Source organism: Boleophthalmus pectinirostris, unplaced genomic scaffold (assembly GCF_026225935.1).
Source record: "Boleophthalmus pectinirostris isolate CB_2022bp ecotype Guang Dong unplaced genomic scaffold, ASM2622593v1 HiC_scaffold_10, whole genome shotgun sequence".
In the NCBI taxonomy this organism is placed as follows: domain Eukaryota; kingdom Metazoa; phylum Chordata; class Actinopteri; order Gobiiformes; family Gobiidae; genus Boleophthalmus; species Boleophthalmus pectinirostris.
In genome coordinates this window covers 27438019-27664008 of record NW_026570971.1, presented here as the reverse complement: position 1 = coordinate 27664008, position 225990 = coordinate 27438019, and the positions used below count along the sequence as shown (strand labels likewise).

The window sequence follows — 225990 nt, the reverse complement described above, 5'->3', positions numbered from 1 at the left end:
GGAGGATTGAAAACACACCAAACCGTGACTGGCCTTCGCCATGGACCTGGTGCGCCCCGCTCCGGACCCTGACCGCCAGGATCACGTCCCCGAAGGTAAAATTAATCAAATAACATTAAACCATGATAAATTATAACAAATATTAACAGCATAGTCCAAATATTTAATGACAAGAACAGTTTTGTCCACCTGTGACTGTTTCTGTGGGTGTAAGGTTTGGTTCCTATAACCAGATTTATGAAAATTAAAAAAAAAAACAACATTTGATAGTTTGTGACTTTCACTCGACGATTTCATTTTGGATCATGATTAATAGTTGGTGAAACTGCTCTAAAAATATCAGCACAAGTGCATAGTGAAAAGTTATTGTCACATTTATAGGAAATTATTTGTGTTTTATTTTCTGAGTGTCAATATTCATCAGGGTTTTGTGGCATTTTGAAAAAAAACATGGCGCCCAGCCTGCCATTCTAAATTGGAATACTTAAAAAATGCACATTTGATCTCCATAGTAACCCAGCCATTCTAAATGTTTAAAAGATGCACATTTGATCTCCATAGTAACCCAGCCATTCTAAATGTTTAAAAAATGCACATTTGATCTCCATAGTAACCCAGCCATTCTAAATGTTTAAAAGATGCACATTTGATCTCCATAGAATGCGGGTGTTTGGCTTTAATTTGAGCCTTTCGTTTTGAGGTTTGGTTTACATGGGTTTACCAGACTGTCAGGTGCACGGTGAAGCAGAGCAAAGGAGGAAAGGACAGACAGAAATCAGTGCAAGAAAACCTATAAGACTCACCATATAGCCTATAAACTATAAAAACATGCTTAATTAAACTGTCCTACTAATAATCCATAACTACATTTATTTAAATATGAATTCTAAAATGCACAGTTGTCTACTCAAGTATAAGTAAAAATTCACAATAAAAATGTTTCTTCGCCCTGTAGGTCTTTATGTGTCATCCACCTGTAGGCCTAAACACGCGCAATACTCTAACTTAATGTGAAACTTTGCTGGTACAATTCACAAGTCTCTTGATTTAATTTGTCCATATACAGCACTGTAGATAATACACAGTTATAGCTACTTATTGTATACAAAGAATATGGTATAGTCAAGTCACTTTACCTGCTGTTTATTCTAGTCCATCTGCTGCACTGTTCATAACTACAGTCAGAGCCACTTATTGTGCAGTTTTGTAGCCTTATAGCTTTACTCTGCTGACAGTGTTGTGTTAGTTTTTGTCTGTTGTATATCTTTATAGTATCATTCATTTCGATTTTGATTGCATGTTTTTATTTCCTTACCATGCATTGCAGCACTGTAATGACAACGCCATACCCAAACAAATGTATTCAGCTGGTCTGAATTTGGAACACACCACAAATTATTACTTAAGCACCAGTAAAATAAGAGATTGTACCAGTAAAATAGGCCAACTGAACTGATCAGAAGCAAAGTCATAGACCTACAGTTAATTAAGACACAAACGTCAAAATAACAAATCAGCCTTGCAAACTCTGGCTCCTCCAGATAAACACTGTAGGCCTCCTCAATATGACACTTAAATAACTGGGAGTAGTAGTAGTAGTAGTAATAGTAGTAGTAGTCATTACAGCCTTTGGTACTAGTCTGACTTGCTCACATTACAATTTAAAGGGTGTTTAACATTGTCAAACCTGTTGCAGAGGCTGTGGCTCCTCCAGTCCTTCTGGATCTTCAGGTGGTGGAGCTTCGAGACTACTCTTCAGACGAGGACGACCAAGGTGAGTATGGGGTAGGTCGTCCTATACCTCAGGTTTGGCCACCTGATGAAGAGAGTGACAACAGAGAGTTTGGGTCATCTGATGAAGAGAGTGGGGAGTCGAGTTTTACGTCATCTGACTCTGGCTACGGGACTCTCTCTGAGGAGGAAGAGGACGAAGAGGAAGAAGAGGAGGAAGAGGAAGAAGAGAGGGTAGAAGAGACCGAAGATGAAGAAGAGGAGGAAGAGGAAGAAGAGGTTCCTGCGCCGTACTTGATTCAGCTGGATGGTTGTCAGCACAACAGGGTTGAAGTACAGGTGTTGCATGATGGCAGGTGGGTAGGCTCTACTGTTCAAGCTGCGGAGCCCGGGGGTCGCGCTCCGACCCCCTCTCCTCAGCAGCGAGCAGTGAGACCTTCCCTGGCCATCAGAGAACTCCTCTCCACCGCTCACTCTTCTGCTCCCCGCCCTCTCCCTATGGATCCTGCTCTGGACTTCATTCCCCTCAGCGGAGGCAAGCGCGTCAGGGATGAAGATGAAGACATGGGAGACCCCAGCTCCAAGCGGCCGTGCCTCTCCTCCTCCAACCCACACCCCCCTACATCAGACCCAGCTCCCTCCACCTCCTCTGGGACGTCTGGAGGCTTCAGGTGCCAATTCCACCAGCAGCTCCACCTGCACCAAGACTCGGACTCGGACTCGGACTGAACTCAGCCTCTGAGACTCAGAGCTTGGCTTAATGCGGCGACTTTACCACCTTCAACCTCGCCCATCACCCCACTGATTTCTTTATTGATTTCTTTATTGATTTCTTTTATTGATTGATTTAAAAAAGAATAGAAAGAATAGATTGAAGTTAAGGAATACTATGTAGGATTTCATAAAACAACAAAGTTGATGATAAAACATAACATTTTCTTGTTGATTTAACTGTAATTTCTATTCTGAATTTGAATCTGAGTACTGCAGTTTTACAGATATTCCTGCATAGTACACCTTAGACTTTCTGGGCATAGGAGGGTCAGAGGTGAGAGTGTGTTTTATAGTATTGTAGTAGTAGTAGCTTTGTGTTTGTGTGAAACAAAAAATACAAAAAAATAATAAAATAAAGGAATACTATGTAGGATTTCAACAAACAAATAAATAATAATAATAATAATTTTCACTGACAAAATTCATGATACATTTCATTTGAGAATTACAGTTTTGACAGAAATTCCTGCATAGTACACCTTAAACATTTTTTTGGGCATAGGATGGTTAGAAGTGAAGCTGTGAGTGTTATAGTTTTAAGTTAGAAAAAAGCAAGGATTATTATATAGGATTTCATAAAAACTTAAGAAAGTTTGATAATAACATGTAAAGATTTGTCTATATTTTAATTGAGTGATTTTTAACTATGTTCATTACAATACATGAAATATGTGATTGGGCCCCAGGTTAGATTGTACTGAAAAAGTGGGTTCTAATTGACACACTACATTTAATCAAAGTATTACAGTTTGACAGACATTCCTGTATAGTAGTCCTTGCATTTACTTTAAACTTGTGCTTTTAGAGTGTGTCCCATAGTACTTGGTAGTACAACTACTAAGGACTAACTCTGTGATACAAAAAAAAAAAAAAAAAAAAAAAAAAAAAGAAGTAGTAGAAGTAATAGCCATCATATTTCATTATATTGCCAATGCAATAGTGAAAAGCCTGGTGCACTACCACAAAGCTTAGCAGGTAGTAACCCAGACACAATATCAGACTGTACATGGAGCTTGAAGGCAGTGTGGCTGCAAATCTTGTGCTAATAACTAATAGGTAATACTCTATAAACTTTTTTTTTTTTTTTTTATAGTCTTATGCAAGGGTAAAAACAAAAACAAAAACATGAAATAATGGAAAATACAAAAAAAAATGAAATGTGTTCTTAATTAATTTTAAGCCTTTGTAAACTGTCTATGTGAATACTGTTCAGAAATAGTGACTTTGGTTGGTCTCAGGTAAGAAATAAAAATTCCATAGTATCTTATTTTGAACGTGCACACGCCTTAACACTGTTCTGTTTCTGTGTCTGTTCCCATGGTGACTGGTTTGGAGGGGCCAGCTGAGCCCTGTGGTCCTGAGATCTGATGAAGCTGACAAGAAGAACCCTGTCTCCAGAAGATGAAGAACGACAGATGGAGCTGATCAACGCACAGCCATGCGCAAAGTTTACGCAGCAGCACAATCTGAGCCCCAACAACACAACACACTGCTCACAACCCGCCCCAACAATGTCAACAAAACTACAGTAAGAGGCTACGGTCCCAACACGAACACATCAGCACTGCTCCTACAGCACATGGCAGAACACCGGAGCAGCTCGGGGTCTAATCAGAAGTGATGTGAGGACGCTGACCAAAAGAACTGTCTTTAGCAGATGAAGGAGAAGAACAGATCAGAAGTGATTTGATGAAGCTGACCAGAAGAACCGTGTTTCCAGAAGATGAAGAACAAGATAGAGCTGATCAGAAAGCATCCTCAAGGAGTGTCCAGAAATCTGTCAATAAATGGAAGGTTGATTTGGAATCCTTATGTTGTTTTTTTAAGAATTATACAAAATAAACAGTTCATGCATTATATTTCTTCTTTCTTTTCAGTAACAATTTATTTTAGGGTACACTTATTAACATCTAACTACCTGCTAATTAGCATAGTTGTAGCTGGTTAATTTGTCAATAATTAGTATTTATTCAGACCTTATTAGTGTCTAATTCCCCATAAACTTGTTCTGCTATTAGTGAGACATTTACAAACACTTTCCTTTTAATACACTCCTTATTACTGCTTATTAGTATAATACTAAGCCATTTTTGACCATGAATTATTATTCTAATAAGCTTTTGGTAATAAATGTGTTATTAAGGACTAGTAGCACAAGAAATGTAGTTTTTACTTATTTGCACTAAATTCAGCTTAGTCATATGTAATAAAACACTCTATTAGGTGTTACTAGAGTCCAACTAGCCATGAATGAAGTCATTAAGCTCTGAATATGTTCCCCATTCTAAAGTGATGTTTTGATTGTCGATAATAAATGATTAGTTTGATACAAAATGAAATTAATATGGTTCCTATTCTAAAGTGGTCTCCTCTTCACACTTAATTAATGTATTGTGACATGCATATTAATAGTTCATACATGAATAGGTAGTTATAAATAAAATAAATATGAACAATTACACTGTTTAAGTATATTCTAGTCTCGGCCACCTTTACCTATGTATTTATTTGCCGTAAATAAAATAAACATTGTACAATCAATGTTACATAACTGCTTTAACGAGCTTCAGTATTTTGATTTTCAGTATGTTTAAGGCAAATTGTCAAATGACATTCTTTACAAAAAAAACAACTTTAGTACAGAAACTCAACTATTTTGTTAACAGGCACTTATAATGAGCTTAAAATTTAATCAGCAAAGAAAGTAGTTTTCCTTTTGACTTAAGGTCTTGAATCATAGCCTTTTTTCTTGTGTCATTGGATGCACACCTTTTGGCAAATGACAGCAAGGTCTCATTTGCATTGTCAAGTTTAAGGCTATTAAAAGTCTCTGGGTCGACATTACTAAGTTCCACAATAGGCGCAATCATTTAAAGCCATTTTCGCAAGTCCCACCTCTGCCACCATGCCAAGTTACAGGTCAGATCTGTGGAGACTCAAACCTTTTCAAAGTAAGAATGGATGATTATCAAAATTTTCTTCTAGCCATAAAATCTCCAGGTAAAAATGCAAGATAGATACATTAAAAGACATACTAGGGAACTTTCCAAACAAAGCAATCACATCTCCATGGACACAAGCATGTGGCATACACTCTACCAGAAAAGTTATACAGCTCCCAGTTCTCATTTCTCTCCCCTGTAGTGAGATTTGTTTGAAAAATTTGATTGTATGCAAATGTGAGAAGGTGCATAAGGCGCTGTGCACTGATACGCAAAATAAAAAGGCTAAAAAAGATGATATATTGTCAGCGATGCAATACTTCCACTGTATGTGCTACACCTCCTCTGTTCTGCAACATCTGGGACTTATAGAAGATGTCAAAATTATGTAAATGATGCAACTTCTACTACTAAGATTTATGGCTAAAACCAACTAAATATTCAATGACAAATACCGTATCATATTAAAACTGTGACTGCTATTAATAATTCACCTCATCCATGCTACTATTGCCACTATAGTACCTCAGCTCCCAGTTCCTACAGATGAACGCTGTTGTTGTGTCCTTGGGCAAGACACTTAACCCATCTCGCCCCCAGTGTCCGTGTACACTAGTGTGAGGGTTCTCCCTGCTCCTCCTACCCCTCCTTTCCCTGCTCCCTCTTCCCTTCTCTCACCTTATTTGGTTTTTCCTGGGCGGGCCCCCAAATCATCTCACCTGCTGAGCTCCACTCCTGATCCTCGTCAGTAATCATCTCCGGCAATAAGAGACCTGCTGACCTGCTCTCCAGTGCCAGATCGTTCCGTCAACCAAGTGTTCTTCCTTTTTGGAGCCAGTCTCATCCCGTTACCACCAGTTTCTGTAAGCCTCCAGTCAGCCTCCATCTCCACAGACCTCCCATCTGTAGCCAACCCGGACCCGTCCTGCCTTCCCTGGAATCTATCCCCCCGCCAAGACTATTTTTGTAATAAAATACTTTTGTTTCCCTCTGCATATTTGGGTCTGACCAGTGATTCCTTAACACACTGGTGTATGAGTGTGTGTGTGAATGGGAGAATGGTTCCTTGATGTAAAGAGCTTTGAGTGCCTTGAAGGTGGAAAAATGCTGTATACAATGTGACCACTAACAACTGTGATTTCTGATACTACTATCTTTGTTGCTTCTGTTATCACTACTGCTGCTACTGCTATTACTACTACTACTACAACTACTACTACTACTACTACTGCTGCTGCTACCACTATTACTACTGCTGCTGCTACTACTACTACCATTATTACTACTGCTACTACTACTACTACCACTATTACTACTAGTACTGCTACTACGACTACTATTACTACTATTATTGCTACAACAACAACTACTATTATTACTACTGTTGATACTACTTGATACTGGTTCTGATACTACTTCTATTATCACTACTGCTACTACTACTACTACTACTGCTACTGCTACTACTACTACTATTACTACTACTATTATTATTACTACTGTTGATACTACAACTGGTTCTGATACTACTTCTATTATCACTACTGCTACTGCTACTGCTACTAATACTACTAATACTAATACTAATACTAATGTTTCAATACTTTGGCACTGAAGTAGTACTACTACTATTGATTCTACAACAGGTTTTGATTCTATTGTAACCCAGGTTAATATATACAAATCTAGTCAATAGCAAATATTCCAACGGCGATGGGTCACTAAACGCATCACGCGCACGCTCGCGCTTTCGATAAGTCACCTGCTCCCCTCCCTCCATACACACCCGGGAGTGAGGCGAGACAGGACGGCTGCACAGGAGCCCTTACCGCTACTATCCGATGCTGAAAAGACCGTATTAAATGATAGCACGAGGGAATTGGTGAGTCTGTCTGTTTTGTTTGTTTGTTACATGGACCTGTTGCCGCTAGCATGCCAATAGCCTCCACCGCTAACTTGCAGGCTATTGGTATGCTAATATAATTTATTGTTCATGTATTGAAATGTCACTTCACTCATTGTGTGGACTGAACTATTGTGTAAACTACGAATTAAGCTAGCTAGCTAATGCACTATTAATCGCAGAGCTACCGATTGATATGGCTAATAGCTAATCAGCCCGAACTGTATTTAACTAAAACTGGTACTGTTATTTACCACAGGCCAGGTGATTCTGGTTGAGAAAACCATCCCGATGGCGAGCTGAACCCAGGAACTTTGCCTACAACTAATGACACTTCAAACAGCTTCTACGGTCGGGTAGGGGCTGTTGCAGCCAGTCCGGTCCCGCATTTCACCTACTCAACCCGCTTTTGGACGATTACACACACACCCACCCTAAAAGACTATATGTACACTTCTACACGAATTGTGGACATTAAATTTCACCTTTTGGTTTTGGACAATGATAAGGACACTAACAAAGTGACTTATTCACCACTGCTGTTTCATATTGTTTCAAATGTATTAACCAAACTTGAGAAAATCTGCAGATCATTGTAAATATTGTAAATATTGTATATATATTTTTTACTTTTCAATATATAGCACCAACCATATCTCTGCAGTTTCTTGTGTTTTTTACTGCTTCCCTACCTCCCAGAGAGCCGCTGCCTAGCCTTCTGTTTCTAGCCCTGTACCTACACCAACTCCACCCCTTTGTCCCTTGCATACACCTTTTAGATATGCTACACTATCAGTATATAATACTACTGCTACAGCTAAGTACTACTCTACTACTACTATTATTACTACTGTTATTTCTACTACTTCTACTACTACTACTATTATTATTACAGGGTCCACTTTCACTACTAAGTAATTTATTGTACATTTCCCTTCATTTTGTACCCGCTCCTCACCTGGAAATGTTTATAGTGAAGAGCTTGGTAGTGGTCCTTTAACACTACTATTACTACTACATATTTACCGCTAAATTCCATACATTTATTCAGTTGTATGTCTCAGTACTTCTACATTTCTCTTCAGTGTGTGCCTGCGCCTCACCTGGACATGTTTATAGCACTGTGGGTGTCATGTAAATGGCAGGTGACAGTGTTATTGCGGTGGCTCCTGTGGCTCTTCATTAAACTGACTGCCGCCTGTCTGTCAGAGGGTCAGGCGTGACAAAGAGAAGGCCAAACTGTGACAAAACACACACAAAGCACACACACAAAGCACACACATAAAGCACACACAGAACACACACAGCCTGGGCCCATAACAATGTGATGTGACAACAGGTTAGAGACATGTGCAGACGCTATTTCTGTCGCACGTTTCAGTATTCTTAGTATTGTGTTTTCAGTAGTGTGGATGAATGCTGTCCATCTTGGAGTGTGCACGATCGTATGTGCTAAGAATGTCATCATCAACATTCCCTGGGGGTGTGATGGTAACTAGGGGCACTGCTCTGTCTGAAACTCTTTTAGTCAAGTAAATCAGACTTTAATCCAAGTGTTGTTTTAACACAATCTGACCAGAAAGAACTGACTTAATTGAAACTACAAATGAGCTGATTTGTGCTGTTAAACAAGTGTAGGGTGACAAGATTATTAAAATTCCAAACTGGGACACACCTAGGTTGGGTATAAACAAAACTGTAAAAAGAGCGTGTAAGATTGTGCATTCTGTCATAATCTGAGGGGCTTCTGTCACTGCATTTTAAAAAATTTTTTTGCTTTATGGTATTTGTATTTGTATTTATTTGTGTTTTGTATGACATCCATTAGCTGTGTGTTTTTTGGGTTGATGGGGGAAACTTGAGTGCCCGGAGGAAACCCACCCAGACATGGGGAGAACATGCAAACTCCGCACAGTAAGGCCCGGGCTACCCTAACACTAACCTAACCCTAACCCGGGGATCAAACTTGGGACCTTCTTGCCGTGAGGCCAGTCAGGCAGGTCATTTGCAAATGTGATTTTCTGTATTTTGGCTAAACAATGACAATTTATGCTGCTTTTTACTGGCAGGGATCAGATTAGTCAAAAATTTAGATAGTCGTGTTTTAGTCCTGGGTTAGACCTGATGTAGTCCTGGTTTAATCTTAGTTTAATCATGGTTTAGATCAAATTGGTCAAAAATATGGACACCTGGGACATTTCTTGTATAAAAATGATACAAATCACTGGTTTTGTACTGATGGGACTGTCCTAGATAAATAGGGACGTCTGGTCACCCAGTTAGTTTTTTCAGTTAATTACTATCAACTCCTAAACAGGACCATGAATGCTCGCTCGTATTGCTCACAGGCTCCTGAAAAGGTGTTGTTTAAATCCATTCTGTTATTTTTTTCTTGAGTTTACAGACAATCTTAAAACTTTTGGAAGTGTTTGGTAATGTGTCCATTGTGTCACCATAGTAACTGTTGGACATTCCACCAGAGAATGCATGTAAAACACCCCCAGCATATTTTTTGTAAATGGCTGTTTGCCAGTAGTATAGTCTAAATTTATCTATCTTATCTATCTTATCTATCTTATCTATCTTATCTATCTTATCTATCTTATCTATCTTCAACTTTCAACAACCTCCAAAACACACAAAAAGCAGTGTTTTAGAACTACCTTTTTCCTGTCACTGCTTTGTTTCTGTTTAGCTTTATTTTGTTGAGAGCGGTCGGGCTCACACCTCTCCTAATTGAGCCTCTCGAGTCTCAGTGAACTTCGGTGTCGCCATCGTACTCAAAACATTCACTGATTACTGAGTCTCTGCTGCTGCTCAGCCTTGAGTTTAGAATCTATAGCTGCTATTTGGAAAATGCTCCAATCACCAGCAGATATAAGACTTATTATGACCAAATGAGCTTGGCTTTGTTCATATTTATCTCCTAAATGCACAACTGAAGTCACGTAGTGTAGTGGTAGCAACTGTGGTAGGAAAATAGTAAAATGTGAATGGGACTGACAACCATACACCTTTTAAAATCTGTTGAATGTTTCATAATTTTTCTTTTTTCAACACTATGGGTCGTTGTGTTCTTTGGCAAGGCACTTCACGGACATTGCCTAGTATGAAAATGTGAATTTTGGTGGTGGTCTACATTCTGTTTAAATCCAGAAGAAGAAATCTCGCAGTTATAGGGACGAATTTGGAGCCAAGTTCCATATTAGAGGTGCATTATGTAACTTTCTACCATCTCCATGTTTCCAAGCCGATGTTTTAGTTTTGCCCTCAATGTTCCACAGTATGGCATTATTAGTGTATCTTGCATTTATACAATTGCGGGTTTGTTTTGCTCAAAAATACATTGAAAAAAGTGTATTATGGCTGTGAGCAGGGTTGCCTCTCCGCAGATCTAACCTCTAACTTTGCCTGATATAGCATCATCTTGTCTCCTTACTGTGGAACTTTCAAGACAAAGTAATAACATCTCCATGGAAACAACAACTCCCACAGAAAAGCAGTAAATTATTTATGGACGAAATAGCAAAATAAAAACACCAGGATCAAGCAGAGTGGGTTAAAATGAACATTTTTAAGAGGCTCACTGCAGCAGTTACAGAAAGACGGGCGACAGTTTTTTTATGCAAAGTCAACTGAAGCCAACATCGATGGAGCCGGAGTCCATGGTTTGAAACCATCATACAATTTGTCAAACTTTTTCACCAAAACATACAAAAGTCTAGCATTTTTAGACATACCTTGTGCCCGTCAGTTCTTTGTTTCTGTTTTGTTCTGTTTTACCAGAGAGGCCGGCGTGCACACACCTCTCCTAATTGAGCCTCTTGAGTATCAGTGAAGGCTCTCTGTCTGCACACTGTGGATGTCAATGGAGATTTCTTCAGTCTGCAGATCGGATCAAAGACGGGAGGAGAGATATACACCTCACAATGTCATGTAGGCCGGAGATGACGCTAAAAGGGGTAAGCGCAGGGTAAATATTGCACCATATAACAAACATATATCAGACAGGCAAATTAAGGGACTGCTGGAGTGTGAAGACAGCAACGTGATACAATGGTGGCATCAGAAAATACCTGTATAAGTGCAGAATTAAATAGATTTACTTAAACAACTTCACTTTTCACACCTTGCTGCAAGAAACCCATGTTCTACCAGTCATGGCTCAACGGTGGTGATTTAAAAGTTATATATTACGCAAAATTGACTCTTGAGAACTTTTAGTCATGTTATCTTGTCAAAAACCTACCTGGAGTCGTGTTTTGTTACATTCACACATGTTTGAGTAGCGCTTTATTATTAGTCTTTCTACATCTCCATAGCTCAGAATGCTCTGTTCCACCTTGTGATGTCATGAGGCCGTAGTAGCAATTGGGAATTCCAGGGCTGAACTCATCTATATGAATCTAGTGAAGGTGTATGGAGTTAAAGAACACAATGGAGCACTTCCTGTATTACCACATGACATCACAAGGTGGAACAGCGTGAAGAGAAGAACTGGAGAAGGATTTGAGTGAATCAAACTGAACAAATCTCCAGGTATGTTTGTGATGAGGAAACAACATTAGAACATAGATCAGAAAATAGTGTAATTTCAAACATATGAATGAAGTGGGTGGCCAAGTTACTGGTTAGATCTGTGGAGAGGCGACCCTGCTCAAAATACGTGCTTGTTTCAGCAGTAAAAGACTAAAGAAATAAATGCTATTGGGTAATGTCATATGGAATATTTCTGTGGGTTTCACTTCCCTGTTGTGTAACATTTTGAAGTTTTTTTTCCATTCGAGATGTAATATTTTGTTTAGAATGGTAATCACTAGGGATATAACAATAACCAAAATATCGTGATATTGTACCATCAGAAGTCTCACAATAATATCATGGGCTGTCACAGTATGTCGAATCACAAGTTCCTTTTCTTAAATGAATGATTTTATAGTAGCAACAGGTTATAAACATATGGAACTAGATATCCCATGATTCAATTTCAGTGCAGACAACATGAAGAGACATGTTTTTGACTTGAATTCTTGGGATTATGACGGAAATAATTCACACCAAAATCTTATTTATAAGGTATTTTAAAAGCAAAAAAGTATTCCATCTACAATTATATTAGCTGCTTTAAAATATATATGCATATATATGCAATAAATATATGCAATAAATATCGTACTGTGAAATGCATATTATGATCATATCATATCCTGAGATTTGGATATCGTTACATCCCTAGTAATCACTATTAGGGGTGTGCAAAAATATCAAAATATCAATATATCGTATCGTTTGATGTGATGATACAGTATCAATATCGATGACTACTGTATCGATATATCGCCAAGAGTATTTTTTGGGTGTATTTTACTAAATCATTTTGTTATTGTTACAGTTTCTTTGTTTGTTTAGAGGAAGAAAACTCGATTATGCAGCAACACTTGACATTTTCGCTGGTTTAATGATTAAAATGTGCATGTTTCATATTAACTTTGCACAAGAAGTGGTTTAACAAAGACTTTTAGTATCACAGCGATAATTTAGCCTTCATTTTTACTGAACTGTATCAAATTGATTTGAAATATATTGTATTGAATCGAAAGTGCACTGTATCGAAATATGTATCATATCGTGGCCTATGTATCGAGGTATATATTGTATTGGCAACTTCTTAATGATACCCAGCCCTAATCACTATGGCAACTGTCCTCATTTTTCATGATTCTGAAACCCACGGATAGGCAAACTAACATTTGCATGAAGATAAGCAGGTGGCAGATCTGAAAGGTTTGACTGAGACTCAAGGTACGATTTGGGATTTTGTAGATGTTTTTATACATGTTTTAAAATAAGAACAACTAGAAGAACATGCAAACTCTATAAATACACCTCTCATTTTGGAAATAACCCAGGATTTCTTGTTAAGCTGTAATGTGCTTTCTTTATGGAGTTGTCAAAAGCACACACGGATGCACACTACATTTATTCTAAGATAGGTGGGTGTAGTGTCTTGCCTCAGGACACAATGTCAGGACTTGGTTTGAAGGGGAATCGATCTGCAAACCTTTTGGCTGCACTAACCACTGAGTCACTGTCACTAACCTCTACGCCACTATGCTCCAAAATACATATTTACTCTGACATTTAGTAGTAATTGTAGAAAGTTTAGGTCAAATTGAACAGCTCTCTGCTTCATTGACGTCTCCCACAGAGTGCGCCTGTCTCTGCGCTCATCCATATTCATGAGCACCTGTTTGTCTCTTACTCACTGGGACAGGGCCGATCCTGTCTCCTCCTAATGTACGAAGACATCACATTCACTCGCTCTATACTTCCGCCATACTCTCTCCATCTCTGCTTTCTTTCTCCTGCCTAGTCACCGTTCAGTCTTTTACATCATGAGAAAATGCCTGGCTTCAGCTCCCATTACAGGCTCTCGTGTGGAGGAGAGATGAGCTGCTCTGTGTGAAATCGTTTGAGAAAGACGGACGGTGCGCGATGCCTCTGAGTGTAACTGAAAGAAGCTTGGTTTTGTAAATGGTGCACTGGGAAATGCATGAGAGAGGTGTATATAAGGGACACATAAAGATGAAGATGGGAGAACATTTTGTAAGAGTAGTCATAAGAAATGATATTTTATTTACATTTTGCGAAATACTGATAATGTGTTATGTAAAGCAGAGAAGTTAAACTGATGTTCCAGGCCCCGAGATGTAAGGAGCCCAGAATTGGACCCTCTTCTTCATTTATATTAGAGGGGGGCCCATGTGATGCTTCTTGCCCCAAGCCCCCAAATGTCTGTTGACAGGCCTGTGTAAAAGTAACAAAACTTTTCTAACATATTTGTAATGAGCTTATCATTGACTCATTTCTCTAATTTCAATTCAAGGCGCAGCGTGTAACTTTTCTGGTGGAGGGCATGCCACCTGCTTTTCACCATGGAAATATTTGCCTCAATTGTTCAAAATTATTGCATTAAATGTCCATGTATCTCCATGGAAGTAGCCACTAGACACCCATAATGAAATAAACATTCAATGAAAGTTTAATGTCATACTATGAAACATTCTGTGCAAAATAATAACATTTTCATGCACACAAACAGGATGTGGACCCTCCAGCAGAAATGTTACACAGTGTGCCTTAAAAGAGACAGTTTGGAATTTTGGACATAGGGCCTCATTTCCTAGTTAGCCAGAGTGTTGGAGACGTGTGGAGACACTTTTTTAAATGTTCCATCCAGTCCTTGTATTTGCAGAGGTCACTGGTGCTAGGCTAGCGCATGTCAATGGCCATAGTTAGCCTGCCACTAAAAACAGTCTTACCCACTCCACAAAACACCCGAAGCAAAACAATTATAACATCAGACTGTCTACGTGAATGTCTGTGTCGATAGAATAATTTTAGAAGTAAAACCAACCTTTCATTTGAAGGATTTATGTCTGAGCAGCAGCGAGTTGTACTTCCTGATAGAAAGCTTGGCAGTGGCGGACTGATATACGAGAAAGGCAATCAAAATGCGACATTTCATGCAATCAAGTGATTTATTTATTTTTTTTTTTCAAATGTTATTCTATCAACACAGACATTTATATTGATAATCTGACGTAATAATTGTTTTGTTTTGGGTGTTTTGTGGAGTGGGTAGAACTGTTTCAGTCTCAGGCTAACTATGGCCATTAACATGCACTAGCCTAGCACCAGCGACCTCTGCAAATACAAGGACTGTATGGAATATTTTTAAAAAGTGTCTTCACACATTTCCAGCACTCTGGCTCACTAGGAAATGAGGTCCTATGTCCAAAATTCTGAAATGTTCCTTTAAAGAACAAGACACAATGAATATATTTTGAATAAATAAATTACATTTTTTTTTTGTAAGATAGATTTGCTGTCAATTATTCTGGAGCCCTATATCCAGAGGTTTCAGATGAAAAGTTAGGACTGTTGTCATAGCAATGAACAATTCCGAACAAAATATGTTATCTTTTTGAACAGTCAACTGTCCTCAAAATGGCAACATATAACAGGACGTTTCAACCTATGAATAAACACTAGTGAGGAAAAGGAGATGGAGAGACTGAGTTGGCTGATGATTCTACAGCAGCTGTGTCTCTATACAGATGTTAAAGCAATCTCTGTAATGTTCCACAGTATGGCCATTCGTAGTTTGAGAGTTGTTGCCTTTCCATAATTCTGACTTGTAACTTCCCCTGGTTTTGGCCTCACTGCACGCTCGTCTCCATGGGGATGTTTGATCCCATACTGAGATAAAACAAAAACATCTCCACGGAGACAAGCAAAAAAGTTACATAATGCACCATTAAGTGGGAAGTGGAAAAGCAAGTGTTCATCTCCACAGCATAAAACACATCCTTTTTTGTTGGTGCACAGGGAAATGCAGAGAGAGGTGGGTAAAAGGGACATATAAAGATGAAGAGGGCAGATGGGAGAACATTTGGTAAGAGTCGTGATGTAGTCATAAGTAACACCATTTTATTTACATTTTATGAAATACTGTCAGTGGAGTAAGAAGTGCTCAATCTGGTTACTTATCTTGTTACTAATCTTAAGTAAAAGTACTGATACTAGAGCAAAAACATACTCAAATAAAAGTAAAACTGTCAAATAAAAAAAATCTACTTACGTAAAAGTATTCAAGTACCCATTTAAAAATGTACTTGAAGAATAAAAAGAAAAAGTAGAGATAAAAGAGTTTAGTTTTTATGCTTGTCTCCTTGGAAATATTCTGTGGAGCGGTGGCCCTGCTCATAGTAAGAATTTATGAATTTAACCCTCTCCAGGCAGGCGTTGCAGATTTGCAACAGCTAAATTCCAATTACCTACTTACTCCACATCCATATTTTATGAGCTTTTTTTTACTCAGGAGCCTTTTCTCCCATCCATGCTGATAAACGTGGACGATGCAGACTGTGCAAGAATGGCTCCACGCAAACGGTCTGCCAGAAGTGCAAAATACTTTTTTTGTTCACAAAGGATAAAAAAGTCAGGATTGTATATTACTACCCCATATTATAATTTCCCCAAATATCAGATTTTTCCTGATACTAAAAATTAATTTGAGCCTGAGAGGGTTAGAGTACCAAAAAAAACAAAAAAAAAACCCTACCCATAATTAAATAAATGCTCAGTAATGATGCTTAATGCCATACTGTGGAACATTTTAGGCAAAATAATACAATCACAGGTAAACCCTCCAGCAGAAATGTTACACAGTGAATCTTTAAAGAACAGGGAGATAATGAATATATTTTAAATAAATAAACAACATATTTTTCAAAAAGAAAGAGTAAGACTTGCTATCGATTAATCCCATGGCCTATATCCAGGGGTTTCAGATGAAAAGTTAGGACTGTTGCCATAACAATTAACAATTCTAAAGAAATATTTTATATTTTGAATGGTCAGTCTTCTCAAAGTGGTAAACATTTTAGGATGAAGAGGCTGAGGGGGCTGATGGTTTTCTAGTTCTGCTATTTGTCTCCATGGAGATGTCATTGTAATGTGGCCTGTAATGTTCCCCAGTATTTTATTTTATTTTTTTATATTATGAGTGCTTTTATTTCTCAAATATGTCTTCAAAAACATCCATTCTTAGTTTTAGAGTAATAACTTTTCCATAATTCTTGGCTTGGCCTGGTGTCATTGCTCGTCTCCATAGGGAAGTTTTATCCCACACTGTGACAAAGCAGAAACATCTCTACGGAAACAAGCAGAAAAGTTACATAGTGCCCCTTTCAGAGTGGAAAATTGTTCATCTCCACAGCATCTGATTCAAACCTTTCATAAAACACATCCTTTTTTGTTGTTCTCCACAGTGGGATGTACCTTGAGTGCATTGCCAGTTGGAGCAGTGTAAATGTCTGTGAGCTCTGTGCCCACTCCTGCACCAGGCTCTCAGGTGCTGCCAGTGCACCTCTGCTTCATGTCCCTGTCTCCCCTTTGATTCTGCTTCACATGGATTACATGTGTTAGAGCAAACTGAGGAGCTCTGTCTGATGAGGAGCCCCTTTCATTTGGAATTAAAACAAAACCATATTGTCTCTGGAAATCTCTTTGTTTCCATTTGAATTGTTTAGGAATAATTAGCTTTCATGCTGCACGTGGCTCATGTGGGGCTCCTGAACTTGGGAAAATGGTTTTTACAAGTTCAAAAATGCAACTCAATGAACTCTTGCACAATTCAGAAAAACAACTCAGGAACTGGAGTCAAAAACTTCTGCTCAGTCTCCTCACTTGACGTCTCCTGCTGTGGAGATGGAAATCAGCTCATTTGTCGATTTTTTTCTCAAACATTTGACTAAACGGTACTACATCAGTTATCCACATAATAAGTAGGGATGTAACAATATCCAAATCTTTCAGTATGATATTTTCACGATATGCATCTCACAGTACGATACTTATTGAGATAATTTGTGAAGGCTAACAAAATAGTGAAAATGCTACTTTTACTGTTTAAATACCTTCACAAGACTTTGGTTCTGTCATCATCCAAAGAACTAACATTTAAAGGGCCCATCTCATGCAAAATCAACTTTTCAGAGCTTTCTACCTTCTAAGAGTGAAGTGTGGACCTTGTATATGTCGCCGAAGTGGTTTTTAGATTGATTCGGCAATTTTTAACAAATTGCAGCGTATTTCTGCCACCCTCCCATGTGACAACGAACTAAAGCTGCTACAATGATGACGCGGCCAGCTACGCCTATGACGCATTTGACGTAGCAGAAAGCGCTTCGCACCCGCCCCCCTCCCCCTCAGAGCCTACGTCACGTTTGGAGGGCAGAGCCTGTGCTTTCTCAGGACGGGCAGGGGGATGAGCAATAGTCGGCCTTTCATAGTTCCTGGTCTGTGACTGCCTCCAAGAAATCAGTAAGATTTCAGAACTATTGTGTAATGGATGTTCCAAAACCCAAATTGTGCTTGTATATGTGCAGAAGATACAGTGTGAAAAGAGTTATTTTGCATGAGATGGGTAAAAATAGTTACTAACAGTTACTTCTCCATGTTATTTAGGAGCTGTGGGGAAGGAGACCCAAAATCGTGACCTCGGAAAGGACTGTATTTAGGACTAATTTACAATGATACAATGTAAAACACTGGCGAAGGCCTGATAATGTTTCTCGTCAAAAACTGAAAATTCCGATGGTGCATGGGGGAAAATGTAAATATCGGTTGGACAGTGAATGCATCATTGGCGCAGCTTACACTGGTATAAGACAAATCTGACATATGGGCATATTACGGAGAAAGTGGATTAACAGAAATGAGACATTATAATGAAATTACTTACATTCACACGGACGCATGAACGTGACAAATGAAAACAAAAGAATAGTCCAAGAATGATAGCGGAGTGACTGGCTCTGACGAGAGATACCTGTGTACTGACATGGAAAAAGAGTTGCGTTGGTGGCTAGTGCATTCTGATTGGTCAAGAAGTTGAACTGAAGTTGAAGAAGTTGGGAATAGAGCCCTGATTGGCTGGAATGGTTGCTGGGCTGTTGCTGAAGGCACGTGGTTTCCGGCCCGTTGCTGGGACCAAATGTCCAAACAATAATGAAAATATACATATAACCAATAAACTACTAACCAACAAATAATAAAAACAACCACAGCACACTAATTACACCAAACACAATTAGACCCTTGTTAACATATGTAGTCTGCACATAAATAGCGCAAAGCATTGTGGTCTATGTAGTTCCCTCTGTTCTTTATTCTTCTTTTTAGCTATTGCTGTACCATAACAATGAATTTAAGCAAAGACACTTGTAATTCAATATACTGTGATGGCCCACGATATTATTGAGTGAGACTTTTGTCGATAAAATATTATGATTTTTCAGCTATTGTTACATCCCTAAAAATAATAGCAACAGATTTGTGGAAGACTGGTTAGCTCTATGTTGCTGTTAAAGAGTGAAGTTTTATTATTGTCTCCTAATCCCAATTTTCCATAATAAAGACGCATCCATGTTTTGTATTGCAAGCTTGAGTGCCCAAAAAATCCAGAGAGAATCTTCAAAAATGCCACTCCATTTAGAAATAGGCCCTGTGCACAATGGCTACTTCCTCTGGTGAAATTTTCCTCGCATTTGTAAAGTGTTAAAGATGTTTTCAGTGACTTCCACCCACAGCTCCCTGTCCACTGATCTGTCGGGACTTATTGATTTTTAGCGCGGCTGCAAAAACCATAGACATTATATTATAGTGGAAATACCACACTGACTGTCCCTCTGGCCGTTACTAGCTGTGTGCTGTTGTATACAGAGCCTGTTAAACTCGGGACCTTCTATATATGAGCCAAGAGAACTAACCATCACACTATAGCTTCATCAATTTGACTTGTACTTGGCAGTCAGTCTGGTCTGCTAGTCTCCATAGAGATGCCATTGAATTCCACACTATGGCATTAAAGGGACAGTCCAGAATTTTGGACATAGGGCCTCATTTCCTAGTTAGTTATGTTTAATGCCATACTGTGGAACTTTCCAAGCAAAGCAAAAAAACACTTACTAAGTGCACCTTTGACCACTCTAAGGTTCTATATTACGCAAAATTGACTCTTGTGATCTTTAAGCAATATTACAATGGTATTCTAATCTCAAAAAAACAAAACAAAAAAAAAAAAACCCTACCTGTAGTTTTTTTTCCACCTTGTGATGTCATGTAGTGGTTGTTTTCAAAATAACACCTCCCTTTTACCTTTAGTTCATTAGAGATTGGCAAATCCAAGACTGAAATGATCCAAATGGTTTTCGTGAAGGTGTATGGAGTCTAAAAACACAGTGTAGCACTTCCTGTATTACCACATGACATCACACAAAAACACTGGCATATGCTGAACTATCAATGTTTTTTTTTTGTTTTTGGTTTTAATTTTGGGCATATACATAACATATACATAATGTATTAGTAACTTACATAGAACATTTTGATAACTTATATATAACTTATACCAAGTAATGTTTAACGTGTTGTCAGGAGCAACATTAATTGCCATCACCTCCCGATCCATGGTCTCACCCAGTTCCTTCTCCGCTGTTGATCTCTTCTTCTCCTAGCTCTATTGGCATGCAACTAGTACAGTGACAAATCAGTAAGATCATGCTGATGTTGAAGGACAGCTAGTATGTATTCTCGTCTCAGCCTCGCCGGATCCTCCATCTCTCGGATGATATGTGAAGCTGGTGATACCACGGGGTCTGCTCACCATGAAGTCTGGAGGAGTACTGACAGTTTCTCCATTTTTATATACCAATTTCCCTACACGCTGCCAATACACCATTATACGGTAGCTGTAAGTTAGAAACACGTTCAGTAAGTTCTGTGGTCGTCGGAACATGTCAAATACGTCTGCATACGTCTGCACATCAATACATACATCAATATGCGTTGGGGTAAGTTCGATATAAGTTACTCATAGGTTCAAAGCCTATTACTCATAAGTTATGTGTACTCTAGCCTTTATCTCAACATATTTGGACTTATGAGTAACTTACATTGAACGTGTGTGAACATGTATTAACATGTGTCAACGATCGCATAACTTACCGACAACTTATGGCCCATGTATGCAGCATGTATAAACATACGCTGACATATGTTGAGAAGTTTTCAGCATGTTAAAAATTTTTCAACAACCTTGCGGTATGTCAACATATGCCAGCGTGTTTCTGCGTTCTCATAACTTATACAAAACTTACCTATATCTTATCTTACGTATGCCAGCGTGTGTAAAATTTTTCATACGTCGGCATATGCTGGCTAAATCTTCAAGGTGTGACAGCCCCTTAAATACTGTATGTGTAAATGAAACAAAACACAACCCCAGGCATGTTTGTGATGAGGAAACAACATTATAACATACATCAGAAAATAGCATGTAATGGGCCTTTAAAACATTTGTTTGAGTTGCAAAGACTGACACAGCCCATAGTGTCTAACACATTTGATTCATTATTCAGTCCATATCTTTAAAATGCCTTCTTATTTGCAGTGGCTCATTTTGGGGTTATATAAGGCTCCCTTTTTTCTGCTATTCCGCTTCCGTCTGTCGGTAATTACGGAAATTATTGCTCTATTTGTAAGTGAGATTAAGCTTTTCAGCTCCCAGACGCTCCAGAAATGATTGATCCACTGTATTTATGGAAATGCGTTCCCCGTTGTGTTCAGGCATTTGAGAAAATCGGAAGTAAGAAGAAATAATGCGATTTATTCATGAAAGAAATGTCCATATATTTAGAAATCAAAGTCATGTTTTGTTCATGAAATTTGCTATTCTTTCATGAAAACATTGCGACAATGTTACACTGGATTTCAAATTTTATCTGGGAGAAATTGTCAAAAGTGAACCAAATTTTTCAGTGATGGCTTGAAATGATTTGACAACTAAAATATGAGATTTCTGAGATTTTTTGACGTATTATTCTTGTCCAACTTGTAAACAATGTGGCATCATGTCTGAACAAGGGACAGACATCAGCTTTCTGTCTCTCTTCAACCTGTCAAAAAACTGGCTCTGCACAAAGCGTCTGTGCCTAGAGCTTGTTACAGCGCTGTCTTTCAAAACTACTCAATTTGGATTTTAAAAAGTTTGATGACATTGAAAGCATCCAGCGTTATAACTTTATGACAACTGACACTGGTTTAGTATTATAAACCATCTCAAAGCTGTGTTCTACAACTTTCTTATACTTGTCTATGTTTCTTTTAACAATTTGAAAATAAGATGCTCACTTAAAGGGTCCGTATTACGTTATTTACTGATCTGGTGACTTCTTTTCTCAAACCTCTCTGTTCCACCTTGTGATGTCTTGTGGTAATACAGGAAGCGCTCCACTGTGTTTTTAAACTCAATATACCTTCACTGGAATCATTTGAATAATTTCAGTCCTGAAATTGCCAATCTCTACTGAACAAAAGTAAAAGGTAGCTGTTAATTTAGGAACAGTGGGCACATGAGAAACAGAAAATACTGTGGAGGGCCGGGCCAAAATTCTTCAAGGGACAGTTAAACATAGAACCTCATTTCCTAGTGAGCCAGAGTGTTGAAGATGTGTGCAGACACTTTTTAAAATATTTCATCCAGTCCTTGTATTTGCAGAGGTCGCTGGTGCTAAGCTAGTGCATGTCAATGGCCATAGTTATTCTGCCACTAAAAACTGCCTTACCCCCTCCACAAAATACCAGAAACAAATCTATTATTACACCAGACTGTCGATGTAAATGTCTGTGTTGATAGAATAATGTTTGAAATAAAACTAACCTTGCATCACATGAATCGTCGCATGTTGAGGGACTATTTTCTCAGCAGCAGTGGAATTTTATTTAAAAAAGTGTCTCCAACACTGGCTCGCTAGGAAATGACTTCCTATGTCCAAAATTCTGCGCTGTCCCTTTAACTGAATTCTGCATAATATTAATTGTATTTCTTTATAAAAAGCAGTAAATAGTATTGTTTTGACGAGCTGGTCAGTTTATGGTATGACTAATCAATGAAAATGTCAGGTTGCCTTACAAAAAAATGTCATAAAAGGCACCCTTAAAATAAAAGCAATGCAGCTTTAGTCCATGCATGAGATAAAATTGTGAAATATGTTTATTTTGTAATTCCAAATGAGCTTAAAGCTGCACTGTTCTCAGACAGGAACATAGATTTCTTTGAGGCCACGGTGAAGAAACATCTCACTGTCCAACTCCACACCTTCTTGACCAATCCTTAAGACGGCACGAGCACGTTCAGGACTCAAGATGTTTAGGAGTAATTTAATACGTAAAGGTCCTGTCAGCTCCATCGACTGTCTGAGCCGGTCCACTAACTGAACCATAGGACCCCCTTTTCCCCCAACCCCCAACCTCACCTCTAACCAGGCCTACTGACAGAATTCTGGGGTCCCGGGGAAAGAAGCCTCACATGGGCCCCCCTCTAATATAAATTAATATGAAGAGGGGCCCTAAGACCCTGGGGCCTTGGATAACAGACCCCTTTTTTCCGCCCCTGTTTGACTCCTCTGCCCCTAACCCCCTCCCCTTTCAAGCACCTGTCACCTGCCCAAACACCTAAATTCAACTAAATTCTTAACATGATTGAATTCCTAATTTATTATGTTAAAATGGATGGGAAAGGTATAAAACACTAAAATAATTTGGCACTTTTCAAATTCACACCAAAAAATTTAGAAGATTTTTTGGAGTGAATTACTGAATCAAAATATTGCACTATAAAAACACGACATTCAACTGACACAGAACTGATACAAAAACTGTATATATATGGGCAAATGAGTCGGAGCTCCGGCGCACGTCTCGTTCTTTCTGAAACAAATTGCTCTGAAGCACTGCCTCGGAGCTCGTCTCGCAGCAGCCGCTCACGTGACCCTACTGCTTCGCTCTGCGTATCAATCGCTTCAGTGTATCGAAGCGTTTCATTGGCTCAGCGAATGTTCCGCTCTGCGATTGGTTCAGAGTGTTCAGCGCACTTCCGTGGTTTGACAAGCGCTAAACTGCTACAGTATAAAAGATGCACCAATATTTGTTAAAAATGTTGGGTAGTGAGGAGTATTGTGTGACGTTTGTGGTGTTAGTGACTTTTGGCATTTGTTTCATTTTCGATGGCATCTACAAGTGGAAAAAAGTGATCCATGATTTAGGATCACTTTGATCTAATTCCACCTAACAAGGAAACACCTATTTTCTTATTTACAGCAGCTATTTATGTTGCTCTTTACACATAATTTTAAATCATCATTATTATTGTTGTTGTTGGTACGGTGTCGCTCTGCACACAAGTATTGTCTTACACTAACAATACTTCATCGATGCTGAGACGCCTGCGTGCCAATGGTTAAATTTGTCCACTAGAGGTCAGTGTTTCTCCAAGGCCTCAGACACGTCGAACCATTTGAGACAATATTGCGACTGAGGTGTCAATGCTTCACGAGGCTCCATTCGCCCATCACTAATAATAAATCTAAAATAGAACCAATTTGGCACTTTTTAAATTCACCTCAGTGAAAACAGCAGATGCTTTTGAAGTGAATGAAAAAATAAATACAAAATAAGCGTAATTTGTGTGTACTTGTATCTTTTGGATTGGTTTGTGTCAAAGAGTCACTCGAGACCAGCTCTACTATTACTTAATCTATTACGATATCCAATTATCCTTCAGTATATTATAAATGGAACAATAATTTTTAGGTGTCAGTATTTATTTATTTTTTTATTTCATAGAGATTTTTCTTTGTATTAATGGGAAATTCTTACTTATTTTTACAGCAGTATGATCAGATTTAAACCAAAAAGTACTCTCTCTGATCTGAGTCCTCACTACCTAAACCCCAGAACCTGTAGCAGCCCATATTCAACTGTGATTGTTGAATTTAAGCAAATTCAACAGAGCTTTCACACCAATTACCCCTGGACTATACCTGCTTTGACAATTTAATACGCCAAGAAATATGTAAATGGTTTTTCATTATATTCCCCTATTAACTTATCATCTTTTATGGTAGTTAGACCGTATTGGAGCTGAAATTGGTATAGTACCCAGGGTTTTTCAGATGGGACTTCATAAGAGCGTAATATTTTTTTTTAAACCCAGTGGGATTTGCGCCCAATTTCTTTGCAGATCTCTGGCTGTAGATTTAAACTGTGAACTGAGGGCTAAAAAAAGGTGAACCTGCGTCTCCTGGCCACTTCCATAGAAATAAAGTGCTTTCATTTTGAGAGGATATTAGGTTTTTCAGTGCTTTAATAAACCACAAGAGGCCTATATGAAAGAGGAAAAACTGAAAAAGTGCATTGAAAAAGTTTGGCCAGGAATAGCTTAAAGGGCCGAAATTATACTATTTTCGGATCTGTGTTATAATGTTGTTTTCTCATCACAAACATACCTGGAATTGTGTTTTAGAAGTGCTCTGCTGTGTTTTTAAACTCCATACACCTTCACTAGAATCATTTGGATGATTTCAGACCTGGAATTGCCAATCTGTACTAAGATAAAAGGTAGCTCTTAACTTAAAAACTACAGCTTCATGACATCACAAGATGACACAGAGAGTTTTGCGCTTTGGAGATGTAGACTAATAAGGGTTACTCAAACTCGAATGTGTTAATCAAACAAAATACAACTCTGGGTATGTTTTTGAGGATTTAATAACATTGTAACATGGCTAAAATCTTGCAAGAGTCAATTTGTAATATAGGACTTTTAACGGTGCACTATGTTAGTCTGATTCATCAGCCAGATTCACTTTGTAGAAACCGTCTGACCTCGCAGCATTAGGATTAATTCGCTCAACAGTAGGCGGGTGCTTTTTTATTTAACCAATCGCTGCTATTTGGTCGTGATGTATGTAATGCGCCGCTAACGGGGCTAACTGGTATATTAAGCTTTTCCCAAATCCCATAGGAAGAAGGACAATAACGTCTTTCCCTTGATAAAATTCACCAAACTTTGTTCCAACTTTAAATTCTCGATCTCGGGACTCGCTGCCAACACAGAATATAAGGCTCTTCACTGATTGGCTGGTGCCTACATTTGCACTTCCGGGGTTTTTGCGAACCATCTAGTGTATTCCGATTCCTGACCTAGTCGCTGGACAGAAATTATATTGAGTGGAGGCACTAGGTGGTGCCAGCCTGGCTGTAACTTTTAAGGTGAAAGCCACCTGCTTGTCTCCATGGAGATGTTATTTCATGCTCAACAGTCATTTAAATTATCTTATTATCTCACTGAATTACAGAATACACTGATCTGAACTCTTAACTCACTCACTCTTAACATGAGTTGGGTTGCCTCTGCACAGATCTGACCTGTAACGTGATCTGACGGTGTGCCCTTTTTATCTTCATGGAGTTTGATCCATTAAATACCACTGTGGAACATTCTAGGCACAGCAATGATATCTCCATGGAGACAAGCAAGCAGTACATAAAAACATAAAAACCTTATAATCTTGTTTTTCAAATGCAGTTATTTTCTTATGATCTTTTCAATCATTTCAGTTCATAATTTTGTACAACAGAAACATCGTGGAAAAACACAAAGCAGAGCTGTATAATCCTTCCTTGCCTTTTTCTAAAGCTATATCATGCTTATTGGCTCCCGGGGCGTATTTAAAAGATAAGACACAAGCCATAAGGACTAAGTATCCTATAGTTGCACACAAACCACATCTACCACAAAGCTCTGTCCTCAGGCTTTCAAACAGCACATTCAGATTCTCTAGTCTCTGTTTCAAATGCACTTTTTACGCTTCTCTGTTAATCTCAAAAAAGCTATTTCTTGCTCACTTCCTGTTAGTTTATTTTATGGTTTATTTCTTTTATGGAATTACAATTTAGATGTATAGGTGTGCATTAGCCTTCTAGTTTGCTGTTTTCCATGGACCACAAGGGTCAGTGTTAAATATGACAAAGTATGACGCATCAAGAAGTTTGGTTTCTCTCAATCTCTCAAGCTATTTTCTGTCATTTTGCAAAATTAGAGCCCTATTGTGAAACTTTTTAGTAGTGCTGTCAAAATATCACCTTATTAATGAGTTAACGCAAAACAATTTTATTAATTTTTTTAAATAATTAAAAAAATATTTTTTTTATCGCAACTAGTTTTTTCATAAGCTTTGGCCACTGCTAGTAACATTAGAAAAACTACAGGATCTGGCTGTAATTTGTACGAAACTAAGAAAGCCCTGTCAGGTGTGCAGATTTTAATCCTACGAGAAAAACACTAAATAAAGTCCGCTCCAAAACATACAGCGAATCCATGCTTACCTTCAATAAGAACTGTGACAGAGACAAGTTTTACAGGGTCTCTTCTGGCTGTTTTCTTTTCTTCTCTTTTCTGTTATTAGATCCATAAACTCACGGAGGAGCGTATCGCAGCAGGACTCATATCACTCTCACTATTTAATAGATACTTCTGCCGCTGGACTCTCTGCTATTTTCTCTGCTAAACGCGACCGCTCTATTGCACCACATGTAAACAAACAGCACTGTGTGTTGACCTCATCGCCCTTAGTACAGCAGCATTGGGACATACAAACATGGTCACAAACACAGTTGTAATAAAAAAAAAAAACATTTGCAAAGCCTATCCACTTTTCTATGTTGATAAGAGTATTAAAAAAAGAGCATTAAAATGATTATTCAAGGGGCAGATATGTAAGATTAATTTGCAATTAATAGTGAGTTAACTATGACATTCATGAGATTAATTGCAATTAAATATTTTAATCGATTGACAGCATTACTTTTTAGCTTTCATGTTTCCTCTTTTTGATATTTCATTGCACTGAAAATGGAAAAACATGCGTCTTTACTGAGCAGGCTTGCGTCTCCATAATCCTGACTGTTACTTGGTGTGCTCCTGCTTGTGTCATGGCTATTTTATTGCTTTGACTGTAATATTCAGAAATATGAAAAAAGGTTCTATATTACACAGAATTTACTCTTGTGAGCTTTAAGCCATGTTATAATGCTGTTACCTCATCATAAACATACCTGGAGTTGTGTTTTGTTTCATTCACATGTTTGAGTAACCCTTTATCTAGATCTATTTAGTCTATGTACATCCTCAAAGCTCAAAATGCTGTGTTCCACCTTGTGATGTCATGAAACTGTAGTTTTCAGGTTAACAGTTACCTTTAAATTTTTTGTTCAGCAGAGATTGGCAATTCCAGGACTGAAATGATCCAAATGATTCTAATAAAGGTATGTGGAGTTTAAAAACACAGTGGAGCACTTCCTGTATTAGAAAACACTCTGTTACATCTTGTGAAGTCATGTGCTGTTTGAGAAAAGAATACTAAACACCTAAATATGCAGGATGTGTGTGTTAAACATGTATGAATGAAACAAAATACAACTCAGAGTGTGTTTTTTTTAATTATAACATGGATCAGAAAATAATGTAATATGGGCCCTTTATAATATAATAGGAACATGTATTTATTTTGAAGATCTCATCATCATAATAAAAAAAAAGTAATACGCTTATATTCAATCCTCAGTATTTTTGATTTTGTAGTTTTAAAACAAACTGAAACTGTTACCCCAAAACGTTGCTATGATGAGCTCTCACATCTTCATTTAGCAGCTGTTTTTAGCCTCTTTAGTAAGATAAACACTGTTTTAATTTGCTGCTTTTTCCCTTACACTTCAAAATGAATGATCCTCTGGAGTTTAGCGGCTGCTCTCATCTGCACTTTTTAAATTTTGTTACTGAGTTTAATCCAAAGGAGCAGTGTCCATTGGGATCAGCGTGATGTATGACCAACACAGCACAAACCACTGACCCCATTTCACTTAATAGTACATTGTGTAACTTTTCCGGTGGAGGGGCTGTCAAATGCTTTTCTCCATGGAGATGTTATTGCTTCGGGTCAGATCTATGGAGACAGGTCAGGTCTATGGAGAGGCAACCCCACTCACACTCAGCATGTCTGTTTTTCTAGGTATTTTTGATCTATAAAACCACCTGTAATTGAATAAAAGTAAGGTAGAGCTGTTTAATGTCATAGTGTGGAACATTTCAGGCAGAGCAATCTTCACAGAAACAAGCAGGTGACAGACATGCACCCTCCTCAAAGGTTCATAAAAATGTTATTTATGAAGCAATTTGCACTGTATGAGATGTAGTAGTGCTGTGGACTGGACAGATAGTTATAAGGGAATACGCAGTGCTTAGATTTATATGATGCAAGTTGATGGTAACAAGACCAAAGCAAAGCAGTTATCTTTGGCTTCAAACACTTTATGGTCAATAAGGGTGTTTTTATGGATTTTTCATATTAGGCACTTTTCAAAATTGTAGAATTTTATTATATTTTTTATTATTATTTTATGTAGAATTGCATCTTTCCATGTTGTAGTGAATTTAAAATGCCATATTGAGTTTGAAAGGTCCACATAGGGTAATAATCAGCTATGTGCTTACAAATAATGTAACATAATAACATAAGACATATAATGCACATTTCTGAAACTTTTTTAACTGCTTTAAGATTTATTTGGGTATTGATCTAGTTAGTTGTAGTTTTGGAACTAAACTAAACTAAAATAATTGCACTCTGGACTAGCGGTGTGCAAGAATATCAAAATATCGCTATATCGTATTGCTTAATGTGATGATACAGTATCGATATCATGGGCAGCTGTATCGATTTATCACCAAGAGCTCTACAGTTTGGTTTGTTTATTTAGTGGAAGGAAACTCGTTTATGTAACACATTTGACATTTTCACTTTTTTGATGATTAAAATGTTTGTGTTTCATATGAACTTTGCACAAGAAGTGGTTTAACAAAGACTTTTAATATCACAGCCATAATTTTGCCTTTATTTTTTATTGAACCATGTCAAATCAATTTGAAATATATCATATCGAATCAAAGGTTCACTGTATCGAGGTATGTATCGTATCTGCAACTTCTTAATGATATCCAGCCCTACTCTGGACATTGGTCGCTAGAGATAGACCGATAAATTGACTTGATATTTAACTTTTTGATCATATCAGCTATTGTCCTTAAATCTCCAGCACAAGTGAATATTTTGTTTTGGTTGACCTGTTGCCTAAAAAATACACGCAAAGCTTCATATTAACACTTTAATACGAAAAGATAACTGCACTAAACATGATTACAGCTTTCTTAAAGGTTTGCAATAAAACAAAGGGCTGTGGATGAGTTTGTAGTAAGACATAATTTGGGGAAAATAATCAAAATCATCCCTACATATCAGCCTAAAAAGTATCATCAGAGCTTTTTATTATTATTTTATGTAGAATTGCATCTTTCCATGTTGCTTATAGTGAATTTAAATGCCCATATTGAGTTTGACAGGTCCACATAGGGTAATAATCAGCTATGTGCTTACAAATAATATAACATAATAACATAAGACATATAATGCACATTTCTGAAACTTTTTTAACTGCTTTGGAACTAAACTAAACTAAAAATAATTGCACTCTGGACTAGCGGTGTGCAAAAATATCAAAATATTGCTATATCGTATTGCTTAATGTGATGATACAGTATCGATATATCACCAAGACAATTTTTTGTTATATTTTACTAAATTATTTTGTTACAGAGCTACAGTTTTGCTTGTTTAGTGAAAGGAAAATTGTTTATGCGACACATTTGACATTTTCACTGTTTTGATGATTAAAATGTTTGTGTTTCATGTAAAATTTGCACAAAAAGTGGTTTAACAAAGACTTTTAGTATCATAGCCATAATTTTGCCTTTATTTTTTTATTGAACTGCATCGAATTGAATTGAAATATATCGTATCGAATCAAAGGTTCACTGTATCGAGATATGTATCGTATCATGACCGATGTATTCAGGTATGTATTGTATTGGCAACTTCTTAAAGGTTGTATAGAGGATTTTTTTAAGGGAAGAGAAATACAGCGACAGTCCTTGTGCGCATTCAGAATTACTGTTGAAGTGACCTGTCTAGAAATAATTCAGCAACCGACGCGTCAGTTTTTAGACGGTTCGTCTGCTTCGGTCGCGCCATCGCTGGACGAGATCTCCAAGAATCACCTCAGTTTGGCTTTGCTCCTTTTCCTCTTCACTTCTTCTTTCAGCGACCTCAAAAACGGACTTTCTTTTGCGGCGAACCGGTCGTGGATTCTCGTCCGCTGTCGCGACAAACTTTGTGCGAAATGCGAGGAAGCGACAGTTCGAAAAAGCCTCTAAGAACCGCTGCGTAAACCATGTAATCCCCGCGCTCCAACGAGTCAGTTACAGGGAGTTTGATTGACAACCTAATAGCCAATAGAAAATGAGGGAGCCTCGTTTTCTATTGGCTGATGTTTATCTGGCCTTACTATGTCCACAGTTGATAGATTTTCGTTCTTTTTTTTTTTGGTCATCATAATTACAAAGCTGCTGCGTCTCTGTAATGGTATTTTAATCTTTCACTGACAGTTTGAAACTAAAAAAAATCCTCCATACAACCTTTAATGATACCCAGCCCTACTCTGGACATTGGTCACTAGAGACTGACCGATATGTCGAGTTGATATTTAGCTAGAGTAGATATTTAGATATTTCTAAAGTATGAGCTATCATCCTTAAATCTCCATAACAGAACAATATTTAGTTTTGGTTGATCTGCTGCCTAAAATATACACACAAAGCTTTATTTTAACACTTTAATACGAAGAGATAACTGCACTAAATATGACTATAGCTTTCTTAAAGGTTTGTGATAAAAAAAGGACTGTAGGTGAGTTTGTAGTAATAATAGAAAATAATCAAAATCAGCCCTACATATCGGCCTAAAAAGTATCGGCAAAGCTTATTGGCCATTGCTTGCTCTGGATTTGTCAAATCTGTATTGCCGTCTGCCAAGAAAGAAAAACAAAAACAAAAAACATATCAGTTGATTTCTGTTGGTTACATGGCTGGTTATTCTCCATGGTGCCTTTAAAGTCTATGGAAAAAAAAAAAAGTGAAATCTGTAGCTTCAATGTGAATGGGGCTGTTGAGTAGTACATACATAGTTGTCCGTAACCTTCCATTATCCATCCACCATAATGATAAAACGTGATACCAGTTTGCAAAAGGAACCATATCTTTATTAACACTCAAAGACAATCATGGACATTTCTATTCTCCATCAAACCCACAAGAGTTACTTCGCCAGACCACAATGTAAAAGTACAGATCATACATCCTGCCGAAATCAACCAAATCTTCTCTTTAATTTATTCACAAATATACGGATAGTGCTCGCTGTTCCAACTCCCTAATGATTCAAATATCTTCCTCTGTAATAGCCCCTATGAATCCTCCCTCACTCCTGTTTTAGTGCATTTCGTTGCTTTGTTCATATAAAAGTTCTGCAAAAGATCTATAAAGCCCAAAGCCACAACGTTGTAATGATTGTGTTTCAGTAAGCTGCCTGAAATGCAAACGCTTTTAACGGCCTGTCTCGCGTTGATGATGTCATCAGGCAGAATAACAAGAACAACTTTCACCCCCCAATTTGAGTCATTTTTGCAGAATTTGCGTCAATCGTGTCGTTAATTTAAAATGAATGTTAAACCTAAAATGTGATCTGTCAGTTGAAAGGTGCATTGTGTAACTTTTTGGTTGTGGGTCCGTCACCTGCTTGTTTCTATGGATATGTCATTGCTCTGTCTGAAATGTTCCGCACTATGACATTAAGCAGCTCTACCTTAAATTTATTCAATTACAGGTGGTTTTATAGCTCAAAAATAGCAATAAATACTGGTATTGACTGTGAGTGGGGTCGCCTCTCCACAGATCGGACCAGCAACTTAGGCTGCGTTCAGACTGCAGCCTGAAGTGACCCAAATCCGATTTTTTGGCTTCTATGTGACCTGTATCTGATCTTTTAATGACAGTCTGAACGGCACAGATCCGAATTTTTCAAATGTGACCCAGGCCACTTGGATATGTGGTCCTGAATCCGATACATATCCGATCTTTTGACATGCGACTTCAGTCTGAACAGCCAAAGCTCATCCATCCGACCTACACGTCATTAACAAGCGACAAACGTCACTATTCTGCGCTGAAGCAGGCGGAAACCGGAACTGTAAAATCGCCAGGTGCTCAATGCTCGCGACCATATTTGGACAACTTCCGTAAACACAGAGCACGCTCGCTGCGGTTGACGCATGGGGTTGACGTCATCGTGTCCTCCAGTGCACATGCGGGACACTTTCGGGCCATTTACCGTTCACACTGAAGTCACAGACAAGTCGCATTTAATTGGAAATGTGAACAACCTCGCAAAAACATCAGATTTCACAAAAAAATCGGAATTGAGCATTAAGCCCTGCGGTCTGAACATAGCCTTAGTCTGGTTTGGTCTCCATGAAGATATAAAGGTTTCAGATGAGACGATAACATCTCCATGGAGAAAAGCATTTAACGGACTCCCCACCAGTAAAGTTACACAGTGTATCCAAAGAAAGTTTCATAAAATCCTGTATCGCTGTAATCACAAAAACATTAAAAAAATTACTCTCAAATCAGTTTTCTCTGCACTCATCTGTTTGCTTGAGATTTTTAACAATCGGAATGTTGACATGTAAACATATATAATGAATAATAAAAATGGATAGCACTTAAGATGTTGTGTTGCCATAGTGACAAGTGTTCTGGGCATGAGCATATCGAATTTTGACGCAAATTCGGCTCTGGCTCAACTGGGGAGTGACAGTCATCTTTGTAGGGTTAAGGAAGAAGGTTGGGTCATGGGAAATACTGACTTCTAATGTTGATATAAAAATGGCAAATTGGGTTTCCTGATTGATTTTTGCTTATTCCAGCAGCTCAGGAAACCGCAGCTCTAAGGCCCATGGGAACAGTTTAAGAGGGGACATTTTTTTTTTAATAACATGTTTTAATGCTGACACCATTCACTCCTGACCAATCAGAGGGAAGCTATGTGACATGAAGATTATCTAAATGTAAAACACTTTATTCTACTTGAACTATTCCCAAAATATTATGACCCATCAATAAATAAATAAAATATGTGTGTATTTTCTAACTGTTCAAGTTATAGTGACAAAAATATAAAAGTGGTGAACGTACACATACTAGATATACTGTGAGCATGTTAGCATGCTAGCATTTACAGACTTGTGTTGTCAACATAAATAATAATACATTTCCATAAACCTTTGATTGTAAGAATATAAATAAGTTATCTTCTTTGAAAGCTTGAGCAGATTTTCACAAATAAATAAAAATAAAAATCACACGTTTCTTACACATGGTCAGATGGTACACGCAGGCCCGTCCACAGAAATTTGGGGGGCCTGGGGCAAGATGCTTCACATGGGCCCCCCCTCGAATATAAATTAAAAGGATGAATGTTCAATTCTGGGCCCCTAAGATCCTGGAGCCTGAGTGAAGAGACCCCTTTGTACCCCCACGTCTCCTCCCCTGTGTTCACCTCGCCTGTAACCATAGCGATGACGAGTAAAAAGAGCAGAAAGGAGCAGGCGACCAAGAGCTGAGAAAGATCGAACAAATGTACATGTACTTTACAGCAGAAAACATTCAAGTCGCTGGAAAAATAAACCGTCTGTCACGTTTTGAGCTTGATTTTGAAAGCCTTGATCTGCTACACCTGTTTGTTCGGCAGCTCTCTTTGCTGTCCAGTACATTTTGGGTCCTTTCAGCAGTAAACCGACCAATAAATAAGATTGAAGAAGATGTAAGACCCGGGGAAAATCATCCGCGAATACTTGTCGATGGCGTGCGTGTTTTGTATGATGTTTAGCGCTCGCATGCTCTTCTTCTTCTTGGTGTTGGTGGATTCGCTACTAACGGACAAATGCACCACCATGTGTTCAGGTTTCTCGGGGACTTCGTGCATCTCTTCCTGCTCCATGTCCGGACTCATGGGTTCCTCCGTGTAGCCCGCCAGGCTGTTGGTGTCTGCCTCGCTGTAGGTCCCATCCAGCATGGTCATGGTCCTGGTCTGGGAGATTCCACATGTGCACGGTAAAGACTGTGAAAAGACAGGAGAGAAAAATGTTATAAGTTTGGAGAGTGGAGTTTTGGAGTTAGTAGCAATGGATACTTTAAAGCTGATGTCATCAATTCTCAATGGGGGTGTGGTGCTACCTGAAAGCACTACTCTGGTAGAAGCTCTGTGACCCAAGTTAGGCTTAATTTGACCTTTATTTTAACACAGTCTGATCAGAAAGAGCGGACGTGGTTGGGACTACAACAGGTGAAATTATTTGTGTGCTTAAACTAGTCTTACACATGTAAAAGTACAGTCACAACCTAATTCATTTTGTTTTCAGGCTATCTTAAAACATTTTTTGTCTGTGTTTGCTAATCTGTGCATTGTGGCGCCATGGAAAAAGCTGAACATTCCACCTTTAGAGATACATGTAGTACACCCCCAGTGTGATGTCACTGAAAATTATCAATATATTGATTAGAGTTACTTTGACTTGCTCAGTTTTTCTCAAATTGTGGTACGCAAATTACTTCAGGTTGTACTTCAGCTTTTCAGTTTGTGGGTTTGTCTGATTTAGAGTTAATTTTATCCACTTATTTGTCTTCCTGTGGATAATTTCTTGTTTAGAATTCAGTGGAATTTATGTTGTCCATGTTTAGATATGAGTCCTAGAGACCTGGTTTGGATCTTTTAGCACCTGGAAAGCCAAATAATTTCTTCAGTGGCCTATATCAGGGGTCCCTAAACCCACGGGAACCCACCCATACACCGCCTTCTCTCGTATTTCCCATGCCTCTAAACCAGAACTAAAACCAGGACTAAACCATGACTATAACAGAATTTAACCAGGACTAAACCAGAACTAAAACCAGGTCTGCATGACATAAATTCTTTATTATTAGATCAACAACATAATTTAAAGTTCAGATATGGGTTAAAATCTGTTTAAAGTTAGGCACATAGTGGAGATGATTAATGTTAGAACTGGTGTCCAACAAATTCATGCAAGTCAATTTAGCGTCCTGAAAAAGCATATAACCCCAGCATGTACTAGTATGTGTGATTGATGATAGGGATCCCTCATTGAACCTGATCTGACTCACAGTTATTCTTTGTCATGTGTAGGAAAATGCTTTTACACGATGTTAATCTCAGTGTGATACATGGCCACGAGGATGGAGGTGACTTTGACTGTTACTGTGTCATTTTGGAAAGTAATATTTCTCAAGATCATATGATAATCAGTAACACACCAGCAGGCGTGACTCAAATCTGAAGAGTGTGACAGCGCTCGTAAATACTGCATTACAAATATTTGGGTGCGAATTAGCCAAATATGCAAAAGTATATTATCAATCATCTATCTATTATTATTGGTCTATTATTTGTTAAAGGGCCCATATTACACTGTTCTCTGATTTATGTTATAATGTTGTTTCCTCATCACAAACAGACCTGGAGTTGTGTTTTGTTTCGTTCACTCATGTTTAACACACAGATCCTGCATATTCTCAAACTGAAAACACTCTATTCCACCTTGTGATGTCATGTAGTAATACACGAAGTGCTCCACGGTGTTTTTAAACTCCACGCACCTTCACTAGAATCATTTGGACAATTTCACCCCTGGAATAGCCAAAATCCGTATTTTTCGGACTATAAGTCCCTCCGGAGTATAAGTTGCACCAGCCAAAAAATTCGTAATGAAGAAGAAAAAACATATACAAGTCCAACCGGACTATAAGTCGCCCTTTTTGGGGGAAATTTATTTTATAAAATTAGAGACCAGGAACCGATATTTTATCCTGAAAGGTAAATTATAGTAATAACAATAGAACAGAGAACAACACAGGCTGAATAGGCGACTGGTATGTTAAGGCAACATATTAAGTTCTTCAGATAAATAGAGCATAAAAACATAACAATTTACCAAACTTTAGATTTCACTCCAAATCACTAAATCCATTGAATTTGACATCCTCTGTGTCACTTCTGAGCAACTCCCATAGAACTATAATAAATTCTTATAGATCCATGGCAATTCCACAACCTTCGGAGATAAACGGTACGCTGCTTCCTCTTCTGTGTAGCTGTCGTCAGACTCAGCATCAGTTCCAGTTAGAATTATTCCGGCCTTTCTGAATCCCGACAGGACAGTTTCGGTTGTCATTGGAGTACAGGAGACATGCGCAATAAAGGCCGAAGTGACAGTGGTAGAGAAGTAATAGGTGCAGCAGATACCGGCACACAAGCCTAGAGCGCCCTCTCGTGGCTATCAGTGTGAAAATTTTAATATATAAGTCGCACCCGAGTAAAAGTCGCAGGACCACCCAAACCATGAAAAAAGTGCTGACTTATAAGTCCGAAAAACATGGTAATTATAAAAGGAAGCTGTTAACTTGAAAACTAGAGCTTCATGACATCACAAAGTAGAACAGAGCATTTTGAGCTTCGGAGATGTAGACAGACTTAATAAAGGGTTAATCGCACGTGTCAATGAAACAAAACACAACTCTGGGTATGCTTGTGATGAGGTAACATTATTTTAACACGGTGTAGAGCTCAAATGAGTCAATTTAGCATAATATAAGACCTTTAACCAAAAGTCTCCATATTTGAATTTGTCACCTACCAGTAATCCAACAGTGATTCTTCCAAACCAAATACCACCTCGTACCTCTAAGGCTAAAAACAGGACTTAGCTGAAGATTTAAAACAGGGCCACCAATATAAATCCTAGTTTGAATAAGTACTAGCGCTAGATTAAGCAATAAAAGACAAAATAAGTTACCCAAAACAGAGTAAAACTGCAGAGTCAGGGTAGACAGGGGCTGGGGGTCAGGTGCTGTATTTCTGGACAAATAACAAGCTGCACTGAATTTATGATCTTATTAAGCCTTCACAAATAACAGCCTTTGGAAAGTGATATAAACATAGTCTTCCCGCGTCCACTCAGTGATAAAAGTCTGGACAGAGTAAGGCTGAAAAGTTTGATTAGAAAGAAAAGGTCCTTGGTTAAAGCTGAGAGATACTATTTTTTATCACTGCAGGGGCCAACATGAGGCCATACACAGGGCTTCTGTTAACTTTCTTCCAAAAGGAGCTATATTTTTTTTTACTATAATCCTGACAATTATTCAATATTTCATGCAGAAATACTTATTATACTTACATTTCATCAAAGTAAGACATAAGTTTGTGTGTTCAGTCGGAACCTTCAGTGTAATGGGAATTTTGTCAGTATCATTCTTTGCTTTTTATGTTTACAAATTAGCATTGTCATTTGAGATACAGAAAAATGAACAGTTAGACTAGTACAAGTAAGTAAGCAAGTCTGTATTTATATATCGCTTTTCACAGACATTTTTGTCCCCAAAGACACTTTACAGAGCATTATTCAGCATTATTCATTCGCTCTATACCCTGGTGATGGTAAGCTACTATTGTAGCCACAGCTGCCCTGGGGCAGACTGACAGAAGCACGGCTGCCATGCCAATCGGTGCCATCGGACCCTCTGACCACCACCATCAGCCACGCACACACCACTTTCATACTAGGCAATGTAGGTGAAGTGTCTTGCCTAAGGACACACAATGATTGAATTGATTGTATTTTTTAATTGACCTTGACTAACAACTGTTCATGGAGACCTGTAGCATGTTTTGGGTTGATGGGGAAAACCAGAGCGCCCGGACAAAACCCATCTAGAAAGGCCTGGGTGACCCGGGGATTAAACCTAGAACCTTCTTGCTGTGAGGCATGAGTGCTAGCCACTCAGCCACCGTGTCGCTGTGTAGTACAAGGATATACACGTTTTTTTAATGTATTGGCCATTAAAACACGGGATGCAGAGGAAATTCTACTATTTAAACAATTGCAAACAGGTGCAGTTAAAGGTGCATTGTGTAACTTTTCTGGTGAAGGGTCCGTCAAATACTGCTTTGTCTGGAATGTTTCACACTATGGTATTAAGACTTTTTAGCATAATGGAAGCTAAACCAGACCATGTTACAGCTCAGATCTGTGGAGAAACAACTCTGTTCACAGAGAGAATGCCTGTTTCTTCTAGGTAACTGGATACGTGTAACGTAGAACTGTTTAATGTCATATTGTGAAACATTGCAGGCATATCCTTAGAGACAAGTGAGTGAAGGTAGCTTGATTCATCAGCCAGTTTCACTTCATAGAATCCGTCTGACCTCGTACTGTTTAGTTCGCTCGACGGTAGGCTGGTACTTTTTATCATTTAACCAATTACTGCTATTTGGTCATGATGTATGTAATGCGCCGCTAATGGGGCTAACAGGTATATTAAGCTTTTCCCAAATTCCGTAGGAAGAAGGGCAAAATAATAATTTCGCCTTGATGAAATTCACCAAACATTCTCTTTATTCTGGCTTTAAATTCTCGATTCTGGCTTTAAATCCTCGACTTCGGGAATCGTTGACAACACTGAATCTACGGCTCTTTGCTGATTGGCTGGTGCCTGAACTTGCACTTCCGGGGTTTTTGTGAACCTTCTATTGTATTTTGACCTGACCTAGTTGCTGGAGAGAAATGAAATTAAGCAGAGACACTAGGTGGCGCCAGCCTGGCCATTAAAACCCTGGATGCAAAAATTAAAAACTGTGACTAAGTCGTGGGCCAAATTAAATATTTATTGAAAAAATTCAACAATATTTGCATGTTTTTTCTTCTTTAGAGATATGTAATGTTAAATCTTTTCTTATTAAAATAAATGTTTTTAAAAGAGTTTTGCTTGAACATTGAATCCAACACAAGCATAATATATAATAATAACATTTTAAATCAATAATGTCTCTATAGCCTATCTGTAGCTATTACTGCTTTGTCTGGAATGTTTCACGCTATGATATTAAGCTGTTCTACCTTCATGAAGCCAAACCAGACCAAGTTACAGCTCAGATCTGTGGAGAGACAACCCCGTTCACAGAGAGAATGCATGTTTCTTCTAGGTAATTGAGTAAATGTAAGGTAGAACTGTTTAATGTCATACTGCGGAACATTCCAGGCATATCCATAGAGACAAGTGAGTGAAGGACCCTCCACCAGAAAAGTTGCACAATACACCTTTAAAACTGTAATTTCAATTTGACTGGGGTTCACTGTGCATCTCTTGCTACTACTGTACGTAACCTAATTAAAAAGCGTGGTAACTATGATGTAATGTTGTCATGGCCTGATTTCTGTTGAGGATAGATTGAAGATAGCGATAATGTTATCTCTCCAACACAGCAGCATTACAAGGACATGCAAATTATAACTGATGCGCCCAAATTAAGCCTTCCCTCCACAGAGATACTACTAATGCATAACTCTTTTGTGCCTTGATTAAAAGTGGATTGTGTAACTTTTCTGTCTGTCAGCTGCTTGGTTTTATGGAGATGTCACTGCTCTGCCTGGAATGTTCCACAGTATGACATTAAACATCTCTACCTTACATTTATTCATTCAATTACAGGTGGTTCTATAGCTCAAAAGGAATTCTGACTGTGGGCAGGGTTGCTTTTCCACAGATTTGACCTGTAACTTGGTCTGGTTTGGTCTCCGTGAAGATAGAAAGGTTTTATACCATACTGTGAAACATTCCAGACAAAGCAGTAACATCTCCAGAAAAGTTACACAATGCACCTTTAAATGAACCTTGGGCTGAAGGAAATGGATCTAAAATTTAAAATTCCATAAACACGAAATTACTGTGTCCGACGAGGTAAACATGTTTTCAGTAAAATAGCTTTTACTGATAACAATGGTTATTGTCAATTACAAAATCAGGAAGTTGTTTATGTCATAATTTGATGTTTTGGTTCTCAAGGTAATTATCCAATCAAAGCAAAATGAGCCCCACTCGAGTCTCTCATTTGGGTTGCCAGTTTAAAGGCTGAAATCCAGTTGGTTCAGTGCTAATGCAGCCTCTGCAGCTTTCACATGAGGCACGGTCATACACTTGAGTCAATCATATTAGGGATGGGCATGATTAGTCGACTAATCGATAATTGATCATTAAGAATTTAGTTGATTACGTTCATTTTTGATTGACAAACCGAATGTAGGTTGCTGTGCACAGCGTAAGGAGACAAGGCTGCGTGTGACAGCACAAACACTGGAGTTGTGGCCTCACAGTCTCATGTATGGGCTCTGGCTCCTCCTTGGAGATCACTGTACCACTCAGTGAATTCGTTTACATGTACATCGTTATCCCGGTTTCATATATTCATATATTTCATATATTCCACTTGTGTCCTTTAGTCTGACAGAAGCTGAACAGCATCAATGCACAAGAGCTGTGTTTTTTTTTTCTTCTTGCTTAGTTTATGCAAATGGTCCATGTGGTTTTAAGTTTTGTTTTTGTAAAACATAAACAAATGTGTCAAAGCTGCATTAAACACATTATAATGTCGAAGGGACTGATGTGGCTCTATAGTTGTATTGGTTTATATGTTATAATGTTGAGTTTATTCACGCAGATTAGTAATAGTAATAATATTGATGATACTTTTAATACAAAAACGTTAATAAAAAAATTTAAATCGATCTTTAATTCTCCCGATGAGCGATTAAAAAAAAAAAAAAAAAAAGATCAAATGCCCATCCCTAAATCATATTGATACTTGAATGAGAAAAACGTGTACGTGTACTCATGTTTGGGCACTCACTTTTGAGGCTACATAATATACTATAATGCAAAATCAACTTTTCAAAGCTTGTAATCATGTTATCGCTGTTCCCCCTCCTCATTTACCCTCTCCAAGTTGCATTTGCAGTGATTCATGATGTTTGAGTAATCTTTAATCGCTTACAAGATGCAACACTGCAGATCAACCCCCGTTTTCAAAGCCACTGGTATACGCTCACTGCTCTGTACTCACTTCTTTCTACAATTTTATATTCTTAATTAGTGACAAGCGTAAAATTTGGCTGCGTGGTGTAGTAATTTTTCTACAAATAAAAAAAAATCTACTACTCGCTTGTGTGATTTGCAGCTATTCCATTGGAGGGGCAGACAACTTCACAGCTCTTTATTTTAATGATGTTTTCTAAAGCAGAATTCAGTAGACATCTTTCTTTTATTTAAATGGTTTTAGATGAATATTGTGATGTAAAATGTGAGATAAGGATCCACGGGTGTCACAGATTATAGCTACATACTGGATATAGCAGGCTTAAGTGGAGTAGGTCTTCTTTAAGTGATACTAACATGTCTGAGATAATAATAGAAGTTATTTGTGAAATCTCTTCAGTTGTTTAGAGTGCATATTCTGGACATGACCTGTTTTTACCTGTCCAAAAGTAGCATTTTTGTGTCCTCCTCTGACTCCCACTCCCACCCCGTCCCCCACTGTGACGGTATTATTCGCACTTAAGCTGCTCTGACAGCGCCCAGGAGCCAGAAAATCCTGTCCGACCGGATGGAACCATGCACCAGCTCGAGGAGAATCAAGGGAATCCAAAGTTTCACCCCAAATTTAAAATAACCACAGCCCCCACGCGTTTCCTGTGTTTTAGAAGGATAAGGGTTTGTTCTGAAAATTGGCTGTTCTTAGAATTGTCTTGTTGGCTTTGTTCAAATGCTTTTAAGATGCTCTCACTTTTCTGGTCTGTTGTCTGGTCTGGTGGAGGGTCTGCATGCTTTTCTCCATGGAGATGTGAATGCTATGCCCAGAATGTTCAGTATTGCATTAAACTTATCTCACTTGGACACAAGCAGGTTACACGACTAGGACAAGTTACAAGTAAATTACACGGAGAGGCAGGCACACTCTGAGTAGTATTGTTTTATACGTGTATCAGTCAAGACAAGTTTAATACCATACTGTGGAACATTCCAAACTCCAAGCAAAGCAACATCTCCAGCAGTTGGTGAAAGTTATCTTGAAAAGTTACATAGCGTACCTTCTAAATGTCTTGTTTTCTGTCAGGGCATAAGCTTTATTTAAAGAGCCCATATTACACTATCTTCTGATCTATGTTATAATGTTGTTTCTTCATTAAAAACGTACCTGGAGTTGTGTTTTGTTTCATTCACTGCATATTTAGGCAAAGTTCTTCTCTCAAACAGATAACACACCACCTTGTGATGTCATGTGGTAACACATCAAGTACTCCACGGTGTTTTTAAACTCCATACACCTTCACAAGAATCATTTGGATAATTTTATTGCTGAGATTGCCAATGTCAACTGAACAAAGGTAAAAGACAGCTGTTAACTTGAAAACCACCACAACATGACATCACAAGGTGGAACAGAGCATTTTGAGCTTTGTAGATGTACACATACTAATAATAAAGGGTTACTCAAACATGTAAATGAAACAAAACACAACTCCAGGTGTGTTTTTGATGCGTTAAAAATATTATAACACAGGGGTGTCAAACTCAATCTAACAGAGGCCAAAATTAAAAACTGGGGCTAAGTAATGGGACAAACTAAATATTTATTGAAAAATTTCAACAACATCTGCATGTTTTCTCTTCTTTCGAGCTATGTAATGTTAAACCTTTTCTTATTAAAATAAATGTTAAATAATAGTTTAGCTTAAACACTGAATCCAAAACAAGCATAATATAAAATAATAACAACATTTTAAATAAATAATGTCTCTATAATGTATCTGAAGCCAGTGGGCAGCTCTAATACATATTTGATATGATCTCGCGGGCCAAATATAATTATATCACGGGCCAAGTTTGACATGCCTGTTATAACATGACTAAAAGCTCACAAGAGTCAATTTGGTGTATTATAGAACCTTTAACAGGATAGTATATTATAAAATGGGGGTGAAGAGCAGGGAGGACATTCACATTATTAATTTATGTTTTATACAGGAAGAAATATAGACACACAGTTCAAATCAGGCTGTAAATTGAGGGTAAAAATCAATAACGTGTCAACTCTTAAAAGTCAATAATACATCAGCAGTCAACCTTGAAACCCTAACCTTCTGGTGTCTACATGATCTTGTGCTTAGATCTTCAGGTTGCACTCATGAATGTAACCTTGAAATTATTTGCATTTTTCTCTATACGATTATAATAAAATATGTGCAAGTAATTAATGAAGCAAAGAGAATAAATTCCATGTTTTATAATGTTTTTCTATTCATGAAATTTAATAACACATGGTAAATTTTACACATTATAGGCAGAAAGTATATTAAATAAAATTGTTAGACTAAATGTTTTTGTTTCTCAGAGTGACCAACCACATTGACCGTAGACTGTATATTCATGGATTTCAGACAATTTTTTCCAGATTTGAAGGACTCTGTGAGGACCCATAGATGACCTTTCTCCATTCAAAACATATAATATTTAGATCTGAATTCCTTAATTGCTATGAAGACGAAGGACGGTTGCCATATTTTGAAATCCATAAATAGAAGTTGGCTGAGGGAGTTGCAGCCAGGCTAACAGTTATATTTGGTCGTCCAAGTGAACCCAGCAACAGTGCTCAATAGTTGTCAACCAAACTTGTTGCTGAAACTAGCAGGAGCCGACCTCGGGGAAAAAAGGCACCTGATTGGTCTGTTATTAATGTTCATATATAGAGCGGGTTAAAATCATAGACGGTATAAAAAGGTGGACTAAGGGAGTGTGATGTAACTCATAGCTGACAGTTATAAGGCGAATTTGGAGTTGAGTACCATTTTAGGAAAAAAAAAAGGATTTACGGAAAAAATAACATTAAAAACACAAGGATCATGAGTTAATACAAACATTTTAACAGCACTTACAGAAAGAGAGGCGACGTTTTTCAATACAAACGGAATAGGAACCGGAATCATTGGAACCAGAAGCGCACCGATGCGTTCAACTATGCATCCGACTTGGAGGTCCGAGGACGTTGCCTAGTGACACACCCCTTTTCCTCAGATTGCGGAACTCAGAAAAACTTAGAGGAGCTCGAGCACAAAGACTTGTTTTAAACAGATGTTGCTAAACGTCCCTAGGGTTGCTAACAGAAGATAAACAACAATAATAGCTTTCCGGGTGGTGTTGATGTTTTTCTCCAAGTCGGACACACGGAACATAATAAAACGCTTGAAGTGTGGACGTGGCATCATATTCGAGATCTGAGTGGGGAGATGGATGGATAATCGAACGCGAGCGGGTTAACTATGTCCATTTATATATATACAGTCAATGGTTAAAATGGACAAGACCAAAATGAGGAGCCTGACAGCAGCAATTACAGACAGAGGGATGATGATTTTTCAGTAGAAGTCACATGGGAGTTGGATGGAACTAGTTTGCACCCATGCACACTTACTACTACCTACTTGGAATGCAGTGGCAGGCAGGTTAGCTATGTTCATTTATACACAGTCTATGTCATTGAAACAACATTGAAACATTACATTTTACATATTTAAGCCACAACTTCCCTCTTCTCGGTGGGTAACTTTCAATCAGCTTTTGTTGTTTGATGACATCTGCTCTCAATAGCTTAACATCTGTTTTCACAATCACAATCTCATCAACTCTCCCATTTGGAAGCCAGTAAAGCGAAAAGGCATGCATGGTTGTACCACACTTGTAACATGTCATACTTTGATACGATTCTTTTTGAGTGGATTACCTGGGACCGAGCTCTCTCTCTCATCTTCCTCTCCCTCCTGTCCTGCACGGTGGAGAGATAATTGACTGCGGCGTACTCCAAGACGGACAGAAAGACAAAAACGAAGCTGACCCACAAGTATATGTCCACCGCTTTGATATAGGACACTCTGGGCATAGATGCGTTGACTCCAGTGATGATAGTGGACATGGTCAGGACCGTGGTGATGCCTGGACACAAAGAAGAATTAAGCTTTAAATATGACGCAATACAGTGCAAAAAAGGGCCCCCAGCTATACACACCAGGAGCCCACCAGCAGGGGGCAAAGCATTCAAGTCAAACCCGGATCAATTGTTTCTGAGGCCGTAGCAGTTAAATGAGAATTTGTGACGCAATGTGAAATGGTTTCTTTAAACATGTTCCTTTGTAATTTCCTCTCATGATGTCACTGTTAAAAATTGAAGTTTCTGTCCAATTACAATGCATAGAGAATTGTCCTTGGAGAGGCTTTGTGGTGGGGAGTCGTCGAGGATCAAGAGGTATACTGACAGAAATACAAACTCCAGCCATGAGAGGGCAGCATACTGACAACTGCACAGGTCCTTTATCTAATGTTTTATGGACATACCCCTTAAGTACAAGATCCATTGGAAAAGGCATGTTCAATAGAGTTTACTCATTAACACTACCAATATAAGGAAAACCTTTTTGTAACGACTGAGGTTTTGAATTGACCACTTTCTGGGGTCATAAAAAAGCAACTGTCTTAAAGTTGTACTATGTAACTTTTTCTGGTGAACCACCTGCTTTTCTCTGGAGATTGTATGTTCCAAACTATGGCATTAACCCTTCCAGATGTAAGAGGAATTTTAGTACATTTGTCTTCGTCTGGATTTTGTTTCTTAATTTTGCTATTAAAACTCCCCCTTTTAACCCCTAATGAAGTGGTGCACATCTGTTTTTAAGTACAACTTGTTATTTCACAATCTGCTGCTGTAATTGTGTCATATGGCTGTAATAAAAGCTATAGGATCAGAAATACAAAAAAAGAGAAAATAAAATTCACATTATTTCATACAAAACACAGAGCAAACATGTATAAACAAGTTTTTGGACATAAAAAAAAGTTTAATTTAGGGCATTAGCTACAAAAGTGCAAAATTTCAAGTTTGTAAGTAAACTAAAAAAAAAGTGCAATCGCCCCATTACTTTCCTGGTGCCAGTCATGAAAACAGCTCGTGTCAGATCCAGGGCACAGAGCCACATCACTTCCTACATTTCCTTGGTGTATATTACATTTGTATTTGTACATTTTGATTGAAATAAAATAAATTAATCTTTCAAATAAAAATAGCAAGAGATGCACAATTACACAGACCAAGATGCGTAATTTGCCATTTATTTGAGAAATAACTCCACTTACAGTGGCTTTTTCAATTGTTACAAACACAGACACACAGAGCAGTTGACCATCTTGACTCACCACACTCTTTGACAAAGTTTGGCCCAAAATTGGATAGACAAAGTTCCTACTGGACACTTGTTTTCCCTACGTCATCACGCAGTGTACGTGTGGAGGATAATGCCGAAAACATGCTTGGAAAGCCACAGCACAGCTTTTCAAGGGGAAAAAAGTAAGTTTCTATCTTTTATGGTTGGAAAGTTATGCGTGATGCGTGATTATATAAAACATTTTCTCAAGAATATGTTTTAGAATATGTCCGGAAGGCTCAAACTTCTTACATTGTTTTTACATATCTTACATTTACTCAGTGTTTGAGTTTGAGACTACAAGTCAAAAAATTTTTGCCACTACCTATCAGCAAAGCAAAGGGTGGCTACTTTGAGAAATTTAAATACAAAATATACAAAAAAAAAAAAAAAAAGAAAAAAGAAAAAAAGTTGAGTTATTTACCTTTTGCCCCCTTTCCTACATAACTGCATACATCGTGCAGCATATATTTAAAGTCTTATGTGTGTATGCAAAATGTAGATATAGTCAACTTAAAGAAAGAAAACACTGAATGAGAAGTTGTATCTAAATTTTGACTGGTAGTGTTTATTGTTTATTGCAAAATCATGCCCTGACTCTGTGCGGGGTCGCCTCTGCTCAGATCTGACCTGTAACTTTGCCTGGTGCCGTCACATGCTTGTCTCCATGTAGACAAATCACTGAAAAGCAACAAAAACTCCAATAGAAACACTCAGATGACGAAACTCCATCACCAGAAAAGTGACTTAGTGCACCTTTAATGGCATTAGTGTACTATTTACCCCTAAACGAGCAGATCTCTGGTTCAGTTTTGTGTTGTTCTTATGGGATTTAAAGCCTTGATGGTGTTTCAGGCTGCAGCGAGAGCCTAAAGCCAGTCACAGCAGGGGCCCAGCCATCTGAGTCACAGGCAGCCAACTGTTTCAAATAAGGATCTGTGACGCCATCCAAAACGTTTTATAATTCCTCCTTTTATGTTAACTTATGTAATTCCATTGTCCTAACAACAAAGCAGCCATAATTTCAGACCAAATTGACAGTAACTCTTCGGGACTGCTGTAAAATAAAAAGCCAATTTGAATGCAAATCCGAAATCCATTCTGAAATCCCAAAGCCAAAAGTGTGTAAGTCTTTGTACCATTTGACACGACTGCAGCTCCCAGGCCTTTCCGCGCTGTGAATCTTCTTAAAAACAAACAGGACAGAGGGAGTGAATTTGAGGGGAACTATTTGTACTGGTGGATTATTTTGATGTGTTATTTTCAAGTAATTGGGAAAGAGGCCAGAGCAGAGCTGTGTGGTAATGATGAAACTGTCACCTGGACTCTACAGGAATGAAGGATGCATTTAAGAAACTACCACTACTACTACTACTACTACTACTACTACTACTACTACTACTGCTACTACTGCTACTACTACTATGGAACAGCAACAACTACTACTGCTACTACTACTACTACTATTACTAATACTACTATGGAACAACAACAACTACTATTGCTACTACTGCTACTACTACTACTACTACAACTACTACTGCTGCTACTACTGCTACTACTACTACAGAACAAGGGCTGCTGCTGCTACTGCCACTACTACTACTATGAAACAACAACTACAACTACTACAACAACTACTACTAATGCTACTGCTATTACTACAGAACAAGTACTGCTTCTACTACTGATACGAAACTACTACTACAACTACAGACCAACAACTACTACTACTACTACTACTACTACTACTGCTGCTGCTGCTGCTGCTGCTGCTGCTGCTACTGCTACTACTACTACTACTACTACTACTACTACTACTACTACTACTACTACTACAGAACAAGTACTGCTACAGGTACTGCTACTACTACTACTACTACGAAACTAGTACTACTATAGAACGACTACTAAAATAAAACAAGTACTGCTGCTGCTACTACTAGGAAACTACTATTACTACTAGTACTACTGCTACTCCTACTGCTACTACTACTACAAAACTACAACTACTACTACTTTGAAATTACTACTACTGCTGCTGCTGCTGCTACTACTTCTACTGCTACTACAAAATTACTACGACAGAACTACTACTACTGCTGTTGCTACTGCTACCAATACTGCTACTACTACTACGAAACTACAACTACTATAACAAAACTGCTACTACTACTACTGCTACTACTACTACCGCTGTTATTACTACTATCACTTCTACTACTATAACTGCTACTACTACAGCTTATTCCATGCCATTCTAAGATAGCCCCCTGAAGTTAAAGTTGTGAGAGCTGCAGTGAAAAACTGTCACTTTGATGTTGAACCGTGACAGCCAAATGGTTTGGGATAGTCAAAAAAAGTAGTTTCCACATGCTTCATATGATGGTGTATATGATAAGTCACACATTTTAAAATTAATATACTCATCAATGTATTTATTAGTTTTATTTAATGTGACCTAGACTAAATAACACAGTTGGTACAAACCTTTAACACATCTTTAGTTGGGAGTAGTTATATTAGTTCTATTCAAGAGCCTATAGATTATTTTCAGATCTATGTTTTAATGTTGTTTATTCATCACAAACATCCCTGGACTTGTGTTTTGTTTCATTCACTTAAAACTTAACTTAAAGCTCACAAGAGTATTTTTTTTTCTCAATATACAGAACCTTTAAGCATACTTGAACTACAAATTGTTGTTGGTACAAATTCAACTTTTACTATTTTTTAGCCTTATTGTGGTATTTCTTTGATGTTTTTGCCTCTCCTCTCTGGTGACAAAAGCAGCTGGATGCGTTTGTTGTTTATTTTTATTTATTTTTTTCCAAATTTGGCCTGAAGGAGGATTGTGAAAATTTAAAGAAGACATTTTACAGAAGAAAGCACAAACTGGGATGGATGAAGGGTGATGAAAAATGAGGGGGAAAAAATACAGCTGAATTTAAGCAGAGTATAGTTGCAAAATGTGTGATAAGCTCCCAGCATGAGGTAAACCAAACACCAATACAATTCAGATATACAGAATTAAAGAGAGGGATATTTTGGCTGTTTCTCACTGGATAAACGCAGGAGTGAGAATACTATTACTTTAAAGGTACACTCTGTAACTTTTCTGATAGAGAATGTGCCACCTGCTTGTCTCCAAGGAGATGTTACTGCTTTGTCTGGACAGTCCTGGCATGACATTATATTACAAATCTGTCTTGTATTTACTCAAGAACATTCTTTCTGAGTGGGCTCTCCTCTCCACAGATCTGTCATGTAACTTGACCCTGTGGTGTCACCTGCTGTTTCCGTAGAGATGCCATACTACCAGAAAAGTTACACAGTGCACCTTCAAAATAATATTAGTAGTTATTATAAGTTAAAGCTGCACTCTGTAACTTTTCTGTTAGGGTTTTGGCCATCTGCTCGTCTCCATGGAGATGTTATTGCTTTGCCTGGAATCTACAGTGAAAAAAATGGAAGACTTTACACGACTATTGCAGCACTTTAAGTCACTCTCAGAAGATGCTGAACTTTTGTGCAGTATACGGACGGAACCAGGACTAAACCAGAACTGACCCAGGACTAAACCAGAACTGACCCAGGACTAAACCAGGTCTAAACCTGGACTAAACTAGGTCTAAACCGGGTCTAAACCAGAACTGAACCAGAACTGAACCAGGACTAAACCAGGTCTGGTCTAAACCAGGACTCAACCAGGACTAAACTAGGACTAAACTAGATCTAAACCTGGGCTAAACCAGGACCAAACCAGGAGTAATCTTGAACTAGGGCTTGGAATCTAGGACTGCCGCTGACAGAACCCCGAGCCCATGAACAGGGTGTTCGCAAAGTGTGATTGGGCATTGGCTGTGTTTAGCCTTGTTCTTTCGCCCGCTGTTACCCGATGGTGAAGAAAGAAGAAAAACGAAAAAACCCACCACTTCAATCCAGGATAAAAAACCTTGTAACACGTGTTACTGACATTTATACTGAGTAAAATGTTAAAATTTTTCCCCCTATAATGCCTTACATTATTGCGTTACAGCAAAAAGCAATGTATTACAGTAATTTTATACTTTTATAATGCTTTACTCTCAACACTGATCATTTACTTGTTTCCACTGAGGTAAGAAATTGTGGAATGTTCCAGGCAAAAACTAAAAAGTTACTGTCAAAAAAGTTACACAAAAAGGTGCACTGTGTAACTTTTCCAGTGGAGGGTCCATCTAATGCTTTTCTTTATGGAGATGTTATTGCTTTGTCTGCAATGTTTCACAGTATGACATTAAACCTTTCTATCTTCATGAACACCAAACCAGAACCAAGTGATCTGTCAGATCTGTGGAGAGGCAACACCGCTCACAGTCAGAATGTCTGTTTTTCTAGGTATTTTTGAACTATAAAATCACCTGTAATTGAATAAATGTAAAGTACAGTTGTTTAATGTCATACTGTGGAATATTCCAGGCAGAGCAATGACATCTCCATATTGCACTTTAAATTAAAAAGTTGCAACCCACATATGTTGTCTAATAAAAATAAAAATTATTTGGTGTACAGTTTCTTTGCCAAGTTGTAAATATAACGATTACTAGCCACTCCACACTCCACATATTTCCCACAAGGCAAAGCAGCAGCAGTGTCTCCAAAGTGCATTTCAGTGTCGATTAATTTTATTTTTGTTTTTTGTTGTTACCGAGGGAGACGCGGGCCGGCACTGCTCGGCGGTCGATCCAAAAGGACACCCAGGACAGCATGACCATGAGCGTGGCTGGAAAGTACGTCTGCAGCAGGAAGAAGAAGATGTGGCGCCGAAGAGTGAAATTTATGTACAGACGGTTGTACCAGCCTGAAACACACAGAATAAAAGATAAGTGAAGTGTCTTGCCAAGGGACACAACAACAGTATGTGAAAATGTATATTAAAATAGATTTTTGTTGTAATACAGCAAGTACTAGGATCTAGACGCTTGTACCAGCCTGCAAGACACAGAGACGTGGATCTGGTTAGGAAAGATCATCAAATAATGTCAATCATCAAATAAAATATAGGGAGAAGTGTCTTGCCTAAGGACACAACAACAGTATAACAAGGTTTCAGATGGCATCACAACATTCTATAGGCCTTTAATATTTAATAAAGGGATCTGTTTATGTACAGATGATTGTACCAGCGTGAAACACACAGAGACATGGATTTGGTTAGGAAACGAGATGACCAAATATTATCAAGATGGGTGAAGTGTCTTGCCTAAGGACACAACAACAGTATTGCTGGATTTTCAGTTAGCATTACACAACATTTTATAGGCCTCTTGGCAATGAAAATGTATATTAAGATGCAAATTTTTGCCGCAATATAGTAAGTACTAACATCTATTTAACTAATAATCATTTTCAACATTTGTGTATTTAACATTTCAATATTTGTAACAAAAATAGAAAAAGTGATCTATACGGAAAAATAAAAATAGTCCCCCATGTAGAAGTATGACATCATCACATTCTTAAAAATAAATAAATTATTGCTTCAGTTGATATAAAAATATTTTGTAGTTGAAATTTTCTCCAAATCAATACGTAATGAAAAAACAACAAGTAATTTCACACTTTTTAAGGCTACGTTTATATGATGACGTTCTGAACAGAAGACGCAAAAGTGGCGTTGCGTCTTCTGGAATTTGACTGGGTATGTATGCCAGGCACATATGTGTCCTTGACGTGAGCAGATCTGACCAGAGTTTTGCGTCTTGGGCAGTGTAGATGGGAACGCTACGGCAGAGCGTATTCAACTTTTCCACTCTGGAGGGTGGTTTCAGATTTTTCATTTTTAAATGAAAGGTACTTCCGGTAAAATATTTTGTCATTTTTACCCGCAAGCGTTCTCATGTAAACAGGTCCTGAGTCCGTAAGCCATCATCTGTAGTACTGGTCCATCAGGCCTGGTTTAGTCCTGTTTAGTCCTGATTTAGTTAGCGTTTAGTTCTGGTTTAGACCTGTTTAGTCCTGGTTTAGTCCTGGTTCAGTTCTTGTTTAGTCCTGTTTAGTCCTGGTTTTATCCTGGTCCTGATTCAGTCCCAGTTCAGTCCTGATTCAGTCCCGGTTCAGTCCTGTTTAGTCCTGGTTTAGTCCTGGTTCAGTCCTTGTTTAGTCTTGTTCAATCCCGGTTTAGTCCTGGTTTAGTCCTGGTTCAGTCCATGTGAGTGCCTCTGTCTTTTATTATATTTCTCCTCGAGGTTGCTCTTTTCCCACTGAGTTTGTGGCTCTGGGGCACTTTCCCATTTGCTTGTTTCCTGTGAGTATAGGCCTGTCTCTTATTGACCAGTGACTGTTTTTTTCTCACTTTCTGTTGGTTAAATCAACAGTTTTGTGAAGCCCCATGTGGAGACTGCTGTTGTGATTCTGGCCTATCCAAAAATACGCCGAATTCAATTATTGTGAACACATAGATGTCTACAGAGGGCACTCTAATCCTAATTAAATCCAATGGAAACACAGGGTGTTGTCCAAATATAGGCATTATTTGAAAGGGCCCATATTACGCTATTTTCTGAGATTCACAACATTAATGCATTTTGTGTAATATAGAACTTTTAAATTTAATACCAAGGTGACCCAAAGCATGTTTAAAAGCCTCTGGACAAAACAATACATGATAACCTGTACCATGTGCAAAGTTTACTGGACATAAAAGAGAAGTTATATTTGAAATAATGAGTTCGATGGTGGTATTTGATAAAGAATTCAGACATTTTGGAGTCACCAGAGCAGGTTATTTTATCGGAGTGTCTTTTATCTTAAAGTTTCAAAAGAAGTTTTCAAATGTCGCAATTGAAATTCCTTTATTCTCTTTTTGATCATCTTCTTGTCCAACACACAGAGCAAAATGAAGCTTCAAGGCAGGATTTTCAGACACAAGGTTTAGGCTGGACTGCGAAACACTAAAAATGAACACACAAAGCAATAGTTTTGGTGATGGTAATACTGGAATGTATTCTGAATCTTTTAGTATATGTCTAAATGTGGAATTAGTTTTCATCCAAATTGCCCATAGCTGTTGTTTGATCACACTATATTACACACTGACTGACTGACACCTGTGAGCTTTAAGCCATGTTATAATGTTATAGATCAGAAAATAATGTTTTATAGACTCTTTAAGATGGAGATGCTATTGCTTTGCCTGGAATATTTCCACAGTATGGCATTAAACTTATCTATTTCCATGTAAACAAGCAAATGAACCACCAAGGCCAAATTACAATTCTGCCGTTGCCTTGTCGCCCTCGTTTTTGATTTATGGATCTGCGCCCAGGTCTATGCGCCGCAAAATAATTCACCGCCACAACACCAGGAGGCTCAGATTTAAAAATGGTGTCCGTGTTTACAAAATGAAGCGGGAAAGCGAAGTACCAGAAATGTATGTAGAGGACCAATCACAGCCTTTATCTTCTGCATCACTTTCCCTTGCTGTCTGCATTGGTTCAACACGTAGTTACAAAATTTCGGAGGTGCACATCGATCAACGCAAACAATTTGACACAACCATAAATTGGGCTTTACATTGTATATGCGTACACAGGCAATCCATGGATGTTTTTCAAGGGTCGTCTTTCAATCAAAACATGCAATAATAAATACAAGATATATTTAACATTCCAGGCAAAGCAATAACATTTCCATGGTGACAAGCAAATTGCAGGTCAGCTACTAGAAACATTACACAGTACACATTTAAAACTCTCAAATCAAGTGAATAAACCAGTGTATTTTTATTTCTTTGCTGTGAAATAGAATTATAGGGTCATTGCATCACAGTCTGTTGCATATTGACATGATATGGTATTAATGCTTTGTCAACAACTTTCACTTTGCACATTCACACACTTGTCCAGATCTTTGAAACCTGTTATTATGAACCACTCCAATGCAATCCAAGTTTGTTTCAATAACACACTTTATAAACTTTCCAAAGGGCTGCACATAACCGAACATAAAACAAACATTTGGTCTTAAAAGTAGAATTAAGTTCCCGAATAAAATAAACAAACAGTTCTAAGAGGAATACATACACTACCAGTCAAAAGTTTGGGCACTCCTTCTTTAACCTAAAAACTTGCTTTCTTACTGTGAAATGGGCTCGCCTCTCCTCAGGTCTGACTCGTAACTTGGCAATGTGGTGTCAACTGCTGTAAGGATAAACAGTGTAATGCCCTACTGTGGAACCAAGGGCGTAGGTTGAATAAGGACGGTGGGAACATGTCACAACCAATATCTGGGGAAGTCAAAATAGTCCCTACCAATATTTGCCATTTTATTTTAATAAACAAAAATATTAATTTATTCTGATATTTTTCCAAACTCAATACACATTTTAGTTCACATTTTGTTTCTTAGACCTTCTGAGATGTATTCAGTGATATGACGACAGGGTTGCTCCTTCTGCTATTTCATTGGCTGCAACAGAGTGATGTCATTAGTGGAGCCAGGAGCCTAAACTGGGGAAGCAGCAGGACAGGGCCAGCGCCTGAAGACGGCGGCTTGAGTAGACGTGAGTGAAGACTCTGTGCACCAAACTTTGAAAAACTCTTCAAAAGGAACTTACTTGGCTTCATCTTCAGCCAAGTAAGTTGCCTTATAATGAGTCGCAAAAAACAGCGGAAAAGAGTCAGAAAAAGAGCGACTATCACCACAAGTGCACCTCCCAAACTGACAAACTGACAATATTCCATGGAAAAATGTCTGGACATTACCTCACAAATATCTCCTCACCAACAAGCAAACGGAAATCTGCTACAAACTTTTACATCGCTGTTATCCGCAAAAGAATCATCTTAGAAGGACAATGGACACAAACTGTACATTTTGTGAACTGAAAAATGAAACCACCTCTCACTTATTTTGGACCTGCCCAGACTCTGTGTGTTTTTGGAAAGAATTCATAAAACATATACACAACTTCTTCTCCCATTTGACCCTTTCTTATAATAATGTGCTGTTTGGTTTTTGCACTGCGCATCATACAAGAAGTAAACAATATTATATAATTAATCTGTTAATCAAGTAACATATCAGTTTGTGTGGAACATTCCAAGCAATATCTCTGTTGAGGGGAGATGGTGACAGACCCTCTACCAGAAAAGTCACATAGTTCACCCTCGAGTTTACCACTTTAAACAATTTATGTACACAGAAGACATCAAATGTCAAAAGTGCAAAGCAGTGAGCAAAGCAAAGAGTTTGAAAGCTAGAGCAAGTTTTGTGTTATTCTGAGTTTATTTTTTCGTTTGCTACATCCCATATTTATCCATTCATAGTTGTGATGCTTTCAGTGAGAACTTACAATGTAAATAACTAAAAAAGAACCATAAATAAAAGAGTGTGCCCAAACTTTTGACTGGTAGAGTAGATAAAAACCGTCCTGGATGAATGAGATCACTTATGTACATGTATTTACAGTGGGTAGTATTGTAGTGTATTGTTTTCTGTAGTACCTGTGCTGCTGTAGAAGGCCAGTCTGGACGTAGTGTGGAACTTCTGAATGAGAAACTGAGAGAGAGATATTCTGTCATCTGTGCTCAGAGACTCATCTCCGCTCTTCCAGTACAACATCAGGTCCTCGTCCGTGTATGCATCTGGAAAACACACACACAAATACACACATTAACCGCGCAGAAAACACACACACATTTAATCACACAACCCTAAATGCTTTACAATTACTTCACTTATTCAAGATGATTCAGGTAGATTTATTGGTTCCCCATAGAAAAAAAAAAAAAAAAGTCTTCTGAATTTGACCGTTAATATAATTTGACTCATTCTCAAAAGGTGGTCTCTGTAACTTTTCTGGTACAGAATCCACCACATCCTTCTCTCTATGGAGGTGCTAATGCTTTGCCTAGAATGCTCCAAAGTACAGCATTAAACTTCTAAATTCTCACCATGGAGATTTGCAGGTGTTTCAATCAGGTTAAGTTACAAGGTTAGGTTTGAGAAGAAGTGACCCTGCTCACTGCAAGAATGCAATGTGTTTAAAGGTATTTTTGAGCATAAAAATACTTGGATAAATGCAAGGCTAGTTTAATGTTATACTGGGGAACATTCTGTGTAAAACATTAACATCTCCATGGAGACAAGGAAGTGAAAAATGACATGAAAGTCGATGAAGTCCGTGAAAGTACAACCAACATCCTTTGTCACTGAGCCCTCTACATTAGTCAGGCTGGTACCACCTAGTGCCTATGCTTAATTTCATTTCACTCCAGCGACTAATTCAGGAATCAAAATACACTAGACAGTTTACAAGACCTCGGAAACCGTAGACCACGCACCGGCCATTGACGTCAAACTCAAGCGCCTGTCTGGGTCCCTTTTGTGATACAGCACAGCAGTAAACAACGAGGTCAAGATGGATGTAAATGAAGACATACATCCTGTGTTGGCAACTATTCCCAAGATCGAGGATTTAAAGCCGGAACAAATAGACCGTTTGGTGAATTTTATCAAGAGGAAAGACATTATTACCCTTCTTCCTGCAGGATTTGGCGCATTACATACGTCACGACCAAATAGCAGCGACTGGTTAAATAAAAAATACTAGTAGCAAAGTAGTAGTAGCGAATGAATCCTAATGCTGCGAGGTCAGATGTTTTACCTCTACATCTCCAAAGCTCCAAATGCAATGTTCCACCTTGTCATGTCAAGTCATGTAGTGGTAGTTTTCAAGTTAACAGCTACCTTTTACCTTTAGTTCAGAAGAGATTGTCAATTCCAAATGATTCTAGTGAAGGTGTATGGAGTTTAAAAACACAGTGGAGCACTTCCTGTATGACCACATGACATCACACGGTGGAACAGAGAAGAACTCAGCCCAGATATGTAGCGTTTGAGTGTTAAAACTATGTGAAGGAAACAAAACGCAGCACCAGAAATCAGAAAAGAATATAATATGGATCTAAATCTTCCTGCCATTGGAGTCGTAATTTTGAAATAACTTGAGATAAGTAGGAGCAAACCCCACGGTGTTAATTTAGTATGAGAAACTGTTTAAATATCTTGAAAACGAGAATATAACAGATAATACATTCAAACCAGTTAGAACTACAAATGAATACTCTTAATTCGTTAAATACAACAAGCACTTTTAGTTTAATGTACGGCCCAGTTTGAATAGCTCATCACTGCATATTATCCAGCAGCAAAGAGGACCATTTGTATTTAAAATCACAAAGAATAAATTCAGCAGATCCTAATTAACCTATGCACATGCTCATTGACACTGTACTTTTTATTCAAATCTGAGTCTTCCATACAAATCTCCGTCATTATCTTACCATTATGTTATTTTCAATAGCTTTACAAGGCATATTCTGCTGTACAGTAGCATGGACACCATTTAGATAATGAGACAAAGTAATTATTTTAATAAGAAGAGCATTTTAGCTTTCGGCGACGATGAAGAATACTTTGAGAAGCTGTGGGAGTCCTTTTCGGGGCACAATTAGGACAAAAAAGAGGATTTTAAGTCTGAAAACTCCACAGCCAGAAGGGGGCAGAGCTCTTAATGCTTTGAGCACAGCAAGACATCCTGCCTTTGGGACCGAGGAAAACTTTTACAGAGAATATAAGTAACTGTTAAGTTTGGTGATCTGGCTGTGTTGAGAATAATAAAAATATACTTTCACAATATGTAGTTATAAGTTGGCAATACTTTGTTGGCATAAGAATACAATTTCAAACTTGACTTTGACACTAAGGAATAGACTCAATTCTCAATACCACATCCTGGATACCACAATGATACTTAAAGGTGCACTGTGGAACATTTCTAGTGGAGGGTCTGCCACATGCTTGTCGCCGTGGAAATGTTATTGCTTTGTCTAGAACATTGTTTCCCAAAGACTGGTGGGTAGCAAGAGATTTTTTGGGGGTCGCCTTGTCACGATCTGCATGTAGGTGACATGTTTTGTATAATTTCTAGTTTTTTTGTTATTATTTTATTGACAATTTTGTTCCAGAATTGCCGGTTCAATTGAATGTTGAAAAGAAAAAGAAATATTAAATTTAATGTCCAAATAGGCGACTTATGGATCCTTTTATTCCTGGTTCAATTCTCATTTTCATTGTTTAAAACTAATTGTTCAGACAGACACCATCACTCAATCAACAATAAAATATCCTCATTGATGTTCAATAATGGTCACACATTTATTTTGTGATTTTCAAATAATGCGCCTCTAAACCAGAACTAACACCAGGACTAAAACCAGGACTAACCCAGGACTAAACCAGGACTAAAGCAGGACTGAACCAGGTTTAAACTAGGACTAAACCACGACTAAACCAGAACTAAAGACCTGGTCTAGACCTGGTCTAAACCAGGTCTAAAATCAGGACTAAACCAGGACTAAACCAGGTCTAAACAACATGACACCTAACAGTAGGTTGACATAATTTAAGGTGATCTCATATAAAAAATAATTTCTCTATCAATAATATTTTTTAATCTGGTGAAGGAAAGGCTGATCTTGTTTCTGTCTTTTAACAGACAAAACCTCTTATATTAAGATATCGTGGTCTTTGTTTCTCTACAGCAAACAGTTGTTTATTCATGGAGACTTGGGCTCAGACAATTTGAAGACAACAAACAAGAATTTTCAGGATGTGGTTGCCACATTCATGTCGTTTAAAAAAACATGACAATATCAAGTAATCCAAAGTAATCAGATTACGTTACTCACTTTAAGTAATTTAATGGATTACGTTACAAACTACATTTTGGGGTGTGTAATCTGTAATCTGTAGGGGATTACATTTTAAAAGTAACCTTCCCAACACTGTTTATATTTCATGTACACAAGAAACAGATACAATTGTAGACAGGAGATATGTTGTGGATGCACGCAGGCAGGGGAAAGCAACTTGGGGGGGCCTCGCCGGTCCTAATTGTAAAGTGTGCCTGGACATGAATAGCGTCATAAATGTGTCTCTTGTGTTTTCAGGTGAGAAAAGAAGATTTAAGTGAATATTTATTTTGATAAACATAAGTTTATAAGTTAGATGTGCCCTATGTTGTGTGACCTAATTATAAAGTGTGCCTGGACATGAATAGCGTGATCATAAATGTGTCTCTTGTGTTTCAGTGCATACTGCATTAAATGGAAGTAAATATACACTCTCTGAAGCCTCTTTATCTGACCACAAGTGCTACATGTGTCCAAACTTTTGACCTCAAGAGACAGGGAAAGAACATGCAAACTCCTCACATTTCCGCAGCACCGCCTTGCCCAAAACTTGAAAACATAAATAATACTAATTGTTCAGAGAGAAACGATCACTCAGTCAACAATAAAGTATCCTCTTTAATGTTCAGTAACAGTCACAGATTTATTTTGTGATTTATGAATAATGTCTCTTGACTTAGGTTGCAAAGATATGTAACTTTTAAAATATGGGTCCCCAGAAAAAAACTTTGGGAAACACTGGTCTATGTGCTCTTACTTGTTCTGATACAGCTCAACATCATTCTAAATCTATTTCAGAAAGGCTCATTCCTGCCCTGTGAATGTGACGTTTTTTAGTATTGACACCAGCAAATGAGTATCTAGTTTTGATACTTGTTTTAGCATCGATTAGGATCTTATTTTCTATACTTTTGACAACCCTACTTGTAAAAACACAGCTACTCTCGTGAGATTTCAACCTTCTGCAAATCAAAACAACAAAGAAATAAACTCCTTGAAAAACAACATATACCCAACTCAGAAGTTCTGGTCTCCTACTGCGACTCAGAGCCTAATCCTGGTATGCCTTTTCCTTTGTAGATCCCTATCATCCTCGTTACTTAATTCCTAATAGCGTTGCCAAATCTTCCCCTCCAAACTGTTGACTCCACGCGAGCATTGGCTAGTTCACAGACAACTTAGTCTTAAGACATCACAGGACGAGGCGTAATCTTAAATTTATGGCCACGGTTTTTGAAAGGGCCCCTGGTGAAGAGAGCCGCTTCCTGGGAATACCTTTGATGTGAGTGAAATGGCGAATCCCTGAGTATGCGCGGAGGAGCTATCGTCTGTCCGCCCTCTGCATCCAAAACGCACAGCTGTCAATCAAACGCGGGGGCTGTCTTAAACTTTTCACACCGGCTATAGCCTCATGAGGAGATTTGGTATTCTGAATAAAAGCAAATTTAAATCGGGGTTATAACTGCAATAAAAACTACTCAATTGCTATAACACTTCTAATTCACGTCTAGTCTAAAGGAGGACAATAATGTGCAATATACTTTATTAATCAAAAGTCTGGACACACTTTTTCATCTATGCTTCTTTGTTATTTCCAAGATTATTTATACTGTAGATTCTCACTGAAGGCATCAAAACTATGAATGGACACATATGGGGTATAATAAAAACAAAAACAAACTCAAAATAACTCAAAACTTGATTCAGATTTAATGTTTTTTTATTTATTTATTTTTTTTTATAACCTGGTTCATGCCTTTAGCATTTCTCGACCCTGATAATGCACAGTTTAGAAGGGTTTGCAGAGCTGTTGACTATATAATTCCATATACAGTATGTTGTTACCATATATTTGATGTCTTGTGCGTATGTAAAATGTAGAAAACAGTACATTTTAAAAACACACATTGGCAAAGAAGATGTGTCCAAACTTTTGACTGTGTGTATTACATATTTGAACTGCAAGAGACAGAGAAAGAACATGCAAACTCCTGATATGGAAAGTCACCTCAGTAACTGCACTGAACCGACTGGACCTTCACACTGTGACTTAAGAGCTCTAAACACATTTCCACTTTGAGTCAGGACACATTACGTTTTTAAGACAATAAAACTCTTAGTAATTGCACACTTGCCTGTTCCTCCTCGCCTCATGTGGCCTTTATTCTCTCATGTGTGCTCAGCTCATCTCTTGTGTGCTCTCTGATCTTCTTCTCTCAGGACAAATCTGGCACACTGTCAGACAGCAGTAATGTACCGTATATTTTGAACTATAAGTCACACTTTTTTTCATGGTTTGGGTGTTTCCTGCAACTTGTACTCCGTAGTGACAGAGAGAGAAAATTTTCACACTGACGGCCATGAGAGGGCGCTCTAGGCTTGTGTGTCTGTATCTGCTACTTCTGTACCAATGTCACTTGGCGCCCTACTGCGCATGCCTCCTGCAAAAAAAGCCACTGCCCTGATGCAAGTAGTGACATATTCAGCCGAGAACAGTAATCAAGCAGCAGAAAGAAAGTTTGGGGTGAGTGAGAAATTTGAGAGACTGGCAGAAAGCGGGGATGGAGAACACAGCGCCAAAGTCACTGAATGGATCGACAAAGCCTGGACTTCAGTGACAACCAAAATCATCCTGTCAGGGTTTAGAAAGTCTGGAATAATTCTAACTAATGCTAATGTTGAGTCTGATGACAGCTACACAGAAGAGGAAGTGGCACTCCATTTACCTCATGATTCTATGGTTTATCTCCAGAGGTCATGAAGTTGCTCAGAAATGACACAGAGGATGAAGAATTCAATGGATTTGGAGTGAAACCAAGAGTTTGCTTAAACTTGTTCTGTTCTGTTGTTTATGTTATAGTTATCTGAAGAACTGTTCATATGTGACAATAACAGTCTGTTGTTCTCTGTTCTGTTGTTATTGCTATAACTTGCCTTTCAACAGTTCCTGGTCTCTGATTTTATAAAATAATTTCCCCACAAAAAGTGCTACTTATAGTCCGTTGCAACTTATTTATGTTTTTTTCTTCTTCATTACGCATTTTTTGGCTGGTGCAACATTATACTCCGCAGCGACTTATAGTCTGAAAAATACGGTAGATAGCATTCAGTGGTGATACGTGAGAATATAACGGGGCCGGGCCAGGCAGTGTAATTACAGATAGTAGCTTTAAAGTAACCCAAAATATTAACACTAATGTAAATCTATTCCATTATTAGTAGGGCCCTAACCAGTCGACTGATATAACATCACAATAAAAACATAAACACGAGAAAAAGATCTGTAACACAAGAAACATTTTGAATTGTTTGTTAGAGAGAAGTTGAGGTGGTGAGAGCAGACAGTATACCAGACTTGTCAGGGGCCTGGACACTGATGGAACTCAAAACAAACCTCTCATGGTGGTTGTGATTTTTACGCTAGAGCCATTTATCAAGTTTTTTTTAAAGGATGTCCATACACATTATTATTGTTTTAACGCGCCTCTAATTGATTTATTATCACTGAGGACACACATTTAAATGCAAATGGAACACTTCAGCGTGCAACAGCCTGCCCATACAATTTATTGCTTTTTTAATCAAGTCATTTATTTTCAGTGTACAGCGTTACAAACCTCAGCTGGCATTGAGGAAGCTAAAACTTTTCTTGTGTCATCAGTTAGCAGTTAGAAAGCAAAGGGAGAAAGACTACTGCCACACAGCCAAATAACACAACTTTGTAAGTTAACGTAAAAAGCAGCACTGTGTAACTTTTCTGATGGAGGGTCAGTCAAGCGGATGAGATGTTGCTTTGTCTGGAATGTTCCACAGTATGGCATTAAACACATCTACCTTGTGGTTATTCAATTACGGGTGGTTTTATATCTCAAAAATACCTTGAGAAAATGCATTCTGACTGTGAGTGGGATCATCTCTCCACAGATCTGACCTGTAACTTGGTCTGGTTTGGTCTCCATGAAGATAGAAAGGTTTAATGCCATACTGTGGAACATTCCATTCCAATAACATCCATTCGTTTATCCAGTTTCTTCTGGTTATCCGGGGCCAGGTCACGGGGGCAGCAGTCTAAGCAGGGACTTCCAGACTTCCCTCACCCTGGACACTTCCTCCAGCTCCATGGGGGGACCCCAAGATGGTCCCAGGCCAGCTGAGAGACATAGTCCCTCTAGTGTGTCCTGCGTCTTACTCGGGGGCTCCTTCTGAGGGAGGTGCACAGGTGGAATACGGAACAGATGCCCGAGCCACTTCAACTGGCTCCTCTCGACGTGGAGGAGCAGCGGCTCTACTCCGGGCTCCTCCTACTGAGTTCCTCACCCTATCTTTAAGAGAGTGCTCAGCTACCCTGCATAGGAAACTAATTTCGACCACGTGTAATAACATCCATCTCCATGGAGGAAATCATTTGATGGACCCCCCGCCAGAAAAGTTGCACAATGCACCTTTAAACAATAATAATAATTTGAAAAAAACAAATGTGTATGGACCTGTATGTGGCCTGTGTGTGTCCTTACTGTTATCACAACTGAATCTGGGATGCCAGTGTCTAAACCTGCAGATAGAGTACTCCATAAATGTATGTCATGTGAAAGCTCTGAACCTCCAGAAATCACTCACTGAGCTGCATAGGCTGCACTAGTATCTGTTGCATTAAAAAAAAAAATCATTCTCTCTGTAAATAGGGTTGCCTCTCCACAGATCTGACCTGTAAAGTAGCCTACAGAGTATAGTTGTCTCCCATGAAATAGATTTAATCTACACTGACAAACCAAGCACATCTCCATGAAGACAAGCAGGTGACGGACCCTCCACCAGAAAAGTTGCGCAGTGCGTCTTTAACCCCACTGGATTTAGACTCTGAAACTGGCAACCCAAATGAGAGACTCGTGCGAGGCTCATTCTGCTTTCTGACTGGATAATCGTCTTGAGACCCAAAACACAAAATGATGACATAAATAAAAAGGAACTTACGTCTAATGTTTTTTAGAAATAAGAATAACTCAACTTTCGAAATGTCGTCAGTAAAAGCTATATTTGATTTGAACATGTCTACCTTGTATCCGGGGTCACAAATGATTCACGTTTATTATATTTAAAATCAGAATATGGTTCCTGTGGTAAGAATAAAAGCAGGAAAGCAGTCAAATCCATAAGAAGCAGACATACACATCTGTAAATGCAGTTTCATAAAGTGAAGATGTGGCGGCGATGGCCATATTCACATCAACTTTGCCCTTTACCTTAAAAGAGAAGCCTTTCTTTTATGGCTCTATAAGCACTTTACTGAGGCTGGGTGAAGACACACGGAGGAGAGAGAAACAAGAGAGAGAAGAAGTGGAGAGAGAGGGAAGGAAAGGGAAAGAGAGAGAGAGCGAGGCAGAGAGAGGGGACAGAGACAGAGAGAGATAAAGAGAGAGAGGGAGAGAGAGAGAGACAGAGAAATGGAACAGAGAAAGAGAGCGCAAGAGAGAGATAAAAAGAGAGAGAGGGACCAGAGAAAGAGAAGGCGCGATAAAGATAAAGAGGGAAAGGAGTGGAGAGAGAGAGAAGAGAAATGGGGAGAGACAGACAGAGAGAGGGACCAGAGAAAGAGAGAGAGAGAGAGATAAAGAGAGAGAGGGAGAGAGGGACTAGAGAAAGAGAGAGCATGAGAGAGATAAAGAGAGAGAGAGGGACCCAAGAACGAGAGAGCCAGAGAGTGGAAAAGATAAAGAGAGGGAGAAAGAGGAGTGAAGAGAGAAGAGACGTAGGGAGAGACAGACAGAGAGAGGGAACAGAGAAAGAGAGAGAGAGATAAAGAGAGGGAGCGAGAGGAGTGGAGAGAGACATGGGGAGAGAGGATGATAAAGAGAGAGAGGGGAGAGGAGAGAGCGAACGAGAGAGATAGAGAGAGGGAGAGAGAGGAGTGGAGAGAGAGAGAGACATGGGGAGAGACAGACAGAGAGAGGGATGAGAGAGAGAGGGATGAGAGAGAGAGAGAGAGAGGGAACAGAGAAAGAGAGAGACAGAGAGCGATAAAGAGAGAGAGGGAGAGGAGTGGAGAGAGAGAACAGACATGGGGAGAGACAGACAGAGAGAGGGACCAGAGAAAGAGAGAGAGAGAGAGAGATAAAGAGAGAGAGGGAGAGAGGGACCCGAGAACGAGACAGCCAGAGAGCGGAAAAGATAAAGAGAGGGAGAAAGAGGAGTGAAGAGAGAAGAGACGTAGGGAGAGACAGACAGAGAGATGGAACAGAGAGAGAGAGAGAGAGAGCAAGAGAGTTAAAGAGAGGGAGCGAGAGGAGTGGAGAGAGACACGGGGAGAGAGAGGATGATAAAGACAGAGAGAGGGAGAGAGAGAGAGAGAGAGAGCGAGTGAGATAAAGAGAGAGAGGGACCTGAGAAAGCGAGAGAGACAGCAAGACAGACAAAAAGAGAGAGGGAGAGAGGGATCAGAGAGAGAGAGAGCAAGAGAGTTAAGGGGGGGTGATAAAGAGAGAAAGGGGAGTGGAGAGAGAGAGAAATAGAGAGGGAGAGAGAGAGGGGAATGGAGCGACATAGAGAGAAAGGGATAAAGAGAGAAAGAAGGAGAGACAGAGAGATGGAACAGACAAAGAGAGAGAGATAAAGAGAGAAAGGGGAGGGGAAGGAGTGAAAGAAAAAAGAGAGAGGGAGAGAGAGAGATAAAGAGAAAGAATGGGAGAAAGAAAGGAAGAGAGAGGAAACAGAAAGAAAGAGACATGGAGAGAGAGGAAAAAGAAAAAGAGAGAGCAGGAGATGAGAAAGAGAGACAGACAGAGAGAGAGAGAGAGAGAAAGAAAGATGGTGAAGCATTGCTGTAAACGTCGTGAAACAAAAATTCACTTGAAGGTAAAGGTCGGTCTCCCACACAGAGCGGCTGACTCATTGAAATGCACTTTTTTATTTCAAAGTTTCATTGTGCCTCCAGTACTTTATAATGTGATTTTAAAAAAAAATATTATTATTGACACCTTTGACATGCGCAGGAAGTAATGAATGAAAACGTCTTATCTGTTTTAATGTTACGTCCTTCAGAATGGCTTGACATCATGTGAATGCAGCCACTTCAACCTTATGGAAAAAAAAAAAAGTCACATTAAAGATTCCGTACCTGATTTTATTGTCTTAAAAAGTACTTCATTTTAAAAGTGGCGGTTGGCCATAAATGCTTTTTAATTAGACGCAGATTTTTTTGTCCTCAAGAGCTGCTGATGTAACAATATCCCGGTCTCACTGTACGATATTTATTGCGATATCGTAGGAAAGCTCACGATATGGTGGGGAGGCTCACGATTAGGGATGTAACAATATCCAAATCTCTCTGTACGATATTTTCACGATATACAGCTCACGGTACAATATTTACGATGATATTTTGTGGAGGCTAAACAGCTAAAACTGTTAATATGCTACTTTTTCCTCTTAAAACGCCTTGACAAGACTTAATCCAAAGAACTAAGACTTAAAAGTGCTTAGAACTGTTATTTCTTCTTGTAGTCTGCACTGAAATAGAGCAAAGGATCATGGTCTATGTAGTTCCCTCTTTTTTTTAGCTACTGCTACACCATAACTCTTCATTTAAGCAAAGAGACTTAGAATTCGATATATTGTGATGGTCCACGATATTATTTGTGAGAACTTTGACGATACGATATCACGATATTCCGGTTATTGTTACCCTACAATTTATCTGTACTTGATGAAGACTCATTTTGCTCAAACACATGAAAAAAAATCAGGTTTGAGTTTGACATTTCAGAATTTAAAATGACTTGTAGACAATCGAAAAGAAAAATGTCCCAGTACAGATATATTGTATTGACTTAATGCGGTCAAAATAAGTCTGCTGTCTGCTTAACTGTTTGATAATCAGGAAGTGTGTGTTAGAATGGTAGTTGCTGTTAGAGTTACGTCACTGCTCCACTTGACTCCGTTGCGAAAAGCGGTTAAAAACTCATCGCTGTGAATAATTAGGGCGCTCTGAATGCATAAAAGGTAAGCGCAGGAACAACTTTGGACAACTGCAAACTGTCGAAAATGAACACGTTCTGTTTTGGTCGTTTTTCAGACAGTAAAAAATCAGACAGAGCAGCTTTAATCGTCTCGAACTGGTCTGATCCAGTGTCTGTGGTCAGGGTCACCTCTCAGGGCACTAAGCACGCTGAGTTCTGTCACCGTCAATACCAAACTGAAACGGCAAAATAAAGAGATGATAGGACTTTCACAGGACTCTGAGACGAAAGAGGACTGGGGAGGAGGATGATGGGGTGTTATGGCCATTAAGGAGAGAGAGAGAGAAGGAGAGGGAGATAAGGAGAAGTGATGTGAGAAAGAGAACGTAGGTAGAGGAAAATAATGGAGAGGGGACTGAAACGGGAGAGACTGGTGAAAGACAGGCTGAAGAAGAGAGAGGAAGGAGTGAGGGGAGTGAGACGGGGGATAGAAAGAGAGAAGAATGAAAGAGAGATGGGGCAGAAAGATGAAGGGAGAAGGAGAGACAGATAAAGTGCGGTCGAGAGAGAGAAGTCGGGGCGGAGAAGTGAGAGAGAAAGCGAGAAAGTGAAGAGGATAAAAGAGAGGGTGGACAAGAGAGAGGAGAGAAGGTAGAGTGAGGGGAGAGGAGGGAGGGAGAAGGGAAAGCGAGAGGGGGAAAGAGAGAGAGAAGTTTATCTTGACTCACAGCTCTCGAGCTCCAGAGAACAGGTCTGAGAGTCCAGAGGGAAGCGGCTGAAGTCCATGTTACAGGCAGCAGTCACCGTCACCCTGAAAAACACACAATGGAACACAATGTAAACCTAAAATTTATTACACAAAATGGATTCTTGTGAGCTTTATGCCATGTTAGAACATTATTTCGTCAAAAACATACCTGCAGTTGTGTTTTGTTTCATTCACATGTTTAAGTAATCCTTTCTTATTAGTCTGTCTACATCTCCAAAGCTCAAAATGCTTGTAGTTTTCAAGTTAACAGCTACTTCGTACTGATTTCCAGAGCTAAAATGATCAAATTTATTCTAGTGAAGGTGTATGGAGTTTAAAAAACAGAGGTGTGGACTTGCAAATTGTGACTTGGACTCAAATCACACTTGTGTCACTATTTTTAGAACTTGAGACTTCACTTGATAAAACTGACTAAGACTTGGGACTCGACTTGAACTTGAACGTCAGTGACTTGGGACGTGACTTGGACTCACGCTGTGACTTGAGAAGACTAGATGCTTCTTTTAAAAAATATATGTTTTTAGAAAATACTTTTCTTTTTGCCGTTGATAAATGTGGTGTTTCATTTTACAGGAAGAACAAACCGGAACATGACCCTCCCACTTCTGTGTTTGTTACTTTGAGTGTAACTGAAGTACTGTGACATGGTATCCTCAAATGTACTACAGTAGAGTAATATACAGTACAATACAATAATATACAGTACAATACAATAATATACAGTACAATACAATATATCAGCGAGAACTACAAAGGACATGAACCTTCCATTTCTGTGCAGACAATGACAGAATTACTCTTATTAAGCATAAATCTGAATTCTTTCTGTTCTGACCGTTATGATTCACACTAAGATCTTGTCAAGACATTTAAAAAGGAAAAATTTGCATTTCTACAACTCTTATATAAACACTCATATATAAATATACCATGACTTTTTAAGTACAATTTAGTTTTAAAATCATAAAAATTGCAAAAACTAAAGCTATATTAGGTACTTTGGTTAATGGAAATGATTTGAAGCTCAAAGCAGATGACTTGGACTTGATTTGGACTCATGGGCCAGTGACTCGAGACTCGACTTGGTCTTGCCTGTATTTGACTGAGGACTTGACTTGGACTTGAGGACAAAAACTTGAGACTTATTTGAAACTTGCAAAACAAAGACTTGGTCCCACCTCTGATTTGTTGCACCACATGACATTACAAGGTGGAGCAGAGTGTTTTCTCAGCCTAAATATGCAGAATTTTTGTGCTAAAAATGTCTTGCTGTGTCTCGCTCTGTCTCAAACGTGTTGGCCTCCCTCCATGTAATAAAGGAATTTTAATATATTCAGTCAGTGTGCCTCGGGTTTGTACCTTGCTCACTTTTACACTTTTCAGTACGATTTCTGTAAAGATTTCAAGTTCAGACCTCGTAGAGCACCTGCACTGCTACTTTTGACTTTTTTATGACCCAGTGAAGCGCTCTACCTCTTCTCTACATCTGATAACTCCAGGTATATTTGTGATGAGGAAACAACATTATAACATGGATCAGAAAATGGTGTAATATGGACCCTTTAATAAAAAATGATCCAATATTTGTAGTGTATTCATAATTAATAATAACAAAACACAAATATATAATTTAGATGCAACAATTTCCGAAACAGTTTACTGGTTGGGAATTCCCAGTTTACCCAATTTCAGATTTCTGGATCAAAGTAAAGGCTTTCAAAACATCCCAAAAGTTGTGTGAGGATTTGAACATAGTCAGGAAGACGGTTGAAAGTTCTTATTTAAAAATGTTTTGATGTAGCCTGACTTATTTCTTGCCGATGTCATAAAATTCCTAAATTGGCTGTATTTCTCATAATGTCATCATCTCAAACTGTACTGCAAAACACTGTTCACCAGCTCAAAGTCTATCCTGGAAATTTTCAACAAAACATCTTGGAAATAAATAACGGGATTTTCAATATTTAGACGAACAACAACGTGGAAAAATGAATTATGCATGTACCAATTGTCAGTGTAAATGCAGTTGAATAGCAGTTGAAGAAATGAGTTGAAAAGTGAAAGTTAAATCCGAGGTCCTGTTTAAATAAGCTGTCAGCCTGAGGAATAGAGGTTTTGCGATGCTAGAAATCGGAAAAAAAATAATTCATGAATTTCTATGTTCTGGATCTGAAGATGGTTCAGATCGAGCGGCTACAAACAACTTCAAACGCCATCCGAAAGACTTTCTCTCCCCCCTCGCACGCTACGTTCTCTGTCTGCGGCTTCCTGCGAAATCAAAGGAAGCTCAGACGCATCGAGGAATATAAAGTAATTAAAAATGAATCTTGCAAAATGATATAATGAGTAAACAGTGGTGTGGTTTAACAAAAGAGATCTAGAGGGTGACAGCAGCAGAGGAACAGCCCCATGTATATCTATAATGATTTGTTTAATTGTTACTGTAATGAGAACTGGGTATAATTAAAGATAAAGAACTCAGGCTTTTTAATTGTGCACTGTGAAACTTTTCACTCAAAACAAGAACGTCATCATGGACGTAAATAGGCAGCGGACTGTCCACCAGAAATGTTACAATGTAAAGGCTCCATATGATGCTATTTTCTGATCTATAATGTTGTTTCCTAATCAAAAACAGCCTTGGAGTTGTGTTTTGTTTCATTCACACATGTTTAACACACAAACCCTGCAAATCCTAAATTCTTCTCTCAAACTAAAATCACTCCACCTTGTGATGCCATGGAATTTCTAATCTCTACTGAACAAAAGGTAAAAGGAGTTGTTGAACTTGAAAACTACTGCTTTATCACAAGGTAGAACAAGGTAGAGCATTTTGAGCTTCGGAGATGTAGACAAGCTAATAATAAAAGGTTACTCTAACACGGGGGTCATCAAACTAAGGCCCGCGGTCTGACTCCACGCCCCTTTGACCGACTCTCCAGCCCCTCTGTAGCCAGGCTGGCGTCACTTAGTGCCTCTGCTCAATTTAATTTCTCTCCAGTGACAAGGTCAGGAATCAAAACACACTAGACGGTTTGCAAGAACCCTGGAAGTGTGAGTTCGGGAAGCCAATCAGTGAAGAGCCGTACATCTGTGTTGGCAAGGATTCCTGAGATTGAGGATTTAAAGTCGGAACAAAGAGAATGTTTGGTGAATTTTATCAAGGGGAAAGACGTTATTGCCCTTCTTCCTACGGCATTTAGGAAAAGCTTAATATACTAGTTAGCATTACATATGTCACAACCAAATAGAGTCGATAGGTTAAATAAAAAAAGTACCTGCCTACCGTTGAGCGAACGAATCCTAATGCTGCGAGGTCAGATGAAGTGAAACCAGCTGATGAATCAGGCTAGCCCCTCTGCCCCTCACCAGGTGAACTGGGCCTATGAGGCAATCCTCAAAAGTTGTCATGGCCTATTTTTTTTATATTTTTTTGACAAATAATAACATGTCTGAATCTTGTATTTTGTAGATTTTTTTTCTATTAAAAAATATGTATTTATATGAAGTATTTATTTTTATTTTAAAATTTGTATATAACGTATTTACATTTGCTGACAAGCTCGAGATCAAACAGTGACAGTCAGTGCATGTGCTGTTCTGTAGTGCAGTTAAGGACAGCAAAATGACTTGTGTTAAAGTACAGTAAGTTGACAGAGAGTGCCAAGTTTTCAAAGAACAGTGGATGACCTATTATGTTTTTGTTCAGTGTAAGGACCGTGTAGTTTGTCTGATATGTAAAGAAAGTGTGGCGGTTTTCAAAGAATAAAATCTGCGTCGTCAGGGTCATACAATTCTGTTATACGGCCGACACGACCCCGACAGTCAGGAGCGATAATGTGGCCCCCAGAGAAAAAAAAGTTTGGTGACCCCTGCTCTAACGTGTGAATGAAGCAAAAACACACTCCAGGTCTGTTTTTGATGAGGTAACAACATTATAACTTGGCTAAAAGGTCACAAGAGTCAACTTTGCATTATATAGGACCATTATTTGGACATAACAATTCTATTTCTTGTTTAAAGGTGTACTATGTAACTTTTCTGGTGTAGTATCTGCCACCTGCTTGTCTCCATGGTGATGCTATTGCTTTGCCTGAAAAACACAACCAATTTTTCATTTTTACTTTCCTTTTCAACACAGCCGACCAAAACTATGAAACACCACAAGTCCAAGAGGCCCTCATTTGTGTCACTGTTGATTTAAAAAGTACACGTCCAAGTTGCCAGACATGTTCACAAATTGCTCAAAATCAGGAACAGTCTTGTCTCTTTTGATTGCACCACACCATTTTGTCAGTCTCTGCTAAAGTGTCTCTTGGTTGAAAAATATTTATAGGTTCTTGCACAATACACTTTACATGGGTCCATTATTCATTCAGCCCATGTACTTTTACTGCCTGGAGATACGATACCCTCCATTGCCCCGGTACTGAGCCAGCAACCTCTGACCACTATCATAAATACTTTTTATCACTATCACAGCCATGTCAACAGGTGGGTGAAGTGTACTGCTAAAAGACACAAGGTCAGTATGCAAAGTCAGGTGTATTTATAAAGCACATTTAAAACACAGCTTCCCAAAGTGCTATACAGAGGTAATATAAAGTGCAATATAATACATACAAAAACACAATAAAATAAAACAATAATACAATATAAATGTCCCACTCAGCTTGTGTTACATGTCCTATATTATGCAAAACTGACTCTTTTGAGTTTAAAGACATTTAGACATTAGAATGTTCTTATCTCTTCAAAAACATACATGGAGTTGTGCTTTGTTTCATTCACGCACGTTTGAGTAATCCTTTAAAGAGACAGTCTGGAATTTTGGACCTAGGACCTCATTTCCTAGTGAGCCAGAGTATTGGAGACATGTGGAGAAACTTTTTTAAATATTCCATAAAGTCCTTGTATTTGCAGAGGTCGCTGGTGCTAGGCTAGTGCATGTCAATGGCCATAGTTAGCCTATCACTAAAATCAGTCTTACCCACTCCACAAAACACCCGAAGCAAATTTATGATTACACCAGACTATCACTGTAAATGTCTGTGTTGATAGAATAATGTTTGAAATAAAACTAACTTTGCATCGCATGAATCGTCGCATGTTGAGAGACTATTTTCTCATATATCAGTCCGCCGCTGCCAAGCTTTCGATCAGGAAGTACAACTTGCTGCTGCTGCTCAGACATAAATCCTTCAAATTGCAAGGATGGTTTTACTTCTAAAATTATTCTATCAACACAAACATTTACATTGACAGTCTGGTGTAATAATAGATTTGCTTCATGTGTTTTGTGGAGTGGATTAGACTGTTTTTAGTGGCAGGATAACTATGGCCATTGACATGCACTAGCCTAGCACCAGCGACCTCTGCAAATACAAGAACTGGATGGAATATTTTAAAAAGTGTCTCCACACGTCTCCAACACTCTGACTAACTAGGAAATGTCCAAAATTACGGACTGTCCCTTTAACGTTAGTGTGTCTGTGTCTCCAAAGCTCAAAAGGCTCTGTTTTGTGGTGGTTTTCAAGTTTAACAGCTACTTTTATACCTTTTGTTCAGTGGAGATTGGCAATTCCAGGCCTGAAATGATCCAAATGATTCTAGTGAATGTGTATAGAGTTGAAAACACATAGGAGCACTTCCTGTATTACCACATGACATCACAAGTGTTTTCTTTGTGAGAGAAGAAACTTGCAGGGTTTGTGTGTTAAACATGTGTAAATGAAACAAAACACAACTCCAGATATGTTTGTGATGAGGAAACAACATTCAGGAAATAGCGGAATACGGGCTCTTTAAAATTCAGTGCAAAAAAATGAATTTTTAACAAAGAGTCTTGGACCAGCTACAGCCTGGCCCCCTCTAGTTTTGAGGTTTGTCGAGGTGCAAAACTAGCTGGAATCAACCCCCAAACCATAATGAGATCCACAAAAGTTATGCCTCTCTTTATAGCAGTAAATACAAAAGTGGCTGTGTGTCTCGAATGACCAGATGTTCCAAGAAGAAGATAAAAGCGTGGTTTGAAAAGATGCCATTTTCACAGAGGGGATAATGTTCAAATAGCAGGGTATGCGGGGTAAGGATGCCCTCCCCCTGAATGACCCAGACAGCCACAGGGATGTCAGTATTGTTAAGAATCCCAGCAGCATTTTGTATATCAAATTTAAAGGTTTGACTCTTGTGAATTTTTTGCCATATTAGAATTCTGTTACTTTGCCAAAAATATACCTGGAGTTGTGTTTTGTTTCATTCACACATGTATGAGTAATCCTTTATTATTAGTCCGTCTGCATCTCTAAAGCTTGAAATGCTCTGTCCCACATTGTGATGTCATGTTGTGGTAGTTTTCCACTACTTTAACACCTTTTGTTCAGTAGAGATTGCCAATTCCAGGGCTGAAATGATCCAAATGATTCTAGTGAAGGTGGATGGAGTTTAAAAACACAGTGGAGAATCTATGTATCCTTCATTCATTCTTTTTTCAATATAAAATCTAAAATAAGAAAACAAAAAAAAACATCTTCATTATTTGTCTCCAAAACCAAAAAACTGATAACAATTTGTTTTTTCAGTTTTTGATTTTGTGTTTAAATGAATAATGGAAAAAACGGATGACGTTTCCCGTTTCTGTGACTTAAACTGCGATGCCGAACTTTTGCACCACATATGGACTGAACCAGGACTAGCTAAACCAGATCCAGCCAGACTAGAACCAGACCGGGACTGAGATCAGGACTTAGACAGGGACCAGACCAAGACTGACTCTGGGATCAGGACCAGGACTGAGGCCAGGACCAGACCAGTACCAGGCCCGGGCCGTGATTGAGACTGGGACTGAGACCGGGACTGAGACCGGAACTGAGGCCAGGACCACACCGGGACTGAGAGCGGGACTGAGACCGAGAGACTGAGACCAGGACTGAGGCCGGGACCACACCGGGACTGAGAGCGGGACTGAGAGCGGGACTGAGATCGAGACTGAGACGGAGACTGAGACCGGGACTGAGGCCGGGACCACACCGGGACTGAGAGCGGGACTGAGAGCGGGACTGAGAGCGGGACTGAGACTGAGACTGAGACCAGGACTGAGACCGGGACTGAGGCCGGGACCACACCGGGACTGAGAGCGGGACTGAGAGCGGGACTGAGAGCGGGACTGAGATCGAGACTGAGACGGAGACTGAGACCGGGACTGAGGCCGGGACCACACCGGGACTGAGAGCGGGACTGAGAGCGGGACTGAGACGGAGACTGAGACTGGGACTGAGACCGAGACTGAGACCGGGACTGAGGCCGGGACCACACCGGGACTGAGATCAAGACTGAGACGGAGACTGAGACCGGGACTGAGGCCGGGACCACACCGGGACTGAGAGCGGGACTGAGACTGAGACTGAGACCGGGACTGAGACCGGGACCAGACCGGGACTGAGAGCGGGACTGAGAGCGGGACTGAGGCCGGGACTACACCGGGACTGAGACCGAGACTGAGACCGAGACTGAGACAGAGACTGAGACCGGGACTGAGACCAAGACTGAGACCGGGACTGAGGCCGGGACCACACCGGGACTGAGAGCGGGACTGAGACTGAGACTGAGACCAGGACTGAGACTGGGACTGAGACCGGGACCAGACCGGGACTGAGAGTGGGACTGAGACCGGGACTGGGACAGGGACTGAGACTGGGACAAGATCAGGACTGAGACTGGGACCAGACAAGGACTGAAAAGAGTTTAGTCCTGGTTTAGTTCTGGTTCAGTCCGTATGCGGCGCAAAAGTCTGGCAATTCCTGGTATATTTGTGATGAGGAAACAGCATTATAACATAGATCAGAAAATAGTGTAATATGGGCCCTTTGAATAAAATACTAAGAAATACATACTGAAAACTGCACAAAAATGACATGGCAAATTACATTCAAACTGTTCACTGTTGAATTATATTGGTGAAGTAATATCAGCTGTATGTAAAATCTATTTATTTTTCATTAAGTTGACCTCTCTGTGCCCCCAGATACAAATTAAACATGTTCAAATCAAATATAGCTTTTACTAATAACAATTCTACTACTGATTTATTCTTAATTACAAAAACATTAGACGTGATTGCCAAGTTGTTAATGTTATAATTTGATGTTTTGGTTCTCAAGACAATTACCCAAGTAGAATGAGCCTCACAGGAGTCTCTCATTTGGGCTGCCAGTTTCAATGTCTAAATCCAGCAGGTTAAAAAACTAAAAGGACTGCAGCCAACTATTTCTCAGTGCTAGTGCAGCCTCTACAGTTGAAGTGTATGCTGTCTGATGTCCATATGATAAGAATCAGAAAAACTTGTATGTGTCTGAAGGTTAAAACACTGGCAACCCAGGTTTAGCTGTGATTGTGGTTCCTTTGTCAAAATTGTAAGAGCGCAGGCTACATATCTGGAGCCAAAAACAACACAAACGCACACACAAACTAAGGCTATGTTCAGACTGCAACCTGAAGTGACACAAATCAAATTTTCTCTCTATCTGATCTTTTAATGACAGTCTAAACAACACAGATCAGATTTTTTCAGATGTGACCCAGGCCGCTTGGATATGAGCTCCTAAAACCGATACATGTCCGATCTTTTGACATGCGACTTCAGTCTGAACGGCCAGGTCACCTTCATCCCACCTACACATCATCAACGAGACAAAGACGTGTTTCCTGACGTGAGAGTGGAACAAGTAGGTGCTCACAAATGTTCTTCTCTTCATACGGAAATTGAGTAGGAAGAACATATCAATCCCACCACACTTGGCTGCGACTCTGCACCCACAAGTTCCTTTCTATGGATGTTGCTGAACTGCCCCACAAAACACCATGGCCACAAACCTCATCCTTTTCCTTCTCAATCTCCTCCTTAAAACAAATAAGCTGTACATGTTCTGGCTCTGGTATGACAGCAACTTTAAAATCCCCAGGTGCTCAATGCTCGCATCCATGTTTGGGCAACTTCCGTAAACACTGAGCACGCTCGCTGGTTGTGATGTCACCGTGTCCTCCAGTGCACATGCGGGACACATTTAGGGAGTTTAAAGTTCACACTGGAGATTAAATACAAGTCACATTTAATTGGAAATGTGAACGACCTCGCAAAAAAAATCAGATTTCACAAAATTATTCAAACTGAGCACTAAACCCTGCAGTCTGAACACAGCCTAAGTCAATAGTCAATGATTCAACATACAGAACTGACAGACTCCACCTCTTTATTGTGCAGTTTCACCAAATCAAGCATCTGATTTTCACTTTATGTTCAAAAATAGCAATGTGGCTTCTTTAAAGGTTATATATTATTTAAGCAATTTAGTTCCCTCCTCAGAAACATATCTGAAGTTGTTGAGTAACCCTGATTTATCTGTGTGTCTACAACCCCCAAAGCCCAGAATGCCCTGTTCCACCTTGTGATGTCATGTAGTGGTAGTTTTCAAGTCAACAGATACCTTTTACCTTCAGTTCAGTAAAGATCCAGGACTGAAATTATCCAAGTGATTCTGGTGAAGGTACATGGAGTTTAAAAACACAATGGAGCACTTTCTGTATTACCACATGACATCACAAAGTGGAACAGAGTGTTTTCTGACTCCAGGTAAGTTCGTGATGAGGAAACAACATTATAACATAGATCAGAAAATAAACAAATACACAAATTACAATAGGAATATGAAACCTTAAGTTGCCTTACAAAAAGTCTCAGAACAACATTGTATTCCTCATAGTTGTGACATTGATAGCCGCAAACCCTGTCATTTCTCCAAACAAGTGAAGGGCAAAGAAAGAGACAAAACAACAAACCCAACTTCAAAACTTCCATCTTATTTGTGAACAGTCTGTTCGTCTCAGTCAGGATTAAGCTGCTTTTAGAAATAGTGGGAAAGTGCCAGGGCCTCGGAACAAAAAAAAAGAAAAAGAAAAACAAGGACACAAGAACTTCCTCTAATGTGTGCTGCTGCGTACATAATTAACAAAAGACAGAAGGACTTTTAGAGGAAAAAAAAAACAACTAAAACTACGTGGGTTTATATGCTTATATTATGCTATTTTCTGATCTGTTATCATGTTGTTTCCTCATCACAAATATACCTGGAATTATAGCTGAACGATCTGTTGTTTTCTCAATCTCAACATGATTTTGGGAGCATCAAAGCCACGTTTTTTTTTGCAGTGCTCCTAAAGCCCAAGTTTAGGGGCGAAGTATAGTTCTGCATCGACTCAACGCACCCTGCCGCCATCGTTTTTGATTTATGAGTCTACGTCGAGGTCTTTGCGCCGCGAAGTAATTCACCGCCACAACAACAGGAGACGAGGATTTAAACCTGATGTTCATGGAAAGTTTAACGTGAACCATCTCAAACGCAATAGAAGCACAGAACAGACTCACCATCAGCAGCACATCCTCTGTCACAGGAAGAACACACGTATTCCACTGGGTCGTGTCCTTTAGTTCGACAGAAGGTGACCATCAGCAGCACAAGAAGCGAGCTGTTTTTTTTTAGAGCTTATAGTTTATGCAAATTAGCCATGTGGTTTTAATTTTTGTTTCTGTAAAACGTAAACAAATGTGCACAAATGGTCCACCTTCAAATTCTCGGTGCAGGACTCTGATATGATGTAAGTTTCTGTGATGTTTACAAATGTTCATGTGCACTAAAACTTAATTTGAAAAAAAATTAAATAAAAAATTGAATCGCAATATGTGCCAGAAAAATCGCAATTAAATTTTTTCTTAAAATCGTTCAGCCCTACCTGGAATTGTGTTTTGTTTCATTCACACATGTTTAAATCCTGCATATTTATGTTTAGAGTTCTTCTCTCAAACAGAAAACACTGATGTCACATGGTAATACAGGAAGTGCTCCACTGTGTTTTTAAACTCCATACACCTTCTCTAGGATCATTTGGATAATTTCAGCCCTGAAATCAGCCAATCTCTACTGAATTAAGGTGATTTTTAACTTGAAAACTACAGCCTCATGACATCACAAAGTGGAGCAGAGCATTTGGAGATGTGGAGATGTAGACAGACTAATAATAAGGATTACTCAAACGTGTGTGAATGAAACAAAACCATGTAGATTTTTGAGGAGGTAATAGAAGCTCACAAGAGTCAATGATGCGTGTAGGACCTTCAAGCGAAAAATCTGCATATTTTCTGTGACTCAAGGCTGAATTTTGTACTTAAACTGTGACTGGCTATTTTATATACTTGCAATTTTAAAGGGGTAGTGAATTATGCAATTACAATTATGTCAGAAAAGCTAAGTACTTTTATGTAATTAGATTATGACATATTACACAGTTTGCTTGCTTAGTAAATTATGACTGACTTATTATTTACAACTAACAAAGGCTATATTTGGCCACCTATATCTTCATCTGTTAAAAATAGATTCAACCATTAGACCTGTAATGTACTAACTTGAACCACAAGGGGGCAACAAGAGGAGAAAACATTGTATTATATTCATGAGTTTCCTGTTATATGCGACATTGTGAGGATATGTTCCCATTCAAAAGACATATATTGTTTTAAAGGTGCACTGTGTAACTTTTTGGTTGGGGGTCTGTCACCTGCTAGTTTCTGCCTTTAATGTTCCACAGAATGACATTAAACAGCTCTACCTTACATTTATTCAATTACAGATGGTTTTATAGCTCAAAACAGGCATTCTGACTGTACTCGGGGCTGCTTCTCCACAGATCTGACCTGTAATTTGGTCTGGTTTGGTCTCCGTGAAAATAGAAAGGTTCCTCAATCACACTGTGGAACATTTCAGACAAAGCAATAACATCCCAACAAAGAAAAGCATTTAATGAAACCTCCACCAGAAAAGTTACACAATGCACTTTTAAATTGTCAATCCCACTTCGGTGTCAATGGTCCTAATTTTTCATCATTCTGAAAGGAATGATGGATCCATGGATTGTCGTTGGAGTGTTTTTCAATGGATTTGAAGACCACATGTTTATCTTAGAGTGTTCACATTTCTAGTTTTCTCCCAGTTTAGTCGTAATCCTGGTTTAGTTCTGGTCTAATCCTGGTTCATTTCCTGATTAAGTTCCAGCTTTGTATCAATAATGATACAGTGGGCAAACACAAATGCAACCTACAGTAAGATTAAAGCAAAAGTACAGAAACCAGAGCAAAAAAATACTCAAGTAAAAGTAAAAGTATCCCATGACTACATTTTGAGATCTAATAAAACTTAAAATGTAGAGATGCTGATAAAGATTTGTGCTGAATTTTGTTCAATAGAAACAACTGACTTAATCCTTTTTTGTCGATGTTTTCATTTTTATATTTTAGTTTGCTCAAACTACAAATGTGTTCAAAATAAACCCTTTTTCAGCAGGTCTCAAAAATATAGTGGAGTAGAAAGCACAGATTCCTTCTCTAAAATGTAGTGAAGTAAAAATAAAAAGTTCACTTAAAATGTACAAGATAAAGTACAGATTTACTATATTTTACTTTCCACCACAGCTTGTTAGTTTTAATTTTCAAACTTTTCAAACACTAAACTAATTACTGTCACCGTTATCTTCAGGCTAAAAAAAAATCTCCAAATGTTTTTAGATTAAACAGCAAGCAGAACTTTAATCAAGCTTATTCCGTGTATATATTACATTACAATCTGTTCCTCATCAGTTTGTGTTTAACCTTTGGGCAGATCAATTGACATTTTGAACTCAGTCCAGATCCAATGAGGACGCTCCAAATCCAGGGCACACAGGGCACACTGGAGCTTTAAATAGAGCAGGACCCCCCGCTGTTACAACTGCTACTCTGTGTAAAGCAGACAGAAAAGGACAGCAATGGCAGTTTGTGAAGTATGAGCATGAGGTCAAACTCAAGCTACATTAAACTCAACTGGAAATGCACAGTTCATTGAGAGGTGAATCCATACCATCCAATAGAAATGCAAACTAACATAATCCAGCAGTTTTCTATTCAGTAAGATATCGTTTTTAACATAACCCTTCAGATTTCAGTGAAGATAACTAGAAATGATGTGTGGTGCTGTAGGCTAATGCTTCAACTTGGTTCTCATGGCCAAAATTTAGACTATGAAAGTATAAAAAGTCAGTGTTTTGATTCATGTGAGAAAGAAACATCACATTTTAACAATTCATGGAGCACAACTAAACTACAGTGAAATCCTATCGTATTTTTTCATTTTCTAATACCATTCCTAGTCAGATAAAAAAGCAGTTTCTTTTTAGGTTTACTTTTTTAGCACATAAATTGTATTGAAACATTACTTAAAGGTGCACTGTGTAACTTTTCTGGTGGAGGGTCTGTTTAATGTCATACTGTGGAACATTCCAGGCAGATGACATATCCATAGAAACAAGAAGGTGACAAAACCTCAACCAAAAAGTTACATAGGGCACTTTTAAAGAAGACCCTGTGTGTGCTACGGCGGCAGTAGCTCAGTTGGCAGAGCATTCGCCCACTGATCTGAAGGTTGGTGGTTTGATTCCAGCTCTTGACATAAACATCACAGGTTGAGTGGTCAGATCCACTGACCCACAGGTTGGCTGGTGTGATTCCAGCTCCCACAGATGAATGCTGCCATTGTGTCCTTGGGCAAGACACTTAACCCACCTTGCCCACAGTGTCTGTGTACACTGGTGTGTGAATGGGTGAGTGGTTCCTTGTTGTAAAGCGCTTTGAGTGCCTTGAAGGTGGAAAAGCGCTATAGAAAAATGTGACCATTTGCTATAGAGTCCTGAACGGATCCATTTTTAGAGACCTGCACAGCACCACACCCGCCCGTTAACCTGTGATTTTGTCAAAGTTAAACCTGCACCAGCCCAGACGCGTTAAGATTCCACCCATTACCTGCCTGTGCCCATGATAAATCACACACAAATTAAAAGCTTTCTAACTGAAACATCTATCAGAATACGAACTGAAAAGTTACGACTTCAAGAATTACAATCACGAAATGAAATGAAACAAATGTTATGCTTTCTTCAGAACGAATACGAATTTGCAGACACGACTCGACTGTCACTTCACAGGCATTATTTACTGAGCAGAAGAATCATTGATCGAGATGCCGTACTTTTGTGCCGCACACGCCAAGAACTGAACCAGGACTAAACCAGGACTAACCCAGGACTAATCCAGGACTGAACCAGGACTAACCCAGGAGTAACCCAGAACTAAACCAGGACTAACCCAGGAGTAACCCAGAACTAAACCAGGACTAACCCAGGAGTAACCCAGGACTAACCTAGGACCGATTCCAGGACTAAGCCAGGAGGTATAAACCAGGACTGAACTAGGACTAAAACCGGACTAAACCAGGACTAAACCAGGACTAAACCAGGACTAAACCAGGACTAAACCAGAATTGAACCAGGACTCACTGTTGGGTCAGGCTCGGAGGTGCACCCATGTAGGTTATGACACTTGTGGGTCATAATGTTATAATTTGGACATTTTAAATCACAGTATCTGTGTTAAAAAACTGTGGTCCAGTGGGAGCTGATATTGCCATAAAAGCTGGTACCTCCAATGGACATCTGCAGATCACACTAGCGAGTAAGGATGGGTATCATTAAGAAGTTGCCAATATGATACATACCTCGATATATAGACCACGATATGATACATATCTTGATACAGTGAGCTTTTGGTTTGATAAAATATATTTCTAATCAATTTAATATAGTTCAATAAAAAATAATGGCTAAATGATGACTGTTGTAAAACAGTGAAAAAGTCAAATTTGTCACATAAACAAGTTTTCTTTCTCTAAATAAACAACAAAACTGTAGTGCTGTAACCAAATAATTTAGTAAAATATACCAAAAAATGCTCTTGGCAACATATTGATACAGCAGTCCCTGATATCGATACTGTATCATCGCATTAATAATACGATATATTGGTATTTTTGCACACCCCTACTAGCGAGCACAGGATTTTTTTCCTTTGTACCAAAATGACTGCCAAATCCTACGTGTATCACCGCTTAAGAAAATACAACTGAAGAATAAAGTAAGTAGAGAGCAGTGGGCGTACGATGGTGGCGGTGAAAATGTCTTGAAAACAAGTGATTAAAGATGACTCAAATCACTCAAAAAATAAGTCTGAGAGGGTACATGAGGAAGGAAAACAATAGTTAAAAGTTCTGAAAAGTAAATTTTGCATAATGTGTCTGCTTTAAAAAAATGTTTGTCTTATCATTTTGTGATCCAAATAATCACACTTATCAATGAACTAAAATTTGCATCTTTACTGACGTCTTGTGTGAGTCAAGTTAGAATCTTTGGTCCTATCACAAAAATATGAGTACGTTGCAATAACTTATCATAAAACTGGAAAAGCTAAAGGGAACTTATAATTATTTAAGCATTACATTTTGACTGATCATACAAACTTGCAAATGAACCGATGACTGTCAAAACATGACCTCAGTGGATGTACAAATCCCACTGAATGCATTATTAAAAGCCATACGCCAAGACTCTCCTCACATCTCCAAAATCAACACAGTTTGTATTTTAAATCCGATGCAGCTTCAAATATTAATCAACTTGTCTAAACAAAACACCAAATGCAGAGGGCAGAGCAGAAGACACACATCCCCAAAACTAGATGAATAATGCACATACATGATCCGCTAACAATGTCTGTATGCTAATGTGTGCGAGCTTTGAAGTTTGCGAAAAGATCAAAAAGAAACTTAGAATAACACAAATGTCGGAAAAAACGGTTTGTATCAAAAAGAAGCCCTGAAAATACTGAAACGGTCACTGTCTGAAATAAATGACCTGTAGACTGACTAATCGGTGTGTCATTCATTTATTCATTTTACAAAATAAAACCAAAAATAAGAAAATGAAAAAACAACTGTTTCCTTCATTATTTGTCTCCAAAGCCAAAAAGGAAAAAAAACAAACAAAAAGCGGATAATGATTCGTTTATTCAGTTTTCGATTTTGTGTTTATATGAATATCCATCCATCCATTTTCTTCCACTTACCGAGACAGGGACTCCCAGACTTCCTTCACCCCAGACACGTCCTCCAGCTTTTTATATGAATAATGGGGAAAAAAAATAGATATGGCTGTTTCCCGTTTCCGTGACTAAACTGAGATGCTAGACTGAACCAGGACTAAACCAGGACTAAAACAGGTCTGGGACCATACCAGAACTAGAACGGGACTGAGACCAGGACTTACACCGGGACCAGACCAAGACTGAGACCAGGACCAGACCAGGACCAGAACCAGGACTGAGACCAGGATTGAAACTGGGACCAGGACTAGGACTGAGACCTGGAATGAGACTGGAACCAGACCGGGACTGAGACAGGGACACAGGCTGGGACCAGACCAGGACTGAGACTGGGCCTGAGACCAGGACCAGACCAGGACTGAGACCAGGATTGAGACCGGGACCAGGACCAGGATCAGACCGTGATTGAGACGGGGACTAGACTGGGACCAGACTAGGACCAGATCGGGACTGAGACCGTGATTGAGACCGGGACTGAGACCTGAACTGAGACCAGGACTGAAAACGGTTTAGTCTTGGTTCAGTTCTGATTTAGTCCTGGTTCAGTCCTGGTTCAGTCTGTATACGGCACAAAAGTCCGGCATTGCAGTTTAAGTCATGGAAATGGGAAACAGCGGTTTTCTGTTTTTTTTCCATTATTCATTTAAACACAAAATCAAAAACTGAAAAAATGAATCGTTATCTGTTTTTTCATTTTGGTTTTGGAGACAAATAATGTAGAAAACTGTTGTTTTTTCGTTTTCTTATTTTTGGTTTTATATTGAAAAACAAATGAACGAATGATACACTGGACTAAACCAGGACTAAAACAGGACAAAATCAGGACTGAACCAGAACTAACCAGGACTGAACCAGGACTGAACCAAGACTGAACCAGGACTGAACCAGGACTAAACCAGGACTGAACCAGGACTGAACCAAGACTGAACCAGGACTAAACCAGGACTGAACCAGGACTGAACCAAGACTGAACCAGGACTGAACCAGGACTGAAACCAGGACTGAACCAGGACTGAACCAAGACTGAACCAGGACTGAACCAGGACTAAACCAGGACTGAACCAGAACTAAACCAGGACTGAACCAGGACTGAACCAGGACTGAACCAGGACTGAACCAGGACTGAACCAGGACTGAACCAGGACTGAACCAGGACTGAACCAGAACTAAACAGACTGAACCAGGACTGAACCAGGAACCAGACTGAACCAGGACTGAAACCAGGACTGAACCAGGGCTAAACCAGGACTGAACCAGAACTAAACCAGGACTGAACCAGGACTGAACCAAGACTGAACCAGGACTGAACAAGGACTGAACCAGGACTGAACCAGGACTGAACCAGGACTGAACCAGGACTAATCTTGGATTTGAGAGAGAGAACCTGAAGCCCATGGAGCAGGGTGTCTGTAATCGCGATCAGAAGACCGCTGCACTTAGCCCCGTGGAATGTGGAGCTCTGTGTCAGTTCTTAGACCTGGTTTAGTCCTGTTTAAGTCCTGTTTTAGTCCTGTTTTAGTCCTGTTTTAGTCCTGGTTCAGTCCTGGTTCAGTCCTGGTTCAGTCCTGGTCCCTCATGTCTCAGATCACTATAAGAGATTTCATGAGCCTATACAGGTTGTTTTCACCATTGCCAATAGCTTCGGTTTGACATTTAAATTGTAGGGTATTTTATATTTGTTTTGTTTTTTAATATCTCACGTTGGAAGAAGTGGGTGGACAGCATACCTCCACGCACCACGCCCACTACACCCCCTGGTTGATGTAGCATTACCATGAAGGCGAAACTCTGATCTGGCCTATAGAAGTTATGAAAAAGTGTTTACAAACTCATCACTGTGAATAATTAGGAAGGAATCATTTTGGACCAAACAGTTTAAAATGATCTAGTTCTGTTGTCTGTCGTTCACATTTTTAAGAGTAAAAATCAGGTGCGATAGAGTGAAATGATTTTTGTATTTCCTGCACCACTTCTTCAGATGATTTATGTTTCAGATTTCATCCATTATTTAAAGCTTTGTCCTTCCAATTACATTAACAGTAGTCCAACATTTTAGCCCAGACAGTTCTCATTCTCCAGTTGTATTTTCTTAATCAGTGATACGCATACTAATTTTGGTACAAATGAAAAAAAATCCCCAGCTCGTAAATGTAATCTGGAGCTATCCATCGGAGGCGCCAACAGCTTCTGGGCTCTTTGTTGTAATGAAGTTTAATGGTGACATCAGCTCCCATTGGGCATCGCACATGGAGAACTTGTTGTCATTTTAGATCACTATTGCGATTTAAAATGTCCAAATTATAACATAATGATCAAGGGGTGCCATTGTTTATAATTATATAATAAACAAGCACAATAGGTTTTCTTTAAAGGGTCCAGAAACGCTATTTTTTTTTTGTTCTATGTTATAATGTTGTTGCCTTATTAAAAGCATACCTGAAGTTGTGTTTTGTTTCATTCATGCATGTTTAACACACAAACCCTGCATTCTTCTCTCAAACAGAAAACACTCAGTTCTACCTTGTGATGTCATGTAGTAATCCAGGAAATGCTCCACTGTGTTTTTAAACTCCATAAACCTTCACTAGAATCATTTGGATGATTTCAGACCTGGAATTTTCGATCTCTAGTGAACTAAAGGTAAAAGGATGACTTGAAAACTACCACTACATGACATCACAAGGTGGAACAGAGCATTTTGAGCTTGGGAGATGTAGAGGGCCTAATAATAAAATGTCACTCAAACATGAATGAAACAAAACACAACTCCAGGTATGTTTGTGAGGAGGTAACAGAGTTATAACATGGCTAAAAGCTCAGTCAGTTTTAGGACTTTTGTAATACCTTTAAGTATTTTTCTTGGCTCTTCTAGCCCCTGTGACCTTTAGTCTAAACATGCGCACCAGACTAACTAAATTACCCCACACTGCGAGAATACCTCTGCTGTAGATAAACGCCAGGCTGAATACGGGGCCCCAAAACGCAACTTTTCTCTGTCAACATCTCCCTGAACGCTGCCATTTCACTGACACCACATGACAACTGCTCAATACTTTTTGTGAACGAAGGAGCGTCAGCGGAGTCTGAAAACACTCAGACAAAAGCTGTTTGTTTGGGTGACGACCGCAGGGCTTTTCAGTCTATTTCAATGACTTAATGATACAACACAGGAGTATCAATCCACAGGGGAAAGTGCCACAGTGGCTTCGACTCACATCTTCAAATGTGCAAATAGTCTTATATCTTTGTTCTAATATGTTTGGCTATAGCTAAGCTATCCAAAAACATCATTACTTTTGAATTGTATTGATTTTAAAAGGCAGAAATGTAATGATTAGGCCTTCTTCTGTTTACAGCAGTCCTGTCTGCAAACAGCAGTGTTTTTAAAGAAGACATATTACGCTTTTTCCAGGTACTTAGTATTGAACTATGATATAAGTGGATAATAATATTTATTTTGTTCTCTGTAAACAGTGTAATACAAATGGGAGAAATGACTTCCTGTTCAAAATTGCAGAGCTGTTAGACAAAGGGGATTGTTACCAAAGCAAGCAGCAGATTTTCACCTATGTGTTTTGAATTTTGAAACATGGCTATACTACATTTTGGAGCACTGTCTATGTTTTTTTTTTTGTAGTGCTGTCAAATTATAAAAGAAAAAAAAAAACAACTTTTGATGATTAGTCATGACTAATCAGATTACGCATTGATTTTTAATGTTGAAATTTAAACTTTTTTTTTAGAGGTGTATTGTGTAACTTTTCTGGCAGAGGGTCTTTCAAATGCTTTTCTCCATGGAGATGTTATTACTTTGTCTGGAATGTTTCACAGTATGGCTTTAAACCTTTCTATCTTCATGGAGCCCAAACAAGACCAAGTTACAGGTCAGATCTGTGGAGAGGCGACCTCGTTCACAGTTTGAATGCCTGTTTTTCTAGGTATTTTTGAGCTATAAAACCACCTGTAATTAAATAAATGTAAGGCAAAGCTGTTTAATGTCATACTGTGGAACATTCCAGGCATCTCCATAGACATATCCATAGAAACAAGCAGATGATGGACCTCAAACCAAAAAGTTATCATCTTATTTAATTATTCCACAAATCTAGATTAAACCTTTTAAATCCCAACTGGCTATAATTTCTGTCCGTAAAGTGTATTCGGCGAGTGCCAGAGCAGACCAAGTAATGTTCTGCGATTGATGCATGTGAGAATGGAGGTCACTGATAAGTATTTTGACATTTTGTTAAGGTGATTTACTGCGAACTATGTGTGAATGGAGATTTTAGTTTACAACCAAAAGTGTGAGACATACCTCAGACTGTAGAGCACGTGTCCATCAGGAAAGACTCGGAGCATGATATTGTCCGTGGTGGTGTCGTGGATGAAGGACCTTTTGGAGTGGACGAAGAAGACATCGGGGACCCAGATCTTTTTGACCAGTCTCCCGTCGAACGTCATGCTTTTGTTTATGGAGCTGGTGAAGGTCAGGCGCTCGTCCTTCCAGTAGTGCCTCAGGTACAGCGTCATGGTGAAGTCCTACACGGAAACAATACAAACAATAAATAAAATACATGTACAAGTTGATTTTTCATTTTAAATTTTAAATCTTATTTATTTTTTATCATGAGCTATGTGTCCAGGTGTCGACTGGACAAACTGTGAAACGTCTTTTGTCCAGTTTACAGAATTTAAATTTTCTTTTGCTATGGATCCTACCTAGATGACTAAAGGATTACACCAGGGGTCTCCAACCTGTAGCACGGAAGCTACCGGTAGCTCTCCACCCCATTCCAAATAGATCGCCAAGGGGTTTCTGAATCTACACATATTGTCCTGAATAGGTCAAATTTGATCAAATAAATGTCTATTACCATTGTGCATGTATCATTCTGATGCCTAACTTTGTGCACAAATAAATGGATAATGGTTTATGTAGGTATCTACTACTACTATGTAGGTATAGGTATCTAACTGCACCGTTTTTAAGGCTCGCCGTGGCTCTTATGCTCAATTTCTTGTGACTGCTAAAATGAGTAGCTCTCTGGCATTTTCGTTTTGTAAAAGTAGCTCACCAGAGGAAAAAGGTTGGAGACTGGTGGATTACACAGACATGAGCTAATAGTATAACATAGTATAACATATGTGTTCATGTGAGGAGCCTATAATTTCATAAGTAGGTGACGAAGAGGTTGACACTGGTAGGGATGCACCAATCTGATACCAGATATCAGCACGGACAATGTAAAATTTGCTGGTTCAGGTATCGGCTCACGAGGAAAGGAAAAAAAAATATCACAGGGGAGTGAAAACATATTTCTGCAGAATCAATGAGCGAAGCATTTAATCTTTGGTTGTAAACGATGGGTGTCCAACTGAAATAAACAAATCTGATTGCACTGTCATGTTTGGTTTTGGCTCGAGGCGTGACGAGGGACTGGTGACCATGGTGATATCCCTTTGAGGAAAAAATACACAGAGATGTCATTCTCTGATGGGGCTTCTCTAACTGGTAACTGATTTGTCTGAATTCAACCTCATGTATTACTGTATGTAGCTTTTGGCATGTTAGTGTGTGATGGTGTGCATCTGTGTGTGTGTGTGTGTGTGTGTGTGGCTGTTCACGTGACTGTCTGGGTTGTTTGGTTATGTGTAGTCAGGCAGTTGTGGGGTTAGGATGGTATGAAAAGTGCTTTATAAATTAAGTTTATTTGATTCAGATGAAATTGCATTATTAAAACTTCAATATGCTAAGTTTTTTATAATTGCAAACCATCAAAATCTCGGTTCTTGTCTATGTTTTTTTTTTTGTAGTGCTGTCAAATTATAAAAGAAAAAAAAAAAAAAACTTTTGATGATTAGTCATGATTAATCAGATTGCGCATTGATTTTTAATGTTGAAATTTAAACTTTTTTTTTAGAGGTGCATTGTGTTACTTTTCTGTCTTTTAAATGCTTTTCTCCATGGAGATGTTATTACTTTGTCTGGAATGTTTCACAGTATGGCTTTAAACCTTTCTATCTTCATGGAGCCCAAACCAGACCAAGTTACAGGTCAGATCTGTGGAGAGGCAACCTCGTTCACAGTTTGAATGCCTGTTTTTCTAGGTATTTTTGAGCTATAAAACTACCTGTAATTAAATAAATGTAAGGCAAAGTTGTTTAATGTCATACTGTGGAACATTCCTTGTCAATATTTCGGTCCAAAGCTTAATTTTTTAACAGTGATACATCCATTTATCCATTTATTTATTTACTTTGGTTTAAAATGATTCCTGTTTTACTGTTTTGATTCTGACTGGGGCATAATCCCTTGGTGAAGTCCTACTGTGGGTGTGTGTTGTTTAATTAGAAAACAGCATGTCCCAACAGGGTTTCCGTAGCTGCTGACATGCTCTAAAAAGTACTGTAAACTGTACTGCGATCGCATACTTGCACATTCTTGTCTAAAACGTAAAGATCATGCCTAGTCTCTCAGGAAAAAGCTTTTCTTTATGTGTATTACAATGTCAGGTTTGTTCAATGTTAGACGTATTGGAGCAGCACTACAGTGTAAAAAAGGTTGTAGTTAAAATTATTTATGTAAAATGTTAATCTCAATTTGACTAGTTGTTACTATTTTCCATTAGGTTATTTATTGAAAGAAAATATTTAGAGTTTTTCCATGTTTTTTTTTTTTTTTTTTCAAATTATTAAAATCCTTTGCTGAATATTTCTAAGTTAAATATTTGTTGTTGTTTCTTTTAAAGGTGCATTAACAGTTGTTTGTATTTATGTAGATGTATTTATGTTATTTCTTCTCTGGAATGTCCCACAGTATGGCATTAGCTATCTTGTATTTTTTGTAATTCCATGTGAGTTTACTACTACTACTACTACTACTACTACTTCATTGGTGATAGATTTAATGCCATGTTGTGGAACATTGCTCTTGCTGGCCACGGCACATTCCAGACTAAAATAATGACATCTCCTGTTTGAGAAAAGTTACTTAGTGCACCTTTAACATTCTGAATTCAAGTTTTATTTATTTCTTTTTGCAGTGTACACTTTGATTTGTGTTTGCCGTGTGTCAAAAATTCGTCCCGAAACCCCAGGAGCGGTTTATAGGAGCAGATACTCACCATGTCGACTTCTGAGATGCTGTCTAAGCTCTCCACCTGCACATCCACGCCCACAGGGATCGCAGGGCCTGAAAACAAAAGGACAGTGAACAAAGGAGGCCACCAGGGAGCGCTGTGGAGAGGGCAACGCCGCTCCAGGAAAAGTATACTGAGAAACACCGCTTGTATTCAGACACAGCGAGTTCACAAAACATACGTGTGGAATACATAAACACAAGTTCATAAGTTCTCTATGACAATGTGAAGTGCAATTGTAATAAAGTTGTCTTTCTTTTGCTGTCAGCCAGTCACCACTTCATAAAGTTCTTCTCTCACGCAAAAACCACACTGTCCCACCTTTGAATGATTAAAAGTCCTCAAAATGGCTCCTTTAAAGGTCATTTATTACACAAAATTGTGAGCTTTAAATCATGTTATAATGTGTTATATTGTTGCTTCCTCAAAAACATACCAGGAGTTCTGTTTTGTTTCATTCACATATGTTTGAGTAACCCTTTATTATTAGTCTGTTTAGATCTCTAAAGCTCAAAATGCTCTGATCCATCTTGTGATGTCATGAGACAGCAGTTTACAGCTACGTTTTAGCTTTTGTTCAAGAGAGATTGTCAATTCCAAGTCTGAAATTATCCAAATGATTCTAGTGATGGTGTATGAAGCTTAAATACACAATGGAGCACTTCTGTATTACCACATGACATCACAAGGTGGAACGGTATTTTCAGTTTGTGAGAATATGCAGCATTTGTGTCTTAGACTACGTTCAGACTGCAGCCTGAAGAGACCCAAATCAGATTTTTTTGCCCCTATGCGACCTGTATCTGATCTTTTAATGTCAGTTTGAACAACACAGATCGGCTTTTTTCAAATGTGACCCAGGCCACTTGGATATGTGCTCCTAAATGCGATACATATCTGATCTGTTGACATTCGACTTCAGTCTGAACGCCAGGTCACATTCTTACACATCATCAACAAGCGACAAACACCCCTATTCTGCACTGAAGTAGGCGGAAACTGGAAGAAGTACAAGTAGGCGATCACAAAAGAACACAAACTTTCTTCTCGTCATATTGAAAATTGTGTATGAACTCTGTGTCAGTGAAGTGGCGAAGCACATAACAATCCCACCACTCTTGACTGAGACTCTGCACCCACATATTCCTTTCTACGGACGTTGCTGCCACTGCCCCACAAAACAGCAGAAACCTCGTCCTTCTCCTTCTCAATCTCCTCCTTAAAACTAATAATCTGTACATGTTCTGGCTCTGGTACGACGGAAACTTTAAAATCTCCAAGTGCTCAATGTCATCGTCCATGTTTAGGCGACTTCCGGAAACACTGAGCATGCTCGCTACTTGTGATGTAGTCGTGACCTCCTATGCACATATGGGACACTTTTTGGGGCATTTAAAGTTCACAGTGGAGATCGCATACAAGTCGCATTTAATTGGAAATGTGAACGACCTCGCAAAAAAATCAGATTTCATTAAAAAAATCTGAATTAAGCATTAAACCCTGCAGTCTGAACATAGCCTTAAACGTGTGAATGAAACAAAACACAACTCCAGGTATGTTTGTGATGAGGAAACAACATTCCAACATAGATGAGAAAACAGCGTAATATGAGCCCATAACTGTTACTAAATACAGTTACAGTGAAAGCAATCAGGTTATATGAATGTTATGCAAAATGAAGCTATTGTATCCTCAAGCTGCCTTTGTATCATCACTTAACCCAATTCACTCTGTTTTGTGTATGCCTGGGGGCCAAGTCTCCGCTGTCTGACGCCTTCTGTCCACAGCTTAGACTAATGAATGCAAATGTGACGGTGGATCTGCTGATAGTTCTCTTAAACTACAGAGACAATTTCACTCAAAATGCCCTAAAGCGACATCGTGATAAACATTACTTAGAAACTTTTTATTAGGTTATAAATGTCCATCCGGCACTGGCACCACCGAATGAGATTACGAGCCATTGCTGCGGGCCAGACGGCTACAGGCAATGCTCTGATTCTTTCACTATGGAAATGTATAGCGGCAGAGTGGTTAGTCATGATGCATCTTTTCCTATTATATATCAATGGAAGGCAGAGTGAGGAAATACTGGGGTGCTTGCCATGTCTATTTACAATTTAAAACTAAATATTGTGTCTTTTGAATGGTTAAAAGTCCTCAAAATGGCCTCCTTAAAAGTTGTATGTTACGCAAAATTTTCTCTTGTGAGTTTTAAGGCATGTTATAATGCTGCTACCTCCTCAAAAACAGACCTGGAGTTGTGTTTTGTTTCATTCACACATGCTTAAGAAACCCTTTATTATTAGTTTGTTTACATCTCAAAATTTCAAAATGCTCTGCTCCACCTTGTGATGTCATGAAGTGGTCGTTTTCAAATTGACAGCTACTTTTTATCTTTCATTATCCAGATGATTCTAGTAAAACTATGGAGTAAAAGTGTGGAGTTTAAAACAAGCCCCAGGGTTTCAAAATTCCCATTCAAGTCAATGGGCCGAGCTCAATGGTGCATGATTCCAGATTCGCCTAGACTAGCCTTAGCCTGGCTGTGGGCCGTCCGAGCATGTGCAGTAGTGCTCTTTTCTCCTGTACACACGAATGCACGCGAACACATGCACAGAGTCTTGTGCATCATGTGATCGCTTTGAACAATAAGACCAAGAGGAGCTAGAGTGAAGCAAAGTGGATTATAAAGTGTTTTTTAAGACAAATGAAGTATTGTGAGCTGAGAAAAAGTTTATGATATAAAAATAGGTAAAAATCACTACAAAATCTGACATGTTTTGAAAGTTGTGCCATGTCGACCAAACACGAGCAGTTTGTGTTTACATTGCGCTCTATGAGAAAAATCCTGTCTTAGCCCATGGCATTTTTTCTGCTGTAGTACCAACGAGTGACCACTACGTCAACTGATGGCAGCTACAAGCAGCAATACCCTGTCCAGTTATTTTAATAGATCCATAGTTTAAAAACACACTGGGGCACTTCCTGTATTACCACATGACATCACAAGGTGGAACAGAGTATTTTCAGTTTGAGAGAAGAACTCAGCCTAAATATGCAGGATTTGTGTGAATGAAACAATACACAACTAAGGCTGGGTATCATTAAGAAGTTACTGATATGATACATGGGCCACGATACATATCTTGATACAGTGATCTTTTGATTCGATATGATTCAATAAAAAATAAAGGTTAAATCATGGCTGTGATACTAAAAGTGTTTGTTAAACCACTTTTTTGTGCAAAGTTCATATGAAACACAAACATTTTAATCATCAAAACAGTGAAAATGTCAAATGTGTCGCATAAACGAGTTTCCTTCTGTTGAGAAAAACAACATTTTCCTCTTGTTTTTGTTAGTTTCTGCTTAGTTAGATAAAAAATACACTTGAAACAGATAATTTACTTGTTTCAATATTAGAAAGTCATACTTGTACAAGGAGTCTGTGCTGACATTACCATGCAGAAACTAAATGTTTTGCGCCTATACAATGACTTTTATATGTAAACTATAGTGGGAGGCTACTGTGGTTTAGACTTAGCGCCTCTTTGTTGGTGCACTGGTCATCCAGGCCTCTTGGCATGTTGCATAATCCAGTCAGACACCATCCAGGGTGTTATCTGGCTAACAAGTCATGACATCATCCCTGTCAGTAGTTCTTGTCCTGTTTAGTTAGTTTACTATAAGATCAATTGGAATATCCTGCATTTGTCTTGACATATATCTATGAGTCTCACAGCTGAGATCAGAGCTGTTATCTTCAAATGACTTCGGTACAATAATGAACTATAGAAGTGATTATATAAAATAGCTATTATCCTAACACTTCCTATAAACAAGCAACAAAACTGTAGCTCTGTAACAAAATTCTTTAGTAAAATATACCAAAAAAAACAAACAAACAAAAAAAAAACTCTTGGCCATATATTGATACAGCAGCCCACAATAAGATGGAATATATCGTTATTTAGATATTTTTGCACACTCCTATACACAACCACAACTGCTTTTGATGAGGAAACAACATATAACATAGATCAGAAAATAGCGTGATATGGGCCCATTAAAAGTTCTCAAAATGGCCAAGAGACTGAACTCACAAATAGAGAGTCTGGGATCTTGCCGCTGAGAGAGATTGACAGGTTGAGAAATCCAGTGCTTCACAAGGCTTTTTGTCTCTGTACCCCATAGAGCTTTGTCTCACACTTCGAGTACCCCCCAATGTGCGCTCGAGATTCTCCAGCAGAAATAAACCGAAACTAACAAAAAGTTTACAGGTCGACAGCTATTACCACTATATTTTTGTTTTAACGATATTTATGTGTCAAATAATTCTACAAAAACACCATTAAGGATGCAAAATATAATCCAAAGAAAACTGTATATTTAAATACTATTGATACTTTGCAGCTGATTACATTAACATTCTCTGCGGTGTGATGATAACTGGAAGCTAACTGAAGCTCTGTTAGACTTTAATTTGAGTTTTATTTTAACACAATCTGAACAGAAAGAGCTGATTTATTTTTAATTACAACAGGTGAGATGGTTTGGTGAGATGGTTTGTGTTGTTAAAAAAGTCTCACACAGCAAAATTACAGTCTCAGGCAAGATGACATTAGCCAGCGGTTTTTCAATTAGTCACTCTCATCTTTTTGTTGAAAATCAAACACTGAAACAGGACAATGAACACTCAAACTGATCACAAGCTCCTAAAATGTGCTGTTTAAATCCAGTTTGTATTTTTTCTTGAGTTTTCAGACAATCTTTGAATTTGTAGCTGCTGAACACTCCAACATAGAGATACATGTAGAACACCCCCGGTATAATGTCACTTTTCAGTTCTATTCCATCTTTTAAAAACTGAAATCTTTTTTTATTTTTTTTATTTGCAACATATAACATGCACACAGACATTAGACAGGACAATACAGTAATTACAATATGGAACAATACAATACAAATGTATACACCACCACAGCAGATGAGGTGTGTAGGAAGTGTGTGTGTGTGTGTGTGTACGTGTAAGAGTGTGTATGTATGAGTAAGAGTGTGAGGAGACTGAACCAGGACTGAATCAGGACTAAAACAGGACTAAACCTTTTTCAGTCCTGGTCTGGTCCTGGTCTGATCCCAGTCTGGTCCCAGTCTCAATCAATGTCTGGTCCTGGTCTCAATCACAGTCTGGTCCTGGTCTGGTCCCGGCCTCAGTCCTGATCTCAGTCCTGATCTCATTCCCGTTCTCAGTGTTTTTCCCCAATGTGCAATTAATCATGTATGCCTAGCTTTGTGAGATGCATTAAAAACAATGTGGTGCATTAAAAAAAAAGGAAAGATTTGGGTGCATGAGAAGTGGGATAGTAGCCTGATTCATCAACCAGATTCACTTCGTACAAACTGTCTGACCTCGCGGTGTTGGGATTCATTCGCTCGACGGTCGGCGGGTACTTTTTAAATTTAACCAATCGCTGCTACTTGGTCGTCACGTATGTAATGGGCTGTTAACGGGGCTAACTGGTATATTAAGTTTTTTCCCAAGTCCCGTAGGAAGAAGGGCAATAACGTCTTTCCCCTTGATGAAATTCACCAAACATTCTCTTTGTTCCAGCTTTAAATCCTCAATCTCGGTAATCGTTGACCACACAGAATGTATCGCTCTTTGCTGACTGGCTGGTGCCCAAACTTGCCCTTCCAGGGTTTTTGCGAATCGTCTGTTGTATTTTAATTCCTGACCTAGTCGCTGGAGAGAAATTAAATTGAGTGGAGGTGCTAGGTGGCGCCAGCCTGGCTAGCGGGATAGGTCCTTTTGCCAAATTAGATTTTTTAAATTATTGTTTTTATGTGTTGTTTGACTGACTTTAATTACTCGTTATTATCTTAAACATGTTTTTTGTGATTATAAGTGTGTTTTATTTATGCGGCTTACTAGGTTTATTAATATTCCTCATCCCCCCCCCCAAAAAAAAAACAAACAAAAGTTTATGTTTCAGTAGTTTGCAGATATAATGAGTGGATCCCAAATAGAGAGGGGTTCCATTGATAATTCATTATTGGTACTTTGGAGAGATTCTCCTGCGATATGATCCATGAGTAGATTTGTGATGTTTATGCGTTCCCTGGTTTTTCAATTCATGAGGATAGTTCTATCCTGAAAATCTGAAATCTTTATTTAACTTCTCTCTGTAAGTGCTTGTACACCCTCAGGTCCCTAAACCACTGATTGCGAAACACGGCAGAAGTACTAGTATTAGTGTCTCAAATAAACATGGTAGCCTATTGTGTATTGAGTAATGTTGCCAGTTTGTCCAAAAACATAGAAAAACTGTGTTCAATTAGCAACTGTGTAATTATTATTGAATAGGAGCATCTGCTAAAGACATATTTTTAATGGAGTGGTTGAATGCATGTGGCTAAATGGGACTTAATGGTTTGAAGGAAGCAGGACAATTAGCCAGACAGCAGCACAGACATCCGCAGAATCAGTAACTAAAGAAAACAACTAAGAGCTTTTAATCAGAGCAGAGAGAAGTAATATGGTCACTTCAAATGATGAAGTATAATAAAAGGTCCTATATTCCACAGAAAAATGATTCATGTGAGCTTTAAGCCATGTTAGAATGTTGTTACCTCCTCATAAACATACCAGGAGCTGTTTAAATGTTTTAACTTTAACTCATGTTCAGTAGAGATTGGCAATTCTGCTGCTGAAATTGTCCAAGAGATTCACACTCTGTTCATGAGGTGGAACTGAGTGTTTTCAGTTTGAGGGAGGAACAAACTAAATGTGCAGGGTTTGTGTGTTAAACATGTGTGAATGAAACAAAACACAACTCCAGGTATGTTTGTTTGTGATGAGGAAACAACATTATAACAGACATCAGAAAATAGTGCAAATAAAGGCCCTTTAGTTAGACAGAAGCTATTACACTAGACATCACACTATCCCATACATAGATCATTACTTTACATTTTGTTCATTATAAACTGCAATATTAAAGGGACAGTCTGGAATTTTGGACATAGTACCTCATTTTCTAGTGAGTCAGAGTGTTGGAGACGTGTGGAGACACTTTGTAAAATATTCCATCCAGTTCTTGTATTTGCGGAGGTCGCTGGTGCTAGGCTAGTGCATGTCAATGGCCATAGTTAGCCTGACACTAAAAACAGTCTTACCCACTCCACAAAACACTAGAAGCAAAAGAAATCAAATCAAATTATTACACAAGACTGTTGATGTGAATGTCTGTGTTGATAGAATAATGTTTGAAATAAAACGAACCTTGCATCGCATGAATCGTCACATGTTGAGGGACTATTTTCTCAGCAGCAGCGGAATTTTACTTTGCCGGTAAGATGGTGCCAAGTGATATCAGTCCGCCACTGCCAAGCTTTCTATCAGGAAGTACAACTTGCTGCTGCTCAGACATAAAGCCTTCAAATGCAAGGTTGGTTTTACTTCTAAAATGATTCTATCGACACAGACATTCACATCGACAATCTGGTGTAATAATTGTTTTACCTCGGGTGCACTGTGGTAGCCTGTTTCATCAGCCGGTTTCACTTCGTGGAAATCGTCCGACCTCACAGCATTAGGATTCGTTCGCTCGACAGTAGGCGGGTACTTTTTTAATTTACCCATTGCTGCTATTTGGTTGTGACGTATGTAATGAGCCGGGACGCTCAGTGGTGTCCAAGTAATTTCCAACTTCATAGCTCTTCCCTGATTGGCCAGTGAGTGGTCTACAACTTCCGGGGTTCTTCCAAAACCGTCAAGTGTATTCTGATTCTTGACCTAGCAACTGGAAAGAAATTAAACTGAGCGGAGGCACTAGGCAGCTCCAGTCTCGCTAGCATTGTGAAATGGGTAAGACTGTTTTTAGCGGCAGGCTAACTATGGCCATTGACATGCACTAGCCTAGCACCAGCGACCTCTCCAAATACAAGGACTGGATGGAATATTTCAAAAAGTGTCTCCACATGTCTCCAACACTCTGGCTCACTAGGAAATGAGGTCCTATGTCCAAAATTTCAGACTGTCCCTTTAACCAGTATTATATAAGAGATCCACTGATGTCCTGTTCAGAACTGCGGAACTGACAAACTGCTTTTGATGGTGGCCTTTCACGGTCGCAAACAAGATTATGACCTGGACTGTGAATGTTTTGAATAACAAGTAAGTACAGAGCAGTAGGCGGAGATAGGGGGAAGGAGAAAACAGACATTTTCAAGCCTTGAATTAAAAAAAAAATAAAAAATCGAAATACAACTCTGAGTAAGTTAATCATGAGGGAATAACATTATAGTCCTTTAGTTGTTTAGTCAATGAAGTAATCAATGGAGTCTTAGTCTGAGATCTTTGTTATCCATCGAGTTAAAGGCGCACTGAGCAACTTTTCTAGTGCAGGGTCTGTCACATGCTCGTCTCCAAGGAGAGGTTATGGAGACAATCAGGCGGAGGACCCTCCACTAGAAATGTTACACAGTGCACTTTTAAAACAATCATCAGCCTTCAAGCTCCAGTCTCATATAAAAACAGTTCTTCTATCAGTGGCTTTATTGAGTTTTCCCTATTGATTTTTCCCATTCAGATCTCTAACTGCTTTGGTGGATTTTCAATATTTCTTCACAGGAAAAAAAAGATTAGTCCCTCAGTGTTTTATTCAATGTGGCGTTCACCAACTGGCAGGATTTTAAAACAAACAATTTAGACACAGCGCAGAATCAATTTGAGGAAAGTTATTCAGGAATCCACAATGAGAAGCTTCACCGTTCATTTCAAACATGTCCCTCTAGTAGCAGAATCTATTTAGTTTTGGTCATCTCTCTTTCTTCACTTTTGTTATCAGGGAGAGACTAATTGATTGCACTACTTTAGATGGAGTTAAAGTTGTAAATTTAAAAAGATAGAAGTCAACAAAACAATTTGAAAGCAATCAAGGTAACTGCAGTCCGGGGTTTAATTTTCCAAGTCACAAAAATTGATTTTTTTCACAAAACAATGAACCTCTGCTGGTTTAAATTAATACGGTTTTAAGGTTTAGCTCTGAACGTTGTTAAAAGAAATTCACTTCCATAGTAACAAGTCGTAGAAATCTTAGACTCTTAAGGATGCACTTTGTAACTTTTCTAGTGAAGGGTCTGCCACCTTGTCTCCATGGAGATGGAATTGTTTTGCCTATAATGTTCCACAGTATGACCCACATCTGCTAGGGACAGGGGAAGGAACAAAAGAACCAAGATGTAAAATGGTAAAACTAAAGTTATAAAATATTTAAAAAGGAAATGTACCGATAATTCCAATAACACAAATCAAACCAGTCTCTAAACCTAAGTGAGAAAGGACTACTAGTGTCTCGATTTACAGAGTTACAAAAATACTCAAGAGACACAGCAAACGTGGCACACTATTCCCAAACAGAAGTCAGAAGCAAGGAGCCACACGGGGCAGGTCCTTATATAGGCGTGACAGTTGCAGGTGAAGACCCAGGATTGGCCAGGCTCTAGGGCAATACACCAATCAGCAAGAAAGAACCCAGGAGCCAATCACATGCCAGCTTGAAACAAAAGCACCAATCGCTGGAGAGGTCTGTCACATTGAGACTCGCGTGCACAAACAAGAGGGATCAGCAGCAGGGACTTCAAAAATCTGGCTACAGAAGGAGCTGGTCGTGCCAACAAGTCAAGTTAAAGGTCAGATCTGTGGAGAGGCAAGCCCACTCACAGTAAGTCCGATCCCAATTCTCTTAGCCCTTCTCTTCCCATTCAAAATGAGTGTTAAGACTAGGGCAACCTGACATATTATGATAATTATTGTGCAAAATGTAGGGTATTCAGAAAAAAGTTTTTCTTCAAATTCAGTTGAATTACTTTGCTGCTTATTGAGTATGTCTAAGGGGCCTTTATATAACACATTTTCAAAACCAAAAGAGACAGCACTTTCTTTACATTATCAATCAAATAGGTTTGTTATGCTTATTTTTACTGTGTTAAAATATGCTCTCTATTTAATACAACAACAAAAATTACAGGAAGTTAAAGAGGCAGTATTACACTTCGATGGGGGCATTAACTGCTGACATTTAACAGATTTAGATAACCATGCTACTTTTTATTGTTTTGAAAATGCTGTATTCACCCAAAACATCATTATTAACATGTTTAATGAGTTTCAGTTGCATTTTTGGCGCTCTGAGTCTCGCCTCCCTTTGCTCTCCATGCTAAGTCAGCTGCCTTTAGAGCACTATCACATTACAACCAGCCTACTAATGAAACTAGAGCACATCACATCAGGTTTGTGAAGTTGTAGTGTATTGTTTGGTACCATTGCTTTTGCATATTTACGGAGAATTGTTGTGTGGGAGGATGAGTAATGTAGATTGTGGATTGTACTAGCTGTAAGGAGGGTTCATATAGCGTGGGAAAGATTGCTAGATTACTCAGACATGCATGGATGACATCTAAAACCTCTTCAGGCATGTTTTTGATGAGGGAACAAGATTATAAAATGGTTTACAACCTTTCTTCTGGACACAACTCATCAGCGCACGTACTTACTCTAAAATATTCTATTACACAAAAACAAACAAACTCAGCTGAGATTTCGTCTACGGAGACCAAGCAAGTATTAAAAATTCATAGAGGACAGTGAGGAGAATAAACACTTTAAATATGTATGATAACTAATAACAGTTTTATATCCTCTTTCTGAACGCATATTAACGTCTGTCCTAGTTTTTTTTTCCGTGTTACAGAAACAGTAGCAGTGGTATCCCTTTAAGCTCTCTCTGAGTGACGGCCCCAAACACATTACAAATCACATTTAGTCAACAGGAAGTAGAACGTCTGACCCAAAAAATAATCTCAAATTTGTCTGAGCGCCATTAACAAAGTCGGAGCCAGTAAGTCGAGCTAATAGAGCTTTAATCTCGCTGCCAAAACTCATGGTACCCTTTGACAAGTTTAAGTTTAAAGTGTATAGAACAGGTTTTCATATTTTTCTAATTATTACTTGGTTTGGAGGGATAACTGTAGTACATTATTGTAGTTTTATACAAGATTTAAGCCCCCTTAAAAACAAAAAAAAAAAAAATCCATCCAAAATGCAGGGACAATTTATGCACAAGGAACACATCTTTCTGACAATTTACATTTATTTTTATTGGTATAATCATAACTATTGATACTTTGTGGCAGAGCACTACTCTTTTTGAAGATCTGTTAGTCAAGTTAGACTTAATCTGATCTTTATGTTAACACAATTTGACCAGAAACAACGGATTTAAATGGAACTATAAAGGGTGAGGTGACTCTTTCATAAATAAATGTACAGTTTTTCAGTAAGTCACTCTCACTTTATTGTTGGAAATCAAACAGACCCGTGAACGCTCGTATTGATCTCAGGCTCTTGAAAACGTGCTGTTCAAATCCATTTTATATTTTTTTCTTGACTTTCCAGGCAATCTTAAAACATTTTTGGCACTTATTGCTAATGTGTGCATTGTGTCACCATGGTAACTGATGGACATTTTGCCATAGAAATACATAGAAATACATCACCAGTATTATGTCACTGCAGAGTATCAGTTGTAGTGCAATGTAGAAACTTTGGCCCTGGTTGACATTATAGTTGTTATGTAACAGTTGTGAAATGACCTCTGTTATGTCCATGTTCAACCAGGAAGTAAAATTATAAATATCAAAATCAGTAGTGAATATTTATAGAATGGGGTGGGGTGATCTTAGACCCCGTTGACACTGAAACAAATCCACGTATCATCGTAAGACCGTATCGGAAATGATCTGTGTCCACACATGTCGTTTCTGTGTCCACAATCCTTCCTTATTCACACAGCTTTGAGCATGTTTGTTTACGTTTTACAGAAACAAAACTTAAAACTGCATGGCTAATTTGCATAAACTGAGGCTCGAAACAGCTCGCTAATGTGCTCTGATGTTCAGCTTCTGTCGGATTAAAAGACACGATTTAGTGGAATATGAGTGTTCTTTCTGTGACAGTGGGGTGTTCTGCTGATGGTGAGTCTGTTCTGTGCTTTTATCGCGTTGGAGATGGTTCATGTTAAACTTTTCAGAGATTATACATCTGCAGGTCACACGCAGAGACTGTATATATGAATATATGCTAGTCTCTTAGCGTTTTGGTGGTGAATTAGCTACTTTGCGGCGCATACACCTACAGCAGCGTATCAGCGTTTTCAGGCGTCCACACGGTGCCGGATCAGATCTGTACTCAGATGAATTCGTGAGAGCTGACGGCACCAGATCGTTCCATCTCTGGAGCCGTTTTCAATCGGATTAGTGTGGACGAACACTGCATCCACAACAAAAATGATTCAAATACGTACTAGTGTGGACAGGGCCTTAGTTTATTCACAAACAAAAAGGTTCATAGTTAAATTCTTGGTTAGAGAAACGCTGCCATTGTGTCATTGGGCGAAACACTCCACCCATCTTGTTGTATGAATCTGAGTATGAGAGTGGGTCATAGATTCCTGGATGTAAACAGCTTTGAGTGTCCAAAAGAGATAAAAAAAGGCCATGACAGTTGAATGTACAAGGAATTACTTTGAGAATGAATCAATGAAGGTTTAAAACGACAGCTTTTGAAAGGAGTTATGAATTGGTTCAATGGGTTAGTATTTCTCAGACGTTTGCAAGGACAGAACAAGGGAGAGAGGGTGAAGGTGAGGGACAATGAAAGCTTAGGTCTTATCTGTTTAATCAACAGAACACGTTTTTAAAAGCTTTTCAAGTACACAGCGAAACAAAGATTCAAACTATGCAGTGCAATTCTTACTTGCCAGTTTCCCTTGACATTGACAGTCGATAATAGCTGATGTATATTTTTAAAACCAAATTAATGTATCGTTCTCAACATCCATCAAACTCCCTCCTACGACCCAGCTCACTAGGGTCTGGGAAGTAACAAAAAAAAATGGAGAAAAGGTGGAGAATGGAATAAATGAAGTAATATTTAATTAACAGAGATGTAAAAGGGTAACTTAACAAAACAGGTCACATAGGCTGATACAAAAATAAGTGATTAAAGTAAGAGACACGCAAAACTAAACCATAAGTGCCCCAAAGTAAAACCACAGAAACCCTCAAACAGAATCAAGTGACAAAACAAAAAGGCACAAAACTTCACGCGTTCTCGTCCTGAAAGCGAGGCCCTGAAACACACAAAACAAGTCAGAGAATTGGAGACCTGGGGCCGTAACACTCCCTGGTAACTGTGGCACGTTCACCTCACAGCAATAAGGTCCCCAGTTCAATTCCCAGGCTAGTTGGGGCTTCCTGTGTCATTTTGAGCTCAACAAACCTACAGTATAGCTCAAGATACGTCCACGGCTGCAGGTACATTGACGGATGGTGTAAAGAGTTTGAACTTTTATTTTGAAACGTAGCAGTTGCGATACACATGACTTCCTGTTGTAGCGGGAATGGGGTAGTTTTTGGTTTGTTTATTATGTTGTATTTTGTATCTGAGAGAAGACTTTAAAGGTCCTATAGTACACAAAATTGATTCTTGTGAGCTTTAAATCCATAATCATCACAAACATATCCAAAGTTGTGTTTTGCAGAGTATTCAGCAGAGTACTTCTTGTATTACCATATCACATCACAAGGTGGAACAGAGTGGTTTCAGTTTGAGAGAAGAATGCAGTCTAAATATGCAGGGTTTGTGCATTAAAAATGTGTAAATGAAACAAAACACAACTACAGGTATGTTTCTGAAGAGGATAAAGTCGTCCCTCGCTATATTGTGGTTCAACTTTCACCTCTTGCTGTTTCGCCGATTTTTTTTGGGTGCAATTTTGCATGCTTTTTTTTTTTTTTTTTTTTTTTTACAGCATATGAACATTTATTGTGTATTACGGGCAGGTAGTAATTACACACGGGTGGGTCAGGACTAAACCAGGTGTAAGCCAGGACTAATCTTGGACTTAAGAGAGAGAACTCCGAGTAGGGTGTCCACAAAGCGCGATTGGGCAATTGCCGCGCTTACCTCGGTGAGGTGCGGAGCTCTGCGCGAGTCCTTTCTCCTGTGGTCACCTCCGAGCCTGTCCCGACAGTGAGTCCTGTTTCAGTTCTGGTTTAGCCCTGGTTTAGACCTAGTTCAGTCCTGGTTTAGTCCTCCTCTTCAGTCCTGGAATCAGTCCTAGGTTAGCTCTGAGTTAGTCTTGGTTCAGTCCGTGGCATAGGTAGCGCAAAAGTTTGATATAATCTCGGGTTAATGGGCAGGTGTGGTGCTGTACTGCAATGTTGTACTGCGCGGGTGTGGGTCTCCAAAAATGGAGGGAATAAATGAATCTTCGGTTTGTTACATAAAGAAGGAGAAAAATAACATAAGGATGACAGCAGCAATAAGTTTGAAGAAGGATGCAAAAAGGGTTAACTGTCCTGTGTGAGAAGACTGTAAAAAGTGTGTGGTGAGGGGTTTTACAAACTTAAGACAGATATAATGTTTGTAAAATAATAATAAAGTTGATTACTTGGCGGATTATATCTGTCTTGAGTTATTTTTAGAACGTAACCCCCACGATAAACGAGGGACCACTGTACAACATTATAACAGATCAGAAAACAACGTAATCTGGGCCCTTTAATTCCTTTTTGTAACTTGTAGCTTTTACGGTGGCAGTGTGCTCTACGGAAAATAAAATGGAAATTGTGTACGCTACTTTAATTCCAATGGCTGGGCCCCTATAGATGAGTCAAATGGCTTTCCTTATGGGGACAATAACATTCCCTATGATTCCAAGCTCAACATCCCTCCCTGTAATGTACTCACTACGACTCTTCTATACACCAAACTCTCTTAATCTTGCCACTTCAGCTTTATTTCTGAAACATTTAACACAATGCAGCAACCAAAATATGAGTTTAAATTGCTTCAACAAGTTTTACGGTCATAAAAATGTGAAAAACAAACATTTCTAAAAGTTTGCAGTGGTCCAAAGTTATTCCTTAGTGTGTAAATAGGCCTTGCATCCTCATTATTCGCCTCAATGAGTTTAGAAGTGCTTTTTACAACTTTAAGAGGCCAGATTGGAGAGCTAGCCTGCTTACAACGCACCACTCTTAAATAGATACAAAGATATCTGCACAAGGGGAAAGCAAATTTCACTTTATTATGTGGGGAGAAAAAAAAAAAATTGGGTACAGCTCCTTTAAAGGTGCACTATGTAACTTTTCTGGTGGAGTTGCTTGTCTCTATGGAAATGTTATTGCCTCTTTGTTGCGTTTATTCAATTACAACTCTTTTTAATGCTTTAAATACCTTGAAAAACAGTATTTTTTGGGTTTTATGATGCCATTGGCTTGTCTCCATGGAGATAGATAGGTTTAATGCCATACTGTGGAACATTCCATTGAGACAAGCAGCTGCCAGACCCTCCACCTTTATCGCTGCATCTGATTTTAAAGCCGCAGTCACAATAATACGCATTGCACAACAGTTTTGTAATGCTATCCCTGATCCGTGTATATACTTATCTCCACCATAACTTGATTTGTATGCCTGATATTACCACTTCAGACAGACGACCTCTGACCTCCCCATAAGCACGGTGAGGTTACATAAGCCTTTCAAGTGTGGAGAGAAGGGAGCGAAGATTTAGAGACGATTTGAAGCACTTTGCCTCACTTATGTATACAGTGTAATCCAGGGAGATTAGCACAGACGCTAAAAGGTAGATTAAAAGTGACCAGAGCTGTCCACATGTGAGACGGGCCCAGGAGCAGTGTCTGGGATTACAATGGACAAAGGGTTCAGACTTCTCACTTTGGGAATAACAGGCTAAGCTTATGATTGCATTAAGCTTATGCAGATGTATGTATTAGATGTTTATTTTATTGCAGTGCAGTTTGTGTCAAGCACTGTCCAATTTATGACATTTAAATAGAACTGTAATGCTATTTATTTAATTTTTTTGCAATCAGTTTGGGAATTTTTAATATGCATGGTCAAACAGCCAATTGTCTGTCACTGACAAGACCGTTTTGACCAGAGTGCAGGTATTTGTAAGAAAAAATGTGAATATTTTTCTTGTTGAAGGTGCAACTTCTTTGGTTGTGGATCCACCAACTGCTAGTTTCCATGGAGATGTCATTGTTTTGCCTGAAAATGTGAAGCAAGTGATGCCACAAGGCCAAGTTACAGGTCAGATCTGTGGAAAGGTGTCTACACTGACAATGAGAATGCATGTTTTTAATGTATTTATGAGCAATAAAAATACCTGTAATTAATGTAAAATAGAAAATATAGCAAATATGGCATATTGTGGAACATTCCAGACATAGCAATAACATCTCCATGGCATCACCTGCTTGTCTCCATGGAGATGTTATTGCTCTGTCTGGAATGTTTCACAGTATGGAAATAAACCTTTCTATCTTCATGGAGACCAAACCAGAAAAGTTACTGGTCAGATCTGTGGAGAAGCGACCCTGCTCACAGTCAGAATGCCTGTTTTTCTAGGTATTTTTGAGCTATAAAACCACCTGTAATTAAATAAATGTAAGGTAGAGCTGTTTAATGTCATACTGTGGAACATTCCAGGCAGAGCCACGGCATCTCCATAGAAACAAACAAACAAACAAACAAACAAAAGGTGATGGACCCCCAACCAAAAAGTTTCATAGCACACCTTTACATTTGATCAACTGAAAACAACCTCAGATTCAGAATCCTGCAACTGTAAACATTTGGACAGTTAAAATGGATTGTTTTGGAGATGGTGTAGCTGGGTATTGATTTCCTTTACTCAGAAAGAGAGTTAAATAAGTGGGTCATAAAGTGAGTTAGCCTGCCCCCTCCTGTCCGGGGTCAGCCAATAGGAGCGCGGCGCTGTGGATTTGATGGACACTGCAGAGAGGAGCAGCGGGGAGGGGCCAGCGCTGCGAGTAAACAAAGAGAATCAAAATAGAGGAATTGGACTGTCTCTGTGTGGTCTGTGGATACGCATAGACGAAGGCTGTTTTCAAACGCTATGAACTATATATAGCTGTGAAAATGAGATACTGGGGAGAAAAATCGAGAACATACCATCACATCCAAACAGAACGAAGGGAGAGAGTGCAGTGTTTGAGTCTCATGCAAAAAAAATAAAATAAAACAACACACATGTCAATTTCTGTCAGCATATATATTAAAATTAAACTTTGTAAAATATCAAACATGTAAACGCAAGAATAAAAATGGAAGAACCAAGCACATATTGAGGACCATTAACCTTATGCAAACTTAAACTACTGTATAAAGACTTGCTCTTTCTGAGGTCTAACCACACAGCAAAAACTGAAAGGTTAAAATTTCAGGGTAAAATATTTCAGAGTTATTTTTAACACAAAAAGTGCTATTTTAACTATTTGAAAGTTAAATGGGGGTTTGAGTTGGGGTTATTTGCCAGAGTTGATATAGTTGATGTTAATTCAACTTCCATTAGTGTTCATTCACTTTCTACTAGTGTTCATTCAACTTCCTGTAGTGTTAATTTGGCACCTCCCACCCACCACTTCAAACTACTGCAAGAGAAGACCAGTCTGAACCAGTTTTGAGCCCATTTACTCTCAAAACGTTAATATAACTCTTAGGGATGTAACAGTAACCAAAATATCGTGATATCGTATCGTCAAAGTTCTCACAATAATATCGTGGACCATCACAATATGTCGAATTACAAGTCGTTTTGCTTAAATGAAGCTAAAAAAAGACAGAGGGAACTACATAGACCATGATCCTTTGCTCCATTTCAGTGTAGACTACATGAAGAAATAACAGTTCTAAGCACTTTAAAGTCTTGTCAAGGCATTTTAAGAGGAAAATGTAGCATATTAACTCCACAAAATATTGCAATAAATATCGTACTGTGAGATATATATCATTAAAATATCGTACAGAGAGATTTGGATATTGTTACATCCCTAATCGTGAGCCTCCCCACCATATCGTGAGCTTTCCCACGATATCGTACTGTGAGGTTCATACCGTGCCGATATCCTATCATGACACTTGGATATCGTTACACCCCTAATAACTCTTAATTTCTGGGTTAAACAGGAACTTTTGTCCAGTGTTACTTAATTAACATTTCCAAAAATGTTAAATTAACACTGGAACAGATTGGACTCATATAACCCCTGAGAAAATGTTGATTCTGTGAAAGTGATTCTAAAAACTGATTCTATGACAGTTAATTTTAACACTTCACTTTTGCTGTGTAAAGAAAAAAGTAAAAGATCTGCAGACATGCCCCTTTCATAAGTTCAGATAGATAAATACTTTCCATGGATACAGACATGTATAAACTAATATATAGAATTGGTATTTTTATAGAATTGGTATTTTTCTTTTACCAATTTCCCACCTTTTAAAATTCAAGGTTTGAGGTTTGCTTCTTCAATAGCTGGGGATTGATGCAAGCACTTTTTAATAATTAAATGGGGTTCAACTTTCTGGGGCAATATTTTGGGGAATTTATACCATGATATAAAACCCCAAGACATAATATAATTGTTTTATTTACCATGGCAACGGTTCTTATTTCTGAAAAACATGGGTAGTTTTTTCTGACCTTATCTCGAAATAAACATTAAAACTTTCAAAATCCAAACTGCACGTATCTAACTCCGACTCGACCCAACCTTTTTCCAAACACTTTCCAAACTCATTGTACATTACAAAGCCGTACTTCCTGTTACCACAGTGGAAAACTTTGCCAGACTACAGATATATGCATTGTGATTCTGTATAGACATCTTTTGTTCCCTGAAGTGTAAAGACAGAGACAGAATATTTGGAGGTACAGCAGGAGCCCTGATACTGTCGATAAAGAATGGATTAGAAGGATTTCAGCCACTCCTGTGAACTGCTGATGCGTTAGATCTGTCTCGCTGTATTTGCCCATCCGAAAATTGGACTCGGAGCTCTCATTATTTCTTAACGCCAGGCTTAAGGACTGTAAGTCACTTTTTATCCATCGGAGAAGATGTACTGAGCTTGGATTAGGTCGAAAAACAAACAGGAAATGTATGTATATATTTTTTTGTTTGGAAGTTAGTTATTTCCAGTGTTGGGAAGTAACTGAATATTCTGAATACTAATAATACTGTATCAAGTGTTGGTGACTTTATCTCACAGTTTAGGCTCCAGACTGTGCAAAATTAGTGAGAAAAATATAAAACTCTTCTCTGCTCTTGTGGTTCATACAAGTGGGATTTTCCTTTCTCTGATTATTGCGTATAATTTAAACTCATTTAAATGCAGCCCTGTGTTTAAGTCTCATATATCAGAATATGTTACGAAATACATGTTAATGCAGGTATTCAGTATTCTGTAACTAAATACATTTTCAAAGTCTCCTTCCACATCACTGGTAATTTTATATGAACAGTTCCATTAAAAAAAAAAATTCTGATTCAAGTTTTAAAAATTCAAGGATGGCCTACTTTACTAATTGTTAGATCTTAAACACGAAAAACAGGAAAAAACAGGGGCACTCTAGGACAAAGCTAAGGCTAAACCAGGTAATTGGAATTGGTAATATATTCGCTCAAATGTGCAGCTCCAAAAGTAGTACAATAGGAAAAGTTTTCATAGAAACTTATAAGGTAAAAACAGAGGAAATTACTATCTTTAAATTTGTGATTTCAAAGTCACAGATAAAAAATCAAGCTTATTTTGTCTATTGCACATATAAACAGCTGAATACTAGCCTGATTCATCAGCTGGTTTCACTTCGTAGAAACCGTCTGACCTCGCAGCATTAGAATCCATTCACTCAGTGGTAGGCAGATACTTTTTTTCATTTAACCAATCGCTGCTATTTGGTTGTGACGTATGTAATGCGCCACTAACGGAGCTAACTGGTATATTAAGCTTTTCCCAAATTATGTAGGAAGAAGGACAATAACGTTAGCCAGGCTAGCGCCACCTAGTGCCTCTGCTCAATTTCATTTCTCTCCAGCAACTAGGTCAGGAATCGGAGTTTGCAAAAAGGTGCAGTTCCACCAGCCAATCAGTGAAGAGTCATATATTCTGTTTGGCTGGTGCCCGAACTTGCACTTCCGGGGTTTTTGCGAACAGTCTAGTGCATTCCGATTCCTGACTTAGTTGCTCGAGAGAAATTATATTGATCGAGGCCTTAGGTGGCTTGCAGAATACACCTTCAGTTTATGATTAGTATTGACAGACAGAAGTAGTATGACGTGTGAGATACTTTTAAATGTGAACTCCGTAACTTTTCTGTTGGTGCTTCCACTACCTTGATGTTTGACTGCATGGAGATGTTATTGTTTTGCCAGCAATGTTACACACTATGGCATCAAACATACCTATCGCCAAGGAAACAAGCAGGTAAAGTACATGTAAGATCTGTGGAGAGGCGAGCCCACCCACTGTAAGAATGCATGTTTTTTTTAGTACCTCTGAGTAATAAAGACACCTGAAATTATTTACATACAAGCCGAAAATGAAGTGTAATGATATACTGAGGAACATTACAGGCGAGGCAATGTCATCTCCACGGAAACGAGCAAGTAGCGTACCCTCCTCTAGAAAAGTTACATCCTGTAGTAAACCTTTTATTTGTGTGAATGAGTTTAATTCTTCTGCACTTTTAGAAGCAGACTGAGCAGTTACTATTTTGCCAGCTGACATCGACACAAGTGTAAAATCAATTCAATGATCAGAAAACAAAAGCGGTTGAAAATGTAGGGTACAATTATTGACCAGTGTCTGTGTCACTGGATTACATAAGTATCGACTGAGTACTTATGGTCCGTATACAGTAAAGTAATGTATGTAGAAAAAGCAAAAATGAAATGATCTTTTGGGCAGACAGATGAAACATTTAGAAGTTTGCCAAGAAGATACAAACAACTAAATATTTAAAAGGCTCCATAACAGTTTCTGCCAACGCGAATAACACAGAGCAGAGTTAAAGTAGCCCAAAGCACTGGTTCAAAAATCTAGGGCACCAAGTTTCACCTCAGACAAGACTGCTCCAAAGTTAAAAGGTTTCGTGAGCTAGAATGTGTCTAAACATGACTATAGGAACACACACATCTTTACTTAAAGGTCCTAAATTGACTCTTGTGAGTGTTAAGTCATGTTATAATGCTGTTATCTCGTCAAAAACATACCTGGAGTTGTAGTTGTCATTCGGTAACTCTTTTGTTATTAGTCTGTGTACATCGCCGAAGCTCAAAATGCTCTGCTCCACCTTGAAGTATGATTCTAATGAAGGTGTATGGACTTTAAAAACACAGTGGAGAACATCCCGTCACCCACATAGCATCCACATAGACTGTTTTGTGAGAGAAGATCTTAACCTAAATATACAAGTATGTTGATAAGGAAAGAATATTATAACAGAAATCAAAAATAGTGTAATAATATGACCGCTGTAAAGTTGCTGTTCTTTATTTTTTCTGTTAAAAAAATAATCTTTAACAGTTTATAGTGGTCCAAAGTTATTCCTCACTTACTTTAATCATGAGTTTATAAGCTCTTAAAGTAAAGCCAACAACGACCAAAGCTACAAACAAGAAACCCCTTCATAACTAGATGACGAACAACATACAGCTGACTTATTTTGACCTCAAGAGCTGCTTATACTAAGGTAACCAGACATGCCTGTTTACAATGGACAGTCAGTTTTGAGCCCTGTGTCCCCTGCCCCAGCATATTTATCCAAAACCAGTGATTTGTAGCAGTTTTATACAAGAAAGGTCCCTGGTGTTCCTATTTCAGACCAATTTGATCCCTGCCAACAGTAAAGAGAGGCGTACATTGACATTTGTTGAGGTAAAATAGAGAAAAGCTGCTTGAAAATGACCAAAACACAAAGAAAATGTGACTATACTGACTCACGTTAGTCGTGAATGGACAGTGTGGAACGGTGATACTTAATTACGCATTATTACGAACCAACCCAAACTGAGAGTGTTCCACTTTTTGAAATTCTGCTCACCGTAGCTTATACAATATATCTGTACCGAGAGACAGTACCCACAAACTCAGAGAATCCTTTATTTACTTTGTGTTCTCTGCTTTGACAATGAGCTGCGACTGCTACCACCCCCATATTCACGACTTAAGCACTTATAACATTATCTCTTATTTATCCAAGTAAATGTGCAATGACCAAACGTGCCCTTCCAATTACTAGGGGCCTTGAGAAGTATATTAAATAAAACAGCAGTAATTGCTATATGCTACAAATGGGTCATTCAGAGCGAGAACAATGGTATCTCAGTGCGGCTCGAGGCTCTGTGAAAACATTAGCTGAATACAGATAGAAGCAGACACAATGTTAGCAAGTCTGTCATTAGCGCAAGAGCAAAGAGGTAGTTCGGTCTGAGAAAAAGAGGGTGGATTGCTGCTTTGCCCGATTTAATGCCTCTGAAATGATGTTTGAAATTCTGTTAAATCTCGGTACACGCTAATTAGATTGTGATATCCAGAGGTGGAGGACTCTTTAACAAGTTTTCAAAATTACTCGAAAAAGGAAAGAAATGATAAGCGCCGGATTTTTTGTGTCTTAAAAGATGTGGGAAAACAGAACCAGTTCGTTTGAAAAGGTTTACAGTGGTCCAAAGTTGTTCCTCACTTTTGTTATGCATTCAGAGTATTCTACTTACTTTTTTCATGGTTTGGGTGGTCCTGTGACTTATACAGTATATTCAAACTTTCACACTGACAGCCTCGAGAGGGCACTCTAGGCTTGTGTGCCAGGAAGTGCTACTCCTATTACTCCTTTACCGCTGTCACTTTGCTCTACTGCGCATGTCTCCTGCAGAAAAAGCCTCTGTCCTGTCTGGATCATGTCAGTCGATCACACCATTACTTTTGTAGCAATTTAAACAAACTTATAAAGACGACTGAGAGGACTGAACACAAATGCCCCCAAAAAGAAAATCAAATTTTGCAGATTACAAGCTGAAAGTAGCAAAATATGCAGCTGAAAATGGTAATTGAGCAGCAGAAAGAAAGTTTGGATTGAGTGAAAAACTTGTAACAACCAGGCGAGTGCGTCACGCAACTTTCCTGGAAGTCATTAGATGGATTGACAAACCCTGGACTTCAGTGACAACCAAAACCATTCTGAAAGGCTGGAATAATTCGAACTGGAACTAATGTTGAATCTGATGACAGCAACGCAGAAGAGGAAGCGGTGCTCCATTTCCCTCCAGTGTTTAGTGATTTGGAGTGAGATGGAGAGTTTGGTAAACTTGTTCTGTTCTGTTGTTTATGCTCTAGTTATCTGAAGAACTGTTCATATGTGACGTTAATAGCCTGTTGTTCTCTGTTCTATTATTATTATTATTATAATGGTTCCTGGTCTTGATTTTATAAAATAAATTTCCCCAAAAAGTGCGACTTATACATATTTTTGTCTTCTTCATTACAAGTTTTTTTGGGCTGGTGTGACTTATACTCCAGAGCCACTTCATTGCAGATCAATGCAGAGTTTTGCCATGACAGTAAAGCTAACAACAACTAGCATGCTAACACACACTTCCTGATTATCAGACAATAAAATGCTTTCTACTTAGATACAGACTTATTTTAACCGCAAGAGCTGCTAATACAATATATCTGTATACATGGGGCAGGACAATTTTAGCTTAATACATGAGAATAAATAGGATACAGGATCATTAAAGTAAGTCGCTGACACACAGAAACTTAGACAAACAAAGTTAGCATATGTTAGCAGTAGTCATCTGTATGTCGGTGATGATCGATGCATGTTCTGTGAAATGGCGTTCCTTGTAAATGTACAACTGTAAAAACAAACTTGCTGTGACAATAAAGTAACATCTGTTTGCTGTTTATCGATGCACAGTACTGGCCTGAAGATTGGAAATATAATATTTCCAGATGCACAGCTCATCTCACACCTGCCAAACTATCGCATTACATAAAGAGACTCTAAAGTGCAACGCAGAGGTGCAGAGAAGTGAAATAAATGGGGAAAAAGCCGACTGGAAACTGAAAGTAGTTTTGTGTTTATTTAAGCTTTAGCTACGTCTCACAGCTCCGCAAAACTTGGAATTACTAAACCTATTTTGTGAATTACTGAGACTGGCTTCGTGGTTTATTAAAGGTCCTGTATTACCATTTTTTTCTGACTATAAGTTGCACTTTTTTCATGGTTTGGTGGTCTTGTGACTAATACTCCGGTGCAACTTATATTAAAATTTTCACACAGACGGCTGTGAGAGGGCGCTCGAGGCTTGTTAGTCAGTATCTGCTACTCCTATTACTCCTGTACCACTGTCACTTCACTCTTCTGCGCATGTCTCCTGCAGAAAGAGCCGCTGTTCTGTCTGCATCATGTCAGTTGATTGCACCATTACTTCTGTACCACTGAAAATTTTAAATATAAGTGACTTCAGTGACAACAATGTTCCGTTTACCTCTGGAGGTCATGGAGTTGCTCAGAAGTGACAATGAAGAAATCAATGGATTTAGTGATTTGGAGTGAGATGAAGAGTTTGGTAAACTTGTTCTGTTCTGTTGTTTATGTTATAGTTTAATCTGAAGAACTGTTCATATGTGACGTTAACAGTCTGTTGTTCTCTGTTCTATTGTTATTACTAGAACTTGCTCTTCAAGATGAAATGTCGGTTCCTGGTCTCTGTTTTTATAAAATACATTTCCCCCAAAAGTGCGACATATGGTCCAGTGCGACTTATATATGTTTTTTTCTTCTTCATTACGCATTTTTTGGCTGGTGCAACTTATACTCTGGATCGACTTCTAGTCCGAAAAATACGGTACACAAAACTGACTCTTGTGAGCTTTAGTTTCCATGTTATAATGTTGTTACATCCTCAGAAACATACCTGGGGTTGTGTTTTGTTTCATTCACACATTTTTGAGTTTGAGTAATCCTTTATTATTATTAGTCTGTTTACATCTCCAAATCTCATAAGGCTCTGTTTCACTTTGTTATGTCATGAAGTTGCAGTTTTCACATTAACAGCTACCTTTGCTCTTCAATTCAGTAGAGATTGGCAATTCCAGGTTTGAAATCATCCAAATGATTCTGGAGAAGGTGTATGGAGTTTAAAAACACCGTGAAGCACGCCCTTGTATTACCACATGGCATCACAAGAGGTGTTTTCTATTTGAGAGAAGAACTCAGCTTAGGGTTTGCACATTAAATATATGTGAATGAAACAAAACACAACTCCAGGTATGTTTTTGATGAGGAAACAAGTTTAAATATCGATCAGAAAATTGAAATATGGGACATTTAAGAAACCATTTGTTATATTGCGTAATAGAAACAGACCCCTGTGGACCTACTTCCACATGGGGTTGATGTAATTTGCATATTTACGTTTCGTCATTCTTGGAGTATATTGTAAATGGCACCTGTCGTCATACAGTCTCTAATACCATCACCAAAAAGGCTGGAAATATGACACTCCAACTCTGGAAGCTCCATTACATTGGCAAAATCACATTCCAGTTTCTAGTTTAAAATTTCCAACTCAGAATTCCTGGCAGAAACGAGTGATCACATTTAACCAAAAATGTCGCAAGAAATCAAGTACTTCCTATTACCTATTTGCATATACTCGAATCTGAACCAAAACAGCACGACTCCACCGTCAAAACCCTCCCAAAAAAGGAAAAAAAAACAATGAATATTTATCACAAAATTCACCAAATTACCCCAAACGTTATCTCAGCACCACACGCAACCAACTTCAAATGCTTTTTAAGCGATGTGTCATTTCAATTACACTGAATTACAGATTGTAAAGTTCACTCCTCGCAGATAGGAGGCAGCACTGCGGGGGTCTTTGCGTGTTACGGCCTCAGCCAAATCAGGACATTAGCAGAGACCTCAGCACGACACAGAGGCGGAGTACAGTGCAGGCAGATTAAAGGACGGTTCATACTGTAGCACGAGGGGGGTCCATTTACAAAGCAGTAAGGATAGGGATTCTTGTTTAAAGTCCCATACGCAAGGTTCAGGTTTTGCATTTTACAATTACTTCTCTTTCTTTATTTTATCTATGCACTGCCTTCTACTCTGACTGTTCTACTACTACTGTTACTACTACCACATGCAGATAGGGTGAGTTTCAAAATCAAAAACTGGGACATCTTCAGTTTGAGGCGGTTCAGTTTTGGTTTAATAAAATTGTGAAACGAGTGCGTAATTCAGGAAAGTTGTTACGCAGAGACCATTCATGTGAGTCAGTACAGTCACATTTTCTTCATGTTCTGGTGATTTTTAAGCAGCTTTTCTGTATTTTACCAAAACAAATGACAACTGATGTGTCTTTTTACTTTACTGTTATGATCAAATTGGTCAAAAATAGGGACATTTTTTGGTTAAGATTGGGAAAAATGAACGGTTTTGGATAAATCTGCTGGGACAGGGGACACAGGGCTCAAAACTGGGACTGTCCCGGGTAAATGGGGACATCTGGTCGCTACATGCGGAGTGATACTTTGCGATGACATCATGCTGGGGGTGACACAATGCACTCATTAACAAAATTGTCTGAAAAAAAGTATTCGTGGTCCGGTTTAAGTTTCATTTTCAACAAAAAGATGAGGAGATGTGCAGAAAGAACAAAAATGTGGCTGTTTGCTGTAGGTGTTCCAATCAGTGGGAGCAGGTAGAGGGCGCTGTTGGAAAAAGGCTCAAAACTAAAACACAACGGACTCCAGGCACTCCAAAAAAGTAGAAAAAGTAAAAAAATCGCATGAGGAAAAATGTTGTTAAAAGGCTTTTATTTGAATGGCCAAAGCCAACATGTTTCGACCTTTCCAACTCAACCCAAATTTTAACTACATTTTTCCTTGTGCAATTTTTTACTTTTTCTACTTCTTTGGAGTGCCTGGAGTCCGTTGTGTTTTAAAAAGATGAGAGTGATTAACTGAAAAATGGTTGCTATAGCTTGTGACTGTAATTTATGTGTGAGAAACTGGTTTAACAGCATAAATAATCTTACCTCTTGTAATACATTTTGGTCAGATTGTGCTAAATTAAAGCATAAATTAAAGTCTAACAATCTCAGACAGAGCAGTTCCTACAGTTAGCATCACACCCCCAGGAAATATTGATGACATCAGCTGAAAGTATCGATTGCAATTAGTTAATTTCATACATAACTCTTTTACTCTTTCACTGCACCCCCAGCTACCATCACTCACTCACTCACATGCAACATTCATACTTTGGAAGTGTCTTGCCAAGGGACACAACAACATATGCACAATCTTTGGTTTGTGGGGGTGAACACTTGTAGGAAGTTCACACAAAGGTTATCGGATCCCATATTTGCATGGGCAGCCAAATAAATGAATGTTAAAGTTGCACTATATAACATGATGGAAGAGTGTTGTTTGTGTCCATAAAGACATTATTCCTTTTCTTGGAATGTTCCGCAGTATGGCATTAAACTCACATAACTATCTTCATTAATTCAACGGCAGATGATAAAGTTATAGTCAAGTTATAGAGCATCATTAATGAATATTGAGTATAGCGGTCAATAAAATAGTTTCCCCAAAAAGTTAAATATGGGAAATGACTCTAACTTTACCTTATTTTACCTTATATTTTTTATTATTATAACACCTTTCCTTTAATGGCCAGCTGTTGTTTATCAGAATTCACAGCTCAGTAGTTCCATCAATTAGTTTTTTTCTGTCACTATTTTGTTGAGAGCCCAGACCACCTCCACACCTGCTCAGTCCAGGTGACCACAGTCTTTTCAATGACGCTCTATGTTCTCTTTTTTGATGTAGTATTTCAATTTTTTCCCATTTTTTTTTCTCTTCCTTTTAGGGACAAAGTGTCATTTGCAGAGTAACAGCTGTCCGGTGCCGTAACAGATTGGTGGCTGTGCTAATCTAAGCTGTAAGCGGAGGGAACCGCTGCCAGTTTAATCTATTCATCAAGGCTAGAAGCTAAAGATGAGGCTAAAGGCTAAGCTAACACACACGGGCTGTAAGGCTAAAGCTAAAGCTAAACCGGTCCCACCTCCGTATAAGCGTCTCCAGATGGTTGCGGGCACCAGTGACCCTGACTCCGCCCCCATTAGCGGAGCAGCTTTAAAGCTTTAGCCACAAATGAAAAAGAAATAAACAAGTGTTGATTATATGGAAGCCCCCCACAGCTCAAATCACAAGACGTCACTCTGGAAGTGGCTTTAAACTTCATGTGGAATATTGTAACTTGGCCAGTATTTTCAGACTAGACTAACTAATCAGTTTATTGCCTAATTACAAGATAGTGTCACGCCATAAAGGAAATCCTATTTCTCAACCAAACTACGCACCATATATGAGCAAGAATTAAACTGTTTGCTGTTGCTATTGCGAGATGATGAACTGAGTGACCCTTAACTGTCAGCCATAAATCAGGGATTATCCATCAATCCATTTTCTTCCACTTTATCCTGGCCGGGTCATAGAGGCAACACACATGTCCTCCAGTTCCTCCGGGAGGATTCTGAGGTGTTCCCAGGCCAGTCCAGAGACAGAGTCTCTCTGGTGTGTCCTGGGTCTTCCCCTGAGGCCTCCTCTCAGTGGAACATGAGCACTTCTCCAGGGAGTCATCCAGGAGGCATCTGGATGCCCTCCCCTCAGCTGCACCTCTTCATGTGAGGGAGCAGCAACTCTACTCTGAGCTCCTCCCATGTGACTGAGCTCCTCACCCTATCTCTGCAGGAGCAGTCTGCCCCTCTGCAGAGGAAACTCATTTCAACAGCTTGTATCTGCCATCTTGTCTTTCAGTCATTACCCAAAGCTCGTGACCAGGTGAGAGGAGTGTAGACTGAGCGCTAAATCATCTTCTTCACCACAACAGTCTGATACAGAGACCACATCACTGCACTGAACCCCCCTGCCTGTCAATCTCATGCTCCATCCTTCCCTCCCCCATTTTACTCATTATTTTATTTTTAGTTCATTAAAGCAACTTAATCTATAAATTATAATATATATTATAATTTGTGATGATACAGTCTAAATCATCTTTACTTACACTATAGGCATATGTAAGAAAAATAAATAAGTTCAACAGGAGCTAGCTGTACCTTTAAGTACAAATCTTCAGTCGTCTTTCAGCAGCTGCTTTTTGTAGAGCAGTTGAGTTCTGTCATGTTTTAATCTCGTCTTCTTTCACTCAAGTTGCCGCCTGCTGATGTATTCTGAAACGTCGCCAACAATTTGTTCTAGATCTTAGTCCCACTGGTTTTATCACTAAAAGATGTGTAACTACACCATGTTTTGTTGTTCACTTTTTAACATAATTTCTCATTCTTTTCCATTCTCACTCCTGAAAAACAGATCAATAATGAATGTCTGTCTTGTTCATTTCCTAAAATAACATGACACCAAATCCCTTCAGTCATCAGAAGTGACATGAAGAGGGTGCCATATTTTGATCTCCAAACTGTGCAGATTCAATTAGGAGATTGTATCAGTCGTGGTATTTCAAAGCACACTGGAATAATCCGGTTACTTAGGCTGGTGTCTGTTTCAACCAAATCAAATGTCGTTGTTGTTAAATATTTGCATAAATCACTCTGTATTAACATAAAATGGGTAGAGTGTAGTCGAGGCATTTTTGGTAGTGTTTGCATTATATATGTTAGTATGTTAGTTCACTCATGTTAGTTCATGCACATACTACATCAACACTGGGACTAAACCTGGATCTTGACTTGAACTAGAACAGATTTATACCAGGACTAGAACAGGACCAAATCCGGTCTACATCAGGACTAAACCAGGATCAAACAGGACTACAGTGTGCAAGCAAACCCTTCAAATTTAGACTGAGTTCTTGCTCCTTTGCATTTTTAAACTTCATGCATCTTCATTAGAATCATTTGGATAATTTCATCCAAGGATTGTCCAGTCTCTGTGAAACAAATTGAAAACTTCACTTCATGACATCACAAGGTGGAACAGAGCATTTTGAGTTTTGGAGATGTAGACAGACTAAAGGGTAACTCAAACATGTGTGAATTGAAACAAAACACAACTTTGTGTATGTTTTTGATGAGGTAGCAGCATTATAACATGACTTAAAACTCACAGGAGTCAATTTTGTGTAATACAGAATCTTTAAATACATGTTAAATCTGATAACTTCTGCAGTATGAGAATGAATTACCCCCCCTCTATTTACTTAGTTTTCCTTATGTCACCCTGACGATTAAATACAAATGTTCTATTTCTGTTACTGCCAGACTTGTGTCTTGTATATTTGAAGATGCTTAATTAAACTAATAATATAAAAAAAGTAAAAGTACATAGGTGGCAAAAAATATGATCAATTACAAGTATAAGAAGTTACTGCTGCCAAAATTGTACTTAAGTAAAAGTGAAAGGTATGCATGAAAAAAGACTACTCAGAGAGTACTAGTTACTATTAAGGCTTTAGTAGCATTTTAAATCTATTTTTATTCAAATTAATTAAACTGTTTAAGGGGTGAATTAAGTAATTTTAAAGTATTCTACATACTCTCTGAACTCTGGTCCAACAAATGTAGTGAAGTACAATTATGGTAAAACTTACAAAAGTACGAGTACAGGTTTAAAGAATCTACATGAAAAAGTAAAATTACCCCCAAACTCAATAACAGTAACATGAGTATTTTTACTTAATTAATTCAAAACAGTTGGTACAGCTTCATTCTCATTTGAAGATGACAGTTCAAAAGGCTTTTTGTCCATGTCCCCACTGCACCGCCTGTGACTTTGATAAAAGACAAAAGAAAAACACCCAGAGGACACAAGCACACAAGTGCTGTGAGAATATGCAAATCCTTCACAGATAAGCAATAACACTGAGTCAAACCTTGGTATAGAAGTAATCCAGTATACTTTTTCAAGGATGCAGTATTATTGTAATAGTAGTGGTCAGTAATAGAGGTACAGGGTTGAAGACCTCGGCTAAGACATTACCCCTGTTGCTAATGACAACAAAATTCATGGGTTTCAACTTCCTTTTATAGATGACCTTTTAAAGCTACCATCTGTACGTTTTTTCAGGTTTTTTTCACCAGTTAATGGCAGATGTGAAACTTGTTCACCATTGTGTCCCCTCCCCCTTCCCCTCACCTGGTCTTTGTCCAAAGCTGGCCCACTATCAGACAGCAGTAACGTTTAAAAAAAAAAAAAAAAAAGACAGCAGTAACGTAGCATCTAGTGGTGATATGTGAGAATACAACAGGGGCGGGTCACCCAGTAATTACAAATGGTAGCTTTAAGAACTTTCATTCAGTTTGTTTTAAATTGGTTATTGCTATGCTAATATTTATTTTTATCATCCCAAAACTCCTGGATAAACAACATTTGAATACAGACCGAAAATCTCTGAGATGCTAGGCCTGGGATCTTCCATTTTTAAGACAACAAAAAAAGAAATGCATCGCACACTCAGATGCCCAATGTCCAGAAACTTTTTTTTTTTTTTATTATTCCGAGATTACGTTTGGGCAAAAAGCAAAAGATCATCTTTCTGATCTGATGAAGGCTTTTTGCCAAAACGTAATCTCAGAATAATAGAAAAGTTTTTGGACATCGGTCATCTGAGTGTGCTCTGCTTTTTTTTTTCATTTTTGAACTTGCTGCTCCTTGCCTTTGCACATCTATAGAGACATTGGTGAGAGTTTTCTGTTTGATTCAACAAAGACATATTGTGCTTTTGTCTGCTGTGGATCATTATGTTATAATTTTGACATTTTAAATCACAATATAGAAGAAAACCTTTTTTTTTTTTTTCATTTGTACCACAATGACTATGCAGTGCTGTTGAATCCTACGCATTTCACAGAAAATAAAACTGAAGAGCAAAGTACGTACAGAGCAGTGGGCATATGCCAGTGGCGATGAATACGGGGGTAAATCGAAGCAATGATGTCTGAATACAGGAAAATATTATATAATATAATAAGATTACTCAAACATGCATGAATCACTCCAAATACAACTCTGAGAGGGTAGATGAGAAGAGGAAACAACTATAACATGGTTAAAAGCTCTGAAAAGTCAATTTTGCCCACATTAGGCCCATATTATGCTATTTTCTGATCTATGATATAATGTATGATATAATACACACAACCCTGTATATTTAGGATCATAAATAAATATATAAATCCTCCTGAGACCCAGCCCATTCATTTGTCCTTTATATTTGTCCTTTATAATGGACACTGAGTTAAACAGTTTATCTTTTAAGTGTTTTGAGATAGACCGGGGTAGGCAAACTTTTTGACTGGTGGGCCACAAAGGGTTCTAAAATTTGATGGAAGGGCCGGACCAAGAGTAGATGGCTGGAGTTTTTGGTAATCCATCTCATAAGAGAAAAAAATAAAATGGGATTTGTAGAAAACATATCCCATGTTATTGATGAAATATCCCATAATTGAAAATTATTACAAAGCATTACAACAAAATATCTGTCTTTCAAGTCCCACACTATTTATTATTTATAGAAATGACTTTTGAAACTCTGAAAATTATTATTATATTACTATTATTGTTTGGTGGGCCAGATTAAAAAGTTTAAAGGGCCGCATATGGCCCCCGGGCCGTAGTTTGCCCATCTCTGAGATAGACTCTTAATAGGGGACTAGGTTGTTGAAATTAAAAGGGAGTCTAAACACGTTTTGAGGTGACTGTAGAAGGTGACTGCCAGAGATGTTGGTCATCAGAAAAATTGTTTTTGTTTGGTTGTTAACGTGACATGGATTTAACACCAAAACGTCCCTGGCGTCCATTACAGAGGACATGTTACAAAATTATAAATAAAAATAAAATGATCAAAATCTAAAAGTGTTCATTTACCTCCAAATGGAAAGAAAATCACAAAAAATATATATTGCAATACACTTTTTTTCCTCTAGGTCCCACGAACATAAGGTAGCTGTAAATTTGAAAACTACCACTACATGACATCACAATGTGGAACAGAACATTTTGAGCTTGGCAAAGTCAACACACTAATAATAAAAGACTACTCAAACATGTGTGAATGAAACAAAACAGAATTCCATTTATGTTTTTGAGAAAATAACAAAATTTTTACATGTCAACCACTGTCACTTTTCAGTTTCACACACATATATCCTTATGAAAAACTCCAAAATAAATATATGTTTTGCACCACGAATCATTCTCAAAATATCATTAATATTGCAGTTGCTAAGTTTTGGGAGCAGGAATCCAACAATGACAATATCTGAGGCACAGCTCTCCTAAAACATGTTACCTAGAGGCAGGTTTGTGGTCACAGGCAGAAATGAGCTGTTGATGGAAAGCTAATGACACAAATGCGAGTGGAGCTGAGAGGAGAGAAAAGAGGAGAGAGGAGAGGAGGAGAGGAGGGAAGAGGACGGGAGAGGAGAGGAATGGAGAGGGGAAGAGGGGAGAAGAGAGGAGAGGAAAGGAGAGGGGGGAGTCTCTCTGGACTAAAGGTCATCTGCAGTTGTGGCAGACAGACAGAAGCTCAGTTATTCAGTAATTAGAAGCAGCTCTGCAGAGACTGAATGAACCAGGCCTGCCATGGTGAGGCTGTGTTCCAACGTGCACACTAATACAGAAGCAGGAATGAAAAGATTGTCATTAGCTTGAGTTCACGAAATGTGTTTTTGTCCCTTTTAGACTAGCCCTGTCACGGTAACAGATTTTAAAGCACAGTATATTGCCACAGAGAATTATAATGATTAACAATAATAAGAAAGCAGAGCTGGAATCATCCCTCATGATTCAATACATGAGATAATCAGTATTGCACATGATACTGATTGCTGTTTTTCAAGGACCAAATACATTTTAGCAACAATATTTCTTTGTTAAAGCACTACCTGTGCAACATTACTACAGAATACTTCAATTTTAATCATCAAAACAATTAATATTTATTTTATTCAGCATTATTTATGGCTAAACTGGTAACAACCAAGGAAAGGTCAAAACTTGTCAATCAATTCAAACAGTCTATTTATGTGTTTCAGTTTCCTGTTGAAGGGTGACATTTTGAGGACTTTTGCCCATTCTAAAGATAGAATACTTTGTAAATTGTTCATTTCTAGCAACAGTGTAATACTTTCATCACTCTGAAATAGACCGGACTACATGCATGTAGTTTTAGGTCCCTTAATAAATTCTGCTAGGGTGAAATTTGGAGGCCCTTTGCACGTGAATATTTTGAACGGTGTTACATTTTCATCAGTCACATGGATAGACCCGTGTCCAGGCTCTATAATAAAGTTATAGACTGCATGTATGGTACTTTATGTCCCTTTATAAATTCTGTTTAAGGGTGACATTTTGAAAACCTTTGTACAAAAAACATTAAATATTTAAAATTGTTAATTGCAATGGCAACAGTGCTGGATTTTTATCACTCAGAAACTCATGGATAGCCCTGTGTACATCTACACTAAAGTGATCAACTGCATACATATATTTTTATGTCCCTTTATAAATCCTGTTTAAGAGTGCCGAATTGAGGACTTTTACCTGTTTAAAAGATAGAATATTTTGAAGTTTTCAGCTTGCCCAAGAAAGGCTGGAGACCAACTGGACGTCTTAAGCAGGAGAAGTTTATTTAGCATCAATTATACAGGCCTGGGGGGACTTGAAAAGTCAACATAGTATGATTTCAAAAGTGAACATAGTATGTGGCCATGCCAGCTTGTCAAAGCCTGATCATGTCAGATCTCAGGCGCTAAACAAGGCCGGGCCTGGGTAGAGACCACTGGGAATTCCAGGTGCCACAGTGGGGCGCTAGTGGTAAAAACTGACGTTGTGTCCTTAGGCAAGACACTTCACCCACATTGCCCAGTAGAAAGAGGTGTGTGTGTGAGTGATGGTGGTGGTCAGAGGGCCTGATGGTGCAGGTTGGCTGCCTCGCTTCCGTCAGTCTGCCCCAGGGCAACTGTGGCTACAGTAGTATCTTACCACCACTGAGTGTGGAGTGAATGAAGAATGAACTATAAAGAGCTTTTCTTCATCTTGAAAGGTTCTATATAAATGCAATGATTAATTAATTAATGATCTTTGAGTGTTCAAGCCCCTTCACTATGCTTCTGGAGGAGGAGGTTTATAAGGCAAGTATGGTGAGACTATGAAGGCCAGTAGACATCGCTTTGACAGCAATATGCCACAGTTGAGATAATGATATGCCAATGGTAAGAGGCCAAGGGAAGATCATGGTGTAAATATAGCTTTATGAGTCAGTGTTAAACTGAGATGTACGTGGAGGATAAATTACTTAAATTCTCTTACAATTTGAATTGCAATGACAACAATGCTAGAAATTCACCAATCAGAAATGAATGAGACCTGTGTACATGATCTATAATAAAGTAATAGACTGCATGTATGTAGCTGTATGTCCCTTAAATCCAGAATTAAGCTGTTACATTTTCTGAAAAGCACATAGCGGCTTGGCCCTGGTGTGGACCACATAACCGCACACAACCGCAACAAATGAATCATCTATGCGGCGCTTGGATTAACAGTGAGCTTAATGTGTTATCTTAGCCAGGATTTAAATCAGTAATACAGCGCAAATGCAAACTGACGTTCGCTTTTACCAATGTCCACAAAGAAGGGAACATCTCCTCGAAAGTGGTGGTGGTTATGTCATTTAGGAACAAGATAATGGACAGACTGTAATGAGCAACTTTAGCCCTGCTCCTCTGGGTGTAGTATTACTGCATGGAGCCTCGGCAGTCTATAGCAAAGAGAGTAAAAAACGACTGCTCCCTTATTAAATATGGTCCTCTAAAGGCCAGTAAAATGGTCTGTTTTATATTACAAGCCGTATACTTTAATGAAATTCAATTAGAACATACAGAAAGTTGAGCTGAGTAATAGAGGAATATTATATTGCTTTGGAGGCCTCCACCAAAGCATTAGTCCTGTATGGCCAATGGTTACATATATAGTGACCTGCTTTGAGTCGACAGTAATAGAAACAACTAAGTGCCTCAGCCCACAGTAAGAATGCATGAATTAAATGCCACTTGTAAATCTGATCTAAAACAACTTAATGAAACAAACAAATCCGTGTATCATTCGTTCATTCGTTTTTCAATATAAAACCAAAAATAAGAAAACGAAAAAACTGTTTTCTTCATTATTTATCTCCAAAACCAGAATGAAAAACTATCACGATTTTTTTTTTTTTTCCTTCCAGTTTTCGATTTTGTGTTTAAATGAAGAATAATGGCTGTTTCCTGTTTCTGTGACCGTAAACCGAGATGCTGGACTTTGCACCGCTTACAGAATGAACCAGGACTGAATCAGGATTAAAACAGGACTAAACCAGGACTAAATTGTTTTCAGTCCTGGTCTGGTCCCGGTCTCAGTCCCAGTCTGGTCCCGGTCTGGTCCGGTCTGGTTCCGGCCTCAGTCCTGGTCTCAGTCCCGGCCTCAGTCCTGGTCTCAGTCCCGGCCTCAGTCCTGGTCACAGTCCCGGTCTCAGTCCTGGTCTCAGTCCCGGCCTCAGTCCTGGTCACAGTCCCGGTCTCAGTCCTGGTCTCAATCCTGGTCTCAGTCCTGGACCTGTTCCCGGTCTCAGTCCGGGTCTCAGTCTTGGTTCTGTTCCCGGTCTCAGTTCTGGTCTCAGTCCTGGTCTCAGTCCCGGCCTCAGTCCTGGTCACAGTCCCGGTCTCAGTCCTGGTCTCAATCCTGGTCTCAGTCCTGGACCTGTTCCCGGTCTCAGTCCAGGTCTCAGTCTTGGTTCTGTTCCCGGTCTCAGTTCTGGTCTCAGTCCTGGTCTCAGTACCGGTCTCAGTACTGGTCTTGTTCCCGGTCTCAGTCCTGGTCTCAGTCCCAGTATGGTCCCGGTCTGGTCCCGGTCTGGTCCTGGCCTCAGTCCTGGTCTCAGTCCCGGTCTGGTCCTGGTCTCAGTCCTGGTCTCAGTTCTGGTCCCGGTTCTGGTCTGGTCCTGAACCTGGTTCAGTCCTGGTTCAGCCAGGTACAAAAGTCCAGCATCACAGTTTAAGTCACAAAAACGGAAAATGTCCATTATCAGTTTTTTTCCATTCTTTATTTAAACAGAAAATCGAAAACTGAAAAACTAATTGTTATCCGTTTATTCACTTTGGATTTGGAGACAAATAATGAAGACAAAATAATGGGAGCTGATCCCTGCCTGCCCTTTTACAGTATGTCAACGTAAATGTCATCGCAACAAAGTCCCGCATGCTGTCAGCCCTTCCTATGGATAACATCCGATCATACTAACAAGAAGCAGATCTTTTACAATTTGGTGAAAAATCAGATTAAAAAGCATAGATTGGAGCCTGAATGACTGAAAAACATGCACAAATTACTAAAAATACAAGTTCGAGAGGGTAAATGAGAAGAGAAACAATAACAAGATTAAAAGCTTTGCATTATAAGGTATCCTGACAATAAATGCAGTATTTAAAACAAATGGAATTTGAATTTGATCATACTTATTCAAAATGGTTTTCAAATGAAATAAAACAAAAGTGCGCGCAACTTTCTAAAGGATAATTAAACTGAAGAACTTAAACTTCATTCATGTAAACACTGACTCACCACAATGTTTAAAGTCTCACATTATTTCAATCACATCATAGTCAGAAAAATAATAAAACTCTAGTCCAATTTATTCAAGTGCTCATTGAATTTCCGAACTGCTAAATCCTTTCAAATTAGATATCGGCTTGGAACGCAGGCAATTCTCCCATGCGCTAATATAAATGATAATTAACAAATGCAATACCAGTTTGCCCCGGTGAGAATGAGGAACAATAGAAGAATGGCAGCGTGCAGAAGCTTTAAAATGAAACTTTCCTCTTTGTACTTTTCCTATAGGGTCACGTCTATAAATACATAATCCACTATAGACATGGGCCCTTATCTCTGTTTTATTGCAAAAGCACGGAGGCCACCCGCAGAGATGGAGCTTTGAAATCCAAGGAAAATATGGGAGTAAAGATGGACGCTGCCTTTTTTACTAATGAGGAAGTTAGAAGTTTACAAAGAAATAAAGTTTTGATTGAAGAGAAACCAAAGTACCGTGATGTTATGGAGGCTGGGTTTGAAGTTTTGAGCTGAAGTTGTTAAAACAATTGGGAAAAACAGAGTAAATATATGCGTGGGGATTGAACTTTTAGACTTTGAATGAGTTGAAAATTGCACGCATCATATCACAATTGGGAAAACTAAAACCAGACCAAGACTACACCAGGACTAGACCAGGACTAGACCAGGACTAGACCAGGACTAGACCAGGACTAGACCAGGACTAGACCAGGGCTAGACCAGGACTAGACTAGACCAGGACTAGACCAGGACTAGACAGACCAGGGCTAGACCAGGACTAGACAAGGACTAGACAGACTAGACTAGACCAGGACTAGACAAGGACTAGACCAGGACTAGACAAGGACTAGACCAGGACTAGACCAGGACTAGACCAGGACTAGACCAGGACTAGACAGGCTAGACTAGACTAGACCAGGGCTAGACTAGACCAGGGCTAGACCAGGACTAGACCAGGACTAGACCAGGGACAGGACTAGACCAGGGCTAGACCAGGACTAGACCAGGACTAGACCAGGACTAGACCAGGACTAGACCAGGACTAGACCAGGGCTAGACCAGGACTAGACCAGGACTAGACAAGGACTAGACCAGGGTTAGTCCAGGGCTAGACCAGGGCTAGACCAGGGCTAGACCAGGACTAGACCAGGGCTAGACAAGGACTAGACCAGGACTAGACCAGGACTAGACAAGGACTAGACCAGGGCTAGACCAGGGCTAGACCAGGGCTAGACCAGGACTAGACCAGGACTAGACCAGGGCTAGACCAGGGACTAGACCAGGACTAGACCAGGACTACAGGACTAAATTTGTTTCAAACCAACTTCACTTATTATAAGGCCTAGTCAAATGGTCACATGTAAATGAATAAACGCAGATAGATAAGTTTAATGCCATACTGAACATTCCAGATAAAGCAATAACATTTTCATGAAGACAAACAGGTGGCGGACACTCCCCAGAAAGGTTACGTAATGCACCTTTAATCATAGTAACTGGAATACTTGGAAAAAACCATCAGACAATCATGTAAATTCTACACAGAAAGCACTAACTGATGGCTACTTAAGGGTCCAGTATTACACAAAATTGACTCTTGTGAGCTTTAAGCCTTGTTAGAACGTTGTTACCTCCATAAAAACAGACCTGGAGTTGTGTTTTCTTTCATTTACACATGTTTGAATAATCCTTTATTATAAGTCTGTCTATCACCAAAACTCAAAATGCTCTGTTCCACCTTGTGATGTCATGAAGCGGTAGTTTTTAAGTTAACGAGAAGGGTCGGTCTGCAGCATGAGCGTTCCAGATGTGCAACAGAAACTCCCTAATGGGCATTCCTGTAGCGTGTAAACAACCAATCAGAAAGAGTTTTGCACTCTTCCGCTTTTTCGCATCTTCTCGGGAAAGTCTATACTGTTTCTGGTCGAAGCAAAGCGGCAACACCCACAGACTGACAGTTATGCTTCAGCTTCTTATTTGTGACTGATAAAAATGACATGAAAACAGTACTGCAATATTTTCACGTCCAAAATATATTGCATTGTGCAGCATGCCCAAGTACAGCGTTAACACTAATATTTGCCATGAATGCAGGTTTTTTATTAAAATTCTGAAGGAAGTAGGCAGTACAGTATAGTTTTGTTTTTTTTTTTTTTTTCCGGAAGGGCACATAAGCTATTTTGAGAAGTAAAACTATGCACTACTACTATGCATTACTTTGACATATATGTTAGATCAGATGGTGACTGTTCCTCGTGGAAGGAGAAGAAGAAAAAACAGGAGGCGTTCCCGTTTAGGGAAGAAACGCCCATTTATGTTCCGCAGATTGACATATTGACGTTAACAGCTACTTTTTACCTTTAGTTTAGTAGAGACTGACAATTCCAGGACTCAAATTATTCTACTGAAGGTGTCTGAAGTTTAAAAACACTGTGGAGCACTTCCTGTATTACCACATGACATCACAAGGTGGAACAGGGCAGTTTCAGTTTGAGGCAAGAACACAGTCTGAATATGCAATGTTTGTGTGTTAACCATGTGCGAATGAAACAAAACATAACTTTTGATGAGAAAACAGCCGTATAACACAACTCAGAAAATGCTCGGTTCCACGGTTATGGAAATCCTGGAAAAGTCATGGAAATTGAAAATGTCATTTTCCAGGCCTAAAAAAGTAATGGAATTTTATAGATTCTATGAAAGTTTTGGAAAAGTCATGGAATTTTAGTAGGCTGTTATGATTATTTCTGAACATCTGCACCTTTATGTTTAAAAGAGATGACAATAAACGCACTGACAGTAATTTGAATGTTCAAAAACCTATAATATCAGACCATAAGGTGAGTGGAAAGGGTTAAATTTTCATATTTAGCCCTAAAAGTTTATTAAATTCTACACATGTAGGTGCTGTAAAGTAATGAAAAATTCACTATAGGTCATGAAAGAGTCATGGAAAAGTTTTTCAATTTTGTCAGTGAAAAAGAGGGAACCCTGAACACTGTTAGATGGGCCCTTTAATGAGATTCTAGCCAGCGCTGTAATTTATCCAGAAACAGCACGGTAAACTAATTGCGTTGAGTGTAGCTCCCCTTTTCGCTGTCACGTCATTTGGGCCTAAATTTGGATGATTTGAAGCCTCAGTAAATCTAAAAAGGATGCGGAGCTGTTGCCAGATTGAGTCAATAGCCCCGTATCCATCAGCAGACAGCAGCACTAGACATGTGTTGACATTTAGCGTCCAATCTCAGAGTCATGATGTAATCCGTTATCCGCCGTGACAGAGGGAGATACAAGCTCCAGAGGCACTCCACAGCCATATTCTGTGGTATAATACCTACAGCTTATCTGATGTGTACAATGACAACGTGGTTACTGTCTAGAGTAGTGGATTTGTATTACTTCAAGAGATTTTACACAAGTATTTACCAGTGTTAAAGGGGCTATATGATGCTATTTTCTAATCTGAGTTATAATGTTGTTTCGTCATCAAAAACATACTCGGAGCTGTGTTTTGTTTCATTCACGTATGTTTAATTGTGTTCTTGTCTCAAACGGGAAAAAAAACAAAACACTGAATTCCACCTTGTGATGTCACGTGGTAACATAGGAAGTGCTCCACTGTGTTTTTAAACTCCATACACCTTCACTATAGAATCATTTGGATAATTTCAGCCCTGGAATTGCCAATCTCTACTGAACAAAAGTTAAAAAGTAGCTGGTAAAAAGAAAACTGCGGCTTCTTGAAGTCAAAAAGTGGAACAGAACTTTTTGAACTTTGAAGATGTAGACAGAAACATGTGAATGAAACAAAACACAACTCCTGATTTGTTTTTGAGGAGGTAATATTATAAAATGTCTTAAAGCTCACAAGAGTTGTAGGGAAGCAGGCCAAAGTGGTCAAAAACAGGCAACAAGACGAGACAGAGACAGATGCAAGTGTCTTTACCCAGACAAAATTTATTTTGAAAACAGACTTCTGGCTTTAACACCAATGCAAGTACAGAAAATAAGTAACTCAAATCCAAAAACCCCTAACAACCCGCACAGAAGTCTCTCCCCTAACTGATAACACTTGCTTGCCTTTATACTGCGCCCAGCAGGAAGTACCTCCCCCAGGTGAGGATTGGTTCCAGGTCACTTTTCAAAGCAAATATGTCTTTTCCTGGGCCCATGTCCCCTTTTAAAATCAAAATGTTTAACATAAACTAAACTGTGCTGAAAATAACTATAAAACCAAATACACAAAATAATGAAACAGAACATAAACAGTTCTCCCCTCCACATGGTCCAGCCCACAACCTCCTCCAAGGTTTTAAAATGGTCGACATGAGGCACGCCTGCTCTTTAGTCTGGACCATGTGGAGCTGCAGGTACCGTATTTTACGGACGATTAGGCGCTCTGGATTATAAGGCGCACTGTCATTAAATGGTCTATTTTCAAACTTTTTTCACAAATAAATCGCACTGGACTTTAAGCGAAACACAACAGTTCGATGGGTCAGTCGGAGTTTATTTGGCGCGTTCACGGTGACTCTGGGGCTTTGTTCAGTTGTGGCGTGTATGGAGGGTGCTGTCTGAGGACCGCTGGGACCGCTGGATTGGTCGCGATGACTCAGTTGGTCAGTTGTGACTCAGATTGGCACATAGGACTTGCTTTTTCGGTTTGTTCCTTAGTTCCGTTCCTCGTCCGCGTGGTGTATCTGCGGGTGTGTTTCGCTGTGTGGTCGCTGTCTGCTCCGTGTGTGTTTGTGGTGCGGCTTTATAGTTTACTGAAGTCATGCTGGGACACCCGAGTGGATACGTGTATGAGGTGCTCTGGACTGCAGGGAGCGCGGTCGTTTTTTGATGCAGTTAGAGGCTTAAGACCGTGGCTAATCTCCCAGAAAATACGGTAAGTATGATGAGGAATGGAAACTGAAATGAATTAACAAATGAAGTTAATAAGTTTAAATGAAAAATGTCTAATGTGATAATTAACAACAACAACAACAACAACAACTGGAATTATTGTAACTGTACTGGGCTACTGAGAATGACAAAATGCGAAATTAAACAAATGTGAGTTTATTATTATTATTTTTTTTATTAGGAAGTGTATGCTCTCTTAAACTCAGTGTGGTGAATAATTCAAATCAAATCAAACTTTATTTATAAAGCACTTTTCATACAAAATGCAACACAAAGTGCTTTACAGTGATTAAAAACAGTCCCGCATTTCCAACCACCCAACCACCAACCCAACCCCCGCACCCCCAACCCCACACAGTCAAACAACCCAAACACACACACTCACATACACACAAACATGCACACACACACACACACTCACACTCACACGCTAAAATACATAACTGGACACAATAAAATGTGAGGCTGAATACAGGCGAACCAGTTAAGAAAGCACCATCAGAGGAGCCGTCTGCACCGGGAGCAGAGAGACGCCCACCACCACCAGGAACCATCACAGGGTCCAGGGGAGAGATGAAGCCCAGGCACCTGAGGCCCAAGCACCTGAGGCCCAAGCACCATCCCTCCACCAGGAGCCCACATGACAGACCCAGCAGCCACAGCTGACCTCCACTCCCGATGCAGAGGGCTCCTACAGAGGAAACACTGGAAATCCTAAAAAATATGCCTAAAATAAATAAATATAATAAAATGTGTACAATAAAAACAAGTAAAAGTATAAGATTTCAATCAAAAGCTAAGCTAAAAAGGTGGGTCTTGAGCCTGCTCTTAAAAACATGAATGTTCTCTGCTGCCCTGAGCTCCTCCGCGAGGGTTCATAAGGTAAAAGCAGTTCTGAAAGATAAGAGGGCCCAAGACCATTAAGACATTTAAAAACCAGTAAAAGAACTTTAAAATCGATCCTGAAACACACAGGGAGCCAATGCAGTGATTTTAAAACCGGTGTAATGTGGTCCCGCCCTCTGGTCCTCGTCAGGACACGTGCTGCTGAATTTTGTAATAATTGCAAACCCGAAATACTCTTTTTGGGAAGACCAGAGAGCAGGGCATTACAGTAGTCTATTCGACTGGTGATAAAAGCATGCATCAGCGTCTCTGTGTTGGCCCGAGAGAGAATGGGGCGGACTCTGGCTATGTTTTTTAGGTGATAAAAAACAATTTTTGTGATGTTCTTAATGTGTGGGATAAAAGTCAGCTCAGAGTCAAAAATGACGCCCAGGTTTTTCACTTGAGGAGATGGGTTAAAAGACTGTGTTTGGAATTTGGGTAAAAGTTTCTCTCTCTGGGCCTCAGGACCAATGACTAAAACCTCAGTTTTGTCCTGGTTAAGCTGGAGGAAGTTTTCTGCCATCCAGGACTTAATTTCTAGAATGCAGTTAAAAAGGGTCTGGGTCCATTGGTCTGGTGTCATCAGGAGACATGGAGATGTAAAGCTGCGTATCATCTGCGTAGCTGTGGAAGTTGATTCCATGTCTCCTGATGACACCACCAAGAGGGAGCATGTACAAGTTAAAAAGCACAGGGCCTAAAATGGAGCCCTGGGGCACACCACATGTGATTTTATGGACCCTGGAGGAGCATGTGTCTACACTCACCATAAATGTTCTGTCTGTGAGGTAGGATGTGAACCATCTGTGAACAGCACCGGAGAGGCCGAGGTCTTTTAGGCGAGTTAAAAGAATAGTGTGATCTACTGTGTCAAAGGCAGCGCTCAGATCCAGTAGAACCAACACGGTCACCTTTTGTGAATCATAATTTAATCTAAAATCATTTAAAATCTTTGCCAGGGCGGTCTCGGTGCTGTGGTTCACCCTAAAACCAGACTGACATTTTTCCAAGATGTGATCGTCTAAGAAATTATTTAGTTGGATAAAAACAAGTTTTTCTAAAATTTTGCTTAAAAATGGTAGGTTAGACACTGGTCGGTAGTTGTTAATATCATTCAAATCTAAATTGCTCTTCTTCAGCAGGGGCCTCACCACCGCTGCTTTGAAGGCAGAGGGAAAGACCCCCGTCTGAAGAGAGCAATTCATCATGGTTAAAAGCTCATCCCTAAAAGATCCATAAAATGACTTAAAAAATGGAGTGGGAATTGGATCTAAAAGACATGTGGTGGGCCTCACTGAGGAGAAAATTAATTAGGACCCTCTGAACGCATAAGGAATTACTTTGGATCACAGCAAACTGTTTAAAGCAAACTCGTTCTGTTTTTAAGACAGTAAAAATCTGGTACAGTGCCTTTAATCCTGGCCAAAAAAATCTTCAATATGCACTTTTTTTTTTTTTTTTTTTTTTAAACATGTGTAGGACAAAATGTGCTTGCTGTGTGTTTCTGGCTTTAAAGCTCTCAGTCCATGTTCTGTCTGTAGTTCATCAGATGAAGATGTGTAAAAGGAGCTGTCTGGATCACCACAGTTTGCTGAAGCTGCAGATGTTGCTAGAGCTGCAAGTGAAGAACAGGCTCTCACAAACTTTTACAAGAACTGTGACTTGGAGCAGAGCTGAAGTGACAGTTACAAGACCTCCACATATTCAGAGAAAGGCTGAGGAGGCGAATGACCAGTGTTACATCTTATTCAGCACGCTTTGTTGTTTCCAGTTGTGCAAAGTATGCCTATTGTATATAACGCGATGTGGACAAAAATGTTCAACTTTTGACTTTTTGGAGCTTTCTATCATGTTGTAATGTTGCTCCGTCATCGAAAACATCTTTTCACATCATCCGTGCATCTTTAAGTAATTTAGTGATCTCTCCTGGGCCGTTTGAACCCTAGTACGATTCTGTCCAATGCTCAAATCAAAAAAACTACATCACCCATATCTCCACACAACAATTTTCCATAAATAAAACAACTGGCACTTTGAATTAGACTGTAGCCACTTTATGCTTGTTTGTAGTTGTTTCTTTGGGCAGGACACTTCGTTGGGTGAATGTAGTGTGTGTTATAGACTAAATACTTGTAGATATTGAAGTAGGAACTGGCGCAGACTGACAGCTTCGCCTCTATCAGTCTTCCCCAGGGCAACTTGGGGAAGACTGATAGAGACAGTATTTTCTTTTATATTACCATGTGGTTTTATATCTTTGTAATTCCTCAGTGGTCCAGGTAGGTTCCATAGTGGTCCATGGGTGTGAACTAGTCTGTGTGGTCTTATATTTGTTCTGATACAACTCAAGATCATCCTAAAGCTTCATTTCTATCCTGTAAATGTGACTTTTTGTATCGATATCTGCTCAAATGACTACCTAGTGCACGATAATAGTTTCAGCATCAATTAGTACAGTGGTCCCTCGTTTATCGTGTGGGTTATGCTCTAAAAATAACCCGTGATAGGTGAAATCTACGAAGTAGTCAACTTTATATTTTATAATTATTATATCTGTTTTAAGTCTCTAAAACCCCTCACCACACACTTTATACACTTTTTTCAGACAGGAAGGGTACAACCCTTTTTGCATCCTTCTTAAAACTTATTGCTGCTGTCGTCCTTTTGTTATTTTTCTCCTCCTTTATGTAACAAACTGAAAATTCATTTATTCCATAATGGAGCCTTACAGTGCAGAGTCCTGCATGGGTCAATTTTTAGAGACCTGCACCCGCACAGTACAACACCACACCCACAGCACCCATGCAGTACAGCACTGCACCAGCCCGTTAACGCAAGATTATATCAAACTTTTGTGCTGCCTATGCCACGGACTGAACCAAGACTAAACCAGGACTAACCCAGGACTAACCTAGGACTGATTCCAGGACTGAAGAGGAGGACTAAACCAGGACTGAACTAGAACTAAACGAGTAAACCAGGAAACCAGAACTGAACCAGAACTGAACCAGAACTGAACCAGAACTGAACCAGGACTGAACCAGGACTCACTGTCAGGACGGGCTTGGAGGTGACCGCAGGAGAAAGGACCCGCTCAGAGCTCCACATCTCACGGAGTTAAGATCGGCAATTGCCTGATCGCGCTTTTTGGACAAACTACCCGGCGTTCTCTCTCTTAAGTCCAAGATCAGTCCTGGTTTAGACCTGGTTTAGTCCTGACCCATCCATGTGTAATTACTACTCGTCCGTAATACGCAATACACGTTCATACGCTGTAAAAAAACGAAAAACAAAAAAAAAGCATGCAAAATTGAACAAAAAAAAATCCACGAAACAGCGAGACCGCGAAAGCTGAACCGTGATATGACAAGGGACGACTGTATCTGATTTTTGATACTTTTGTCAATGCTATTACAGAGTACAAAACAACATTACATTATTATTATCATTAAAGAAGTACATTGTATAGATGGTGTGGATGGGACAAAATCTTGAACCACGAGATCGATAAAATTGCCACGAAATTGTGCACATGTAAAAAATGGTCTTGTGAGATGTATTTTCATGTGCTTGTATTTGACTTGGACTGAAAAGAAAAAAAAAAAAGTATTGAGTTGCGCTGGTGAGTTACATCTCTTGAGAAGTTGTAGTTCTGAAAAGCGGTGCTACAATGAATGAAAAATCTGAAATAAAATAAATAAAATATTGGGAGGAGAAATTGTGAAATACACCACAGAATGTATCCCTGAAGATGGGAGATGGTGATTTTGGCTGATGGATGGAGAGTGTGTTCTGTATGTATTTTTGGAGGAGGGTGGTTACTAGGCAAAAGTATCATGGTGCCTTTCTCTGACTGCAAAAATGGCAGACAAAAAGAGGTATTTTCAGGTTTCCAGGTCCTGGTTTACAGATGCACAGTGTAAGTTTTTGGTTGGAAGACTGTCACCTACTTGTTTCTATGTCATTGCTTTGTTTGGAATGCGCCACAATATGACATTAAACAGCTCTACTTTACATTTATTTAATTACAAGTGGTTTTAGAGCTCATAAATAAAAAAAAAAAGCATTTGACAGTCCCAAGTTATACAATGCATTTTTAATATATGTTTCTGTTACATTACTAAATATTCTCTAATAAAGTACTCGATGGTGTTTTTCTATCACAAAAACATACTTCCACTGAATCACTGCACCTTTTCCACACCAACACAACTCTCTACTTCAGCTGGACCTTTATCGCTTCCCTCACGAGAACTCTGGGACTTGATTTTATCTGCTTGTCTCCAAGGAGATGTTATTGCTTTATCTGGAATGTTTCACAGTGGCCTCGTTTACATGATGCTTTTTAATTATGAATTAATTGTTCTGAATTAAATAGCTCTGAATTAAAATGTTCTCCTTCAAGTTTACATAGAAATAATAATTCAGACTTGAGGTTTACATGGAAAACACGTTAAATCGGTTTTATTTAATTCCGCTCAACGTCTGGAGGTCGGGAAAGGTTCTGAGTGAACAGGTGGTGCACAGTCGTATTTATGTCTACCGATAAAAACACACACTTCAGTTGCTACCAGCTTTTTTGCCATCTTGGTTTGTCGTTACGCCACGGACACAAACATGATACAAACTTTTGTTGCAGTCGTTCCGATGATAATGAAGCAGCAGCTAGAGAATTCCATTATCACGCTTTACGTCTGTCAGCTGAAGAGGAGAAGGGAAGAGTGTCGGAGAAGGGAGGAAGAAGAAAAACGGAGTCAACGGCTGCTCTACCTCAGCCCACTGCTGCATTTTTGTTTTCTGCCATCCACTCTTTTTATTATTTGTAGTTCTTCCAGCGCACTTATTGAAAATAAAAAAGCTTGAGATCAGATGTTTCTGAATGACTGGAATTATTTTTAAGAAAAAGTTTTTACATGATCGAGGGATAAATTAATTTGGCTTTAAAATCAGAATAAACCACCCACTTACTTCAGAATTAAGTTCAATTCCACATAATAATTTTCATTAGGAATTAAGTGTTTACTTGGTCTTTTTAAAGCAGAATACATTTTTATTCAGAATTAAATAATTTTTATTCAGAATTAAAGCTCTCATGTAAATGTGACATGTACGGTCTTAAACCTTTCTCTCTTCATGGAGACCAAACCAGACCAAGTTACAGATCAGATCTGTGGAGAGGAGACCCCACTCACTGCCAGAATGCCTGTTTTGACTTATTTTTGAGTTATAAAATCACCTGTTGAATTGAATAAATGTAAGGTAGAGCTGTTTCTTGTCACACTTTGACACATTCCAGGAAAAGCAAAAACATTTTCTTGGGCACAAGCAGGTGACGGTAGCCAGTCTGGTGCCACCTAGTGCCTCCACTCAATTTCATTTCTCTCCAGTGACTAGGTCAGGAATTGGAAAACACTAGACGGTTTGTTAGAACCCCAGAAGTTGTAGACCACGCACCAGCCAATCAGCGAAGAGCTGTGAAGCCTTGACGTCAAACTCAAGCACCTGTCTGTGTCCCGTTTGTGGTACAGCACAACAGTAAACAAAGCGGTCGAGATGGATGTAGACGAAGACAGACATTCTGTGTTGGCAATGATTCCTGAGCTCGAGGATTTAAAGCCGGAACAAAAAGAATGTTTGGTGAATTTTATCAAGGGGAAAGATGTTATTTCGTTTCTTCCTACAGGATTTGATGCATTACATACGTCATGACCAAATAGCAGTGACTGGTTAAATAAAATAAAGTACCCACCTATTGTCGAGCAAATGAATCCTAATGCTGAGAAGTCAGACGGTTTCCACAAAGAGAAACCGGCTGATGAATCAGGCCAAGGTGATGGACCCTCCAACCGAGAAGTTACGCAACACTTTAATACTGTTTTTGTTGTGCTAGCTGTTCTTCTAGGGGAGGCTAGAGGAAATACAGGGAGACTCTCTTTGCTAATGTGACTAGTGCTGTGTAGTCTCTGCTGGGATCTGTGCACGCTCCAAAGCTATTTTTAGTCCCATTTTCGCAACATGCTCTGTCTCTCCACAAAGAAACTAGAATCCCATTGGAATCTCTCAGCTTTCAACAAAACCTGATGAACAAGGTGATTTTTTTTCACACTTCAAGAGCCAGTGTGCACAGATGGTATCAACAGTGTAACAAAAACCAGACCCTGAGTTCATTGTTGTCTCTTTTGAAAATAACTTTGAGGAAATCACGTTTTATGAAGTAATGAAACTCACAAAGCCACAGGTAATTAATATTAGCATTAGAATAGGACCACCACTCTAAAATACAGCACCGTGCTAACAAATTGTAGTTTATTCAGAGACCACCGGTAACTTGCTAGTAATTGATTTGGGATTGGAGAAAGCCAAAAGAAAGCCAGACTCTTTTGATAAACAACTTTGTGGAAATCATGTTTTATAGAGAAGCAAAACTGACAAAGCTCAACCTTACATTTATTCAACTATAAGAGGTTTTATAGCTCAAAAATATCTAAAACAGGCATTCTGACTGTGAGCAGGGTCGCCTCTTCCACAGATCTAACCTGTAACTTGGTCTGGTTTGGTCTCCATGAAGGTAGAAAACTAATACCATACTGCGAAACATTCCAGACAAAGCAACAAAATCTCCACAGAAAAAAGCATTTGGCAGGCCCTCCACCAGAAAAGTTCCGCAATGCACCTTTAAAATGTGGTAGTGGTAGAAGAAATACTCAATTTTGTCACTTAAGTAAAAGTACATATACAAAAGCAAAGAAGTATCACATGAAAAAATCTACTTAAAAGTGCACTGTGTAACTCCATGGAGACGTTATTGCTTTGCCTACAACGTTCCTAAATATGGCATTAAACTTATCAATCAGTCCACAGAGACAAGCAGGAGATGCCACCATGCCAATTTACAGGTCAGATCTGTGCAGCGGTGACCCCAACCACAGTCAGAATTCTTGTTTTTAAAAGCATTTTTGAGCAATGAAAACACCCATAACTGAATAAATGCATCTTATATAAGTTTAATATCATATTGTGGAACATTACAGGCAAAGCAATAGCATCTCCATGGTGGTGGACCCTCAACCTAAAATGTTGAGCAGTGCACCTTTAAGTAAAAGTATTGAAGTACCGGTTTAAAACTTAACTTGATGAGTAAAAAGTAAAAGTATTTTGGACAGATTTTGAGAGCTAATAGTACTGCATATGTAGTGATTTTGATAATGATCTGTGTTGAATTTTGCTCAAGAGAAACTGAATCCATATATTTTTTGCTGTTTTTAATTGAACTATGCCAAAAATAAACCCTGTCACGTCTCGAACTATGATTAAAAAATACTTTTCAGTCCTGTTCAAAAATGCGGTGGAATAGAATGTACAAACCTCTGCTCTCAAATGTGATGAAACAAAAGAAAAATGATCCAACTTTTTTGCTGGAGGGTGCATCAGAAAGGTTTAATTTTTAGCTATAAAACCATCTGTAATTGAATCAATGTAAAGTAGAACTGTTTAAAGTCATACTGTGGAACATTCCAGGCAGAACAATGCCATATCCATAGAAACAAGCAGGTAACGGACCCTCCACCAGAAAAGTTACACAATGAACCTTTAAGTAGAGAAGTCTATGCAGTAAGTACAGTGCATTACAACTTTTACTTTATGTTCCGCCACTATAAATGCAGTACTATGTGAACAGATTGTAGTAGTAGATTTATTCTACAGAAACTTGATTTGGGATTGGAAACAAAAACTATTGACGATTCATCACTCTTCCTTTCTTGAACTCTTTTTGACACTGGCTACTGCATACTCTGTGGTGTCTAAAAAGTGAACTTAAGTTAAGTATTACTTACCAAAAAATACATTTTACCTTCTGTGCCTGTGCATCCTGAGACAGCGGGCGAAACAGTCTCAAGTTGTTCTTCCACAAACAAATAAACAAGGGTTTGCTCAAATAAAAAGTACTTTATGGAATATGGTTCTATATAGCAAAGGCAGAATAAGTATTGCTCAGGTAATCGTACAGCAGTTTTAAGTACTGTTTGTGTATTTGTGTATTATTACAAAGCCCTACAGACCAGCCGCATTCTACAAAAGCAACAAAACTGCACAAAACTCATACACTTGTTTATTCAGTTTCAGTATTGAGAAACTAAATACATATACTGAAAATACATACTATGAATACTCATTTTGACTAACTGTATTCCGATCTCTTAAATGAAAAGGAATACATGGTGATACTTTAACATATCATTTTGGTTTTGTACTGCGAAACTAGTGAGAAAAAACAAGAAAACGTAGCTCTTGCAATGGGTGTGTGTGCATTTTCTCCTTCTCTAATTAGACATAAGTTAATCCACAGGCAGGGCAACAGAAATAAAGCAGTTTGTAATACTACGCAGTAGGGATGGGATGACATACAATTTCCACAATACAAGATGAGACAAGAGACTGGAAACACAAGAACAAGACAAGATTTTGACATTCCTTATAAGAAATACATTATGCAATCCAGTTCAGTTTTGGCCTCAATCATTTTTGATTTACCTTATTTAATACTTTTGCTATTACTGTAGCAGTGGCAAAAGGAGAAATTCAGTTTGTCAGCTGGACAAAAGTTTATTTGGTCGAATACATTTCACAGCTCATTCAAGCTGCTTCTTCAGTTCAGTCAGACGCTGGTGGACACTGCCTTATATCTGCCTGCAGGGAGGAGCTAACTACAATGACACTACTCTGAAATTACCAAGTAGGTGTGTTACTTACTTGTTTACAGTTTCTATTAGGTAGCTTGGCCTATTGATCTTGGATTGAGTGTGGGGTCATATTAGTAGAATCATTCAGGGCCATAATGGGTGCGTTCACACCTCTGGGTCTGACCTGGCTATCCCTCATCTTTTCTTTGATTGTTTTGATTTAGCTGTGAAACATATTAGACCAAATAAATTGTTGTCCAGTTGACAAACTGAATTTCTCCTTTTGCCATGGATTCTACCTGGACGACTGAGGGACTGTACATCCTTTGTAAGAGTGTTTTTGGGACTACAACTTCTCAAAAAATGTAACTCAACAGTACTTAACTATATTTTTTCAATCAAAACGTAAAAACATGGGATCAGTTCTTTTCTCAAACTGGAAACAGTCATATGGTAATACCACAGTGCTCCACTGTGTTTTTAAACTCAGGACACATTCATTAGAGTCATTTTTGTGTGTGGCCATAGAGGCTTGTCAAAGCCTGAGCCGCTAAGCAGGGCCAGGCCTGGTTAGTACTTGGATGGAAGACCACTGGGAAAATCAGGTGCCACAGGGGGGCGCCAGTAACAAAAACTTAGACAAGGTATTTCACCCACATTGCCTAGTATGAAAGTGGTGTGTGAGATGGTGCAGATTGGCAGCCTCACTTCCGTCAGTCTGCCCCAGGGCAGCTGTGGCTACAATAGTAGCTTATCACTACTGGGTCTGGAGTGAATGAATAATGCTGTGTAAAGCGTCTTTGAGTGTCTAAAAAAGCGCTATATAAATCTGATGCATTATTATTATTATCACTTCAGCCCTAGAATCGCCCATGTTTACTGAACTAAAGTTAAAAGGACGCTGTAAACTTTTAAACTACCGCATTTTGAGTTTTGGAGATGTAGACAGACAAATAATAAATACAGACAAATAATAAAACACAACTCCTGGTATGTCTTTGATCAGGAAACGACATTCTAACAAGACTCACACGAGCGAATTCAGCGTAATATAGGACCTTTAATAATTGCAGTATTTAAGAGACTTCTCAGCCTTCATATCCCTGAAAACAGTTTTTGCCATGTGTTGAAGACTGACAACAAGTAATTAAAGGATGCCAACTGTTTACGTACAAGACTCTACAATATGGAGGATTCGATTTCAAAGCCGCGCAAACTCATAACTTCCTGAATAACAGCTTTACTTCTACAAAAATGAAAATATCTTTGTAGATTCTGGTAACGTCTTTACGGGATTATTGAGAAAAACGAAGACACACACACGCGGTTGGGTCTGGATTGATGGAGTCTTTAAATTGGTTTAACTTCAAAGAGCCGTACATCTCTGAGTGAAGCTCCAAAGACCAATCAATTACCAGACATGAAGGCACTCCGCACGCTAACTTGTTAACGCAGTAGCCCACACACGAGCAGTAGTGGAAGTTAACGAAGTAAAATTAGCGAAGTGCTGTACTTAAGAAAAAATGTTTAAGTATCTGTACTAAACTTAAAGGTGCACGGTGTAACTCTTTGGTTGGGGGTCTGTCACCTTCTTGTTTCTATGGATATGTCATCGCTGCCTCTCCACAGATCTGACCTGTGACTTGACCTGCTTTGGTCTCCATGACAATAGAAAGGTTTAATGCCGTACTGTGAAACATTCCAGACGAAGCAATAACATCTTCACGGAGAAAAGCGTTTGACAAGCCTCCGCAAGAAACGTCACACAATGCACCTTTAAGTTGATTTTTCATGTGATACTTTTACTTTTACTTGAGTATTTGTTTGCTCTGGTATCTGTACTTTTACTTAACTTTACTTACTTCATGTACCTCAGCTTGTGTCATCTCAGAGGGGACACTGAGCCTTGGCCCTCCCCTTCTCCCATGTTACGTGCAGAGAAATATCGATTTTAGAAGTGGCTTTGTTTGTTCTTCGTTGTGAACTGGAATAAAGGCATCCGTCAAGCTCGAAAAAGTAGAAGGACATGTCTACTGTCTCTATGGAGATGCAAGGCCCAGTAAATCACACTGCCCCAAAGCCTGGCCTCGAGAAAGGGGTGAGATGGGCTCCGAAATGGGACGTATTCATCTTTTCAATGATAAGTGATAAGAGAGTGAAAACAGATATGAAGCGGAGTGGTACGCAAGCTACTTCAGACAGTACATGGAGAGCTCTTCAGTCTGTGGGTTTGACAAATTTTGCCAAATAATTTAGTTTACTTAATCCACTTTCTATCCTGCTTTGGATAATGTCTTCTTTAGAATTGAAGTAGGAATTATGTAGTCCACTTTAAAACCCTTTTTTAGTCCTAGATCAGGGGTTTTCAGATTGAGCCACCCCTTGGAGCTGGTAAAGACAGCCGAGCCCTAAACCAGGACTAAACCAGGACTAAACCAGGACTAAACCAGGACTAATCTTGGACTTGAGAGAGAGAAAGAGGAAGAACCCTGAGCTGGAGGTCTGAGCGGGACAGAATTTTCAGGTGCTGGTTTAGTCCTGGGTTAGTCCTGTTTTAGTTCTAGTTCAGTCCTGGTTTAGTCCTCCTGGTTCAGTCCTGGGATCAGTCCTGGTTTAGTCCTCCTGGTTCAGTCCTGGGATCAGTCCTGGTTTAGTCCTGGAGTCCTCCTGGTTTAGTCCTCCTGGTTCAGTCCTGGGATCAGTCCTGGTTTAGTCCTCCTGGTTCAGTCCTGGGATCAGTCCTGGTTTAGTCCTCCTGGTTTCAGTCCCTGGTTCAGTCCTCCTCCTGGTTCAGTCCTGGGATCAGTCCTGGTTTAGTCCTCCTGGTTCAGTCCTGGGATCAGTCCTGGTTTAGTCCTCCTGGTTCAGTCCTGGGATCAGTCCTGGTTTAGTCCTCCTGGTTCAGTCCTGGGATCAGTCCTGGTTTAGTCCTCCTGGTTCAGTCCTGGGATCAGTCCTGGTTTAGTCCTCCTAGTCCTCCTGGTTCAGTCCTGGGATCAGTCCTGGTTTAGTCCTCCTGTGTCGCACCTCCCCAGTGGCTCTTTGGCGTCTCTCTGGGAAGGCGAACCTCACCTATTGAAAACCGCTGCCTTAGATTATACCCAACTGATACTCTGCACTGACATCTTTATTAATCAGAAAACAAATCATTTTCCTTATAATACAACCTTAGGTAGGAAGAGGAAATTGGGTCCCCAACATATCCACGGGTAAAATAGGGGTCACTGGCCAAAAAAAGGCTGAGAACCACTGCTGTAAATGACTGAGATACTAGTAGTAGCAAAAGTAGAACGTCCAAAGGGTGCTTCATCTTTAGACAGTACAGCTCTGAGATTATAGCAGTGATATTAGCCCCAATAGTGGAAAGTGTTTTGGTATCAGCATCACATGTATAGATGTATCTAAAGATGTACAGATGAATGACATTTTGCATATTCTTGTTAAATCTATAAGAATAAAAAAGACCAAACAGAGACTCACCTCCAAAACCAGGCCTCATGGTGAAGTCGTGATCATCTACTCTGAGTAAATGCTCCGTCTTGACTTTGCGAGACTTGGTCACATCTGGAGGCTTCTTGGCGAGTGACCTTATAAAAAAAAAAAAGAAAAAAAAAAAATCAAAAAATCAAGATTAAGACTTAGCAAGAAATTGTTGCTTAAAGGTTCTATCTTATGCAAAATTCACACATTTGAGATTTTAGTCATGTTAGAACGTTGTTACCTCACCAAAAACATACCTAGACTTGTGTTTTCTTTCATTTGCACATCTTTTTTATTAGGATGTCCACATTTCCAAAACTAAAAATGCTCTGTTCCACCTTGTGATGTCATAAAGTGGTAGTTTTCAAGTTCACAGCAGCTTTTTACCTTTAGAGACTCTGTAGAGATTGGCAATTCCATGTGTGAAATTATCCAAGTGATTCTAGTGTAGCTGTATTTGATTTTAAAAACACAGTGGAGTGCTTCCTGTATTACCACATGACATCCCAAAGTGGAACGTGGAAAGTGGAGTGTGAATGAGCAATGAACATTCTAACTCGGATCAGAAAACGCCGTGACATGAGCCCTTTAAAGCTGTGTGGAGCATGGGGGAGGATCAAAACAAAAGACTTATTCATAATACATGCAAAAGTACAAAGTGTGTAGAAAATGGCGACATGGTGAATGAGGGAGCTGCCTGTCACATTCTCAAAAATGACTGTACGGTCTCTGGGCTCCGTACAGTGTCGCGCAGAGAGGGCACCCTGCTGTGATAATTGCGAGTGCAAGGCATGATGGGAAAGGTTCGGACACTTGACTCAGGAAAAACATTAAATCTTAAACGAGCATTTGAGAATAGAAAACATATATTAGCATTGGAGTTGTGGGCTTTTCCTGCGTGGAGGATTTGAACAGCGAGCCTCATGTTTAGTATATAGTTTTTGGTATATGGTTTCTTTGTATATCCAGATTCTGGACAAGCATAAATAAATAAATAAAAAGCAGCATGAATAGTGCATTGTCTTATACATTTGGCTGAAATCACAAAGAAGGAACAACGAGGGCCAAAATGAAAAACAACATCTGCATGTTTTCTCTTCTTTCGAGATATGTAATGTTAAACCTTTTCTTATTAAAATAAATGATTAATAATAGTTTTGCTTAAACATTGAATCCAGAATAAACTAAATATAAAATAACAACAGTTTAAATAAAAAATGTCTATAGTTTATCTGTAGCCAGCGGGCAGCTCTAATACATATTTGATATGATCTTGCGGGCCAAATATAATTATATCGTGGGCCAAATTTGGTCCCCGGGCCTGAAATTGACATGTCTGTTATAAACAATAAGATCTTATACATATCTAATTGTGATTCTAACTTGTGACCACAAATATTAGTCGCCTCTGTCTTGCTCTGAGGTTCTATATTACGCAAAATTGACTCTTGTGAGCTTTAAGCCATGTTAGAATGTTGTTCCCTCATTTAAAACATGCCTGGAGTTGTGTTTTATTTCATACACAAGTTTGAGTAAATCTTTATTATTAGTCTGTCTACAACTGCAAAGCTCAAACTGCTCCATTAAACCTTGAGATGTCATGAAGCTGAAGCTTTCAAGTTACCTTTTACCTTTGGTTCAGTAGAGATTGGCAATTCTAGAGCTGAAATCCTTCAAATGATTCTAGTGAGGGTGTATGGAGTTTAAAAACACAGTGGAGAACTTCTAGTATTACCACATGACATCACAAGGTAGGGCAGAGTGTTGTCTGTTTGAGAGAAGAACTCAGCCTAAATGTATGGGGTTAAATATGTGTGAATGAAACAAAACACAATTCCAGGCATGTTTGCGATGAGGAAACATTATTAAATATTAAATTAAAAGTTTCTAAAATTGTGATATGACTTTCTACACTATTTTCTATACATAAACTATTTTTATATCCACTCAGGGCGTTATGATTAGAACATAAAAACTCCACTTGCTGAGATCAAACAGCAAAACACGGGAATTGAACCATCAGTCACACTGTTAATAGATCATTACTGTACAGTTCAATAGAGTTAATTCGCTTAAAGCCGCATCGGCAGTGAATCAAAAATGTATAGATGTGATAAAATCTTGAAGTTGATGATTTTTTAAGTGAATTAAATTTGAAAATGTCCCTGGGCTGTAATTATTATTTTAGTCATACTGATTCAATTTGATTTCTAAAATGATCAAGCAGAGGTCAGTACAGCTACTGATACCACATCATTACCATAATTAACTGAGCCCGCAACACGTAAGGGCATCTGGCATAAATCCTCCAACTAATATGAAGTGACATTAAGTTTTGACAACATATGATTTTACTATGTACTCTATAGTATGTAAACAAATACTTTTTTTTTTTTTTTTTTTTGAGTATGTGGACTTAAAGAAACATCGCAAAGTAGTACAGTTTTAAAGAAAGGTATTATCACAACTGATCTATGTTATAATGTTGTTTCCTCATCAAAAACATACCTGGAGTTGTGTTTTGTTTCATTCACACATATTAACACACCAATCCTGCATATTTAGGCTGAGTTCTTTTCTCAAACAGAAAACACTCCTTGTTCCACCTTGTGATGTCATGTGGTGATACAAGAAGTGCTTCACTGCGTTTTTAAACTCCATACACATTCACACATTCAGAATCATTTGGATAGTTTCAGCCCTGGAATCACCAAACTCTACTGAACTAAAGGTAAAAGGAGCTGTTAACATAAAAACGACCGCTTCATGACATCACAAGGTGGAATAGAGCGTTTTGAGCTTTGCAGATTTATTTTATTTTTATTTTTAGTTTATTTATTTAATGAGATAGGAACAGTGCACAGTATACACCTGATCTTAGCTATCAACTATTCTTCCTGGAGACCTATTCATCAGCCTGTTTTACTTCATTTCACTTTGTACAAACCGTCTGACCTCGCAGCATTAGATTTCGTTTGCTTGACAGTAGGCGGGTACTTTTTTTCATTTAACCAATCGCTGCTATCTGGTCGTGACGTATGTAATGCGCTGCTAACGGGTATATTAAGCTTTTCCCAAGTCCCGTAAGAAGAAGGACAATAACGTCTTTCCCCTTGATGAAATTCACCAAACATTCTCTTTATTCCTGCTTTAAATCCTCGATCTCTGGAATTGTTGACAACACTGTTAGAGAATTTTTATGTTATAAGCATTTCTCAGTTAAAGTGTTGTAAATGTAAAGGTAATCATGATGTAATATAAGTTATCAACATTGGCTTTTTGTTTTGTTGTGTTCAAGCTGTATCAGGTGATATGGATGATGTGTCGGCTGACTCATCAAAGATAATGTACCGGGAGAAACAAATAGTAATGGTAAACATCATGAGGTTAACACAGAACTCTGGGGAATTGCTAGAGGCTCTACCACCTGAAATGTGAAATCTGTGTATAATGGGGGGCTGTGTCAGTGGAAGCTTGTCAGTCATGAGACCTGTGAGCTTCAGGATAGATTTTAAAGTTCTTTTATTAGTTTATAAAGCTCTTAATGGTCTTAGTCCTATTTATTTATCTGATCTGCTTTTATCATATGAGCCCTCTCGGACTCTCAGGTCCTCAGGTAGTCTTCTTTTAACTGTCCCAAGAGTCCAGACTAAAACTCACGTGAGGCGTCATTCAGCTTTTATGGCCCCCGTTTGTGGAACAGTCTGCCTGAGGATCTGAGGTCCGCTGCGAGTGTTCATATTTTTAAAAGTAAACTCAAAACCTATCTTTTTAATTTAGCTTTTAATTGAAACTTTTATCTGTCTTAACTTAAATTATTATTATTATTATTATTATTATTATTATTATTATTATTATATTATATTATTTATTCTAAATTAAATTATCATTACTGTTTTACTTTGTCTCCATTTAGATTTTTATAATAACCTTTAGAGTTTTATGTTTTTTTTTTTATGTTTATGTTTAAATGGTTGTATATATGGATGAAACAAAGGGATGGGGTGGGGGGTTGCTCTTGATTTTTGCTCTTGATTTTAATTATTGTATTGTAATTTTTCTGTTGCATGTGAAGCACTTTGTGCTACATTTTAAATGTATGAAAAGTGCTATACAAATAAAGTTTGATTGATTGATTGATTGATGAGACAACATGTGAACAATAGGTACTGTATTCAAAGTAACCTATTGTATGATAATTGTGTGCTCTACAATAAAAGGACGCTGGAGAGAGGAGAGCGTCAGTTAGGATGAGACAGGCAGCTCTCTCCTACTCCTTGCGCAAGTAAAACCAACCACTGTGTCCCTGGCGTGTTCTTTAATATTTGAGGTCGGGGTAAATTCCCTGACAAACACTGAATCACTCTTTGCTGAACACCTGGTGCCCGAACTTGCACTTCCGGGGTTTTTGCGAACCGTCTATTGTATTTTGATTCCTGACCTGGTTGCTGGAGAGAAGTGAAATTGAGCGGAGGCACTAGGTGGCGCCAGTCTGGCTAGGAAACCGGAGCGCCTGGAGGAAACCCATTCAGACATGGGGAGAAACATCCAAACTCCAACAGAAAGGCCCAGACTTATAATAAATGGTTACTCAAACATGTGTGAATGGAACAAAACAGAACTCATGACATGTTTTGAGGAGGTAGCAACATTATAACATGACTTAAAGCTCACAAGAGTCCATTTTGTGTTATATAGGACCTTTAACCTACAAACAGAAGACACATGTACACGTTTTGTTCTCGTTCTCATGTGAAAACTCAAGGAGATCGGTTTAAGTAGTGAGAAATCAAATCAGAGACAGTCATTTTCGGTTCAAACCAACTGGATTTCAGCTTTGGATCTGTCAACCTGAGACTCGTGTTTATGAAATTTAAAATCAAAATCTTACATAAGGTGTGGTTAGTCTTGCCCTGAAACCACAACAAGAAGTGAATACAAACTAGGACTACTTCACCGAAAATAGCTCAATGTAGTAAGTTTTTATTCATTCTGAAATTACCAAAAGCTGTTCCGTTCTTTAAATTAACTACATGAGATTTTGCAATTCATAACTCTCTATATGCGGCCAAATTACCCAGCGCTGACTGATTTAACACTATTCATAGTGAAATAGTCATTTGAATGTTGGCCAGCCTAGTTAATTAATAAGAGAATCCAAATGGCATTATTATTACATTATTAAACATGATAAGAATCCCAGTTTTATAATTATTTCATACAATGTAGAAACTCCTGGCATGTTTTATGAAGTCTGCAGAGCCATTTCTATTTGGACAATTTCAAATATCCTAAAGCTGTTTTTAAAAGCCGTATTCAGTATTGAGCAACCCGGTATGAAGGAGAACTTTGTGGATTTTTGTTACTTAAGTAAAAGTGCAGATATCGTAGCAAAAAATGCAAAGTAAAAGTTTAAGTATACGAGTAAATATGTACTTAAAGGCAGTGTTGGGAAGGTGACTTTTAAAATATATTCCCCTACAGATTACAGATTACATACCCCAAAATGTAGTTTGTAACGTAATCCATTAATCTGAATACTTTGGATTACTTGATATTGTCATGCTTTTTAAAACTTCATGAATGTAGCAACAACATCCTGAAAATTCATGTTTGTTTTCTTCAAAGGCAACTGTTTGCTGTAGAGAAGCTGCTTTAAATTATGTCCATCCTACTGTTAGGTGTCATATTGTTTAGACCTGGTTTAGACCTGGTTTAGTCCTGGTTTAGACCTGGATTAGACCTGGATTAGACCTGGATTAGACCTGGTTTAGACCTGGTTTAGTTCTGGTTTAGTCCTGGTTTTATTCCTGGTTTAGCCCAAAATGTTAAAACAAGGAAAATACCACCCTGTAATCCATTTATTTCAACAAAGTAACTGTAATCCAATTACCACTCACTGAAAGAGTAAATGTAACTGAATACAGTTACTCATAATTTGTACTCTGATTACGTAACGCCGGTACATGTAATCCGTTACTCCCCAACACTGCTTAAAGGTGCACTGTGTAACTTTTTGGTTGCACAGTATGACATTAAACAGCTCTTGCTTACATTTTTTCAATTACAGGTGGTTTTATAGCTCAAAAACACCTACAAAAACAGAAATTCTGACTCTCCACAGATCTGACCTGTAACATAGTCTAGTTTGGTCTCAATGAAGATACAGTGAAAAAGACAAAGCAATAACATCTCCATGAAGACAAAAAGATGACAGCCAAAAGAATTACGTTGAAATCTCATATCTTGTCTCGTCTTGTGGAAATGTTTGTCTCATCGTGTCCCTATACTGTGCAGTTTTTACTATGTTACCTTCCACTCCTGCTTTAGAATCACATTTTTAGGTTTGGCTTCCCCCTTTGGCCACCGGGGGATGTGAGATCTTTGCATGGGGTCCATAAACCTGCTGAGCTGCCCCATAATTGCCCATCATATGCGGTGCCCAGGCAGAAAGTGGCGGTGTTTGCTGCTATTTGGCCCCCATGCTGTGTAAATCAGACCTCGCCAGTATATGGATAAATAAATGAAAATGTTTAGAGTGCGAGTTCTGCCGAGCGTGTGTGAATGGTTGGTGAGCTAAAAAGGCTGTGTTTTAATGACGGCGGGTTTCAGCCGTGCCAGTCAGTTCAAGGTTCAGTTTTGTTGTCTATATGGGCTCAGTTTTGATCAACATAAACAGTAAAATGAAAAACAAACTCAGCATGGCTACGAAATTATATCCATAAGCCATTTGTCTTTACTAGAGATGCACCAATTCAGCGTTTTCATTTTCGATACAGATTTCGATATTATAGCTTCAAGTACCTACGACCAATAGAACTGCAGAGACTGAAAACAGCATTTATTTCATTTAAAGGTGCATTGCGTAACTTTTCTGGTAGTCTGCTAGTCTCCATGGAGATGTTATTGCTTTGCCTAGAATGTTCCATGGTGTGACATTAAACACATCCATCTAGCATTTACTCATTGAGGGTGTTTCTATTGCTGAAAAATACAATAATTCTCTCTGTGAATAGGCCTGCCTCTCCATAGATCTGACCTGTAATGTAGCCTATAGTAGTCTCCCTTGAGATTAGTGTGCAAAAATATTGAAATATCGATATATCATATTGTTTAATGTGATAAGACAGTATCAATATGGTGGACTGCTGTATCAATATATCGCAAAGTATGTTTTTTGGTACATTTTACTTAATTATTTTGTCCTACAGTTTTGTTGCTTGAAAAGTCATTTATGCAACACATTTGACATTTTCACTGTTTTGATGATTAAAATGTTGCACAAGAAATAGTTTAACAAAGACGTTTAGAATCACAGCCATGATTATTTTTCATTGAACCTTATCAAATCGATTTGAAATATATCGTATCAAACCGAAAGTGCACGGTATCGAGATATGTATCGTATCGTGGACTATGTATTGTATCGGCAACTTCTTAATGATACCCAGCCCTACTTGAGATAGATAAATTTAATCTCTACCATGGAACATTCTAGACAAAGCAATAACATCTCAATCAATGCACCTTTAAACTAATATCATAAAATAAGACTAAAATCCAAATGTGTTATGTCGCTGTTATTTATCTGTCAGGAAACTACAGAACAACTTTGTATAAATAAAAGTTCAAACATTATAATATAACTATAAGCTCAATTCACGTCAGAAACCAGGAAGACGTTTGGAAAGTTGCAATTACAACTTTTCAGGCCCGGTTTTCCTTATCTAAATGTCATTCTAGCATTCTGTTATGCTTGACTAATCAACAATTACAACTATACCTCAGTTTTCTTCTTGGTTTGTGACGTAAACGTGAATAGAGCTTCGTACATCAATTATACGTCCAAGCAGGCAGAACTGATATTTGGAAGCTTATATTCAATCTAGCAAATGTTTTTCAGTATCAGCGTCTATATCTAATACCAGTATCGGATCGGTATATAGTCTAAACATTAACACGTTTTTTTCATATCAATTAATGCATGTGTCTTGTTTTGTATTACAATAAGTTACCAGTCAGTGTGTACTCTATTAAAAAATGTTGTGTCAGGAAGTGCATCTGACATAATACGTGCCCAAATCAATATTCAAATCACAGTTAACCTAGAATCAGACAACGGTAGTGATGCCAACTGCTAATTGCGAATCAGTCATTTGTATATGAGTCACTCTGAGAGACTGACACGGCTCCAGACGCTTAAACCACTGTTTCATAATCAGTGCTATGGGACCTCGGGGGGTAGCACTTAGCAAGGGAATAACTTCAGAAAACTGCATTTAATAGTATTTGAATAAAAAGTAGTTTTGGCAGGGAGTTTGAAATCTTGAGCAACGTTTATCTGAGATGATTTCGACAACTGTTGGTATATAGATTGCATTGTTTATGTTATTTTTTGTATTTTGTCTGAGTTCATTTCCAGCTAATAGTGGTGGGTTAATGTAAGTTTTTATTCTTCCCACTCCTTTTTGAGAAATGTGCTTTTCTGTTGTTTACAATGTATATGTAGTATGTGTATGATTATTGTTTCTCTCTTGGCACAAACTCAAAATAAAAATGAATGAATGAATGAATGAATCAATCAATCAATCTATAGTCCCTAAGATAGAGAACTACTGTCTTGTAACTTTTCAACTTTTCAATGTTTCTTTGATTAATGCTCCTGTACACTAGCCAGGCTGGTGCCTCCTAGTACCTCCTCTCAATTTCATTTCTCTCCAGCGACTAGGTCAGGAATCAGAAATACACTAGACGGTTCACAAAATCCCCGGAAGTGCGAGTTTGGGCACCAGCCAATCAGCGAAGAACCATACATTCTCTGTTGGCAACGATTTCAGAGATTGAGGATTTAAAGCCGGAATAAAGAGAATGTTCATTGAATTTTATTATTAAAGCTCTCATGTAAATGTGACATGTATGGTCTTAAACCTTTCTGTTTTCATGGACACCAAACCAGACCAAGTTACAGGTCAAATCTGTGGAGAGGAGACCCCACTCACTGCCAGAATGCCTGTTTTGACTTATTTTTGAGCTATAAAATCACCTGTAATTGAATAAATGTAACATAGAGCTGTTTTTTGTCACACTTTGAAAAATTCCAGGAAAAACAAAAACATTTTCTTAGACACAAGCAGGTGACGGTAGCCAGGCTGGTGCCACCTAGTGCCTCCGCTCAATTTCATTTCTCTCCAGCGACAAGGTCAGGAATCAAAATACACTAGACAGTTTGCAAAAACCCTGGAAGTGCAAGTTTGGGCACCAGCCAATCAGCGAAGAACCATACATTCTGTGTTGGCAACAATTCCAGAGATCGAGGATTTAAAGCCGGAACAAAGAGAATGTTTGATGAATTTGATCAAGGGGAAAGATGTTATTGTCCTTCTTCCTACGGGATTTGGGAAAAGCTTAATATATCAGTTAGCCCTGTTAGCGGTGCATTACAAACGTCACAACCAAATAGCAGCGATTGGTTAAATAAAAAAAAGTACCCGCTGACCGTCGAGCGAATGAATTCTAAACTGGCTGATGAATCAAGCTACCTGTACACAGTCCTGTCAAATAAACTAAATAAACTCAAACTAAACATTAATATCATATCAAATATTAGTAAATGACAATATTACCAACAGATAAAATTAATACCAAAATTACTTGAAATGAAAAAAGTTTGAAAAACCGACCTAAACCAAGCATTTGAAAAGTGAAACACTAAAATTCCGTTAAAATCTTAGTTTACCATAGATCTTTTTTGAGTGATTAAACTTGTAAAAAAAAAAAGTTACGGTGTCAAAAAGTATTTTCAAACATTAGCAATATTTCTCCTTTTTCTCAAGTCTCTGTGCATTTTCCCATTGGTTTAACGTGACGTACTTAACATGCAGAACTGGCGGTGGTATGAAAAAAAAAAGAAGAAAAAACATATAATTTTGATCAGTGTGTGACAGAGACAGGCAGCTCGGGGACTATGGAGGTGTTGTGCGTTAGCTGGTTTAAAGTGCTTGGATCCATGGTCTTGCATATTAAACCCAATGAGATCATGACTTGAATAAAGGCTGCTTCAGTTTCAGGTTTAATATGTTACTCTTTTTATTAAGATGAAAAAGTCACACGCGCACACAACTCGCCAACACACTGGAGATGTACTGGAAAAAAAAAACTCTTTGCAATATGAATACTTAGAGGGAGATTCAAGGAAAGGTTAATTGCAATGATAGCATGAACTCCTTCCAAATGACAAAAATGGCTCCCAAAAGCCAATATATTAATAAGATGGTTACTGCGGATTTTTATTTTTTTACATTTATAAAACAAGCAATTTCATTTTTAAAAGGTGCACCATTTAACTTTTCTAGTGGAGCGTCCGTCATGACCTGAGCTGTCATTGGAATTCTTTGTCTATCTATCTTGCATTTATTATCTTACAGGTATTACAACTGCACTAAAACATCTTGAAAAACGTGCATTCTTACATTCTTGCAGGGCTTGCGTGTCCACAGATCTGACTTGTAACTTGACCTAGCGGCATCATCTGCTTCTATAGAGATACGAGTTTAAAGGGACAGTCTGAAATTTTGGACATAGGACCTCATTTCCTAGGGAGCCAGAGTGTTGGAGACGTGTGGAGACGCTTTTTAAAATATTCCATCCAATCCTTGTATTTGCAGAGGTCGCTGGTGCTAGGCTAGTGCATGTCAATGGCCATAGTTAGCCTGCCACTAAAAACCATCTTACCCACTCCACAAAACACCCGAAACAAATCTATTATTACGCCAGTGTGTCGATGTGAATGTCTGTGTTGATAGAATAATGTTTGAAATAAAACTAACCTTGCTGTTGAATATTTAGTTTAAAAAGGTTTTAGAAAAAATGGTTAATTCATTTGTTATTACATGTTAATCTTTAAAAGTATGTATTTATTATTTAAAACCAGAAAAGGATTATTTTTCTTCAGTTGTAGCACCAGATATTTCACCCATAGATGACGATGGTTCTCTGTATTCCAAAGGATATTGTTTTTTGAAACCCTCAGCTAATGAAGACTGCGCAGTTAAAAAACATGTTAGATAGAATGTAGCGAGTTGTAACAGAAATATGAATGATTTGACACTGGCAACGTTTTTGCAGTAAAGTCATTTTTTAACTGAAGTTATCGCTCTGACTTTTTTTTTTTCCCATTGTAGTTGTAGCCAGATCCACAACACTTGCATCACATGAATCATCGCATGAGGAACTATTTTCTCAGCAGCAGCGGAATTTTACTTTGCCGGTAACATAGGTGCAAGGTGATATCAGTCCGCCACTGCTGCTCAGACATAAAACCTTCAAATGCAAGGTCGGTTTTACTTCTAAAATTATTCTATCGACACAGACATTCACATTGACAGTCTGGCGTTATAATTGTTTTGCTTTGGGTGTTTTGTGAAGTGGATAAGACTGTTTTTAGTGGCAGGCTAACTATGGCCATTGACATGCACTAGCCTAGCACCAACGACCTCTGCAAATACAAGGACTGGATGGAATATTTAAAAAAGTGTCTCCACATGTCTCCAACACTCTGGCTCACTAGGAAATGAGATCCTACTGTATGTCCAAAATGACACACTGTCCCTTTAAAGCCACTTTAGACCGGACCATTCTAGGCAAATTCTAGGTTACACAGTGCGTCTTTAAAGCTATCGATAAATAAGGTGAACGCATCAGGGACTGCCTCAAAAACGTGCACTTGTTTTTCCTAATCTGTAATCTTTTTATTGTCATTTGGATGAATGAAAGTTGTTTTTTCATGTCAGTGGGAGGTATTTTCCTGGTTAAATAAGTTAAATAAAAAAAATAGGCATCATATCCTATAATTATTAGACTACTGTTGATAAGCACCATGAAAAAAGTCTACTCACTTCCTTTCATCATATCGTCTTTGTGTGTTCAGTTACACCTTACAGCAGCCAAATCCTGACACAACTAAGAGGCTACAAGTTTATATTTCTGAGACTTCTTCGTTTCTGGCATTGATAACTGTCCAACTTTGACTACATGCCAAGAAGATATTTTATTTTATTTTCATTTGCTGACATGACGCCAACATGAATCCAAAATAGTCCTCTAAACTGAAAACTTTCTGAACTTCGCTACGGGGTCTTAGAGCTCGGCGGAGTTCGATATGGAAATGTGAATGTTCAAGGTTTTTGTATCCAGACACAAGATGCTAAAATAAATAATACATCTATAAAATTCTCGTGTTTTTAATAATTGACCGCGCCAAAAAACAAAAATAACTCCTGGTCACTTGGTACCCGTTACTCTCTGAATTTCTTCAACTTCAAAAAACAACTTTAATGAATTGTGAAAGCTTTTTTTTTTTTTTTTTTTTTTTACACCCAAGGACATATTTGGGTTGTGCACCTCTTAATGTCATTGCAATATTCAACAAAGCTGTAGTATGCATGTTCAGCCTTGACTGCAAACGGAAGCGCATCTCCACGTGTTAAATTTGACATTGTCGTTTAAAGATTTAAAACAGAAGTGTTCCATATTAAAACCTCATGCAGTTTTCACTCAAAGTTTCAAACAAGTAGAATGAACAAAAGCAACAGTGACAAAAAGCAAAAGCAGCAATGACAAAACTTGGGCTCAACCAGGTCTATGCCAATTTGTGGAACAGACAAGAGCGTTAGACTGTAGGTCATGGCCAAACTAAACAAGAATACACCACAGACAGTTAATAATCTATGACTAAACCAGGTCTAAACCAGGATTATACAAGGATAGATCCAGACTTTTGGATCTACATATCGCGAAAACCTTATTATGACAAGTTAAAGTTTAGCTATACAAAGAATAAACCAAAAACAAGAGCTGATTTTCTTACTGGAGGAACTATCAAAATCCATGTAATTTGGTCTTTGGTACACTTTTAATATTCATGTGTATGATTCTGTGATCACTGGCAAAGTTTAAGAACATTTTTAGATTGAAAAGTGAAGTCGAATGGAGCGCCGTTGCACAGCCAATCAGATCTCATCCCAAAGTGTCATATTATAGTATAGTTTCTTACAAATTTGCAATAGATAAAATGCTTTGTAACGAGAAGAAGACAGCATGAAGCAGCCTGATTTTGGTTACGATGTTCTAGTTTTATAATAAACTACCAAAACTTACTTATTTACAGTGGTAGTAGTTTTGTTACTTAAGTAAAAGTAGAAAAAATAACAGTTTAAAAATGGACTTAAAAGTAAAACGTAAAAGATTTTGCACACATTTTGAGGTTTATAGAGCTTCAAATGTAGTGATTTTGTTCCTAGCATATAGATGTGTGTGCTCAAACTACAAATGTGTTTAAAAAAGAAAACTCAAATAATAAAATAAACCCCTCAGGCTTTACAGCAGGTCTCAAACAACAATAAAACAATATTTTTACTTCTCTGTGCAGAAATGTAGTGGAGCAGAAAGTATGGATAGCTGCTCTCAGGTGTAATGAAGTAAAAGTAAAATGTATCCACTTGAAAACGCACTTAAGTAAAGTACTGATACCAACAATGTATGCTTAAGTACATTACTTTACTACTTGCACTTCATAACCTTCCACTACTAATAATTCTGAGGAAAAAAGTTGGATAATTAAATCTAAAACATAGCCTACACTTTGGCACCCGGTCTAACGTTTTATCTCGAGGACAATGAACCTCACACGCTCCACAACGCCACCTCCTCGCGCCTCACTCACTCCAGTTCCTCCCCGTTGCAACTCCAGCGCGCACTTTGGACTCGATCATTATCCTCACGGCCACAAGAGGTCAATGTGTGGCAGAGGCAGCTACGTGTTTCTGGCGCACTTGTCTTGTGTCCTTGGGCTAAACAGAAGAAGTAGTTTTAAGTACCTCGTTTTTTTTTAATTATTTATTTTATTTATTACGCACTAACACTGCTAACGTGACGTGCGTAAAACCAAAAATATCCCACAAACGGCGCAGAAATGACTTGAGACGCGCAACTGCTGCCACTGCCTCCTCTACTTAGCATATATATTGCAGCCAGTTGCAATGAAGGCACCGCTGTGTCCCCGGATGATACGATGGTCACTGACGGTGCAAGTGCTGTGACGCGCGCTTGGGGTGACCTTTATTAGATAGGATGTCACACCCCATTTTAATCCACGCCTTTTGCCTTTTTTTTTTTTTTTGCGTTCCCACTTCTCCAACGTCTCACAGAAGTTGGAACAGACGCATGGATCTCAACTGTTGCATGTGGCACCTCACTCGAACGCACACGCGGTCCATTGTCTGCGATCCGCCTCCCAAAAGACGTCTACCGGCCACACCTTTGCGCAGATTTGACATAGGAACATTTGGAGCTACCCAAAATAAATCACACACTGATTCTAAAAGAGGTTGTAAAGCCAAAAAATTAATCTGTAGCGTTAATTGTGTTGATGTTTCTAAATATTCCCTCGTGACGCACATCCAGAGGCGCATTTGGCACTACGCGTAAAGTGCTTTAAAATAGTCTAATAGTTTTGTCAGTTGTGTAGAAATTAATCTTTCGAACATTATATCATTACGCACAGCCAAATACATCACAGAAATATAATATGGTGGTTTAATTTAGCAATATGTGTACAATAGAATACTTTTATTAACGTTGTAGTACTTACGGGCCGTGTTTCACCGTTTGGGTTTGAGTATTGGTCTGTGTTGGCGACTCCACGCTCCCGGTCCATGATCTCCTCACCCGGTGGCCGTGTTTGCGACAGCCTCCCGTGACGACCAGACAGAGCAGCAAAACGCACAAAATCAAAGGTTTGGTCAGATAAGGCATCGCGGCGGTGGGGGCGCAAATCCACAGGTGAGTCCCTTGAAAGCCCCTCTCAGTCGGATCATTCCAGCAGCAGCGGCAGCAGCGGGAGCGGTGACAGCGGCAGGGCGCAGGCGGCGGCGCATGGTTCAACTCCGGAGAAGAGGAGCGCTCGTGGCATCGCAGCGGAGTGCCTCTGTGTGTGTGGAGAGAGTGAGCAGCCCGCGCGCTCTGCAAGCACCGAGGATTGAGCCACCGGAGCGAGAGAGAGAGGGAGAGAGAGAGGGAGAGGGATAGACAGGGAGCAAGAGGAGAAGGGAGAAAGAGGGGAGATGGTGGGGGATGGAGAGTGAGAGAGAAAGAGGGAGAGAGTGAGAGAGAGGGCAAGAGGAGCAGAGAGAGAGGGAGAGAGAGGGGGAGATGGAGAGAGGAACAGGGACAAAGAAAGAGGGATGGTGGGGGAAGGAGAGAGAGAGAGGGAAAGAGCGATGGATGGAGAGAGGAACAGGGAGAAAGAAGGAGGGATGGTGGGGAAAGGAGAGAGAGACGGGGAGAGAGAGAGAAAGAGGAGAAGGGAGAAAGAGGGGAGATCGTCGGGGAAGGAGAGAAGGAGAGAGGAAAGAGGGAGAGCGTAAGAGAGGGCAAGAGGAGCAGAGAGAGAGGGAGAGAGAGGGGGAGATGGAGAGAGAGGGACAGACAGAAAGCAAGAGGAGCAGGGAGAAAGAGGAAGGGATGGTGGGGGAAAGGAGAAAGAGAGGGAGAGAGAGAGGGAGATGAAGAGACAGGGGGACAGACAGGGAGCAAGAGGAGCAGGGAGAAAGAGGGGAGGTTGTGGGGGAAGGAGAGAGAGAGAGAGAGAAAGAGGGAGAGCGTGAGAGAGAGGGCAAGAGGAGCATAGAGAGAGTGAAGGAGATGGAGAGAGAGGGACAGACAGAGAGCAAGAGGAGCAGGGAGAAAGAGGAAGAGATGGTGGGGGGAAGGACAGAGAGAGAGATGGATAGAGAGATGCAGAGAGAGAGGAAGAGAGAGGGACAGACAAGAGGAGTAGGGAGAAAGAGGGGACATGGTGGGGGAGGGAGAGAGAGAGAGAGAGATGGATGTAGAGAGAAAGAGGGAGAAATAAAGAGGGATTGTGGGGGAAGGAGAAAAAGATGGAGAGAGGGAGAGAGAGAGGGACAGACACAAAGCAAGAGGAGCAGGGAGAAAGAGAAAGGAGTGGTGGGGAAAGGAGAGAGAGAGATGGAGAGAGGGAGAGAGATGGATGGAGAAAGGAACAGGGAGAAAGAGAAAAGGATGGTGGGGGAAAGAGAGAGAGAGAGAGAGGGAGATAGATGGACAGAGAGAGGAACAGGGAGAAAGAGGGAGGAATGGTGGGGGAAGGAGAGAGAAAGAGGAAGAGTGTGAGAGAGGGCAAGAAGACCAAGGATCGAGGGAGAGAGGAGCAGGAAGAGAAAGAAAGAGAGAGAGGGAGGGAGGAAGAGAGAAGTAGAGAGAGGGGTGAGGAGCGAGAAAGAGGGAGAGAGAAATGCAGGGAGAAAAGGAGAGAGAGACAGAGAGCAAGAGGAGCAGGGAGAGAGAGAGAGAGATGGATGGAGGGAGGAATAGGGAGAAAGAGGGAGAGTGTAAGAGAGAGGGCAAGAGGAGCAGGGAGAGAGAGAGAGAGAGGGAGGAAGAGAGAGGGATGAGGAGTGCGACAGAGGGAGATGCAGAGAGAGAGGGTCAGACAGAGAGCAAGAGGAGCAGGGAGAAAGAGGGGGGATGTGAAGGAAGGAGAGAGAGATATGGAAAGAGATATGGAGAGAGGGAGAGAGAGAGATGGATGGATGGATGGAGAGAGGAGCAGAGAGGAAGAATGGGGATGGTGGGGGAAGGAGAGAGAGTGATATGGAGAAAGGAACAGGGAGAAAGAGGGAGAGTGTGAGCAAGAGGAGCAGGGAGAAAAGAAGAGAGGAGCAGAGAGAGAGAGAGAGAGGAAGGAAGGACGAGAGAGAGAGGAAGAGAGAGAGAGTCAGACACAGAGCAAGAGGAGCAGAGAGAAAGAGGAAAGATGTTGGGGGAAGGAGAGAGACAGATGGAGAGTGAGAGAGAGAGAGAGATGAGGGAGAGGGGTGAGAGAGAGGACAAGAGGAACAGGGAGAGAAGAGAAAGAGAAGTAGAGAGAGAGGGAGGAAGAGAGCGAGAGAGAGGGATGAGACAGAGAGCAAGAGGAGCAGGGAGAAAGAAGGAGGGATGACGGGGAAGGAGAGAGAGAGAAAGAGGGAGAGTGTGTGAGAGAGAGAGGGGCAAGAAGAGAGAAACAGAGAGAGAAGGGGAGAGAAGCAGGAAGGGGGGGTAAAGCTGTCATGTGTGTGAGAGAGAGACAGAGAGATGGAGAGAGAGAAACAGAAATCGAGAGCAGGGATGGAGAGAGACACGCAGAGAGAGGAGAGGAGAGGAGAGGAGAGGAGGGAGGGAGCGGGGGCATATAACATCTGTAGGCTAGCGAGGGAAACACGCGGATTATTTGCATCCTAGCATGACACAACAAGATTACGGCTCTCTCTTGTAAATAAAAACTCAATTACGGAATCACGTTTTCTACAGCTCAGAGGACATGACGCAATTTAAAAGCAGGCAGTGTTAAAATACAATACGGCCAGACACGACCCGGGCGGTGGGGTGACTGCGCTCGGGGGGTGAACGGGGTAAAGAAACAGATAGATAGTACGACCCATCCCCCTACGTTTTAATCTGTCGTCACGGCAACAGATGCAACAGTGAATGGATACAGACCATAGTAAACCTAAAAAGTAAGAAATTCAAATGTGTTTATTGCAGAGTTGGGAAGTTTTTTGTTTTGCGAGTCTCAAGTACAGTCGTGGACAAAATTGTTGGTACCCCTCTGGAAATGAAAGAAAAATCGACGATCATCACTGAAATAATTTGAAACTAATAAAAGCAATAATCAATAAAAATGTACTGCTAAATAGCCAATGAAAATCAAATATTGCTTTTCACCTGTGGTTAAACAGAATTATTCGAAAAAACTAAATAAAGAAAAATGATGGTACCCTTAACTTAATATTTTGTTGCACAACCTTTAGAGGCAAACTCTGCAAACACATGATTTTCTGTCGTCTGCTTTGAGCTTCAAGTCGTTTCAAGTCTTTAAACCAAAGTACCAAATATGGCTTAGATTTTTGCAGTTTATATGATTTTTAAGATAAATTGTAAAAAGTCATGGTATTTTTATATATGAGTATTTATAGAATATATAAGAGCAGTAGAAATGCATTTTTTTTTTTCTTTTTAAATGTCTTGACAAGGTCTTAGTATGAATCATTACAGTCAGAATAAAAATAATTCTTCTCAAGTCTTCTCAAGTCCAAGTCACGTCCCAATTCACTGACCTTCAAGTCCAAGTTGAGTCTTAGTCCATTTTATCAAGTCAAGTCTCAAATAATGACACAAGTCTGATTCGAGTCTAAGTCACGAGTCGACTTGCAAGTTCGACCTCTGGTTTATTGTGATCATTGGTGATTACGATTCCAACTGCTGTGACCAAACCATTATTAGTTCCTCAGTTAGCAGTAGTTTAATTATTAGAGAATGTAACAAAGCAACTTCAATTATCAAATAAAACAAACAAATAAAAAAAAATAGGCCTACCAGTATTGGTCGCATTCACAGGATAGAAATGTAACCTTTCCTGAATAGCTTTAAAATGATCTTGAGCGGTATCAGAAAAAGTATAAGAGCACATACCAAGGCGAATAAGGGATTACACAGACGTGGTATAAAAGAAAGTACTGTTATTTAAGACATTTACGGTGAAGTTTAACACTGATTTGGCTTAACCCTCTGAATACAAGATGGCAGAATATCCATGTACAGACAAAACAAAACTAGGAAAGAAGACCTACGTATTTATAAGTATATATTTTGGTAAACCAAGATTCTACTATCACTGTATTGGATTCTGTATTGTGTACCAATTATGACTAAGCTTGGTATGAACGGGGTGAAGAAATAGATATATGTCCCATCCCTTATGTTTTAATCTGTAGTCAGGGCAACAGATGCAACAGTGAATGGATATAAAACGTAACAAAACGTAACAAAACAAACAAACAAAACAAAAATCTTGGGCTATTTATTGTGAACATCGTTAAACTTCTATATTACATAAAATTCACTCTGGAGTTGTTATTTATTCATATATTTCATTTACACACATTTGAGTAATCGTTTATTATTTATTGTGTACATTTCCAGAGCTCAAAATGCCACAAAATTCCACCTTGTGATGTCATGAAGTGGTAGTTTTCCAGTTAATTGTTACCTTTAACCTTTAGTTCAGGAGAAACGGGCAATTCCAGGGCTGATATTGTTAAATAATACCTTGAAAAACAGACATTCTGACTGTGAGCAGGGTCACCTCTCCACAGATCTGACCTGTAACTTGGTCTGGTTTGGTTTCCATTAAGATTGAAATGTTTAATACCAAACTGCGAAACATTCCAGACAAAGCAATAACATCTTCATGGAGAAAAGCATTTGATGGACCCATAACATAACATTAAAGGTGCATTATGTAACTTTTTGGTTAAGAGTCCATCACATGCTTGGTTCTATTTAATTTCTCTGCCTGGAATGTTCCACAGTATGACATTAAACAGATCTACCTTACATTTATTCAATTACAGGTGGTTTTATGGCTCAAAAATACCTAAAAACCTGACTGTGAGTGGGGTCGCCTCTCCACAGATCTGACCTGTAACTTGGTCTGATTTGGAAAGGTTAATGTCATACTGTGAAAACATTCCAGACAAAGCAATAACATCGCCACGGAGAAAATAATTTGACGGAGCCTCCACCAGAAAAGTCACACAATGCATCTTTAATGTTAAAAATGACTTACTATTATCGTGGTATCAGATCCGATATTGTGTACTAACTATTCTATTCCTTTGTATAGAAACTGGGTTTGGAATGTTAGTATCATGCCGACACTAAGGCCTGCACGACACAAATACATACAAATCAAAACATAGATTCAATTGTTCAAATAAAGAACACATAATGAAGAAGATATGTCAACGTAACTCCACTTTGAGGATGAACTACGGAGCTTGTAATTTTGTTAGTGGTTAATGAATAATTCAAAAGGCTCAATTAGCAATTTTAAAACATATTCCAAAAGCATTTAAGCACCACGGGTTTTAACACTCTGTCCTTGTAAAAAGCATAGTTGTCATTTTTCAGTTTTTATTCACCTCCAAGGATGAAACTCCATTTGACACGTACTATTTCAGCAACAGAACATCACACGAGAGATGGAAAACTAAAACCTATTATGGCTCAAGTAGAAATGCAATAATGAAAACAACTTACACAAAGACGCTGTTTTTCAGATTTTAATTGTGGTAATTAAGCATACCTGAAGTGATGTTTTGTTTCATTTTTGTGTATTAATGAGTCTGTTAAAAAGATTGAGTAATGCATTGAAATGTCTCAAAAGAACCCATCACAAATGAATGTGAATAACTGTTATGGAACTTTTCGGGTGGAGGGCCCGTCAAATGCTTTTCTCCATGGAGATGTTATTGCTTGCTTTGTTTTTGGTATGTTTCACAATATGGCATTAAGCCTTTCTATCTCTGTGGAGACTAAACCAGCCCAAGTTACAGGTCAGATCTGTGGAGAGGCAACCCTGCTTACAGTCAGAATGCCCATTTTTCTACTTTTTTTTGAGCTATAAAATCACCTGTAATTGAATAAATGTAAGGTAGAGCTGTTAAATGTCATACTGTGGAACATTCCAGGCAGAGCAGTGACATATCCATAGAGCCAAGCAAGTAATGGGCCCCTAACCAAAAAGTTACATAGTGCACCTTTAATGTTATGTAACTTTTCTGGTGGAGGGGCACCTGCTAAGATAGCCAGCCTAACCTCTGCTCAATTTAATTTCTCTCCAGCGACTAGGTCAGGAATCGGTATACACTAGATGTTTGCAAGAACCCCGGAATATGTAGACCGCGCACCGGCCAATCAGCGAAGAACCAACCCGAGCTGTGCTAGCAGACTGCATACACTATATCCTCCTTTGGACTTTCTTTGTCAAATGCAAACTTCACATTTTTTATTGCACCTTTAATTCACAAGTTTGTGTTTGCTGTGCTTTGTTTCTGTTGTGCCGGCAATTACTTGGACACCACTGAGCGCTCCGGTGCATTACACACGTCACGACCAAATAGCAGCGATTGGTTAAATTGAAAAAAAGTACCCAACTACTGCTGAGTGAACAAATCCTAATGCTGCGAGGTCAGACGGTTTCCACGAAGTGAAATGAATCCGGCGATCTGCTAGATGTTATTGCGTGATCATGTTTCACACTATGGCATTAAACTCTATTATATGGAGGCAAAACCACCACATTAGGCCAAAATGACTGATCTGTGAAGAGATAGTGGTAATTAAGATTGTTAGAAATGTTTGCTGGACACCTATTAGACAAAAGTTACACAGTGCATCTTTAAACTGTGTAACTTTTTGGTTGGGGGTCCATCACCTGCTTGTTTCTATGGATGTGTCATTGCTCTGCCTGGAATGTTCCACAGTATGACATTAACAGATCAACCTTACATTTGTTCAATTACAGGTGGATTTATGGCTTAAAAATACTGAGAAAAACAGAGCTATGTTGCCTCTCCACAGATCTGACCTGTAACTTGATCTGATTTGGTCTCCATGAAGATAGAAAGGTTTAATGCCATACTGTGAAACATTCCAGACAAAACAATAACACCTCCATGAAGAAAACCATTCGACAAACCCTCTGCCTTTTCCCTTTCATTGCAAGGTGATGTGTATAATTTGCATACTTTTGACATAGATCTGTTTTTAATCAGATGCCTTCCCAGACAGAACCCATATATTGTGAAGTACCTAAGGAGTAATTAAAAGTATTCTATCTTATTGTTTAAAGCTTAACACCATTCAGCCTTGACATGTTTATTTGTCAACTTGATCAAAACTTTTTTTAATTGCGCAAACACAATTTCAACTCCTTTAACTTTGTCTGGAAATAAAAGCAGGGACTTGACAACAGCGCTTAGACTTGATGTTGCACAACTCCACATTATTATTATTATTATAACGCACACTGCATGCATATGTCTAGCACTAATTAACGCTGCATGACTCATTTTCAGAGGTGTTGCTGTACAAAAGGGCAGGCTCTTCCAGAAACATTTCTAGTGTACGCAGATGGTTCTTGCATATTTGCAGGTCACGGTTCCCCTCTCTGAATCTGCTTATGTGGCTTAGGCTTCATTATGACACTCACAAGAGACGAGGGAGTGGTGAGGGAGCGGCGGACATCTTGGATCGTTTTTGGCTGCTGTTTTTGCACATTTTCACCCCAGACCTCCAGCCCTGAAATCCCAAGAGCTCATGGTCATTTGTCAGGGCTGCTCTGCGGAGGACGAGTCTGGAGCAGCAGCCGTGTGGACGTTTGTAAATGAGTAAATTTACTTTTTCCACACATAGATTATTCATGCGTTGCCGGCATAAGGATTCTCTACCTGATTTGAATGATTTGGCATGGCAACGGTGGGCCATTGTCATAGCGAGAACACAATTCAAATCGAAATATTGTAATTTTTGAATGGGTCCTTACGAAATCCTTCAAATCAGGAAGGAATCATTTGCCTGACAAGCATGAATAAACAGTACTTTATGAGACAATCAGACGCTGCATCTGCATCTAATTCTAAAATAATTATTGACTGCAAAAAAAAAAAAAAAAGGGGAAAGAGACGAATATGTTGCTAGAATATGTTTTGGGAATGGGTTTTACTTTACGGTCTGAAAAAGCAGTTCTAAAGTTATACAGCCTGTCAAATACAGAATGATATCTGTATTTATTTTTTATACAGGTAGATATTAGTCTGGTCTCCACTCTCTCTGTCACACCACAAACCAGATGCAATCAATCAAAGTGATCATTCAAATCAAATATACTCTAATAGGGAATTTTGTCTTGGGCAAAGTGTTGACAATCAGAACACACAATAAAGACAATAGACACGGCACACAATGTAAGAGATACACAACAAAGTTTAAATTCATACTAAACCTTAGCATAAAAAACATTAAAAAGGCAGTAAAAGCGCATCAGTTTCGAAAGTGCTTTAGTGTGTTACTGAGTAGAGATACTGTATGACTCAGTGAGACTACTGTGAATACATGTGAAACGAAGGAGACGAAGGAGCTCAACAACATCTGATGTTATCATCTCATTGGATTAGACTTGATTTAGCGCTTAGCTCATTGATTCTGCTGAAATCTTTTAGGCTATGATTATATGATGACCGTCTGAACAGAAGACGCAAAAGTTTATTCCATGTTTAGACGAGCGTTTTCAGGAGGAAATCTGCATGCATACGGTGATGCAAAAGTGTGCATAATTCGACTGGGTATGCATGCCGGGTGGCATTCACTTAAAGCAACAAGGGCGTCTTTGGACATACGGAAGTTTTCACACCATGCATTTTCATCAGCTACTCCTTCCACAAAGTTGTCCCACCATCGACTGGTTCTCCAGGTCTCATCCATATCCGTCTGACTCGCCTTCGACGAACTGGTGCATCCAGAATTTGACAGAGGTAATTGCAGATCCTTCTCTGTACACTAATAATGTTTCTGCATATGCTGTACATTTGTTGGGAGCCTCCTCTAAGTTCATTAGAGCTGCCAGAGCAGTTTGTCAGTCCCAGCAGTAGCTCAGCTGGTAGAGTGTTTGTCCACTGACCCACAGGCTGGCGGTGCTATTCCAGCTCCCACAGATGAGTGCTGTTTTGTGTCTTTGGGCAAGACACTTAACCCGCCTCACCTCCAGTGTCTGTATTCACTGGTGTATGAGTGTGTGTGTGAATGGGCGAGTGGTTCTTTGATGTAAAGTGCTTTGAGTGCCTTGAAGGTGGAAAAGCACTGTATAAAAATGTAATACTATAACTGTAATACTATCTGTAGTACTACTGCACTCAGGGAGACTCAACAGTGCCCAGACTGTGCATTGTTATAATACTAGTATTTGTACAGAATAAAATATAAGTTGGTACAAACTGTCTGTCATCTTATTCAGTCATACAGAATCGCTGGAGCAGCTCAGTTCATTTTTTATACTTGATTTAACGTCATCAGATTTTAAACATGAACCAAACCTGTTCTTTTACTTTATATATTTACAGAACTATGTCGATGGTGCTTTTCTGTTCACTGTGGCCTCTATACAGAAAATCCAGTAACATCGCACTTCTTTTTCACACTGGTTCAGATCATTAAACTCTCACAAAGATGCAGCAGTACTTCCTGAGTTTTCTTCACACTCCTTTCAGTCCTAACAAGAATTAAAAGTTGTTCTCTTTTGAAGCAATCATGATCAGAAACCTTTGTCTTCTCACCAAAACAAAACTGAGACCGAACAGCAGAAAGAACCTGATATGAACCTGTTATAAAGGGCGCAATTTTGGCTTTATGTTTTTTGTTTTTTTTTGTTTGGTAATGTATTATGTAGGTTTAATACCATAACTCTTACTGAGCAACCTACATACAAGGGCCAAAGCTCTTATTAAATTATTATTTGACCAAAAAATATAAGACAAGAAGATATTTACTTGAAGGTGCATTGTGAGGAGAGTCCATAAAATGTTTTTCTCTGTAGAGATGTTATTGCTTTGTCTGGAATGTTTCACAGTATGGTTTTAACCTTTTCATTTTTCATGGAGATTAAACCAAACCAGTTTAGAGTTCTGATCTGTAGAGAAGCAACCCTGCTCATAGTCAGAATGTCTGTTTTTATAGCTCTTCTTGAGCTATAAAACCACCTGATTAAAGATAGGATAGAGCTGTTTAATGGCATACTGTGGAACATTCCAAGTAGAGCATTTTACCAGCGGGACTTGATGCAAAACAGTGCGGCGTGGGACACATTTTGAAAGCTCATTGTGGGGACGGGCGGGTGGAATGATAAACTGCAGTCCCGCAAACTTAATATGAGTGTGAAGTAAAATATACAAATGATGAATGTATGTCTATTATACATCATTTGCGCTAGATATTTTATTTGGCATTAATAAAAACATTTTAAGCAGTCTACATTTGCACATTTTATACAATTCTTTTCCGCTTCTTCGTGTTCGATAGAGCTTAAAAAAGCGAACGTCCCCAATTTGTGGGATTTGTGGGTGGTAGCGGGACAAATATCGCAGATGCGGGCGAGCGCGGGTATGAAAATTACAAGTCTTTGCGAGCGCTGGCGGGAGTGGGACTGCAGAGTGCGGATGCGGGCTGGAGCGGGACTGAAAATTCTCTCTAATTCCAATCCAAGAAATGACATATCCATAGAAACAATCAGGCGACGGGCCTCGAACCAAAAAGTTACACAATGTTGTACCATAAAAACGTAAAAACAAAACTAGTTCATTTTTCGCAGCGGTCCAAAGTTATTCTTCACTTATCTTACGCATTCCGAGCATCCTAATTATTCACCACAATGAATTTATGAGCTATTTTCACAACTGTCACAAACCAGAGCAGAGTTTTGCCACAACTAGCAAGCCAACACACACTGTCTGATTCCTTATTAGATGCAGACAGCACGCAGCAGACATATTTTGACCTCAAGAGCTGCTTATACACTATATCTGTACTGGGGCACGACAAAATTTGGTCATTAAAAAGCCCATTGCGTACGTGCTATAGTCTTGACTGCTCTCTGAACTCATTGTAGATGGTTGAGTGGTCCTGACAGCACTCTGTAGCTGTATATTAAAGTTACATTGTTCAAGCCATTATTATTTTATGTCCCACCAGAGGAATTTTGTCCCCAAGTTTCATATAAAACCCAGGTATCTCGCGGCGTCACATTTCAATCTCAAAAAAGTATTGCATTAATATGTGAAAACTTGCCGTCATTCTTGAACTTTTTTTTTTTTTTATCGTTAACATATAGGTCTCTACTGCCTGAATCCAAAAGGCCAGCGGGGGGGCTCCACCTGTAGAGCCGGATCAGATGCATTGTTGATGACTCCTCTCAATGATTCACTCGCCATCTATTCATCCAGACCCCGCCCCCTCTCGTCTCCCACGGCAACCCGCAGAGCTGCCTCGGAGATGGGCAGCTTATCCCGGATTTCCCCTAAACGTGGCATGGAGCTGCTGTCTCTCACTGAGCCGAGCACTGCCAAAGGAGAGGGAGCATTCTTCTGTTTCATTTAAACCAATTTAGATGAAAATATTTATGTTTATGTTATAATTATTTCATTAGGGAAATTCAAAAAAGTCAAATTTTTATATAACGCTTTTCCACCTCCTATAGGCAATCAAAGTACTTTACAACAAGGAACCACTCACCCACTGACGCAGCAATGGACGCAGAGACTGGGGGCGAGGTGGGTTAAGTGTTCTGCCCAAGGACACAATGGCGGCTTTTATGTATGGGCGCTGGAATTGCATCGCCAACCTGTGGGTCCGTGGATTTGACAGCTCAACCAACTGAGCTACTGTCTGTTTCTTAAAACCATATTACTTGAATTTCCCTCTGGATCGATAAAGCATCTCTCTCCCTTTCTCTCCAAATGTTATTATACTTTATTAGGTTTATAGTTGTATTGTCATTGAAAAAGGCTTTCATATTAGATTTACAATTCTCCTTTGGATCATTCTATGGGTAGAAAATGAGGACAATATATTAGTGTGTTTAGAATGCCAAATCTAAGAAAACTGTCAAACCTGTCAAAAAGTAAAAGATGGTAATTAATCATTGAAAATAGGTCTTAAGTGCCTAAGTGATATATTTATTATAGCTGATAAACCCTCAGTGAAAACACTGAAAAGCTCTTAGCATATTTCTAAGGGACTGTGTATATATGACATGCACTGTTGGGCAAGTTATTTTAAAACTGTAATATGTTATTTATTACTTGTTACTGTAATTCGTTGCATTACAATATTTCTGCATTTAAAATGTAAGGCATTACATTACTATTGCATTACTTTTAAGTTATTCTCGTCAAAATAACTACAAAGAGGCTGAACTTTTGCAAAGTATATGGACTGAACCAGGACTGAACCAGAACTGAACCAGGACTAAACTAGGTCTAAACTGGAACTGACCCAGGTCTAAACCAGGTCTAAACAGCGTGGTGTTCTGTGCCGGTTCTTTCACCCGCGGTCACCCAATGGTCTACGTGGGTGCGTCTCCAGCGTTTCACCGCTGCTGAGTAAAATATTACAATTTTTTTTTCCCTGTAATGCCTTACAAAAAAGCAAAAAGCAATGCATTAGAGCATGTTAAAAGTCTGATGTGCATGGGACTACGATACCCATCATGCACCTGTTTTGTAGTTCCGGTACGCTTGGGTACACCCCAATAAATTCCGCTCTTGTTGCAGTAGAGCCTCGTGCTAGGCTTGAGCCCCTGTTCCTATTATTTGTGTGTATATGTACCGTGTGTGTTCATGCAGGGTGAGTATTTTTTACTTTTATAACGTGTTACTCCCAACACTGATTATATGATTATTGCAATAGGATTTTTTTTGCCATCACAATAGTTGGCATTGCAAGAAACAAAGAGCAAATTACTTAAAGGGACAGTCTGGAATTTTGGACATAGGTACCTCATTTCCTAGTTAGCCAGTGTTGGAGACGTATGGAGACTCTTTTTAAAAAATATTCCATCCAGTCCTTGTATTTGCAGAGGTCACTGGTGCTAGGCTAGTGCATGTCAATGGCCATAGTTATCCTGTCACTAAAAACAGTGTTACCCACTCCACAAAACATCAGAAACAAATCTTTTATTTTGCCAGACTGTCGATGTAAATGTCTGTGTTGGTAAAATAATGCTAACCTTGCATCACATGAATCATGTTGAGGGACTATTTTCTCAGCAGCAGCAGAATTTTACTTTGGCAGTAACATAGGTGCCAAGTGATATCAGTCCGCTGCTGCCCAGCTTTCTATCAGGAAGTACAACTCGCTGCTGCTCAGACATAAATCCTTCAAATGCAAGGTTGATTTAACTTCTAAAATTATTCTATCGACACAGACATTCACATCGACAGTTGGGCTTTATAACCGTTTTGCTTCAGGTGTTTTGTGGAGTGGTTAAGACTGTTTTTAGTGGCAGGATAACTATGGCCATTGACATGCACTAGCCTAGCACAAGCAACCTCTGCAAATCCAAGGACTGGATGGAATATTTAAAAAAGTGTCTCCACACGTCTCAACACTGGCTAACTCGGAAATGAGGTCCTATGTCCAAAATTACCTTTAAAAGTAAAAGTAACAGTAAAGGTGCACAACATAAACATAATGTCACTTTTTGGTTTAAGGTCCGTCTCCTGCTTGTTTCTATGAATATGTCATTGCTCTGCCTGGAATGTTCCAGAGTGCGACTTTAAACAGCTTTACCTTACATTTACTCCATTACATGTGGTTTTACAGCTCAAAAATACCTAGAAAAACAAGCATTCAGACTGTGAGCGGGGTCGCCTCTCCACAGATCTGACCTACTTGGTCTGGTTTGGTCTCCATGAAGATAGAAAGGTTTAATGCCATACTGTGAAACATTCCAGAAAAAGCAATAACCTCTCCAAAGACAAAAGCATTTGATGGACCCTGCACAGTTCACCTTTCAGCATTTGACCCATCCTTCAATTGTTCGTTCAACTGTGAATGTTTTGGGTCATAACCAGTTAATAACACGATAACAACTAAATAATAGAGCACAGCTGTGTTTTCATTGACAAAAGCAGAAGCAATACTTTAGAGGAAAAATGCGTTTAACCTTCATATTTAAACGTGAGGCACACTTCTTGTTAATTTGGACATAATACACTGAGCCTGGAGCTGCTAAGTGCCACTTCTCAACAGGTTTTCCCATTTCACTGTCTCCTAATGGTTTTGTATAGGAGCAGCGCTTGTTACACCAGACACTGATTACATTCTGTTAATGCTTTATCGACTGCAACACAATTTTATACACACTTTGATCCAATTTCCCTGGCAGATAAGAATGGATACAGTCATTTAAAGTCACTGTACCTGATGTTTACTGTCCTAAAAATGTGAAAAACAGAACTAAACGCCATTCCTCACTTCCCCATATGTGTATAAGTGTATAAGTGCTTTTCACAAATTATAGAAGCCAGAAGTAACTTTTGCCGTCCCGGTAAGGATAACGGCAAATAGTGTGTTAACCGCGTACATCCTGATTTTTGGACAATACAACTCTTTATAATTACATACAGACAGTATACAGATGACTTAGAGCTGCTTATACAATATACACTGACATTTTAAAGTTTGGACACACCATCTCATTCAATGTTTTTTATTTATTTATTTTTTCATTTTTACCATTTTCTACATTTTATATACTGTATTTTTTGGACTATAAGTCGCTCTGGAGCATAAGTCGCACCAGCCAAAAATGCGTATTGAAGAAGAAAAAAACACATAAATTGCACTTTTTTGGGGAAATGTATTTTATAAAATCATTTCATCTTGAAAGGCAAGTTATAATAATAACAATAGAACAAAGAACAACAGACTGTTAACGTCACATATGAACAGTTCTTCAGATAACTATGGCATAAACAACAGAACACAACAAGTTTTCCAAACTCTCCATCTCACTCCAAATCACTAAATCCACTGAATTCTTCATCCTCGGTGTCACTTCTGAGCAACTCCGCGACCTCCTGAGGTAAAAGGAGCTCCTCTTCCAGTTCTGTGTAGCTGTCATCAGACTCAGCATCAGTTCCAGTTAGAATTATTCTGGCCTTTCTAAATCCTGACAGGATGGTTTTGTTTATCACTGAAGTCCAGGCTTTGTCGATCTATCCATTTACTTCCAGGAAAGTTGCATGTCGTACAGTTACCCAGTTACCGTGAAGCTGTGTTCTCCATCCCCACCTTTCACCAGTCCCTCAAGTTTCTTGCTCACTCCAAACTTTCTTTATGCTGCTCAATCACCATTTTCAGCTGTATATTTCACTACTCGCAGAAGGACAGAGGCTCTTTCTGCAGGAAATGTGCAGTAGAGGGCAAAGTGACAGTGGTACAGAAGTAACAGGAGTAGCAGATACTGACACACAAGCCTAGAGTGCCCTCTCACGGCTGTGTGAAAATTTTAATATAAAAATCGCACCGGAGTATAAGTCGCAAGACCACCCAAACCATGAAAAAAGTGCGACTTATAGTCCGAAAGATATGGTACATAGAAAAGACATCAGATATATGCAATATAATGTATGGAATTATGTACCAAAAGAAAAAAGTTAAATAAAACACATATTTGTATTGTAATTGTAACTTTTTGTATATTTTATGACTTAGACTTTGTTAGCGTGTTCTATCAGAAAAATAAAGACTGGAATCGATCGATTGAAATCACAAAAATGTATTCCCTATCCAATACAATTCTAATACAGAGCTCTGGGTCAAATCACTGTCCCTGATGGCCTGCAGCTTACACAGGACTGATAATCAGGTGGTATGAACCACCTTCACACAAAAATATATAACATCAGTTATGAATATGCAAATGATATGTTGATCAGGTTCACTCCTTGGATCCTCCATGAAGTCTCCCTGGGAATGACCGGATCTATTTAGTTTTGGTGCCAGCCAGGATGACCCCTTGTCAGCTGTCACAACCTCAGTCACAACCTAAAGACACAACTTACGTTAAGCATTAATTGCGTGACTTCATTAACAACATTTTAAACAAATATATAATTTCAGCATTTAATAATTCCAAGTGGTATACTCACGACACTTTATTACTTGTTACGGCCTTCAACTTATATTCAAATACTTTCAAAAACACCCTTTGCCTTGTCAAAAAACATTTAGTAGTTATTTCACTTTTTTCCTTTACAACATAATTCCATAAATCTTGCTTCATATATCTGATGTTTTCTGTATGTATCTAAAATGTAGAACGTGTAGAAAGAAGTTAAAAAATAAAATAAAAAATAAAATTACTTTTGAGTGGTAGTGTATAAGTACTGGAGCGGGACAAATTTTGCTCAAATCCATGGGGGGGAAAAAAGTCACATCCAAACTCTTTAATATATAGCATAACATTTTTCAGACTATCCCAATGTATTTCCAACTAGGCTACACGCGATATGCAAATTCAACCCACAAATTAGTAATGAGGTTTTGGCAAAGGTTCACTGGGAACATGCACTACTCGCCATTATGTCCCTGGGGGTTCTTTCTTATCCCTCCACCCACTCCTCTCACTCTCACTCTCACTCTATCAAGCTGCATGCATTAGCTCAGTATAAAACTTCACTAGAATAACTATCATGTTGTTTATGAGACTGAACTAAGTGTAACTGAAAATTGATCCATTACCTTTAATCAAATCAGGGTTGATAACATTGGTGCGGATGAGCTGCAGACGTGTCTTTATTAACTCGCAGTGGTAGTATTTTTAACAAGCCTATAACAAGTCAAAATATGTATGGAGGGGAGAATATACAAGACGAAAGATGTGTACAACTGTGCGAAAGTTTGAGGTGATTTTAAAAGAAAGTCTATGGGCGAAGATGTAAAATAAATCAATAATAAGTACATGAATACAAATTTGAAAGGAAGAGGAAGTTATAATAAAAATACACAAAATTGCAAAAAAAAAAAGTTGTTGATACTTTGCAGCTCATGTCATCAACTTTCTCTGGGGGTGTGAAGCAAACTCAAGTCACAACTCTGTCTGAAGCTCTATTAGACTTTAATCTGAGCTTTATTTTAACATAATCTGACCAGAAAGAGCTGATTCGGTTGGAAGTAACAGGATCCAAATCAGATTTTTTTTTTGCCCCTATGCGACCTGTATCTAATCTTTTAATGACGACACAGATCTGATTTTTTCAAATGTGACCCACTTGGATGTGTGCTCCTAAAACCGATACATATCTGATCTTTTCACATGTGATTTCAGTCTGAACAGCCAAGTCACATTCATCCGACTCTGCGCCCACAGGTTTCTTTCTACAGACGTTGCTGCCGCACAAAACGCCATGGCCAAAATCCTCGTCCTCCTCCTTCTCACTCGCTGTACATGTTCTGGCTCACTTTAAAATGGCCAGCATCCATGTGTTACGGCTCCAGGCCTTCACTTGTAATTTGTTTTGTGTGCTTTAATTTATTTTGCTGGCATGTCCTGGATCCTGCTGTGGGAGCCCTGGTCCGTGATTGGTGGAGTGCCTTTACACCTGGCCAATCCTGCCTCACCTCCAGACTCCTCCCCCTATTTAAGGAGATTGCCTGTATCTGTCTGTGGCGTTGGCCTTCGTGGCCAATATGCCATTTTGTGTTTGAGTGGGTCTAGTCCACAGTTTAGTTCTGTGATGTGTCTTTTTTAATTTGTGTTCATGTGTGTCTAGTTCTGTAGTTTAGTTCTGTGATGTGTCTTTTTTTAATTTGGTCACTCAATTCTGTTTGTGGATTTTTGTGGTTTACTTTAGGGCACTTCTGTTTTAGTTTTGTATGTGTCCCTTTACCACTCATTTTTTGTAAGCCTGCCTGATCCCTTTTGTGGCACAAAGCTGTAATTCTGTTGTTTTGTTTCTTAGTTTAGTTTATTTTCTGTATGTTTTAATCTGTTTTGTTATTTACACCTTGTTGATTAAACATTATTTAATTTATTCCATTATCCATCGAGCTGGGTCATAACACCATGTTTCGGCTACTTCTGTAAACCCTGAGCAAGCTCGCTGCATGTGACGTCGTTGTGTCCTCCAGTGTGCATGCGGAACACTTTTGGGGCATTTAAAGTTCACATTGGAGATCACATACTAGTCGCATTTAATTGAAAATGCGAACGACCTCGCAACATTTTTTTGAATTGAGCATTAAGCCCTGCAGTCTGAACATAGTCTTAGTCACTTCCACCTTTTTTTTGTTGAAAATCAAACACCTCAAGAGGACCAGGAACACTTTTAATCATCTCAAGCACTTGAAAATGAGTTGTTTAAATCAATTTTGTATTTTTATTTGAGTTTTCAGACATTTTTGTGATTTTGTGATCATTTCTGAACATTCCACTATTACAGACACATGTACAACACCCCCACATGATGTCACGGCAAAGTATTAATTAGAGAATGGAGTTGCACTTTGCCAACTCAGCAGGCCCATCTCACATTTGTAATCATTTCACAACATTAACTTTTGAGGTATAGGCTACTTACAGTCACCCTAGTGAAATTTGTCGTCTGCATTCAACCATCCTTCAAATTCACTGAAGCAACTCATAGATCTTGAGCTATAGTAGGTTCAGGGCGATGGAACTCCACACTTCCCTGCTTCCAGAAGTACATGTCTCATTCATTTTTCCTATAGACTTTCCAAAGAAAAAAAAAAAAATCAATATTAAAAGTTTGAAAGTGTGCTCAGGGCTGCACAAAACCTATCATTTTAGTTAAAGGTGCACTGCGTAACATTTCTAGTATTATTGCTTTGTCTAGAAAGTACAGATTAAACTTATCATGAGGGAGATAAGTAGGTTACAACACTACTGCAACATTACACGTCAGATCTACAGAGAGTCGCTCCTATTCACAGAAGGGATTGCTGTATTTTTGAGCGATACAAACACCTGTAATGAATAAATGCTAGAGAGATAGATATGTTTAAAGTTATACCACGGAACATTCCAGGCAAAGCAATAACATCTCCATGGAAACAAGTAAGTAGCGGACCTTCCACGAGAAAGGTTGCACAATGCACCTTTAAAATTTGTTTTTATCCGTTTTTTAAACGAGGAGAAAGTTCAGTTTTTTGACTGGACAAAAGTTTATTTGGTTGAAGATGTTTCGCAGCTCATCCAAGCTGCTTCTTCAGTTCTGGTGGGAATGCTCTGAAACTAACACACCTACTTGTTTACAGTTTCTGTTAGTCAGTTAGGCCTAACTGTTAACAAGTAGGTGTGTTAGTTTCAGAGTAGTTAGTTAGCTCCTCCCTGCAGACAGATATAAGGAAGTGTCCACCAGCATTCTGACCAGAACTGAAGAAGCAGCTTGGATGAACTGTAAAACATCTTCAACCAAATAAACTTTTGTCCAGTCAAAAAATTTAATTTTCTCCTCGCCATGGATTCTACCTGGACAACTGGGATTCTTCACAAACCTCAAAGTTGTTAAAGCATTTTGCCGAATCTTGAATTTTAAATGTGCTTTTTGGATTTAAAACCACTGCAGTTTAGATATTAGTTTGCATGTTAGCCTCTGTGATGCCTTTGAACTCTTAATATTTGAATTCTTTGAAAAGTCTATGGGAAAAATAAATGGAAAATTTATTTCCAGAACCAGAGTGGACGGTCATTGTTGTTGGTTTATATCTACCTTTTCATTCACGATACGCAACATTTGAGGAATTTTTACCCTTCAAAAGATAAAACATTTCATCTTAAATTGTTAATCACTCATTCGTCGTCATTTTATTCTTCAGTCTGAAACCCATGGATACTGAGCTGTAATTTCCTTCCATAAATACGTTTCCACCTTCCAAAATGAGCTATAAATAAAAATAACTGTAGCGAGCAAATACACTTTTAAATGAAGTGAATTAAAGCTTCTAAATGAAATATTTGTGAGTTTCCAGCTCCCATTACTTATGCAAATCTTCAAAATGTGCATTAATAACAAGATGATGGAATGGCCACTAAGCCACTGTTTGATATATGTGCAAAATGTATTTCTTTATTGATGTTTCTCTTGAGAACTTAGCACATCCTTCAAGTTCAGTGAAGCAGCCCATCTCCAGATCATCAGGGCTCCGTATCTACAGCAACTTATTCATAATTGATATGCGACATGTTGGAGTGGAACTTTTTTCCTAAGTTATAATATTTTGTCTTAAATTGTTAATCACTATGGCCACCATCATAATTTTTCATCAATCTGAAACCCATGCATGGATACGCTGCAGTTTTGTTTTTATAAGTCGGTGAAAACTGTAGTACCTGATCTCAGTAATTTTCTTCTATGAGGCAGTCACTTAGCAACCATTTGATATATATATGTTTATAGAAAATTAATTTCTTTATTGATTCCTTGTCGAGAAGAAAGGTCTAAGGACAGGGCATGCTCTGGGACAGAATCCATTTCCTCTTTGTCAATCTGCTTGTCTGTTATTGACCAGTGTCCACATTCACATGCACAGAGAAACTCCAGTGAACTGAACAACCCAATTCAAGTCTTCTTTGTCCAAAACCTGTCAGACGACTCTGTCCCAGTCTAGACGAAGGTCAAAGAAGCAGGTGCTAAGAGACATTTTGGTGTTTCCAGTAATTTGGCATTAGCTCTAAAACTTTGAAGGTATATGTGCTAAAAACTGCATCATCTTGGCCAGCATCGATAAACAACATCTCATTTACATTGAGAATCTGATTTTCACATATGCATTATTTGTTTTCCACAGCACACATAAGCACACTGAAGCTCAGTTTTACCTTCACTTTCACTTTTACATATTAGTTAAGTGCTCATCTGCTTTAGAGGGACTACAGTTTACGGCCGATCTAATGTCTAATATTTCCCAGGCTGTTTCTTACCCCGTGCAGTTGAATTCCTCTCCTAGCCTGCTCTGAGTGTGAGCAGACTGTGCAGTCACAAACAGTGCACATCTAAGTACGTATCAGCTTCTCCAGATATATTATTGGGATCAGTGAGATTTGATTATGACACCTCAATCATAGTTCCTGGGTTTACATGCATTTTGACTGCACTGGTTTGTTATCCAGTTTTCTTGACGTGCATGTAAACGCAGAGAATGTTTGATTTCCTAACTTCCTGTTGGTTAAAACAACAAATTTGTTAAAGAACACATATTGTGCTTGAGCCTGCTATAATTATAATCTACACCCGTGGATCATTATGTTATAGTTTGGACATTTTAAACCGCAATATTTATCTAAAACGACTTAACAAAAGAAACATGTCCGCTCACTTCTACGTTAGAAAACTGCGGTGGAAGCTGACGTCGCTATAAACGGCATCACAACAAAGAGGCGGCAACTCCGACGTATATCAGCAGATCACACTAGAAATCCTACATGTATCACCAGTTAAGAAAATAAACCCAGAAAACAAAGTTAATACAGATCGGTGAGCGTATGCCGGTGGCGATGAAAACATGGATTGATTGGCAATATGTGAATAAAGATTACTCAAAGATGCACAAATCATTCCAGATACAACTTTGAGAGAGGAAACGAGAAAGGGAAACAACTCTAACATGATTAAAAGCTCTGAAACGTCGATTTTGCAGAATAGGCCTGAGGTTCTGATTTTGTGCTGTCCACAAATAAATTGGACTGAAATAAAATTGGATATATTGACCTATTTTAATCAACTAATTAATTTGTTAACTAAAAACTCATCACCAAAATAAAGCATCAAATATACATCTTTCTTGTTTAATGTCTATACTTTTGTGTAACGCGTGTAAGTCTGACAAGAACATGAGCTGACAAGCCCACTATGTCTGTGTATTAAAAGTTTTACATGAGGCACTGACATGACTGTGAGAAGTCTGAGAGACTGAGGTGGAATATTCAGATTTGCTGTTTCTTTCTCTTTTTTTTTTTCCCTTGTACTTGTCAAACATTTTCTGAAGATGAGTCTGAAGGAAGATAGGTACAAAAAAACCCACATAATTTACAAGACAAGCATAGTGCTATACTCCAGCTTGACTGAAATACACATCGAAAACTAATCATTACTTTAGTTTTGTTTTAGTGACCTTTCTGGATGTATCATGAAAATCTATGTATAAGATTTTGAGTTGTAATATTCCAAGAACTATAATGCAGTGACCCCCAGAGTGAAATCCAACTCCCACACAGAATAAACATTGCATATTTTGGATCATTTCTAGGATACAGTTTCTCTTCTCTCCTCTCTAGTTTATTGTTATATGTAGACTTTATCTAACAACTGCAACAATAGTGGTGAGAAATCAAAATAATCCTGTATACAAATTGGTTTATTGGTTTATTTGTCATTTCCCAAACAGAAATTTCCTTCAAATTTCAAACATTTTCTAATATTTTTGTTGTCTTGGAAAAAAAATGGAAAGTCTTAAAGATGTAAGGTGTAACTTTTTGGTTAGGGGTCCGTCACCTGCTTGTTTCTATGGATATCCTAGAAAAACAGGCATCTCCACAGATCTGACCTGTAACTTGGTCTGGTTTGGTCTCCGTGAAGATAGAAAAGTTTAATGCCATACTGTGAAACATTCCAGACAAAGCAATAACATCTACACGAAGGAAAACATTCGAAAAGTTACACAATGCGCCTTTAAAAATGAGCGCGTGTGGTGCGACTATCACTCCAAATGTTTGTGTGTTTTGTGAAAAGCAGAAATCGATGCAATAAAATGAGAGTTTAACAGATTTGTTTAGAAATAATTTCTCCCTGGAGTCTAGACAATGGGGGTGAATCAGAACAAGATTTATTGCCATTGTCAGCAAACAGAATTTTAAAAACTACGAATTTGCTTCAGAAACGTGGTGCAACAAAAAAACAATGAATACTAATAGTGGAATAAAGTGTTTCATTGTCCGATAATCAGGAAGTGCACGCTGCCGTTAGCATTACCGTGACAACAAAACGCCGCTTTGGTCTCTGAACGTTGTGAAAAGCTCTTATAAACTCATTGTGGTGAATAATTAGGATGCTCAGAATGCTTCAGGTAAGTGAGGATTAACTTTGGATCACTGCAAACTGTTTAAAATATCAGTAAAAATCTGATACGTCTTTATACCAAACTGAAAAAAAATTGTTTAGTACAAAATATGAATTTGTCACACTCAGAATGTTTTGTGTGTTTTATGAAAAGTAGTAAAAGAAAACAATCTGTGCAATAAAATAAGAGTTTAACAGATTTGTTTAGAAATAATTTCTCCCTGGAGTCTAGACAATGGGGGTGAATCAGAATAAGATTTATTGCCATTGTCAGCGAACAGAATTTAAAAACTATGAATTTGCTTCAGAAACGTGGTGCAACAAAAAACAATGAATAACGATAGTAGTATTTATAGTCGTGTTTAGTGGTGTTTTATTGTCCGATAATCAGGAAGTGCTGTTAGCATTACTGTGACAACAAAACTCCACTTTGGTCTCTGAAAGTTGTGAAAAGCGCTTATAAACTCATTGTGGTGAATAATCAGGATGCTCAGAATGCTTAAGGTAAGTGAGGATTAACTTTGGATCACTGCAAACTGTTTAAAATATCTACTTTTGTTTTTGCGTTTTGAAGTAAAAATCAGGTACGTCTTTATACCAAACTGAAAAAAAATTGTATAGTACAAAATATAAATTTGTCACACTCAGAATGTTTTGTGTGTTTTGTGAAAAGTAGTAAAAGAAAACAATCTATGCAATAAAATGAGAGTTTAACAGATTTGTTTAGAAATTATTTCTCCCTGGAGTCTAGACAATGGGGGTGAATCAGAAGAAGATTTATTGCCATTGTCAGTGAACAGAATTTAAAAACTATGAATTTGCTTCGGAGACATGGTGCAACAAAAAACAATGAATACTAATAGTGGAATAAAGCGTTTTATTGTCCGATAATCTGGAAGTGCACGCTGTTGTTAATGATGTCCATACTCTGGTCTCTGAGAGCTGTAAAAAGTGCTTATAAACTCATCATGATGAATAATTAGGATGTTCACAATTCATAAGGATTGACTTTGGATCACTGCAAACTGTCTAAAATGATCTAGTTCTGGTTTTTGTGTTTTTGCGAAGTAAAAATCCGGTACAGCATCTTTATTTCAAGAAAAAAATGTTATAGTGCAAAATATGAATTTGTCACAATCAGAATGTTTTGTGTGTTTTGTGAAAAGTAGAGATCTGTGCAATACAATGAGAGTTTAATAGATTTGGTTTGGAAATTACATCTCCCAGGAGTCGAGACAATGGGAGGGAATCGGAATAAGATTTATTGCCATTGCCAGTGAACGGAATTAAAAAAAAAAAAAAACAAACTGGGAATTTGCTTCGGAGACATGGTGCAACAAAGAACAATGAATCATGATAGCAGTATAAAGCATTTTATTGTCTAATAATCAGTAAGTGCACGCTGCTGTTAGCATTACGGTGATGACAAAACTCCACCCTGATCTCTGAGGCTGTGTCCAGATGTCCACACTGTTCCATACTTAGGCCACTATTTAGGGGTCATGCCAGTTTGAGGAGTGTCCAAATGTCCAGTTGGTGAAAAAGTAGTACGCTCAAATTTTCCTACAGTGCACCTTGAAAAGTAGTGGGCATTGGCATCGATGGTCAATAGTCCAGTCACTATAAACCACAATGCCTTGAGAGTCAGGAAAACAGCGGCGTACAGTGACAGGTAATTAACTGGACACAACACGACTGAATAAAAGCTCTAGTTTATGGCGCTGTAGATCCTGATTCTGAATAAAACATTCACGTAAATAAACCGTTCTGGTGTTAGCAGTGCTAGCGTTAGTCGATTACCTCAGCTCCAGCGGTTAAAGAATCGATAATTTCCACACATAATTTCCACAAAAGCCAATAAACCAGTCTATTTACCGTATTTTCCGGGCTATTGGGCGTGCTCTTAAGCCTCCAACCCCATCAAAAAATGACTGTGCGCCTCGCAATCCAGAGCGCCCTATACGCGAATCCACTCAGGTGGCCCAGCACGACTTCAGTAAACTACAAAGCCGAACCACCTGCAGCGCACGCAAACACACACGGAGCAGACAGCGACCGCACAGCCAAAACACCCGCAGCCACACTCATCACTCCACGCAGACGAGGAACGGAAAGGAGGAATGAACCGAAAAAGCGAGTGCAATGTGCCACTTCTGGACACAACTGAACAACTGAGTCACTGCGAACACGCCGACAATCCAGCGGTCCCAGACAGCACCCTCCCTACACGCCACAACTGAACAAAGAACAAACAAAGTCCAACTGATCCATCTAACTGTTGTGTTTTGTTTAAAGTCTGATGCGGTTTATTTGTGAAAAAAGTTCGAAAATAGACCAATTAATGACAGTGCGCCTTATAATCCAGAGCGCCTAGCCCGGAAAATACGGTACATGAGATCCAGCGTGACAAAAACTTATATTATTTGTCCATAAATACTTGTGTGCCAGTCTGACCTGATCATTGTTTCTGACAGAAATCAAGTTTTATCAGAGTTTAGTTAACTTTTTTTCACCTGGACACCAGAGTCACATGACCCAAAAGTAGTGAGCTGCATGTCCGCATCGCTCTGTGAATGAGTGCAGGACTATGTAGTGGATAAGGGGTCAGGGACTAGGATGGACATTCGGACACAGCCAGAGAATTGTAAAAACTGCTTATAAAGTCATCACTGTGATTAATTAGGATGCTCGCAATGCAGGTAAGTGAGAAATAATGTTACTGTAAACCATTTTAAATGAACTAACTCTGGTTTTTGCATTTTAAAACTCTGGTACAGTGCCTTTAAATCATTGTGACATTTGTGTTTTGTGAATAGCGGGATGTATGCAATAAAAGAAGAGTTTAACAGATATGTTTGGGAAATGATATCTCCCTGGAGTTTAGACAATGGTGGTGAATCAGAATAAGATTTATTGCCATTGCCAGCTCACAGAATTTTAAAATAGTAGTAGTAGTTTAATGTGTACACGCCTCTATTAGGAGCATTACCATGATGACAAAACCCCACTCTGGTATCTGAAAGTTGTGAAAAGGCTTATAAACTCATCATGGTGAATAATTAGGTAAGTGAGGAATAGTGAGTGAATATCTACACAATAAAATGAGAGTTTAACAGATTCGGTTTGGAAATGATATCTCCCTGGAGCCAACGATGGTGGTGAATCAGAAAATGTTTTATTGCCGCTGTCAGTGAACAGAATTCCAAACTAGGAATTTTCTTCTGCGATGTGGTGCAACAAAAACTATGAATAGAAACTACAAAGTACGCAAACAATAAAGTGTTACATAAAAATAGACATTGACTAAATATATAACCAAAATATACAATAAGAATAGAGCAAAACTAGTATCGTCTTTTTTGGACTATAAGTCTCGCTTTTTTTCATGGTTTGGGTGTTTCCAGCAACTTATACTCCGGTGCAACTTATATATTAAAATGTTCAGACTGACAGCTGCGAGAGGGCGCTCTAGGCTCGTGTGTCAGTATCTAGTAATACTATTACTCTTGTACCACTGTCACTTCGCATTCTACTGCACATGTCTCCTGTAAAAAAAGCTGCTGCAAATAGTGAAATATGCAGCTGAAAATGGTAATCGAACAGCAGAGAGAAAGTTTGGGGTGAGCGAGAAACCTGTGAGGGATTGGCGGAATGGAGAACACAGCTTCACGGCAACCAGTCGGGTGTGCCATGCAACTTTCCTGGAAGTTACTGGATGAATCGACAAAGCCTGAACTTCAATGACAACAGAATCCATCCTGTCAGGATTCAGAAAGGCCAGAATAATTCTAACTGCAACTCATGCTGAGTCTGACGACAACTACACAGAAGAGGAAGCGGCGCTCCATTTACATCATGGATCTACGGTTTATCTCCGGAGGTCGCGCAGAAGTGACACAGAGGATGAAGAACTCAATGGATTTAGTGATTTGGAGTGAGATCGTGAGTTTGGTAAACTTATGTTCTGTTATGCTATAATTGTCTGAATAATTGTTCATATGTTACGTTAACATATTAATGCCTATTCAGCCTGTTGTTCTCTATTCTGTTGTTATACTTGCCTTTCAAGATGAAATGTCAGTTCCTGGTCTCTTTCCCCAAAAAGTGCGACTTATAGTCCGGTACGACTTATATATGTTTTTTCTTCTTCATTTTTGGCTGGTGCAATTTATACTCCAGAGCGACTTATAGTCCAGAAAATATGGGAGTCTAAATCAGTGTTTCCCAAAAAAAATTTTCTGGGGACCCATATTTTAAAAGTCACAAACCTTCGCGACCCAAGTCAATAGACATTATTTTTAAATCACAAAATAAAGGTGGATTTGACCATTATTGAACATTAATGAGGATATTTTGTTGTGGACTGAGTGATCGTGTCCCTCTGAACAATTAGTATTACTCAAGTTTTAAACGATAAAAAAAACAGTCATTGAACCAACAATAAAAGAATCAATTTGGCAAGTCGCCTATTTGGACATTAAATATAGCCCATTTCTTTTTCTTTTCAACATTCAATTGACCTATGCAGATTGTGACAAGGTGACCCAAAAAAAAAAAAATCTCAACGGTCTAAATAGAAGAGGAGATGGAGTGACTGAGGAGGCTTGTGATTCTGCCGCTGCGGACAGTGAAGATGGAGAAAGTGCATCCGTACAGTATTTGGATTGACAGGTGGTTAAAGAACACATATTATGCAAAATTGAGCGGGGTTGCCTCTCCACAGATCTGACCTTTAACTGGGTCTGGTCTTGGTCTCCATGAAGATAGAAAGGTTTAATACCATTGTAGCATCCAGCCGAATTGAGAAGGCTGGAACTGATGGTTAAATGACTTTTAATCTTTTCCTTGCCGTGTCACAGAACCAACGTAAGATCTAGATGAGAACAAAATAACAGCAATTACCATATAATCAATGTATCACTAGCTCGTTACATTGTTTAACCCTTATCTATATTTTAACATTAATTCAATACAAATTACAAGAAGCTCAAATACACATTCACAAATAAAACACACCTTGTTCCCTTGTCGACTGTTGCTATCAGGGATGGGCATGATTAGTTGAATAATCGATAATTGATCATTAAGAATTTCATCGATTACGTTCATTTTAATCAACAAACCGAATGTAGGTTGCTGTGTAGTGTGACCAAACAGGGGTCCGTACATGTAGCTCTCTGCACTCAGAAGGAGCGAGCAAACACAAACAATCAGTCAGCCTGCAACGTACCGAAGTGCAAATGCATATTTAACGATGACTTGTACAAGAAGTTCCACATTTTCCGTTCCGGTCGGGATAAGTGGGAGGCCATGTGCACAGTGTACAAAGCAGCACATATGTTTCAGTGTCCAGTGGGAAAAAGTTTTGCCAGGTGAGAGTCGCGCAATGTCTTGGTTTTGACAAACGCAAATATGGTCACACTAACCTGTATTCCACTGAGTCGTGTCCTTTAATCCAACAGAAGTTGAACCGCATCAGCGCACAAGAGCTGTTTTTTTTTTTTTTTTTTTGCTTAGTTTATGCAAATTAGCGATGCGGTTTTAAGTTTTGTTTCTGTGAGACTTGCACAAAGCTGCATTAAACAAATTATAATGTCAAACGGGCTGATGTGGCTCTAGAGTCGTTACAGTTTATATGTCGTAAAGTTGAATTTATTTATGCAGATTAGAAGTGCAGATAGTACTAATAATGATGATAATTTTAATATAAAACCGTTAATGATTAATCGATAATCGATTGTTAATTCTTCCAACGATCGATTAAGAAAATTTCATCGAATGCCCATCCCTAGTTGCTATCTTTAGGTTTTTATGTAACTTTTGACCGTTGTTTATGTTTTTCAGCATTAATGTTGCTGTGTTTACTTCGCGTCTTTCCTGTATACCAAGCTAACGTTTTTACCATCACTTCCGCTCACACAGGAAGTCACCAAAATAAAAGCATAACCTTACTATTAAATGCCATAGACTGTATGTTAATGTATATAAGAGTTAACTTGACCTTTACAACCATGCTGTGAATAGTTTCCTTTTCAAAAAATACATCTGGAATTGTCTTTAACTTCAATAACGCTTGTTTGATGGATCTAGTTTGATGTTTTGTGGTTTCTCCCTCTGAGCAGCCACAAAACACTTTCTCAGGATTGTTATGTCATAGGTAAAAATACATACTGTAGGTCTTGTAGAGCATTTGTCCACTGATTCAAAGATTGGCAGGTCCCACAGATGAATGCTGTTGTTGTATCTTTGGGCAAGACACTTAGCCCACCCCGCTCCCAGTGTCTGCTTACACTGTTGTATGGATGTGTGCGTGAATGGGTGAGTGTTTCCTTGATGTAAAGAGCTTTGAGTGCCTTGAAGGTGTAAAAGCGCTATATAAAAATGTGTCTGTGTGGGTGTGTGTACGTTTAAGTCTATAAATCATTGCCAGACTCATTCTAAGCATTCCTGCCTCCAAATCGTGTTCATTACAACTGCGAGTTTGTGTTGGCATGTCATAAAAGGCTGGTAACTCTATTGTTGTTTTTTAATAGTCAATAATTCCCAGACAAAACAAAACAAAACAAAAATATATATATAAAAAATTGAAATGAGAAAGCAAAGATCCCTAAGAGTTTGTTAAAGGTAAATAACAGTACAAATTGCTGAATATTTGTATTGGTATAGGTGACATGAGACAGGAACCACAATGAAATAATGGTTTTCATGAATTTACATTTGTGGGCAGTTGCCATGGTCACAATGGAGATGAGTAGAGGCACTTTAAGGTCTCCAACTGCAGTGGAATAAAACAATGCTAGACCTGTATCATTGCTTCGGCTCTGATGGCATGAGGTAACAGGTCCTGTGGAGGTTTGCTTTGCCCAGGGAGCGTAAACTTGTGTCCTTGATAAAAAATGTTGCATAAAAACATTTTGCAAAACTATTTGCCGCTGGTACTTTTCTGTTAGCAGCTTATCCAAGTTAAAGCAGCATTTGAAACCATGAATAAAAGAAGGATATTTAAATCTCTCTGTAGAGGCCATTTTATACCTTGGTTTCACATTTTGACAAAGATTAATTTAGAGATAATAATTAAAGTAAAATGTATTATTTTGTAATGGCGCACCCATTACAAAATAATACATTTTACTTTAATATTTACTTTAAGGGTGGAGCTATAAGTATGCTTATAAGCCAACCATGGACTTAGAGCCAACAGTTTTAACTGTGTTTTGCATTTTAATTTATGGTTGGAAAAAAGTGGATACAAGTGGAATCTCACAACAACAATCTGTAAGTCTGGACATCTCCAAGCACACGTCAAGACTAACCGCCTTGGCAACTAACCTCCCACAAACCCTTTGTTTTATTGTTGCCTATAGAACCGTTTTGTTTTTATTTTCAGATGAAGGATCACTAAAGCAAAGGCAATCCTTGCACTGCAGCACTTACTTCCTGGTTCGCAATCCCTGAAACATATATATATATATATATATATATATATATATATATATATATATATATATATATATATATATATATATATATGTATATATATATATGTATATATTAGATGCAGACAATGTGCAGTGCTCTAATGTCCAAAAGTGCTTCTTTTATAATATACTCTATGGGGTATAAAATATGACAATCATATTTTATTGTCATGAAAAACCCCTATATCAATCAACCTTCCTGTTGTATGCGCCAGTTTGAGGCGCTTTTGGTGATGTGTATGCTGTATGACATGTGACAATAACTTCTGTAAAACAGAAGAATTAGAAAAAAGATAGACTTGACTGACCTAGCCTTTGCTGCCACGGCCCCCACACTCTGAAACTCACTCCCACAGCACACCAGGAATTCGGACTCATTACAGCACTTCAAAATCACTACTATTCACTGTTCAATCTGGCATTCCCCTGTTGATTTCCACCGCTGTTTTCCACAGTCTTCTATTATTTTTAAAGCATATTTCAGTGTCCAAACAAGTGTTATATACATGTATGATGTATGATGTATTATTATTATTATTATTATTATTATTATTATTATTATTATTACTACTCATTGCTTGGTTGGGTTTAAAGATTAATTCTTCACTGACACTGGGGAATCCAAGCAGGAGCAGTGAGCAAAAAGCACCCAAATCGAGGGTACGAGACTGAAGGATTACCTACCCCTACATGCACAGGGAGAACATGCAAACCCCACAGTTAAGCAGATACCATTCCACTATGTGTTTGTCTACACTCACTTCATTCATTGAAATTCAGGATCTCACTGGAGTCTATCTCAGTGGTGGTTTACATTGCTGCTGATGACTGAAGGGTTGTAGAGCTTATTCAGACCCTCTTTTCCGCCATGTTTGTTTGATTTTCTTTATTAGTTTTGGCATCCCGACTTTGCCTTTCGCCCCCTCTTCTCCATTACCAATTTCAGCCGCACATATTTGCTGTCACACGTGAGTCCTCCGAATTTGAACAACTGTAAAAATAGTCCGTGGCAGTTAGATATTACTCCTAACTGCCGTGTAGAGGTTGTGTGAGTGGGACAATAGAATGGACGATTCACCTTGGCACTTCAGAGCCCATCCACTGATTCACAATGGCACTCCTATTAAAGACAGACTGTTGACTCGCACAAAGGCAGCCCCAGGCACAGTTGTGTAATGTTAGCACACTACGCCAATGTAATCCAATCAGAGAAAATGGAAAGATTTGAGTTGGTTGCTTTTGCTTCTATGCGAGTTGAATTCAGACACAATGGATGTCACTTTACCAACAAGTGAAAGGGTGAAGTGTGAGGCAAATAGGAGCATATAAGAACTAAACCGAAAACCTATTGGTCAGGGGGTAACTAGATTTACTTCCTGTGCGCACAAAACCCTAGCCTGATTTATCAGCCGGTTTCACTTTGTAGAAACCGTCTGACCTTGCAGCGTTAGAATTTGTTCGCTTGATGGTAGGCGGGTACTTTTTTCATTTAACCATTCGCTGCTATTTGGTCGTATATTATGCTTTTCCAAAATCCTGAATGAAGAAGGGCAATAATGTCTTTCCGCTTGATCAAATTCACCAAACATTCTCTTTTCTTCTGGCTTTAAATCCAGAATTGTTGCCAACACAGAATGTATGGCTTTTCACTGACTGGCTGGTGCCCGAACTCGCACTTCAGGGGTTTTTGTGAACCGTCTAGTATATTCTGATTCCTGACCTAGTTGCTGGAGAGAAATAAAATTGCACTAGGTGGTGCCAGCCTGGCTAACAAAACCCTACCAGTTGTTGAAACAAATCATGGCATCATTTGTTGGTATTCTCAACATAGTGAAAGATTCACTGTGTATTTATCTAAATCCAATCGATAACATATTTTATAAAAGAACAAAACAAAAAAGACATAACCAAATAATAATAATAATGCATGAGTCTTAGAGCACCTTTTCAGAAGCTCATAGTCACTTTCAGTTTTGTGCATTATTCATTCACTCCACACTTGATGGGGGTAAGCTGCCCTGCCCTGGCAAGCAAGTGTGCCAATGTGCACCACCAGCCACTCTGACAACCACCAACTCACACACACCACAGTCATACTAGGCAAACTGGGTAAAGTAACTTGCCTAAGGACACAATGTCCAAGAACTAACCAGGCCCAGCATTATTTAGCTTCTGAAATGTGACAAGATCAGTCTTTGACAAGTAGTAGGCTACTACATAAAGAAAAAATAATAATACAATGAAAAACTCTATTTAAAACAATACAAATTTATGAAATTAATCGGATTATGGTACTTTTGCATTAACATTTTGAGATTAATTTGTAACTGTCATAACTCATTTTAACTGAATCGGATATAAAACCTTTTTACATCAATTGTATTCTCTTCAAATGGCTCTTGGAGATAGAGTCAAAAGTTTTTCATCTACAAAACTTTTTAAATCCAAACTGTTCAAAATCTCACTTACTTTCCCTAGAACATGTTTGTCATTTTAATAAAAACATACTAGTGTGAATTTCTCCATAAATCACAAATAAGTACAAGGCAGTGGGTGTAGATTTGAAGTTAAATCTGACAACTTTCTGACCTCAAGCCCCACATGCAGGAAAATATAGGATTCCTCAAACATGCATAAATATTAAATACAACTCTGAGCAGACTTGTAATGAGGAAACAGCGATAGTTAAAAGCCTGTTAAAGTAGATTTGCCATAATAAACCTCCTTCAAGTCGATACAGCTAGTTGCACATGAAACTTTCCAATTCAAAATGATGAAAAGACGTCACACCAAACTTCTCTGGTATTTTCTGATCAAAGTATGTCTTGTCTGAAATCTTCTGATGCTGTCTCCACCGTGTACCAAGTCATAGGATTGGTCCAAATAATGAGTAGCTATAGCCCCTTTTTTTATCCATCTTTGCAGTGGTCTACCATCAAAGTCAGATTGGGGTGTATGTACTGGTAGAGCTTTTCTAAGAGTCTTTTTCACTTTCAAGTGCATTCTACAGTATTCAGGGCAGTCGGCCAGCTTGTCCAGACCTGACAGGACTCTTGACTGTGAAATCTGTGTCTCAGAACAATGTGTGTGGCTCCACTGGCAGGGGAATATGTCTGGAAGTGGGTTGATTGCATATAAGAATTGAATAAAAAAAGACTACAGGTCAGGGAGTAACTAGCCCTACTTTTTGTGCTATTGCTTGCTTCACATCAAACCTGTTAGTGTGTTTGTATTCTGAACATCTGGTATTTTATTACATATTTATCCAAATCAAGTTTAAAGGTCCTATATTACACAAAATTGACTCTTGTGAGCTTTTAGTCACGTTATAATGCTGTTACCTCATTGAAAATGTACCTGGAGTTGTGTTTTGTTTTCACACATGTTTGAGTAACCATTTATGATTATTCTGTCTACATTTCCAAAGCTCAAAATACTCTGTTCCACCTTGTGATGTCATGAAGCAGCAGTTTTCGAGTTAACAGCTACCTTTTATTAGCCTAATTCATCAGCCGGTTTCACTTCGTAGAAACTGTCTGACCTCACAGCATTAGAATTCATTCCCTTGATGGTAGACAGATTCTTTTTTTTATTTAACCAATCACTGCTATTTAGTCGTGACGTATGTAATGAGCCGCTAACGGGGCTAACTGGTATATTAAGCTTTTCCCAAATTCTGTAGGAGGAAGGATAATAACAACTTTCCCTTTGATAAAATTCACAACATTCTCTTTGTTCTGGCTTTAAATCCTCAATCTTGGGAATCGTTGACAACACAGAATGTATGTCTCTTCGCTGATTGGCTGGTGCCAGAACTCGCACTACAGGGTTTTTGTGAACCATCTAGTGTATTCTGATTACTGACCTAGTCACTGAAAAGAAATGAAATTGAGCGGAGACACTAGGTGGCGCCAGCCTCGCTAACTTTTTATACTTTATTTAGCAAAAAATAGGCAATTCTAGGGCTGAAATCATCTAAATTATTCTAGTGAAGGTGTATGGAGCTTAAAAACACAATGGAGTTCTTACTGTATTACCACATGACATCACAAGGTGGAACTGAGCATTTTCCATTTGAGAGAAGAACTCAGCCTAAATATGCAGGGTTTGTGTGTTGAATATGTTTTTGATGAAGAAAACAACATTATAACAGAGATCATAATAATATGTGCCCTTTAAATACAATTAAATGTCATCACATTTAGTTTATTTTTTTCTTTATCAGGGACAATACATATAAAAACATTGAACTACACAAAGAAGTCATATGTTTGTGCTAGGTTATAGCAAAATTTCTAATTTCCACCTTCAGTCCATGGACAGGTTGATGTCATAAATGGCGTACATGCCAATAAAATAAAATAAAGTTATATTAATGCAATCATTCATCCAGTCAATCAATAAATAAAACTAGTCCCATTCAGTCTCAGTCATCACATCCATACTCTATTTACATATTTACAGTTCATGTTGCTGGATTCATACAGGGCAGATTAATGTGTGCAGGTTTGTTTGGTTAAAAGCCATTGTTTGGTCAAGCATGCAAACATTTCATCATTTGTACATGCTATAATTTCATGTGGGAGAGTGTTCCAGAGACCTATGGCTCTATAGGACAATGATGACTGACCAAATGAGGTTCTGCATCTGCAACATGTCTCAAATAGAGAAAGCATCTCCTCTCAAAATTCTTGTAACTTTCACAACAAAATATATCACTTCTTTTATCTGAGATAAATAACAGTTTGGTGCTTCGATTTTTCCCCTTTTTCACTCAGACCTGACAGCGCTCTGGAGTCTGAGAACAGTGCGTGTGGCTGCACTGGCAGGAGAATATGTTTGGAAGTGGGTTGATGGCGCGCTCCATGATTTGTGATGTGGTGCAACTGTTATTATTAGCCATTATCGTATATGATGGATTCTGCAGAGCCACTTAACAGCCATCAGACCTAATCAGACCTAATATTGCTACTAATAGACTGTTATTACAGATACAACCCAGACTCCTTCCAAAACGTACACACAGAATGCTTTTGTAGAATTATATTTGGAAATTTGCAGTGCTTTGATGTAGGCTGAACTCAAGAATACTCTGAAGAGTACTCTTTGATATTAGATTATATTGTGATGAGTGAGCTACTGTGTCCAAACAATTTCCCTTGTGGATCAATAAAGTTTGTCTAAGTCTAAGAATATAGTATATTGTCTCTGTGCATTAAGGGTAAAACAAGGTCACTGACTGAGTTAACGTATCAAATATTTAATCAAATAATCATTGTGTGTCTTTGGTTTAAAAAAAATAAAATAAAAAATAAAAAATTCCAATTGCATTACATTATAAGATTGCCATCTGATTCATTCTTTTGATTCATTTGACTGAACCAAAAATCTAATTCAAAAACAAAAAATTTTATTCTTTCTTTTATTCTTTTGATTCATTTGAATGGACATTATAAGTGCGTCACACTCGATTAGTTCGCTTCTTTTATGCAGTCTAAGGTTGTAGCCCTACTTTGTGTTATCATATTTGTTTAATATTGTCTAACAAGTCGGACAATACCAGATTTGTGTTCAGTGTTCTTGACTATTATTTATAAACATCAATAAATGAAGAGTCTGAAAAACTCAGATGCTTGTAGTTTCCTCTTTGTATAGTAATATTTCCAAAAGAAAAATCTGTTTTACTGCTGTCTGTTTCTGCTATTGAACTCTTGGTTGGTGGTCAAATTTCTGTCCATTTCAACCAAGGGTAAATAATATCAAAGAAGTGATTCAGTCCATGGAGCTTTTCATTTTTAAAAGGCCCATTATGTTTTTATCACTGAACAACCAATATGTAATGATCTCATGACTAAATCAATTATTAATAATGAACTTAACATGTTCCAATAGTAATTAATCCCATTAAACATTCACTAACTGTATATCACTTATTTATGAAAGTGGTTCTTCCAGACATTAACATCATTTCACTATTTTAATTCATTTATAAAACTACAAGATTTAATTACGCATTAGTCAATAACATTCAGTGAACGGTTTTGCATTTCAAGCGCTTAAAAGATTTAAAGGGACCACATTATGCTATTTTCTGACCTAAAATGTTGTTTCCTCACCAAAAACATACCAGGAATTCTTCTCTCAAATGGAAAACACTCGGTTCCACCTTGTGATGTCATGTGGCAATACAGTCGTCCCTCACTATATCGCGGTTCACCTTTAGCGGTCTCGCTGTTTCGCAGATTTTTTTTTTTGTTGAGTATGAGTACGTATTGTGTATTGTGTATTTGCGTCCTGATTGGCTAAGGGATTATAGACCATTGTCAATCAATCTCCTCTGTGCCGTGTCTCCTACAGAATGTGTTCAGCTGCTAAATTTACATAAATGTTGGATCAATGGCAATGTGATTCTGAAGTGCAGCGGGATCGAACAATTGCCGCGCTTACTGTGAGGTGTGGAGCTCTCCGTCGGTCCTTTCTCCTGCGGTCACCTCCGAGCCTGTCCTGATCGTGAGTCCTGGTTCAGTCCTGGTTTACTCCTGTTTAGTCCTAGTTCAGTCCTGGTTTAGTCCTCCTCTTCAGTCTTGGAATCAGTCCTAGGTTAGTCCTGGGTTAGTCCTGGTTTAGTCTTGGTTCAGTCCGTGGAGTAGGCAGTGCAAAAGTTTGATATAATCTCAGGTTAACGGACGGGGGCGGTGCTGTACTGTGTGGGTGCGGGTCTCCAAAAATGGACCTGTGCAGGACTCAGCGCTGTAGGGCTCCATTATGGAATAAATAAATCTTTGGTTCGTTACATAAAGAAGGAGAAAAATAACATAAGGACGACAGCAGCAATAAGTTTTGTATAACCCCCGCAATAAACGAGGGACCACTGTACAGGAAGTGTAGCACAGAAAATTCAAACTCCTTCATTTGAATCACTTGGATCTTTTCAGCGTTAGAATTGCACATCTCTACTGAACTAAAGATAAAAATAGCTGTTAACTTGAAAAACGAAATTATTTCCTGTTCAATCTGTGAGAAGCATTAAATAGTTTGACTAAATACATACGATAAAAAGTTTGGTCGCCGCTGCAGGCAGGGAGCAACATCCAGCCAGAGCGAAATCGATGTTTAAGACAGGGTATGTGTGTGATGGAATGAAAAATTGATCCTTTTACTTTAAGAGGAATTCATAAATAAATTAGATGATATTTTGGGATAAAACAACCCAGAGGAGTTGACTTTTTGTCTGTACTCTCTCAAGAGAATACCGCTATTATTATGTAAATTATAGTGATTATTTTGATCTATAATGACTTAACACCTAAATTGACTCAGTATGTTTTGGCTTTATTTACTATTACAAAAGCAATCAAACACTGAGAAGATGTTTTGCATATTTTTACATTTTAAGTAGTATATATTAACCTACTGACTCTTAAATAGGGCACTTGTCAGCAGTACAAACAAGAACTCTTTTGTCTTTAGTTTGAAATTCTATGATAGATTTAAAGGGCCCATATTATGCTATTTTCTGGAACAGAGCATTTTGAGCTTTGGGGATGGAGACAGACTAATTATAAAGGATTAAACAAACACGTGGGAATAAAACAAAACACAACTGCAGGAGGTAAGAACATTATAACACGGCTTAAAGCTCACAAGAGTCAGTTTTGCATAATATAGTACGTTTTAAAGACGTGCAAACTGTAAAATCTGATATGGCCAATGAAAGGGACCATGATCATGAAGTTAGATGATTTGTTTTCATATTTAATTTAATCTTGTAACTCCAAAAAATGTATATTAATCAGACTTTGAGCAGCATGGATCATTGAAACAGAAGATCTCATTGTCATTTGTCCTTTAGAACAAAATCAAACTTCTTTCACTTCAGATTAACACTTCAGTTGAGTGCTTCAGTCACCGCTTCTGTAGAAATCTCCAATTTTCTTCAACCCCCTGTGATATTTTTCTCTTTCTTTGTTCCTTGTAAGCAACTGTGTTTGTTTTGATCTGGACAACCATCTGAAACAGGTGTCCAAACTAGACAACTTTGTAAGTGTTTTACAGCTGGGAGTCTTGGCTGGCAGCACAAGTAATGACTGACTATAGAAAAGTGACATGACGCATAAACTGAAGTAAAGTAAGTGAAGTTAGGTTAAGTTAAGTTAAATTAAGTTAGATTAAGGTAAATTAGGTTAAGTTAAATTAGGTTAAGATAAATTAGATTAAATGAAATTAGGTTAAATTAAGTAAGGTTAAGGTAAAGTAGGTTAAGTTAAATTAGATTAAATGAAGTTAGATTTATTTAGTTAGTTAGGTTAAGATAAGTAAGTGAAGTCAGGTTACATTAAGTTAAATTAGGTTAAATTAAGTCAGATTAAGTTAAATTAGGTTAAGTTGAAGTTAGGTTAAGATAAGTCAAGTTAAGTTAGGTTAAGTTAGGTTAAGGAAATTAAGGTTAAATTAGTTTAGGTTATCATTAAGTTAAATCAGGCTAAATTAAATTACTTTAAGTTAAGGTAAATTAGGTTAAATTAGGTTAGGTTAAAATAGTTTAAGATAGATTAAGTTAAGTTAAATTAAGTTAGATTAGGTTAAAATAACTAAATGAAATCAGGTTACATTAGGATAGATTAAGTTAGGTTAAATTAGGTTAAGGTAAATTAAAGTAAAGTTAGGTTAGGTTACTTTAATACGGATACAGTTAAGTTGAATTAGGCTAAGATAAATTAGATTAGGTTAAGTCAGGTTAAGTTAAATCAGGTTAAGTTAAACTAGGTTAAGGTAAATTAGGTTAAATTAAGTTAGATTAGGTTAAGATAAGTAAGGTTAAGAGTTAAGATATGGTTAGGTTAAGAGTTAAGTTAGGTTATTTTAAGTTAACTTAGGTCAGGTTAATTTAAGTCAGGTTAAGTCAAATTAATAAATACATAATCAGCAACAAGTTTAAGTAAAAAGAATCATCAACAAAGTTTGTATTCTAAGTACAGAAAGTAGAACATAAAGTCTTTCTTGTTGAAATGATGGTTCACAATATATTCCCTAAACTGTCTCATTTACGCCTTTATAATGGTGCATTTAAAGCCACACACGCTGTAGTTGTTATTCCACTTCCTTAATTATGCAATAAAATCATTTTGAACTTCTAAAGCACAGTAGTTGGCATTTTCTCTTAAAACTCCAGTGGCCTATGGGTTCAGCTCTCTGCATGGCACTAGCTAAAAGCATCTTCAGTGTTTCAGTATTTCGCAGTCGATCAAAAGTACTAACTCATAATGGAGAATTCTTCCTACTGTTCTCCACCAGGGGGCCATTTACACGCCCTTTACATTTTTAACTGTGTGTAGCACAGTTCAAGCAAAAGACTAACATCCCTTAGGTCTCACTGTTAAGAATAAAGACTATATAGTGCATTAATAATACTGGAGACTATTTGTATTCACTGTATTCAGTCTTCTCACTTCACACCAGTTTTCCGAATGCTGGTTGAGCTATAAATGATCCTTATGAGGCTCTGTCCACATTCGTATGTATTCAAGTCGTTTTCGTTGTGGATGTAGTGTTCATCCACACTAATCCAATTGAAAGTGGCTCCAGAGACGAAATGATCTGGTGCCGCCAGCTCCCACAAATTCATTTGATTATGGATCTGATCCAGCACCGTGTGGACGCCTGAAAACGCTGATACACTGATGTAGGTGTATGCGCCTGCAAAGTAATTCACCACCAAAACACTACAAGGTTATATGTACATTCATATATACTGTCTATGTGTATGACCTGCAACACCAACACCTCACTGTCACAGAAAGAACACATATAATCCACTGAGTCGTGTCCTTTAGTACGACAGAAGCTGAACTGCATCAGCGCACAACAGCGAGCTATTGTGAGCAAATTAGCCATGCGGTTTTCTGTAAAACGTAAACAAATATGAGCAAAGCTGAGTAGATAGGAAAGGCTTGCGGACACAGAAACGACATGTCTGGACGCAGATAGTTTCTGATACAGTGATACGGTGATGCATGGATTCGTTTCACTGTGTCTCAAGATATTTCCATTGTCTCTGTTACGTTGTCACTGCCCATGAAAATGAATCAAGAAGGTTATGTGTGGAGTTTGCATGTTGTCTGAAAAAATATATACGATTGCTTTATCCTTACCTAAAACATGTGCAAATATAAACTCATACTTTGCAGTGACATCACATTGGAAGTGTTTTACATGTATCTCTAATGGTGAAATAACGGTGACACAAAGCACACATTAGCAAACACTGTCAAAAAAGTGTTATGGTTGTCTGAAAATTCAAAAAAAATACAAAATTGTTTAAAACAGCACATTTTCAAGAGCCTGTGATCAATACAAGTGTCCATTTTTATATAGTACTGCAGGATTTGAGCTGTAGAGAGTAGAATAAATAACTTCTATTGCTAATTATTGCTTCATTCTGCTATTTATTTATTGCAGCTCATACATTTTAGTTAGTATTTTTAAAAACTGGTTCACTGGGATTGTCCTGCTTTGTGACAATGGAATACAGTAGTGCCAGTGCTTTTGTTTATTGCAATATTTCTCTGTAGCAATATATTGTGTCAGGCCCAGCAGTGGCAAAACTGTTATTGTATCCTTAGGCAAGACACTTCAACCACAATGCCTAGCATAAAAGTGATGTGAGTATGAGTTTTGTTAGTGTTTGAAGGAGCTGTTGGCACAGATTGGAAGCCTCTCTCCCTTCAGTCTACCCCAGGGCAGCTGTGGTTACAATAGTAGCTACCCAACACAGTGTATGGAGTGAACGAATAATGCACGAAATTGTAAAGCCACTTTGTGCGTCTGGAAAAGCGCTATATAAGACTAATGCATTATTATTATTATCTCACTTTTGGTTTTGAGCTGCCTCACAGTGTAAAGAGACCCTGCTGAGAGAAAAATCCACATTTTAAGAAACCGTTAAATTGATACAGACAGCAGGTTAGACGAGCCAAACCCTAAATAGTTTTACTATGTGTGTCATCAGTCAAACTTGAAGCACTGATGAAAAAAATTAAAGCAATGTCTCCAGATACTTTTACTTCAACACATGACCCATAGCCTACCTGAATCTTAAAGGTGCACTGTGTAACTTTTTCAGTGGAGGGTCTGCTACCTGCTTATTGGAGATGATATAACTTTATCTGTATAGTATTGAACTTATCCACATGCAAATTCAGTTAAATATATTTTGATTGCTTTACTGCATGGGTTATTACTGTGAGTGGGGTCACTTCTGTGCAGATCTAACCTGTAACTTGGCCTGGCTTCACCTGCTTGACTGTATGGAGATAGAGAAGTTTAATGGCACACTGTGGAACATCCTAGGCAAAGGAAAAATGACATCGCCATGGAAACAACCAGCTGGGGTACTGTCCAACAGAAAAGTTACATAGTGCACCTAGGCCTGTCATGGTAATATATTTTGAAATACAATATATTGCTGAGGAAAATACAGACAATACATGATAATATTGAAACAAACTACCCCAAAAGCATGATCAACTCCAAAATATATTCTGAAGATACAATATAGTTGTATATACTATAACTACATTTACTATAAAAAATAGTTGGAAAAACAAATAGCAAAATTAAATCCTTTGGTAGTTAGGATACATCTAAAATGAGTCTAATCATCATAGCACAGAGAACAAAAACTCCCCACTAGTAGGTCTACAAAGAAAAAGTCCCCACGATAAATATTGACCCCAAAAATAATAGTCTCTGTGCACAGCAGCATGCTAGCTAGCTCACTGTGTGTCAAAACTAACAATCGCTTTTATTAAAATGGTAAAACACAAAATAAACAACCTAAAGTTAAAGTTCAAATGAATTAATGTCAAGAGTACCCAATTTTTATGTGTAAAATATGAGTTTGTGGTGTTGTTTTAATATTTATTAAGCTTCAAAATTAGCATTAGCATTAGCATTCAGACACAAACTTCTCAAACATACGGAAGTGTTCATTTTATTTGTTTACTTTTTAACATGTTTTCAGTCACATCCACTCGCAGCTCACTGTCCAGTGCCTTATCTTTAAATATTTAGGCATTTACTCATGACTCAGCAAAAAACCCACAGATACACAATTGGACAGGAAGTACTGATGTTAACAGTTCCTATTGTTCCATCTAACATAATATAGTGAATGAGAAGTCGATATAGTTATTGATGTGACAGGTCTAAGTGCACCTTTAAAAATGGTTGTTTTCACTGAAAACAAAACAAACTTAATTATGGATCCGATTGCGTAACTAGTTTTTGTACTAGAAATCAGCCTGCGACTGCCACTTTTTCAGTTGTTTGGTTTAAATCCTTTCAAAATGCAGCCACTGTCTCCCAAACACTAAACAAACATGGACATAATGTACGATTCACAGCTGAGCCATTACTCACAAAACAGAACAATGAGCGCTAACCGAGCTAACGCCGCTAATGCTGGTGACCTTCACGTCTGCTTCAGTATCTGGTGAGTCACAGCACCTGCATTTATGATATGTGTTCTGTTATTTCTGAAACTAACATTCAAATCAGATGTGTTGTTTGTCCCGTATTACACAAAATGGATTCCACACGGAGCTACTTTTCGGGTGGGGAGTTGGCTGCCTACTTGTGTCCATGGAGAAGTTATTCTTTTGCCTGGAATATTCTGTGGGATGACGTAAACATATCCATCTCACATTTATTCATTACAGGTGTTTCTATTGCTCAAAAATACAATAATTCCTTCTGTGAATAGGAACGATTCTCCACAGATCTGATTTGGAATACAATGTGATAGACAGGTTTAATCTATACTATGGAACATTCTAGAAAAAGCAAAAACATGTCCGTGTGAGGCAAGCAGGTAGCAGACCCTCCTCTAGAAATGTTGCAGTGCACCTTGAAGCCATGTTATAATGTTGTTTCCTTATTAAAAAATATACCAGGAGTTGTGTTTTGTTTCATTTACACATTTGAGTACCATATTTTCCAACCTATTGAGCGCACCTGAATATTAGCCGCATCAACGAAATTTCAATACAATTTTAAAATTGTACATATATAGGTCGCACCTGAATATAAGCAGCAGGTATCCACGACTTCAAGAACATTTTCAAGTTCGGGCCATCTGCATTTATCTCCTCAAAGCTTTTGTCGTCTTTTTCCTTTGAGTCAGTTCGTCACGTTGCCGTTGCCAATGTCTCACCATCGACTCACTGATGCCGATCTCACGTGCAGCAGCTGTGTTTCCTTCTTTGACAGTCACATCAATTGCTGTTAACTTAAAAGCTGCATCATCTGCATTTCTTTGTGTTTTCCATGAAGAGGGTGTGTGTATGAACCATAGAATAACAGTTCAAAACTTCCTTGGCGCATCACCCTTGTCTCTCCCTGCGCTCTATTGGGCATGTCTCCTGCAGAAAGAGCCACTGTCCTGTCTGTATCATGTCAGTGTCTTGTAGGATTTTGGCAGATTTCAGACTATCTCGGGGGCGGGGCTAGTTCTTATCAATCAGTTATGAGTGGATGTTCGGCCACTGAAATTTGAGACATTTCTTCTCGTCATTTACGCATACGGGTAAGACATATCCCCCTCACTAATGTTAATTTAGTAGCATAAATAATTTTATAACACGGCGATAAACTATTTGAGTGCACTGACAATATCACTAGCTAGTGTAGCACAGACAGCAACGTTTTCTGCACTCAGGCTGTGCGTATTCGTTGATTTGCCAAACCATAGACCGTATATATGAATGGACAATGTGCCAAACAAAGAATCCGTCCATATATTAGCCGCATCGTTTTATTAGCGGCAGGGTTCAAAGTGTGAGAAAAAAGTAGCGGCTTATAGTCCGGAATTTACGGTAATTCTTTATTATTAGTCTGTCTACATTTCCAAAGCTTAAAATGCTCTGTTCCACCTTATGATATATGAAGTTGTAATTTAAGTTTACAATTATCTTTTGCTCAGTAGAGATCAGCAATTCCTGGGCTGAAACCATCCAAATGATTCTAGTCAAGGTAAGTTTAAAAACACAGTGGAGCATTTCCTGTATTACCACATGACAAGTGTTTTCCAGTGGTGAACTCAAAATACCTTTTTACCCTTTTATTATAAGCAATTATTTCTCACTATCTATTAGCACTGAAGAACATATGTTTCCATCAACAACACATGCCAGTTTTGATTCATCATGTCTCTGTTTGTCACAGCTAGAAATGTATTTATTTTTAACGCTTGATTGATAGATTTAATAGCCGTGCAACAAAGCTATTCTGGACCAGTTGTCAGGCAAGCTGCTATCCAAACAATATGTAAAGCCCACAAGTAAAGACATCTCCTTCTTAATTAGTACCATAAATATGTTGCTTATAATTATCTTAAGACCAAGGTTAGCTCAAGGTTATTTGTGGAGACAATACTTACTTATAATACTTTTCTTTCATCTTTATTAGTTAAAGAAGTATAGAGTTAATTAAGGATATAACTGTAACCAAAATATCCTGATATTGTATGGTCAAACATCTTACAATAATATAATAGACCATCGTATTATATATCAAATTACAATTCTTTTTGGTTATATTCATTGTTTTGGTGTGGCATTAGCACAGAGGGAACTACGTATACCATGATCCTTTGCTTTCAGTGCAGACTAAATAAAGAAATTGTGTAGCACCTTTCAAATCTTAATTATTTGTGCTATGACAGAACCAAAGAACCAAAAAAAAGATATTCACAATTTGTTTACCTCTCAAAAAATTGCGTAGTAGAAGTGTAGTCGAATTATATTTATACTATGATTAAGTTATTGTTGGTATTGTTAAGATGGTAGTGTCATTCTAGCCATATCACCAAACTCTGGTCATTTAAAGGAACACAGTGTAACTTTTCTACTTTTAACTTTTCTACTAAACTTGTCTCCATGGAGATCAGTAGGTAGCATCACCGGGCCAAGTTACAGGTCAGGGCTGTAGAAGCTTGCCCACAGTAATGAATGCATTTCTAATAAACACTTGACATCACATGAATGCAAGAGCTCTCAACACCGGCAGCATTTTATAACACTTTAAAGCAGTGGTTATGCCAGGGTCAAATATTTCACCATGTCTAACACAATGACATTTTTATATTGAGAGGTTATTGGTTTAAAGATGCACTGTGTAACTTTTCTGGTAGAAGGTCCATTGCTCGAGATGTAATTGTTTTGCGTGGAATGTTCCATGGTATGACATTAAACACATACATCTAGCATTTATTCATTATGGGTCTGTTTATTCCTCAAAAATACGTTAATTCCTTCTGTGAATAGACTCTACACAGATCTGAATTGTAATTTTATCCTCCCTTCACTGGCTGACCATGCACTTTAGGATCCATTTTAAACTGCTTTTATTTGCTTTTTTTTTTTTAGTGTTTGAATGTTACCGCCCCACTGTACCTCTCTGAGCTCCTTCATCCTTACACTCCTGCACGGTCTCCCAGGTTGGCTGACCAGTTCCTCCTGAGTGTGCCAAAGACCAGCAGGAAGCTCACAGGGGACAGAGCCTTTGCAGTGGCTGCACCAAAACTGCGGAAGGAGCTGCCTTTGCACATTAGACGGGCTTCTTCTGTCTCTGTTTTTAAATCTCTTCTTAAAACGCACTTCTTCACTTTGGCTTTTGACACAATTTGAGATGTTAACATTTTAATTGTTGTTTTTTATTAGATTCTGTTTTTATTCAAATGCTCTTTTATTGGTTTTATGGTTTCTTATTTAATTATGTTTTGTAGCACTTCGGTCAACCTGTGTTGTTTTTAAAGTGTGTTATAAATAAAGTAGCAGATGCAGTATTGTAGCATAGTGTTGTAACCTGTTTAACTGATACATAGTAGATAGTCTATACCAGACACCTCAAACTCAGGCCCGGGGGCCAAATTTGGCCTGCTATATATATATATATATATATATATATATATATATATATATATATATATATATATATATATATATATATATATATATATATATATATATATATAGATAGATATATAGATAGATATAGATATATACAGATAGGCTAGATGTTATTTATTTAAAATGTTGTTATTATTTTTATATTATCTTTGTTCTGGATTCAGTGTTTAAGCAAAACTATTATTAAACATTTATTTTAATAAGAAAAGGCTTAACATGACATATCTTTAAAGAAGAGTAAACATCCAGATGTTGAAATTTTTCAATAAATATTTAGTTTGGCCCACGACTTAGTTCCAATTTTTTATTTTGGCCCTCTGTGAATTTGAGTTTGACACCCTTGGTCTATATAGTGGAAGATTCTAGACAAGGCAATAATATTTCCATGGAGACAAGCAGGTGGCAGACCCTCCACTAGACCTTTAAGTTTTAACTTCTAACTCTAACTTCTTATAATTGTATGTATAGCACATATTGCAATTGTTTTTGTATGATTGTTTGACATCAACCTGCCGAGGAACTGAAGATGGGAATTAGCTTGATAAATATGTTTAATGCCACAGTGTGGAACACTACATCAACGCAATTACATCACTAAGGAGACAAACAGGTTCTCCCCATCACAAAAGTTCTACAATGAAATGAATCCAAAGTTCTCCAAAGAGACCAGGACACCCAAGGTCATCCATGTTTCAGTTGTTTGGACATGTTTTCCAATTACTACATCCAGGTCCTAGGATTTACAGTGCTGCATGGCTGGAGATGTCAGACTGATTGAACTCCATTGTCTGGGCTTGTACTTTTAGAATACACACAAGGGCAGACTGGATTGGGACAGCCCTGACTGAAATCATTCAAACACGAGACAGACAGGGACCCATCTGGACAAATCCGATATAAAAAAGGTGGCCGTGCACGTGGCCAGCTGTTTTTACAACCTTCCTGACTGAGCCTGTTGCGTAATTTGGCAACAGGATATCCTAATACTATTTTGGGACTCAGCAGGGGTGAAAGAGGGATTTTGGATAGTTAGAAGGATTGAAGGATTTATCAGTTTATAAATGTAATTCACTTGTATGGTTTTCCTTTTCCTTACAAACTGTTTTCTGGTGGGGTTACCATGGGGATCAAGATATTTGTCTTTTAAAGGTCCTATATTATGGAAAATTCACTCTTGTGAGCTTTAAGTCCTGTTATAAGTTGAGTTTCATTCACACATGTTTGAGTAATGCTTTATTATTAGTCTGTCTACATCTTGAAAAGGTCAGCACGCTCTGTTCCACCTTGTGATGTGATGTTGTGAAGTGGTAGTTTTCAAATTAACAGCTACCTTTTACCTTTTGTTCAGTAGAGAAGGTGAAACAGAGTGTTATCAGTTTGAGAGAAGATTTCAGCCTAAATATGCAGAGTTTCAGGGAGGAAACAACATTATAACATAGATCAGAAAATATCATACCATATTTTTCAGACTATAAGTCGCTCCGGAGTATAAGTCACACCGGCCAAAAAATGCGTAATGAAGAAGAAAATGTCGCATAGGACTATAAGTCGCACTTTTTGGGGGAAATTTATTTTATAAAATCAGGGACCAGGAACTGACATTTCGTGTTGAATATGTCAAGTTATAGTTACAACAACAGAACAAAGAACAACAGGCTGAATAGGCGTTAACAGGATAACATAACATACGAACAGTTATTCAGATAATTACAGCATAAACCAAAAAACATAAGTTTACCAAACTCTTGATTTCACTCCAAATCACTCAATCCACTGAATCCACTGAATTGTTCATTCTCAGTGTCACATCTGGGCAACTCCACACAACTTTGGTTGCCACTGAAGCCCAGGCTTTGTCGATCCATCCAGTGACTTCCAGGAAAGTTACATGGTGCACCCTCCTGGTTACCGTGAAGCTGTACTCTCCCTCCCCGCTTTCCGCCAATCCCTCACAAGTTTCTCGCTCACTCCAAACTTTCTTTCTGCTGCATATTTTATTCCTTGCAGCAGGACAGCGACTTTTTCTGCAGGAGGCATGTGCAGAAAACTGATACACAAGTCTAGTCAGTCTGAAAATTTTAATATATAAGTCGCACCGGAGTATAAGTTGCAGGACCACTCAAACCATGAAAAAAGGTGCAACGTATAGTCCAAAAAATATGGTAATATGGGCTCTTAAGAATTTAACTTAAGATATTTATTTGCAAGCCAGGTGTTGGTGCAAGTTAGACTGTCCAATACCTGAGTTTTGTTGCTCTCATTCAATTGAACAGACAATACAACAACAAACAGTAGCTTACCACCACCGAGTGTGGAGTGAATGAATAATGCACGCAATTGTAAAGAGATTTGGAGCGTCTGGAAAAGAGCTATATAAGACTAATGCATTATTATTATTATTATTATCTCACTTTTGGTTTTGAGCTGCCTCACAGTGTAAAGAGACCCTGCTGAGAGAAAAATCCACATTTTAAGAAACCGTTAAATTGATACAAACAGCAGGTTAGATGAGACAAAATCCTAAATAGCTTTACTATAACATGTGTTATCGGTCAAACTTGAAGTATTGATGAAAAAATTCAAGCAAGTTTAATATATTTTTACTTAAAGACAATTTAACTGGAAGATAGTTATTCACAAGCTCAGCACTGATGATAGGTAAACAATCCAATATCCGAGTTTGGATTGTCTCTTTACCAAAAGGGTTGATGTTTGTGTAGTAATTCTTTAACACAGTCACTATACAACTATTTGAAAACTTTAGTAGTAGTAGTAGTAGTAGTAGTAGTACTACTCACTTTTACATACAAAGGTTTTTTATGGATTAAACATACTTGGAAAAAAAAAGTCTTGACCATCTGGTACTGTGAAAGTTTATCCATCGTTTACTAAATCCACCATAAGCTGTAGTGTTTACGCTCCGATCACAGCTTTTCATCATGGCCTCATATTCTTTAACCATTGGGATGACAAAGCTTCTTAGTTTGCCATTTTTAGCACCTTTCAGCTTGCAGTATTTGGTTTGGCCCGAGCGGCGTGTCCGGCGTCTTACCAGGGATTAAGTAGAACTGCAGTGAAGTCATCAGGCGCTTCAATCAGCAGATGTTAGGAAACACAGAAGAGAGGTCAAAGGGCAAACGACACATGTGGCGGAGTGTGCCGGATTTTATAAGTTTTATAAGAAGCATAGATTGTTTTATTCATTCAGAGAGCTCAAACAACACGTACTATACCTTCTTGTGGATTTGTTTCTTTTTAAGCATACCTTTGGTCACCTTGGGATAAATATTTCACATTTTGTAATTCAATATAAAAATCTGTATTTAGAAAACAGACTCGATTAACTACACTATTGTTTCCAATGAGGCATTTAGGTGTTGAAGGTCAAAGGTGCATTGCTCAACTTTTCTGGTGGAGGGTTCATCACCTGCTTGTCTCCATGCAGATGTTATTGCTTTGTCTAGAATGTTCCATAGTAGAGATTAAACCTACCTTTCTCAAACAAGGAGGATACATTTTTGAGCAGTAGAAACACCCACAATGAACAAATGCTAAATAAATGTGTTTAATGTCATACCGTGGCAGATCATAGGCAAGCAATACCATCTCCATGGACTCAAGCGGATGATGGACCCTCTACTAGAGAAGTTGTGCAATGCATCTTTAAAGTTGTTGTGACTGCTTTGCTAATAGAGCCATATGTTTATTGTGAACACAATTGTACCGCAAATGGAGTCCGGCGATGGTTTATGACAGAGGTGCTCACACTTTTTCAGCCTGCGAGCTACTTACAAAATGACCAAGTCATAAAGATCTACCTAATACAAAGTCAAGCAAACTGCACTGAAACACTCTGTGCCCCTTTTTTGGACCCTCACCCACAGTTTGAGAAACCCTTCTTTAAGAAGGCACTTTAACTGTGAAAAAAGTGAAGGAAGATTTTTAAACCTGTTTTTTAAAGTTCCAAACTGGAGTTGCAAACTTTTCTGGTTTTGCAGTGATATTTACCAGCCTCTGCACGTTTACCAAACCAAACGCACATCGTGACAAACACAGATGCATTTGTGCACTTTTGTTAGTCAAACTTCAACCAAATGTGGCAGTAGGTCTGTTCTGTAGATCTGTCCTATGCTGTAGACCTGCTTTGTGCCAACACTGGAACACAATTTAGACTCGTTTTTGCTTCACGTTTCGTCTTGCTTTTCTAGACAGCGCGCACTGTGGGAGGGGCTTGTGTTCGCTGTACGCAGGAAGGAGCAGTGCATAGGGAGTGTGTGTATTTGTGATGTGCCGTAGAGTCTCCACGGGTTTCAATGAGCGCACAGGCTGCACTGAGACGCCCCACACGCTCCTGCACCCCGCTACAAGTTTATTGCCAACAGCAGCGGCCGTAATGAAATATGATCGCACTTGTTGAGTGTCAGACCTTGAGTGAGAGACAAGACCGAGTCCAAACGCGAGTCCGAGACGAGTACTAAGACACGGTGATCTACCCACACGACCTTAGCGATCAACGTATTGGGCACCCCTGGTTTATGGGCTTAAAAAGTGTGCAGGAGATATCTGGATTTTTACCTATGCTGCAACAATCCAGGCAAAATACACTCAGAGCATTTTTGAGAGCTCAGAGGAGATGATTTTAGATTAATGGATTAAAGAAGCAAGTGTGAATGTTGCAGAATTCGACTCCAGGTATGTATTTGATGAGGGGACAAATTATAGCATGGTTTAAAACTAAAAAAGTCCATTATTCATAACAAGTAATAACTAACATACACTAACAGTCAAGAGTATTTAAGTATTATTTAAACTTCTTCCTTTTCTACATAACTCCATATATCATACTTCATATATTTGATGTCTTCTGTGTGTATACAAAATATCAAAAGTAGTGTTTGTAGTGGCAGGTACTGTATAAAGATCATGATTTCACATTTTTACATTCAATGGAGATAGATATGTTTAATGCCATACTTTAGGACATTCAAGGTAAAGCAGTAGCGTGATGTATATAGTGCACCTTTGTTATATTTCCATTCTCGCCCTGACAACCTCACAGTCTTTCTTCAATCCTATCTACCCTGAACTCACACCTCCGGGAACCGTTTTCTCAGTCTATATTTAGCCCTGAGTTCACATTTGATTAGACTCCTGTATTCATGTCACACATCTCTCATAGAAGCCATGTATATCTGGGAAAAATGAAGTGCTTCTTGGCTATGTAATACAATTGCTTCAAAGATCACCGGCTAATTTAATATAGAAAGTGCTTAATGAGCTCCACTTACTGAATGGTACCAAATCTATGTATTTGTCTTGACAATGAAAAGAAAAACTGGCCTTGAATGAAGCAGCAGCAGTTTGAATGGAATACAGGGCTCTTAGCATGAGAAAAGAGAAGTTACAAGTGGGTGTACAGTACCAGTGGAGATGTTAAATCAAATGCTTTCAAAATCTGTTTCTTTTTATTGAAAATCATTGTTGTGTGGGCTGAGATGTCAACTTTGAACTTTGAATTCAACTTTTTGTGATACTAAGTTTGATGTAAACATATGTGGCAGGTACAATGAAAATCTACAGGTGATATGGTAATGAAAATGTTTATATCTTAAGTCTGGAATAAATAAATCAACAGTTAATATATCTGTAATTTCTGAGCCTATCCACATGAGACCGAACCTGTCAATTTTGTTTCCTTATCAAAAAACATACCTGAAGTTGTGTTTTGTTTCATTCATACATTTAACACACAAACCCTGCATATTTAGGCTAAGTTCCTCTCTCAAATGGTAAATGCTGTGTTCCACCTTGCGATGTCATATGGTAATACCCGAAGTGCCCCACTGTTTTTAAACTTCATACACCTTCCCTGCAATCATTTGAATAATTTCAACTCTGAAACTGCCAGTCTCTACTAAACAACAAATAAAAGGTAGCTGCTAACATGAAAACTATTGCTTCATGACATCACAAGGTGGAACAGAGCATTTTGAGCTTTGAAGATGTAGACAGACTAATAATAAATGATTACTCAAACATGTGTGAGTGAAACAACACAACAACTCCAGGTATGTTTTTGAGGGAGTAAAAATGTTATTGTGATAGGTTTGAATGGTACTATGTGCCTCTAATACTATGCTCTGTGCCTAGTTCTAGTGATGTGTTTCATAGTGTGATTTTTAGAAGTTTTAGAAGTTAACACCCTTCTAAACTTGTTTCCAGAAGTCTTTCTCGCTGTTTTCTTTGCACAATTGTTTAATTTCCTCATTTGCATTCAGGATCTTCTTTTGGTCATTCCCAATCACAGCAACTTTCACTAGCTCAAGGATTCAAGTGACTTCTTGAGTTCGTCAGCTTCTTCCACCGTAATTATTTCTCTTCGGTGGCATGTTGACTTAGGCTGTCCTGATCCCGAGTCACTTGTGCCTAGCTTTACATAGCTATTGCTGTGCGTATCGCGTATCAGAGTGTCCAATGATTGTTCAGTCCTTGATCAATGTATGTAATCCTTCAACAAAAACTGTAATCCGTGACCGGTAAAAGTAAATAGAATCCCAAGTCTTTTGCGCTGCACAATTCGAAGCCACAACCACTCACCGGAACCGGAACTCCAATTTAACATAGTTAATTTACATAACCCTTAAAAACAGTTAAATACAGTTAAAAGTTCACAAAAATGTTTATTCTAGTTTATTTTTCAGTAACATTCATCATATCTGTGATCGACTGCTGAGCCTGGGATCCTATGTTTTGGTGATTGGTAATGCCTTCACCCATCACTTGGGGGATTTTGCGCTCTTTCTCCTCATTGTATTAAATGTCTGCATGAGAGAAACAGCACAAAATCACTCCAGAAGTTCTTCTATTTTCAGATGGGGTTTACCAAATGTTTTAAACCTGTTGTATGTGCATTGTTGAAACAGTTATCTGTAGGAAGTTGAATGTTGAATAAGGCTTGGAAAACGTTTTATTGCTTTGCTTTGGTATAAATGAAACTTACTGTTTTCAGTTTTGTTTTTTGTTTTTTTTGGCATTGTGGACTTGTGCTCCACCATCTTGTATGAGCCACATATGGGATACTGTTGATAATGTTCGGTTTAATGTTTGGTTTGTATAAAACCTGCATGAGAGAAGCAGCACAAAATCACTCCAGTGATTCTTCTAGGAGTCTTTCAGGAGTACAGTACAACATTCCCAGTTACAAGGGTACAACATTCTATAACATGGCTTAAAGCTCACAAGAGTAAATTTAGCGTAAATATTACCCTTAATCTCCCATAGCGTTATATAGGCCCTTACCCGCCACCTAAAACTATAACATCACCGAATTCTAGATTGTGAACTCAACCTATTGACGTGTTCTTATTCGATATAAAAGAACATCTGTGCTGGCTCTATCTCTTAAAGTGGCGCAGTTCCCTGTCTGTACAAATGAGTGCACAATAGAAACAGCAGAGAAACAGCCTTGATTGCTTCGGTGGGAGGGAGGATAGAAACGTGGAGAGGTGGGCGGACGAGAGGAGAGTTGAGAGACCGTGGATGACTGGAGCACTTGTTTTTAAATGTGATTCCCTTTCTATTGCAAATAAAGCAGCACTTCTTACAGATGCATTGAGAACTGTGTAGTTGCTCTTTAGCGTGTTCAAATAGTTTTTCTTTCTACTCAAGCTGTTCCATGGCAGAAAAATGGGAAAATGGGTAACACTCAGGTCTCACAGCAAAAGTGTTCAGGTTTAATGCTCATGGGAATTCCTATATTGTGTTGCGAGTGTGGAGTTCTGTTTGATCCCTGTTTGGTTTTCCTCCATCTTAAGGTGCACTATGTTTCAGTTGAGAGTCCACCACCTGCTTGTCTTCATGAATATATTATTGCTTTGCCTAGAATGTTCCAAACTATGACATTAAAAGTAAAACAAAAATAGCTTCATGAAGATAAGTTTGCTGCTATACTGTGGAACGTTCCAAAAAAATAATCTCTCCATGGAGACAAGCCTGAGATGGATTGTCTGCCTTTATGCGGCATTCCAAGAGGTGAACTAATTTAAAGGGACAGTCTGGAATTTTGGACATAGGACCTCATTTCCTAGTTAGTCAGGGTGCTGGAGACGTGTAGAGACACTTTTTGAAATATTCCACCCAGTCCTTGTATTTGCAGAGGTCACTGATGCTAGGCTAGTGTATGTCAATGGCCATAGTTAGCCTGCCACTAAAAACAGTCTTACCCACTCCACAAAACACCCAAAGCAAATCTATTATTATGCCAGACTGTCGATGTGAATGTCTGTGTCAATGATTAATTTTAGAAGTAAAACCAACCTTGCATTTGAAGGATTTATGTTTGAGCAGCAGCAGTGAGTTGTACTTCCTGATAGAAAGCTTGGCAGTGGTGGACTGATATCACCTAGCACATATCTTACCGGCAAAGTCAAATTCCCCTGATGCTGAGAAAATAGTCCCTCTACATGCGACAATTCATGCAATGCAAGGTTAGTTTTATTTCAGATATTATTCTATGGATACAGACATTTATATCGACATTCTGGCATTATAATTGTTTTGTCTCAAGGTGCTTTGTGAAGTGGGTAAGACTGTAAGACTATTCTAGCACCAGTGACCTCTGCAAATACAAGGACTGGATGGAATATTTCAAAAAGTGTCTCCACACATCTCCAACACTGGCTAAATAGGAAATGAGGCCCTATGTCCAAAATTCCAGACTGTCCCTTTAATACAATGCTAAATTAAATAAACTAAAAATAAACCTACAATGCCACTGAACATAGTCCAGAAAACAAAATAAAGAAAGTTAAATTAAACTATAAGCCACACAGGTTTGTTCATTGACCAAGAGAGGCAGTTCCAGTTTTATTAAATAAGTTCACATTTATTCAGTTTTAAGTTCTGTTCACATCCACACAAGAAATGGGGCGCCATGATAGTGACATGGTGCAGTGTGAGGCTTCTTACCACATGCAACTGACACATCACAGCCCAGCCAACAGTAAGAAGTACTGTATTTTTCAGACTATAAGTTGCACTTTTTTTCATGGTTTGAATGGTCCTGTGACTTATACTCCGGTGCAACGTATATATTCACATTTTCACACTGACAGCCGCAGGAGGCTCTAGGCTCGTGTGTCAGTATTTAGTACTTCTGTTACTCCTGTACCACTGTCACTTCGCACTCTACTGCACATGTCTCCTGCAGAAAAAGCCACTGTCTTGGTGCAAATTGTGAAATATTCAGCTGAAAACAGTAATCGAGCAGCAGAGAGAAAGTTTGGAGTGAGCGAGAAACTTGTGATTGACTGGCGGAAAGTGGGGATGAAGAACACAGCTTCACGGCACCCGGGCAGGTGCACCATGCAACTTTCCTGGAAGTCACTGGATGAATTGACAAAGCATGAACTTCAATGACAATCGAAAACCATCCTGTTGGGATGTAGAAAGGCCAAAATAATTCTTACTGGAATTGATGATGTGCTGTTTACCTCATGGATGTACGATTTATCTCTGGAGGTCTGAAGTGACAAAGGGTGAAGAATTCAATGGATTTAGTGCTTTGGAGTGAGATCGTGAGTTTGGTAAACTTATGTTTTGTTTATGCTATAATTATCTGGATAACTGTTAATATGTTACATTAACATATTAATGCCTATTCAGCCTGTTGTTCTCTGTTCTATTGTTATTACTATAACTTGTCTTTCAAGATAAAATGCCCGTTCCTGCCCTTTTTACAAAATATATTTCCCAAAAAGTGCAACTTATAGTCCGGTGCAATGTTTTTTTATTCTTCATTGTGCATTTTTTGGCTGGTGCGACTTATACTCCGAAGTGATTTATAGTCCAGAAATATTTATAAAATGCTAAGTAAAAGAAAGTAAAAAAAAAAAAAAAACAAAAAAAAAACAACAGTTCAAATTCCAGTCTCAACATAAATACAGTATCATAGCTTCCACAGATGAATATTGTCATTGTGTCCTTGGTCAAGACACTTAACCCACCTTGCCCCAAGTATCTGCGTACGCTGGGGTATGAGTGTGTGTGTGAATGGGTGAGTGGTTTGTTAATGTAAAGCGCTCTGAGCCTTGAAGATGAAATAACGCTATATAAATTTGGGTCAAATGCAGAGGACAACTTTCCAATTAAATGCACCGTAACCTTGATCAAAGTATAAAGGATGACTCGTGATTAATAATGCCAAAGCTACAGCCACAGTAAATGCAGCAGTTTTCTGAATGAATGTCTATATCACTATTAAGGTGGGCTACATTCTAGAGAATTCTGTAAAAATGGACCTCTAAGTTTTGCTATAATTGACAGACTACTCTTGCATAATGTGTGGTACGCCAGCAATTAAAGCAGAACACTACATGATGGCTGGAGGATGTCTTAAATGCCAGTGCCACGACTTCCATTTTAAGGGGATGAAGCTATGACCAAGTTTAATGTGTCTGAAACTGAATCCCAAATTTGATAAAACAGAAATGAATGACACATGATTTGTTGCGGTTGACCTTCAAAGTTACAAAAGCGTGTAATGGCCCATACTTAAATTGAATTGCTCTGACAACCTCCTAATATATTACTGTAAGGCATTTAGTCATCCATAATTTGCAGCGTTTTATGGTTATGGGTTTTGCAGGACTTGAGTTGGTACCTGGGGTTTGAGAGGAATCTGATGTAGGTTTCAGTGAGTGGTTACAATGACCCTAAGACAATTATGTTTATTGAAGTAGTCACATTGAAAGATCAGTGGCTGTAGCTCCTGCAAGATCAAGATCCCTTTACTTGTTCAAATAAAAAAAATGTTCTGACTACCATATAGAAAAATACACAAAAAATCCTCGTAGTCAGGCTGTTTTAGAATTTAGAAAGTTCACTCATATTGATATGCTGCCGCTGAAATCATCAGTATTGCCCGGGGGTGAAGCTAACTAGAGGCACTGCTCTCTCTGAAGCTCTGTTACTCAACTTGGACTTTCATCTGAGGTTTGATTTAGTTTAGTTTAGTTACAGCAGGAAAGCTGATTTGTACTGTTAAACTAATCCTTTCCAATTCTATTACAGTCACAAGCCAGTTAGCCAATAATTTTTCCCATCACTCTCACTTTTTTGTTTACATCAAACACTGAAACTGACCCCTGGATGCTCGTATTGATCACAGGCTCCTGAAAATGTTTTCAGATCATAGACTGTATGTATAAATAGAGACACAGCTAATGAGCTAGCAGCCGTGTTTCAAAAAGGAAGTTTGCACACAGGCTCTTCCGGCTCCTACTGACCCTGGCTCCCTTTGACTTACTCTGGAATATTGTCACCCATCTCTGTAACTGCTGCAGTGAGCCTAATCATTTTGGTCTTGAAATGTTCAAGCTCTACATTATCCTTTTTTTTTCCTGCTATCTTGCTCATTAAAAAAATCCTATTCATAACAGAGCCTGGAACTTCACCCCTGTAACCACTAGCGACGCAAGCTTCATTTGACTGGAGCCGAACGCTACGGGTGATGTCACACTCGCTCTGTCCACTTCTTTTTACAGTCTATGGTTCAAATCTATTTTGTATTTTTTCTTGAGTTTTCAAACTATTTAGTAATATTTCTCAGTGTTTGCAATCTGCATTCGATGGTAAATGCTGAACATACGTCCATAGACATACATACAGTAATGTATTATTAGAAATTATTCACCATGATGAGTGCTTTTTACAACTCTCAGAGACCAGTGCAGAGTTTTGCTGTCACTGGGTCCGGTCAAGCGGTAACGGAGGGAAACAGGGGCAGATTTTTAAAAAAAGTTAACCACTTGACCGGACCCACATTCAAATAGCTCTTATTCAGAAACTAGAGGGACTATTAAGCAAAAATGTTCATTTTGTCTTCTTATATACTTTAACTTCTTGGGTTCTTTTTTAAGACAATGCAGTAAAGTGTGTTTATCTTGTTGACATGTTTCGGCTGCTAGCTGCAAGCCATCTTCAGAACTGTCACTGGTGTTGGTGGTGACATGTTGTATATCAGCTGTTGTTACTTCCTGTAGGCGTGGTCAGCCTGATGGACCTGGCAGGTCGCTCAGACTGACCACGCCTCCCGTCGCCCGGTGGAGAGCTCTGGAGGAGGGTGTCCCAGGTGTGTGAAAGGAGGAACGCGCCTTCATCACGGTTAATGAGGCAGGAGGCGTGGTCAGTCTGAGCGACCTGCCAGGTCCATAAGAAGAAGATTTGGACAAAGAGGTGTCAAATTTGGAGAGGCTGGAAAAAGCACGCACCCGCTACAACAACCACCTACGCTTCAACCTCCGATGCAGAGACGAGAACATCACGCCAGCAAGCATTAACATCAAGACCCCGATCCCAACCCATAATGCAAAACAAATCATTAATAAGGCCAAGAAAGCACTATTAAAGGAAAGAATCCGGATCATTGTCAACAAACAGAGAAACATCGAACAGGAACTAAGGGACGAAAAGGAGAAATACGGACGGCTTTTCCCCATGGAAGAAGAGGCACAGCGACAGGTTAGCGAACATTTAGAACAAACATACAAATTGGAATTTAAAATAACAAAGGACCGCCACGTTAATAATAAGAAGAAATTGCTAATAGACACAAAACACCGTAAAACCTCACTAACAAAAAATAAAGATAAATGGGTATGTAACTTAACACAGCGTAAAATCACAGAAACAGAAACAAACGTACTTGCACGAGGACTTAACTTTGCCACCACCCCAAACAAAATCCCCATAGAAGAATACATTTTAGCCACAGAGTTAGCATGCCAAAAAATACCAAACCAGGGACAAAAAGCAGAGTTACGCAATACAGTGACAGGGATCCTAAAAACAGCCAAGTTACCGAGAAGCAATATAACCAAGGAGGAGAGGAAAGCCATTAATCACATGAGAAAAGACAATACAATCACTATTCTACCCGCAGATAAAGGCAGGACAACAGTTATATTAGACACAAAAACATACGAACAAAAAATGCAAACACTACTCGCAGACACCGACACCTACGAAATTATCACAAAGAACCCGACAGAAGAAAAGAAACGAGCCCTGAAAACATTACTCAAATCTCTATTAGAACAGAAAAAAATCACCCGAGAAGCATACAACGACTTAATTCCTACAGCCAGCATCACCCCGCGCATTTACGGAACCCCGAAAATCCACAAAAAAGACACGCCGCTCCGCCCGATAGTTGATACACACATACAATTTATCCAAAGCCCTGGTCGAAATAATAAAACCACTCATTGGTCAAACAAGATTCCACTTCAAGAACGCAAAACAATTGGCACAGGATCTAAAAAACATCATAGTAGCACCAAACAAAATACTCATCTCACACGACGTCATATCACTCTTCACTAAAACACCCGTGGATGTCACACTACGCATAGTACAGGAAAAACTTTAAAAGGACAGAACTCTCAAAAAAACGCACAAATCTCCCAGTCGATGACATTTCACAATTACTACGCTTCGTGGCCAAATCAACATACTTCCAATACAATAGCACCATTTACCGACAGAAAGAGGGGTTTCCAATGGGAGATCCACTATCCGCAATAATGAGCAGTTTTTCATGGAGGACTTGGAACAAAAAGCTTTCAACACCGCAATGCCGTTTAACATTTTGGAAACGCTATGTAGATGACATCCTTGAAAAAATACAGCAAGGACACACTCAAGAACTCACGGACCATCTCAATACAGACGACACAGGAAACATTCAATTCACACACGAGGAGAAAAAAGACGGAGCAATACCTTTTCTGGACATTAAAATCCAACACATCGCAGATGGCAGCATTAAAATCACAATATACCGGAAACCCACACACACTGACCAATACCTGCTCTGGACATCCGAACATCCCACTGCACACAAACTTTCAGTAGTAAGAACATTATTCGAACGGGCCACACTCATCACAGACCGACAGGGAGGAAGAGGAGAGGCACATCATACAAACACTCAAACAATGTCAGTACCCCAGCTGGGCCATAAACAAAGGCAGACAACAAGTTATCAATAAAACCAACAAACCCCAGAAAAAAACACAACAATCCAACACAGGGCAGCAGGACCACAAAAACATAGTCAGACTACCATACATCAGAGGCATAACCGAACCCATCCAGAGCCATGAAAAAACACAACATAAGCACTGTAGTAAAACCATACACAAAACTCCACCAACAGCTCGTACACCATCCCACAAGAACAAAAATGCAATGCCATCTACGAAATCCAATGCAAATCATGCAATAAATCATACATAGGGGAAACGGGCCGGGCATTTCACATCTGAAAAAAGGAACACCAAAAGGAATGCGAAAAGGAAACGTCAGGGAGACTCACCAGAACACAAAAAGACAAAACAGAACAGGAAAACCTAAAATCCGCCATATCAGACACTGTAAAAGAAACACCCACATTATGGATTGGGACGGGGCTCGGGTCATTGGATCGGAAAACAACAAGTTCAAACGTTGGATCAAGGAGGCCATTGAAATCAGGAAACGAGGTACGGACCGCATTAACCGTGATGACGGCGCGTTCCTCCTTTCACACACCTGGGACACCCTCCTCCAGAGACTCTCCACCGGGCGACGGGAGGCGTGGTCAGTCTGAGCGACCTGCCAGGTCCATCAGGCTGACCACGCCTACAGGAAGTAACAACAGCTGATATACGACACGTCACCACCAACACCGGTGACAGTTCTGAAGATGGCTTGCAGCTAGCAGCCGAAACATGTCAACAAGATAAACACACTTTACTGCATTGTCTTTAAAAAGAACCCAAGAAGTTAGAGGGACTATTGAAATAAGTAAGGTATCAGAATGTAGGAAAGAGTTACACTCCAACAGGGTAAAGTTAAACCTGTGATATTCTTTCAAGTTGTTGACAAAAAATTTAAAAACTCATGTCGGTAACGGAGGGAATGAAATATGCAGCACTTTTTGGGCAATAAATACAAACAGTGATAACTAGTGGTTCTCACTTACATATCCTTAACAAACTGGTTTGAATATTTGTTTCATATAGTTTTCTACCATATGGTACAAGATTAGGCTGAAAAACCTCTTACTTTTTGAGTAATGAGATTTTTTATTAAGAAAGGTCATGGTAACGGAGGGAAAAGTAACGGAGGGAAAATTGTGCAAACAAGAAGAAGGTGCAGGATTTTGCATAATTTGTTGCTTTTTTCTTCTGAATACTTTAATATTACTTCAAAATGAAAGGAAACTGTTTCTGTAAAATATGTCAGTCTTTCCAAGCAAATTTTTATCATTTTAAATTTTTTTATTTTTTTATTTTTTGGAAAAATCATGTACCTTCATCAGCAGTTCAAAGATGGAATAACACAAGATATGATGAAATACATCCATTTATTTACATGATTTGCAGGTCTTTGAAATTTGGGAAATAATTTTTGTTCCATGTTTCATACATGGTCTGTTTAAAACATATGGAACTTTAGAACCAAAAATGGTACAGAAAAAAGGTCAACAGTTTCATAAACTAGAGTACATATGTATCTGTTCAATACATTTTTATATCAGATGCATTAACTTGAATTTTTGGCTTTGCTGTTTACTTCTGCTTGACCGGGCCCCACTGTAATACTAAAACTACAATGCTAATGTGCACCTCCTGATTTTGACCTCAAGAGTTGCTTATACAATATGCCTGTACTGGAACAAGATAAAGTTTTCTCAAATACATGAAAAAAGGCAGGTACATAACATGCAGTGGACCAGTTTTAGACAATTTTTCAAAAAAGTTAAAGAAAATTGCAAGTAATTTGCAAAATGACACAACAGGGCAACTTTTTAATTAAAGTGTTAGAACTTACAAACTAAATTACAAACAAGCTTTCTGCCAAACAACATGAAACTGTATTAATGTACAAAATTGTTTGATAGCATCTATTGTTCTTACCCGGCCAGGTTCATTTCTTGAGCTTACTTCAGCAAAAACAACCAGGATTTGTCTGAAATTAAAGGATTTTTGTATCGTCTCTCCCACACTGTTGTCGACATTTTCCGTTGTCCAAAAACACTCTCCAGATTAATGCATAAGCCTCGCCATCTATCATTAGATTTAGCCCATTAAGCACAACTTCCTGTTTGCCATTCGCACAAAGGCAGATGTCCCATTCTACTGTTTACTCAGACACAGCACATTTTCTGCACCCTTCCTTAATATTATTCTCCCTGCTATGAATTACCTTGATCCATTGCCTTCTTATCATTCCACACAAGCCCTGAAGCATGATGGGATGCTTATAGCACAATTAGCATGGAGAAGCACCTGTTGGGAACTTCTTGTTTAAAGATTTGTTATGTTTGACAAGAGCTTGGAGCGAGCATTCAAATACAAAGTTCATTAGATAGTTTGTTCTGTTCGTTATAGGCCATCTATCAGCGTCAGGAAGGTTTTTATAAGCGTACATGTAAACATCGCAAAGAAATTAGTTTGTAGTAATTACTGTGTTGTTCCACTGCCTAAAGCTAGACAGTAGTTGCGGTAGTACTTTGATTCATTTGATTTCCTCTCTGTTGCGTAGTGCCAGTGTGTACTCCAGTTATCCTCAGGCATTCACAGGTGAGGCAGGATTTTCTGTCGGCATTGTGGAGTTGTTTGGGCTGTTTTTGTTTCTCTAATGAGGCACGTGATTTTGTGATTTTCCATTCACTGGTTCTGAACAAGAGTAAACAAGATTCATACAAGAGAGTTAAGGTCAGGTCCCACACGAGCAGCACAGTAAAGCTTTCTTCAGATTGGTTTAAAAGGACCACAGTTACAAAATGTCTGATGATTAGTGTGGTGCGCAGCTGGAGTTTAAGAATGGAATTTAAGAGTCATTCAACATTTAGCATATTTCAACGATGAAAGAATGAACAATGAATATGGAAACCTTTCAGTACTATTTTGTTTTTAAAGGTCCTATATTACGCAAAATGGACTCTTGAGCTTTAAGTCATGTTGTTCCCACATGTTTGAGTAATCTACATCTAAAGCTGAAAATGCTTTGTTCCACCTTGTGATGGTCACGAAGCAGTAGTTTAAGTTAACAGCTGCCTTTTGTTTTTTGTGCTGCAGAAATGGGCATTTCCAGGGCTGAAATTATCCAAATGATTCTAGTGACGATGTAAGGAGTTTAAAAACACAGAAGAGCACCTCCTGTTTTACCACATGACATCACAAGGTGGAACAGAGTGTTTTCTGTTTGAGAGAAGAACACATCTTAAATATTCAGGGGTTATGTGTTAAACATGTGTGAATGAAACAAAACACAACTGGTTTGGGTGGTCCTGCGACTTATACTCTAGTGCGACTTATATATTAAAATTTTCACACTGAAAGCTGCGAGAGGCTCTAGGCTCGTGTGTCAGTATCTGCTGCTCCTATTACTCCTGTACCACTGTCACTTGACGCCCTACTGCGCATGTCTCCTGCAGAAAGATCCGCTGACCTGCTGCAAGTAGTTAATGGAGCGGCAAAAGTTTGGAGTGAGCAAGAAACTTGTGAGGGATTGGCGGAAATTGGGAATGGAGAACACAGCTTCACGGTAACTGGGCGTGTGAGCCATGCAACTTTCCTGGAAGTCAACGAACGACAAAGCCTGGATTTCAGTGACAACCAAAACCATCCTGTCGGGATTCAGAAAGACTGGAACTGATGCTGAGTCTGACAGCTATGCAGAAGAGGAAGCGGCGCTCTGTTTACCTCCGGAGGTCATGAAGTTGCCCAGAAATGACACCGAGGATGAAGAATTCAGTGGATTTTGTGATTTGGAGTGAGATGGAGAGTTT

At 38.7% G+C, this 225990-nt stretch overlaps 1 protein-coding gene across 1 annotated transcript; it reads right to left on the bottom strand.

The window, feature by feature from the left end:
- Nucleotides 1-34553: 34553 nt before the first annotated feature.
- gabrr2a (gamma-aminobutyric acid type A receptor subunit rho2a) lies at nucleotides 34554-161981 on the bottom strand. The gene is made up of 9 exons (XM_020919049.2): nucleotides 161818-161981; nucleotides 147171-147277; nucleotides 91584-91651; nucleotides 88775-88998; nucleotides 68347-68429; nucleotides 56415-56555; nucleotides 51617-51769; nucleotides 45456-45664; nucleotides 34554-34889 (listed from the first exon to the last, which is right to left on the bottom strand). Exons 1-9 carry the CDS (start codon nucleotides 161979-161981, stop codon nucleotides 34554-34556), a joined length of 1485 nt encoding a protein of 494 aa, XP_020774708.2.
- Between the last annotated feature and the right edge of the window lie 64009 nt (nucleotides 161982-225990).

Coding starts and splice junctions, on each gene's coding strand:
- gabrr2a (XM_020919049.2), bottom strand. CDS start 161,981: ATGCCTTATCTGACCAAACCTTTGATTTTGTGCGTTTTGCTGCTCTGT. Junction 91,652..147,170: donor CATGAGGCCTGGTTTTGGAG/GTGAGTCTCTGT, acceptor TTTTGTTTTCAG/GCCCTGCGATCCCTGTGGGC. Junction 34,890..45,455: donor GAGAGAGAGCTCGGTCCCAG/GTAATCCACTCA, acceptor GTCTTTTCACAG/TCTTTACCGTGCACATGTGG.